General features: G+C 40.7%; 1 protein-coding gene across 6 annotated transcripts; it reads right to left on the reverse strand.

Moving 5' to 3' along the window:
* Positions 1-3,375: 3,375 nt before the first annotated feature.
* On the reverse strand, positions 3,376-162,100 carry PCNX1 (pecanex 1). Of its 6 annotated transcripts, none has more exons than XM_055130032.1 (36): positions 161,608-162,100; positions 121,706-121,908; positions 111,737-111,842; positions 103,580-103,625; positions 99,700-99,789; positions 89,802-91,487; positions 80,114-80,243; positions 74,602-74,786; positions 65,340-65,430; positions 63,483-63,540; positions 62,445-62,662; positions 61,335-61,488; positions 56,869-56,901; positions 54,917-55,088; positions 53,377-53,487; positions 51,476-51,567; positions 46,609-46,718; positions 45,764-45,869; positions 44,467-44,559; positions 41,317-41,467; positions 38,617-38,758; positions 36,255-36,432; positions 33,247-33,355; positions 31,273-31,402; positions 28,463-28,521; positions 27,456-27,671; positions 22,420-22,673; positions 20,943-21,173; positions 19,855-19,955; positions 18,792-18,942; positions 14,191-14,421; positions 13,351-13,625; positions 11,456-11,661; positions 10,092-10,528; positions 9,239-9,379; positions 3,376-9,060 (listed from the first exon to the last, which is right to left on the reverse strand). In XM_055130032.1, the coding sequence occupies exons 1-36, from the start codon at positions 161,758-161,760 to the stop codon at positions 8,920-8,922; spliced, it is 6,990 nt and encodes a 2,329-aa protein (XP_054986007.1). In that variant the 5' UTR covers positions 161,761-162,100; the 3' UTR covers positions 3,376-8,919. The 6 variants fall into 6 exon arrangements, with proteins under 6 accessions (XP_054986007.1, XP_054986008.1, XP_054986006.1 ...); XM_055130033.1 differs by having other exon boundaries at positions 62,445-62,647; positions 80,114-80,246; XM_055130031.1 differs by having other exon boundaries at positions 80,114-80,246.
* Between the last annotated feature and the right edge of the window lie 70,516 nt (positions 162,101-232,616).

The raw sequence follows: 232,616 nt of genomic DNA on the forward strand, positions 1-232,616 counted from the left end.
ACAGTACTATCTCTCTGGGCTCTGTTTTAATTTCTAATGCAATTAAAATCACACTTATCAACAAAATCTCTTTGGTGAGGGTCCTGTAATTTGAAAAATGTAAAAATGGTCCAATACTAAAACGTTTGAGAACTACAATCCTAGAAAAAACAAACTTATCAAAACTAACTATAAAAGAACTAGAAAACCTGAGTAGTCCTTTGAGAAATGGAATCTACAGTGAAACTTTCTTAAACGTTTCAGGTTCAGGAACATTCCGGGTTCCGGCAGTCTTCACTGGTATATCTTTCCCCCAACAATTTCAGAAAGGCCTCATCTGTATGGAGAAAAGCAGAAACACTCTGAGATGGAAGGCAGCCCCTGAGAACACGCAGAGCGCATGCCTGCTCCTGTGTCTGTGCCCACGTCTGTGGATCATCTCTGTAGAGTCTGCTACAGATGACCTTATTCCCAGGTGAACTGTGTTTGTCTCCCGGAAACTATTATAGCTCTAGAAAGTGGCATGCGGGTCAGCCAGGCACACTGACTGGCCATCTCCCTTGCATGCACCATGCAGGGGCCATGCAGTATGGGGGACAAGGATTCTGGGTTCAGGCCCAGGCTCTAATTTACCTGAGTCTGAATCTACCAGGTTCAGGGTGTTTCTCTCTCAAACTCGACGGCTTCAGAAAACCAGGACATAGGGAAAAATTAGGATTCCTGCTCATGCCAAATCTTTTTTTTTTTTTTGGGTCACACCTGGCAATGCACAGGGGTCACTCCTGGCTCTGCACTCAGGAATTACCCCTGGCGGTACTCAGGGGACCATATGGGATGCTGGGAATCAAACCCGGGTCGGCCGCGTGCAAGGCAAGCGCCCTACCCGCTGTGCTATCACTCCAGCCCCCATCATGCCAAATCTTACCATAATGAGGGGCAGAGAAAAACAGGCTAATGATGCTGAGAAATTTTCTCTGTCAACAGAAGCATCGGAATCTTTCCGGCAAAATAGAGAACAAAATCAAGAATTCTGACACGAGTTTCACTTGAAAAAGAAGCCAGCCAGGATGACAGAGTGGAGAAAAACCAGTCATACAGAGCTGGAGTAGCTTGAATAAACCGACTCTGAAAGCCTGACCTATCTTCTATTTTGTAATGAGCCATTATCCTATTTCTTTGAACTGAATTTTCTCTTCCTTGCAGTATTGATACATAATAAAATTAGTATTTTGGAACTCACTGAAGAAATAGCATTTCATACTGCATATTCGCAGAAGTGGTCACTTCCCATATCACCCAGATAAATCTGCATTCTGCACAAAGGTGCATCTTAGTTGAGACCTCTGGGCTTGTATAGACTGTCACTGTCACTGTCATCCTGTTGCTCATCAATTTGTTCAAGTGGGCACCATTAACGTCTCTCACTGTGAGACTTATTGTTACTATTTTTGGCATATCCAATATGCCACGGGTAGCTTGCCAGGCTCTGCTGTGTGGGCTCGATACTCTTGGTAGCTTGCCGGGCTCTCCGAGAGGGGCGGAAGAATTGAACACGGGTTGGCCAAGTGAAAGGTGAATGCCCTACCACTGTGCTATCACTCCAGCCCTCGTATAGACTAGGTGTTGGTATACAAGTGAGAAGAGCTGGGAAAGAGTTGAGGGGCAGTCCTCGGACAGTGCCACGGACACAGGCATCACCTGCCATTCGATCAAATCCAACGCTGACTCAGAATACCGACTGGATCTGATAAACACAGGTCCAGAGTTACATGTTTCAGAATGGGACTGAAGATGTGGAGGCTTCTCATGTGAGCGAGAGTCATGGATTAATACAAAAGATCTTGGGAATGAAAAGAACCCTAGACCGAAGAGTGGCTTTTACCTTTTCCCGCAGTTTCCTAGGCACTAAAACATAAATTTTTATGGGTGGCTTCCAGATAAACTAGATTGATCTCTAGTCACGTGCTAATCATGCCTATCTGAGCCAAATTACACTTGCCCCCAATTTTTTGTTTTGTTTAGCACCACACTTGGAGATGCTCAGGGGTTACTCCTGCCTCTGCACTCAGGAATTACTCTTGGCAGTGCTTGGGAGACCATGTGGTGCTGGGGAAGATTGAATCTGGGTTGGCCACATCAACGCATGGATCCCATCCACTCTATTATTGCTCCAGCCCCACATTTCCCCAAGTTTTGACTTTGAATTCCATTTAGTTTTCCTTAGTCAGCACATATGAAGGGGGAGGGTAAAACAAACAGTGAGTGTGAAAGTACAGAAAGTGCTGAACTAAACCCATAGCCAGTGTTCAGTCTAACCCTCACTCCACAGTTATTCTCTTCATCTAGTCTAGGATATATTTCCAATCGCTAGATTCACGAGCTACCAGTCAGTAAGACATTGTTTCTGTCCTCTAGGAGGAAAAGCTCCAAGTAAAATGTACTGTACGAATAATAAAGGGTTCCAGAGAGAGAGAGAGAGAGAGAGAGAGAGAGAGAGAGAGAGAGAGAGAGAGAGAGAGAGAACAGTGGGTAAGGTGCTTGCCTTACATGCAGTCAACCCTGGTTCGATCCCTAGTACTCTGCATGGTTCTTCACACACTTCCAGGGGTGATCCCTGAGGCTGAGCACAGAGTCAGGAGAAAGCACTGACGGTGTGACCCAAAACCCAAAACAAAGGGACCAGGAAAACAGCTCAAGCTCTGAATCCAGTTCCTAACACTGGACAGACACTGCCAGCCTCAGCACCACCACCTGCATCATGTGGCCAGACCCTCTCATTACCACTGAGCATGGACCCTAAACTCAATCACTAGAGGCTAAGTGGCCTAACCGAGAGCATACCTATGGCTATCTCACAACTAGACTATGTTAGCTTGAATTTTATTTCATCCAGGTGAGTGACATGTGCCACACCTAGCTGAGTTCAGGGATCACTCCTGGCAGTGCTCGGGGGATCATAGGTGTGCTGCAGATTGAATCAGCTTGCATTTTAAGCACAATGTAAGAAAAAAGTAGGTTCGTATATACCTTAAATTAGCATTTGCCTGGTTTTGTTGATCGGGTTTACTTTTCTTACTGGTTTTCCTTCCTTAGAAAATACAATACCATATTGTATTTTGTATTATCTACATGATCTAATATTTTATCACTTGATAGAACAGATTCCGTTCAATTCATAAGACACAAAGCACATCCTACCTACCAAGTATGAAAATATATCTCCACTTTTAATATGGAATACATGCACTCCTGCTATGGTAGAATCACATGTACCGAGATCAAATGGTTTCACCTTCAAATGGTTACTTCAGAATTCAAGTATATTTTAAAATAAAATTTCATGCAGTGCTTAATGTGGTATTCTCTAGTTCTGAGTAAGACAGAAATGGACAGAAGGCAAAATGAAAACAAAATTTATTTCCTCAGTGTTATATCCACTGCCAATACTGTATTTTTGATGCAATATATTTGCAAAGAAAAGAAACAATCTCAGCTTTTATATTCCATTTTAAACAACTACAATATTTACAAGCTGTTCAGAATAACAAACACTCAGACACACACTCTCGGAGACACGCGCAGGTACATATATTCTTTCTCTGGTTTACACTGAATGCTGGTAGAGGCAATGAAGACTTCTCAGAGCCCATGATCAGAAAAGGGAAACCCATTTTCCTTCCTCACACCTACCCTGCTAGGGCCATTTGTAATTTTCTTCCTTCCATTTCCTCATGCAGAGCTCATTGCTAGACTCGTGTAGGGTTAAGATAATCAGTTTTTACAATTTGCTTTCACTTAAACTATAAGCCTTAGAAAAGCATTAGCAGACGTGATTTCCCCTACCCCTGTTTCTATTGTTTTGGCTGTAGAATCAAGCTTCATATATTAAAAAAAAAAATCTTGTTTGACCACAACTACACTAAATCGAAGTGTCGTCTGAAGCAGTTGTCCCATTTTCTACTGCTACTCCCTTCTGAATTCCAAGATACCACCTCATTTGTGTGTGTAATACCTAGGAATTCACCTTATCACTAGGCTCCACTGAATCATAAACTGTCAGGTAGAGGAGCTGAGTCATGAGAAAAAGTTATAACCCTATATAATAGGTATAAGTCGTAGAACAGAGTTGTCATATAATCCTGCAATAACAATTAGCTCTGATTCTTCCATCTAATGCTACGTTGCTTCCATTATTGGCAGATAATAATGTCCAGCTCACAAATAAACTTAATTACTTCAATTCAGAAAGACTATGTGGCTTACAGGCAATATAAGGAAGTTCCTATCACGCATAATTCTTGACAGAGGACTCAGGTTAGATTATTTGAAGTTGAAAACATACTTCTGTTGCAAGCAAAAATTCACTCCATTCACATACCTGCCAAATCTACTTGTATAATTAATTCCTTTCCAACCACAGTTCTTACCTAAACATTTAATGAGATTAAAAAAAAATGGGGGAGAAGAACTAACCAGATCTTTGTAAAGAAAAACAAAGAGAAGCTAAATTTTAAATACTTAATAATAAGAAAGAAACTATACATATCCAAGATAATACACAACAATTTTCCTCTTTCTCTGGGCCTTTCTTAGAGACCAGATTTCCACATTAGACTGAAACAAAGCTAGAATAAAAAGGGCCATTTTATAACTTCATCTGGACAATGTTTCTTATCAGAGGAAAAATGGACTGGTTCTATGTTCAGGCAAAGTAATTTTATATCATTATATTACACCACAAAAAAGTAACAAAAAACGAATACTGATGACTTAAAAAAAAAGTTAGAAAGAGCTTTGTTCATACTCACAGAAATAAAACAAAACAATTAAAACAAACACCATTAACTATCTGGGCAGCAGTTTACAGTTTAGTATACAGTAAACATAAATTCAAATAATTCTCACACATAATTACTAAATCATCTTTTTCTCAAGTCATATTCAGGAGGAAGTATGTCTGAAAGTTTATCAAAACAAAGAGAGAGTTTTAGATTCGGTTAAGATACAAAAACACAACTCTGGATGCATGAGTCCATGCTGTGATCCACCAGACAAAGTGTCTCTAAGCAGATGCTGAAGCATGCTTCCGGGAAGCCAGGTGGGCTTTCTTAAGGCCATGTTACCCTTGCTTAAATTTGAGGCTGTTTTCTGTATTTTTTAATAAGATGCAAAGACAAACAACAGGAAGAAAAAGAATGTTCTTAAGGAGCTGTCACTTCCTATATAAAAACTTGGATTTTCTATTCCCTGACATTTGGTACACAGAATAACATTCTAAATTTCACTTAGGACAGAGATATTGTGTACCTACCTCTGTTTCAAGGACTACTAGAACTATCCCAGCTATACAGCAAATACCTTAAAAAATACTCCAAATCTAATGGAAGTTAATTTTCCAGCAATGGAAACTCAAAGATGGCAGAACACCTGTTGTTCACCAATTTCCTGAAAGGCAATTAATCTCCTCTTAAGAATATACAACTTCACCTATTCTCCCAAGTAGCTTAAGTATCAATTTTTTAGGGGGAGCACGGGGTCACACCTTGGTGGTGTTCAGGCTTACTCTGGGATCTGCACTGAGGGATTACTCCCAGTGGGGCTTGAGTGACCATATACGGTGCCGGGGACTAAACCCAAGGCAAGCATACTATCTCTCTAGCCCCCAAATACCAACTTTTAAAAGTTAATCTAAAATAGATTACAATTGGGAAAATTACAATCTTTAGAAAAATGCAAACATGTGAAGTTTTATCGAGTACTGAAAAATGGTGTAAAAAAGGATTTACACCAAGTTATAAGCTAGAAGATTAACCAAGAGCTTAATTTTGAGCTATGAAGATTGACACTGAATGAACAAAACTGGGAAAAAAACCTCACAATTTATAACATTTTAAGACTTTTTCAAAAGGGGAGAAAAACAAAAGTCCAAATGAAATAAAAAGAAAAGCGAAAAACAAAAACCAGAATGATATCAATATAAAACTTATTGGAAATAAAAGTGTTTTCATTATATATTTTTTACTTTCAAATTATAGAACTCTAAAAAACTTTGGCAATAGTGAACCAAGGACACTAATTATGCATGCTGAAGTCTTGTACAATAATGGGAAAAGATAAGCAGGGAATCTAAACAAACAGTTTAAAATTCTCCCAGGGGAAAGGGGAAAGGGAGGCACCTATGATTGATTTTATTAAAGTGTATATATTTTTGTGTACTAATTTACATCAAACTATTTTTAAGATGTGAATCTTTATTCAGTCATTACTTCTTTTCCTGGTGCAATAATTTAAAAAATCAGTAGAATGTTTTGTTAAAGGCTATCAGTTTCACACTTAAAAATTAAGAAAAGTCCTCTTGGGGTTCCTAATTCATAAATTCACTATTTAAAGGGCAATCTTATACAATATTCAACCTGTACTGAGATAAATGTTTGTATCTGTATTAGTTGCTACAAAAAATTTAAAATGAGTGTGTGTATATATATATATGCATATATATATACACGAATATTCGTGAAATATAGATATATTTCACCTAAAATTTAGTCCTGAATTTGAAATGACTTTTTAGATTATATGTTTAACTCTTGGAGAGTGGAGCATTGGGAGCGGACGGTATAAAACTAATTTAATCCTTCTGATTGAATTATTTGATGTTTAGGTTTTCATGTATTTATAGGAAAATTAATTATCATCCATCTAAAATCAGAAAGATTCTACTTTTCTTATTGAGGCAATGACCATGAAAAGCTTATATTTATTTAATAAAGGGAACAAGTAGCAGGGAGCATAATACCTTTCGACATGTATTTTTGTGGAGAGAAAGAGAGTAAGAGAGAGTGAAAAGGAGAGAGAAAGAAAGATAGAAAAGAGGGATATCAGATTTCAGGTTCAGAATAAAAAAAGGCTGAATTTTAATGGCCTACTGTAGATTTGCCAAAATGAGGCAAATACAGATATAGTGACAGTATCAGGAAAATACACGTTAACTGGTCAATTTAGAAATGCTACCTTTGTAGAAAGGCTCAGTAAATCATTTAACAAATGCGTTTAAAGAGTAAGTTTTGCTGTGTTCAGTCTATGAAAATGTCAATGAGAGGCACTTTGGGTCCTGAATGACCACAAAAAATTTAGGGGAAAAAAAAGAGATTTTAGAGTAGAAATGCACTAACATGCTGTATATTAGCTATTTACTACTTTAGTTTTCAATCTTTTTGCTAAAGAATTCTGCTATGCAGTTAGAACTACAGCTGATTAGTAAGAGAAACAGCTTCTCTCTCCAGTCCCTTCATCAAAAGATACTTTAAGCCCACATTGTTCAATACAGTAGCCACTGACCACACGTGGCCGGTGAGTACTTGAAATATGGCTAGTATCACATGCTGAAAAAGGAGTTCCTGGAGAGAGTGGAGTCAATGAAATATCTGATTAAAAGTAATTTCACCTGCTTCTTTTTACTTTCCGTGCTGGGGAGAAAGGGCTGCACCTAAATGCTCAGAGGAGATATACAATCTTCTTTGGAGTTTCACACAGAAAGGAAAAAATTTCTGAAGGATTTGAAAAATTCCAAAAGTTACAAATAAAATTGAAATTGCAGTTCCTATTTGGCCCAATTATAAATCTGAGATATATATATATATTTCCCTGAATACACACATTTAAAAACAAACAATACAATTTATGAGGCAACATATGAATTAAGTCAATTTCACAGTTATAAATAGTCCAAATTACAGCCATTCGCTATAAATTACAGGAGATAAATTTCAAGTAATAGAAAAAGAAGAGAGGAGCAAAATAAATGGTAAAGTTATTAAAGAGAATACAACAATAAGAACTGCACCATTTGTATAATTTTGTCTGAAAAACTTTTACTTGATAAACTGAACTGCATGTGAATAACTTCAAGAACTAAGAATCCTTAAAATGAAAGGCAACTGATCTTTTTTCTTTAAATTCTTGAACTTTCATCCTTTTCATTGAAAAGCAAAAGCATTTTCTTCCCAGAAGAGCTTGCCCCAAGAAGAGAGGAGTAAGCACCCTGGACCCCGTCGTGCTGGGGTGCATCTGAAATGTGGACACAGGAGCTGGCAGTAGTGTTCACAGGATCAATCCACTGTCTAGAGGCTCCGGGAAAATGCCAATGATGAAATTATGCATACCTTAAAATTTAGTATATTCATTTGAAAGAAAATGTCCAATGTTCTGGCATGAAGTACAGACTAATGACAGAAAAATGAGCAGCACGGTTCCTGCTACGGGTGTTTGTAAGGAAAGGGGAGGGGTTAATCCCAAAGGCAATTTAAATAATGCATTTTATTTTTATATATAAATAAACATTCTGAGAAATCTCAGACTTTAGTGCATTGTTGTAAAAAATTAGTGCAGTCTTTTCATTAAAGTTTTTAGCGCTCAAGGAATAAGATAAATCTATGTCTGTTCATAGTCTCTTTCACTGTACATTAAACTTTTATACTGCTATTTGTCAAACTGAAGATTTCTACACTGGTCTGTCTTTAAAAATCAAGGTAAATGGATTTCATGATCTATGACAAAACATGGCAATTCTTTTTGGCAAGAAAATTAGAAAAATATGAGATCATAGTTTAGAAATGAAGTGCTGGTTGATTTAAAGCATAGGCAATGCATAAGAAAAACAAAAACTTCTTTAAGGATGTAATTTTAACAGAACTATCTCCTTCATGCAAAATGTTTTGTCGGCAGCTAACTTAAAAAAATATTTCAGCTTTATTTGGGGATGGAGACAGTGACAGGGGTCAGGGTGAAGGGAAAAAGAGAGGTGCTTGTTCAAACCCACTCTCTGTTCAAGTCTCTCCCATCTAGGATCAAAATGACACTTGCAGGCATCTTCTGCTTTCTCCTCTTTTCCCACTGTCTTGGAATTGAGAGGGCAAAGAAATGCAGTTACTAGACACAGGATCATACTTCAGCCCCGAGTTCTAGTACCCCAGTTTCAATTACAGTCACGTATTTATCATCAATCTGGACCAGAAGCACTGTCTTGTCAATGTGGGATCTGGTACCTGGATCTCTGCTGCAAGGCACCCATCGGTGAATCACCTGATGAAGCAGAATGAAACGGAAGTTAGCGGCAGAGACCTTGATCACATTCACAAATGCTTAGTTCTACGGTTAGAGTTAGTGATTAGTTGCTACAAAGGCACAAAGGCTGAGAATGTGCATACAAGTCAGTCGAGCTTCAAGAAAAGGTGGCAGGCAATGCCGTAAAGACACTTACATGGCCTTCCATGCCCTCCTGGGGACTCCAGTCTTTCCAGCTATTTCGCCCAGCTTTCAACCGAATTCCCTCATCAGGCCACTGCAGCTCCTTTCTTTTGGACAAGTTGATTGCATCCAGAACTTGACTGGGATCCACAATCTGTGTTAAATAAAATGGATTATCTTCATTTCATTTTTATCTTCATGAAATAAAAAATAATCCCCAACAAAACTTCATAGGGTTCTGCATCTAAAGTTCTCTGTGTCCTCTAAAGATTTTTTTAAAAAATTAAAAATAATTTTAAGAGGTGCTGCTTGAAAAAGAAAAAAAAATTTAAAAATTGTGGCTGGAGTGATAGCACAGCTGGTAGGGCGTTTGCCCTGCACGCAGCCGACCCGGGTTCTATTCCCAGCATCCCAGGGGCAATTCCTGAGTGCAGAGCCAGGTGTGACGGAAAAAGAAAAAAAAAAATTAAGAGGTGCTGCCCGAATTCCTTTTACACCACTAGAAGCCTGCCGGCAATGGGCATGTGACAATGGTGGGGAAGGCACAACTGTCACCATGGCAAAGCTGCCTGTTCTTCCAGCTGATGGAAACTTTCAACCTTCCAAACTGGTCTAGTACTGCTTTGTTTTCACAAGAGTCATGCAGTCAACAAGCCGAGAAATAAAGGAGAATAAACAGAGGCTAGAGCGACAGCACAGTGGATAAGGTGCTTGCCCTGCACACGGCCGACCCAGTCCGACCCCCCCTGCATCTCATAGGAGTGATTCCTGAGTGCCGAGCCAGGAGTAACCGGGACATTGCCGGGTGTGACCGATGAAACAAAAAGAAAGGGAATAAAATGAGCTGGAGGCTGGGGCTAACTCACCTGGACTCTGTAAGTCACGTCCCCCTTTTTGGCATGCGAGCTGCTGGCGGGGGTGCTGCCGGGCTGTGGGTCGGGGCCACTGCTCGGACCCCCGTCGGTCCCCAGGAAGCCCACGAGGGTGTGATGCTTGCAGGCGGGGATGCTTTGGCTGGAGCTGCTGGAGGAAGGCAAGCCGTGCTGCATGCCCGCCAGGCCGCTCTGGCTGGAGGGGTCCAGCTGGTTCACCATGGAGAGGCGGGACTGGATGGAGGACGGCAGGTTGCGTAGGGAGATCTGACTGGTAGACGAGCGCCGGCACGGCACGAAGCCCGTGGTGGACATCCGCAGGGACGAGTGCCGGCTGCTGTAGCAGTATGAAGACTGGCTGGCCACTGAGGCCCGGGCGGGGGACTGTCTGACCAGGCTCGACTGCACCGAGTGTGCGCTGTGACTCGTGCCTGGGAGAGAGAGAGGAAAGGCCAGTGCTCAGTGGGGGACAAGGCGAGGAGTGTCCTTGGTGGTGGTTTCTATGACTTTCTCTAGCTTAAAGATCTTGCTCAGTGGAGTCACAGAACTGAGCAAGATGCCCTAGAGTTCAGAGCTGTCAAAAGGAGGTATTGGAGCCGTTTTCTTGTGTGCTTTATATCATAGAGCTCGGCTGAATCTTTTTAAAATTTAAATTCTGGAGTATCAGAAGTCATGTAATTAAATGATATAGAGTAAATAACAGAACTTAGGATGGGGAGGGGGGTTGAGTAGTACAGTGGTAGGGTATTTGCCTTGCACATATTGACCAGGGTTCTATTCCAGCGTCTCATATGGTACCCTGAACACTACCAGGAGTAATTCCTGAGAACAGATCCAGGAGAAACCCCTGAATACCATAGAATGTGGTAAAAAAAACCAAAAAACCTCATAAAATTTAGAATTAGAATAAACCCTAAAATACTTTTGATAAAAATATTTTGAAATAACAAGAATACTTCAATATATAAGAAATGAAGTATAGAAAAACAGAATTAAGAAATATTCAGAATCAATGATGTGCCTAGCTGTGTAATGACTATTCTCAAAGTATAGTATTAGTGATGTATGAGTTTGTTTCCTAGCACCACACACACACACAGACTACAATACTCAGAAGAAACGAGAGAAGGAAATGATATTAAATGCTAATATCACTAGCCATTAAAATCCTTTCAAAAAATAAAATTTCAAATACTCATCTTTGAATTAATAATGATTAACATAAAAATATAGGATAATGTCCAGATGAGAATCAAGCAAAATACTCTATATATTTCTAAGGGGGCAATATGCATCCTCTTTCTATACCATATAACAGAATGCCAGCAGCTAAGAGGCTCTTTTGCCTTGCATTATACCTAGGGTTGGAGGATAGGATGTGACAGGTGGATGGAGCCCAGTTCCACTTCCCTGGCCTGGATTTCCAGTGCTTCCCTGGGACAAGTTGCCGTGAGGATCATTGGCAGTTGTTGCATTGTTACTAGTGCAGGAAGTTCCACCTCCAGCATCAGAATCCTCAATATTGCCGCCACTGTTACATCCAGCTCCACAACCTTTCCTTAACCTAGGAAGAAATGACAAACAGGAAGTATTACTCAAGATCACCTCAGGGCCGGTATTTCTTTCTTCTCCCAGCTTATTCCAAATTATCAATACTGCTAATATTCATCTTTAAAACTCTTTCATGGTACAGGCATTACTGGGGTAGGTACGGGGAGGAGGGATTTTCTGGTTTATATGGTTTCGTACAATTCGCTCCCTCTTATATTCGTTTCCTTAATTTCTCCCAATCTGATTCACCTTCCTATATACTAATATCTTTCCACTACCACAATAAAGTTATAGCACAGTCGCACCAATAGCTCACAAGCAGCAGCAGATTCTTGGCAGTGTGTCTGTAGTTCCACCCCCTGAAGAGCCGTTTGTCTGAGTAACCCTGGAAGGCCATGCTGCAATCACACATCTTTTTCCTTTGAAAGCATAAGGTGGGGCGAACAGTTCTAGTCTGTCCTGATGGGCACTCAAACCCCTCAGTACTGGGCAAATCGGGTGCCACCCCCACTCCCACCCCAATCTCTATGCAATTGCTCTTAGGGGAAAAGAACTGAACCTCCTTAAGGCAATGGTTACACACATTGACAATGGTTACACACATCTTTTCTGTTGAAAAGAAAACTACGAGGGACGGTGGTGGGGGGTCCTAGGCAATGTGACGGGGCGGGGAGGGGTTTGCTGTAACTCTGTAATCAATACCATAAACCTGAACACCTTTGTAACCAAGTTACTGAAACTATATATGTACACATAAGAGACTTTTTAAAAAAATGGAAAAAGAAAATTTTCTTCAACACTACGCTGGATTATGTTCTTCCCTTCCATGTGTGCCTCTGTGTGCACACCTGAGTGCACTACAGCCTCAAGACGTGAGCACTGACTACTGCTAAGATGACATGGGATCCTGCATTCCACACCCAGGAATTTCAACATGTACAGTCCTCCCCTCCCCCACTACTGCAACAGAAAAAAATTAAGTAATAACCTGGACAAGTTTATTACACCTTTCCCCTAATTTTCCCAGCTCAACAGTCCTCACATTCTTACTGTGCCAATACGCTGCAAGAAAGAATGAGCGAAAATCAAACAAACAAAAGAAGCAAACTACTCGAGATTCTATGGAACACTAGAAATATAACTTCTTTTTCAAAACTTCTGAGTTACACCCTGTGGGGCTCAGAGCTTACTTCTGGCTCAGTGCTCAGAGTACCCTATGTGGTCTACTGAGCCGCACTGGTTTCTGGCTGGGCTCAGGGGACCACATAGAGTACCAGCAATCAGAGCCAGATGGGCTGCATGCAAAGCAAGCACCTGGCCCGCGGTACTATTACTCTAGCCCCTAGAGTAATGAGTCTTAACCAGAGTTGTCTATTAGATTTCTCTTTTTAAGGTTTTGAAGACAAAAATGCTCAGAACAGGGGCCGGAGCGATAGCACAGCGGGTAGGGCGTTTGCCTTGCACGCGGCCGACCCGGGTTCGATCCCCGGCATCCCATATGGTCCCCCGAGCACCGCCAGGAGTAATTCCTGAGTGCAGAGCCAGGAGTAACCCCTGAGCATCGCTGGGTGTGACCCAAAAAGCAAAAAATATATATATAAAAAAAAAAAAATGCTCAGAACAAACTTTAGATAATAGCACTTATCCCTGGAAGAGGATCAGGACATACTACCGTGAAAAACATGCATCTCCCAGAGCTCACCTGTGCCAGGTTGACACTACAAAGCTTCTGATATTTCCCAAGCTGATCGGTCCCCCAAGAATTTCTTTGAGCTGTTCATGGCTGTCAGAGTAGGAAGTTGTCAAGGGTGAGACAAAGATTGGGTAGCCAATGGGTTGATCACAAGAGGAGTTTATCATATTTCTCAGAGCTTGCTTGGCATTCTGGATGCTGCCTCTCTCAGGGTTACGGTTTCTTAAAAAAACAAGTTCCTGTTGCTGTCCTGCCCAGAGACCTCGAACACATTCCTTATTTACCTGAAAACCAGACCAGAGGGGAGTTAGACTAAAGGGGAAAGAACACAGTGCCTACAAGCAGAAGAGCAGAAATGCGAGGGACAAACAGACATCATGATAAGCAGAGTAAATGGTAGAAGGGCACCAATGAACAATTTTCCCTAATTGTTCAATTTTCACGAATTATTTCACCTACAGTGCTCTCTCCTCTGTCTGTCCTGTAAAGACATCCAGTAAAATGTCATTTCATTTTCCAAACTGGGCAGCATGGTGCTGCTGTTTCAGGAAGAGATGGTCCCTACACAGAGCACAGAAAGTAGAAAACAGACTTCCACAAGCGAACATTTGATAGTGCATGGCTTATTGAAAAATTTCAGAGGACAGAATATGTTACGGACCTAAGAAATCAAGTACTGGTGAATGATAAACACTAATGCAATATGTCCATTATTTTATTTTTTGTTACGTTTCAATCAAATTTTCATGAAGTCTAGAGAAAGCTGTCTAAGTTTCCCTCCCCCCCTCCCCGATTCAAATATATGCCTTTGAAGCTTACTCTGATGAACAAAATAATAAGTAAACGTACTTTGATGACTCTGAAGCTAAGGTAGCGTCTATTAAGCATGATGATTTTATATTCATTGGTGCCATCGTCCATGACATGCCGCAGGGCGAGCAGGGAGGGAGAGTTGGCGAGGACTGCGCTCCGCCAGGCAGGGTCCCCTTCGTGAGCGATCACAAGGTTCTTCTCATGAGATACAATGGCTTCGTACAGCACAGAAGGGTCATCGTACTCATCTGGAGAAGTGAAATGATCCTAAGGAAAGAAAAACATTATATACATCTATTAATTTTAAACTTCTCACATCACATCATTTTAGCCTTGAAGCAATATGTAAATACCCCAAATCCATACTTAAATATTTTGTGCACATCTTTTTTTTTTTTTTTTTTTAATTTGGCTTCTAGGCAATACCCAGTGGTGCACAGGACTCAGTCCTGGCTCTGTGTTCAGGGATCACCTGGGGGATACATGGGATTCTGGGAATTGAACCTGGGTTGGCCGCCTTACCTGATGTACCGTCTCTCTGGTAGCTCAAAACTTCTCTAGTGGAACTGGGGGTCTATTCTATTGCCAATGTGGTGAGCGAATAACAGGCTCTGCCCTCTGGGACACAAACTCTAGTTGAAATCTAGTTTGGAAATCAGGAAAACTCGCTGTGAGCCAGACTTGAAACACCTCACTGGGGACTTGTCCAACTTGTACGGGTAGGAACTCCTCTCTCCACTGCCTGAGAGTTAAGTCTTCTGCGCACTGCCTTCAGCTGATGGCTGCAGAGGGAGGTGAGGCTGGGAGGGCAGAAGGTTCTTCTCCTGTAGGTTGTGAGTGTGACAGTCATTCTCCAAAGCACCCTCTTAAATCTGATGGAGATAAGACTCTAACTGAAAGCCAGCTGGGCTTCTTTCTTGATTCTTTCCTGCTGTCATGACTTCTTTGTAGATTTCCAGACAACAGCCCCTCAGCCTATTCTACAAGAATCCTGGATTCAAATTTCACCTCTGAGGAATATGGCAGTTATACCTTAAAATACTAATAATGGCTTTTGACTCTGTACCACTTCTAACTGCTCTTTTAAACATTAAATTTACTTCCCTGGGGGCTGGAGCAAGAGACAGTACAGCAGGTAGGGCATTTGCCTTGCATGCGGCTGACCCGGGTTCTATTCCCAGCATCCCATATGGTCCTGCGAGCACTGCCAGGAGTGATTCCTGAGTGCAGAGCCAGGAGTAACCCCTGAGCATTGCCGGGTGTGACCCAAAAAGAAAAAAAAATTACTTCCCTGTACCAGTAAATTGCTGAATTTCATATTTTAGAAAATATTTCCATTAGGGAAGAAATGGCATCTTTCTATAGTTGTACTGGTGCAAGTGTTTAAATGGAAAATTAAGCTGCAGACAGTTAAAATTCACATTCTTAATAAAATAGACACTAAAGCGGAAAGCATTAGGCAAGCTGAAAATGGAGAATGTTTAATCTTATTCAGATTTTTCATTCATTGGGTTTACTGTAGCTGAATGAGTAAGTAAAGTTCTGTGATTATTCCTACAGCGTTGTTTGGAGAACAACATTTGAAACAGGATGCCTCTCGAAGAGCTGCCTGGAAAAGGAGTCTGTGTGTATCCAAAGACAGGAAAAGCATGCATTACAGATCCACTTACAAGGCACAATTACACTCTTAAAAAAGAAAGCATATACATACAGATGCAACTCTTATGTACTTGAAAATATCAGAAAAGATAGCATCCAATTACTGGCAGGGTGTTTTTCTTGGAGATTTTGTCTGATACGTATGGGGTATGGTGAGATTTTGTCTGATACGTATGGGGTATGGTGAGCTGCAACACATGTGTGACAATTGGAAGATTTTTACTCTTGTGTGGTATTAAAAAACCATATTTTTATTTAAATACAGTGTATTTTTCAAATAAAAGTAAAGAGATATAAAAAAATTTAAAAAAAGAAAAAAAAAGTAAAGAGATAATGTTGCCAGTCTTCTGAGAAAAGCTCTCAGGAGCATTTTAAAAACATAGGTGACAAGTTATAAACAGATGCAAGGGATATATTATATTTTATACAATGAAAGGCGGGCCTAGAGAGATAAAACCTTGCATGTGACCAATCCTGTTTTGATCTCCAGCACCATGTGATACTTTGAACATCACCAGATGCAGCCCTAGCTAATCCCAGCACCTGAAGGCCCAAGCAACACCCTACTCTCTGATCCTCAGGTAGAACTGTCAACCAGTTGCCATAATTTCTGGGAGGGGCCCTAACTCCCCTGAGTACCACTTGTGAGGTCTCTCTCCCCCAAAACAAAACAAAACTCATAATTACAAGTTTCTTTGGCTGCTAAGTAGTCACTGGTTGCTAAATGCTATTCTAAGCAATGTGGCTATAAACATTAATAAGAGTTATCCTGCACTCAGAAAGGTCATGAACCAGAAAATTTTCACTATGCATCATTTATAAACCAAAATAAACTTCAGTTTATTTTAGTTTATAACAGCTATATGATCCTCAAAATGATGAATAAAATAGAAAACCACAGAAGCAAAGATAAAATTAATAAATAGAAGACCAGAAAAAATGTGAATCAAGAAATCTGCTTAACTTCTCTGAATTTAACTAACCCATCTACAAAATTTACCTACAAAATCAAAATAATTTCCTAAGTTGTGGTATATCACATATTAAAATATTAATGTACAGTAGGATATTACACAATTAAAGTATTGTACATACTGAAATACATTTTTTTATAGTTCTGAAGAAGGTAATACGTGAGTTTGAAGAATTAAAAATATCTTTAAGAGCCCAGAACGGTAGCACAGCAGAGAGGGTGTGCCCGGGTTCGATCATTGGCATCCCATATGGTCGCCTGAGCACTGCCAGGAGTAATTCCTGAGTGCTGTGCCAGGAGTAACCCCTGAGCACCTCTGAGTGAGACTCAAAGAGAAAAGAAAAAAAAAATCAAAAGACAGCCTTTAAAAACTCTATCAAAGACTGTCTCTTGGTATCTGAAACACAAAGACTGTTTTAGCAGTTGTGTGTTAGCTTTTTAGGGCCAGAAAATTAGATAAGCAAGAGATTATTTGACATAATAAATTTACCCTTTCTTGGGGGTGGGGACCACACCAGGTGATGCTCAGGGCGAACTCCTGGACTCCTGGCTCTGGCTCAGGATCTCTCCTGGCAGGCTCAGGGGGACCAAATGAGATGCCAGGAATTGGACCTGGGTTGGTGTGTATAAGGCAAACACCTTACCTGCTGTACTATCACCGCAGCCCCTAAATTTACCATTTTGTTTGTTCATTTTGGGGTCATATCTGGCAGCGCTCAGGGCCTACTCCTGTGCTTTGGAGCAGTGCATGTGTGGGGATTAAACATGTCTCCAATATGCAAAGCATGTGCTCCAGACCTTTGAGCTACCTCCTGAGCCCCTAAACATACCCATTTTAAGTGCAAGATGAATTTTTGACAAAAAAAAAAAAAACACTCCTGTATGACTACTGCTATAACCTAGGTATGTAATACTTCTACCACCCCCAAAACTTCTTCCCTGCCTTTTATTGATCTCTACATCTGAAGCAGCCATTGATCAGCTATCTGTAGCTTTAACTTGGTCTGTTTTAAGTTTTATAAAAATTATACAATCTATGCACTTTTTATATATGGTTTCTTTAGCTCTGCAAAATGTTAAACAATCACTCATGTGATGGTGTGAATGGCAGCTCATTTCACAGTGGGTAGGGCATTTGCCTTGCATGCGGCCGACCTGGGTTTGATTCCTCCGTCTCTCTCGGAGAGCCTGACAAGCTACTGGGAGTATCCCGCCTGCACTGCAGAGCCTGGCAAGCACCCTGTTCCCTGTGGCATATCTGATATGCCAAAAACAGTAACAACAAGTCTCACAATGCAGATGTTACTGGTGCCCACTCGAGCAAATTGATGAACAATGGGAAGACAGTGCTTTTTTATTGTGTGGATACATATAACATAATTTGTGTGCTCCTCTGCTAATGAACAGTTGAGTTGCTTCCAGTTTGGGGTTATTACAATTAAATCTGAATCATCAGATTTGCTAACTAATGAAAGTGGAATGGTTAAGAGCAGAAAATTCCAGTACATAATTTTGTAATATATCCTTAAAATGATCCAGGACTTTCATATGCATAAGGCTAAATCTGTCCTAATAACCTGTTTTTAAAATATAACATGCCAAATAAAACTCAAAGTTTAATAACAGCAGCACCTAAGATGCTGCCAAGATGTTATAACAATGTGGTTGTATGTATCAGAGTCTCCTTTGAAAAAGGTGTGAATTACAGTCATCTGAAGTTAAAGCAATAATCATGGGGGACAAATGGCCTTTATTCCGAATTTGTCATTGTTTAAAATTTTCCTCAAGTTCACATTCAGATCAGTCACTTGCTAATACTAATTTACTAAAATTAGCTCAAATTTACTGGTAGAAACAGGGTCAGGCTTCTAAGATTTAGCACCACATCATGAATTTTTTTGTTTGTTTATTTAATATCAGAATGTTTCTAAGAAAGCTGATTTGTAAAATAAACTGAAAACAGATAATTAAATACAATAATACACTAGAAATGTCCTCCTCTTACCTGATGAAGTTTAATGGACATACGTATTCCAGGGACTACTACTTTCCTTAGCAATTCCATGTCAGCAAAGATCCATTCATCTCGAATCGAAGAAATACGGAAATCTCCTTTAAACAGGGCATGCAATCCATAGAGGAATGACTCTAAATTACTGTTAAGATTGGAAATAAAAGTTTATATGTTTTGACAAAGGTCTCCACTGTCCTGATTCTTACATTTGGTTGTGCATCAGAATCATCGAGGAGCTTGGAATCACAGATTCCAGAAGCTAATGTCAAGATTTCAAAATCAGACAGGGGATAAGGTCTATCTGACCAGGTCCCTTCTTTCTGAGTCACTATGAAAAAGTGCCCATGAAAAGCAATGAGTTTATAAGTAAAAAGTAATTAAGGAGAAGGGAATGAAAAAATTGTAGCCATCACAAAAGAAATTTAAAATATGTACTATTTAAGTCACATTCATTTGGATGCATACATCAAGAAATCACTTAAAGTCCAAAAGTCTAATGTGCAAGAATATTAAAGGTATAAATGCTATGAACAAACATTACAAAGAAATATGGATAAATAAAAAGAGGTGCATTGTTAAAAAACAGAAAATAGTTCTATATGAAAGGAGACCAATGAAACCTTATAGGTAATTATTTATTTATCTTAAATAATTTTTATCAAATAGTTATCCACATGTGTGAATTTTATAAGCCAGCTGTTAACCACTCAGTGAATTCAATTATATTCCTTAAAAAGATTTATACAAACATAAGAGGCTTTTTCAGGGGGCTGGAGCAATAGCACAGCGGGTAGGGCGTTTGCCTTGCACGCGGCCGACCAGGGTTCGATTCCCAGCATCCCATAGGGTCCCCTGAGCATCGCCAGGAGTAATTCCCGAGTGCAGAGCCAGGAACAACCCCTGTGCATCGCCGGGGGTGACCCAAAAAGCAAAAAAAAAAAAAAAAGAGGCTTTTGCAATAAACTTTATTTTAGAATACTTAAAAAACAATTTTTCTGACTTGGGCTACATAGCTCCTTTCAGTACTTCTTGAGAACAGAAACGCCTTCCTTACCTGGACATATGGTGGGATGCAGTGCCCAGAGCTCTCCGACCCAGAACACAGAGGCCATAACACAGAGTCACGAGGGATGAATCTTTGTCCACATCAAGTGGCTTTACAAAGCAAACAATAACAGTTGTTAGAAAGGTTTGTATTTGAATGGTGCCTAGTTATAAATCAGATAAAAGAACTCAACTGTACATAATTTTTTAATACCATCCAATAAAGAAACTAAACAGCATAAAATGAAGTATAACAACATGAGAGGGTCTTTTTAATATTTAAATAAAATACATTTTACAATATTAGAACACTAAATTAACTGTTGTAGAGTTTCAGAATCCTGGCTAAGCTGATTAAAAAAAAAAAAAAACAATTGGTATGCATTCTTGCTGATAGCACTCTTTTCTGAAAATACAATACTCTATATATTAATTAGTTCTGCCTAGATGTAATCTGGCAAGTCAGCTTTTAGTGGTAACTGTTAATAACCCATTATGTCTGCAACAGGAGGAAAAAAATCAAATTGAAATCCTTAAATTCCTTAAAATACTTCTTCCCCTCGACACTTAATTTTTTTGAGGGGGTGTAAATAACTGGGGATCAATCGGGGCTTATCCACACAAGGCATGGCTCTACTATTTAGCTGCCTCCCTGCCTGCAACCTTTAAATTTTTAGCCAACTACTGACTATTATTTGTACATTTAAACAAAATAGTATGCCTTTACAATATTAAAGACTTGAGTGGTAAGATCTCAATTACAGAGAAGCATTTCTACTAGGTGTTTACTTCTAAAAGGCAGGCCTAGAATGCGACATTAGCTCCACCTGGGAAACTGTTAGAATTACAAGTTCTTAGGCTACTGCAGGGCAACAAAATCAAGTTCTGGAGGTGGAAGCCAGCAATCCCAACTCAGGTAATTTTAAGAATTCAAAATCACCTATATTGTTTAATAATGAGTTTATATATACTAACTTTATTGACGGTATGTATTTTTGACTTTATAAGTCACCATCTTATAGTAAAAAGAAAAAATTTGAAAAAATTGAGAGTCCATTTTTGGAAAAACATATTTGAAGAGTAATAAATAAACTCTACCTTTGCTCTTCGGGAAGAGCAATACTCTATCCAATTGAGGTAAATCACACAGAAACTCTCCCTGGATATGCCTGCGAGCCGATGGTCATAGTCTTCGTCAATGTTCGGATTAAATGTTGGGTCCACGTCAACATAATTCCGATCTGCACATAGGCGTAGTCCTTCCTGCATTGTCTCATTAGCAAGCCATTCCTCTAGCTTAGAAGAGGTTGTGACATAATAGATGATACCCTAACAAAGAGAAAAATCAGGTTAAAATCACAATTTGAAACAATACCAATTCCTTCACAAATAATTGCAACTGTTTATAATGATAGCACAATTCAAAAATATTATTTTTCTTGGAGCAGTACTAAAGTACACATTTTAATCTTTGGCAAAAATAGGATACCTGCAAAGAACCACCCATGTTCAAAGAGAGGTATATAGTCTTTGAACTCGGGCCTTGAGAAGTCACCACTAGCCCTTGGAATGTCCTGCCTCTAATGAGTCTCTCTTCCATGCAGGCCTCGAGTCATGCAGGGTCATCGAGACTCTGGAAGAGCTCAAGACAATGGCTGACCACTTGGGGTTGGTCTACCGTGTTTCAAAGGACTGCACACCAATAAAATCTTTGTGTTCTGGTGGGACTGATGTTGGAATACTGCATGTCTATAACAAATCATCCTGAACAACTTTATAAACCACAGTGCTTATATAAAGTGTAAGGTGGAAGATACTAAAAAAAAAAAAAAAAAAAGCACAATTTTGTGTGCTGAGGGTTGAGGGACTGATACTCTAAGTACTGTCACACACTGTTGCTAGGAGAACATTGTGCGCGTCACTCCACTGTGAGAGGACAGCAGGAAGCTCATGTGCTGGGGTCTCTGGATCCTGCTTTAAGAGGCTGGTTTAAATCCGTATCCAACCACAGTAATAAGTAACCATAAGGTAGTGACTCAACGACACAATCGATGAGTTTCTGTGCCTCCTCCTCACAAATTCCTGAATTCCTGAACCTGAGAGTAATCCTGGGGCTTCGAAATTACAGCTGGTGTCACAAGTAGGGTGGTCTTGGAAACCTTCCAAATCTTACAATACTTATATTCAGAGTTATTAAGAGCAGTGGTTGACAGGAGACAGTTTAAGCTTCTGTCTCCACTTGCTAGTTAGAAGATTAGGGGCAAGTTAAAATATGGTCTTAAGACTCATAAGTTATACATGTACATTTTTGTGCATGCATGTATTGTGCATTCCTTAACATAATGACTAACACGGGCACTACAACAGTAGCTATTGCTCTTGATGAACAAATGGTTTAAGTCCCACCAAAGAAAGTAATTACAAGATCATTACAGGTTTGTTTTAATTGGCTTTATTGAGTAGTGGGGAATCTAAATACCTACTCAGAAGCAAAACACAAGTTTAAACATACATGCGGCAGGTTTGTTTTCATGAACAGCCTCGCTATCAGATCTTTACAGGCACACAGACTTACCTTGACATAGTAAGTAGTGAGCACTTTCCGGAGATCAAAGACTTGAAGCATAGAAGCAGCACTATTGTCAGTGATGCTATAACCCTCCAGAATATACTTGGTGACGATCACTTCCCAGGCGAGCCAGCGCTGGCTAAACGCAGCATTAAATGAAAGCACGTGAGGAATATGGCCAGGCTCACAACAGCAGAACCCTTCATCTTCCTCAACGCCTTCGGTAATAGCCTCCACTTCTCGCTGCTGACAGTAAGTACCTTAAGAGAGAAAAAGAGATATACACTGTAATGGAGAAGTAAGGAACAGGAAGTGAAATATAAAATGCTTTAGGATCAAAGAAATTTTAGAGTAAAGCACATTTTATAGCAATTGAAAGGATGTGATTGATCTGTCTTAGAATGTTTATCAACAAACTGTAGAATGCTCCAGAAATAAAGTGCACTACGTAGTCTTCACTTACAGAATCACAATCTGCATTTGTAAGTTCAAGGTGATGAGACTATGTACAGCAATGACTTTAATTTTAATTCAATAATCACCAAACTTCAAACTAAGCTTTACAACTGTGGAGCGATAGCACAGTGGGTACGGCGTTTGCCTTGCATGCGGCCAACCTGGGTTCGATTCCTCTGTCCCTCTCGGAGAGCCCAGCAAGCTACCGAGAGTATCCTGCCTGCATGGCAGAGCCTGGCAAGCTACCTGTCGTGTATTCAATATTCCAAAAAGAGTAACAACAAATTCACAATGGAGATGTTACTGGTGCCCGCTCATGCAAATCGATGAACAATGGGATGACAGTGCTACTACAGTGCGACAGTGCTACAAATCATCTATACTGCAAACCATAATGCCCAAAAGTAGAGAGAGAGTATAGGAAAATTGTCTGCCATAGAGGTAGGGGTAGGGTAGGAAACGGGGGTATATACTGGGGACATTGGTGGTGGAGAATGTGCACTGGTGGAGGGATGGGTGTTCAATCATTGTATGACTGAAACTCAAACATGAAATCTCTGTAACTGTAAAAAAAAGAAAAAGAATAAAACACTTTCACAAGCAAAAATAAAAACAAGTAATTGTATACAAATCAAATGAGTCAAGGTACATCTCACGGTGTTTCATTTAACTTAATAAAAAGTGGGATTAGAAGGGGCTGGAGAAACAGTATAATGGGTAGGGTAATTGCCTGGAATGCAGCTAACCAAGTTTGATCCCTGATACCCCAAATGGCCCCTTGAGCCCTTCCAGGACAGAGCCCTTCCTGAGCGTAGAGAAAATAAGAGTAAGCCCTGAGTATTGCTAGGGGTAGCCCAAAGAGCAAACAAACAAAACAACAATAACAAAAAACAAAAAATAAACTAGAATGAGAATAGAATCATCCTAGGGCACATGATATAGACAAATATGCCAAACTCAAAAGAATCTGAGTAATATTTACTGGTACCAAGTTCATGATACAAATAAAAATATTCTATAAATCATGCTGATTCGATTGTATGATTTATAATGGTTATTATTATAATACTAAATACATCTTCCCTATTGCTGGTTCTAACAGTAATTAAGATTAGATTATTGATATGAGATGCTTACCTTCTGATAAAATTTCAGTTAGAAATATGAGTTTTATGTTTATTTGGTTTGGTTCTGGGGCCACCCTAGTGGTGCTCAGGACTTACTGTGCTCAGATATCATGTCGGGTGGTGCCTGGGGAATCAGGTGCAGTGCAGGGGACTGAACCAGGGTTGGTCACATGCAAGGCAACTATCTCTTTGGCAGAAGAGTTCAGGTAAAAGAGTTTTGATTGTTCTATATTAGCAAACAATTCTGTGAAATTACATCCCTTGATACAATACACCTATCAAAGAGGCATTCTCTGCATTAATGCTACTAAATTAAAAATAAAAAATCAGTTTAAATATAGAGCCAGATCCACAACATTCCTGGACCAGCAAAATATTCATCACATTCTTCTTCTTATTCAATGGTCTTTGATTTAAATGATGAGGTGTATATGTTATATGAAAACTATAAAGTGATTATACTTTTAGGATAGAATTGAGCCATACCACACAATGCTCAGGGCCACTCCTGGCTCTGTGCAGGGGTGGGGTAGGGCCCGTTCCTGGTGGTGCTTAGGAGACAATATGTGGTACCAGGGATCGAAAAGGGTTTGGTCACATGTAAAGTAAGGTCCTTCACCCCCGAACAATTTCTCCTGCCCCAAAGCGATTTATACTTTCATAAAGACACGTCTTAAAGTTACATTCTAGAAATAATAACCGAGAATGAACATTTTCTTCCTTTATGGGGTGGATGGGTTGGGGGGAACATATATTATCTACGTTTGAAAAACACCATTTGAGAGGGGGGAAAATATGTCACAAAGCCTAACCCTGGTTAGGAGTAACAAAGATAAGCTGGGGAGGTAAGCTTTGGCCAAGCGAAGGAGCTGTCTATGTTTGATACTCCGGACCCCCAACACCACCATATTTCATTTTCTTCTTAAATTACACGGACAAACATCTCCAGAACATCACATGATGCTAGAAGGACGCAAGTCTTGAAACCAGAACCTGGTGCTTGCAGGACCCTCTGCTGCGGCTGTCCATGTCGAGGGACCGTGAGCACAAACAGACACACACAGATTTTCAGAATAGACACTTAGGCACTGTCATAAAGTACTTTTCCAAACTCAAAATGAAATTAATCAAATGTCTCTCTGGTAGCCTTTGAAAAGACTGTATTAGGTGGTGGTGGTGGTTTGTGGGTTTTTTTTTTTTAACCTGTGCATCATTAAAAGATGACTTCTATTCATTTTTTTCAATACCTGAATTAATTTTTAAAAATTGCTGGATTGTCAGGGCACTAGATAGAGGCTAGACTAGTTTATGCTTCTTTTCCTAGGTTCTGAGCACTCTGGCATCTACAGTCATAATTAAGCTATGGCGACTTAGCCAGTTAGTCCTATCTTGACATCAGTTTTATATTGGCTTTGTAAAATGCCTTGAGAAAGTTTCCTTCCTTATCCAAGTACTAGAAGAAACCTTATAGAAGACATAAAAATTGAGTTTCTAAAAGAAACTTCCTGAGCCTGGGTTTTTCAGTTTGTGCCATGAAGCTGAATCTATTCTTTAGGTCTGAAATGTTTCTGCTTCATTTTACTTACTTTGTCGGGTCCCTAGAACCCAGTCCAAGATTACAGGCTATGGAATGAATGAATGAGAGATGTTTCAAATATAATAAAAACCAAGAATAATTTCTATTCCAGCATACTTGAGTAACACATATTGCTTTAATTTTTTTTAAATCAGCATAGTAATCAATACTAATAACTGAAAATAATTTTGAGACCTAGAAAGGAATTCTAAAATATCAATAAAAGACTATTGCCAATGGGTTTCTTGGGTTATCTAGATCTTTAGTCTATTTACATCATAGTGCATGAGTGAAAGCAAATAAAACCAACAAATATGCAGATTATACACATTAAATTTTTGATTTTTTTTTCTTGCGTCACACCTGGCGATGCACAGGGGTTACTCCTGGCTCAGCACTCAGGAATTACCCCTGGTGGTGCTCAGGGGACCATATGGGATGCTGGGAATCGAAGCCGGGTTGGCCGCGTGCAAGACAAACACCCTACCCGCTGTGCTATCACTCCAGCCCCTTAAAATTTTAATTTTTTTTAAATTTAAAGAACCATGATTTTGAGTAAAAGTTAAAAGCAATCCAATCAGCAAACCAAGTTAGTGATCTGTAAATTTAGATTTGGAAAACTGTACTTGATAGAAGTAACATTTACAAATAAAAAGCTACTATGGGAGAAGTTATAATTAGGAAAGAAACTATTGAGAGCCTCCCCAGCAGTGCACAGGGGCAACTTCCTGCCTTACTGGTAAGATAGTGTAGGCTGACAGTTCAAAGCCGGGTCCAGTGAAACACTGTTGTCTACGCCCTGAGGTATGGGGCCAGCAGGGTCATACCTGGTATCACCCTTATCTGATACCTGGTTCTCAGGGGATCATATAGTGCCAGGACCAAACTTGGGACTCATGCATGAATGACATGCACTCTACCCTCCAGAAGAAATTTTTGATTAAAAAACTAAAAGCTCAGGGCTGAAGAAGTAGTAGAGTGGGTAGGGCATTTGCCTTGCACATGAGTGGCCTGGATTTGATCCATGGCATTCTAGGAATAATTCCTGAGTGCAGAACCAGGAGTAACCCTGAGTATTGTCCAGTGTGGTCTCAAAGCAAAACAAAACAAAAAAATCCCTGAAAATTCAAATCTTTGATATATAATATGTATGGAAAAGAATCTTACGAATATCAGTAAAATAAAAATAGAAATAAATGAAAAGAGCAAAGAAACTGGCAAGAAAGCAAGCACAATAGAGAAAACAAATCAAACACCACTAGGAAAACAGCTCACCTAGACACTACATGATACTATCCTTGGATAACGCAAAATCATTTTTCTGACTATGAAACTTTGGGGGGAAATTACAATAATGATTATTATTTTTCAGTAACTCTTCTCCTTCCACAATTCCAAAGACTAAGCGCAAGGTTTGCTCTGGCCAAATTGGTGACCAGATGATGAGATTCCCGGAATCAAAGATTTCCCCTGCCCCCACCCCACCCCCCACTCAGAAGACAGGATTTAAGACCTGTCGGGTGAGAAGACGACGCCATGCTTCTTCACATCCATCCCCTACAGATAACAGAAGGCCAGACCAACTGCACCAGTTCTGGTCTCTGTTCTCTTTTCCCAAGACAACTTAACATCCCACTTAGCCTGTCTCGTGTGGCTCAGCCCAACCTCACCTGGGGTTCAGCAGGTTCCGCCCGGGAGTGCACCCCAGTAAACTCCTCCTATTTCTTCATTTTACTCACCTCTGTCCCTCTGTCTGTGCCGGGTAAGGTCTCTGGCCTATCACTGAGGTCCTAATTTGATAACTTTTCAGGTGAGAGGCAAACATCTAAAACTTAAAGGTCACAGAGTACGTTGTAGAAATAAAAGACAAGCGAATGCCTTACCTCTGAATTCAAGTCCCCGCAGTTGGAAAGTGACCAGGCCATTGCCTATTTCTATCAAGTGAACGAGTGCATTGAGGTAGTCAGAGGCAAGGATGAAACAGTCCCCTGTACTGTAGTTTCCCCACCGCCCCAAGAGCAGGTCCCCACAGAGACTGTGTTGGAGGGATCTGGTTAAATGTTCATAAAAGATGGAATTCAGATTGTTGTCATCTGATCCTAAAGAAGAAGAGATTCAAATCATTATTAAATTTATCTTAGATGCCCCTTAAAACAAAAACAAAAACAACAAGATTATTTAAAATAATAAAACTAGTTTCTGGGTAGATTTCGACAAGGAAAACACTAACATTTTAAATTTCTCTAAAAAAAAGAATACAGGGTAAGGGAAGAAGTTCCAAATTCAGGGTAAAAAGTCACATAAACTCCCAGAATCTTTGATTTTCATCTATTTAAAAAAATGTAGGAATTAGGTTAAATGAATTCTATGGTTTTCTTCCCCTATCTCTTTAGCAGTCTATGATCTTTCCTGTCACCATTCAATGAAAAACTTAGGAAAAAACATCACCCAATAAATAGATGACCACTTAGAAGTAGCCCATTCAAAGCAATAATTCATAATGGGTACTCAGAGTATTGTACTAGAGAATGTACTCAAGAACTACTTAAAATTCAGCCTGATCAGGTAATAAAATAACAAAAGGGAAAACTCAGACTTAGAGTCAACATCTGGTAACTGATGTGCCTGTTCTGAAGGTGAGTCCCGGTAAACTGAGCTCTGAGCTATCAGGCACAGGTGGCAGGTAGGAATGGCCCCATCACCCCAGGTGTGGATTCTACAAAAATGGTTTTATAAAAACTTGATATATAAATGGTAATGCCCTAATTTGCATATACTTAACTATAATATATATGATCATTAAGAACTCACAGAGTCTCCCATCAAGTTTTGTGTGTGTAAACACCAAATTCTTTAGATTTGCTTCTTTACTCACACGTAGAGGTATTACCTGGATTTCTATCAAGTTGAGAAGCCAATCTTGTATTTGAATGATCCACTCGTTTTGTGCTACAGAAGGGAAATAAAACATTTTCAGTAATCCTTTTCTATATTCAAAAAATGTTTTTAAAGAGACATGAATGAGGTTACTGTAAAAAAAAAAAAAAAAAGACTGCTCCTTGGGGCAAGAGAGACACTACATGGTATAGGGCATGTGCCTTCCACCAGCCGACTCAGGTTAGATCCTTGGTCTCCCCCTGGTCACTCCCACAGGAGTGTTTCCTGAGTGCAGAGTCAAGAACAGACCCGAGTACCACCGTCAGGCCCCCAAACAAAAAAAACCTAATTCTTATGAAAGAAACATGCAGTGTACTCAGCTTTAAAAAGTACAGAGTACATGAATCATTCTTAAAAGGGGGAAGGTAGAGCTACTCATACCCAATGGCACAGTTATTTTTTAGACTAGTGATTCTCAAAAGTGGCTCACAAAACACACAGCAAGGAATTTAAGACCCTTTTAGTGAGTTTCCAATACCAAAACAATTCTCCTAAGGCTGAGAGGCTACGTGTGCTTTTTCCACGGGGCTGGAAGCGCATGGTCAGAAAGACTACTGGTGCTGTAACATGAATGAAGGCAGTGGCACCAAACCCAGTATTTTTCTCACTGCTACTCATGTACAAGAAAACAAAACAAGTTTTGTTTTAAGACAAGGGAATAAAAATTAGGATCTTGGGGCCAGAGAGATGTACAGGGGTTAAGGTGTTTGCCTTTCATCCTGCCAACCATGGTAAGAATCCCTGCCACCACTTTATGCTCAGTCCAGGAATAGTCCCTGAGAACTCTGAGTGTGGCCCAAATAACACCCTCTCCCAAACAGGAAAAATAATCATGATTTCATTAAACCGCAACTTCTCAGTACTTAATGAAACAATAACAAATAGTAATTTTATTAAACTGCAATTCCGCATCACATCTTTTTTAAAATTTGTATGACAAAATACACACAAAGCACTTCTGTTGTATTCTGAAGTCGGATGGCTGTGCCGAGGGCAGGCCATCCTCATGGGGAAGCATTGAAACAACTGTCAAAATGGCAAATGGCACGAGCTGCCTTTTTCTTTCACAGAACATGACTTTTATTTGAACCATTGAAGAATGAGCTATGATTACTCAGATGGGTATCTAATAGATGTTTCCTTAAAAATAATGCCAGTGTCATTTCAAGAAAAAGAAATGACAATATATCAGTTACCAACAATACAATTTAAGTTTTCATGAAAAATTAGAATTTTGAAAAACTTTATATCCACCACTATGCACGTAGACACATTTCTTTTGGATCAAGCTCAATGGACTTGAGTGAATTCTTTGCACAGCTATGGATGTAGCTTCCAAGCAAAACAAAACAAAGAAATACTGAAGCCCATTCAAAAGGTAAGGCATTATCGGTGGATTTTGATGGTTCTAAATTTTTAAAAATTATAAGTGTTCTAGATCATATACTGAAACTAATCTTTAGAAAACTACCATTGGTCAGCTTTTAGTGAAGTATTAAAAAAGAGTATGTATATGTATATATATGTACATATATATATATACATATATATACAGATGTCCAAAAGAGCGATTAAAATTCTTTCTCAACTTTATATTTGTGCGAGGTCATATTTTATTCATATACTTAACTAAGACAACACACTGCAACAACAGATTGAGTGAAAAAGCAGACAGAAGAACTCATCTGTGTTTTATTAAACTAGATGTTAAAGAATTTTATAAAACTGTAAACAATGACCCTTTTCTCAATGATTTCTTTTGTGGGACAAGATAGTTATCCCTCATTACAAACGTTATTTGTGATAATATGTAATAAGTCTATTATTGTCATTTTAAAATTAATATCTATTTTAAATGTTCTGAGTTTTGATTTCTAACCATCAACACAAACTCCTTGGAAACTCAATAGTTTTTAGAATTACAAAGGAATTTGAAGACCAAAAGCACTTCTAACATAAAAAATTATTTCAAAGTTTAAGTTGGTCCCATATAAATAAGTAAAATTCACCCAAAAGGGAACTGTCATGGATTCTTTTAGACAAAAGACCAGGGCAGAAGTTTCAAATCTCTTCACCTATTTGATCATCCTCTTTACCTACTGCTTATGTCAGCATGTGATAATACATAGGCAGAGAAACAGCTTAGAGATGTCTAGTAAAATTAAAAATTAATATATGGTCTTTTGGTATCAATATGTCAATACCTATTGTAAACTTTTTAAATGTTTCAGTTTCTAAACTTACAAATGCCCTTCTATGGAATTCTTTTGTAAGTCAAAAAATAAATAAATAAAGACATTTAAAGGAATTACATAGGAAGGACAGTTAAGCCTATGGGATTACACCTGTATGGAGAAAACACTTGATGCACAAAGATGATCATTAAAAGCTTAACCTCATGACAGAAAAGAAATAACATATAATTTGGTTCTAAAACAGCTATGGGAAAGCTTAACAAGTATAATATTCCTTATGTAGGATAAAATTTCAGAGTACTACTAATATGAAACAATTCTAAGAAACAGAATTAAAATAAGAAAATTAAACTAGATACTTAAAATATCTTAAGGAACAGAAAAATTAGGAAAAAAGAATAACTTTGAAAGACTTCTAATTTTGCAGAATGTTTGCATTTTATAAAATCGTAACATTTTAGTAAAATATTCCAACAATTATTAACAGTGAACTACACAGAATAATACTGTCAATAATTTTTCCTTATTAAAAATAAAAATTGGCTTTCAAATGTTATATTTTACTCACTTATAGTCTCTCTCCCAGAATTTCACAGGTCGAACATATGAAGTGATGAAAATTGCACTTCCCAGAAAAGGGTTCAGTGGAGTAGAAAAGAAAGCCGACACGGCAGCCTGAACAAACAACATGGCTGAATCTATCAGAAAACTGGTTAAGGATTTCAGTATTCACCTCAGTGTGTGCACAGGCACATGTGCACGCATACACACACACACACACACACACACACACAGGATACAAACATACTGCAATCATAGCAGTTTGTAGATGAGGCTCATCAGAGAAAAACAGAGAAGGTTGTAATTAGAGAGCAAATGGGATACAACTTGGCATGTTAATTTGAAAGAAGCCAAATAAATATTTGCTAACATGTATTTGAGTAAGAGTCCATTAATCACAGTTGGGTAGACCAATTTGGGTCTAATGTCCTGGAAAACTAAAACTAAAATTAACATATATAAAACGTCTGTGGCTTAATATTATGTGGTGTCTAACCTTTACTTACTGGAAGCTCTTTTCTAGGTGCAGGGACTCGAACCCAGGCCTCAGGCATGCAAGATATGCACATTATCAATGAGCCACATTCCTGATCCTAAAAAAGTATTTTTGAGAGGGTATGGGACTAGATGTCGATCGGATCAACCCCTACGGAAAACAACACTTCTCAAAAACTGACATTCCATATGACTCAGCAATTCCTCTTGCCATCTGTTGTCAGGGTCCAAAAACACTACCTTGTAAGGACAATTTGTGCTCCTATGTTCGCGGCAGCACTATTCACAATAGCCAAACGCTGAAAACAACCTAAATGTCCAAGAACAGATGACTGCATAAAGAAATTGTGATATAGAACACAACTGAATATGATTCATCAATTGGAAAAGGTGAAATTATGCAATCTGCAGCTACAAGGATAGAACCAGAGGGTGTGAAGCCGAGTGAAGTCAGTCTGGAGGAGAGGGACAGATACAGAATGATCTCTCCTATGTGGGATAGAATGAAACACAGGAAGGCAATAACAAATGGAAAAAGGCAACAGCCTAAGAGACCTGGTCTATAGAACACAGTACCAAGAGGTGAGGGGACCTTGAGACACTCTAATGATGATTTTGGTTTTGGAAGACTGCGTGCATAAAACTTTCATGAACGATATTGTAAATTCAGTGCCTCAGTTCAAACTGGAGAAAAAAGATGGGAACAGAAATTTTGGACATAAAAGTTTAGTTGTAAATACTGATTATAGATAAAGGGAGAATAATTTTAGACATGAAAGTTTACAATCATGATCACAGATTATGTTTTGAATCTTTATTCCTTTAAAAATATTTCTATATCTTATGTGCAATAAAATTCCTTCCATTAATACATATGTAAATATACATTTTAAATCTGCATTACTTAATTGCATAACCTTAGACCTTTGGTGGACCAAAGAGAGATAGTGCAAGGGGTAAGATGCTTGCCTGTCGATTCTAGGTTCAATTCCCGATACCACATAAGGTTCCCGGAGCAATGATAGAAGTGGTTCCTAAGTGTAGACTAAGTCCTGAGCACCAATAAATGAGACACCACAACCAAAAATCTTTTCTGAAGTTGAGGTCATCTGTGGCCACAGATGTTAACACAAGCTAAACAATAAAAATCAGTATAAGTAGGACTCAAAAGATTATGATTTTGTTGCTTTTGTTTGTTTGGAGACTACACATGGCCATGGTAAAGGCTTTCTCCTGGCTCTGCTCTCAGGGATCATTCCTGCTAGGGTTTGGGGCAGCAGGGATCAAACATAGGCCGGCGCCGTGCAAGGCAAATGCTGTTCCTACTCTCCTATCTCTCCAGCCCCAAGATTGTTAATTATTGATAGTTTGTCATATAAAATATAGCAACACATTCTAACTCTGTAAAAAGCTATTTTTACAAATCAATACTCTCATCAGGCTACGTACGCCTTCCCATTCTTTTAAAATTTCATTAGAAGGATACGTGGCACTGCAAAGGGCTGAGCAAAAGCATGAAAAGCAGAACCCCATGTAATCTGCCATGGGGCAATGTAGGTGTACACGAACTGCAATTTATAAAGGAGCTCCCAAAGCTGTAGAAGGAAAACAAAAACAATTAGTGAAAATACATCATATAGTAACTGGATTAGAAAATGAAAATTTCTTTTCTAACAAGGAAATGGCATTTATTTTCTGCTTGCATAAGATGAGAAGATCTATTAACAGCCAAAATATTGTACAGATTTCTAAGTAAAAACAATGAGCTAATTTTTTTTTTTTTGCTTTTTGGGTCACACCTGGCGATGCACAGGGGTTACTCCTGGCTCTGCACTCAGGAATTACCCCTGGCGGTGCTCAGGGGACCATATGGGATGCTGGGATTCGAACCCGGGTTGGCCGCGTGCAAGGCAAACGCCCTACCCGCTGTGCTATCGCTCCAGCCCCAACAATGAGCTAAATTTTTTAAAATATCTTCTCTACTGACTATATTATTACTATACAAAAACAATGGGAATTAAGATATATATTTTACAAACTTAATACAAATATACTTTTATTCTAAGACCTATTTTCTTCACAGTTTAGTGCTTTGAAAATTGTGCATACTTTAAAGGCACTGTTAAAAGTAATATGAAAACATCAAAGCACGGTTTTAAGATATATCTCTTCTCATTGCTGGTTACCTAAGAATTCAGTAGTGTATATTAGATTTCTGTTCAAATGTTATAGTCAATGGAAACACAACACACATATTAGTCTTATTAAAATTAAGACCCTATTTTGCTAATAAGCTTGTCTTCAACATTGGCACAGTGTGTTTGCCCAGAACTTTCTCTGCACGCTAGCAAATGGAGGCACAAATCTCAAACAGATTACAGAACCTTAAAAGTAAGAGATTCTAACCAATTCTGAGTTATAATTCAAATACTAAATACATCATCTTTTAATCATTTAGTTCATTTACAAAGAAACTGTGTAACTTTCAATTTAACAAATAACCAACTTCACCCAAATAGAACATGCAGACAAATCCCTAATTTCTCTGCTATGAGGCAAAATTACGCTGGCATTTCTCAGCACTAATGTAATCAGGATGACAGCAAGTAAAAGTAAAAGCATGTTATCTTTTCTTTAATTTTTTTTAATGTAATCACTATAAGACACACAGTTACAAAGTTGTTCATGATTGGGTTTCAGTCATACCATGTTCCAACACCCATCCCTTCACCTGTGGACATTTCCCACCACCAATGTGCCCAGTTTCCCTCCTTCCATCCCTCCCACCCCCACCCCACCCCGAGCACCTGCCTCTATAGAAGACACTTTTCTTCTCTAAGAGCATATTATCAAGATGCCATCATAACTGCTTCAAGGCAGTGATTCAGAATTTAGAAAACTAAATTCTAAATGTGAAATGAGACTGCACCAACTTTTAACTGTAATAATTAAGAAAATGATAGGCAATTATGTAGGTAAGTGGGTAGTGGATATATTTTTTGTTTCTATTTCTAGAAGTTTTTGGAAAGGTGAGTGAATCAATGTTGCATCTTACAAGATTGCAACATTGTAAGATATCTTACAAGGATATCTTAAATAATGTTTCTAAAGAGATCCTTTTAACTCTCACTTGCTCATTAACACTCTTCATTTCTATCAAGCAACCATGTAAAACGCAAAAAGCACAACAGCAGAGTTTTCTGTTTTCGTTACTGAAGTAGCCTGGTGATTTGGAAAAGTTCTAGAATGTACTAGCTCTCAAAAACTTCCTAAAAAAAAAAACAAAAGTTTTTTTCCTAAGACAGTATGAAGAACATCTAGACTAATTAAAATGAAGTCTAGTGATACTATTTCAAGAACTGATGAGCTTATATTTTACTTCAGCTTTTACTTATTTAAACCAGTATAATTACATGTAATAAATTTTCAACCAAAATATTTCAATTTCTGAGAAAGCACATGCTTCTTCATACAAAAAATTTTCTAGCTCCCTCCTTTGATTAACCATGCTCACTAGAAAAAAGTAATATAAATGATAAAAATTTGTACTAATTACACAGCAAATAAAATACTGCAATATTTTAGAGATTTCACAATACTTTGAAGTTGGCACTGAAACCTTGGTTTGGGGAAACTGTCTTCCACTGATACTCCACCAATCTCTTAAGCTGTTCTCCGTACTTTTAGGTTCTCTCTTCCCCAATTCATCCCAAATGTAGCTGACCAGGCTGACCTTCATAAAATGGGGCACACTTTGTGTTCTGTAGCTGCTCATTTTGCTTCGGCACTGTTGCCTAACAAATGGGATGATATGCATGCCAAAGTCCTTTGTACTTTGTCAGCGTTCGCATGAAATCTAAGCTCTGTGAATTTTATACATAATATAATTGCACAACCTGTGTTATTATAAAAAGGTAGTGTGAGTCAGAAAAATATTCTTGGTTGGGAAGCTCCCATCCCATTTGTAAAGTGACTAAAAAGCACCTGTTTTAGTGGGTGGACAGCAGGTTTTGGACACATTCTGCAAACTTGAAAGCACCCTGCCCAGGTCATCATCACACCCATTTCTGAGTCCTCCCATATGGTCGTGCTGCGTGGAGAATTGACCCCTTTTTGCACACGGTCACTTCTCTTCCCCACACCTATCCAGCCCAATTCAAGAATTAGCACTCTGATCCCTAAAATTATTCAAAACCACACTCCCTTTCAGAAGATCACATATATTTAATATTGTTCACTTACGATATATTTATTTCATATTATATATAAACTAGCGTTCCTCTAATTTTTTCATGTGATCCTATTTCCTGATCATAGTGACAAGCGTTGGCTAGGGATTCTAATAACCTCCAGCGTCACTGGCTGGTTGATGAGAGATGTCACTTAAAAGGAGAGGAAGCACACGAAATGCAAGCTCACTCTTCGCCGAAACAGCCGATTGCTTAGGGAGATATTTTTCACAGATGAGGATATTCCTTTTGGGGGAGAAGTTACCTTGTTGAAGAGGATAGACATGAAGAAGAGGTCCAGCAGCATGGTCTCTGAGAACGCTTCATAGTCAATTTTGAAAAAGAGCACAGTGAAAATGACGGTGACATACTGGTACGTGGGGCTGCTGAAAGAGGAGCGCAGCAGCTTCAGGCCCGCGATGGTGATCATCAGAGCACCTAGCCTGCGACAGAAACAGCACAGCTCAGCAACCAATGAACAAGACTTGACAAAACCCAGCTTCAGAGAAATCACCTGTAATTTATTAAACTTTATATAATAATCTTTCTATATACATATAATTTAAATGTCCACAGCAATTTATTTAGCTAACACCACATTCTAATAAAAATACTGGTATTTCCAACCCCATCAAAAAATGGGGCGAAGAAATGAACAGAAACTTTACCAAGGAAGAAATACGAATGGCCAAAAGGCACATGAAAAAGTGCTCTACATCACTAATCATCAGAGAGATGCAGATCAAAACAACCACAAGATACCACCTCACACCACAGAGACTAGCACACATCCAAAAGAACAAAAGCAACCGCTGTTGGAGAGGATGTGGGGAGAAAGGGACCCTTCTTCACTGCTGGTGGGAATGCCGACTGGTTCAGCCCTTCTGGAAAACAATTTGGACGATTCTCAAAAAATTAGATATTGAATTCCCATTTGACCCAGCAATACCACTGCTGGGAATATATCCCAGAGAGGCAAAAAAGTACAATCGAAACAACATCTGCACATGTATGTTCATCGCAGCACTGTTTACAATAGCCAGAATCTGGAAAAAACCCGAATGCCCCAGAACGGATGACTGGTTGAGGAAACTTTGGTACGTCTATACAATGGAATACTATGCAGCTGTTAGAAAAAAAGGAGGTCAAGAATTTTGTAGTTAAGTGGATGGGCATGAAAAGTTTCATGCTGAGTGAAATGAGTCAGAAAGAGAGAGACAGACATAGAAAGATTGCACTCATCTATGGTATATAGAATAACAGAGTGGGAGACTAACACCCAAGAACTGTAGAAATAAGTACCAGGAGGTTGACTCCATGGCTTCGAGGCTGGCCTCACGTTCCGGGGAAAGGGCAACTCAGAGAAGCGATCACCAACTACATTGTAGTCGAAGGCCATGTGGGGGAAGGGAGTTGCGGGCTGAATGAGGGCTAGAGACTGAGCACAGCGGCCACTCAACACCTTTATTGCAAACCACAACAGCTAATTAGAGAGAGAGAACAGAAGGGAATGCCCTGCCACAGTGGCAGGGTGGGGTGGGGGGAGATGGGATTGGGGAGGATGGGAGGGAGGCTGGGTTTACTGGTGGTGGAGAATGGGCACTGGTGAAGGCATGGGTTCCCGAACTTTGTATGAGGGAAGTATAAGCACAAAAGTGTATAAATCTGTAACTGTACCCTCACGGTGATTCTCTAATTAAATATAAATAAATTAAAAAAAAAAAAAAAAGAAAGAACCCAAAAAATAAATAAATAAATAAATAAGAAAAAGAAAAAAAAATACTGGTATTTCCCTCTAAGAATGTATGTTATTAATCTTAACCTTTATATAAATATATACATTTACACTAAGTAACAATCCAAACATCTGGGTCTCCAGTTTCCCAACAGCCCACTGCTTTAAATCAATGGTATTCAGCATGAGAAACCACACTGATGCTTACTCACGATATGTACTAACTCTATTGAAAAGATTTCCAATTTATTTAGCTTACCACCTTTTTTTCAGACACAAATTTTTCGGCACCTCTCTGAAAATTCTCCTTGAAGTGAACAGAGAGCGCCTCTCCAACTGCACCAGAGGCTCCGACCACCCCCCAGGATCATCCCAATGCCCCTCGCTCCAGGAAGACTAAGACCCAGCTGGGAAAGAGTGATAAAGGACAGGCCTGTCAGGTGACTGCATAGGCAAATGACCACCTAAAAGATACAATGTATACAATACACAGGATAGCCGTCTCCAAATTTAGCCATCTAATATTAAAAATTAAATTCATTTTACAAATGTCCTATCATAAAATGAGGCTGAAAATAAGATATCTGAGGTGGCAATATGCCATGAGTAGAAGTAGGTGCTCACTAAAAGAAAGTAAAAGATAAAGTTTGGCCTGAGGTGGAGAATGTGCACTGGTGGAGGGATGGGTGTTTGATCACTGTGTGATTGTAACCCAAACATGAAAGCTTGTTGATTCAATAAAAAAAAAAAAAAAGTTTGGCCTGAGGTTTTTTTTACATTCAGTGCTGCACACCTAAGAATTACTTAAAGATTATGGTACTTGCTCAATAACTTACGACATAGCTCAAGACAGCCCCAGTAGTCAAACAAATTTGAGGAGTACTGTACTTACTCTGTATCCAGTTTTTTTGGACTAGCAATTGTCTCTGCACTGTTACTCAGTTCATTGAGAACAACCAGTGGATAGATGACATTCTTCTCCAAAAACAGAAGCCACACATGAAGCTTCTCAAACCACATCATAGTGGCTGCATCTAAAAAGAGAGTGTAAGTAAAGAAGTGCACATGTCATCTACCATACAAAAAAGTTCACCAATGGGATGAAAAAGGAAAAATCTACGACTCAACTTCGGATCTATTATACATAATGTAGATACATATTACATCAGTCAATACTCAACTGCTATGATGCCGAAACATTAAATTTGTATAAATTAACTTATATCTGACTTAATTTTATATAAATTTCAATTTTAACTTTGTCATTTATGACTAGTACTTGGAGGAAAAATTACTAAAGATTATGAGGTTGTTGAGGCTGGAGTCAAAGCACAGCGGGGTAGGGAATTTGCCTTGCATGCGGCTGACCCGGGTTCAATTCCCAGCATCCCATATGGTCCCCTGAGCACCAACAGGAGTTAATTCCTGAGTGCATGAGCCAGGAGTAACCCCTGTGCATCACCAGGTGTGATCCCCAAAAAAGAAAAAAAATAAAAGATTATGAGATTGTCATTACCCCTCAAAAACCCAAACGATTAAAATATCTACTTTTAAAATTCTTAAACTTATACACATGCACATATTATAAGGTATAACATATCAGAACAGACATAAAAGCATTACTGTTATAAATCCATATATTATATGAGTTCTTCTCACTGCTGGTATTATTTTTTTCCCTGATATTTTAATGTTATTTCAAAGGGAAAAGCATTTAGGGTAAGTTGAAGGATTTTGTTTAAGCCCACCCCTGGCTATGCTCAGGGATTACTCCTGGCAGGGCTCAAGGGACCATACAGGATGCTGGGGATCAAACCTGGACTGGCCACATGCAAGGCAAGCACCCTACCTGCTATACTATTGCTACAGTCCCTAAACTTTTAGATATTTCAATTTAAAAGAAGATTCTTCAGCCATCTGAAAGCAGTATCACTTTGCTTCAAATCTACCTGTTGGATGTTCTCTAATAAATATTTTTCTTCCAGTTGGTAAAATTAGTTATTAGAAGGGGAAAAAATTAACTTTCACAGGACCTAGTATTTTCAATAAGTTACAGATGTTACATTCATTCAACTTTGTAAAAATTTTGATGAGATTTTCATTAAGAAAAAAACTGAACTGAAGGATGTACTTTAATGAAAACAGCTGCTTTTGAATAAACCAGATCACTTGCTATCACTCCTATCTGATGGAATATTAATAGCTTACCATTGAAATAAATCTTATACTGGATTATTTTTCTTATGGTAAGAATAGACTGGTACAGGCTCATTTATTTGTCTTATGTTGCTTTTCCCTAATTAAGAATATAAATTAAGTAAAAGGCTTGTACAATGCTATTACTACAACCAAGAGATTAGTGTTTAATTATGTCTTCAGAATCAAACTGCTGATCAACCATTATACTCTGTTCAATTTTGCTAAAAGGTGCAAGATACTTGTTTTAAGAATGCAAAGTCAAGACTGGTATACAGCACTCTCAACTACTCTGGAGTTCTCTAGAAGCTATTCATTTATCTTCAAACAATTGAGGAGTTGCTCTCAAAAAAATTCAATACCTGAAGAAAAAATGTTAGCTTACTACTAATAAATGTTACATATAATAATTGATAACCTAGGTGAGAACTTATTTCCCTAAAATGAGGATTACTGTATATTACAGGCCATGGGCTAATGAACCAAAAATATATTTGTAATATGAAAGTCAGGGTTTAGAAAGCAGGGAGCAGGTACGGGCTCAACAGCAGAGCACAAAGCTCATGTGGGGATGCCCTGCTTTGATCCCAGCACTGCAAATGAATGAATAAATCAGAAACTTGTTGAGCTGATTGGCCTTCTATGGCTGAAAAGTCTCTTGATATTTTATCATAATTCTAAATGAACAACAATGCTTTTAAAATCTTTTTGCCATGCAAGTGGTACTCAGAAGCTCTAGAGTAGGGGATGGGAGGGCTCCCTGAAATTCTCGGCCAGTCATGCTTATAGTTCAAAGCCAGTGTCAGAGGTTACAGTGACACTCAGGCCCTGCAGAGGCAGAGATTCCAAGGACCAGCCTGGCAGTGCTTCAGGGTCCCCAGGGCTGCAACTGGGGATGTTTGGAGGAGTCACGTGATGCCAGGGATCGTATCAGGGTTGGCTACATGCCAGACATGCACCTTAACCCCTGCACTGCCTCTCCAGCAACTGCATCAACTTTTATACACTTCTCTTGTAGAAACAGGAACAATGATCCTTACATACCCTCTAAGCTTTAGTATTTCAAAGGGAAGTCTTAAGGGAGATCGGGATGCCAGCAGATGGCAAGGGGAAAAAAAGTAAGGAGTGGAAAGAGAAGTCTGACATACATCTAAGGAGTCACCAATGATGCAGAGGTCAACCAAGCAGAGGGAGGCGTAAATTTCCTCCCGTGGAAATCTGGCATCACAGCAGTGACATTCAAACCTTAACTAGAAACTGAGGCTTAACTCTCGGCAGTTTCAGACCAAGGTACAGGCCACTTGTACTGAAGTTGCCGGTACTGAAACGTAACTCTCTGTCAACAAAGCAAGAGGAAAGCTCCGCCATATTCAGAAAGTACCACGAGACCACTTACTTCGGACTTCATACTGGTTATACTCGAGCGTCTTCAGCAGGGGGTGGGAGAAGCAGTGCCACGGGAGCTGCTTTCTGACCTGAGGCAGCACGTAGTGGGTCATGAAGCCCACGGAGCCCACCAGGGCGTACAGCACATACCTGAGAGCGGGCTGGAAGGAAAGAAGAGCTGAGAGAACCAGAAATAACTTCCCGAGCAAAGGAGGGCTTCTGATCTGTCACATCAGTTTCCACTTGACAACAGAAAACAGCAAAACTGATTTTGGAGTCTAAGAACTGTCGACAGTGAACATTTCCCTACTGCGTCATTTTAAGAATTAAAATCGGCTAATGAAGTGAGTTTTAATGTATTAAGAATTGGCTTGAAGGGGGCAGGATCACACTTTGTGCTACTTGGGGCCTCCTCCCAGCTCTGTGCTCAGGGGGCTGCTCTGGGCAGTTCTCGGGGGACAGTGCAGTACTGGGGACCAAACCTGGGCCTCCACACACAAAGTAGGTGTTCAGTATTTCAGCTACCTCCTGGTCCCTGTATTAGAGATATTTGCATAGATGCTGGTGGGCCTGAGAGATAGCATAATGGGTAAGGCCCTTGCTTTTCATGTGGTTGACCCAAGCTTGATCCCCAGACCGTCATACAGTTTCCAGGGCAGCATCAGGAGTAATCTCTGAGCACAGACCCAGGAGTAAGTCCTGAGTACAGCTAGTGTGGTCCCAAAACAAAAACAAACAAAAGGTGTTAGCTATTTTAGTTATCACACCAAATGGTCCATTTGAAAATCTCCTATTTAGAAACTCTAGAATGTCTTGGTCAAAAATGAGTCCCCACTGGAGCCCTGATAAACCACTGCACTTTACTCCATTGTGAGTAGTTTGGGGATTCATAGAAGGGGGGTGGACAGGAAAATGTTAAATGAAGTAGCACAACCTTTGCTTCTGGCTAAACATAATATTAGAAATTTATTCATTCAGATGAAATAACAAGAAATTAAAATATGAACCAAAGGTTCCCAATATATTACACTTAAGGACAAAGCCAGTGACCCCTGAGGGAAAGGAGACAGCTTCGGATAGCTTGAGGATGACATAGTGTCCATAGCCTTTAGAGGACTTGCCAGCTGCAGAGTGTACGGGAATCTACTGTGACGCCCAGAGCCCCACCCGCTGAGCAGGTAGAGCTGGGAGCCAGGGAGACCCGGGTCCAGAGGCGGCCAGTGTTCCCCAGAAAGGACAGCACAGCAAAGAGGAAACAGCAGCCTGAGAACTCTGAAGAGCTCTGGAGGGCCTTTCTCCCTTGAGAATACAGGGAACTCAGCAGTGGTTGTGAAAAAATACATGAGACCAGCATTCACAGCCCTTACAACCATGCCTGTTCCCCCAAGTTAGACACAAAAGCTCACAATTCACAGGGCAATGGTAGAAGCACTGAGAACAGGGTGCCCACTAGCGGGACTGCTGGTCCTGTCCCAACCAACACATCTTAAAACTAAGAATCAAAGGAGTATTCCTTTGTTAACAAATAACAGCAGTGAAAAAAAGGAGGTTCAAGGGTATTTCTATAGGAAGATGGAGCAATAGCACAGCGGGTAGGGCATTTGCCTTGCATGTGGCCGATGCAGATTCGATTCCCAGCATCCCATATGGTCCCCTGAGCACCGCCAGGGGTAATTCCTAAGTGCAGAGCCAGGAGTGACCCCTGTGCATCGCTGGGTGTGACCCAAAAAGCAAAAAAAAAAAAAAAAAAAAAGTATTTCTATAAATGTTAAATTATCTAACACCCAACAAGGTAGATTTGTAATGGTTGGCATTCAGTAAAAAATTTTCACATGCAAAGACTACAATCCTTGAAGGGGGGGGGGGGGAAACTCTAAACTAAATCATCAGTGACACAAAATCAAAATTAGGAGACAAGGACATTAAAAAAGTTAGAACACAATTCTAAATGTTCAAAAGTTATGTCAAGGCAAGAGAAAGATTTAAAAAAAAAAAAAGAAAAAACCTAAATCAAACTTCTAAGATAATAATAATGTATTGGGTGAAAGATCCAGTAAAAGAGATTAGTGGCAAATCCCCTATTACAGATGGGAGGTGAGCTAAGTAACAGAGCAGTACAAAGTATTCAAAATTAAAGCCACAAAGAAAAACAGATCAGATCACCAGAATTCACGGGGACCCCCTCAACAGGACTAAGACAGAGACATAGTTGAAATTCACGGGGACCCCCTCAACAGGACTAAGACAGAGACATGTATCCAAAGGCACATGCGCTGGGGCAGAGAGAAGGGCAGAGAAGAAAGGGAAAAATATTTAATGTAAGATCAGGAAAAATTTTTCATAGTTGATTAAAACTAGGCAACAGAGTCAATTTACTCCCTGCACAAAATTATGATGCCAATTATGTGAAGGTTCACCAGAACCCATGATACCAGGAACAAACTGGACCACGCCAAAGCTTGCAGGGGTGGAAGCAGGAAGGAACCTGCAGTGGGGCAACCAGGACTGGAGGGAAGGCGGGGCCCTGAGGGCTGCAAGTGGGAGAAAGGGCACCACGTGGGAGGCGCCTCCCCCAACCTGGACTTGAAGCGGCTGTATGTAGACTCACGGCTGTGCTGGAGGGGCTGAGAAGCTGGGGGCCTTCAGAAGGACAGGTGCAGTTCTGCACACAGAGGGATGTGAATCAGAGGGCCAGGGGCACACTGTTTTCACTTCCAGATATTTATGCCTGCACCGCCCTTCCGCACTGTGCCATGCACAATATTCCAGTGTGTCCCCTGTGACCCACTGAAACAGAAATGGTGGCAGGGCACATCTGACATCAAATATCAGAGGACTTTCTCCCTGGAAGATCAGTGACTGGGGTACTCCAGCCACCAGCCTATGGCAGGAGCTACACAGAGAGAACCAAGGTCTTGGCAACAGTCCGTCAGTGAGACACCAAAGCCGCCTCTGCAGTCTCAAGGAAGCATGAGACTGAAGCTAGCTCCTTAGAGCTGGGCACGCCCAGGTCAGCCTTTCAAGAGACACGGTTAGAAAATGAGTCCTGTCATGAAGATCAAACAAAGAGCTGTATCATTCCATTATTTAAAGTCAAATAAAATGAGAAGTGAACCCCAATGTCTTTTCCCTCCTCCAAAAGAACAAGGCGACTCCTCACCTGCAGTACTGTGAACACCGTGCTGACATGAATAGCGAAGTAGAGCACGCCGATGACGATGCACACGACCAGGTCAGACTGCAAACGCTCGCTCTGGGGAACAAAACGGAATTACCAACTACACACACCACACATTTTAAAGAATGTTTCCTTCTTTTCCCAACTAGGGGCTCAAGAGTTATATTTACTCTCCCAATTCTTTAGTACGGCAAGATATTGTTTACACAGACTGGCTACAAAAAGTCTTCCTTTCTTCCTCAGTTTCCTCATACTTTATATAGCAAAATGGCAACTGCAAGGAAATTAAACTAGACAAACTATATACAATGTATAACAATTTACTTTTATATATGAGAAAAAATGAGGTTGCAGCTGTATCATGTGTCATATTTCCATTTGGAAAAAAAATAGAATTTTCATTGTCTTTTGAAATGTAACAATACGCAGTATGTCCTATTTCACATAGCAAGAAGGACCAAAAACCTCTTGAAATCTTTGGTTGTCAAGATACCTGTACATTTATATTTTGAAGATACATTTAGAAATACCTTACTATATTACTCTTAGTGGGTTTAGGGGACCATATGGGCTGCTGGTGCTTGAACCCGGGTCAGCTGTGTCTAAGGCAAGTGCCTTAATCCCTGAACTCTCACTCTGGCCCACACAAGGACAGTTTAAGTCAACAAAAACAATAAAATCAATTTAATTTATGTTAACATACATACATCTTTCAAATCCTAGTTAAGGCCAAGTAGGATTAAGGATTCTACCCGGTGGGCCAGAGAGAGAACTCATGGGGCTGAAATGCAGGCTTCACATGCAGGAGGCCTGGATTTGATCCCAGGCACCACAAGGCTCTCAGAGCACCACTGAGAGAGATCCCTAAGCACTAGATCCAGGAGTAGCTTCTGAAAGCCACTGGCTGTAACCCCCGGCCCCCCACTCCAAAAAAAAAAAAAAACCGCAAAATAAAAGTCACAAGGATTCTATACTGATATTACTTAATTTCATCTGATATCCCTCCCCTCCCACCCGCCACCAACAAAAAAAAATCAATGTTTAGCATACTGCTCTACATTAAAATGAAGTTTAGGAATGAACAAACATTTCTTGTATGCATGCTAACATCTGAAATGAAGATGCTCAACAATATACACACACATGTGTACATATATCATTAAAATACATAACTACATTACTATCCCTCTCTATGACTTTAAAAAGTGTTGGTTATACAACATGATGGGCTGTCTGAACTATAAGTCTACAATGGTGACTTTGAAAAGCTAAAACTTACAACAGAATTTCGAAGCTTTTCGGGCAGTGGATCTTTTACTTCAGACAGAGGGTCTTCTGGATTCTTGTCTTCTGTTTCTGGAAAAATCTTGGATTGCACCAAAGAGCTTGACATGTTTTTTAAAAAAGAGAGAGAATAATAAATAAACTGGATATTCAACAGTGTTTCAAACGGCAAGCTTTATGACAGAAAACCAACTGATTCTAGGATATTTGATTATTAGCAAGCAATAAATTCTAAAAAGTTTAAGATGCCACATATTAGCACATGGTGAGAATATTTCTATTGCAAGAATCTTTTTTAATACTCAGGCCATTTGGAGGATCTAACAAATACTTTCCGCTGAAGTGGTTAGAATAAAACAAGAGTATATTTTGAGGGCGGCGCCTAAGCCCAGGAGCGCACATTCAGCGCAACCAGCCCCCGCACATTCAGCGCCACCAGCCCCCGCCATCCCCCAACAGTGTAGGCCACCTCTTGCCAGGGATCAAACTCCAGGCGTCTCAGTGCCAGGCATGAACTCCAGGCCTTTGAGCTATCAGCCTGGCCCCAAAGTTAATTTTTTTTTTAATTTCCAAACTGGAGTTTTAAAAACATATTTCTTTTTATTTAATTAATCGAGTACTGGTTTACAATACGATAGAAGTCTCAGGAGCACAGCTAGATACTACTCATTACCAAAGATCCAGCTACTGTGTTACAAAGCTCTGTATTATGATGTCAAATACGAATGAAGTCAAGAGCACTTTGGCAAAGCATTGGGAAACAGAATTTGAAATCTGAATTTGAAAGAAATGCCAAGCTGCTTAGATTTCTTTTATTTGGTAACAAATGATTTTACTCACAAAAGTACAGATGGGTCACTGCTTTGTCTGCTGAGATGATAGGATACTGCTACCAACAAGCCGCAAAACACAGAGAAAAGTACTGGAATATGCTGGCCATCCCAAGAGTCCTAGTGGAAGAACAGAGTTTGACAGGATAAGGGTTTGCGAATTTATAATCTAACACATAATCTTTTACAGCAGCATTTTGGAGAAAGAGAATTCATTTGACAAAAACCTTTCAGTCATATAATTTAATCTTATTTCAAATAAATTTACATTTATTACTTTCCAGTGAGCCAAAATCTTACTAATTAATCTACCTTTAGATTTCTTTTTGCATTAGAGGTCTATCTAGAAATAAAAATACATTGACTTTTGATTCATGCTGCTGTCCATTTCTGTTTTTATATAATAGCATTAGACTTATAGTAATTATGTTCCCCTTTTGAAAAATGAAATACCCTGATATGATAAGTCTTTGATCATATATAATGCAGCAGGAAAAAAATGAATGATAAAACACATTAGGCAAGACAAAATATGTTCAGTATGCTTATTTCTTCATGACTTTTCTATAAGATACACTCGTAAAAATTAACTGCTCACTACTAGAAATAAATCCTACAGAGGCTGGTTTCCACAGCTAGTCACATGTATCTAGGGATGTATCTGGTCTGCTTTCTTACTAGAAAGTCTCTGCATGGACCAGCATGGTACCAGACATACAGGAAATAGCCGTGCTTATACCTCATCTTCCAATGGGGACCTGGGAAGGAGAACAGCAGAAGCTGGGAGCTGGATTCTACCTTATATACCTCTCACTCTTTGTTCCACTTAATAAGAATCAGAAGCTGTTGCACATCACAACAAAAAGGTCTTTTTTAAAATGGCTGATTCAAAATTCATCATATTGGACACTGCGTGTCAAGCCATATTCTTAAAGTTTTTTTTTTTCCTGGCTACAACCGGCAGTGCTAAGAGTTTACCCCTTTTTCTACACTCAGGAAAAGCTTCTGGCAGGGCTTCAGGGGACTATACAGGGTGACTGAAGTCAGGACAGCTGAAAGCAAGGCAAATGCTCTATCTGCTACACTATCACTTAAGCCCCTAAAGTATTTCCTAAAAAGTCTTACAGCTATCCTTGGAGACATACACTATTTAGTCTCTGATTTATAGATGAGGGCACAAAGGCAGAGTTGGTTTCAGCAGTTTTTACTATTAAATAGTAGACACAGGAATGAAATTCCTGATATTTTTTAATTTAATGAGAAGAAAGTCAATCAAGTTTGAGAATGATACAAAGACAGCCCACGTATGGGAAAAAATAATTTCCCAATACCTATCTGATAAGGGATTAATATCAAAGATATATAAGATATGGTAGAACTTAACAAGAAAAAAAAATCCAATCCCATCAGAAAAATGGAAGAAGGGACCAAAACTTCCTCAAAGAAAAAATACAAATAGTCACATGTAAAAATATTCTACATCACTAATCATCAGGGAGATGCAAATCATAGCAATGAGATATTTATCTCACACCACAGAGACTGGAGCATATCAAAAAAGACCAAGAACCACCAGTGCTGACGCAAATGTGGGGAGAAAGGGACTTTCCTTCGTTCCTCGTGGGACAGTTGACTTAGTCCAACCATTTTGTAAAATAATGTGGGGTTCCTCAAAAAATTAGAAATTGAGCAGAAACAAGGGCCACGAAGGCTGGTTCACAGTTGGAAGCTTGACACAAGTGGTGGTGGGGAGGGCAGTTAAGATAGGGAAGGGATCACTGTGACAATAATAGTTGGAAATGATCACTCTGGACAGGAACTGAGTGCTGAAAGTAGGTAAAGTGACAAACATGATGTACTTATTGCATCAGTACCTATGCAATATCAGTATCTTATTGCAAATCGTAATATCCAAAGGAAAAAGAGAGAGAGTGAAAAGTGTCTGCCATAAAGGCAGGCTGGTGGTGTGTAGGTAGGTGGTGGGAGGGAAACAGGACACTGGTGATGGAAAATTACACCGAAGAAGGGATACATACAGTATTGGAACACTGTTTGACTGAAACCCAATCACAAACAATTTTGTAACTGTGTATCTCATGGTGATTTGATAAAATATAAATTAAAAGAGTTTTAGAAAAACACAAGGAGAGCAGAAATCAAGAAACTTATACATTCTATTACCACTGTCACTGTCACTGTCACCCCGTTGATCAACAATTTGCTCGAGCAGGCCCAGTAACATTCTATTATCAGTGGGAAAAAAATTTAACCACTCTCAAATTTATCCAGTAGGGCCTGGGATTTGGTTTAGCGGTAGAAGACATGTGTCACCTGGGTGAGGATCTAGGTTCAATCCCCAGCACCAAAAATTAGCTTATTAATAAAAATAATGCATTGATGTGTCTCTAAATGATTCCAACTTCAAATATAATTTTTCCATAGGTTTTCTATGCACAAATCTTTTTCAATTTATGATGAATTCAAATAAACCAATTTAAGTTGAAAATATTGTTAAACCATAAATGTATTTAATACATCTAACCTAAAAAATATCATACCTTACTCCAACCTATTAAATATGCTTAGAGCATTAACAGGTCTTTGTACTGCCACAAACCTTTTGCTCTGTTATCTTAATGATTCCAACTTCAAAATTATGACTCACTTCTCAAAAGATGAAAAAACAGATCAAATCATATCCTGTGGGATGATTTATAGGTAGCATATCTGGGAAATATGCCTAGAAATGGATCTCACAGACACCCATTCTTTGCTGGATTTCATTCTATCAAGTATCTCTCTCTACTGAATACTCCACCCTCCCCTTTTTTATGCAAGCAAATAGCAGATCTCTATAAAGAGCAAAAAACGGAAAATAACCTTCATCATGCACGCAAACTAACTATACTCTAAAACAGCTGGGTGCACTCCCTTAAAATCTATTTAAACCTAAATCCATTCTATTCTATCTTTCTTAGAATCTGATGGTTGAAAAGTCACCAATACTCTACTGATTGCCAAACCCAATAAAAACACTTTTAAACAATAATGCCATTCAAGTTTCCTTTGCTGAGTTCTGTTCTACCCAACACTTAAAACACCGGCATCTCCCAGAGCTCTGTGCTCAGTATGCTCAGGACTCAGGGTCACTCCTGGTTATGCCCGGGGGATGCCACGTCGTGCTGGGAGTTGAACCTGAGCCTCCTGAATACAAAGTAGATGCTCCAGTTCCTTGTGCATTCTGGTCCATGCAGCCTTTGCCTTACACTTTAGTTTTGTCAATAAATTTTAGAACAATTATAACTTCTTCACACTATGAACAAGTACCCATTCTGCATCTCGAGCACTCCGTAAACGGTTAACAAGTAAATGTGTCCCAATGTAAATAATCATCTTCCTCCTGAATCTCACAGCCTTCACCCCGTTCAGCAGGATCTTTTTTTTTTTTCCATAGCTGACTATATTCAGAAGTCACCCTGGACCCTATTCTGGCCTTTTTTTCTTTTGCCAGAGTCCCCTAAATATATTCATTGAATCTAATTTTTATTAAATTTCTCTGCAAGAGTCTCTCTACTCTCTCTCTATTCGTTCCTTCTCATATTCGAATCACCTGTCATAACGGGGACTATGCAATCTTTCTAAAATACAAAACTGATTAATGCCTGGACTTACCTTAGACATTTTCATGGTAAATTTTCCTCTCCCCTTAGCACATTTGGTCAAAAGATGTGAAGCTCAGCCTGGCTACCCTTCCAGCCTTACTGAAAGCCCTCTTTCTTAAATACCTCTTCGTTCCTATTCTCAACCTACTTTCTATACAGTTCTACAGCTTTTCAGCCTTTGTTTCAATCAGCTAATTCTTATTTTTCTTTCAAGTCTTGTTTAAAAAAATTGGAAAGTTATCTTTAATCCCTTACAGGTAAATAAACAACCAAATTTCCATCCTTGAAACACTGATGTCACAGTCCTACACACACTACTGAAAGTGTTGGCTGACTTGCTAATCACAACTAAAATATAAACAACTTAAAAAAACAGTAGATGGTATTTAGCATAGTGCTGGGCATACAGGCAGCATTCCAGAACTGCAACTGAATAAATAAAGGATGATAATGAGTCACTCGACAGGGTCCTTTTGACTCTATAATTTACTATCTTAGAGTAATTATAAAAAATAAGACCAGAGATGAAGGATTATTTATGATAAAATTTAAATTATTATGTTTATAATTCAGTGATATTTGCTAAAATAAGAATTCTCAACTTGATCCTTTCAAGCCAATGATGACGATAACTTTTGGTGCATCAATTTTTACTAGAACATAATTTTAATCTCAGTTATTAACTCTCAAATTTTAAGAATCTTGCTATGAACAGAAGTTACACCAGTTCTTTTTTCCCCTTGGCAGAGAGGGGGATTGCACCATACCCAGGGGTGCTTAGGACTTACTGCTGGCTCTCCACTCAGGGATTACTCCTGGGTGGGGTAGGCCATGAATGAGTGCTGGGGACTAAATGGGGGCTGGCAGCATGCAAGGCAAGTGCCCAACCCACTGTACTGTCTCTCCAGTCCCAAGTCACATAAATTCTTAACTAAAAATCTAAGATAACTAATACATTATTACTACCATGTGCAACTTTATTCTAGAATAGTTTTTAAGAATCGGTTTATAATTTTAACCTTTCAGTGCTGCACGGAAGAGGGGTTTCCTTTAATAACAGTCAACAAAGAAGAAATTTCAAATTTAAAATAAACAAAAACAATGTTCAACATAAGAAGATCTAGGAAATAAATGCCAGTGGCACCAGGGGAAATAACTCTTTATTAGCTCTTTTTAAAACACTTCAGATAGACACAGACAAAATATCACCCTCACCTTCAGAGCGCCATAACACAGTCCATACAGTAAGGCGACTGCCACAATGCTGCAGATGAAACTGTAAAGTGCCGCAAGCAGGCTAGTCGTGGCTGGATTGCAAAAAAAGGGAATGATTATATGATAAGCATCCTACTCACTTGATCTCAAAAGCTTCAGTTGCTTCATCCCATGCTTTCAAACAATTTTAAAATGACAAAGGGTTTCCTAACCATCATTTTTTATTTAAGATAAAATACATTATTTGCCTTGCAAATCAAACTTATTTACACATATTAGAAAATTATAACTATACCTTAAGAACTTGTTGCTTACGAAAACTTGGGATAACAATGCTTGCCTGAGAAGAAACTAAATATGTCTAAAGTATTTGCTAAAAGACATCAATCTATGTAAAGAGAGCTTGTCTTACCATCAGAAATGTATCTTGTATTCCCACATGTTAATTCCCACACAAAAAATGTATAAAAATGAGGTGCTGGAGAGAAAGTACAAAGGGTAATGTGCTTGCCTCATATGTGATTTACCTGGGTTCGAGATCCAGTACCACATATAATCTCCCAAGCACCACCCGAGCACATAGTCATGAGTAATCTCTGAGTACAACCAGGTGTATCCCAAGCCATGCTCCCACTCTCCAAAATAAGTAAAGGACTAATTACTAACAACAATCACAACAAAAAACTTGATCCAGACTTACTTGAAAATAAAAATATGGGGATGACTAAGACAGTTAGCCTTCATTTAAAAAATACGAAAAATAGACCTTCCATTAATAGCAATTTTATATAGTGACCATAAAAGAAATCTCTTTAGATTTCTATACTATACAACTTTATATACTATGATAAAGTCCCCTCCTACAAGTTACCTAGACAAAATCCTCTTTATAATATTGAAAATATAGAATGTACAATGTTTTTGAAATACTCAAACTTTCTTCAACCCACTAAAGTTGCTGAACACCAGCTCAGCATGAATTCACAATCCTTCTTAAAAGCATCAAAAATATGCCCTCAAGACCTAACAATATATGCAAAAAAATTTAAGTAATCATCTAAACATTTTATTAGAAAGATAATCATGTCAATGTACAAATTTGAAAGATAAATGTGGAATGCAAGCATCAAGTATGAAAAGAAACTCTAAAGTTATTAAAATGTTTTCTCCTTCCTAAATTTCTCTTTCCTCTCATTATATACTCATCTCTGAGTAAAATACTACATACAAAAACCTAACAGTGTATTTGAAACACAGAGGCTTTCTACTGGGTTCTTTCAAATTATGCAAACCACTGTATATTCCAAAGTAATATCCATAGAGTCCTAGTTAATTTTTAAATGAAGTAAAATGGAAAAATATATTTATTTGTTTTATTTTTGTGCCACACCAAGCTATGCTCAGGGTTTATTCCTGGCAGTCACTGGGGAACCATATAGGATGCTGTGGATTAAACCTGGGTTGGTCATATGGGATGCCAGGGATGGAAGCCGGGTCTGGTAGTACTCAGGGATTTTACTGGCTCTGCACTCAGGAATTACTCTTGGTGATGCTTGAGGGACCATATGGATGCCAGGGATGGAACTCAGGTCTGCAGTATGTAAGGCAAGTGCCTTACCTGCTGTACTATCATTTTGGCCTCCTGACCTTTTATTAGGACAATAGCATTTACTTCTCACAAATTAACTCCATAATTCCTCCATCTTTCATTAAAGTTGTGAACTTGACTACATTTTTCTATCTACACATTCATTCCTGCTCAGTTTTCAATTATTAGAGATCTTAAAAATTTCAATTATAAAATAAAAAATTAGGAAAGCATTTTGAGATTAAATTTATTATCTCATGAGTAAAAGTAATACTATAATCTGTGATTTTTACAAGAAAAAAAAAGTACTCACCATTACCACCAAAGATATGAATATCCAGTTGCTCACAAAGGTACATTACAAATGTATTCACCTGAGGCAGGAGACCAATGAAAAACACTACTGGGAAACAAAGTGTGAACACTATAGGAGGAAAGAAAAAGATATTTAAAATAAAATACCATATCTTCTAGTCACTTAAGAACAAACGAAAAGTCCAAAAATAATATAAATCCCAGGTGATTATTAAAAAAAGCATTTAGGGACCCTCTGCGCCTAAAGACTTTGATTCCAGAGACCTAATACATTTGGGCATCCAGCGCAGCTTCTTACAGCAATGCACTGGGACTGTGAGATGGGTTATGCAATTTCTGGCAGAATTTTCCTGGACTTTATACAGAAATCCAAAACCTTCACATCTCTTAATTGTCAGCAATGTGAAATGGTTCCTTTTTAGCAGGTCTGACTTGGGGGGAAACTCCAAATAATAACAGTGAGTTTTTTGTTGAAATATTGAAGGTAATCAAAGTAGCAGCCATTTCTCTGGACTGTGAACTAAGCAACAGCCCCACGCCGGCCGAGAAGAGGAAATATTCCTCTTTTCCGGTTGTTTCCCATTTTCGGGGAGAAACACGGTGTGGTGTCCACCATACTATGAGGTGCGGGAAGGGGGATGAGGGAGAAAAAAAAGGAAAAGGAAAAAGGGGAAAAAAAAGAGCTATGTACTTGGAGCAGTGGGGCTGCATATCTCCTCATTCTCAGCAATGGAAAACTAATTATCAAATGCTTCGTTGGCAGTAGGGCTGTCTTTCCTGGGGGGAAACTCCAATAACAATACTGAGTTTTATGTTGAATTATGGAATGTAATCAAGGTAAAGAGAAAATGAAGTGAAATTCATCAGTTATGCAGTTGGGGGTGGGGGGGGGCGGGAGGTATACTGGGGTTTTTGGTGGTGGAATATGGGCACTGGTGAAGGGATGGGTGTTTGAATATTGTATAACTGAGACATAATCCTGAGAACTTTGTAACTTTCTACATGGTGATTCAATAAAAAAATAATAATAATAAAATAAAATAAAATATCTCACAAACAAAAATAAATAAATAAATAAATAAATTACAGTGAATAAACAAAAAAAATAAAAGAGGCATTTAAAATTACTTCTCTCTACATAATTGCTTCGGTATTAAACAATGTTTTCAATTAGAAAGACTAGCTTCAAAAATTATTTCAACTATTTTAAACAATATTTCAATCATTATACACAATTATTTCAACTGTGAAGTAGTTTCAGAGGAAGTACTCCATTGCATCTGCCTCAAGAACAGAATATTACATTTGCTTATCATTAACTTTTCCATCACAATAACACTATAGTTTTGCTCCTTACTAAGGCCAAACTTGGTGGTGATAAGGTGAGGCAACTGTATACCAAAGCCATGATGTCAACACCACTGCAGACATATTACCTTAACTGTAATACTGTTTTAAAAATGATGCTTCTCGACATAAGTGAACCCATTTGTATATATGCCAATGTTAAGATCTGAGATACTTTTAAGAGAACTCACCTATAACTAAATCCCTGGCTGAAATAAGCACCAGCGGATTGGTGAACGTTATTCCATAGAGTTTGAACTTGGTTGTGGTAAGGTTTCTGCTCCCATAATCCAAGAGCCAAATAAGACCACAACATATACAGAAGTAAACTGGTCTGCTGTAGGCAATGATCCGATTATGACCCTGAAAATGACAGTTTTTAAAAGTCAGTTTAGTTACTTTTAAACATCACAACCTGCTGCTCAGATCTTCAGTGGCTTATATTCTATGAATTAAACGCAGTTCCACCTAGGGTCAGAGAAGTGGCACCAAGGGCTAACGAGAGTGGCAAGCTTGGGTGAGGCCCTGAGAGTGACACCCAGACAGTCTGACCTCCTGAGCACATTGCTGAGTCCAAGCCCCAAACTCGCAAGGCACACATCACTGGGCCCGGAGTGGCCACGAGTGGACCTTGGGTGCCTGAACTCTGCTGGGGAGCTACACTGACAAGAAAGACACACACACACAAAACCCAGACACAACTTCCACATGTCCTTACTCTATAAAAGGATTCTTAGAAAATAGTAAAACACAATTGTTACTATTAGTAAAACGAAGCTGAACAAAAATAATTTGCCCCTTAAGTTTTGTCCATGCACTCTTATAATTAAATATTCTATTTTGGTGAGTATTAAATAATACTCTATTATTAGATGTTCTATCATATTCAATAAAGGGGAGCATAAACTGTTCTTATGGTCTGTCTTTTTAACTACTTTAAGGAGAGGCCATTTACTTTTTTCCATTAAATACTCCAGCATGAGGGTTGGGGAGACAGTATACCAGGTAAGGTGCTTGCCTTGCAGATGGCCAAGCTGGGCTTGATCCCCGGCAGCATATACCATCCCCTGAGCACAAAGCCAGCTGGAAGCTCTCGGCATAGAGGGCTTACAGGTATGGCCACAAAACCAAAATAGATACTCTGGGGTGCGGTCTGAAAGCTGATGGTACCTCTCACAGTAAATAGTGTTAGACAGCCAATTCTTTTGCTAAAATCACAAAGGAAGCTGGGAGGTAATACAGGGCTAAACGCACATGCCTTGCATGTGGCTGAGTCTGTTTCAATCCCTGGCACCACATGGTCCACGACCATCACCAGATGTAGCCCTGGACACCCTGAGCACCACTGGGCTAGCCTGAGTAAGAGTTGTGGGGCTGGAGCAGCACCACATCCTTGGGCCCTGCACTGACCCATGAGGTCTGGTCAACAGAGAATCACATGGAAGGGCCCCCTGGTCTCCAGATCAACCCCTCCTCAAAGTGAATATATATTAAATAAGACCAGTAAAATCACAAAATAAGTAATAAGGCTTTCAATCTCCTTGACAGTCACAGGTCTAAAGAACAGATCAATGTATCACTTCTTTATTCTTGCTCCTAATTACTTAAGAAAAATAATGTAAAACTTTTCCTACTCAAAGTTCTGTTTTTCAATACTTACTCATGACCAATATTTCAAAATTATTTAATACCTAGTCAAAAAATCATAAGTTTAATTACATATGTCTAATTCATTGATAACCTGCTCCTAAAATATGTTGCAGCACATCAAGTTTTTAGTTAGTTGCCCATATACATACAAAGTTATAAAGCTATGCTTCCAAAATTTATGTAGTATTGTAAATCAGTAGAAAATTTTTTTAAAAATTGAATAAAAATAAGGCTGCTAACCCAGAGTCACTGAAAGTGTGCCAATTGCTTTTCTCTTAAAAACAACAACCCCAAAACCTACTGTGCTGATTTTTAATGGATTTAGAGTCCACATTTGCAATATCCTTTAATTTTATGCAAATAAAATCACCCATATTTCTTACAGCGAGTCAAAATTGAGATGAGACATCAGTAACAAACATTTCAATTAATCTAACATAAAAAAAAAAGGCTTTGATGAATGTCAAGTCACAGGCATGTTGGAGCAACTCACATGTCTAGGAGAAGAGGAGTCTGGTTGAACACTCTGAAAATGAAACAGAGAGACAGATTATTCTCCTGAAATCCTGGTACTTTTACAATAAATGCTCAACATGCATGAAGTAATTTCAAGATTCCACACCTAACAAATGATTATATTAATTGTGTTGAAACACTGATACATCAACTACAGACACTGGTGTCTTTTTTTTTTTTTTTTTGAGGGAGGGGTGGTTTGGGCCATACTGGCCTTACTCCTATATGGTGCCAAGACTGAATCCAGTTAGGCCACGTGCAAGGTTAAGTGCCCTACCCACTGTACTCATTCCAGCCCCATCTTTCCTGGCTCTTAAATCTACTGTGGTTAATAATTTGCATCTAGCTTAACATTTCTGAAATGGCATATGAGAGATCAATCCATTCTACAGCTCAATTCTTTACTACACAAATGTATGATGGTAGAATTGCTCACGTGACATTATTGCACTTAGAAAATGCACAAAATATGGGTTCATAAGTTTTATAGTTCTGTCAACAAAGTCCAAGCATACTACATAATTTAGTGATATTGTATTGAATATGTCTTCTGAATTTTCACATCAAAAGTATTGATTATGTTAAGCTCTACTCCTTAAAATACTTGATCAACTTTCCACAAAATGTTCAAAAGAAATTCTTAACCACCCAAATTATGGCTTTTCTACTAAATTACAATCAATTTCTAGTAACATTAATCAAGAAATTTCTGTAGAATAGCCTATCACATCCATTAATTCTACAATGGATCAAACACACTGAGTCTGGGGTACAAGGCCCTTCATTGGATATGGAATCAGGTCATTAAATTCTTTCAATTCCAGCAAATTCCCTAAAAATGTGTCTCAGGGGGGCTGGAAAGAAAGTAAACAAGGAAAGGCCTTGAATTCAACTAACCCTAGTTTGAATCCCAGGCACCACATTTGGTCTCCCAAATACTACTAATGGATCACTCCTGAGCACAAAGCCAGGAAAAGTCCAGGAGCATCACAGGTGTTCATCCCAATCCCCCACGCCCCCCACACCCAATAAATAAACAATGATTATAGAAGTTTGTGTTCCAGCCTTATTTCTGTTTATGACATTCTTCTTCTAATCAACTGAAACCTTTAAAATTCAGTCTTATTGGTTAAAGAAACTTTGGTACATCGACACAATGGAATACTATACAGCTGTTAGGAGAGAGGAAGTTATTAAATTTGCTTAAAAGTGGATGGTCATGGATAGTATCATGCTAAGTGAAATGAGTCAGAAAGAGAGGGACAGACACAGAAGGACTACATTCCTTTGTGTAATATAAAATACCATAATATGAGACTGACAACAAGGACAGTAGAGACAAGGGCTAGGAATATTGCTTTGTAGTTGGAAGCCTGCCTCATGAGCTGGGGGAGAAGCAGCTGGAATAGAGAAGGGATCACAAAGTATTGACCATCATTGGATGGTTGGAGGGATCATTCGGGATGGGAGATGTGTGCTGGAAGTAGATAAAGGACCAAATGTGATAGCCTCTCAGTATCTGTATTGAAAACCATAATGCCCCAAAGTAGAGAGAGTATGGGGGAAATTGTCTGCCACAGAGGCAGGGAAATGGTGAGAGGGGGTGGAGGAATACTAGGGACATTTGTGGTGGAAAGTAGTGCACTTGGTGGAGGGATGGGTGTTTGATCAATGTATGACTAAAACTCAAACATAAAAGCTTTGTAACTGTATCTCATGGTGATTCGATTAAAAAATAATAACAAAATTCAGTCTTCTTTTTTTAACCTTTTCTGTATTTGAAAGTACATTCAAATTATTAGACATAATGTGACAAGGGTTACAATCAATGTGAGTTTTTGAAGACATAAAAAGGATAGATGAGATGGTCAAAATAGAAAGCAAGAACAAAGGTCAATATTTTAAACATAGAATCACCAAATTTAGTCCAATGAATTTTGTTAGTGTTTTTAGGCATTGAAAACAAGAAGTAGAGGCTTTAAGATCATGAGTCTGTATATTACTACCAAAAGCAAAGGAAAGAAAACTATTAAAACATGATGATATGCTATTTCTTAAATGTCTGCTAAATATAGAGCGCTAAAATGTATGAAGTTGAAGACTTCAAAATATCAAACTGGACAAAATTTATATTTAGGAGCAGCAAAAATCTAATAAAAAGATGACATCACTGACAGCGATTACAAACTGAAAAGGACAAGTGAAGCTCTCTTCTAACAATTTATGGGATTTCTCATTAAATAAGAAGTGATCAAAAGAAGAAGCATTGACAAAGGAAAACCGACTTGTTTGAGAAGCAGGATAACCATCAGGGTAGCATAAAGTGGAGAATAGGGCCAGTGATGTGACCTTAGTGGTGGAATTAAAGCCTCGCATGTGTGAGGCTTGGTTCTGACCCATGGCACCTCATGCTCCTCACTTCTGTACTAGCACCGCTGGGTGTAGTTCTGGTGGCCCCCAAGCACCTCCGGGCCCCAAGTACTGCCAAGGTGAAGCACCCAGACAAATGACATAAAGTCACAGAATAAAGAGGTTAACAAATACAAGATAGCATTCATGGGGATAAAATGATGTGTCACTCAGAGAAAGAAGTGAAAGAAAAGAACTGTGAGACCAGCAATAGCCACAAAAGTCTCAGCATAGCAATGAGTAAAGAACGTATGGATGGGTCTTGGTGAACACAGGTATCTATACATACACAGAAAAATTTTTTTAAAAGCTGACAGCGTAAAGCTTTTTAAAAAAAATTTTTTATCAGTGAATCACTGTGAGGAACAGTTACATACTTACAAACTTCTGTGCTTGCCTTTCAGTCATACAATGGTCGGGTGCCCATCCCTCCACCAGTGCCCATTTTCCACCACCAATGGTCCCAGCGTCCCTACCACCACCCCCATTCTGTCCTCCCCCCACCCCACCCCACCTCTGTGGCAGGGCATTCCCTTTTCTCTCTCTCTCTCTCCTTTTGGGTGTGTGGTTTGCAGTAGAGGTATTAAGTGGCCATTATGTTCGGTCTATAGTCTACTTGCAACCCGCATCTCCCATCCCGAACGGGCCCTCCTAGCACCCTTTACTTGGTGGTTCCTTCTCTATCTGAGCTGCCTTTCCCCCCAGTATGACAGCATAAAGCTTAAATAACTAAACTTAGAAATGTACCTGTCAGGAGGGCAGTCGGGGAGGAGGAGAAAACCTGGGAACCCTGGTGGAGGGAAGCTGACACTGGTGGTGGGATTAGTGCAGCAATATTCTATGTCCAAAATTCAACTATGAATAACTCTATAAATCATGGTGCTTTAATAATTTTTTTAAAAGCTGATGGTATGGAAAAAGAGACTAGATATGATGGGAGAACCGGGTTTTTCATTTTATATAGTAAACAAATAGCCGAAATAAGCAAGGGTAGCGACTGGCTAAGAAAGGTACAGAAAACAGCCTATGTTAGACACAGATTTTTGAAAAAAATGCAAAAAAAGCCTGTTATTGGGTTCTCCCATTTGGGAAAATTTTCAAGTAAATAACATTTACTTGAATAATTTACTTACTTGTAGATAAGTATTTTACAGCTTTTGAAATATTATTCAACGTGTACACTATTAAAACAGCAGCAAAGTGACACCAATCTCTTATAAAAATATAAATGTTAGTTTTGATATTTTTATATCTAGCAATGATAATTTTTAATAAATTTTATCTACATATAAAACAGAAGACAAAATATAGGCAAATGCTAAATTTAACAACAGTTATTTCAAGAATGTAAACTCTAAACTACAATACTCAATTTTTTTTTTTTTTTTTTGCTTTTTGGGTCACACCTGGCGATGCACAGGGGTTAGTCCTGGCTCTGCACTCAGGAATTACCCCTGGCCATGCTCAGGGGACCATGTGGGATGCTGGGATTTGAACCCGGGTTGGCCGCGTGCAAGGCAAACGCCCTACTCGCTGTGCTATCTCTCCAGCCCCAATACTCAAATATTTTTAATAGAGGTAATTTAAACTAGAAATGTAACAGCAAGCTTTTCATACCATTTAAAAAGTTTATATGCCCATTGTCTTCCACACCTAATAGATAATGTCCAAAAAAATACATGTGAAAATTAGCACTGCACTGCAGCACTGTCACCCTGTTGTTTATCGATTTGCTCGAGAAGGAATCAGTAACATCTCTATTGTGAGACTTGTTACTGTTTTTGGCATATCGAATACGCCATGGGTAGCTTGCCAGGCTCTGCCATTTGGGTGGGATACTCTAGGTAGCTTGCCGGGCTCTCTGAGAGGAACGGGGGAATTGAACCCAGGTCAGCCGTGTGGAAGGCAAATGCCCCACCCACTGTGCTACTGGTCCAGTCCATGTATTATTATAATTCAGTGTGTGATATGAAACCTTCTGTCTTATAACACAATATTATTCTGTAGTCTGAAAAAAAAGGGAAATGCTGGTACCTTAAGCAGTGAGTACTGACAGCTGGCTATCACCAGGCAAAACTGGAACACCCAGATGTCTCGGAAGAAGCCTTGTATGAGAAGAACCGATCCCAAAAATGCCACAAGAATAGCCAAGATGACAGCTAATATATTTTCCAGGATCTCACGATTTCTGAAGATTAAAAGGAAATGTATGAGTAAAATTTATAAGTGAATCACCAAATAAGAAACTAATCAGCACAAAATAGATGTTAATAAGAAGCTCATGTTACACCTACAGTTTTGGAAATAATTTGAGTAAGAATGGATTACACTGATTTGGAGGAGGAGGGCTGGTAATGGGAGGCTAACAACAAACCATGTTCAGGGTTTACTACTGGCTCTACACTCAAGGATCATTCCCTCATGGGACCATGTGGTACCAGGGATCAAAACTAAGTTGGCTACGTGAAAGGCAAATGCCCTACCCAGTATACTAAGTCTCTATCCTCCGAGCTTGGATTGTATTGAAAAAGAAATTCATTTGAAAATTACAAATTGAAGCAAGCTATAGTGAATTGTAAAATTCTAATTATAATATATAGTATGAATTTAATTTATATTTTAATGTATACTAAAATTTTTTTACCTAACATCTGCTCTTTTAGATATCACTTTGTTGTAAAATAATTAACTGACTTGAGTGTCAAATAATGTATATATACATGTATATGTAAGTTTTTAATAGATTAAAGAATTAAAATCTGGATAAATTAAACTTATATTTTATATTCGAAAGACAAAATAAGACTGGAAAGATACGCTTAACGGGTTGGAGTGAATGCCTAGCAAAGATGAAGCTCCGTTTGATCTCTGGAACCAAATGAACCCCCAGCACACCCCAGTGTGGCCAGAGCACCACCACAGTACCAACCCAAGCACTGAATTATCTGGCTGGCACAGACCCCAGTACCCTGAGCAATGCTGGCAAGTTCCTTCTGACCCTAGAAGCCACGCCCCTGCCCACAAATTTATGACAAAATCAAAACACATTTTCCAACATGATAAACAAGTGAAAAAAAGTAGGTTACTATACATAATTCACTTACAAATAAATCTACGTAGATCCTTATTACATCATATTCTCACCTATCAAACAGAGCTAAAAGTGTGAGTCTGTCAAAGTTAACGCCGATCCAGAGCTGCGGCAGGATCCAAAAGCGGTAATAGTGTTTGACCTTTTGGGCGGCTTCTTCTGTTGGGCCGTAAGTAGCCGCCAAGTCAGGACTTAGATCAATGTCTTGTTGCTCCAACAAATCTGTATCTATGGTCAACAGTCTGTTCAATCGAATCTGAGGAAGAGAGAGCTAAAAGAAAGTCAGCATTGGAAAGGCTTAAAATAGTGAAATCATGCTCCCAGGGTTACTTAGTCTGCATGCAGATTATCAAAGCCCCCTCAATCCTTTATGCTAGTCTACCTTTGGTGGAGATTTCATCATCACGAGAAACCATAGAAAGTAACAGCATAAAATTAACAGAACAGAGAAAACTCATCAACAGGGCCCTTGGAAAATCCCAGGAAAAGTGTTTGAAATCAGCATCTTATGATTATGTAGCTAGTAAATGAATTAACATCATTTATAGGGTGTAGGAAAATAGCTCAAGGATCAGGGGTGCATGACTTTCTAACTTCAATAGCTACATCTTGATAGGAAAGATAAGTGTTGCCTATTTAAAAGTTTCCCACTATTTATTTCATATGGCATATATTTAGTATTATATGGTTACAAAGTCTCACATAAACCTATTAGTATATAAATAACTAAAAATTCTGCACAAAATCCTTAATATGCAAAGTAAAGTTTTAAAATGGCATGATTTAAAATGGTCTAACCAGATATATGGCAATATGGTGTTGATAAGTAATGAACCTTTACATACCCTCAAAAGCATATTTAGAGATTCATAAGTAGCTGATTAAATATCTGGGTTTTTTGGTGGTGGCGGTAGGCGGGGAGGAGGGGGTGGTCAAAGGATTTACAAAAAAAATCCACTATGGAACAGCAAAAATAATTTCACTATAATTTTCCACAAAAACTGACTTTTTGTAACTTCTTCAAGATTTTCTGATAGGCATAGATGCGTAATCTGGAAAGGTATTATTTATAAAGTAAAGTAAAAACCTACCACATCATGTGGATAAAATCGAACTGAGGTAGAACTGGATACATGAGAATCCGTATCACTAAAATAAAATGAGAAACACTTTAGGGAATAGTTCGTGAATTAGTAGAAAGAAAAATAAATCCTTTACAACTAGGTGATAATTACACTGCTTTCACTTTTCCATAAAAACTCTTAATATGCAACATAGCATTTTCTTAGACCTGTGATTAAGAATACAAGGACTCTGGGTTAGAATATCTACTCAAAACCTTTTTCTCAAATGAGATTTTGTATAAATTATCCAATCTTTCATACCTCAGTTTCCTCAACAGTAACATGCTAATGTCACTATTATGAGATTCTTACAAAAAATATTTGAGTTCAATCAACACATTACCTAGAATGATAATCAATTTAAGCTATAATAATATAGAACACATCAATTCATTTTCCACAGTTCAGTCAAGATTTCAAAACTTGAGACCACATCATATTTATGACAGAAGAAACTGTTCTTGAATATATTAACACACTGACACCAATGCCACAATTCTGTTAATTAAACCACATTTAAGTGTGAGCCACTGGTGGTATGCATTGGTATCAACATATTAAATATCCACTGCTCCACCCCCTATTAGTTCAACTATTATGAAAACATCCAGCCCTCCAATTTAATCATTTTTAACAGGGTAAATTCTGAAACTTAACTAAAAGAACTCAGAGTATAGTGCGTAAATATTTTGTTTTTACAACATGCTAAGTGACTACATGAGTCCACTGCTTTAAATGTCCCTCAAAACCTGAGAAACTAAGCAAACTACCCACAGAGATGTGACATTTCAATAGGAATGACCTATTGTTAAATGGAAATCCAAAAATAATCATGACTCTTGTAAACAACAAAAAAACTAATAAATCAATAATTAAATTCAAAGCAACAACCTGAATAGATGAACATGATTAAAAACTTTAAAACAAAATATTAATATTTTATAACGGATTATATTCTAGACACAAGATTTCAAATATTTTTATTCACTTTTCTTGTAAATGCCCATTATCTTATTCTAAAACTGAATGTTTAGACATCTGACTCTTATTTAAGTAATTCTACCCACTTGCAGCAGTTAGACAAGTTTTAAAATAAAAGTAAAGTTGCTCATTTAAAAACAATGTGACATTCGGAGCCGGATTATAGCTCAGTGGGTAGGGTATTTGCCTTGTATGGGGCAAACCCAGGTTTGATTACACCAAGACGAATGATGACTTGTGTAAATATTCGATCTGAACTGGTTTGTGTAAATATTATTCTAATAAGCTTTTTACATATGTGTATTAGACATATCTTGCATGCTTTTTACACATATGAACATACGTAACAAGATCTACAGCTTAATTTGAATGGTGGGAAATCATGGGGCTGGGGCTAGGACAAGAGTCCTTTGCTTGCCTTTCATATGGTGAACTTGCTTTGAGCCTCACTTCTGTGTATGTCCCCTGAGTACCACCCTCTGAGCACAGAGCAAGAAGTAGTCCCTGAGTCTCACTAAGTGTAACCCAACCCTCCCCTCCTCACCCTTCCTCCCACAAAAAAAAACCCATGGGAAATCAGCCCCACTAATATCAGTTACAGAGGGAAGTCTACACTTAATATTTTTAAATACAGACTAGCTTTTTGTTTTAAAAGGTTTTCTTTCTTTCGCAGCAAGAAAAAAAATCCACTTTCAAGATTCTTTGAAGACAAATGCAGTATGACAATACAGTATGATAAATTACGTTAATTTGGAAATATTTTCAAGCTACCACCTCAAGACCAAAAGTTATGAGCATGGAAAAGATAGACAATTACAAACAATGTCCATATAGTACACATACCAGATATTAGATGCTCTTCTTGCTGCTGGTTCAAAATTCACAAGTGACATATCACAGCCACCAGTCTCATAAAGTGTAGAAGAGAACTTACCTAGCAAATAAATGAGTTTTTTAGAAAAGCATTAGAATACTCAGAATATTTCCTACATATACACTAAATTCTAAATGTCTTATAATTTTTTAATACACTGTAAACCTTTCCCCAAAAATATTTTTAAAACAACAATCTGTATGTAATTCAATAAGATGTTAAATGAAAAGGAATACTGGACACGGAGGCAAAATGCCGACATACATAATCAGACATTCAACGTAAGAGATTTAAAGGCCTGGGGATGTAGCCTGCCTCATGCCTCCTATGTGTGAGGCCAAGTTCACTGCCTGGCACAGCAAAAAAAAAAACAAAACTAAAAATAGGTTATTTTTTTTTTGGTTAGCTTTGTCAGCTTTTCCTCCCAGCACAGTCTCCATTCAAGCAACCCTACAAATGAACTTAGTATTACTGAAAAGTCACTTGACCACAATTTGGGAAATACATGTGGTCATTTGGAAAGCAGCTTATGCTTCAAGGTGACCCAAATTACAGGACAATAAATTTACATGTTTATCCTCAGAGTTTTGTTCTGATCTTTAAGAAATGCAAAATGTCAAGATGAACTTTGAGGAAATTCAATAGACTGAATGCAACATAGCAATGTGGCTGATAATTAAATTACAGGTTTAATAAACATCAGTTATATGATTCTGGATCTGAAGAAGTTCAATAGACTGCAGCATAGCAATGTGGCTTATAATTATAGTACTTAGTAAATGTTACCAGTTATATGATTCTATAACACTCTAGAAAGGGGGGACATCATTTTCTATAGCCAAATATTTACCAAACTGATGAAAGGTTTAGTATTATATTGTTTGTAAATACATAGAGACTTAAAATAAAACATTGTAAAAGTTATTTTTGATCATGGAATTTAAAAATAAAAGTGTATCTTCACTTTTCCCACTGATGGTGACAGAACATAAATAAGTGAAGATAAATTTCCAGATGAGAAATGACAAAAGGTTTAATGTTCTACAACCATTCGGGTCAAATCAATGCTACTTTAAGAATATGTTTCCTCACTAACTGGAATTATTGAGGTTATCACTGAGGAGGGCAAATTTAACAATGACAGGGCTAAATGATTTCTTCTCCATGCTATGACAAAAATAGTATACAATGATTTTTATATAAGTGAAGTCCCTGAAAAGTGACAAGACTGCCAGAATATACTAATAATATGCCTAAGGAATTCACAGAACATTTCAACAATTCATTCTTTAAAAAAGACAATTGAATTGAGGGGAAGTACCTTAAGATTGAGTAATTTCTATGGGTAAAGATAGAATATATATAATTTTAATTTTACTGTGATGTTTTCTATAGCAGCAAATATACTTTTGAGATTAATTAGGGAGAAAAGTATTCAGTGAAATGAGCAGCTTAATTGCTGGTATTTTTTAAATGAATATTATTCAGTCTGTATATTATCTAAAACTATATTTTTTAGTCCCATGTAATAGTCACCATTCTCTTAGCACCACTAACAAAATATAGAACAAGGATTTAAAGAGAAATGACATATATTGCCAATTTGTTTACTTCTTAAATAGGTGACAAAAACTTAGGTGGCAAAAAATTTAAAAAATATTTAAAAGTTGCAATTTAAAAGTTGCAATTTTAAAGCTGCAACTCTTTATACTTTTTTCACTTATCATAATTTAAAAAACTGTGTTGCTAAGATGGACTTTTATTAATAAGTAAATACTTGACTGAAACCACAGATTGAATAATGCAGAATAATTATGTCTGTGTTAAAGAATAAATGGCAGAATAATAGATTTGAGAGGGCATAGACTACTGTTTGTGAAGATCAGTAAGAATGGAATGTGTATGTTTGTATCAAACACATTTTATTTTATAGGTAAGTTAATTCCACATAGTTTTCAAACTATTAAAATCATGTTTTAAATATGTAATAATTCCAAGGAACTTTTAATAATATAAGTTCTATTATTGGGATATTTAAAATATTTATATGCAATGAATCTAACAAAAAATTAACTTAATCTTCAAACAGGACAGTGAAAAATCATTATATCATGTTGTCTTTTGTGCACAGATGTTTAATATGAAACACATATGGTACCATTTTAAAAAAGAAAAAGAAAACATGCTGTCCAGAATATTTTTTGATCAAAGAAAGCTGAAATGAATTGTTTTATTAATACAAAAATCTACAACTCTGAGCGCTTCCTTATGAACCAGTGATTAACTAGCAGTAAACTTCAGAATCATAAAGAGCTGCATAAAGTATGTCTAAGGAAAGCAGCTGTAATTTTAACAAATTATTATGGACTTTAACAGTGCGTGTTTAAAAGGAATATACTGTCTTTCTATTAACATTACACAAAGATTCAAGTTTCTAAAAATATACACAATACATATGAGAACAAACTAACACTGTATTAAAGTCTATTCATGGAATAGACTCAATTTAACTATATCATAACAACAGATATGCCCCCCTTTATCTCTGCACTTGGGAAATATCCTGTTCAAAAACAACAAATTTTATTCAGAAGATAAATAATTCAGGAAAGCATTTCACTAAGAAATATTTCCTTTAGGAATTTTTTTTTACCTTTAGGAATTTTTAAGTAAAACTTTAGTAACATTTAATGGCAATCTACTCAAGGTATCTTCAAAAACAACCAGAAAGGGGAAAATGTATATTAAATAGGCTTATAAAGATTATAATTATCTTAAATCTGTATCAACATGCAGCAAGTTCAAATATATTTGAGACTAAAACCATAATCATAGTTAACCTTTAGGTCCAAATAAAAATGTGCCTTTATTGATAGCCCTATCTCAGTACTAATCTATATTAAGATTAATATTATACTTCAACTTAAATATTATTTGCAATGATAGAAAGTTGCAAATAATATTCAAGTAAAGCATCAACAAAAAAATTAAATCCTCACATGAATTATGTTTGCTAGTGAACACACTGAAATACAACTCCCACTTATAATTATGTCTTATTGAGTGGCTATATCAGGACTTTAAAACATTAGCTTTTGACAAAATAAACAAGACTGGAAGATGGAAATTCAGATTAATTGCATTGGCTATGAGATCTCTATAGATTTTTTTAAATGAAGGTATCTGGGGAGCCAGAGAGATAGTATAGGTATAAAGGACTTTTTTGCATGCAGCTGGGCTCTTTCTATCCCTCACACCATTGGGAGAAACCCAGGAGCTCCTGAGAACTACCAGGGGTACCCACCCCTTCAACCCCCGCTGCAAAGTGAAGTACCTGGCAATTCTCAATTTTTAATATTCAAAAATAACTTTTATTTTGTATTAAATTTAGGTACTACACCCATTTTGGGAGGCAGGACAATTTCAAATTAACTATAGGTCAATACAGAAGTGACTGACAGCAGAAAGATGGGTAAAACTGAATAATGACTTTAAGAACAAGAAACCTGAAGATACTGACCTAGAGGCATGAATAATGCAATAAACAAACACAAAACACACACTGGCAAAATATTGATAAAAGACATGAGAAATAAGAGAATTCTCTAACTTATCCTCTCATCAACAAAAAGTCTAACCATATGACACAAAGTTAAGCTCATAAAGACCTTAAGACTAGTAACCACCTAAGAAAGCCCCCTTTGGTTATACATTTTATATGGGTATCTTGGAAGACAGTATCAGGACCAATTAATTCCTAGGGTTTTCCTAATCTTCCAATAACAACCCAGAGGCACCTTCAATTTCTTGACTAACTGAACTCATTCTTTGCCTACCAAGATGAATCCTGAAGCACTGCATTAACCCGATGCATCACTTTTCCAGTAATGCTCTTATGGCAGAGAAGGGTTACAAAGGCAGATACAGAGAAAACTGCCTTATATATACTTTAATACATTTACACAACTTAGTCTACAAAAAGTGCTTATTTCTGAAGTATTATGTTACAACATTATCTCAGTGAATACATTTTTATACTTTTAAGAGAGGAGACCTTAAGACTAAAGCCTTAGGTCTTTAAGAATATGAGAAGCTATGGGGTTGGAGCGATAGCACAGCAGGTAGGGCGTTTGCCTTGCATGCGGCTGACCCGGGTTCGATTTCCAGCATCCCATATGGTCCCCTGAGCACCACCAGGGTGATTCCTGAGTGCAGAGCCAGGAGTAACCCTTGTGTATCGCCAGATGTGACCCAAAAAGAAAAAAAAAATTTAAAAATGAGAAGCTATTTAAGACTCTCAGGCTTTGTTGCCACATGCATTTCACCCGGAGAAAAATTACACAATTCATTGCTGAAGAGGGGAGTCAACGCACTTTCTTTTCCCCAGATAGAGATCATCAAAACATTTTTTTGTAATGGACCAGTTAATAAATATTTGTACCTTGTGGGTCAGATGGTCTCTATTGTAAGAATTCAAGAAGCAAGGCACTATAGCATGAAAGCAGCTATAGAAGACACATAAACATGATTATTTACTTTATTTACAAAAAAAGAAGCATCTAATTGGATTTGTCACACAAGGTGTAGTTTTTCCACATCTGAAAATATAGCTTCCAAACTTCATTAACTCTTGTGCTATGTTTGATAGAAGTCAAGTTACCATACCAGTTGTAATAAAAAATTTTTATTTGGGGAACCTGTATTTTCTGAATTGGGTAATAATATGCTAGGATTATAAATCACAAGATAAATAAATTAGGAAGTATGAAAAGGAAGAGATTGGTTTAAAAGAGAGCTTTTCAGTATTTATAAGGGAAAACAGGTATCTTTATTTAACAATATAAACAGTAAATTTTATATTTTATTAACAATTAAAAGACAAGTATAAATACAAATATTTTACTAAAATGGCTATGATTCTCTAGTTCAATTAAACATGTTTTAATTCATTAGTCTCTCCTCCTACTGCCTGATCTCCAGATAAAGTGAATCTTCCAAAAGAGAATACATAAATTCATATTCTACTATAATTTTATAATCTGCCAACATTTTCCTTCATAGGACAAATTCTCTTCCTTATTTTTCCAAAATACTGTGTACCAATGGTATTGAATGACATTATCACTACCATTAACAACAGAAAAAAACTCATGGAATGGAAGAAAAGATGTTCAATTTGTATCTGACAAATTAGTTGTATCTAAAATATCAAAATAACTATTACACCTCTACAGTAATTTTTTCAGTAGTGAACTTAATGTAGTATATATCCACGCTGATTTTTAATGATCTTCAGTGACTCTTGTATGTTTTAATCAATGTTTTTTCAATTTTTACAAAAACGCAGCAAAAGACTTAGAAATACTTCACAAAATAAAATCTATAAATAGCCAATAAACACGTAAAAAGATGCTCTTCATCTTAGTTGTAAGAGAACTACAAACTTAAAGGTCAGTAAGGAAATACTGTACAACCACACAGGCTACAATTTTAAAGGTCATCAACAACAAAGGTAAGGAAAAACAGGAACCTGAACTCAAATACATTGCTGCTGGAATGTAAAACCAATGCTGAAAAGAAGTTTAGAGGTTTTATTCACAACAGTAAAACCCTGAAAACAATACAAACACCCATGAATAGCTGAAGGGAGAAGCAATATACAGTATGTTCATACAACAAAATAATGCCAATGCAAGGAATAAACAATTAACACATACAACAATGTGATGAATGGCAAATGCTAAGTACAAGACAAAAAATTGTTCCACTGCATCTGTAAGAACTTCTTAGAAGCAGGAACATTAAGGGTATGAAGTATCTAGTGGCTGCTTGTGGTGGTGGAGTGAGGAATGAGACTCACAAAGAGCTTCTTGGAGATGACGGAAATGTACTGCATCCTGATTGTGCTACTCCACATACATGAGTGTACACCACTGTTAAAACTCAAATTGCATGTGCTAAGCATATGCAATTTATCAAACATTACATTTTAACAAAACTGATTTAAGAACATTCATACTGGTCAGGCACGGGTGCAAGTAGGATGAAAGAGCATAAAACGGCATATAATCTGTGAATTTTTCACCATATACTAATCTAAGTTTCCAAGAACAGTGACATTTGTTACTTTGTTTATACTTCACATAAAAAAATCTGATGTATGGTAAGATTCAAGGCAGTATATAACATGAAGCTTCCAAGTCTCCAATGATAAGTCACTGCCAACTTTCAATAATACTCCGAACAATACAGAGACAGAGTCTCAAGAAAAAGAGATCATTTTCCTTAAACACATTCTAAAGTTTCATTGTTTATGTCTGAGCTTAACTTTACATGTCAATAATAGAGATGGATCAACTTCAAAAGACAACTAAGTAGGTACATTATCGTTTCTTCCAGGGATCTATAGTTACAGAGAGTTAAGAGTTTTTCAGTGACTATCCATATACATATATCTTTACATACTTGTAAAATCTGTGGATGAAAGGATATGCTCATTTTTGGTCCACAGCTCTGTTCAGCTTCCCAAAAGTATTTCTTTAGTTTTTCCTTTCTCAAGACTTTTCCAATGTGGACATTACCACATGTTCAATACATGGAAAACATCTCAACCTGCCTTTAAACACCATTTTTGAAAAAATTGAACACGGGTAAGCTGCTTGCCTATGACTGCAAGTCATTTGCATTTTTTCAAACTCAACTTTTGCGGGGAGGTGGACAATGATCATAATACAGCAAATAAGGTGCTGGCTTGCCTGTCAGTGAACCTCAAAGAATCACGAGAGTACCCCTGAGCACAGAGCCAAAAGTAAGTCCTGAGCACTGGCTAAGTATGGCTCCAAAACAAAATTAAACAAAACCCCAACTCTTCTTGTAGGTCATTCATATCTCTCTTATCTCCAGGATTCATCCTCTCATTCCTTTTAATAATTTCTGAGCTTTCCTCTGCATATAGTCCCCTTCATTATACACATCCCTTTTGTAAACAGAAGTTACCATGTAACTGTCTATGGACTCAAGGGATTGGAGAAAACAGGAACATTTCTCAAGTCATAATCTGAAAGATAAAGGAGGTTTCTGACACACGTATCAGCCACCACCATCAACAGTGCCTTTCTTACTTTCAAGAAAATGTCAACAACTGCTACAAGTATGTGTGGACCCAAATTAGAAGCCATAATTAGAAGACAATAAAACAAACCTACATGCAAAGGATAGCTCCCGTTAAACTGTGATGGCAGAATTAAAAACTTCTCTCATTTCTGTCACTGATTAGGAGAGAGGGGCATTTCTTTATTTAAAAAACCAGGGCCGTAGAGACAGTACAGTGGGTAGGGCATTTGCCTTGCACGTGGCTGACCTGGGTTTGATTCCAGGCATCCCATATGGTCCCTCCAGCATCGCCAGGAGTTAACTCCTGAGTGCAGAGCCAGGAGTAAACCCTGAGCACTGCTGGATGTGGGCCCCTCAAGGATTAACCTATACTCCTACTATGCATATATAAATAAGCTCTAATTTGGAATCTAAAAATATCAACATTAGAAAATAGATCATCTATGGAGTCTACTGTTTCAAAGAGGTTTTTTACAATATAGATGAGTAAGACAAATGAGGTATCTCAACCAATGCCTGTTGCTTTCTGAAAAAAATTTAAGGTATTCATTCAGGCATCAGAAACTTTCAAAAGTAATAATAAAAAACTTGAAATTATATGCAGAGGCTTAGGGTTACAGTTAATACATGAAACTTTCCCATCTAGGATTATTTTTAATATTCATGGGGAGACAATATTCACAAGGTCTGCCAGATATCATATATAAAGTAGCAAATGTTTTATTCATAAAGTACTGAGTTGTATATAGAGAGACCTCAATAATGTTTATTTTCTTAATTTGAGACTAATTTATTAATCTTATGAGAAGTATCACAAGCATACAGAAAGGCCTACATAAAGATGTTCAATGAAATTTGTATTACAACAGTTTCAGGAATCATCTTGAGAAAGAATAAAGGGCTGGCCTGGGTTAAAAAAATTATAAATGTTAATGCAATAGCAGTACCTATATATGTATTGCTATTTTCACGGTTCTAATTGCTTGCACACTCTGACATAATTCTCTTCTAAAAGTTACTGAATAGATAATATTAGATGACAATTTTAAATTGTAAGTATCTTAGATGGTCATTTTAAACATTTTGAATTTCCAAAAGATTTGCTAAAGATAATCATTTCCCCATTTGCATATCATTTATTAATATCTCAATGTAACTAAAAAATTTCATAAAATGGAGTTTAAAAAAGAGCATATAAAATGTGGGCATTTAGCACCACATATTCTTCTAATTAGACTACTATTGTATCATCATATTGATACATGAGAAGTAGTTACAATATGTATAAAATGATATAAAGGAAATTAATCGCCTTCAATGTATATTTTTTTCTGCAATAAGATTTTTATCTTCATGATACATTTACAGTGCTATATTTACTTAAATTGCTTTGAAGGAGCATTATGAACAAAAAAATGAAATGTACAAAGAAAAAACAAAGTAATATGAATGATAAGACAAAATGGCTATATGACAGGACATGTATTATTTAGGTTTGAACTACACCACACCTCTGAGAATTAACTCTTTTAAACAATATATATCTATAGATGCATTCATAGAAAAAAGAAAAAAATTATAAATTTATTCACAGTATTAGAAGAGTCGTAAAGTCCTCAGAGTACTGCTTTAAGAACTACATTAAGTTCTGCTACAGGTGATACCTTCTGACACCAATGACAGAATACCAGAAAGAAAGCTTGCATAATAATACACCATTTAAAAAGCATTTTTGCCTTTTCTTCAACACATTCAGAATTCAAAGACCTTAAGCCATAATCAAAATAATTTTTAAATATCAACATTTTCCCACATGAAACAAATGCCAAGGAGCAAGAAAAGTGCCCAAATCATTTGAAGGGAAGACTAAAGCATGAACATTCGTTAATACTGCTAACTACCTGTTAATAGTGGACATGCGCTAAAGAAAATGCAGAGTTAAGAAAAAAACAGAAGAGGAATAAACAAAACTAAGATTCTCCTTACAATATGCAGGACAAATACTATAAAAAGTGCCCCATGGTTCCACAATGAAACTATCTCAAGAAAGAGCTGCGATTATTACCCATGCTTTGCTGTTAAGGTTCGTATCACCAAGATTACATAAGGCCTGCATACCAAGTTCATCTTGCAAACTGCTGCCGCCTACAGCAGATGCACTGTCATGTGACGCTTCTAAGTGGACACTCCCATTTCTCACCAGCAAGGAGGCACTAGCACTGAGCACTGCAGCCTGGGAAGGGGGGCGGGACTGCACTTTGACCTGGGCTGTGGACTGCTGGCCTTGTGGACCATCTTGAAGGCTAGGAGAAAACATGGATTGGGGAGACATTACAGGGAAGAAAAGAGAAAACAACAGCTAGAATGAAGTCAACATAGAAAAACTGATTTAAAAAAAAAAAGTTTTCAATGTAACCTAAGGAAAGAACAACAAACTTTGTAAAATATAAAGATTATAAACTGCCAGCTTAAATTTTCTGCTCCTTACAAATAACTCATAGTGATGAACACAGTAAATATTTAATGTCTGTGTTAATTAATCATGCTTATTCTTTTCTACCCTAAGGCAATCAAATTCTAATATAAGGATTAAGGCAGAAGCACATAAAAATCATGAGCACATTAAATATATGTAGGTTGTAGCTGGTCCCCAATATTTCAGTAAAACATATATACTTTTATATATGACCCTGGATTCATAATTCTGATTTTTCCCCAATATTCTGCATCTCAAATTCACAAGAAGAACCTTTACATGAAATCCAAAGAATCACTGCCAAATGCAACCAAGATGACAATTTTGAATCAAGAAAAGAAAAATCACAAACTAGTGCAAGAGAACCAGAGTAACAATGACTCAGCCAAGTGAAACGCAACAGACCACAATGATGCTGGAAGAAGTGTGATTAGTATATAGTTTTCCTATGAAAAGTACACAATTACAGTTTTTAGGTTCCCTTACTAAATCCTGTCATTATCTTTTTCAATCCATATTAATTTCATTAACAAGGATTTAAAATATTTAAAATAAAATTTAAAGCCAGCAATCTGTCAAGATTATAAGCTTTCATAAATTAAAGAATATTTAGCATTTCATCATAAATTACTAAAATTAAGAAGTTATATTAACCTTTTTTATTTCAAATAACTATAAAAATTAGTGTTCTTAGTACAATATTCAAATTTAAATTGATGAAACTCAAAATATTTTAAGTATAATTGTCATGTTATCCTCTAGTCCAGTTACTAAAATTATTAGCTCTTAAAGGAAAAAAAAATATGATTGCTACTTAGGATGGCCTCATGTAGTCATCATTTTATAAGATTCAACTTTTTTCTAATCCATTTAATGCAAGAATTTCTCTGATGTCTGTAAAACAAACTCATTTGCCCCCAGACAGTCAAGACATCTATAACTTGAAGTAACCATAAGATAAACAGACTAAGTAGAAAATGCTCTATTTGTGCTTCAGACATGGTTATGGCAAGAGAAAATACACTCTGGAACTACACTGTCTATTACAGGAACTATGTGTGCCTATTTTAAGTAACTAAAATTTTAGTTCCTCAGCTCCACTAACCACATTTCAAGTGCTCAAGAGCCACAAACTCTAACTAGTAGCTGCCAAAGCTGAAAGCTACCAACCACAGTACTTAGATACTGCACATTAGAGTCCACCATACTAGACAGTACAGATTATAGAACACTACAGAAGGCCCTAGTAATCACCTGAAAAGTAGACATAGTTAAGTGTATACCATGAAAATACTAAGTTGGCCAAGTGCTGATTTGCCCATGCTTTACTGACATTGTGGGTAGGTAGGAGGCTGTGGGTGACTAACCAAAAAAGTATTCATTTAATAACATCTATGGAGTAGAATCTGTAAAACAGAAGCAAACTAAGAGATGATCTTGAGAGCTAATGGAACCAAATGTGTTTGTATCTTCCCTACATGTATATATAATAAAGCTATTCATCTTCTTCAGAAGCTCTATAAACATCTACAAATCTTACCAAAATGACTAAATTTCACAGGAGTGAAAATTCTGATGGAAATGTGTGAAGTACTATGTCCTTTCAGATTCAGAAATGGCAGAATTTCATAAAAATGAATTCGTTTTCTATTAAAATTTTCACTTGTCATATTCAAAGATGCCATAAGGTCATTTGCTATCCCTGAATGTGAATGTATTTTAAAATACACTCATCCCAATACATACAAATATATACATATACATTTATATATATATATTTCTGAATAGAAGGAAATGCATAAATCAACTCTGGAATAAAGAAAGTCAGCCAAAATCTTTGTGGTTGAAAACGTCCAGGTCTTGAACATCAAAGGCTCTGCACAAAATAATTATGTCTCTCAAATCCCTGATTTCAAAATCCTTCAACAACAGTCAAAATTGTCAACTTTTCAGAAATCTGTGGAGCATTATACTTCATTTTAAGCAATTATATTTAAGCATTATACTTCATTTAACAATTGTCAATTGACAGAAATTATCTTTCCCGCAATACCAACTGTATAACAAAACTACCAACTTAAGAAAAAGTAGCAACCATTTTACAACACAAAAAAGTTAAAAAATGTGGGTCCATAACTGTCAACTATCAACAGCACTGATGCACAATTTTAATAATGCCTTAATTCTAATTTCAATGATAGAAATACAGTCACTCGTAGGTTCTGCTTTATACTATTATTTATTTTCATATGTCATCCCAACAAAAACGTAGTGTAATGCCATTATTCCTATGAATCTCCAGATTCAAAGAACACATATGCAAGCAATATTTGGTGTATTCATTCCTGAGCACCACAAAGTGGTCCCTAGAATTTCTGATTATGGATTCTGCTATTACAATGAACTTAGCTGATAGCTGATCTTTCAGTTTTATATCTATTTTTATAAAATCTTTTATACAATATTTAATAAAGCATTTATTAAGTATTTATATTTTAACAATAAGAATAAATGTAAAAAGCGTTATCTCCCCATGCACTGATATTTTCTTTTCACTTTAGTCCATTAACTAGAGTTGTAAAAGACATAAAATTATAGTTGTAAATACAAATACAGAACCATCGTATAAATTTTTTAAATATTCATCTTTGTTTTTAACTCTAGTAACTGGTAAAAATAGCAAGGGTTTATATAACCTATCTACAAAGATAACCTAATTAAAACTTTTAAAAATGATTACTTAGTGGGATATTCTACCAAGCACGCAATAGGGTCAAAAGCTCTTTTTTAGGAATTTAATAACTTGTTTCCAACCCTTAGAAATATGTATTTTACCAAGTTGCTATACAGATGTTTATTTAGAATTAAATGTTTAGTAGTATTTATATATTAATTACAGTTAAAGTGCTATCACACCTATTCCATTTCTTTTTAACAAATAACTTGTCAAATTTTACCTGACCAAGCCATCTAGTATTTAGAGATGAGATTATTTTGTAACTCATAAACGATTTAACACCAATATAATTACTTAAATATTTTTATAATTATGAAAGATGCTTTTATAAAACTGGGATTTCTCATAATTCCTCACAACTAAATTTTACCTCATTTTATCTATGATGAAGTCATCTTATTAGATAAACTGGAATCTCATAATGCCAATGAGATAATTTTCCAAAATTCTAATCTGATCCAAAATTCTAATGTGAGCTTTTATGAGTAGTTTTATACCATATTCTGCTTTGGATGGTGATATAGTAAAATCCTAGAAAAACATAGAGAACTCCTTTAAGATTGGCTAAGGTGAGAATATAGTTCTGTAATATTCCACCAAAAGGAGAAAAAAACTAATCTGTCTACATTTGTCTGATGAGATCAGCAGGCTCATAGCAAAGAAAGAGAAAGCTTTTTAAAGACTAAAGAAAGAAGGTTTAAATGAGGCTTAAGACATGGAATCAGTTGAAAAGCAAAAAGACTATGGCAAGGATTTATTCAAGGAGCAAAAAGCAGAAATTAGAAAAACACAAAATACTGCTTTTACTGCAGGTTGGGAATAGACACAAACTTTTAGCAGAAAAAGAGTTAGCTTAGATAGCAAAAGGAAAGAGATAGAAAGGGAAACAGCAGAAGAGGGCTTACAAAAAGCAAAGGTGCTCAGTAAAGGTTTCTAGACCAATTTTTTTTTTCCAACTGGTCCCTTTCAATTTTTATACTGTAAACTTTGGCTGAACTACTTTTTAGGAATGTATACATTACTGCAAGGTTAACAGGAACATGATTCATAAAGATTAAGTTCCCGGCTTTAACATAAAATCCAGAAAAGTGTCATCTGAAATCTCAGAGAAATACAGGCCAGAGAGAGAGTGCAGGGCTTGGGGTACTTGGCTTGTATGCAGTCAACCCCCAGCACCAAATGGTCTCCAGCGAGGGCCTGAGCACCATCACTGGGCATGGCCCAAATCCCACTGTTCCCTGCTCCCCACTAAAATCTCAGGGAAAGAAAAAATAAAACAGCATTTTTTGCTTTAATGATGCTCTGAAGAATAAGATTTTAATCAGGAAAACGGCTTACTCTTCCAACCAACCATATATTCAAAGGCTCTTCGTTTTCAATTTAAAACTAAAATGTGGTAGAAATCATTTAAATAATGTTTTCTTGACAAAGAGTAATTAAAGTATAAGGTATAACATTAGGCAGGCACTGCTTTAAAAACACAAGCAAAATAGCTTTGTCCACATCTACATTCTTAATAGTAAAATACATGTCTTTTGAATAATTTTTATATTTCGGATTCAAGACAGGCTCAGGACATTTGACACAACTGAGAACAAAACACCTACTTAGGGGCCAGAGGGATGGCTCAGTGGGCTGGGGCACATGCTTTGCATGCAGGAGCCCCAGCTCAATCCCCAGCACCTCATATGGTCCTTTAGCATTGCCATTAGCAATCGCCACACACTGACCAGGGAGTGTAGTCCCTGAGATGTGGCCTAAAACGCCCCCCTTAAAAAAAAAAAAACTACTGAAATTTTAATGGAATTTTAATTTTTATATTATACTTTCTTAATTAGGAGCCTTGGAAAACTGTTTCTGTACAGTATGTAAACTGCATAAGTTGAGAAGTTCTTCATAGATATCAAAGCAATTACTAGTCTTGATGATTATAAATTGCCATTTTTCAAATAACATAAAATACATTTAGTGAAACTGAACAAATTAGCTCCTCAGACGGAAATCCAGTTATGTATTTTATACCTCAACATGCTCACCACTTGGCCCACTCTTGTTCATATTATAAGACAGAAGGGTGAGCTGTGGATACTAATTTGGAGCAGGAAAAAAATTAAAATAGAAAGGAGCTAATGTAAGGCCCCCTCTACGTATAGTATCATGACTACCCTATAGAGTATTTTGGAATTAAAATTGGCTAACCCTATCTGCTTCTGTTCAAACGCTGCAATATAAGGCATGCACACAATGCAAGAGGCTCACGGTCACATGCAGAGAGAGGGCTTGAAGATACAGGAGAGAAAACGGGGGGGGGGGGTGGGGAAAGAAGCCGCTTAAATGCTTTCCTGGGACTGACAAGAGCAGGTCAGACGATCTGATACATGCATGCTAATCTTGGTGGAACTTTAAAAATACCATACCTTAGGGGTGATCCGATGAGCAATGTAGGAGGGGTAGGGTTACTCCCTGCATTGTGCCGGCGCCGCACTGCCTGGCGCCTAAATGTGCTGCGTTCACGGCGAAATGACACCGCCTCCTCGCTGGCCTGTGCTGCTGCATCAAGACAGACTTAGGTCAAATAGGAGCCTAGGTCAGAGATGGAAATAGCGGCTGAGCCTGTCACTCCCTGGACTTCCCACCCGCAGAGGGAATACACCAGAAGAATCGGTCATGCACTTAAAGACAGGTTTCTTTGAAAACAATGTTTTGGATATCTGGCCTCATTGCCTTCTAGTCAATCTCAATTGTTTGTTTTTTTTTTTTAAAAAAAAAGAACTGTTGCTTTAAATCTTTTTCTAAAGGCCTTGCTATTTATTTAGCTCCACATTCTTCTATTCCCCCTCTAATTATGAGAGTCGTAAAAAGGATCCTATTTAATAGTTCCTATAAAGGAACAAGGTGGTAAGTGTCTTACTCGAAGAGGGCCAGAGAAAAGGTATTAACTTTATTTCATGCTATCCTCCACCAACATTTTGGTAGCATTAAATAAAACTTATGACTGCTATGTTGCACAAGAAGGTTTCTAAACATTCAATTCAAGATGGCATGAATATATCCTGTGAGGTGGTTTACTGCCAGCAAATTTTAGTGAACTCTCTACCCAGGGGAAATTGGCTCCCTCAACATTGGGAAACAAGAACCAATAAGAATGGCAAGTTTAGAAACTAATACCTTAACCCCAAAGCAATAAAGAACAATGAAGAACCAAGTTTACAACAATGAAAAAATCATATCACTGGCTTAAATTGTATTACATTCTGATTTTGAGAATATTTTGACACTAAATATAAATACAAGTTATAGGAGAAACAGTGTTTCCAAACACAGAAGTCTCAAATAGATTATAAAATTAAGAATTCTGTTGCTTGATTCAGTACTACTATAGGCTGTCTTTCCATTTTACATACATTACTGATGCTCACGTCATTATTCTACTTAAGAAAAAGTCATTTCCACCAAATGCTGGTTTTAATAAATTGCTATTTTAAATGTTTACATTTTAATCCCATCCTCGGGCTACCCTAGTGGATATTCTTTGTATAATTAATCCAATATAATTAGGAATATATGGACTACTACCAGAGAGCATGGATTTCTGTGTCTGTAGGCATTATTTTCTTTTACTGAAGGACTAACAAGCACAACATTATTTTATCTATTTGGCAAACTTCTTCCAGTGTGATGCATAAACCACATATTACAGGACAACAATTGTTTCTTTCTAACTCATGCACCATCGTGAAATCCTAAAGTTAGCCAACTAAGTAAAAATCTGGCTTTGAGATTTGGATCCAAACTTGACTTTCTTAATATATTTTTTTTCTCTCCAGTTTTATTGATACAGGATAAAAATTCCTTTAAATGTTAAAAAGCTGACACTTGGCAAAGCTCCTGCACACAACAATTATATACGACTTATAAGAACAAATACTGCTTTTTAAAGCTGATTTTCCCAACTGGATTGTCCAACATGGTAACTAATGGCCATAAGCCTTAACTATTCCTGACAACCATAACCTCAAAAGGAAACCAAAGGCATCACCAAACAGAAAACCTAAGTTGGCAAGGCAATCACTGGATAAAGAAATAACAGCAACAAGTCACTTGAAGAAAAGACTGTAAAAATTAGACGAGTGATTGGTACAGCAATTAATAGTTCTTTGGCATAAGTAAGGTTAACTCAGGTTATGAAATTTGAAATCTCAATTCAACATTTATTTTGTGAAATTTAATTGGTTTCTGTTTTTCTGTAGTTGTAGCAAATTTACAGGTCAAGTTAATTCATTTAGAAACATTGAAGCATTCTGTTTAGCCGTAGATATTTATCTTAAAAAAGAGTAAAATTTACCCAAGTATAGTTATAGAGGAAAGTTTAACTCAGAGAACATACTGAATTTATTCAGAACAATGTAGACACACAGCACACGACCACTGAATACTGAGGCTAGGAAGGAGGAAAATAGGAAAGAGTTTACAATCTTCCTTCTATTAAAGAGTTAAATACAAGCTAGTTATTTCATAGTCCCGAAACAAAAAGACAAACTACAATGTCCATTTGTAGTCAAAATGTTCTGTGGCTTCTTCAGAAAACAACCATTTTTCTATTAATCCACCATTCATATTTTGGTATCTGTAAAAACAACTACATATTAACATCATAGTTTCTATTTTGGAGAAGCACGTTTTTTATTAAACACATCAAGACGAACACTGACCAAGGTAGAACATGAAGTCATGATCACTGCCTGTTATCTGCAATAGTCAGGTATACACAGCTCCTGCTGAAAGAATCCTCAGTATTGACCGCAGCCACTACTTTAACAGTACTGAGGATCATACAATCAACTAAAAACACTTCCATGATTTAGAATCAATAAATAAAGAGTAAACCAGGACTCCCCCACTCCAGACACACAGTACAGACTGTGTTACGTACACAGAACACCTCTATTTACCTAAGTTCTCGGGGGAGATCAGTCTCATTACTGACAAGGAAAGAAAAATGTCTCCCTTTTTATGGTTCGTTTTTGCTTTAGAGCCACACCAAGTGGTGCTCAGCCTTACTCCTGACTCTGAACCCAAAGATCACACTTAGTGGGTGTGTATGTGGGGGGGGCAATCATAAGGGGTGCCAGGGATGGAAACTTCGTACTATCTCTCCAGCCCCAGCCTCAGCAAAATGCCTTTAAAGAGTAAAATAATTTGCTGTAATTCAGTCTACAAATTATAGTTACACTTGACATAAACTCACTTCTGTAACAAACTACTGAAATAAGTCCCTTTTGAATCTTTTGTAAGAGAAAAAAAGACTGTGTGAAAAAAATGCTTTATACTGGAGAATAGTGAGGAAACATTTTTAACCTGGTTTAGAAAATGACACTGCTTAAAACTCAGTATGTCCTGGCAGGAAAATAAAACTAGCTAGATTATTAAAGAGTTGAAATGCAAATTGCGAAAAGTTAGCACATTAGATACAACCAAATTTTATGTGTAAAGGAGAGAAAAATCACATTCAAATAATTTAAAAGACATGAATATAAAATATATTAAGGACATAATAAAAATTGTGAATGTTAAGTCTTTTTCTAACTGCAAGAGTTGACTGTTTAATAATTTGTGTTAAGCTAATTTAAAGAGACTGAATACTAATGATAGTTTGTTTAAAAGAGAACTTTAGATAATTTAACTTTCTATTTCTAGTATACAGATGTATAATCATTCAATTAAGTTACAACATTAACTGAGGGCCTAAGGGCAATCTGTGTACAAGTCACAAATATCTTAAGCTTCTGAGGTGCTGGGAGGTCACTCCCAGAGATGCTCAACCCGGTGGTGTAGTGCTCAGGCTCTGGTGGTGCTGTGGGCCCCCAGGGTCACCCCAGAAGGGGGATAATAATCCCCAGCAGTGCAGAGGAGTGACTGGGCAAGGGATCATGTGGTACCAAAATCAGCCTCAGGGTTTTGCATAAATTTGGTTTTGTGCCTCCCCCTTTCTCTGAGCCATATTCTGGTCTCTAAGATTTTTATTTTTTGGGGCTGTGGTCTTACCTATTCCTAATGATCACAAAGAAGACAAAGTCCATGACACATTGTCTCCCATTTCAGGATTACGACCCACTTAATTTATCTCAGTTAAATCAGAAGAATTGTTTAGGTGTAACTATTTCTAATTATGGAGGAATTAAAACAATAAACTATCAGTATGCCTGACTTTATGAATAAAACAGGGAGAGCAATAAACGCATGTTAAGGGATATACAAGAGAGAAAGACGATGAGGCAGGAGTGAGCACTATTCATATCTATCTTAAATATTAGAAATGTTTGCTTATAAACATGTAGAGATAAAGATGAAATTCACATACTTGAAAATAATGTCAAAAACATGACTGCTTAGAGAAATAATTCAGATGAATAGCTGGTTATGCCTAGCCTCATAATATATGAAGTGAATTTATAAAAACAGGGACAAAAGAAACCATACAAGAAAGGTGTTATTTTCAATGCTAATTGTTTATTGTATGAAAAAGTAAATTTGGGGTGATTGTGAAAATGTAATTATTTTTTGATAACAAATAGATTAGAAGCAAATGATGTTAAAAAAAAAACTGGACTTTATGGCTGGAGAGATAACACAGGGGTTAAGGCTTGCATGACATCAACACTGATCCAATTCCCAACATCACAAATGGCCCAGTCCCGAGCATACCCAGGGATCACTCCTGAGCACAGAGGCCAGAAATCACCCCTGATCACCACTGGATGTGGCCCCAAACCCCACTCCCCCAAAAGAAAAGAAAATTACTTTAAAAAAAAAAGAAGACAAAGACACATATATACATACATCTCAGAAAAATAAAATATGCATGCAAACATTCTGAGGTATATATTCTCTAAGATAAGAGAAATTTTATTTAAAAATAAAGTCACTATAAGCAGAGCTGGAGAGACAGTACAGCATGGAGGGTGCTTGTCTTGCACATAGCTGACCTGGGTTTGATCCCTGGCATCTCACACGATGCACCCAGAGCACTGCCAGGAATAATTCCCAAGTGCAGAGCCAGGAGTCACCCCTGAGCATCACCAGATGTGCCCCCCCCCAAAAAAAAAGATTAAAATAAAGTCAGTCACTATATGAAGAAACAGACATTTAAATGATTCTCCAAGAAAAATTTAACCAAAGTATTTTGGTCTCAGCACAAAATCCATCTTATAAAAACATATTTTCCATTTCTAATTTTCTGTCAGCCAAGAATGATACTAGCATCAGCATACAAAGAAATTTTGCTGTAATACAAGTCTCACAATGGAGACGTTACTGGTGCCTGCTTGAGCAAATCGATGAACAACGTTTCTGAGAGGCCAAAAAACAATGAGAGTCTACTGGACAACTTTCAAGTATTCATTTTGAATTAAAAACCATTTCTGGAAAATTAGCATCTCCATGGAAACATTTTTTAAACGATTCCTTTACTTTAAGACAAGTAAACCAATACATAAGAGCAAACATTAGCTGTGTCGAATTCAAAAGAATTTTCAAATTCAAATTTCCCACAATTCTAGGTAGCCAAACACAGTTGATAACCATTTCAAAAAATTAAAGATACTCTAAAGTCATAATTCACACCAACAATCGCTGGAAGAAACAGTTAAGGATTACTTACTCTCAAAAATGGCTCCTAATCTTTTCTAATCCTTAGAAAATGAAACTGTCTCTCAGACTACTGCACTCAGAAACAATCTTGCCAGTTTCAGAAGATTCACCTAATAATGGGTCATTAGTGAAGGATACATATCTGAAGTAATGTATACAAAGAATAAAACTTCCTTACAAAATATTAAAAAGCAGTGGCTCTCGGTTTTATAATAAAACTACAGTTGAAGATGCATTTTTACACATCTAAGCTCATTGGAGGCTGAGGATAGTTAATACGAGACAGGCTTAGACAGCCATTGTTTCTGTTCAACAGCTAACACTGAGGCATAGGTGTAAGTGTATCTAATTAGTAATCAGATGTGATATTTAAATGCAACTGATTAGCTGTACAGGAGTTCACTGTTGCCAAATTAAAAAAATAAAAAACCTCCTATTAAGTCTGTTCCTACCACACAAAATCAGGGAGAGCTGGCTTGGAAATTCTAAACACCAACTCTAATTTGCCTCCTCAATTAAAACATCTCAGTTCTCTTTGGGTTTTTTGATTTGTTTGTTTGTGGGGTCATACCTGGCAGTGCTCAGGACTTACTCCTGGCTGTGTACTCTCAGGGATTGCTTTTAATGATGCTCGGGGATGATATGCCAAGCCAGGGATCAAACTCAGGTCAGCCACTACAGGCAAGTCCTCACCTGCTGTGCTGTCTTCCCCAGTCACAAACATCTTTCTTCTTAAAACTATTTTGCAAGAATTGTATCAAGTAACTAAATCCCAAGCCTATTAACTACACTTAATGAACCTTCTTCTTTGTGGTTTCATATATTTTTGCCTTCCTCTTAGTATAGACTAACTGCTATATAATTCTTCCTTAATGAAACAGGGTCAGGTGCCCTATACATTCCCGACTGCATTATACTATAATAAAGCATTAAATTATAGTGCTATTGCCCTTGAACAAAATGACAAAGCTAGTTTGTCCCTGACTTTAACAACCCTTCCATTCTGTTTCTGCTTTATTGGAAAGGTATTCCAACTTCTCTTAGTGTCAGCAATGACTTTCTTCTGTTGTCATTATTTCAACCTCTCCAAGTTCCCCTCCCACTCCTATGGTTCGCTTCTGACTTGTCAAATCGATTCAGAAATCAGAAAATTAAATTTATTGGAACTCAAGAGTCTATTTAGAAAAGAGGACAAAAGCCTTAATTCACCTTTTGTTTTTTGTTTGACTGTCTTTTCTTTCTAATGTTTACAATATTCGTATTCAAATTAATTAATCTTCAATTTACATGTAATGGCACAACCCCTTCCTAGTTATGAAGAAAACTGGATGTTCTTTGAATAAATTAATATTCCCTTAACAAAAGATTTCACTATTCCCCACACAAAAAGTTATATTAGAATCTTACGATTATAGCATAGTAACCCAAAAATCACATTTGAAATAATTTTCTCGACTAGAATAACAAAGGTAAGAAATTCAGAATACAATACAAAGTATAAGGGAGAAAATATCAACCTATTCAGTCCCGTTGTCCTTGATGATCTGCTGAATCATGTAGTAAATAAGTTTAAATAACTCATCGAAAAGTGATTTCTTAAAAACTGTGAAGCTAAATAGGTAAAGGGATATACATGATAATCTTTCAGCACTTCTAAACCATAATGCCCCAAAGGAAAGAGAGCAAGAGAAAGATGAAAAGTGCCTGTCGTTGAGGTATACTGGGGGTGTGCGGGGAGTGGAAGGAGGGAAACTGGGAACACTGGTGGTGGGAAGTGGACTCTGGTGAAAGGACAGGTGCTGGAAACCCAATCATAACCTTGGAATGTGTTTGTCATGGTGATTTAATAAGTAAATTAATTACTAATTAATACTGGCAAGCTAGAAAACAGGATTTTTTAATCACATATATGGCATATGTATACCATATATATTTTTCATTCCTATGAGCCTTAAATTATTAAGGATATGCTTTATAATTATAGAGAAAAAATAAAACACAAAAATATCAATAATAGAAAAGTTTGAATCTAAAATATCTGTCTTGCTTAGGCAGTGAATATTTATGAAATCTAATTTTAACCAGGCAGAGAGTCTCTTGCCCGAACGCCTGGCTGTCTTCCCCAGGGTCCCTCGGAGGGGATGGGCTCCAGCTTCCCTCCCGACCCCGAGCAGAGCTCCCGGCGGCCGAAGACCACCGGAACCTAGCCACAGCCATGCTCGAGGCCCCTCTCCTCACATTCGGACAGGCCTCAGGCATGAAGGTACCGGCAGAGGAACCCAGATGTGTGTAATCCTATTAACGGCCGACATCCAGAGACTTAAAAGCAAGCTCCCAGAAGCAAGCAGCCGCAAAGCCTATCTTGTAGCCTACTTCTCCCTCTGGGAGAAACTGGCAAGCTTCTGAGAGTTTCCTGCCCACATGGGACAGCCTTGCAAGCTTCCCATGGTGTATCCATATGCTAAATCCAGTAACAAGCTGGATCTCATTCCCTTGACCCTGAAAGAGCTTCCAGTGCGCCATCGTTGAGAGGGCCGAGCCGAGAGAGACTTCTAAGATCTCAGGGAAAGGACGAATGGAGAGGTTACTGAGCCCGCTGGAGAAATCAACGATTAACGGGATTTCATGATTCGTGTGATTCGTGAATTTTATGAAATCAATCACTTGTTCAGTGGTTTAATATTTGGAAATAATTTTTAATCAAATTGATATCCATACTACTTTGTATTTGAAACTGTTGATAAAATGTTTTTCTGCTAGAATTATATAAGAAATTAGAAATGCAGATATTTTTCCTATTACCAATTTTCAAATGAAACAATTAGACTGTTTATAGATGTATCTCTGTATTTATTCCTTTTCTTATAACTTAACGGAAAAATACACTTGAGGAGCATAACAAGCTGACTTGTATGATACAAACTGCGGCACTATTAAGCATTATTATATGCCACACATTATAGCATCTTATACCTAACTCCTACAATCCTTACAAACACCCTATGGTATATTGTCTCCATTTTAAGGAGAATAAACTGAGGTATAGAGAAGGTGATTCTAAGAATCAACATTACAGTGAGCCCACGTACTAACAGGAGAGCATGAATAACTACATAGTAAATAACCCCCTATGTTGGCACTTCAAAATATGTTTTCTAAATTCCATCCTTCTTCACTACCAACACCACTCAGCTTTAAAAAATAATCCTGGAGAATTTGGCGACATCACCAAATTCCTTAGGGGGTGTCGGAGGAACCTGGTTGATATTCAGGTATATTGAATGGTCAGTGTCCTTTGTTTCCTTGGTCAATGTTCTGTTTTCTTTGGGAGGTCTTGTTCGTTTAGGGGTTGGCTTTTTGTTTGTGTTTGGGCGACAGCTGATGGTGTTCGGGGCTTACTCCTGGCTTCTGCTCAGACATCACTCCTGGTGGGCTCTGGGGACCAGATGGAGTGCTATGAACTGAACCCGAGTTGGCCATTTGCAAGGCAAATACCTTGCACACTGTACTATGGCTCCGGCCCCCCAAAGCCTAAACAAAGGGGATGGGCAAAAGGTTAGGAAAAAAAGGTTACAGTTCTAGTAACAAAAGACTTCATTATTCAAATCTTAGTCAAAAATCTGATTTCACAATAAACAGAATGAACAAACAATTCCTGGGCAGGAGGAAATAGTAAGAAACAATTTAGAAATGAACAAAATTGGAAAAGACATGCTGACAGTATAAAATCACTTACTAAATTTTGCACAATTTCTCTTAAATCTGAAATGAATGTGCAAATACTTTCACCATGATACCAGCATTGTTATCAAAATATTATCATTTTAATATATCCACTGATGGATGCTAAATTTAATACACTTTAAGAAAAGTATGAAGTTATAGGGAAAAAAATCTAATTTCTGAAATCTGAGTTAGCAAGAAATAAAATCAAAGAGAGACCAAAAGTGGGCAGGAGGGAAGGGGGAACCTGCAAGTTTTCAAAGTAAATATCCGAGTTAAGGCAGTATCTGGGAAAATCTTATATAATAGGTTAGTGATCTAATTCTGAAAGTTTTGTGGCATATACACTGCTTAAGAAAAGACTAAAAATGGTTTGGTGCCCTACATTCTGTTGTTGCCACTGTAAAAAAATGAAAGAGGAATAATTTTTGTTACTCCAGTTAAAACATTACGAGGTGAAAACTGGCTTACAAAATGAATACCATCAAAAGCAAAATTATATAATGCCATTGGAACAACATTTTCCTGGTGCTTATTTCAAAATCTTCTTTAAAATAATCATCTTCTTCCCGAAAGAAAGTAGCATTTTGTTTTGTTTTGTTTTGTTTTTTAAAGAACCACAAATGGAGGTATGTTAGCACAGCACATTTTGATAGCAATTACTCTAATCAACCAATAGCACCAAAAGTCGTAGTGACTCTGAGGGCAATCTTCTTCCTATAATTTGCTTACCTCCACTGATTGCATCTTGCTCTTCGCCTTCTGGAAATGCAACTTGGGTTGGCAAGCTATTCCTAGACCGAGTGACAGTCTCTAACTGAGAAGCCCGTCCCAATAAAGACAGCTCATCTAGCACCTCTCCTTCTTTGGCTTCGAGATCTGATTTTGAAGTGGTTAAGGGTTTGCTACTTTCGGGAGCCATGAGCCTATTGGAGTCATTCAAACAGGCCACAGTGCCGCTGTCCAGGCTCAACACTCGGGCCCGTGTCTTGGCACTATTTGTGCTGGAAGTCCGACGTGGTGTCCGCTTTTTGCCAGTTGCCTCGGGACCCAGGTGAGCTTTGTGTGCGCGCTCAGAGTCAGCGCCCCTTTCTTTAGAGGCGTGCCTGGACTTTAAGGTGCTGTATCTGCCCTCGGGAGACTGACACAAATGGGAAGTGGTGCTCGACGAGCTGTCGCTGCTGAGCTGGTGAGCAGACTGCACACTGGACGCTCGGCTCAAGTCGCTTTGGTCACTGGAGTCTTCATCGTGACAGAATATCGCGCTGTGGGGCTTGGTGCCAGAGACACCTCGAAAGGACACGTAGTCTCTATGCCGGCTAGAATCAAAGCTGCTCGCCCGTTTCTTCCCTGTCCGTCTCCTGCCCGACTTATGGGCAGAAGCCTTCCGGTGGATTAAGCTAGATGATTTGGGGCGAACATCCCCTTCCTTCCCACCTTTGTCTTTACCGACTTTTGGATCCACCGGAACAGCTGGCTGCTCCGGCTGCTCCTCTTCATTGTCAGCAGCCTGCCCGTGCGGTCTGTCTGCCTGGGAAGTAAATTCATTGGCATGGGGGTTCTTATTAGCTTCTTCAGATGCAGAGGTGCTGAGACCCCTCTGATTCTGCATCTCGTCTGAGGTATTAGACTCCTTGGCCTCCTGAACCCCACTATTGGTACTTACTTCCAAGGTGGTCTTTTCACTACTAGTCCTTTTGTCGCTGGAGCAGCTACTCTTGTCCTCTGGGTCAGCACAACACTCCTTCCTCCTCCCGCTTTTCTTCCCTGCCTTTGGTGAGTCCTCGTCGTGCTCTGACAAGATACTCTCTATGTGGGTCGAGCTGGTCTGTTCACTTTTATAGCTGCTGACGGTGCTGTGAGTGTCTCGGTCGGTGCCACTGCAGTAGCTCTCTGTGGACCCGCTGCTCCGGGTGCTCAGGCTCCTCAGACTGTCCAAGCTTTTGTCAGCCTTCAGTGCTTTGCTCTTGCCACTTCTCGGAGGTGGCTGAAAACTACTGGTTTTTGGCTCTCCAGATACACGAGAGTTTTCCGCCAAGGATTCTTTGGATCCAGAATGAGGCTTGGAAGATTCTAACTCACTCACTGGGTCTAACCCACGTCTTTGCTGATACAAAGGGAAGTCATTCAGTGACGTGTCCGGAAAAGCAACAGCAGAGCTAGAAGTCCGTGGCACACCCCGTGGCCGGTGATCTTTCCTGTAAGAGTGTGAATGTAAAGGGACAAGGGAAGCCACTTCTGTGTCACAGGCACTGGACAGAGACTGATCAACGTGGTGGTGGTGACTATGATTTGGCAGGCTCACTTTGTCACTAATGTCTCTTGGTAAGTCCTGTCCACAGGAGGACAAGGAAGGCTGGATGGAGATGAAGGAATCATTGGAGACCAATCGGAAGAGTTTCCGGTCAGTGGCCAAATCTGTTTGAAACATATTAGTTGGAAATGTTAACACAAATCTATAATCTGCTAACAATGGAAAGAATTCACAGAACACAGTAAGCTGAGTGAAACAATTTCTCAAGTTCACTGAATAACAGCTGGCCAGTCATTCCAAAAAACTGGTTTCTGTTTCACAAAGATGACATTCAAAATGATGGGATGAACTAAACCCCTAAGACTCAATGTGTCCCAGGAAAGGTTCTACACACTACCAACAATAAAATCAAAAGCACCAGAGACTTTCTTATTTTAAATGAACCAAAATTCCTGTGAGTACTATTTCCAACTGACTACCTTGGAAATCTTGGCTTACCTTTCTTTCTAAACCTCCATTTCCTCACCTATAAAATGTGACATCACTCTCATTGAGTAGCATTGTGGAACAACTGAATTAATTATATACATGCTGAGCACTATGGCACAATTAATGGCAGCTGTCATTATTTTACCTCACTTGGTGCAATCTTTTTTAAAAAAGAGCATGATAATTTTACAAATCAATAAAACTCTAAAGAAATCAGAAAAAGGAAAAAAATAAGATTGACCACTGCCTAAAAACTGTACAATATGATGAGGTAAGATCTTATAACAGGGGCTGGAGAGATAGTATAGAAGGTAAGGTGCATGCCTTGTCCAATCCTGTGTCCAATCCCCAGCACCTCATGACCTGGGTCCAATCCCCAGCACTTCATATGATTCCCTGACCCCTCCAGGAGTGATCCCTGAGCCAAGTGTAAGCCCCCAAAACTTCTGGGTATGGTTGCAAACACCAAAACAAAACAAGCTCAACAAGGGCTGATCATACTTTTCATTTAATAAAATTATTTTTCAATGACAGCGACTAGTGGTTCTTAATATAGCAATGCTTGCTCACACAATGCTCGTGGTGATGCAAAGTAGTACTACCTTCATAAAGCAAACTGCAACATGGCCAAACGCTTTCAAAAAGTAGTATACTTACCTATGATTAGCAATCTAATTTTAGAAAGTGCTGCTAATGAATCCTATTGGGTGTGTCTAAGATTTGGTAAAAACAATAACATCAAAAACTTGTCCATCTCAATAGATCTATAAAATTTATAGGTCTATAAAACCTAATAAAACACAAAGTATATTTAAAGAAAGTATTGCCCAAAAAGGCTGCATAATTTTTTATTATCATTCAGATACTAAAAAATGTCTTCAAAGATTATATAACATGAAAAAATAGTTAAGAAAAGAGGTAGCAGGGATTGGAGAAATAGTCGGGAGCTTGCCTTGCACATGGATCACCCATGTTCAATCCCCAGCACCCCGCGTGGTTCCTCAAGCCCTGCCAGCAGTGATCCCTGAGCACAGAGCCAGAAGAGAGCCCTGAGCGTCATCAGGTGTGGCCAAAAAAACAAACAAACAAATAAGATGGTACCATATGGAAAAAGTAAGAATTCCAATCTGTAAAAATTTTTTAGTGCTAAGGGTATATGTGGATATGCACGCATTACTGTCAAAAAGATACACTAAAGTCATAGAAAGGAATAGTCATATATTATGTGTAGTATGGTTAAGTTAAAGAATTAAGACACAAAAAGCCACGTACTGTATAATTTTATTTATATGAAATGTTCAGAATAGAAATGCCTGGGACAAGATATAGGTTAGTGACTGCCCAGTACTGGCTGAAGGAGGAAATAAAGAGCATAACAGGTACAGCTTATTTTGGAGATGATGAAATGTTCTAGAAGGGGATGGTGGTGATGAACACATAGCTGTTTGAATACAGTAGCCCCTACCCCCTTATTTGATGATTCGCTTTCTACAATTTGTCACCCAGAGCCAAGCATCTGAAAAATTACAATATTTTTGGAGATTAGTTTCAAGACTTCATTACAGTATATAATCATAAATTTCTATTTCTTAACCATTGTTAATCTTTTTTCTATAACTAATTTGTAAATTAAACTTTATCATAGGTACATATAGAAGAACAAGGAATACATCGTTTAACGTCCAGTCTATCTACCATTTCATAAGCCACTGGGACCTTGGCATGTATCCTCTGCAGATTAAGGGGGGCTACTATACACTAAAAACCTCAGAAATCAGCACTTAAGGAGGAGGGAACTTATGGTATGCAAACTAGTGTATAGAGGAAAAAAAAAAGTAAGGTTGAAATTCTACTTCTTGGCCAAGCACTGGACCTCCCTAAACATCTCGAGTTTCTTCACAGTGACAGCTTCACTTCCGGCAGGGCCTAGAAAAGCTGCAAATCAAAGATGCTGTTAAGTTCATTTAGGGGCCACAACCAGCTATGCTCAGGGCTTACAATTCTGTGCTCAGGAATCTCTCCGATCATAATGTGTCAGGTGACTGGGCTGACGAGGTAGCTCAGGGGTAGAGGGCATGTGTCTCGAATGCACAAGGCGTGAGTTCAATCCCTAGCACGAGTCCCTCCACCCTGAGCACCATCAGAGTGGCCTCAACAGCCGTCAGCACCAGGAGGCCAAGCAGCATCACCCTGCCAGGTCCTGGCCCTGGACCTAGCCATGTTCAGGGCTTAGGCCCGGTGTGGCACTCATGGATCAGGGACCATGTGTGTTGCTGGGGACCAAACCCAGGTTGTCCATGTTCTAGAAAAGTGCCTTACATGCTGTGGGTTTTGCGGCCATACCCAGCTGAGCTCAGGGCTTACTTCTTACCATCTCTCTCTAGCCCTAAAGAATCACTTCTTAAAGTGAAAAAGTAAGGATCAAAGATGTGGCTGAGGGTTATGACTACCTGTTTTCTTCCCTTTCAATGTATGTATGCACTCTATCCCCATCTCCCTCCCTCCCTCTCTTCCTCCTTTCCCCCATCTCTCACATATACACCCCTTCTGTTTTCTTCTAACTATTCTGAATCAGAGCAATAAAAATGATTATAAACAAATCAAACAGCTACTAACCAGCTAATCATGGATCACTAGCCTGTAACACAATTCATATTTGACATGGCATCACTTTCTTTTTTCATTTATACACTGAAAACTCCTTAATTTAAAATTCCCAACTCAGACCTCTTACCTGAAATCCAGACCCAGCTATTACTAATTACTGCCACTAAAAATTCTACCAGCATCTCATATTTGATATGCCAAAACCTGAACTCCCTGTCATTCCCCCTCCTGTACTTTCCCTAACCCTAAATCTTCTCCATCTCCCCACTTTTAAAGGGAAGTTCATCCTTCCACGCTGTTTTACTATTTCTACCACATGCTGCATACAAATCCTTCAACAAGATCACACCCTCTCTTAATATCTACTCACAAGGTCAGACTACCTCTCATTATCTGTGCCTTGGATTATTTCAATAATCTGCTGAGTTCCTCCCTTCAGCCTCTGCACCTTTTACTACATTTTCAGTGACAGAAGCCGAAATGATTCCATTAAATAGTAAATCTATGGTATGCCTCTACTCAAAACTCTTTAGCCAGTGTCACCAGGAAATAAAGCCATCATTTTTTAAATGATCTGCAAGATTGTATAATTTGGCCCCTTGTTTACTCTAGACTAGAAACATGACTCAGTACTTTTGCAAGGCAAACAGACGTTCCTACTTAGGATAGCTGTGTTGCTACCACTGTAAGGAAGGAATCTTCACTCCAGCCCCTCAAATATCACGACCGACTGCTGGTTCCTTCACCTTCTCCATGTTTTTGTTCTCATGTTCTTTTAAACTTAAGCTTTCCCCAGCTTCCACTCACTGTTCTCTGTCATTTGTCTCTGTTCATTACACTTGATTGATAATAGCCATCTGGAAGCCCTTAACAGAGAAACTGTTAACTGTTTACTCACTGTTCATTTAGAATATTTAGAATGATAGCACGTAAAGATTATTCTATTATTTGCTAACTGTTAATCACATGAGAAAATGTGATTTTTGTCACTGTGTGGCAAAAACTAAGTTCTAATGTTACAGTCACATCATGCATCACTTAACAATGGAGATATGCTCTTAAGACATTTTTAGATAATTTTGTCCCTGTATGAACATCATCAATATTATGACCTGAACTAGTACCTACACCACACCTAGACTAGACAGGAAGAGTCTACTGGGAGCACTAATGCATGGTCCCAGGTTCACAAAAAGAAAATCCCAACAAGCACTGCATGACTGTGCATGAAAGTAACAGAGCTTCATGATTAAAGTTACAATTCAGAACTAAACTTGAATTATAAGACTGGCTCTAGGAAGTTACGTGATTTTGGGGGTAAGCTTCCCGTAACTCCTCTATAAGCCATGATACAGTTATCTGGGGCTGGAGCAATAGCACAGCAGTTGGGAGTTCGCCTTTCACAGGGTCAACCTGAGTTTGATTACTCCGCCCCTCTCGGAGAGCCCGGCAAGCTCTCGAGAGTATCGAGCCCGAGAGGCAGAACCTGGCAAGCTACCCGTGCGTACTGGATATGCCAAAAACAGTAACAATAAGTCTCTCAATGAGAGACGTTACTGGTGCCCGCTCAAACAAATCGATGAGCAACGGGATGACAGTTAGTGACAGTTACCTGAAAAGTAGTAATGCTATTTATTAACTTCAAATGTCTATAGTGACTACTAACTGGGTAGAAGTGTGAGTGCTGAGAAAGAAACCTAACCCAAGAGTTTATAAAATAAAGCCTGCGAAAAAGATACAGTGACCAGAATCCAAAGACTATCCACAGAATGGGAAAGGATATTTACATAATACCCATCAGATAAGGGGTTGATATCAATGGTATATAAAGCACTGGTTGAACTCTACAAGAAGAAAACATCCAACCCCATCAAAAAATGGGGCGAAGAAATGAACAGAAACTTTACCAAAGAAGAAATACGAATGGCCAAAAGGCACATGAAAAAGTGCTCTACATCACTAATCATCAGAGAGATGCAGATCAAAACAACCACAAGATACCACCTCACACCACAGAGACTAGCGCACATCCAAAAGAACAAAAGCAACCGCTGTTGGAGAGGATGTGGCGAGAAAGGGACCCTTCTACACTGCTGGTGGGAATGCCGACTGGTTCAGCCCTTCTGGAAAACAATATGGACGATTCTCAAAAAATTAGAAATTGAGCTCCCATTTGACCCAGCAATACCACTGCTGGGAATATATCCCAGAGAGGCAAAAACGTATAATCGAAATGGCATATGCACATGTATGTTCATCGCAGCACTGTTTACAATAGTCAGAATCTGGAAAAAACCCGAATGCCCTAGAACGGATGACTGGTTGAGGAAACTTTGGTACATCTATACAATGGAATACTATGCAGCTGTTAGAAAAAAGGAGGTCACAAATTTTTTATTTAAGTGGATCGGCATGAAAAGTTTCATGCTAAGTGAAATGAGTCAGAAAGAGAGAGACAGACATAGAAAGATTGCACTCATCTATGACATATAGAATAACAGAGTGGGAGACTAACACCCAAGAATTGTAGAAACAACTACCAGGAGGTTGACTCCATGGCTAGGAGGCTGGCCTCACATTCTGGGGAAAGGGCAACTCAGAGAAGGGATCACCAACTATAATGTAGTCGAAGGCCATGTGGGAGAAGGGAGTTGCAGGCTGAATGAGGGCTAGAGACTGAGCACAGTGGCCACTCAACACCTTTATTGCAAACCACAATAGCTAATTAGAGGGAGAGAACAGAAGGGAATGCCCTGCCACAGTGACAGGGTGGGGTGGGGGGAGATGGGATTGGGGAGGATGGGAGGGATGCTGGGTTTACTGGTGGTGGAGTATGGGCACTGGTGAAGGGATGGGTTCCCGAACTTTGTATGGGGGAAGCATAAGCACAGATGTGTATAAATCCGTAACTGTACCCTCATGGTGATTCATTAATTAAAAATAAATAAATTTATTAAAAATAAAAAATAAAGCCTGCGAAGCCAAATTTGCCCTGGTTTTTTTTTGAATATTTAGTGGAGCATAGTCATGCCTTTTCATTTGTGTGCTGGCTCTGACTTATTCCATTCCATGATGGCAGCGTAGAACAGCTGTAAGATATATGGCCCACTCGCTATCTATCTATCTATCTATCTATCTATCTATCTATCTATCTATCTATCTATCATCTATCTATCTATCTATCTATCTATCTATCTTTGCTGATTCCCTAACGCAGGCATCAGTATGTAGCTTAGCGAGTGCCAGACATCATTATTTATGTCAATATAGATCTTCAAGTGTAAGTTTTCCAAGACTCCAAATGACGAGACTAGAAAATTTGTTTCCATAAGATTTAATTTAATATAGAATACAGTTCTCATATTAAAATAGATATGACCCCCTAATTGTAATGCACAACCCTTTTAAGAATACTACTAAATTTTTGAGACACTCTGATGATACACTATAGGAAGGGATATTTTAATTCTCAAAGCATAAATTAATAAACTTTATTAATTTATTTTAAATTATAAATAAATTAATCTTTATTTTTTATAATTAAGTCAATCCTATATCACATAGTCTAATTCAAAGCATTTCTAAAGGGAGAAAGGGAGAGGTAGCCTGGGAATAATCATCCACAAAAGCAAATAAATAATTATGATACAAAGAGGGTGCAGGGAAATAGTTGAGTAGGTAGGGTTCTTACCCTGCACACTGCTAACCTGGGTTTGATCTCTGGCATGCCATATGGTTCCCTGAGCCCCACCAGGCATGATCCCTGAGCACAGAGCCAGGAGTAAGCTCTCAAGTCAATGCAGTGGTGTGGCTCAAAAAAAAAAAAAAAAAAACCCACAGACTTACAGTGAAAAATTTAAAATTCTAAGTACTGGTAGAAAACTGAACTTTTTATAAAAAGATACTGGCAATTATACAATAAAAAAATAATAATAAAATAGAATACTTCAGAGAAAAAGCTTTAACTTAGTAGCCTAATAAACATTTTTTTTTATTAAGTATAAATATTGTCAGCCTGTCCATCTGCCAGTATCACTCACAAGCGATTGAAAACAGCAGACTGGAAACTGGGAGAAAGGCTTCTAAACCCAATCCTGGCTCACTTATGATATAACCTGGGATATCTCCACTTGAAAATGGGAATGATAAATCCATCTTGATGTTTGAAAATTAAAAATCAAACATAAAAACATGAGTTTTAAAAGAAAAATAACTTTATGAATCCAAAATACTCATTTGTAAAAGCAGTTGAAAGAGGGAGAAAAAAATCACTTAAACCCAAAATTTCTATTCAAATTCTGCTATGGGAAGGTACCAACTTGTAGGCAGTTATCATTTCTCAATAAGTCCAACAACAAGACATTTCTTGGTTAAAAGAGAGATAGTACAGTGTGTAGGTCTTGCCTTGCACACAGTCAACCCAGGTTTGATTCCCGCCATCCGATATGGTCTCCTGAACATTGGCAGGAGTAATCTATGGGCATCGCCAGGTGTGACCCAAAAAAGAAAGAGAGAGAGAGAGAGAGAGAGAGAGAGAGAAATGATTGTTTCTATACTTGGACAAGAATAGAAACAATATGTTATGACCTCTAAATGCCAGTATGAAGCTGCTGGCATTTAGAGGTCATAACAAACAGAAAAAAAAAAAAAAACAATTTACCTACTAGGTTTTTACCTAGCTAGGTAAAATGTTTTTTAAAAGGTAAAGGAATAACAGATTACCTCCTAGCTAATACTTTAAAACTTTTCTCTGTATTTACTTGGTATAATATGCATAGCCAAATTCTAAAATACTAAAAATACTTTTAATACTGTATTACTATTACCCTAGTAAAATATCCAAGTTTTCTTTTAAATACCATTATTAGCTAGGGCTGGAGAGAGAGTACAGCAGGTAGGGCTCTTGCCTCCTATAGGCTGACCCAGGTTCAACATGTGGTACCCCAAATGAACCCAAGCCCTGCCACGAGTGATCCAGCACAGAGCCAGGAGTAAGCCTTAAAAATTGCCAGATGTGGCCCAAAACCAAAAATAAAATAAAATTAGGGCCAAAGAGATATTTCAACAGGTAAAGGCCTTATACTCACTTGACCAGGGTTTCATCCCTGAGAGCAGAGCCATGGGTAAGCCCTAAGGAATCAGGTGCGCCCAAAATCGAAAACCAAAACCAAACCCTAAATTACATTATGGAAATTTTTGGCATGATATGAGCAGCATTTCCCCCAAACTTATACTGGTCACCACAATATACAATGCTGCCATAGAATATAATGCTCTTACCTTGTTCCTCACTTCCTTCCTTACAAAGACTAGAGCTCTGGCCCAGACTCAAACTGATATCATCAGAAGTCTTAGCAGTATCTGTATCTCCTACAAAGTAAAGGGAAATATGTAAAGGCATTATATTTCAATTAAAAACTATACAGTGTGGAATAACAAGGGTAAACATCTAGGAATATAATAGTTTTCTATAAATTAATGCACTTTTTAAAAAGATGTTCAAAATAAGTAGGAAGTATCATGAATTATCAGACCACATAACTATCCTCATAATAGCACAAATAATGCTATTTCCTTAAAAGGGAGCAATTTTAAAAATAAAATAACATTTTTTTGTTCCTCAAGATCACCATCTGCCCCCCAAGTTAGGAGGCCCCACAAAGTGGTGGGTTAAGCTAGAGCCTACTAGCCACCTGGCTTGGCTCCACCCAACCCCATCCCAAGAAACAGAAGCATTGGAGCAGCTTGTTCCTGAAGGTCATTGTCTTGTTCCCTGGTTAGGAAACTAAAATGGTAATCAAAAGTCATCCCCAAAACAAAAACCCAGGCCGAGATGATTCTCTAGAGAATTCTTCCAAACCTTTAAAGAAGAACTATTGCCAATCCTTTTCAGTCTGGTCTAACAAACTGAATAAACACAAATACTCCCAAACAGTTTCTAGAAGAAAAACATCACTGAGATACCAAAAGCAGACAGAATTGCAGGCTGATATTCTTGATAAACACAAATGCAAAGATCCTCAGTAAAATATTAACAAACAGAATCGAAAAATTCATCAATGAGGTCATACACCATGACCAAGAAGGATTCATCTCAGGGATGCAAGGATGGTTTAACATAACACAAGTCAATCAACATAATATATCATATCAATAAGAAGAAAATTAAAAATCATATGATCATATCAACAGATGCTGAAAAAGCATTTGACAAGATCCAGCACCCACTGATGATAAAAACTCTCAAAGTTTCCTCAATACAGTCAAAGCCATTTACACAAACTCATAGCAAACATTATATTCAGTGGGGGAAAAAACTAAGAGCCTTCCTTGTAAGATCAGGCACATGACAAGGATGCCCACTCTTGCCACTACTATCCAATAAAAATTAGGCAAGGAAATGATATTAAGGGCATCCAGATAGGAAAAGAAAAAGTCAAGCTCTCATTATTTGCATGTGACATGATATTTTTTTTAAAAAACCTAAAGACTACAAAAACGATCCCAGAAACAACAGATTTGTAAAGTGGCAGGCTACAACATATGCAAAAATCCATGATTTCCTATTAATTTGTAAAAGTCCATGGTTTAATATGCAAAAGTCTACTATTTTCCTACATACAAATAATGAGAGAGGAGAGATATTTTAAAAATCCAGTTCACAATTGTGCCTCATAAAATCAATTACCTCAGAATCAGCTTAACTAAAGAGGTGAAAGACCCATACAAATAAAATTACAAAAAAATACTTCAAAAAAATAAAAGACCATGAGGAAATAGAAACACATTCCCTGCTCATGGATTAGGAAGATTAATATCATTAAAATGGCAATACTCCACAAAATCGAATTGTACAAATTCAATATAGTTCCTATATGAATACCCATGACTTTTTTCAAAGAAATGGGTCAAACACACCTGAAATTCATAAGGAACAATACCCCCAACACCCTGAATCTCTAAAACAATCCTTGGGGAAAAGATGGGAGGCATCATCTTTCTCCAACTTCAAATTGTACTATAAAATGGTAGTAATTAAAACAGCATGGTATTGGAATAGACACTCAGAGATCAATGGAACAGATCAATTAAAATTTGATACTTGAATGTCCGAAGACAGATCCTCAAGTATGATCAGCTAATTTTTGATAAAGGAATAAAATATATGAAGTATAGCAATGAAAGCTTTCTCAACAAGTAGTGCTGGGAAAACTGGTCAGCTACAAGCAAAACAATAAACTCAGACCTCTTTCTAACCCCATGCAAAAAAGTCAAATCAGAATGAATTAAAGACCTTGATATCAGGCTTCAATCCGAAAGGTATATAAAGGAAAACACAGAGAGAACTCTCCATGACATTGAAGCTGAAGTCATCTTCAAGGATGAAACACCACTGACCAAGCAAACACCACTGACCAAGTAGAAGCAAAGATAAACAAATGGAACTACACTGAACTAAGAAGCTTCTGCACCTCAAAGGAAATGATGATCAGGACACAAAAGCAGCCCAAAGAATGGGAAAAATTATTTACCCAACATTCATCTGATAAAGGCTACTATCCAAGATATAAGGCACTTGTTGAACTTGACAAGAAAAAAACATCCAATTTCATCAAAAATAGGGAGAAGAGATGAGCAGAAACTTACTCAAAGAATACAAATGGCCAAAAGGCACATGAGAAAAATGTTCTCTACACTAGTCTTCAGGGAGATTCAAATCAAAACAACAATGGATACCAGCTCATGCCAGAGACTGGCACACATCAAGCCAGTGTGGGCATGAATGGAGGGAGAAAGAGACTCTCATTCACCACTGGTGGGAATATTGACTGACCCAGTCTTTTTGGAAAACAATATGGACATTCCACAAAAAGCTAAAAACTGAGCTTTCATCTGACCCAGCAATATCATTCCTGGCAATATACCCTAGGGGCCCAAAAACACAATGCAGAAAAATGTGTTTCTGCACTCCTATGTTCACTGCAGCATTATTCACAATAGCCAGAACCTGGAATTAATCCAAGTGCCCAAGAAAAGATGAGTGGATAAAGAAACTATGGTATAGCTACACAATGGAATGCTATGTAGCTATTAAGTGAAAAACAAATTTATGACATTTGCTTATACATGGATGAACATGGAGAGTATCATGCTGAGTGAAATGAATCAGAGGGAGATGGATACACATAGAATGATCACACTCATCTGCAGGATATAAAGAAAACATATTATGAGAACAGATGATAGAAAAGAGGACCAAGAGAACTGATCCACGGCAGGAAGCTTGGCACAGGGTAGGGAATGGAGAAGCACAGCTAGGACAGAGAAAAGACCACTACGACAATGATAGTCGAAAATTATCACTCTGAACAAGAACTGGGGGTACTCAAAGGAGTTAAAATGCTATAGATGATTCTTTTTCAGGAACAGTTTTGCCAACAACAATGCCAAGAAGGAAAAAAGGTGGAATAAAAAAAAACAAGCAAGATGAAAGTATCTGCCACAGAGGCAGGCTAGGGGGAAGGAGAGGGAAACTGGGGATATGGGCAGTGGGAAATGTATACTGGTTAAAAGAAGGATGCTGGAACACTGTATGACTGATACCCAATCATCAACAACTTTGTAACTGTGTATCTCACAGTGATTCAATCAAAAAAAGGAAGTGCAATTCATATAATAATAATTTTAAAGAATACCAATTTCCTTCCCACAGAAATTTAGCAAGCTGAAAAACTATAAGGTAAGATAAAACTATAAGGTAAGTCTAAAGTAGATTTACGGAATAAATAATAAATTTACAGACTAATATATATATATGGGGGAAATCATATTTATTTGCATCCAATTTAAAGTTTTCCACAATAAAGTATTCCGTTTTCTATGATCCTTCTGAAACCCATTAAAGTACTTTTCTCAAGGTTACAGATCAAAACTTAATTCATGCAATGTTATACAAATGATCAAATATTTGTGTGAAATTTGGTAGATGAAAGAATATTACTTAAATCAGGTGATCTTTAGAAAAGGACTTTTTCATAAAGTAACTTCAAGAGTGATATTTTTTCATTATATGTGTGTATTCTATACTTGATTATCTTTACTACATAGCTGAAAATGAAACTGGAGATCCAAGGCTTCTCTCAAGTTAGCTCATATCTACCTTTAACAGTTGCTGCTGTCCCAAGACGAGAGGAACCAGACCCAATCTGCAACCACAGAACAAAATAAACTCGTTAAAATGCTGGCAATGACTAGCAATAAAAATTAGTAAGAACATCACATTATCAAAACAGATGATCAGTTACTTTTATCACTACATAAATACAGACTAAGCATGTCATTTTATTTTTAATGTATTCAGTTCTCTTGATTTTATTTTCATTTTCTTTCAGACACCCTGGCTTACAGCACTGTTAATGATAGGGTTTCGTACATAACATATTCCCGCACCAGAAAGTCGACTGCCCTCTCCACGGTCCCAGTGTCCCTCTGTCTCCTGACTCCCTTCCCTTTCCCTGTTATTTTTAGAGCCACATAACCTGCTGAGTGTGGATTATGCTGCTTTCCTATCTGAGACACAATGGGACATTGAGTCCCTTTCTACAATCAGGATAAATGCAGCCAGGAACAGAATGTCCTTATCCTCAAAAAATGCGGGTCATGCAATTACTATCAATTTACATGTATATAATATATAAAATATGTATACATAGGTGTGTGTGCATGCATATATATAGATGTACAAAATCAAGTCATGACATATCCATGGTACAATTGAAGGAGAACAATCTTACTGTCTGTCAGACTATGTTTCAGTATGTATTTTTCTGAGTTTCAGACCAAGCACATTGACATACTGCTGACATCTTTAAAACAAATTAAAAATTAAAATACTCACTAAAAATGTTGATAGCAAAAACTGTATAGAGAAAATAAAAAAAAATCAAAATATACTGAACTTTTAGGGGCTGGAGCGATAGCACTGCTAGCAGGTAGGGTGTTTGCCTTGCACGTGGTCGACCCGAGTTCAATTCCCAGCATCCCATATGGTCCCCCAAGCAGCGACAGGAGTAATTTCTGAGTGCATGAGCCAGGAATAACCCCTGTGCATTGCCGGGTGTGACCCAAAAAAAAAGCAGAAAATAAATACTGAAATTTTAGTTCTTATATTCATGATGTTTTAAAACCTTCCTAAATTTTCACAGCCATCATTTGTTATACTGCTATAAAAATCAAGTAATACCACATCTATGAAAATTTAGGCGAACAAATAGAAGCATATGAAAGTTACTAAACAAAAAAATCTACAGAACTCTAGACCTGTTTTCAAGGGATTCAAGATTAAAACAAGCAAATTTAGTATCTGAGAATGAAATTAAGAACATTCGTATAGAGGCCAGAGTGATAGCACAGCGGGTAGGGCATTTGCCTTGCACATGGCAGAACCAGGTTCAATCCCTAGCATCCCATATGGTCCCCAAGCAGCGCCAGGAGTAATTCCTGAGTGCATGAACCAGGAGTAACCCCTTAGCATCGCTGGGTGTGTCCCAGAAAGCAATATATATATATATATATATATATATATGTATATATATATGTATGTATATATATATACACACACATACATATATACATATATATTCATTTAATACTTTCTACTTTATTAAATATCCAATAGGTATATATACAAGAATTTTCTCAAATTACAGGTGAGTAACAACCCTGAAAAATATAAATGACTGCTAATCTGTCTGGCAATTAAATGAGTATGTGAGTGCATGCATGCACAGGCGCACGTGTGTATGTGTGTTTATGTATATATACAAATACAATGAAATGTTCATACTTTTAAAAAAAATTTTATTAGTGAATCACTAATTAGTGAATTAGAGGTACAGTTACAGACTTAACAGCCTTTTGTGCTTGCGTTTGTCATACAATGGTCGAGTGCCCATCCCTCCACCAGTGTTCATTTTCCACCACCAATGGTCCCAGCGTCCATACCACAGCCCCCACCCCACCCTGCCTCTGTGGCAGGGCATTCCCTTTTGCTCTCTCTCCTTTTGGATGTTGCGATTTGCAACAGAGATATTATGTGGCCATCATGTTCGGTCTATAGTCTACTTTCAGCCCGAATCTCCCATCCCAAGCAGGCCCTCCTGGCACCCTTTACTAGAGAAGGTAATTCCTTCTCTATCTGAGCTGCCTTTTCCCCCAGCATGTGAGGCCAGCTTCTAAGCTGTGGAGTAATCCTCCTGGTATTTATCTCTACTATTCTTGGGTGTTAGCCTCCCATTCTATTACTTTATATTCCACAAATGAGTGCAATCTTTCTATGTCTGCCCCTCTCTTTCTGACTCATTTCATTTAACATGATAATTTCCATGTTGATCCACCTATATGCAAATTTCATGACTTTATCTTTTCTAACAGCTGCACAGTATTCCATTGTGTAGATATACCAAAGTTTCTTTAACCAGTCATCTGTTCTCAAGCACTCAGGTTTTTTCCAGATTCTGGCTATTATAAACAGTGCTGCAATGAACATACAAGTGCATATGTCATTTCTATATACTTTTTTGCATCTCCGGGATATATTCCCAGAAGTTGTATTGCTGGGTCAAATGGAAGCTAAATGAAATGTTCATACTTAAGATGATACTGGGCCAGAGAGATGGCTCAACAGGCTGAGCATATGCTCTCCATGCAGGAAGCCCTCACCAATCTTCAGCACCACATGGTCCCCTGAGCACAATCAGGGTGAAACCCCCTACATAGAGCCAGAACTGTTTCAAAGTGGTCTAGCCCCCCCCCACTCCATCCCAAGTGAAATAATAGCCCACCTGAAATAAAGAATGTCTAATTCTATATAAAAATTACCTGTCAGGGAAAAAAGAAATAAATAAGCACATATACACTAATACTAATGTACTAGTATTATTATGAAACTACTGATAATAAACTCCTGGCACAGTCAAGTTAAAAATCAGCTTTGCAATATTTTTTGAACTATTTATTTTTCCTTAGCTATGCTCCCTTTTAGGCATTGCAATTAGCAGGGGGGACATGGAGGTAACCCCCGAGGCAGTGCTTCAATGCTACTTCCAGCTCTATGCTTAGGAGTCACTCCAGGCATGGAATTGAATCATGAAGCACTAGGGAAATCTGGATGTGCTCAGCCCATTGAGTGATCTCTCTGCCCCCTACCCAAAAAACATTTTGCTGCCAAAGAAGCCTTCATTTTTCAAGCTAAAGAGATAGCTCACAGGGCTAGAGCACATGTTTCTGCATCCAGGAACTCTGGGTTCGATGCCTAGCATGACACGGCCCCCTAACACAGACTTGAGCATAGCCCCCAAGCACCAAGTCAGGAGGGACCCTCTAGCAGATATGGTCTAAAAACAAAACAAAAACATTCCATTTTTAACATGCTTGTTAGACAAGCTATAGAACATTTGCTCTATTTAAACTAGAATAATAAACTCAGGACTGCTAAACAGACATTTTAAAACAAACAAAAATAATACCCATTTAGGAATTTTAAAAAACCTTCTCAATATAGGTATGGTAGCTTTTTGCTCAAAGTCTCTAAATGACCCCTTTTTCTTTCCTTGCCAAGTCTCCCACTGCATCCAGAGGTTGGGCTTTTATCTTTTGACCTGCGAAAAGTGGGCCCTGTATCTGGTCTAGTTCTGGCCAATAACGATAAGAGAGAGCCTGCTGGAGGCTGCAGGGAAAGACCTTTCATGTCTGAAAAGAGGACCAAAGACAAAATTCTCCACCCCCACATTCCTCACTTTTCAATGGGCTTGTGATTGAAGCTTTTGTGTTCATCCTGTAACCCTGAAAGAAAAAGTCAAAAGAACTATGGAAATGTCAACCCACAGCCGGACATCACTGAGCTGCAGAACAAATGCCACACAGCCACCTCCAGATGTAGGTGACAAACTCCCATTTCTTCAAGTTGCTTAATTTACTTCAGTTATATTACTTGTTCACAAAAGCATTCTGAATGGATACAATGAATAGTTATATTTTAGATTGCATGCATCTTGTATTATTTAAATTTATTCTCCTCAAGTAAAAGTCATGACTATTTACATGTGAAACAACAGAGGATTGAGAATACAAACTACTGAGCACACACACTCTCACTCTCTCTCTGTCTCTCTCTCTCTCACACTTACATACAGACACACACACACACACACACACACACACACACACACACAAGAATGCAATGAATTCCCCCAAATGTCACTGTAAAAAACAGTTAAGGATTTTAGCATTCATGATATATTCAACAGAGACTCAAGTTCCAAGCAACTTTAGAACTAAGCTACAACCCAGCCCCGTGTTATCATTTTTTAAAAACCAAATGCATTTAAAAAAAAAATTGGGGGGCTGGAGCAATAGCACAGCGGGTAGGGCGTTTGCCTTGCACGCAGCCGACCCAGGTTCGATTCCCAGCATCCCATATGGTTCCCTGAACACCGCCAGGAGTAATTTCTGAGTGAAGAGCCAGGAGTAAGTAACTCCTGTGCATTTCCAGGTATGACCCAAAAAGCAAAAAAAAAAAAAAAATTTAATGGACCTTCCAGGCACATTGTGGTAAAGATTTTTACTTAAGTGGTATGTACACACTAAAATGTTTCAGCACTTCTGTGAGCCTCAGGTTTGATCCCCAGCACTGCATGTGCCGGCAGCAACTCCTGAGCCACTACAAGTGTGACCCCAAAACAAAAAAAGAAACAACCACTGTTTGTCAGTATCTCTAACAATATACGAAAGTCTAATTCTACTTCACTTGATCTTCCCTAATGGGTAACAATAATAATTTCTTTTTATTTCAGCCATTTCTTTTATTTCAAAAATAATTAAACAAAAATTACCAAAGTTCACCAACAGAACAGCCTTCAGTATTTCCCCATCTGCACTCGAGTTCACATTTTAAAGAAAACTAAAGTAAGCACCCTGTGCCTCTATGAGAAGAGATGCTTAAACTACATTAAGGATGGGATTACGTCCCTCAAATGAGCGGAGCAAGTTCCAATAGGCACGATGCCCGAAAAGAATTTCCAAATTGGCTACTGATCTGTCCTTTTACTTGTTCTACACAAAACAGGGTGGAGAAAGACATGGCTCTCCAAAGGATTATTAGGAGAATATAGGCTTATCCCCAGGGTAATGGGCATTGTCCCATTACCCTGGGGACTAAGCAGCAGTTTACAGAGAATAGAAGACATGCAGCCATACTTGAAAACACTCATTTCATACTCTAAGGAGCTAGAGAAAAGCGCAAGGCCAGCAAAAAGCAGGATCAAGGATAGCAGCAGAGTTCTTCTAGCTGGCATTGCAAATCTGAAGCTTGGCAATTTCCACATATGCTTTAAAACAAATAAGAAAAAAAACAACATTTCCCAGTATTTGTTCTATAGTATACTCAATCCTAACTGAATCTTACTGCAAAAGTCATTCGAGGGGCTGAAGCAACAGTACAGCAGATAGGGCACTTGCCTTGTAAGCAGCCAACCCAGGTTAAATCCCCAGATCCCAGATGGTGCCCTGAGCCCTGCCAGGAGTGATCCCTAAGTACAGAGCCAGGAGTAAACCCTAAGCACCCCAGGGTATGGCCGAAAGTTAAAAAGTTAATTTAAAAAATCATTTGAGGGGCTGGAGTGTTAGACAGCGGGTAGGGCATTTGCCTTGCATGCAGCCAATCCAGGTTCGAGTCCCAGCATCCCATATGGTTCCCCCCAGCACCACCAGGAGTAATTCCTGAGTGCAAAGCCAAGAGTAACCCCTGTACAACACCAGGTGTGACCCAAAAAGAAAAAAAAGAAAATTTTGAAATTTAAATCATGAAACACAACTCACACAAAAATGCATCTTCTAGTGAGATATATTAGGAAACAAGAAACTATTCAAGATTTTTGATTAGTACAAGGTTGACAATGTGGACTAGCAGAATACAGTGGGGTAAAATCAGGAGAATTATGTATGTTATCTGAATGAGTCAAGTCTGATTATTTCACAGTTATTTGTCTATGTACAGTTAAGGATAATTAAAAATCATTAACTAGAAATCAGCCATATACACAGCATGTGTTAGATAAAGAATGAAAAATCTACTCTGTAGAGGCTTATAAATTTCCCACACATTATCATACACCAAAAGTAAAGAGCTTAAATTGAAAAAAAAAAAAAAGCCACAAGTGCTTCATCTGCAAGGAGGCAGGACCACAAGGTCCTTGAAAGATCTTCAGGAACAGGGGATGTTTAAGAACAAAACTTTAGGTTAGACCAGAAAATAAAGAGGGCTAAGTCTCTGACCCAGAAAGGAGGAAGCAGAGGGAAGAGCAGCTCTGGCCCACAAGCAACACCGTCTAACAGGAGGAAGACTGAAGGGGAAATCTAGAAGTGAGGCCAAGCCTAGACCATAGCAAAAAAGCCAGCTGTTAGCTTGGATGTGAAGGAAGGGCTTAGATAATGACCACTGAAACCACGACTATCAAAGGTTTATTAAGAGAAGACATTTAAGATTTCTTGCTAAATTGCTGTCTTGTAGAGCTTAGAGAATTTTACTGAAGTAACATCTGGCTGAGAAGGCAAACCCGAGTAACTGGGAGTTGGATTAGCATGGGAGATGCTTAGGATGGAAGAGAGACAGATAGGCAAAGACCCAGCTGAGATTAGAATGAGAGTACACTAGCGGATGTTAGCCAAATTTTGAAATAATATTTTCAGAGCTGCTATTTTAAAATTCAAAGCAAAAGAAGCAAAAAGACATTAGAACTGGCAAAAGGAGATTCGTTTTATTCTTCTAGTTCTACAACTAACATCTTAAACACTGAGATTTTTGAGAAGTAAATTTTTAAACCATTTTTAAAGACTTCTCCAATATATGTAATGTGAACGTAAATGGGAGTATACAAGCTAGGAGCTATTTTTCTTTCCTTTTTAACTAATCTTATTTATGTTTTTAAGTGAATCACTGTGAATTACAAAGTTGCCACGTTATCCCTGACTGAGATTCAGCATACAACATCTCAACATCAGTCCCTTCACTATTATCCACTTCCCCCTACCAATGTCCTTAGTTTCATTCCTGCTCCTCCACCTGCCTCCACGGCATGCACACACTATTTTCTTTTTTCTTTTTTTATTTTCCTTTTAGACACTCTGGTTTACCTCCTTTCAGCACCCAGTCCAAATCCAGTGACCACTTACTTCTGCCACTGTCCTAGTGGTGCCTTCCCTGACCTATCTGCCCTCAATGCCCAGTGGCAAGCTTCCTACTCTTCGTTTCTAATGCATTTGGGTGTTAGTTATTCCCCTACTATATTTCTTTACATCCTGCATTATACTGAGATCATCTGTGTCCATCCCTCTCCCTCTGACTCATTTCATTCAGCATGATACTATTTCCAATCCATCCATGTATCTGCAAATTGCATGATTTGATCTTTTCTTACTGCCAAGTCGTAATCCATTGTGGGTATGAACTATCGCTTGCTTATCCAGTCATCTGTTCTTGGGCACGTGTGTTGCTTCCAGATTTGGGATATTGTGAATAGTGCTGCAATGAACTTTCCTGCATTGTGGTTTGGGACTCTCGGGATAAATTTCCAGGAGTGGAATTACTGAGTGTATGAAAGCTCAAGCTCTAGTTTTTTGAGGAATGTCCATAATCATACTGTCTTCCAAAAAGGCTGGACCAACTGACATTCCCAGCAATAAAAGAGGGTCTCTTTTTAGAGTAAAATTTTTTTGTTCATTTTGTTTGCTAGTTTGTTTTTGGGTTTTGGCTTTGGGGCCACACCCAGCAGCAGTCAGGGCTTACTCCTAACTCTGCACTCAGGGATCACTCCTGGCAGGCTCAGGGAACCTTATGGGGTGCCAGGGATTGAACTCAGGCTGGCCGTGTGCAGGCACAGCTAGCACCTTACCCACTGTACAGCACATACCTCTCAATCTACCTATCCCTGGGAAATGAGCATGTTGTACATGCTGAGTTAAAATGCACTTAATGTAAAAATTCAGATAAATAAAAATATTGGGTCTGGGGATAACTCAAACGCTGAGGGCATGATCAACTGAGGGCATGGTTCCCCCACCACCACCAGAAGTGACCACCCAAGCACTGAGTCAGGCTGCAGACTTTGCGCACAGCCAGGTATGGCTCAAAAACAAACAACAAAAGAATTTTTTAAAATCATTAAGATAACCCCAAATAGCAGTTTACTATTTTGGAGCACGGATACATGAATCCAGTATGAGGATAAGGCAAAGAACGAAAGAAGACACAGGTAAATACCTGGTTGCTAGGATCTAAGCCAGCGTAAGAATTTCTTGAACTGCAACCAACTGGGGGTGTGGCCTCTCGAATGAACTCAGACATTTCAATCCCTCCACCGGGATCACTGGAGGGAAATGAAAAAAAAGAGAGCAACTGTTATTCTAACACAATGACCTTGTAACTATTAGTATAACTATTATTTAAGTCACGTTTTTTCTACATCACTATGGTATGCAGATAACAGCAAAAATAATGATCATTCTCTTATAAATCTGATCATTTGTATTATTTTATAATGACTGAACCATTTTCAGGACTTGAAGAAAATCAGAAAACTTTCCCAGGGCCTGGAGTGATAGCCACAGTGGGTAGGGTGTTTGCCTTGCATGCGCCAACCCGGGTTCAATTCCCAGCATCCCATATGGTCCCCTGAGCAATGCCAGGAATGATTCTTGAGTGCAAAGCCAGGAGTAACCCCTGTGCACTGCTGGATGTGACCCAAAAAGAAAAAAGAAAAACTTTCCCAACCTGTCTACATCAAATTCCATATCAGAAGCTGACACTGATTAAATTTATAAAAAACTAAATAGTGCACATATGATATGTGCCATATGATCACTCTAGCAAAGAGATGACATGCCTTCTGCTATCAAAGAATAAAAAAGAAACTGGGCAGCTACAACACAAAACTTAATCAGACTTTACACTCCCTCATCCTGCCAAGGGCACAGTCCAACTAGGGAGTCTGACGCAATGAGGAGTGTGCAAGAGAACAGTTGTCCCAGACAAGCTGTTTTTATTTTTTAAGTTAATACAACTTAACTGGGATAATAACTTACTTGAAAGAAGTGGAAACCATTTAAATATTTAGACGTGTTACGTTACAAAGCATAAATTAAAATAGCAAAATAATGCTAAATAGTACTAATAACTATTAGACAGAGAGGAACATTTCAAGGACATGAGGAAATTCACATATACATCTTTAAAGATAATAGAAACCCCAAATTATGAGAAAATATGAGATAAAATTTCAAAAATTTTTAATAATATTTCTTGTTAATACTTTGAAAGACCTCAATCCTAGATGCTATCGTAATTCTTATTTTGTCCACTGTATTTTACTCATTCTACCGGGTACACAGAGTAAGTACTCAAAAATTTTAGTTATTATTAGTTATCAGGAAAATAAGTGCTGCCATTTATGCTGGACATCAGAGAGGATATACGCTATGCTTATGCTGTTTATCTATCCAATGCAATGCTCTGGCAATAAAACAAAAGCCGAAATTCTTCTCTGAACAACCTTATCCCAAATTACATGGCGGTGGGTACTGGTGACCCCACCCCACAGACTTAGTGACCTCTACTAAGCAAAGTCTCTCAGTGTAACCCAATTTCGTAGTCATAGAGATTAGTTGTAGGCTACATGCACTGACCCAATTTGGCATGAGTTGTGCCACATGTCCTAAAATTGCTCCATTTATGCTAGTCTTGATGTTAGGAGGACTTAGGGCCTGGAGTGCATGTGCAGCAGCAGTTTTCAGCCATTCTGAGGGAGCCTACACACAAGCTAACTAAAACCAGTGAGCACAGCGTAGTCAGGGGAACCATGGTCAGGAAATACTTGAAGTTCTGCACCACGCCATTTTTGAAAATTTCTCATACACACAGACTTTGCAGTAATGTGAGCCATAACTTTGCATTACTCGGTTTGAAAGGGGTGTTCTGATATCTGCAGTAAAAAGATGTAGGGAAAACTTACTGTATACCTCCATTTCAATACTTATCATTATAGTTGCTTAAATTCGAATGTAATTTTGTTATTAACTGTCTCATAACTATTGTATCACCTTTTGCCTAAGGGATCCTAACTAGAGAGGCTTACTACAGTTACCTTAGACCCAGTAGTGAAAACTCAGCTTTATAACTTGCAGCCCATTTATAAAAAATAAAACATATTGGAATTGTTTCAAATTTGATGGCCAATTCTGCATATAAATGTTGATGTGTGAGAAAAGTGTAATATGCACGTATTTGTTGACCATTGGTATTAACTATACAGACAATACAAGCCAGAATGAGAAGCATTTATTTTTAAAAAATTAAATATTCAGATGGCTATCACCAAACCGAATTAGTGGTGAGTAATAACTGGCAATATAATGATTATCTTTACTGACATGCTCTAAGTCAGATTTTACAAAACTCAGGAGCTGGAGACCATGGTAAGGTCTAAGGTATAAAATATTCAACACCACAGAAAAGAGCAAAAACCGTCAGCTGACCTGGCTTCTGTAACAGTTCTACAGATATATAACTGCTGTGTATTTACAACCAAACAACTTAACCCATGAGATTCAGTATATTAAAATCAAACAACCATCACAATAAATTTTATACTATTTCTATCACCTCAAAAAACAATCCCGTTAGCTATTACTTCCTGACCCTTCCCATACTCACGATCTTTATCCCACCCTATGCAATCAGTCATTCATCTGCTTTTCATCTCGATAAACTAGCTTATTGTAGATGTTTGGTGCAAATGAAATCAGCCATATGATCTCATTTATAAATATTTATGAATGTTTGCTCCTTTGTGACTAGCTTTTTAAATTTAGCATATTTTTAATGTTCATTCAGATTGTAGTATGTATTAGTGCTTTGTGGCCCAAAAAAATCCCCTTATTTATCCACTCATTAGTTAGTGGACAATCTTGTTGAGTTTTACACATCACTTCTGATACAGCAAACCCAAATGACCATAATGTGCATGTAAATTTATTATCAATAACAGGAACAACTATTTCAACAAATAACTGTTTTAGTAAATAAAAAAGTATTTCTTTTATTTCAATCATAGGAGCATGTGCAATTTATAGTTTCTCATTTAATAACCCCTAAATATAATATATAAATACTACTATCTTCATTTCAGAGATTAAAAAATTAAAAGCCAAACCATGTAAAAAATTGCTCAAGACCAAAGAAGACTGAACAATGTAACTGAATCATTGGAATATGAAGCAAGGGTAATCAAAGAGAAAAAAACTAAAATTTACTCAGCATTCTCCAGTGTGTGTTCACATTTTTTGTTTTCTCACACACACTTGAATGCAGTGTTAGCCAAAAGAGGTCAAGCTAAGATTTAAACACCAAATAGATCCATACCAATCTCTGAAGTCAAGTCTAAGATCTAGGACAGATGACTTTCAAACAGACATTGCTCTTCTCTTTCCAGTTCAAAATGCATGGACTAGAGCAAATGCTAGGGACTGCATGAATTGACATTGGCGGGTAGTACTTTATTCAGTGTGGGGGAGCATCCTGTGCATCACAGATAGGATACTTAGCACCTTCGACCTTTCGTCCACTAGGGGCCAGCATACATCACTCATAGGAATAACCCAAAATGATTTTAAACATTGTCAGTGGTCTCCAGGGGGTCAAAAATCACCCCTCACCCCCAAGCTGAGCAACAATAGCCTGAACATGTACTCAATTTCAACACTGAGAAGAAAGAAGAATTAAAGAAGCAAAACAGATGAACAGATGAAATAGGGGAAAATGAACAACCTCTTAAAAAAATCCTTTAGCAACTTTTATGTATGTCTCTCTCCTCTAAAAAATTTGAATGTAGAACCTTTAGTCAGCAACAGATGTCCAAAGTATAGCTAAACATGTAGAACAGCTAAATAAGAGTTATGTTTATTATTAAGACTTGAAGATTTTTGGCAATGAAGATTTCAGCACATACCTGGGAAGTATAGTGGTTTACAATTCTCACAGAAGCAAACTGGCTACTGCGGTAAGCAATACACCAAATTCAGGGAATCTCTACCTTTATGCCTTAATTTCCCCATCTGTTAAAAAAAAAAAACCAGGTACAGGGAAAGGCAGAAAAGCAGAAAGGGGTCTAATCTGAATTAATAAGGGAGGCTTCACCAGCTAATTTATTATTAGTATCATTAACTGCTAAAGCTTAGATAAGAAACTTCACAGCACCATTACAGTACTAAATCTACAAATCTAATTCATAGTACCATGAGTTCCATAAGGGTATGAATAAATGAAAAAGTCCCTAACCAGAATAAATCTTACCAAAATGTTTAGCTCAAAATTTAGCTGCACATAGGTCTATGGATCTTGAGTTTACAATACTGCCATCAATACTACCATGAGAAAGAGAAAATAAATCTATCTTCAAAATATTGATATACAAATCCTAAAAGTCGATGTGTTCATTTCCTCTCCTGAAACATTAGAGATGTAATATAAATATTAGTGACTTAGATTCCTTCTCTAAGACTCAGATTTAATAAGCTCTTTTAAACTACTACACCACAGCCAATGAAAACTACAGTTCTAGTAGCCCTACTATACTCATTCACTCATGCAGCAAATTGGTAGCTATATCTAACAGAATAAGCTCTAGAAATAAAAAGTATTTATTCATTTGTTTTCCTTAAAACAGAACATAAGACCACAAGTAGCAGCATAGAAAAAAAGGAAAGAGGTCAAATACAAATATCTTGTTTAAAGATAAAACTTGAACACACTCTCTAATAACTTCAACATACTTCTAATAAAAACTAGAAAAAGACAAGGATGTATACCAATGCTTTTTCAATTTGACCACGTGCTAGAATTCATACCAATAGACAAGTTAAACAAGAAATGAAAGTCCAGGTGTGCTGGGGAGACGGCTCAACAGGTGGAAGTGGAGGCCCAGGACGGATCCCTGACACCACATTGTCCCACCATGAGCCAGACTGAGTTAGTCGCTAGTACAGAGCACCATGGGGAGTGACCCCCAAAAGCATAAAATCAGATAAGAAAATAGGAAACTGTTATCATTTATTGAAAAACTGAGAAATAATCTATACAGTATCATCATTTAAAAGGAAGTTTTAATAAGGCTCCTAGATACAAAGTAAAGGGATCCATTTAAAGGAGAAAGGCAAAAACAGCATAAAAGTTTTACAATAGCATAAAAATTATTAAATGATTTGGCAAACTTAAAAATTATACAAGTGTTTTATGGAGAAATGATGAATATTGGAAGATGTTAAAGATAAAATACTGTAAAGATAACAATTCTCAGCAGATGAATCTAAATATTCAATGCAATCCCCTGCCCCCATCCCCACCCCCCAAATTCTAAGTTCTTGCAGACTTTGCCTGGCAAACTCTAAAGTTTTTATCAAAAGTCAAGAACATCAACTCTACTCCTGAAAAAGAACAAGCTAAAAGGTTTTCCCCATAATATATCAAAACTCATGTTATAAAGGTTCAGCAACTAGAAGAACATGTAATAGCACAAGAACAGACAATGACAGATCAATACAACAGGAAAGAAAGGCCAGTAATATACCCACCGCAACAGCTATGACATATCACCAAGGAAAACAGTCCATTTAACAGTTACTGAGTAAACCAGTTATTCATATTTTTTCAAAGTTGAAACCCTGACACAGAAATTAAAATAATTTCAGGGGGCAGGAATGCGACTCAAGTGACAGAGCACACAGCTTTTATGTGTCAAGTCGTGGCTTTGATCTCAGGTACCACATGGTCCCCTGAGCACCACTGGGTGTAGTTCTCTGACCACAAAGCAAAATAAAATAAATTCATGTACAAGTGAAATGTCAAAACAAAAGAAAGTGGAAACTCTAGAAAAACTATATAGGATAATATCTTTGTTATTTCCACGTGGGAAATAATTTCTTAAGAAAGACATTAAGGGGCTGGAGCAATAGCACAGCGGGTAGGGTGTTTGCCTTGCACATGGCCAACACGGGTTCAATTTCCAGCATCCTGAGCATCGCCAAGAGTAATTCCGCACCACCAGGAGTAATTCCTAAGTGTAGAGCCAGGAATAACCCCTGTGCATTGCCGGGTGTGACCCAAAAAGCAAAAAAAAAAGGAAGACATTAAAATGCTAATTACAAAAAGATTATTGTCATTGCACTTAATTTAAGAGTTCATGATAATGCTAAGAAACCTTAGGGAAAACATGACAACTCAGAAACTGGGAGAAAATACTTAATGAATATTATCAATAAAGAACTAACATCATAAACTTATTAGGAAAAATACAAACTCAGTAGTCAATACAGAAAGACAACCCCAGAGAAAAATAAAACAAAATATGAACAGACGCTGGAAAGAACAGAAAATCTAAAATAACCACTTCTTTAAGCTATTCCTGAGGTCGGAGAGATGGTACATTAGGTAGGGTGCTTGCCATGCATACAAATGACCAGGATTGAATGCCTGTGTTACTTTATGGTCCCCCAAGCTCCACCTGAAGTGATCCCTGAGCACTGTCAGTTGTGGCCCAAACTAATATTTTTTTAAATTCAACCTCCTTAGTAATCAGAAGAACAAGCTAAAAGTCACAATAAGATGCATTTAACACTTAACTGAATAAAAAGTTTTAAAAATACAGCGATATAAAATATTCAAGAATAAACAAAAAGGCAAAATTTAGTAACAGATGCTGATAAATTGCTAAAGATTATGTAACACTGAAGAAAATAAGGAAAGAAATGTTAAGAAGGAAATTATTAACACAAAATTCAAATTAATGGTCACTCTGAAGGAAAGAAAATAAAACAAAATAGAGAAGAAGTATACAAAGGCTTGTAAGATATTTATATAAGATGGATCATACATACATACATATATAAGATGTGTGTAAGTATACAATTATTAGCCTCCAAATTATACACATAAGTGATTCACAAGTTAAAAACTGCTTAAACTTAAAGAAAATGGAAAAATCAATTAAAAAATTAAAAATAGGGGGCTGGAGCGATAGCACAGCAGTTAGGGCATTTGCCTTGCACGTGGCTGACCTGGGTTCGACTCCCAGAATCCCATATGGTCCCCCAAGCATTGCCAGGAGTAATTCCTGAGTGCAGAGCCAGAAGTATCCCCTGTGCATTGCTGGGTGTGACCCAAAAAGAAAAAAAAATTAAAAATATAATATCCAGAAATAATAAGAGCTCATAATTACTGAGCTCACAAAACACGGCTAGAGAGAGGATACGATGGTAAGGAGATTGCCTTGCACATAACTGAGTTTGATGCTTGTCACCGAATGTGATCCCAAGCCCTGCCAGGAGTGACCTCTGAGCACAAAGCTAGGAGTAAGTCCTGAGTACCACCAGGTGTGGCTCCCAAAACCCCCAAGAACACAAAATACTGGTAACCAATGAAACTGGTAACCATTTGTTCATAAATGGTTCTAAATGCATTTCATACACTCTTTGTAATCATCCCACAAGACCAAGCAATGAGTATTAGTATTGCCTCATCTTCAAATGAGGAAGCCACGTCATTTAAAGCTTAAGTAATTTCCCCAAGGTCAGATAATCAGGAACTGATACAAGTCATGACAGACTAAGGACAAAGTCTGTATTCTGTTTGCTCATCCAAACTATTAGGATATAAATTTCCTAACAGAGAATAGGATTAAGAAATATGCAGAGCTCAATTTTTAAAATTCTAAACTTCTGAGACAAAAGACAAGCAAATATATAAGTATATCTGTGTGTATGCTCACACATGTGTGTTTGTGTTGTGGATGTGTGAGTAGCCACATAAACATATCACAGAAAGATGTCCCTAGATAAGATTTCCAATATTAATGGTTGAGCTCTCTCCAAAATACAGCTACCAAAATTACGATGAAATTTTCTGGAAAAGAACCACACAAGGGAATATTTCACCAAAACCTAAGTATGACCAAATCAAGATATTATTTAAAGGGAAGTATCAAAGACAGAGTCACACAACTAGGCATTAAGTATACTAGGAAGTGGTGAAAGCAACACATAATAAGGAAACAAATATGCAACAACAACAAAAACTACATCAACAGGGCAGGGAAAAAAGACCTAGAAACTGAATAAAGTCCGTTGCATGAAAAAAAAAGTTTTATTATTGATGAAAAAAATCATTATTTAAGCAATGGTGCTAAGACTAACAAATCTAAAAAGTAATTACTTAAAAACTTTCAAACTGGGGGTGCTGGAGCAATAGCACAGCAGGTAGGGAGTATGCCTTGCACACGGCCGACCCGGGTTCGATTCCCAGCATCCCATATAGTCCCCTGAGCACCGTCAGGAGTGACTCCTGAGTGCAAAGCCAGGAGGTAACCCCTGTGCATTGCCGGGTGTGATCCAAAAAGCAAAAAAAAAAAAAAAATTTCAAACTGGGGCTGGAGTGACAGTACAGCGAGTAGGACATTTGCCTTGCACATAGCTAACCCAAGTTTGATCCCTGACATCTCATAAGGTCCCAGAGCACTGCCAGGAGTAATTCCTGAGTGCAGACCCAGGAAAAACACCTGAGCATCGTTGGGTGTGACTCCAAAAGCCAAAAATAAATAAAATTAAATAAAATTAAATTTTTTAAAGAATAAAATCTCTTCAAATTGACCATACTATCAGGGGAAAAAATGATTAAAATGCTGAAAGCAGATATATAAAAACATTCTTAGGCCAGACCACATAAAATTAGTGTCACAGAAATAAAATTTCATTAGCTGAGGAAAAGTATTTGATACAAAAGATAAAATTTATTAATCTTCATAAATATCTTCTCCAAATCAATAGCAAAAAGGCTAACCATAAAAGAAAAACATGATTCACAAAATAACAAATATAAATGGCAATACACAAGAAATAACTATTTTACTAACAGAAAACTGAATGAGAAATCATAGTGTTATCAAAATATTGAATGTTAAGTATTGTCAAAAGTTAAAAAAAAATCACATAGCCCTTAAATTGCTAGTTAAGTAAATAAAAGATTAAGTTTGCAATGTGGCATTACATATTAAAAATTATGAAACGAGTATGGCAGCTGTCTAGTAATTTTATCTCTGTTAAGTAATAACAAAAACGTAATCATTTGTGGCTACAGCACATGCCCTGTAAACGTGAGGTCTTGAGTTCAAGCCTTGGTACTGCCGCATGCACCAAGCACCATCCTAGCAGCTCTGCTGTCTGACAACCAGTGAGTTAGGTAATTTCCTACCATATCACAGCCAGGTGTGTATGAAGAATGCAACAGAAAAGGTGTGTTAGCACTGTGGCCAGGTACACTGCCTCTCTCGCCCCACAACCACCACCAAGCTCCTGTGTGAGCACCACAGCTAAAGAGGAAATGGAAGGAGGAATTTTTAATCACTTGCAATGATATAATGATTTGTCACAATAAATATGAAGATAATTCTGAAAAAAAAGAGCCTTTTTGATAAAAGTAGTTAAAAGAACCACAATAAAGAATATAATTTCAATTGTTAAAATAACATCTCCAGGTCCCAAACAGCAGGTATGGAACTCACCTTGCACGCAGCCAACCCGGGTAAAATCCTCAGCACCCCATATGGTGCCTAAATGCAGAGCAAGGAGTAAGCTCTAAAGACTGCCAGGTGTGGCCCAAAAGAGCAAATGAAATAATAATTTTAAAAATAACATCTGTCACTGTCACTGTCATTGTCATCCCGTTGCTCATCAATTTGCTCAAGCAGGCACCAGTAACGTCTCCATCGTGAGACTTGTTACTGTTTCTGGCATATCGAATATGCCATGGGTAGCTTGCCAGGCTCTGCCCTGCAGGTGAGATACTCTCGGTAGCTTGCCGGGTTCTCCGAGAGGGGTGGAGGAATCAAACCCGGGTCGGCTGCGTGCAAAGCGAACTCCCTACTCACTGCGAGCAACCAATGTTTTCTGGGTAAATAACTACAAAGCAATTATAACTATCATTGTTCTGCTATTTTAGCAGTAAGGCCAAGAGTGCTGTTTTAAAGGCCTACTGTTATCATCTGTATTTGTCACTGTATCCACAAATAGCAAGCTCTACCTGGACCTTAAGGAGCATCTAAACAGAAAAGGCACAACACAAAAATCACATCATTACACACACATGACCTACATCATTAAAACTGAGTGAGTGACAGGGTTTTCTTACCTTGGACCATTGCTGTCTTTTCTTCTAGTTGAGCAGTTGCCTTGCTCGGCTTTGGCTCGCTGGTCTGTATTTGGGTTCCTATCTACAACTTCTCCAGCATCAAGTGCTCTGTGGAGTCTGTAGTTAACCATCTTCAGAACAATGAAAACAGCCGCTATCACAGGACAATAAACTGCTACTATAATCATGGAGGAAGGAAGGGCCTTTGGGAAAAAAAAATAAAAATAAAAATATGCATTTTTTAAAATATTTAACTCAGAAAAATCTGCAACTGAAGTAAAAACACATACGTCTCTATGCATAAAGCAGCAATTATGTTATTAGCAGTAACTTGGAAAAGTTCTGTAAAACTGCACTGCCCGGTACGACTGTCACTAGTTACATGTGGCCACTGAGGATCTCCAGTGTGGCATGTGGCAAGCCTGCACTAAAATGTATACAAAGAATGAAACAACATTTGATTTTGATGAGTCAGGCTTTTAAAAAAAATGCTAAAAACTCAATAATTTCGGGGCCGGAGCGATAATTTCTATTGACTGCATATTAAATATTTATATTACATGGGGTAAAATGCTAAAGTTTTTTTGGTTTTTTTTTTTTTTTTGCTTTTTGGGTCACACCTGGCGATGCACAGGGGTTACTCCTGGCTCTGCACTCAGGAATGACTCCTGGCGGTGCTCGGGGGACCATATGGGATGCTGGGAATCGAACCCGGGTCGGCCGTGTGCAAGGCAAACGCCCTACCCGCTGTGCTATTGCTCCAGCCCCAAAATGCTAAAGTTTTATGTTTCTTTCTTGTTGTCTTTGTAATCACACTGGGCTAGGCGCAGGTATCAGTCCTGGCGGGTCTCGGGGGACTGAACTCGAGTCAGCTGCATGGAAAGCAAGCATCCTACCTGCTGAACTATCGCTCCAGCTCCCCTGTTTTTTTTTAGTAATGGCAATTAGAAAGTTTTCAATTACATACATGGCTCACATTTCATTTCCACTGACTAGCACAGCTAGCTAATCCAAGTCAGAAAGCTTTTAACACAAGTGGAGAGGCAAGGTATCACATTCATTATGTGATACAGGATGAAGCTGGAGTTGTAACCCCACTTGAAGGGCTCTGTAAACTTTTCTGAGATATAAACATGATGTTCTGTAAGATCAGGAGTTAAAATTATCAGAAATACCATAAAAACTGACAGTAAAACCGAATTATATAGGAGGAACATCCAAAATCTAACTAGTTTTATTTATAACTACTTAATCGCTTGAAAATTATAATCTGCTAGATTAAAGAAGATTACAGCACAGAGTCAAGTAATAAACGGAAGTAAATCCGAAGCATCCTGTTGTGAGGACTGCAGTCTGCGTGTCTTGGAGATCCAGGGGTATGAACCTACATCACATCAGACAAACCTACTATGCCACAACAGTGGTCAACCTCCATGGCACAACTGGGTGCCTACAAGTACAAGTAAAGATGTGTGATCCCTGACACGCCAAAACCAAAAAATAAAGATTCATGGGCACCACAGTCAAGAACTGCTTGCAGGGACTGTAGTGATGGTACAGCAGGTAGAGAACATGCTTTGCATGTGGCTGACCCGGGTTCAATCCCCAGCATTCCATACAGCCCCCCTGAGCACCACCAGGAGTGATTCATCCCTGACTGCAGAGCCAGGAGTAATACCTGAGAGGTACCCGATATGGCCCAAAAATTAAAAAAGAAAAAGAACTGCTCGCAACTGCCAATAGCATGTAAATAGGCACCACAGCGACACCCCCCCCCAACGAGCACTACAACAGAATGTCCATGAACAGTAGAACTAAATGACCATAGCCTGCTACAAGCACTCATACAAACACATGGACCAGAGTGTGTGACCACTGGTGAGAACCAGAGTCAAGTGTGTAATTCTCAGTTGTGACAGCAGTAACAAAGGGACAGAGAAGGGAGAGCAAAGCAAACAAAAACCAAAGTCAATCAAGGACAGTTAAAGCGTCTAAATACACTCCCTCCACCTGCCATCTTATTGCTAAGAAAGTGGCTGACTTCCAAGAAACACAATGAAATGTTGAAATGTGCATGCCCTATGTAGTTTAGTATGGAATAAATCTTCTTAAAACACTGAAACTAAAAACTATAGAAACAAAGCCAAACTGTTACTAATTCATACTGGAAGCCAGTAGTAGCCGATTACCATTTACATTTCTTTCTTCTGTCTGTTTAGGGGCCACAGCCAGTGACGCCCAGGGCTTACTCCTGGCTCTGCTCTCAGGGATCACTCGCAGGTTCCCAGGACCATATAAGGTGCCTGGGATGAAAACCAGGTTGGCTATGTGCAAGGCAAGTACGCTATTTGCTATACTATCATTCCAGCCCACATTTGTATTCTGTATTTCTTACTCAACTTACAAAAGTTTTGTTTTTTCCTTTTTTTTTTATTTTTTAATGAATTACTGTGAGGTACACTTACAGACTTACAAACTTTCATGCTTATGTTTCAGTCATACAATGATCGAGTACCCATCCCTCCACCAGTGCCCATTCTTCACCACCAATGTTACCAGTATCCCTCCTGCCACCCCCCACCCACCCCCGCCTCTGTGGCAGGCACATTCCTTCTTACTCTCTCACTCTCTCTCTCCTGTTATGGTTTGTAATACACATATTAAGTGGCCATCATGTTCAGTCTATAGTCTACTTTCAGCACGCATCTCCCATTCCAAACGAGCCCTCCAAGCATCCTTTCTGGTTTTTTGTTTTTCGTTTTTTGTTTTTTGTTTTTTTTGTGGTTCAAGCATCTTTCACTTGATGGTCCCTTCTCTATCTCAGCTGCCTTTTTCCCTAGCATATAAGGCCAGTTTGGAGCAATCTTCCTAGTCCTTATCTCTACTATCCTTGGGTGTTAGTCTCCCATTATGTTACTTTATATTCCACAAATGACTGCAGACCTTCTATGTCTGTCCCTATCCATTCATCCATTCATTTTATGCTGTGCACTGTAAACGCTAAGCCCTGTAAGGGGTTACCCTCTAAGTTTCTAGGTGGTAAGACAGTGGTGCTGTAACAGTTTCAATTCTCCCCCAATGAAGTAAAAGCACAAGGACACACAGTGAACAGATCTGTGGCCAACTATGTTCATTTGCATTACTTCACTGTAGTCCCTGCTGATCCATGCATAGAAGACAGTATTAGCATGGCTCTGTAATATCCATAAGCTCTCTCTGTAGCTGAGTTTCAATAATATTACCAAAAAATGTCCATTAAAAGGCATTACTTTACAGAGTTTCAGGGTCTCCTAAATTCCAACATCAAAAACTAGAAACTAGTCAAGTTACCCATGCTACAGATTTATGGACTATACACAAAAAGGTCAAGCCAAGTTTTATTTACCATTGCTTTAAGTAATTAAATTAGGCCTACCAATGGTATTTTCAGAAAAGCTCAGAATTATACTTAACAACACACAAATTCTGAAGAAAAAATCTACAACTGCTTATTTTTCTGTTAAAATACAATTATTGCATCCTATCCATGAACGAGATTCTAAATTTAAATAGTTATTTGGAATTTTTCTTGCAATATTTAGTACTTCAAAAAGTACTAAAATAGTTCAAAAACTATGAGTCTTTCCAAAGGAACACAGTTCTTCTTCTTGAGCTGCAATGTGTTATTGTAGATTTAATCTTCAAATTACTATGAATGCAACCCAGCAGATTAACTGCCATTCTGTGATAAAACTGGCATAGTCCTTTCGTTTGTGGCACTAGATGGCAGGAGTCAGGGCTAATTCCTGGCTCTGTGCTCAGGGATCATTCCTGGTGGGGTTCAGGGAACCTTATGTGGTACCAGGGATCAACCCCGGGCTGGTCATATGCAAGGCAAGCACCCCATACACTGTACTATAGCTCGGGCCCAGGTTTATTCTGTCTTTACATAAATGTCTAACTTATTCATACAGGAAGGGTTGTTTATTTTATTTAATTTATTTTCTGGGATAACAAAAACTATGGCCAGCAGAAAAGCAAAGTACAGCAAATGGTATGATACTTCCACTAGACAAAGAAGATCCACAGTAAAGACTAGAAGGGCCTCATCATTGCCAAGAGTCATCACGGGTTTGAGTCCCATTCTCATACCTTAAGCATCAACCTATTTTATAGCTGCAATATATCAAAAAGTTAACACCAAAACAGATGAGCCACATATTTTTCCATCTATTATGTCAGATAGGTCATATCTTGATTTCTGAATGCTCCTTATTAATGTAGTCATATTCCAATATTCAAACTAGTTAGTTCAGTCAAATCAGCTGTCTGTAAGTTCAAGGTTAAAGAATAATAGACATTGCCCACAAATGAAGCCATTGCTGTGAAAAAAATGCTTAACACATCACTTAAATATTCATCCCTAATGCAATATTCCTCTGATGCTTGTTCTTCCCCACTACTGCAACCACATGATAATTTAAGGCAATGTTTACCAAACTTTTGACACCATAGCCATGATGGACATTCAGCAGCAAGTGATTTAAGATTTATCAAATTTTAATTTCTTTTTTTTTGGGGGGGTCACACCTAGCAATGCAAAGGGATTACTCCTGGTTCATGCACTCAGGAACTACTCCTGGCGGTGCTCAGGGGACCATATGGGATGCTAGGCATCAAACTCAGGTCTGCTGCGTGCAAGGTAAACGCCCTACCCGCTGTGCTATTGCTCCAGCCCCTGATATTTTAATTTCTGAAACTGACATATTTCAATTTCTTAAAAGTGACTTCCACAAAGAGGCCATCTTGCCGAAGCAGCCAGCAGTGAAGAATCAGGGCCGGCGGGCACTGCAAGCCAGAGAATGCTCCGGACCCCAGACCAGGCCAACAACACCGGGGTGCCAGAAGGAGAAGGTGCAGCCACCCTGCCTTCTCCAGATGGAGTCCCAGCAACACTGAGCTTCTACTAACACGGCTCCAGTATGTGGGACTGGGACATTTTCTCCAAACCACATGGCCGCTTATCTTTCCTGATATACAAAAAGCCACTCAGGAATGGCTCTCCCACCCTGAGCAGCCATTATCCCAGAGGCACAGAAAACAACCTCGGAATGCAATGGCTGCTGGTAGGTATACTCCTAGACTGTGAACTAAGCTACGGCCCCGTGCAGCCCCAGGAGGGGAAGGGTTTTGTCCCTCAGCCTCTTCCCCTTCGAGGCAGCATGGTGACCACCACCTTTCAAAGCCAATTGGACAGAGAGGTAGGAACTTGCAGTAATGGGACGCACAGGGAATCTCGTGATGGGGGGGCAGAGCCAGCTCTGATCCCTGCCCAAATGAGACCCCAAGCGGGCACCCACGAATAGCTCCTCCGCTCCTGAACAGCCATGATCCCAGAGGCACGCAAACCAATCTAGGGACGCAGCGGCTTCGGGCAGAAATACCTCTGGACTTAATTACTAAAATACCAGAATCCCAAAACTGGGCGGCCGCTTTCGCGAACATGCAACATCATATACTCTTTGTTATCAGCAACAGAAAACATATGTTCTAATAATGCCATTTCGACAGGTCTGATTGTTGGGGGGGAAACTCCAAATAATAATAGTGGGTTTTCTGTCGAAAATTGAATGTAATCAAAGTAAAGAGAAAGTAAAGTGAAAATCATCTGCCACACAGGCAGGGGGGGAGTGGGAGGGAGGGTATGCTGGGGCTCTTGGTGGTGGAACATGTGCACTGGTGAAGGGATGGGTGTATGATCATCGTATGACTGAGACTTGATCCTGAAAGCCCTGTAACTGTTCTCACAGTGATTCAAATAAAAATAAATAATTTTTTTAAAAGTGACTTCTGCAAAGAGTTAAGCTTTAAAACTTATAGAAGAAATATTTTTAAAAATCCCTGTAACACTAGGATATGGAAGACTCATTTAGCCTGATTCCCAAAGTACATACTATAAAAGCAGTGATAAACTAAAAATCTTATTTTTAGAAGCACTAAATGAAAATACAAACTACAGATTTGTGAAATATTAAAACATATCATTCTTTATGTACAAATATTTGCCAGTGTAAGTAAAATATACATAGGTTAATAAAGCATACATACATAAGTACAACATCCTTCAAAATCAGTAACATACAAGCAAACAAAATAAAGGACAAAAGGAAGATCTTACACAGAAAAATGGTCAATAAAAACAGTATTGGGGGACCAGAGATAATACAGGGGGTAATGTATTTCCCTGCATGTGGCCAACCCCAGTTCCACTGCTAGTACCTCATAGGGTCCACAATTACTGCCAGGATTGTCCTAGAGCAGAGCCAGGAACAGACCCTGAGCACTTATGGGTATGGACCAAACAATCTCACCATCAAACAAAAAACAAAACCACAATACTGTATTATTTAATACCCATTTGCATTGATGTAAGGAACACTTATAGATGCTGAGAGAAATATACATTGGTAGATATTCACCCCAAATCCTTCCATTTCTCTTGTGTGCATAAAATAAAGAGAAGCACATGAAGCTCTAGGAAACTTTCACCAAAAATAAGGAAGAAACTACAATCACCAGGAAAATGTAAAATGGTAGACTAATTACTAATGGAATATCATATGACAATAAGAACTACAGCCAAATGCACCAATATAAAGTATATAGTTACAATATAATGTACTCCAAATGTAAACTATGTTTTCTTGATTTTACCACATTTGCTTTATTTTGGGTTAATGAACGTGTATTTCTTTTATGATAAGAAAAAGTGCTTGAATTTTAATGATAAAGAGAATATTTTCTTATTATAGAATGGGTACACTGGCTTTTCATGTTTTACAAAACTATGAGCTACATTGGTCATTCAGTGATATATGGCTTGATAAAAGAACCCATTTTACATGAAGGCATTTTCTCACCTGACTCCTAATTTAAAAGTACTTTTAAAAAATCTTAACTCTCAATTAGATTTCCCTGAGAAAGGCAGGAAGTATTAAAAGCTGTCAGATGGCTCAAGATATTCATGTAAAATAAGACCAGAAATCTGCAGTGAGACTCCTTAGCACAAACTGTTAGATGCTTTTATTAATATCAACTCTCGTAAAAGTTGAATGGACCAATACCACAATGAAATAACACTTCATATGCTTTAGGATGACTACTCAGTGAAAACATGTTTAAAAGAAAACAGCAAATATTGGCAAGAATGTGGAGAAATCCCAACCTCTGTGCACTGTGAGAATGTGAAATGGTGAAGTCTCTATGAACACAGTATGGTAGTTCCTCGAAAAGTTAAAAATAGAATCACCATATGATCTAGCAATCTCACTTCTGCATATTCATCCAAAATCCTCAGAAGCAGGATTTCCAAGAGACATTTGCACACCAAGAGCAGTATAACATGCAAAAGGCAAGTGGTGGGAGCTCTAAAAGTGTCCATCAACAGATGGATAAACAACATGTGGTCTATACACACACGGAAGGTCAACCTCACACAGAAAATCCTGCCACGTGCTACATCAGGGATGAACCTGGAGGTCTTTATGCCAAGTGAAATGTCAGCTGAGAGAAAACCAAAATACTAAATATTCCACTTACATGAGGCATCTAAAGCAGTCATATTCATTAAAAATCAAGCACAAAGGTCTAAAATTCATTAAAGTGCCCCTCAAAAAACTGTAAAGTGTTATTATCATCATAGTAATTGATCTTAAAGGGGAAAAAATAACCTTCTTATATATATGTAATATATTAAGGAAAACAGTACAACAGGAGAATGTGGATTGAAACACATTAAGACTTTACAGTTCATCATACCATACATATTTCCTCACTTTATATAGACCCAGTTTCCCCAGCTGCAGTGCCTATCTGTCTTATTTAACAGTACCTAAATTATATAAATGACACACTGATGGTTCCAATATAAATTAAATGGGCCAGGGACAGAGCTCAAAGAGCTGGAGCATATGACTTGCACTCACCAGGTCCCAAGAACCACACGCCCTCTCACACCATCATCACTGGATATAGCCCTGTTAGGTGGTGCTGAGTGAACCTGGTGACCCCCAGAACTGCAGATCACATCATTAGCTCATGCACTGAACCATCAAGGCCCACACAGCCAGTCTAAATACTGCCTGGTGTTGCCCCTGGGCTTCTGAGCACTACTTGGGAGTCTCCTGCACACAAAACCACAATAAAAATAAATAAGAGTAGTAAATTCACAAAGAAAAGAGAATGGAGTGTGTTGGACATGAGGGAGGCGGGAGGACTACTGTTCGAAAAGTAAAGAGTTGCAGTTCTGCATGATAAAATGGTTTTGAAGATCCACTGTCCAGCAAGTGAATATACTTAACACCATCACACAGCACACTTTTAAATGTGTTAAAAAATGGAAACTTTGTGTTTTGTTTTAAAAGTTAGTAGATAAATGAATACTATGCTTTGTCTTCTCTGATGAGAAAAGAGAAGCAAGTGTTGAAAATGGAATTGTGATACTGAGACACAGTTACATTATTCAGTCCTCTTAAACTGATAACATCTACAAAATGAAAAACTAATATTTCAGCCAACAGTGAGATGTTTAAGCTATTCAAGATGATGCCAAAAAATTTACAACTTAAGAAAGACACTTAAATTTTTAGAAGTGGTCATACTAGAAACATTACTGTTGTAAAATAACCTTTATATATCATTACGCTTCATTTCAAAAACTCAGCTGAGAATCCATAGAGATAGTACAGTGGGTAAGGTGCTTGCTTGCTTGTACACAGCTAAAACCCAGGTTCAAGTCACAGCACCAAGTATGGTTCCCCAGGAAGCCCCAGTAGTGATACTTGAGCACAGAGCCAGGAGTAAACCCAGAACAGAGCTGCATGTGCTTCCCAACCCCCGGGGGAAAAAAAACAAAACTCAAGTGAGTAAATCTCTCTTCTGGATCGTGTACTGCAAGGTAAATAAACTGTTGTTTGTATATATATGTAGGTATGTATATATAGTGCACATTTCCCCTGTCTGGCAATATGAAAAGATAAATGCTTATTGTCCATACTATGTTTTAGATTCATAATTGCACAATTGTCCATGCCACTGAATTAAAATCTGGATGTATACCGCTTCTTTAATGTACTACAAATATAGTTGTTCTCAATCAGAACTGATTTCAATACAGCTTTTCCAATTCATATTGTATAGCAATATCAAATAATATAGTACTTAGTGTTGACCAATATCTAACACTTAAGTGATTATCATGTGTCTGGCCTATTTCTAAATATTACCTAGGATAAATTAGTTATATAACACTCATGACCATCATATGAAATCAGAATTGTTATCTCCATGTGATGGAATAACTGAGGCACAAAGTGGTAAGAACTTCCCAATAATGTCTCAGAATGAGCAGTTAATTTGACTTGAGGGTCCTTGCTCTTCCTTCTTATTCACAATGACTCCCTCTAAAACATCAGCAAACTTTATCTGTTTAAGGTCAAACAAAAAGTATTTCTCACTTTGAGGTCATCTGATCTAACAACTCTTCCAACTTCGTGTTGAGAGTGGGCATAGACAATATATTAACACAAAAACATGGTGTTCCTTAATAAAAGTATTTTTTTTTTGCTTTTTTTTTTGGGTCACACCTGGCAATGCACAGGGGTTACTCCTGGCTCTGCACTCAGGAATTACCCCTGGCCATGCTCAGGGGACCATATGGGATGCTGGGATTTGAAACCCGGGTCGGCCGCGTGCAAGGCAAACGCCCTACCCGCTGTGCTATCTCTCCAGCCCCTCCTTAATAAAAGTTTTTAAACGAGGTTTGAATGATGTATAATTTTTATGAAATAATAAATTTCATAAAATTTCTAAGTAGTATAAAGCATGAAATACTACTATTTTTTAAAACACTAATGAATGCAAAAATCATTCTTAGCTCTGGGGACCCAAAAAAAGTACCTGTTCTCTAATTGATGATCTCTGCTCTGAACACAAGGCTCTTTTCTTTTCTAATCAATAAACCAAGATCACCAGACACTCCTGTGGGGAAGAATAAATCCATAAATTCCAACATCGCCAGTTTTCATCTGACTGTGAAGCAAAGCAGCTGCTAACATAACAAGCACAGGCCTGTATCTGCTTTTCCATAATGTATGTCGCCCAAATCAAGCCACATTCAAGAAGTGTCATTTAGTAACAATGTAGATGAGCGCTCATCTTGCTTGCTCTCTAAGCAAATGAACTGCAGCTGATACTCAGAAGTAGTTTCATAGGAGCTGGAAAGACAGTAGGGAGGGAGCTTGCTTTGCATGCAGCTGACCAAGGCCCCATCTCCAACACCCTGTGAGAGTTCCTGAACCCATCAGGAGTGATCCCTGAGCTCAGAGCCAGGAGTGAGCCCCAGTACTGCTGAGTATTATCCAAGAACGAAACAAAAACCCAAAAAGAATAGTTTTACAAACTTATAGGCAAAAATATATGAGAACTATTTGGAATAATCCCCTTTCAGTGAGAAATCCTCAATTTATACTGTAAAATATTGGTTTGAGATTATTGTGGAGATATGCAATTGGTTCCACAGAAATTACAACGATAAAATCTTCAATAGCATTATGTCACTGTTTGGCAGAATTTCATGAACTAAGGACAAAGAGTGTCAATAATATGAAGGAAATTTTTTTTAAAAAAATGTAAGCACGAAGACTATCCCAAGTCTCTAAGAGAGAATCATCATCATCATCATCATCATCATCATCATCATCCCATTGATGGTCGAATTACTCGAGTGGTCTCCGTAACATCTCCATTCGTCCTAGCCCTGAAATTTTAGAAGCCTCTCTCTACTCGTCCTTCTCAACGTTGCCACACTGGAGGCTCTGTTAGGGTCAAGGAAATAAGACCCAGCATTGTTACTGGTTTTGGCATATGAATACACCATGGGGAGTTTGGAGGCTCTCTCATGTGGGCAGAAAACTCTCGGTAGCTTGCCAAGTTCTCCCAGAGGGAGAAGTAGGCTATAAGATGTTGCTTGGCCTCAAGCGGCCACTCACTTCCAGGAGCTTGGTTTTAAGTCTCTGGATGTTGGCTATTGGTGGGATTACATGGCGCCGGGGGCAGTCCCTGGGTGTGACCGCCTAGCTACTGGAAAATGGGAGATCTGGGCGGAAGAGGCCAGATCTGATCCGAGCAGGCTTGGATAATAGAATTTTTTAAATTAGCTCTTTAAAATACAGATGCCTTGGGGCTGCAAAGATCGTTGGGGGGAAGCGGAGAGGACACTTGCCTTGCAGTGCATGCAGCTGGCCCAGATTTGATCCACAGCACCACTTGGTCCCCCAAACCCTGCCAGGAGTGATCCCTGAGTGCAGAGCCAGGAGTAAGCCCTGAACACTGCCAGGGCAAAGAAAAATACAAATAGATACCAACCAGATCACATTTCCCTGCAATATCTTAAATTAGACAGTTTTCTTCAAAGTGTCCAGAAATAAATTTGTAACTACTAAATAAAATTGCCAGCCGAGACTTTTGCTGCTTTATGATTTGCTACTGTTCACATACCCCTGTAAGAGAAAGGTTTTTTTTCTAAGTTCTAAATACTAAATCCATTTAGAATCTTCTTTTTAAGTCCACACTTCTTTTCTTGTGTGGTTTGGGATGTCTGAATGCTGCCAACTACCAAATTAGTCAAGGCTTCTAACAAGCTACATACAAAAGCAACAATCTCTGACAAATTGAGAGAGAAAAAGAGAACTTCAATTTTTCTTCGTTTAAAAGTTCTCTTTTCTACCAAATTACAGTCAAAAAGGAAGTAAAATTGAATAACAACAAAAACCTTTGGTAAATGAAAACAAAAACTGGCAGAATTGCCACATAGACAGATCCTGCCCTAAAAAATAAATTCCATCTGTCAAAAATACCTGGAAAGCCAGAGAGATCATGTAGCACTAACACTGACCTCGAAAGCCAATCTGGGTTCAGTCCCCAGCACTGCTTCGGATACCAAACACCCCATCAGAAGTGATCCTTGAGCACAGAGTCAGGAGCAAGTCCTGAACACAGTCAGTTGAGGTCCCAAAAATGAAACAAAACTGGACTAACTTTTGAAAACTACAGTTATGATAATAAGGAATGCTGCCGGAGTCTATTTTTACTGGGTTCAGAATCAAGAACGCTTTCCATTGCCTAGAAAGCTTCCTACAAAGAAGGAGGGGGAGGGCAGTCAGGACCACCAAGAAGGGACCGCTAAGATGACAGTTGGAATGATCACTCTGGACAAAAACTGAGTGCTGCTAGGAGGTAGAGTGATATGCAGGACACCCTTCCAGTAACAGAACTGCAAACCACAGTGCCTAGAAGGAAAATGGGGGGAGGAGGGGAGGGAGGAAGGGGGAGAAAGAAAAAGAGAAGAAAGTCTGCCTTAGAGGCAGGCTGGGGGGGGGGGGAGAGAGAGAGAGAGAGAGAGAAAGAGAGAGAGGAGAAGAGTCTGCCTTAGAGGCAGGCTGGGGGAGGAGAGAGAGGGAGAGAGAAGAAAGGTGTCTGCCCTAGAGGCAAGCTGGGAGGGGGGGGGGAGAGAGAGAAGAAAGGTGTCTGCCTTAGAGGCAGACTGGGCGAGGGGGGCAGGGAGGGGGCAGGCAGGCAGGCAGGAAACTGGGGGCCTTGGTGGTGGGAAATGTACACTGGTGAAGAGATGGGTGCTGGAACACTGTATGAAACTCAATTATGAACAACTTTGCAACTGTGTATCTCATGGTGATTTAATTAAAAAAATTAAAAAATAAAAGAACCAAGAACCCAGAAATGGAACAGCTCCCCTGAGCTGTTGATGGAACTGGTCCCGGGCTTCAGCTTTCCAACTGGTGTGCTGGAATTTAAGGGAAGGTCCCCTTAGGCTCATTCACAGCAAAGAAGGCGAACGGTGAATTCCACACTAAGTGTTTAATGGTACACTGTGTAGGATTCAGTTCCATACCCACAAGTACCAGAAGTCTTTCACTTCTGCTAGAAAGAAAATAACTTGGAGAAGGGGGAAGAGAAGGACCTGAAAACCAAATATTGCCCATGAATTATTTTTAATAACTCTTAGGGGTGTGAAGAACTGGCAGAGTAGAAAGAAATTTGGGAGGAGGAGGGGGTCTTAAAGCTTTCACATTACACTGCATACTCAGTGCACTCAGGCCCATGTACCACAACCCTGGCTCAGGGACCTCCTGGGGAAGGAGAGCAGGTGGCTTCCTTCCAGAGAATGGGGGCGGAGAAAAGTGACCCTTGTGCTGAGACTGAGATGCAGGTGTACTTTCCCACATTAAAAAAATATATTATTCAAGAAAATCAACAATCAACGGGATGATGATAATATTTATTTACATTTAAATATATTATATGTTACTATATTATCACCGTGGGCTGGAGCAATAGCACAGTGGTAGGGCGTTCGCCTTTCACACGGCCGACCCATATTCGATTCCTGCGCCCCTCTCAGAGAGCCCGGCAAGTTACTGAGAGTATCGCACCTGCTCGGCAGAGCCTGGCAAGCTACCCGTGGCGTATTGGATATGCCAAAAGCAGTAACAATAAGTCTCACCATGAGAGACATTACTGGTGCCTGCTCGAACAAATCGATGAGCAATGGGATGACAGTGATCTTCGATTTGAGCAGCCTCTCTTTACTCATCCTTCCCAACAGTGCCGCACTGGAGGCTTTCAGGATCAGGGGAATGAGACCCATCATTGTTATTGGTTTTGGCCTATTGGATACGCCAGGGGAACTTGCCAGGCTCTCCAAGAGGGGCGGAGGACTCAAACCCAGGTCAGCCAAAGTGCAAGGCAAACGCCCTACCAGCTGTGCTATCGCTCCAGCCCATTGATATATTTAATGCATATTAAATAAATAATAATAATAAATAATAATGAATATACATTAAAATTTAATGTTCTTTAAATGAATTAAATTGAATATATATACACACACATATATATACATACATACATATAAATATATGATTTTCTAAACATCCAACTACAAAGTCAGTCAAATTAACTCCAGGCAGCCAGGCCAGCAAGAAATCCCTCTATCAGGTCTTCAACTGCAGGCTCACAAGTACAAAAAGGTTGAAAGAACGCTGCTCTATATCAAAATCAGGATCTATTTTCCCCCAAAGGGCAACTACCAGAACTTGACACTACCAATATCACTGAAGAATATCATCTATATGATAGTTTAATATAAAGAATCTCTTGGTAAATACCAGATGCTCTGTTTTGTCTGTTTATATTTACTTTATTGTTGAATAAAGTAAATTTGTGTGTTATAACATCACTTCATATAACATACTTTTTGGTTTTTGGGTATATCGGATTATGCTCAGGGCTTACTCCTGGCTCTGTACTCAGGGATCACTACTAGCAGTGCTCAGGGGACCAGATGGTGTGCCAGGGATCAAATCCATGTCAGCCACATACGAAGCCAAGCACCCTATTCACTGTACTATCTCTCTGGCCCACAAAAGCCTTCTTTACACACACTTTTAATTATATTTGAATGTTCTTAGAGAAACAACATTCAAATTTTTCTTGTTATCCAGCTGAAAGGAACCAAAGTAACATAATACACTGAGGTTACCATCCATACGTATGCACGGAGAGCTAAAGATGAGTGGCTGATCATACCCAAGGGGAGAGAATGCAGACATTAGAAACGGCAGGGCGGAAAAAAATCCTAACAAACACTGATGAACCTTATAAACTCCACGGGAGTTTTCCTGTGTCTATCCAGCATGGAAAAGTAAAAAGCTTTTAGACAACTTGTAACTTGTATGTATACATTTTGGTGCAAGTCACTGTCTTTACAGTTAAAATGTTCTAAGATCATATTGTGGTATCTATCAATCTACTCTCCTATTCCATGAAACTGTTTTGTTCATATACTCACATATTTGAGCAACAACTTTATGACAGAAGCCCGTACAAGTTTTCTAGCATCATAGACATTAACATCACTTTCACACATATTTATATTCAATACTTTCTGGGTGTATGTATCATACTATTACTGGAAATACCATTTATCACCAATATCCATTTGTGTATCTTTGGGACAATTACTCTTTTCCATTCATCTCATACATGGATATTACTATCTCTATCATCTAATAACACACATTGCTTTTAGCTTACATAATTTATCATGACAATCAACCCTTGTAAATTATTAAGTCACAGACCTAGTGATAGTTACTATATCAAATTTTTTAGGACTTTTGAAAAACCAAGTGGTGCTACTGAAAACAAACAAAAAGGGTGGAGGGGTATGTGAAAAAGGAATTCTGAAACAACGCAAAGAAGATGGTCTAGGCACTAAAGAGAAAGTTAAACAGGAAAGACACATGGTTGACCCAAGTTTGATGCCCGGAACCACATACTGTTCCCTGAGTAATCCCTGAGCACAGAGTCAGGAGTAAGCCCTGAGCACAGGCAGGTGTGACCCGAAACACAAAAATTAAAAACATGGTCTTTCTTTGTTGAGGGAAAATGAGGCACAATAGAAGGACTAACCTTTCATTAGACAGAAACAGTCAAATGCTGAACTAGAAACCAAAGACAGAAAGAGCAAGGGCAGAGAATAGGAGGAATTTCAGAATGTCAAGAGGGTTTACCTGAATTTCCATAATCATCTCTGAATAACTACAGAGACCAAAGGGAGGTTTTCAAACAACAATCATATAATTAATTCTAAAAGGTGCTCCTAACAATTGCTATTTAGCGGAACGTGCCAATTAAAAAATAAACACCTACATTCTAGAACATTCTCAAAAATTAAAGAAATAAAGAAAAAGATGTCCAAATTAAAATATCTAACAATCTAAACTACATATATAGAATTAGAGACTTACAAAAATCCTTTCCAGAACTATCCAATCTATGCTGAAATTGTTTTCAGATGATATTAAGGTGCCACTCCCAACCCAGCAAGCAGCAGCTAACAGAAAGTATTATATTTTTTAAAAAGACATATCTGGAAATTATAAGAGGTTATTAAAATACATCAGAAGAGCAACAAACTGTTACTTATATATCTAAAAGAAAGGCCAGTATGGAAAATCCCTAAATATTATTCAGATGATGTATCTAGAGATTCGTTTTCATTTTTTTCACCCAAAAACTTCCCCAAATGAAATTCTCAAAGACATAACTGGAGGGGCTGAAGCGACAGCACAGCTGGTAGGGCGTTTGCCTTGCACGCAGCTGACCTAGGTTCCATTCTCAGCATCCCATATGTCCCCAAGCACTACCAGAAGTAATTCATGAGGGCAGAGTCCGGAGTAACCCTGCACATCGCCAGGTGTGACCCTAAAAGCAAAAAAAAAAAAAAAAAAGACATAATTTGAAAGGCGCCATGGCACTCCTGGAACCTTTGTCCTCCCTTGAATACATCTCCCACGTGCTTATCTCTGTGTCTCTTTGCTTGCCTCGTTCCACTCTGGAGAAGCTGTGTTCTCCCTCAAACATGTACTTCTCCCTCTCTCCCCCCTCACATCTTTTAAATAAGATTCGATTAAAAACTTTCTTGCTTCACCCCCCCCCACCACCAAAAAATAAAAAAAAAAAAAAAAGAAAGAAGAGCAGCAATAGTGTTTTAATCTACATCTATGTTTCTGAATACATCCTGGTCCTAGAAAGGAATACATACACCTCCTCTTGTAAACTAGTAATTGGACATTTTGGGGCATAAATAACTCTTTTATAGTCAAGGTAAATTCCCTGAGAAATCTCACTTTAAAAAGTTCAGTAAACTAATTTTTATTTTCAAAAAGTCCATTTTCCATGTGGCCGCATTTGCAGCCTCGCAATATCTCATACCTCACACCACTCATATTCCAAGAGCAGCGCACCACATTTGATGGGGTTTAAAGTAGAAGACAATCAAACTTAGAGGGAAAAAAATTTTTACAAATAGGTATATACATATATATACATACATATATATATGAGAAAGCACACAAGAATCAACCTTTAACAACATGTTAGTGATCTCTTATAGAAGGGCTTAAAGGCCCCTGGGTGAAATACAACAGTCTTCACACACTTTCCTCTAAGGAAACTTTTTTTGGAGCACTTTCAGCGATTTATTCATAACAACCAATACAAAATAAATTATTTTGGTTCTGCTTTGGGGCAGGGGTTGGGGTTCGGGATGGAAACATCTGCAGTATGGTGGTGGGAAGGTGTAATGGTGGTGGGATTGGTGTTCTAATATTAAATGTAATCAAATACTGTGAATTACATTATAAAAAATAAAATTAAAAAATATATATGTATATCAGTACAACCAAGATTTTTTTAAAAGTCCATTTCAAATTTAAACTGGTAAAATGAGCAACCAGAAGCTACCTTGTAAAATCCTACTTAAGTAACCTGACCTTCTCTTTCTTTAAGTCCCTTCCCCTTGATGCTGCTGTTGTGATAGCCGGAAGCCACACACTTCAGCGACGGTGCACTCGCACACACTTGGTTGTGGTGCCCTGGAGATCACACATTTTGTTGTGGAGCCAGAGACCCGAAATGGCAGTGCCCCTGGGACAGAGCTCAGCAATGGGGGCAGTGCCAGGATCAAACTCCCCACCATAGGATGTTTGCAAGGCAGGTGGCTTTGCCCTCAACCAACCCTGGTCCCTAGACCTTTTTCTTTATTCTACTTATTTCTTACATATGCTGTTGAAACAGTTTTTCAGCACTCATACTAAATGCTAAAAACAAGAACTTATTAACAAATTCTGTCAACGTAACTTGACAATGCTAAATGCTAACAGCTAAGTTGTCATCTTCCCATTATAGCTCACAAAATGCAGCTCAGGATTTATTCAATGTATTGATCTGATAGACAAATACATTGAAAATGTCTTAAATAATGGGATTCATGATAACCATAAATGCAACATACTATACAATCACAAGAAATTCAATGTAATATCTCCAGCTCAGGATATAAAATTTCAGTTAAAATAAAACAAAGGAAAGGAAAAGTCAAACTACAAGCATCAAGTAAAAATGAAATATTAATATATACAAAAAGTGGCCAGAGAAATAGTACAGCGGTTGGCTACCCTGAGTTTGAACCCACATTTGATACCGTGAGCACTGTCAGGAGTGATCCCTGATGAGACAGACAGGAGTTAGCCCTGAGAACTGCTAGGTGTGCCAAAAACAAAACAAACAGTCCTAGCAGTGCAGATATTTGGGATCAGAGACATAGTATCACAGGCAGGGTGCCTGCCTTACAGGTTTCATACCTCGAGCCACATATGGTCTCCCAGCACCCAGTAATAATCTGAAAACAGAGCCAAGAGTAAGTCCTGAGCATTGCCAAGGATAACTACGAAGAGGTTATCAAAGGTTACTGATAATTTTTTTTTCTAGTTCACCAAACTTTAGTGGCATAAGCTACAAGCTAAGGTTCTAATACAGGGTGAAAACCGGTAAGATTTACCAAAACATAAGAAGCATATTTGTTTGTCTAATAGTACTACCATGACCCAAATATCACTTCCTGTATGCTTTCCCTGAACTTTCTCTCAATCTATTTGAAGCAACATGCTATACAATCCATTTCTACCTTTAAAGAAAAATTCTGAAACTAAACAACATAATCACACACTAGATTTTAAGGAAGGTAAATATGAAAAGTAGCAGAAAAGAATAAGAGTAGAACATACCCTACCACCTCTGTTCCTCATTTTCTGTACTGGCAACTGTGACACACTTAACCCAGTGTGATTCACTGGGGGACCCGGGGCTGGGCCCCCATGTTTCCCTGGGAAAGCATCCATCCGCCCTGCAGGCTGTTGAGGCTGAGTCAACCTCTGGCGGCTCCGAACTGCCCTGAGTACCCCAGCAAGCGCTGCTGTCCGGCTATTAAGCACAGCAACCAAGTGAGCAACCTCTGGAGAACACCACAACCAAGAACATAACCACCCTCCTTACCCCGCCCCCACCCCAGACCACACAACAACAAAGGGAAGGGAAGGAGTGGGGGAAGGGATTCAGTGTCAACTGATGCCTTTAACTGGCAATTCCTTAAGATAAGCAGTAAGAAAGACCCCTTCCCTGAGCTGCTTAGAATGAAGAAAGGAGTGTTTTTCCAGGTGCAAGTCCTTTAGAGGGATTATCTTGAGACAATTCTTTGAAGAAAGTGTAATCTCTGTTTCACTGCATCACTGTCATCCTGTTGCTCATGGATTTGCTCAAGCAGGCACTAGTAACATCTCCATTGTGAGACTTGTTGTTACTGTTTTTGGCATATAGAATATGTCATGGATAGTTTGCCAGGCTCTGCCGTGCAGGTACTCTCGGTAGCTTGCCGGGCTCTCCGAGAAGGACAGAGGAATCGAACCCAGGTCAGCCAGCTCCTGATGCAAACTCCCTACCAGCTGTGCTATTGCTCCAGCAGAAAGGTAATAGAAAGGAAGAACAAGAGAACTGGCCTTCAGTAGGAGGCTTGCCATTGGGGAGGTGAGGGAAAGAAGCTAGGACAATGGTGGAGGAAAGTAGCCACTCGGGAGCGGGGGATGCCTAAAGGTAGTAAAGAGTTAGGCATGAAACCGTATCAGTAACAGTAAACCACAGTCCATAAATGGAGCATACGGAGGCGGGTGATTCTGAATAGAGGGAGGCTGGGGGTGGGGCACAGATGGAGGGAAGCAGTTACTGGTGAAGGGACTGATGCTGGAACACTGTATGCAGGAAATTCAATCATGAATTACAGTAAATCATGGGGCCTCGTGATTCAAAAAAAAAAAAAAAAGTTAAAAAAAAAGAAAAACTTTAAAAAGCTGAGGCTATGAAATCATTTGCCCACAACTGCTGAGTAGTAAGTGTAGAACTTACATCCATGTCCAGACTGACTTCAGTGGTTAAGAACCTAAGGTTTGATTTTTTTTTTAAACTTTTTTTTTTTTAATTGAATCACTGTGAGAAACAAATCACTGTGAGTTACAAAGCTGTTAGTGACTGGGTTTCAGCCAGACAATGTTCCTACATCCCTCCCTCCACCAGTGTACATTTCTTACCACTCCAGCCTGCCTCTATGACAGACTCTTTTCTCCTTCTCCCCCTCATCTCCCCTCCCCACTTTCTGGGCATTATGGTTTGCAATATGGATACTGAGAGGCCATCCATCATGTTCGGTCCTTTACCCACTCTCAGCACGCAGTTCCCATCCAGAGCCATCACTTCCAACCATCACTGTCAGCACGGGGGGAGAGGGCAGTTGGGCTAGAGAAGAACCTGAGTTTCCAGTCAAGACACTAGACGGCCCTGTAAAGAACCTTCTTAGATATTTTCTCCCCCAGTAACTCCCTGTGAAATGGTAAGACAAAGTTATGTCTCTCTCCCCACCCCACCCCCAATCCGGGAACAGAGCTTCTCAAACCTTTGTTATTTCCTAAGCGGTAAGAGCACTAAAAACATATTTTGTTGGTCCTTTATTTAGGTTCCTGTTCACCAAATCCTGTATCCTAGGAAAGTCCCTAGGTGACAGCAGTGGGTTTTGATCTGCTGAGGTTTTTGGTTAGGAGTGGGTCACCACAAGCACCAAACAATAACCAGAATCAATCTCTCTTTCTCTCTCTCGCTCTCTCTCTCTCTCGCTCGCTCTCTCTAGCTCTCGCTCTCATCTTCAGAGGGGAAAGAGACTGGAAATAGAGTTAATACTTGATCATACCTACATGCAGAACCCTCCATAGAAATCCCCAAAGCATGGGGCTGGCTGCCTATGTGGCTCTTACCACACTGCTTGTTCTATGTATCCCTCACCTGGATACCCTGCTTCTACCCTTATCATAGTCTTTATAATCCACTGGGACAAGATAAGGAAACTCCTTGCCTGCATTCTACAAACCACTCAGAAAATTAACCGGGCCTGAGGAGGCAGGCATGGTAGAGGCATCGGAAGGAGAGCCAAGAGTCAGAAGCAGTGGTGACCACCTGACTTCCAGCTGGCACCTGAAGTGGAAGCGAGGGGAGGGGAGTGTGCCCCTAAATCAGTAGGGACTGACTGGCACTATCAACAGTGTCAGAATTCAGTCCAAAACTGCAGGACCCCGAAAACTGTTGTAGAATTGGGGGGGGGGGGTGGACCACACATCTGGTGTTACTGGGAAAGGGCGGGGGGGGTGCTGCCACGGGAACTCCTCCAAGCTAGCTCCTGAGGCCCCAGGGTCATTCCTGGCACTATCTGGCCAAGTCAAACTGGGCAGGGTGGGTCAATGCTCTGACCTGAGGGTGTGGCATTGCCTGGCGTGGTGGAGCTTGGGACCACCAGGGCCGTACAGTGGTGTTCGGGGTCCCCAAAGCTACACCTGGGGCTGCAGGGCACAGGGAGCCAGGGGCAGAACTGGAGGCCCACACAGGCCTCTCTAACCACCAGGCTAACCCCACGCCCCAGATTTCTTCTTTTCCTTTCTCTTTTCTGAGGGCTGGGGCTTGGGACCACACCCAGGGGTGCTCAGGGCTTACTCCTGTGTTCAGGGGTGGTTCTTAGGAGACCTCAGGTGGCACTGTGGATCCAAATCAGGCTGGGCTGCATGCAAGACAAGCCCTTAAGCCCTGGACCGCACAGCTTTCTGCCACCGAACTTTTGGGGGCAACTCAGTGGTGCTCAGGAGCCAGCCAGTACTGAGAATGACATGGAGAGCCTCGGGCATGCCTGGCATATGTTCCACCACTGACGCCACTGCCCCAGCCCCCAGCGTAGGCTTTCTCAGCACTGCCCCTCGTGGAATGCTAACACCACAGACACACTGTATGTGGACTTCATGTACATCTGCACTTTATACTACAACAAACAAAAAAAAATTTTTTGAGTCACCACACCCAGTAACTAATTTTAGCACCTCTGTGGGCAACTTTACTCCCACTGAGAATTTGTACTCCAGAGCCAAGTTTCTCAGCACTGTTTTGACATTTTGGACAAAATAATCCTTTGTCGTCAAGGTGGCGGCCCTATACACGACAGGAAATTCAGCACCATCCCTGGATTCGACCCATTGTAAACCAACAGTGCCTCTCTCAGAGTTAGGTTAAAACTCCTGGGGAAAGGTTTCTGGGCTTTCGGGCATGCAGCAAAGTACAGCGACTGCTGTTTTGGTTTTTTTTTTTTTTTTTTGGTATAATTGGTTTGTTTGTACTTTTTGTTTGTTTGTTTGGGGGCTATACCTGTTGATGCTCAGGCATTACTCTTGGCTCTGCATTCAGGATTTACTCCTGGCAATGATCAGGGGACCATACAGGATGCCAGGGATCAACCCCAGGTCAACTTCATACAAGGCAAGTACCCTACCCAGTGTACTATCTCTCCAGCCCCCACGACTGCTACTTGTATAGCTACTTAGATATTCTTAAATTCTACAGCTGCAAAGTTTGTTCATAATAAACTGGAATTGACAGGACATCAGCAAACACTACAATTCTGGAGCTGGGATGAAAAAGCACGTGTAATAGGAGCAGAACTGGCAAGAAGTAAACAGCATTTTATATAAATACAACAGGGAAAGAACCCCACGTTAGACCCATAAGTGAAAGGGCATTAAAATTTAATAAAATCCATTTGTATTGCAGTCCACAGAATAAAGCTAACTAGCCCCTCCTTCCCTAAATGATGAGTGAGACAAGCTGCTTTAAGTATATAGAGAACCATAATGAAATTCCTGGGAGAACACTGAGCCCTAAAATGGGCTTCCACTGTACTCACATAATAGACAGTCACGGGGAGCCAAGATAAGAATATACTTAAATGGTGATGCAAAGGGCAGCCTGAGCGTTCTAGATTCATGATACATGTTGGAAAAGATCAAGGACAGGACATTTAGTTCATCACAAATCAATCACAGGAAGGCTTTCTGAAACAGATTAACCAGAAATGTATCTAGAGCATCTACATGAAGGACAGTGATTAGAGGCTGCTGTTGGGGTGTCCTGGGGTCAAAGGGAAGAGATGGCAGAGGCAGGGCAGAGAGATATCACAAGGGGCTGGAACGCAAACTCTGCATGTGGAAGCCCCAGGCTCAACCTCCTACACCTTGTGGTCCCCTACCTCCAGCAGAGTTGGGAAGCACTCCCACAGGAGCTGGGAGCATCCCCCCGGCACTATGAGGTATGACCCCAAAGCCAAAAAAAGAAAAAGAAAAAAGACAGACAGAGGCCATCTTCGTAACCCAGAGGCAGTGGTTTAACTTTTAGAAGTCTGTGTTAGTATATGAACCACTGGGGACAGGAGGAGAAAGGAGGGAGAATGGAGTTGGATTTTTAACAAATCAGGTTGAAAGATTTAAGTAAACTTTTGCACATAACTGATAGATAAATTCCAAGAGGCTAAACTACAAAACAGATAGATACATTTATATTACAAAGGAATAGCTTCCTTAATCTGTACAAGTTTGTAGATATCTGTAAGAAATAACCTAATAGAAAATGAAGGAGGCACATGAACCATTCACAAAAGAAAAACGACCCTGAAGCCCAACCCATTCGACGTAAGAAAAACAGAAATCAATACCCTCTAAAAACTATTTCTTCTGTCACCACATGGCCCCCGAGGACCACCACGTATAGCCCCCAAAAACCCCCCAAAATAACATATAAAACACCTATTTCTTACTACGAAAACAGGAACTATGTGAAGCTATGGCACACACGGGCACACATGGGCACACACATTCACGCATACGTGCTTGCAAGCATGCAAAGAAAGTGACAGAACCCATCTGGAGGGCAATTTGGCAATATTTTTCAAAATTGCAAAAGTCTTTACCCTTGACCAAACAATCCCATTCCTGGAACTTTATCTTAATAATATGGTTAACCACAGGTAAGATGACATTTGTACAAAAAAATGTACAAGTTGGGGCCGGAGCGATAGCACAGCGGGTAGGGCGTTTGCCTTGCACGCGGCCGACCCGGGTTCGATCCCCAGCATCCCATATGGTCCCCCAAGCACTGCCAGGAGTAATTCCTGAGTGCAAAGCCAGGAGTAACCCCTGAGCATTGCTGGGTGTGACCCAAAAAGCAAAAAAAAAAAAAATTCATAAATTTAAAAGATAAGGGGATTTTTTAAAAATGTACAAAGAACTTAAATACTTCAAAGGGTTCTCAGAAATCATTCAGCAGGTGAAGAGTTGGGTGTTGGAACATTGTATGACTGACAACTCAATCATGAATCACAGTGATTCAATTTTAAAAAAATTAAGAGCTCATTCAGCAAGACAATGCTACTTTCAAATAAGGACATATGAAAGGCAATGAAGAGATATGTCTACTAAACATATGAAAGTTACTCAACTCATGATTAAGGAAACACAAGTGAAAACAAGATGTCATTTTATACTCTCACACTGAAAAAAAGTATTAAGTACCAGTGTTACTGACAACAATAGGAAGTGGATCCTCTCATACAATGGGAAACTGTAAACTAGTAGCATTTTTTGAAATGTAACTGAGAAAAACCTTACTTTGAAATATATATGGTCCTGGGCTCAGTGACTTATTCTCTAGAAACTTATGCCATAAACTCCCCCAAGTAAAATCGTATACACTGTAACGGGCAGTTACCCAGCCATAAGAAGAGATAAAATCATGCATTCTGCTGCTACATGGATACATCTGGAGAGTGTCTTGCTGACTGAAGTTGATCAGAGGGAAACAGATATGGAATATGCGGGATATAAAAGAACATAATGGTGAAATAACGAATGCCCAAAGAAAATGGAAATAAAGAATATGAGAACTGGTACTCAGAAGGAAACATGGCACTTGTAGGGGCTGGGGACAGGACAGAGAGGGAGCAATGACTATGGTGGAGGGAAACATTCAACGACTGGTGGGGGACAGACGGTGGTGAAAGGTGGTGAAGCGTTACATATAAAACCCCATCAGCAACAGTATAGTAAACTGCTGGGCAAAAACTTAAAACAAATAAATAAAAGCAATAGTGCCTCTCCTTGAGGCAGACTGGTGGGTGGAAGGCAAAAAGGGAGGGGAGGGCACTGGTAGAGAAAAGTGGACACTGGTGAAGGGACTCAATACTGAAGCATTATATGCCTGAAAACCAGTCATGAATAACTTTTGTAATTTCATGGTGACTAAACATAAAAATTGTTTTTAATCTTTTTTTAAAAAATTATATAGGCACCAATGGGCACCACAATACTGCACCGGCGTTTGCTTTTATTCAAGGATTGTGTTCCCTCCATTCACCTCACTCTAGTCTGAGTCACATCATCCTCATTTTGCAGTAGGAAAAGGAAAAGATGAGGAGTGACTCAGAATAAGCCGAAGAGTGGGAAGCACTCTTCAAACCATCCCATCGAAATGCGTCCTCACTGAGAATTCTAATCCTCCTCCATTAGTAAGCAAAAATACATACAGTTATAATTAGCTAAAAGCCACAAGTCAATCAGTGCATAAAAGAGTTCAATGGTACACACTGTGATATTGCTTTAGCTTCACTTTACCGACAAATATGCCTTTACTAAAAAAAATAAAAATATATACAATGAAAGGTTGAGTAATACTGACACTGCACAATGATGCCGAGAAAAGTGACGCCACATTGTCAGCAATTGTGTAAGAATACCAAATCGGGTGGGTGGGAGAGCTCAAAAGCCTGGCACTCACACTCTGCACACTCGAGGCCCCATATCTGATTCCCGGCATTGCATGGCTCCAGAACACCACCAGATGTAGGACTGAGGGTCGGTCCCAGGCACCACCACCACTGGAGTGGCCCTGAAACATCAGACCTCAAGAGCAGGCTGAGTACCTCCAGAGTGTGGCCACTAGGCCTCCGAGTACTGCTTCAGAGGCTCAGGGTCAGGCTACAAGGGGTGGTGGAGAAAATGGTGGGGGGAAGGTGACAGTGGTGGTGGGATTGGTGTTGGAATAATGAATGCCTGGAACAAATCTCTGTAAACTACGGTGTTTAAATAACGTCGGGGGAGGAGGGAATAAAAATAAAACTGAATAATGGAGAAATGATTAAACCTAATTGGATAAAAAAAAAAAGCAAGAACCTTCATCAGAGGAACTTCCGAAGGGGTCAGGTGAGTCCCTCTGCCTGCCCCAACAGGATCCCGGCAGCCGCACATTCCAGAACCCAATCACCACCATGCTCAGGGCCAATCTTCACAGGCTCATCCCAAGCCCCTCAAGCATGAGAATGAATCTGCTGAAACACCCAGGCATTGTGGGTTATCTGACTGAAACCTCCAGGCTCACAAAGAGTCAGGAATGGCCGCCCTCCCCCCAACTCCCTGTGCTTCCAGGAGCCTGGCAGTCACACCCAGGAACTACCTCCGGGCACGCTATAAGCTCATTAATGGCCATGATCCAGAGACTCACAATTAAATCTTGGAAGAGGGCAACACACTGCAGAGATGCCTCTGGACCCCAAAATCATCCAGTTAAAAATTTAACTCCAGCTCTAGCACCCTATTTGAAATTTTAGAATTCCTGGAGCACATGACCATGAAAGAATCCACACAACATCTCATACTTTATGCCACTGATATACCAAGAGTATTAAATATATATATATATATACATATATATATATATGTAAGCAAACAAGGCTCAACCTGTAACAACATGTTAGGGATCTCTTATACAAGGGCTTAATGACTCCAAAATGAGATACAACAATTTTCACACACTTTTCCTTATTTTTCCTTATGGAAAAGTTTTCCTTATGGAAACCTTTTGGATCATTTTTAGTGGATTATTCATAATAAGCAACACAAAATAAATTATTTAGCATCTGCCTTTGGGTCAGGCTTGGATGGAAAATTCGAAATAATGGTGGTGGGAAGGTGTAATGGTGGTGGGGCTGGTGTTGAAATATTGAATGCAATAAATTATTGTGAATAACTTTATAAAAGTAAAATTTAAAAAACAACAGCTAGCTATAAGTATAATTTTGAAGATAACTGGGAAATTTCAAATAGGCTAGATATTTTAGATATTAGGGAATTATTGTTATTATTGTATATGCACCAATGGGCACCACAATACTCCCCCAGTAATTGTAATTGTCATTATGATCAAAATGCTATGATTACACAGGAAATGAAGCTTGAAGCATTAAGGGGTGAAGTGTGATAGCCTGCAACCTACTTTCAACTGGGTCATATGTACACATGCGTACAGACATCATGCAGTGAGCAATATACAGCTGAAGTTGGATTTTTAAACGTTCATAATTATTGAATGTAGATGAAAGTATAAGAATAGTATGATCACATACTGTTGTTTCAACATTTTAATTCATTTGAAAAGAAAAAAACACCTCACATTCCTTAAGCTTCCTCCCCAGAACTGCACTCAAAACAGCTACTGCGCCCCTGCCAAGATCATCCAGCAGCCCCGGGGAGGATCAGGATAGCCCAGCTCGGGAAACGCTGCTTTCACCTTACTCTTCACGAGCGTACACTGTAGGGCCGCCGAGCGCTCCGTGGTCTGCAGCACACACTCTGCACACAGGAGGCTCAGGCTCAACCCCTGGCACCACATGGTACTCCATACCCTGCTGGGAGTGACCCCCAGCACTGAGTCAGGACTGGCTCCTGAGCACAGTGGTGGCAGTCAAAAAAGGAAAAACAGCACATACTACATACTGTATTCTCTTTTCCTTAGGTGCAAAACTACATTTTTTAAATATACAATCCAGGTATTTTAATTAGCCCTATTTTTTCACTATTAAAAAAAAACTCTAAATTGAGAATTTCAGTAATAACATGAAAAAACAAAAACAAAAAATGTTTTCCTTACACCCCCTACAAATTTCATTTGGGTCCATCCTGAGGTCTATGAAGTTGTGGAATTTCTCTGATAGGTATCTGTGGCATATATACATAGAACAAGTAATAACTGGTTGATTCAGAGTGATTTGGGTTTTTTGTTTCTTTGTTTCTTTGTTTGTTTTTGCTTTATGGGTCCCAACTGGTGATGTTCAGGGGTTACTCCTGGCTCTGCACTCAGAAATTACTCCTAGTGGTACTCCAGGGATCACATGGGATACCAAGGATCCAATCCAGGTCAGCCTCATGCAAGGCAAACACCCTGTCTGCTGTACCATCGCTCCAACTGTGATCTGGGTGTTCTTACATGTTTTATATGCTTTCTTTTAACCATTCCAAACACTTACAGGGAACAGTTATATTACAGTTATATTGCAGTTATATATAACATTCTAGGAAGTTTAAAAAAATCACTAAGAAAAGCCTTGTAACATATTACAATAAAATAGCTTATAGTGGGGCAAACCACTACACCCCAGAACAAGAACATATATTCTTTAATAAACAGTCTTTCCCCCAGAACAGAGATTCCTTTGCCTGGCAGGAAGATTATGGAAAATGCTATTCCAGCACAAAAAGGAAACCTCATCAAGGGCCCCCACCGTAAGACCTACCACAGTGTCTGGCAAGGAGCAAATGCTTAAATGTATGAATTACCCTCTGCGTAAGGCCTTCGAGGAAATAATTGCATCCTCCAATTCCTGAGCACTTTATGACACATCAGGGATTACTCATATTCTACCTTGTAATATGATTGTGTTATTTGTCTCATTGCTTCTAATTTATAAATGATGAAAAACAGCATCATAGAGCAAGTTAAAACACTGGTATCCATTGCCCCATAAATGAATTCTAAAGTCTTTTTCAGTCTCCAGAATGATTTCTGGGGTAGGAGAGACAGCTCAGAGAACTGAACACATACTAGAGGGCCGGAACACATGCTCTGCACATGGTAGGCCCAGGTATGATCCCCAGCACTGCAAAGCACCCTGAGCACTGCCAGATGTGGTCTAACCGCTCCCTCAAAACAGGCACTTATTTTCATACAACTCTTCATATATAAAACATCTTAATTTAAAAAAAAAAGCGCAATACAGATTAACGGTCAATGTATAACTAAAGGGCTGGGGGGGGGGGGAGTTTTAAGGGTCAGGAGCCCACGCAATGCGGGCTGGAGGTCCAAGTTCAACACCTGGCATGGCCCCTTGGGCACCACCAAAAGGGATCCACGAGCACTGACTCAGGAGTAGCCCCTGAGCACTGAGTGTTCCAAAAGTCAAAAAATAAATAAATTTTTTTGAAAGGCATGATTTAGACCAGAGAGGTAATACAGGAGTAAGGCACTTGCCTTACATCCCATCGATGCCAACCAAAATCCCTGACACTGCATATAGTCACCCACATACCACCAGTGTTATTCTTGAGCACAGAGCCCTAAAGGAATAAACTCTGAGTGCCAGGTGCAAGCCAAATTCTCACTCCACCTCCTCCCCCCTCACCAGGAAAAACAAAAAAACACAATTCAGAAATCATTCAGAATACTCTGCTTTTTTGCCCACCTGAAAAGAATCTACCACAGACAAAAAAAAAACCTTTCAATTTTTCTTATAAAATGTTGATAACTATAAATTATAAAATTCTTTAAAGAATGTATTCCCAGAAAAAATAAATTAAATAAATTAAAAAATAAATAAAAAAACCCAAATTAAAAGTGATAATAATAAATGTAATTTAGTATCCTGGGATAAATCCTGAAACAGAAAGAAAAAAAAAAAAGAACACTAATAGAAAAATTGGTGAAGTTCAAATAATATCTGTAGCTCATTAATGGTACTGTTTCAATGTTAATGCCTTATTCTTGAATGTAACACGAATAAGAGGAAACTGGGCGGAGGATGAGACGTCTCTATACCATTTTTGTAGCTTTCCTGTAAACTAAATTTATTTCAACATATAAAGTTTATTAAAGATAATTGATAACTACGATGATTGGGTCTGTTTGGTTTCTGTCTAGACTGCATTCAGGGAATGAGGAGGGGTAAGGAAAAGGGAAACAGCCAGATACATGATTCAAGCTTCTCAAATTAGTGACTAATCTTCCTGCCTATTCTCAGGGCAGTTGGCACTCAGGGCTCTGCTTGGTTTGTACAAAGCTCAACCACACTTATTTTCCCTTAAAGCCTCAAAAGGAAATGGCTTGCATTTCCCTGTGTTTTCTTTGTTTTGTTATTTTCTTATCAAAACACAAAGCAAGAGACTAGCAGCAACTTCCAAGTTATAAAAGAGGCAACTCCTGAGGTAGGTTCTAATGAAAAAAGGAAGAGAAAGAAAGCCTAAACAGTTTTACAGTTTTGCCAGAGAAAGTATTTAATCGGTTTACGGAAGGGAAGGCTGGCAGAGGAAACAGACAGATCAGAATTAGTAGCTATATATTTCATTGTGGTTTAAAAAAAAAAAAATCCACCTTTATGTTACAGAAGTCAACATCTGAAAAACCTTTAAGCTACTTTTGTACTGCCTTTTTCTATACCCTTGATCTGTGCTTCCCGAGGTCTCAGCTGTCCAAACCCACCTACAAAATTCTCATCCTCCTCAGCTACACAGGAAGACTAGGAAAACTATTTTACTTCATATTAAATAACAGAAAATTGTGATTGATAACCTCTCCAAGAAATATTTCTGATCATTGATCAGCTGTCTGCTATGAAAATGAACAGATACAGAAAATAGAAAATAACAGATCAAAGTTGTTATATGCTATCTGTTACTATGTCAGACATCCCTAATTTGGACTAAGAAAAGTTTACACTAAAAAAGTACTTCCAGAAAAATTTCAGACCTGAGAAATAATATAGGGATTAAGGCACTGGCCTTGCATGCAGTCAACACTCATTCAATCCCCTGGGCCAAATATAGTCCCCTGAGCACCATTAGGGGTCACTATTGAGCAGAGAGCCAGAAATAGCTCCTGAGCACTATTTGGGTATGACCCCAAACACCTTCCACCCACCGAAAGAGAAACTGGACTGGGTTATCAAAGAAAAAAAAAGTCGCAACATTTCATGAAAAAATGCATTTACAACAGTTACTCCCTATGTTTGGAAAGCATAGAGTGGAAGTGGAAAGAGAGCAACACCAATACTGATGGAAATCTAATTACCACTTTGTGGGACAATCTAGCACTTTTGACCATTTCTGTCATTCCAAAATACTTGTCCCTTGGCTTCCATAATATGGTTCTTTCTTTATTTTCCTCGTAACTTTCTTGTCTTCGTGGTTTTTAACTGCCTTTGGACCCTGGATTTCTAAGGCATTTTCTTTTTCTTTTCTTTTTTTCTGGGGGGGGTCAGTTTATTAGAGTTAAGGTCATGTGTCTCAATGGTGTTGAAACATAATGGTCCTGTTGCACAGTCATTTCACCTGGTATTTTCTTTTTTAATGAATTATGCGTTTCACCCCAGGTTATGATTAACTCTGTGATCTGGAGTACCCTCTAGAAGGCTCATTAGAAGTAAATACCACCCCTAATTTTCTTCTGAAAAAAATCTCTTCAACACTCTACATTTGACATCCTCCAACCAAAAGTATTGGAGTCTCTCCAAACCTCAATACTGCCTGGCAGGCTACCATCCGAATCACTTTCCCAAGGGTAGGGCTTTACATTCCGGAGAAGCTCCTCAAACCATGAACACTGTCACCACCCCCTGCCCGGTTCTGAAAGGAAAAATTACCACAATCACATTCTGCAGGCCAAGGAGATGACACGAAACTGTAATAAGCTCTGCCTCAGCCTTACTGCCACTGTGCATCCTCCTCCCACCAGCACTCTTGCCCTCCCCGAGCCCTTTCTTCCTCCTTTCTGAGGATGGCCCCGTGTTTCTTACACTCCCCGCACCACAAACCCATTCTATCTCGTCAGGAACCCTGCATTTTTTTTTTTTTTTTGCTTTTTGGGTCACACCCAGCGATGCTCAGGGGTTACTCCTGGCTTTGCACTCAGGAATTACTCCTGGCGGTGCTTGGGGGACCATATGGGATGCCGGGGATCGAACCCAGGTCGGCCGCGTGCAAGGCAAACGCCCTACCCGCTGTGCTATCGCTCCGGCCCAGGAACCCTGCATTATTATCTATCCATTTCTCATTCTCAAATTCATAGACACTTAACAGAAAGACTAATTCAATATTATTAAAATGACAACAGAAATAAGCATGCCATTACTCCAATTAAGTCTACTTCTAGGAATTAAAAATATAGCTAGGATGATGATTTAACTAAAGGATAGTCAACCTAGAGTTTTCCAAATTGCTAAAAGTTACAACCTGCAAGAACCAGTAATATAAAAAGGATTAGATAACCCCGTAACTAGATACACTGTAGATACATATACACTATGGGCTACACTAGCATGCAACAGGGACAAATGGAGACATTACTGGCACCCACTTGAGCAAATAGAGCATCAACGGGATGACAAGTGATACAAGTGATACAAGTGTAGATACATATACACTAAGGTCCACCACAAAACTATTTAAGACATTACTTTGGGGGGATGGACTGGAGCGATAGCACAGCAGACAGGGCGTTTGCCTTGCACTCGGCCGACCCGGGTTCGATTCCTCCGTCCCTCTCAGAGAGCCCGGCAAGTTACCGAGTGTATCCCGCCCGCACGGCAGAACCTGGCAAGCTACCCGTGGCATATTTGATATACCAAAAACAGTAACAACAAGTCTCACAATAAGGATGTTACTGGTGCCCACTCAAGCAAATCAATGAACTATGGGAAGACAGTGCAACAGACAGACAGTGCAACTTTGAGAGGACAGAGGGCATGTAGGAGGCCCAGGTTCAATCCCCAGCATTATATGATACTCTGAGCACAGAGCCAAGAGTAGCACCTAAACAATGCCAGGTAAACCTCCCCCCTATCCACCACCACCAAAAAAGTTACCACCACCAAATAAGTTATTTTTTATACATGGAAACACAATTTATCATCAAGAAAAAAATTAAAAATTAAAAACTGAAAAATCAGGAAGTTGGTGGTTTGAAACAGCTTATCAATTTTTTTGTAAGAAAGAGAATATATGTAAATATACACAAATATATTTATATGCCCAAACACACTCTGGTTAACAAAATGTTCAACAGGGCTAGGAATATAGCTCAAGGGCAGAAGACTGGTCTTGCATGTGAGTATTCTATCTCTGGTACTGCAAAAATAAAATATTCAATAATTTCTGATTTAGCATAATCATACAAAAGAATACAATCCAGTGATCTTCTTTTTTAATTACTGCCTGGAACAGTACTGCCTAGAATGAACCACTCAAATATAACAACAAGGATGAATCTCAAAAAACATTATGCTGAGTGGGGCTAAGCAATAGCACAGTAGGTAGGGCGTTTGCCTTACACACGGCCGATCCTGGTTCGATTCCCAGTGTCCCATATGGTCCCCAGCATTATCATACACTCATAATTCCTGAGTGTATGAGCCAGGAGTAACCCCTGTGCAATGCTAGGTGTGACCAAAAAAAAAAACTATGCTGAGTAAAAAAACACTTTGATGAAACATATGCTCTGTCACTGCACTTATATGAAGCTTTAAAACAATAAACTGATGGGGGGCGGCAAGGGAAAGGAGACCAACAAAGAGAGGATTATAACTGGGAAGGCCACGCAGGGGCTTGCTGGGATAACACTAATATTTTACTACATGGACAGGGCGTATTTACCCTACGCAGGGATTCACCTTACCCTTATCCAATGGCTCACCAAGGATCAGGGCCTTGCAGAACTTTAATATATAATATCCATACATGCTGAAGTATTTCAGGCTGATCTATACTGATGTCTGTATTAGCAATATTGACAATTTTTTTCACTCTTCTGTGTCTGAATATTGCAATACTTTAAAATTTTAATTTTTATTAACATCAGCTCAAAAAAGCAAACTATGTGGTTAAATCTGTTTCCAAAGGCAGAAAAAGAAATAGACGTTCTCCTAATTTTTCAACTGCAAATGGTTTTCATACGTTGGGAGTGATTTTTTTTCAAGAGGCAGGAAAATACGCCACCTTTAATAAAACATTAAAACGTTGTAAGAATCAAGGGTCATTCATAAGCTTTTCTGCAAGTTGAAAAATATGATGGTTTTCTTGGAGACCACATCTGTGATCCATTTTTAAACAACCGAGTCTAAATTTATTATAGTTAACATTAAAAGGAGAGAGAGAGAGAGAGAGAGAGAGAGAGAGAGAGAGAGAGAGAGAGAGAGAGAGAGAGAGAGAGAGGGAGAGAGAGAGAGAGAGAGAGGGCAACTTAAGAGGACCTAGGAGATAACACAAAAGGCTGGAATACATGCATACCATAGCCCAGGTTCCATCCCTGGCACCGCACCCTAAGTACTGCAAGGAACAAGCACCAGAGGACCATAGGATATTGCCCAAGAACCAGAGTAAGAGAGATAGCTACAGCGAGAAAAAGATACGTCAGAGTTGTATCTGTGCCAGTCAATTAGGAAAATAATTATATTCACCTTGATACTACATATTGAAAATACGGTCATAAAAGCCACAGGATATGGGTCAAAAATTAAACTTTTCCTAAAAGATACAAAGTACTCTAATAAAAGTCACCATTTTTAATTGATAATTTAAAATACTATTGTATTATATGTAAATAGTATTGCATTCCGAACTCAAAACACTTTAAGAAAATGAAATTTTCAGCTTGAGTTATAATAAATTTTGCTTATACTGATCTTCAAAGGGCTGGAGCGATAGCACAGTAGTTGGGCATTCACCTTTCACGAGGCCGACCTGCGTTCGATTCCTCCACCCAGCAAGCTACCCAGAGTATGGAGCCCGCACGGCAGAGCCTGGCAAGCTACCTGTGGCGTATTCGATATGCCAAAAACAGTAACAATGTTACTGTTAATGTTAATGTTACTCTCAATGAGAGACGTTACTAGTGCCCGCTCGAACAAATCAATGAACAATGGGATGACAGTGATCTTCAAAATATTCCTATGTCTTTGGGAAAGTAAGTGATGGGGACCAAGAGAAATTCTCTAAAAGATTTATCACTCTTCAGTTAATAAAGATCAAATATAAAAAGTGATAATCAGATAACAAGAGAAAATAAACTTTCATAAATGTGGTATACTTGGTTTAATTTCTGAATATATAGATCACTATATACTTATATATAAATGCACAAAGTGGTCAATACAAAAACCTGAACTTCTATTGGGTTTCCTAAGAGTTATTCTTGAAAACTCCCCGTTTTAGGGGATCAGAGCAACAGTACAGTGTAGGGTAGTTGCCTTGCATGCACCCAACCAAGCTTACTCCTTGATATCGCTTATAGTCCTCCGAGTACTACCAGAGATTCCTGAGCACAGAGCCAGAAGTAACCCCTAAACACCACCGAGTGTGATCCTCCCCCCACAACAACAACAACAACAACAAAAAAGAGGTTAAGGTGGTACAGATGAAAATTAATGCCAACCAGGAAATGGGAAGGAAAGTATGAAAAGCTATAGAACTGAGAGGATGTGTCACTGTCATCCTGTTGCTCATCCGATTTGCTCAAGCGGGCACCAGTAACATCTCCATCGTAAGACTTTTTGTCACTGTTTTTGGCATATTCAATATCTTGCCAGGCTCTGCCGTGCAGGCGAGATACTCTCGGTATCTTGCCAGGCTCTCTGAGAGGGGCATGTGAGGGGAAAGAAAGACTTGGCAAGACAAAAGTAGATATAAACAGGTGCCATGAAGACAATAGGGTAAGAAAATGATGGAGGGAGGAATCAGTGAAGGATTCAGATGCATTTTTGAGATGCCTGTGACCTAGCCATGAGGATCTGTTGAGTAAGAGGCTGGCTGTCAGTGCTGCCTATAGGTCAGTTTCTTTAAATTGACCTGTCATGTTTTTGAGGAAAGACAAAAGACCACACTCCAGGCCTTCCGCATCCCGGTAAGCATGCACATGTGCACCACTGTAACATGTGCAATAACGTTAAGCAGCATGTTAAGATGATGATTTCACTTAAGTAACATCTCCAGTCACACGACAATGGAGGAAAATCATTATAGTCATTCCTTCAAATGACATTTACCAAAAGCCTCTCGAAAGGTACATAATTTCTTCAATTTCGTAAGTATTTTCTTATGGAAAACACCCATGAAATTGCTCACAAATGAGTACATCAAGGCTCAGAAAGTCAGAGTCTTGCCCAAAGGGAATACAGTAACGGAGTCAAGATTCAAAAATCAATATCACACCAATTCCCGGCTGTTTTTCCACATGAAAATGCCAAAAGTGCACCCCCACAAAACTCACCATCTGTGACACGTCATGTGCAAAAAATAATCATAAGATAAAATAGGGTGGGGAGGTTTGGCTTAAGGGAACAAAAAGAACAAGAGAAAAATACTGCTTCTTGATTTTGATTTGATTTATTGCGGGAGGGGGTAGGAGGGCAGATTGGGCCTTAAACAGCTGGGGTGGGGGGAGGATGGAAAGGGACGCTACTCCTGGCTCTGTGCTCAAGGGAGCAAGCAGTGCCAGGAATTAAGCCCCAGTCTTTTGCATACAACGATGCAGTCAATCCAGTGAGCTCTCTCCAACCCACTTTTTGATTTTCACTACTTAACAGTCTTAATATGATAGAAAGTGTGTCTTTCACCTCTCAGTATCCAAAACACCTAATAGTTTTGAGTCCTATACAGAAAATCTTAGATATCTGCCTAACTCTTTGTACAGCCTCTTCAAAGACTGTGGGCCTTGGGGGGTGGGAGGGAAGCCGCCTGCACTTCAAAAGCCCAGGGTAAATCCCAGCTCTTCATCTGCCTAAGGTCATAAAACAAATCATTAACAGCTAAGCCTCAGGTGTCCTCATCAGTGAAAGGAGGACACAAACATATTTAATAACCATTACGACTTGTAATTATTATTGGAAGAGCACACAAATGACTTACAGACTGAGTCCTATTTTAGCATGTTGACTGTTTCTATCGTAGACTGTTAGACATAATACTTTATCACCGAATGCTGTGCAATGTTGTTCGGTGTGTGCTTCACACCATCTCCCCCCACCGCCGCCACTGCGTCGTTTCCTAAAATGTTTAGAGATTCTGGCCCGTCTCCTGCCTGGAAGCCCAGGTCACTCTGTGCTTATCTTCTCACAGCCGTCTAAATGCACAGAGAACTAGTCACTGCTCCTCCGGGCTAGGCTTCGTGTCCCCTGGGGCAGGGCTGTGCTTTCTAATCACTCACTCACTCAAGAACTGAGCACACCTATGTGCGTAGCTCTTGACCAGGTCGTGACAAAACAGAGAACAAAATAAAGCCTCTGTCTTCTTAGAGCTTGTATTCAAATGAGCTCAAAGGAACAGTAAGCAATTTCCTATTAGTAGTATAAGTGCCATTAAACAGGGAGGTAGGAGGACTAGAAGTATCACAGGATCTGTGAATGTGCTACCTCACATAGATCATCAAGGAAAGACAATTAAAACCTTAGTGGGGGCATTGGGGGGGGTGGAGGACTGAGTGCAAGGGCACTTACACTTGGAAGCAGGAACAACTGAGGTGAAGAGAGAATGTAATATGGCCAGTGGGGGATAAAGACCCCTGGGAGGGCAGGTTCTGAGCACAAGCGAGTGCCATGATCTGATTTACGTCTTACAGAATCACTCACACTCCTGTACGAAGAACCTAAGGAAACAAGCTGTGCGCCTCCTCTGAGTGTGGACAGGAAGGAGACAAGATGCTGGCTAGGGTCAAGACAATGAAGCTGATGATGATTAACTGGGCTGCAGTTAGTATGGGGAGAACCCGCACAAAGCACAATCTGCTGAACTGAATTTGGGGGGGAGGGAGGGGCTCGAATCATCAAGGAAAGCTTTTTAGACTTAGGAAGAGTGGAACTGGCATTAACTGACACAAAGGCAGAGAAGCAACTTTATTCTCCCAGAACCCAACAAATTACCCAAGACACAGAAGCCACTCAAATATTTACTTGTGGACTAATTTCACTGAATTAACCAACCAAACTTCCAACATGAAACAGTGAACTGGATACATTTATTGCTCCCCACTGGCTCTAAACGGCCTGCGGTACCCTCTGTTCATTACACAGACCTGGCTAGTTCAGGTGCTAACACAGAAACCCAGCACAGGCCTGCAGCAACCAATCCTGACAGCTCAGGAACCAGTTTCGGTTTTAAATGAACAATTTTCCTACTTCTGAATCTGCTAGGAAAGCTCCTATGACAGCCTGAGGATTCTTACACCCAAAGTAATTAACCTGTTCGTTAATGATGTCATATTCCTGGAAGGTAAGAGACCTGCAAATTGAACTCCCTAGACCAGAATTAATTGAAATTTCTAACACTTCCTGATAAAAATTTTCAGAATGGGACATGATGAAGCAAATCCCCTTTTTAAAAAAGTAAGCCCATCGATGGGTCTTGAGCATTCTTCAGAAATGACCTTCCCAACCACAAGCAGGAAGCCCCTTCAAAACCACTCCAATAACCGCACTGCCGCCTGCTTGAGAATACGAAGTTTTAGCACATCTTCCCCAAACCAGGCACTCTTCCAGCCTGTGAGTGGAAACGAACCGAGCTCCACTCAGCAGAGAACCGAGTCTCCTCGCGTTTACTATACTGCTTATGGTCGGCTTCCCAGATTTTGTCACCCGGCACCCTCCCTACAGCTCCGTAAAGAACCACAGTTACCCGAAATAAATTCAAATGCATTCTGAACTGAAACGTGGCCATCCTTCCGGAGCATCGAGATTTTTAACTGAAGCCCCAACACCCTCTGTCACAGCCGTTTCCTGATGCCCCACCCGACCCTGGCAGGTCTTTCCCCGGGTGGGGGTGGGGGGAGGGGTGTGTGGGGGGTGTGTGGGGGGAGGTGTGTGTGTGTGTGTGTGTGTGTGTGTGTGTGTGTGTGTGTGTTTTCCTGCGCTTCCAACTTCCCCAGAAAACAGCGCTCACAAACCTAGATCCTTCGGGCCAAGCTGCCCGTATCGAATTCAGCAACAGGCAGAACTTTCCTCTTCCCCTACCAGTCAAAGGTCTTGAACCGAGCCCGAAAACTCTGCTGCAATGCCTGCCAGATTCGCCGTTATCTCGCCCCCCCCACCAAAGCAGGCCTGGAGACTCCAACAGAAAAACCCCACGGGGGTGGGTTGGGGTATGTGGGGTGGGGGTGCAGGGGTGGGGGTCGCAGCCAGCTATGAGTTTCCGAGGCGGGGAGATTCACTGCTAGATCTTTTTCCTTCCACCACCACCACCTCCACCAGGCGAGTGCGGGAGCCCAGGGGACGCTTCCCCCCTACCCCACCCCGGCGAGCCCCCGGCTCTGCGCCCGCAGCCAGCCGCTCTGCGCGCGGACAGCGGACGGGGCGGACCGGGCGGAGGGAGGGAGGGAGGGAGGGAGCGCCCCGGGAGAGGAGGCGGCGCGCCCCGCCTCGGGGGCAGGGAGTGCCCCGGGGGTGCCCGGGCTGCCCTGAGGAACGGAGCGCAAATAAGCGCGCGTGCCAAGGCGGAATGCGGCGTCCCCCCCCCCACCCCCGCCCCCGGGGGAGCGCAACGCTCGGCGCCACCGCGAAACGGCTCGGGCCGGGGTTGCCCCGCTCCAGCGAGCGGACGGGCCAGGCTGGAGGGGGTGGAGAGAGACGACAGGGTCCGGACCTAGCACCAACACCCCACACATATATGTGTACACACACACACACACACACACACACACACACACACATCTCGGCAAGCGGGGGGCCTCAGCAGCCCGGGGTGCCCACAGTGCCCGCGTAAACAGGGCGAGAGCGCCGCGGGGGCGGCAGGTGGTGGGCGCCCCGGGAGACCCGCGGCGGCTGTCATCGCTGCCACCGGGGCTGGAGGGGGGTGGGAGTTAGGGGAGCCCCAGCGCCCCAGCCGGGCGGGCAGTGCGGGGTGGGGTGGGGTGGGGACACCCGCGGGCGCCCCGAGCGGGTTTGGGGTGGCGGGGGCGCGCGCACCGGCCGGCGCGAGGGCACGAGCCCGGCCGCTCCCCGCCTCCACACTCACCATGTAGAGGGTGAAGGGCAGGCCGAGCAGAAAGAGCCACAGGTAGAGGTGCAGCGCGTTCACGAAGGTGGCCTGGTGCGGGTCGTAGTACCAGCCCCCGCTGAGCGCGGCCCACACCCCCTGCCGGAGGATCTGCAGCGTCTGCGACCCCATCCCCACCCGGCGCCGCCGCCGCCGCCGCCGCCGTCGCCGCCGCCGCCGCCGCCGCCGCCCTCCCCGGCCCGGCCCCAGCGTGGGCCCGGCCCCGGCTCTAGCCCCCTCCGCAGCCCGGGGAGAGCGGGCCGGCGCTCCGGCGGTCGCTAGGGCTGCGGCAGGAGGCGGAGGCGGAGGCGGAGGAGCAGGAGGAGGAGGCGGGGGACGGCGGAGAAGAGGAGGGGACCGGCCTCCGGAGCGCCGCCGCCATCTTGTCTGCTACGGCCCGGAGCCCGAGACGGGGCCCCGCCGCCCGCGGCCCGCCAGCGCCCACGCCGCCGCCGCGACCCCCGCCGCCCGCCCGCCCGCCCGCGCACCGCCCGGCCGCGCAGGACGCCCGGCGCCCGGGAGCGACGCGCCGCCAAGCCGCGCCCCCTCCGGCTCCTCCTCCTCCTCCGCCTCCTCCTCCTCCACCTCCTCCTCCTCCCCCCGCTTCTCCCGGCGGGGGCCCGCGGCGCCTCGGCCCCGCGGGCGCCCCCTGCAGGCGTCGGGGGCGGGTGGAAGCGCACGCCGGGCTGCGGGGGGCCTCGAGGGGCCTGGCACTGCAACGACACTCCTAGACGCGCCCCCGCCCACCCGGGCAATCCCCGCCCAGGCTAGTGTGTGCTCCCAGCCCTCCGAACACTTTGCCTTAAAAAAAAAAAAAAAAAAGCCTGGCTGAGACATGCTCTGGGTCATTGATGAAAGACCCAGAGAGGCAAGGGGGGGGTGTCCTCCGTGTCCATGGAAGGTCCGGAATTAGGTGAGGCTGGCCAGTAGCACACCCAAGGTGGGCAAATTATGTTTAGCTCCTTTGACGCGGCTCCTACCGGCAGGAAAAAAAAAAAACACAGCCACACCAATAGTTAAGAATTAGGTGTATTTCCTACTTCCAAAGACGGATAAAGTAATTGAAGTTACAAGAGATATAAAGAAATATATATATATACATATATATTAGATGGGATGCGGGGCTCGAAGGTTTCTAAGCATACCGTTTGCTCGCAAGATTCGCTTGCTGGGTTCGGTCCTGGCCAGGGGAGCATGGTAGGAATGACCTCAGAGCGAACGTGCGGGGAGTAGCCCTTTGAGCACCGCCGGGCAGCCAAAAATTAAAAGAAGTAAGGGAAATAGATTTATCATTTGCACAAGATGATTTTAACGTGCTGTGACTTGTAGCCATCTTTGTTAATGGGCCAATCTAAACGAGGTTGAAAGACTCCACCCGAAGTTACAATAGAGTCTTGTACTTTTTTCTTTTGGGATATAAAAACTGGGAATTGTTCTTGGCTCAGTGAAATGTTTACCAGCATGTCTGATTTCACTGAATGAAGAAAAACAAAATTTAGAGTTCGAGGTTTATTATACCCATAAAATGACTGTACTCCGGGATTTTAAAATGCCTTAAGAAATGAGAAAAACAAGAGACTCAAAAGAAATGGGACATTTAAAGAAGACGGAAGAACCATTGCTGTAATTCGTCTTTTGCAGGCCACACACTTTCATACCCATTGCACTTGAACTTCACAGTATCCTTATCTTGGATAAGGAAATCAAAGTTCAAAGAAACGAAAGTGATTGTCCCTATTCTCAGAAGTAATGAGTGACAGAGAAGACCTCTGAAATCAGATTGAACTTTAAAAGTTTCTGGGAACTCCTAACCTCCTTGCAGATAAGGTTGAACCTCTCAGTTATCGTTCAGAAGCTTCTGGCTATCTGTGACCAGCTTAAATGTATAACCAGTTGTTCTCCAAAACCAGCTGAGTCAATAGCACCTGATAACTTGTTAGAAATGCAAATTCTCAGTCACTTCAGCAGAGAAGCTCTGGGCATCAGGTCAGAGATCTGTTTTAACAAGCCCTCCAGAATATTCTAATGTTCTTCAAAATATATTAGCATGTCTAAAAACATAAAAGGAACATCAAATCATGCCATTTTTGCATTTAAAATAGTGATCTTAAAGCTTGATCATAGACATGAGGTTTTGTTCCGGTGTTCATTTGTTTCCCGTCAGGGAGACAGGAAAACTCTCTGAGCAGATTTTTGAAGTGATTGAAACTTTCCAACACAAAGAAAGATGTAAACAAGGATTAAATTCCAGTTCCACATCAGTTTCCACGCTGGCAAATACCTACTGTAGCTTAATGTAAAAGAACTGACAGAAGTGGAGACAAGAGCTACATATCTGTGGAATTGGAGGCCAACCCAGCTGGCGTGAAGAGCAAGCTGCCAGAAGACAGTATCTGGAGGGTATGGAACTGGCAGCAGCCAGGAAGGCAGCCAGCAGCAGGCTGGTTCCACACAGAAAGTGTCGTAAGCCAAAGGGCCGCTGCCACTCAGCCTTGGGAAATCCAGAACTGGACCAAACTTGAGAAATCATGACCTACATTAAGAATATGTATTGCTTATAGCAAATCCTCACCCTCGGCGGCATATTCCCTGGTCAGGATTCCTAGGGGAAACTGATGGAAACCAACTGAATTTGTGTCCTTTGGGTGATGTGGCCAGTTAGGTCTAGAGGCTAGAACTTAGGTTCATTCCAAGAAGACAAATACCCACAGGCTAGGTCTGATGGGTGGAGTGAGTCTTTGAGCTTAACAGGAGGCCTGAAATCATGTCTCACGAGGAGATTTTGTCTTATCATTGCCTTATGTTGAGGTCCCGGAGTTCTATATTGTAATTTTCCTCTGGATCTGGAAATCTCAGAGTCTAGAAATGGCAGGTGGCAAACTAAGAAGGAAGAAAAAGCAGTTGTAGGTGACATCACTCAGCGCTGGCTTGGAAAACACATTTTCGAAAAATGCTAATTAACTTAGATAACTATTGAAAGCATTCAATGCCATGGATGTCCTTCCCGAAGGACTGACTCAGTCATTGGATGAGGAGGACTGTGGAGAGAATCCTCAATGCTTTTTATGTGTAGTATAAATGTTGGTGTGGGCTGCCACACAAGCTTGCTATTTCAGAGACAGAAAAGCAAGGGACAAAGAGGACAAATGGTATACCCTAGGTAACAGACCCTGTTATGCCCATAAAAGATAAAAAGAATAGAGGAATTTAATTTGCTAAGTGTTAACCCTCTGAGCCAGGCATAAAAGCCATTAATAATGTTACACTTAGCATGTCAAAGTTAGTAGCCATGACATACTGCCAAGCCACCACCTGACATTTGCTCATCTTTCAGCTAATTCTATTAAAATTATGCCTCCCGACGAGTGCCTAGGCCCCCTGAGGGCTTTGAGGGCTTTGACAGCAGATGCTGTCATCTGACTAAAAGGGTCAATGCTAAGTGTTCAAAACCTTCTAATAACTCTCACCCAAGACCACCTTAGAGCGAGGTGTACAAACCACCACCACTAAGATGTTGATGTATCTGCTGTGGACGTTACAGCCCCTGTGTCCTGCCAGCATCCTAGATGCAGCATCCTGTGTCCCTAGTCCAGCCCAGGGACACCAGCATCTTCCAGCCCCCTGAAATGCTTCCTCCCTTCCCCGGGCTGTTTCCTCTGTGTTTCTCCTCTCAGACCTTCCTCTGGTCATCAGATTAACCATCCTGGTGGAAGTCCTACTCAGTTCACACCAGAGAGTCTCCTGTGGCCTCAAATCTCTCTATAAAACCATAACACACTAATCTCCCTAATCCACTTTTCCCACGCCCCGCCTTCTCCCTTCTTGCAGAAGTTTCCAGTTCCCTTCTTTTGCCTGTGAAGGCAGAGTCCTCCACCAGACATTCAAAGTTACCCACAATCTGAATCACTAATTTCTCTAATTTAACTCCCTTGACCCTGTGGCATGATACTGCTAAGTATCAGTCTACTATTTATTCTTATTTATCTGCCCGTCCACTGATGGGCTTCTGCCCCTGTGCTTTCAGATATCATTTGCCTAAAAATATCTTTCTCCCCCAGCCACATACTGAATCCTTTCATTATGCTAAATTCAAACCTATGAACCTATTTTCTGAGTTTCCTAGAGACTGAAATATTCCATTCATTTGGTACATAAATGTGAACTACTTTATATCCATCTAACCAAACTGTCCCCGTCTTGAAGGCAGCCTGGCAGCCTGTGATAGGATGCCTGGTGAAAAGCTGTTGAGATCAACTGGCACTCAGTTCATGAAAGTTGAATAAATAAAACAAGCAGAAGGCAAATGACTTTTCAGTTCAAGATCTTGGTGTTTGAGCTTCCATTTGGACACTCTTCAACATTTAAAAGCAAGTCATTAAAAGAAATAAGGAATAAAGGTGTAGGCAATTTGGAAGAGGATGGAATTGTCCTAGAATTCTGTCCTGGTTTTGAGTCATTTGCTAAATGTTACTTTACATCGCGTCGGGAAAATAAAGTGGAGGAAGGGACTTCCTAAACCTTACATAGCATAATTATGAAATACCAGTATCTGGATATGTAGCTTAAAAAGTAAATTTTCAAGCAGTTATTTTTGGAAATCTCAATTCAATCTACTTTGCCCTTTTGAAGAGGTCAATTCCAAAGGATGAAGACTCTAGAACAGTATTTCCCAACCTTTTTCCAACCAGGGCTTCTTTCTGACCTGTTTCTGCCTGAGTAACCCCACCCTCCACCTTCCCCTGTTTTACTGATTGGCCTCTAATCTTGTGTCTTCCTCTTCTTGGTTTTCACCTGTGTACCCTTGGAATGTCCTGAGAACCCATGGGGGAGCAAGACCACTGACCAAGACATGCTGTTTATTTATTTTGAATTTTATTTTATTTTTTATAAAGTTGATCACAATAATTCATTACATTTAATAAATTGTAATATTTATTAATCAATCCCATCATCATTATACCTTTCCACCACCATATTTCGAATGTTTCCACCCTGACCTTCAAAACCTGCCCCCAAAGCAGGACCCAAATAATTTATTTTGTATTGCTTGTTATGAATAATCTGCTAAATCGAAAAACATTTGCTGAGAGGAAAGTATGTGAGTTGTTATATTTCATCCTGGAGCCCTTAAGCCCTTTTATAAGAGATTACTAACATGTTAACGGTTGAGACTTGTGTGCTAGTACGTGCATGTGTGTTTGTGTGTGTGTGCATATTTTTTTTCCTCCCTGAGATTGGTTGCCTTCTTCTTTGCACCCCATCAAAACTTGTGGTATGCTACTCTTGGCACATCAGTGGTGTAGAGTACAAGATGTCGAGAGGCCACAAATGCAGCCATGCGCTATTTTAAAGCTTACTTTTGTTTGTTTTTCTTTTGGAACCACACCCAGCAGAGCTCAAGATATCACTCCCAGCAGTTTGTGGTGACCATGTAGTGCTAGGGATAAAACTTGGGCCTCCCACATGCAAAGCACGCACTCAACCCATTGTGCTACCTCACCAGCCCCTCAGAACAATGCTAGTTAAGTAGTTCTCACGGTGGTTTTTGTGTCATTCTCAGGCTATCTTCTGTTATTTTTCAGAAACCCAATGCACTTTCCTTAAGCTCACAGATAGCTTCAGGGCAATGAAAGAAAAGGGAAGTGTAAAGGGTATTGCAAAACTCCCCAAAGATGGGGAATCCCTGAATTATAAACAATATACATATGTGTCACTTCCCATCATTTGGTATTAAAGAATTTCTAGTTTAGTTAGATGTCTACTTTATTCAGCTAGACTACCTAAAAGAGTTTATTTCTCTATTTTAGCCAGGGTAACAAGATTCAGACAGCACCTATTGGGCCCAATGTTGTAGCTGGGTGGTTCTCTAAAAAACTCAATGGATTAGTAGGTCCCAGTGTCATCTGGAGCTCTTGCCAGTTGTTATGTAGAAATGAGAGCATTATCACCTCTGGAGTCTGGATGTCTCTGCTCCTCTGGCAAGGAGCCCTGAGAACATTCCATGGGAGTAGTGCTCAGTAGTAGAAGGATCACTGGGGGTGTGAAATGAAACAAACCTATGTTTCAAGCCAGAGTCAGCTACTTTCTAAATTAGTCCTAGCCTCATGCCCAGAAATTCAAACAGAATCGAAGAATCCTGGGAAATTCAGTGTTGCCCACTCGCTGCAAACGGTTTCCATGGCTGGAGGATGGAAACGGATCCCATACTCCGTCCTTTCAACTATCTTCCTTGTCCTACAACATTTTTCTATGGCAAACATGAACATTCCAATGACGTAATTAAAAATCTTTTCCTTGGAAAGTTTTCAGAGTTTTCTTTACAGAAAGTTTGACAGCCCTTGGGAACATATTTCTTGCCAGTTCTGAGTTTTATTTGCTTTTATTTGGGGCCTTTAAAAAATTTGCCTTATTAATACTGGAATTCAGTAGCAGTTAATATTCATATTTAATTTCTAATTGTGCACAAAAAGTATATTTCTTGTATACAATCTAGGTTTAAAATTTCACAAACAAAGCAGATCCTGGTGTAAAGTTGTCTCCCTGCCATGCTAGCTTTCTCACTGTTTCAGTATTTCCATCTTTTAAGCACATTATAATCTCAAGTCCTGTGGCAAGTGTTTTTCAATATATTATCTGTAAACCACCCAAATTATAACCTATTAAAATACATAATTCTGAGTTACAACGTATCTTTATTGTGAGTCTTGCAAAACTCTCCAACATTAGGAAGCCCTGAATTAGAGGATTAGTACCAATACGCATTATTTTCCGTATTTTAATATTCTTTTTTTTTTTTAAGTAAGCAGTCAATAGAATACTAACTGAAGTAGTTAGGAAAATAATTTGAGAGGTGGGCCGAGAGATATGATGGGCTAAGATGTTTGTTTGATCCGAGACACCACAAATATTCCCTGAGCACTGCCAGAAATGATCCTTGAACACTTTGGGAGTTGGGAGTAAACCTGAGCACTTCCAGGTAGGACCTTCAAAACAAAACAAAAAGAAAAGAAAGAAACTTACGTGGATTGATCTTTAAGATACATGATTAGGCACTAGGGAGGTAGCTCAACAGGCTGGAGCATACTCTTGCGTGCTGGAGCTTGGGTTCAATCCATAATACATCATGGTCCTCCAGCACCTACAGAGCACTGGACCAGGAGGTGTACCTGAGCACTGCCAGATGTGACCCGAAAAGCAAAGTAAATAAATGATAAAGTGAAAATAAATATGCATAGCATATATGAAACACTGCTGTTTGCATAACAAGCATACTATATTGTGTGGGATTATGTGTCTAATGTTCCAATTAAGACATCTGAATAGATGGCAACTGACTACTCTAAAGGTTAGAGGAAGACTCACTTTTCATTGTATTTTTTTTTTTACTTTGTGAAATTTATCCCACAGACATGTTAGCTTTAAAAAAAAAAGTTATAATTTGGAAAAATAATTTAGATTCCTAGATTCTACTGATATTTCTAAATTGAAATCCCTTCCATGGGAGCCAGAGAGCTTCATTTCTAATAAATTCTTTATTCTTCTGCAAGGACACCCACTGTTCTTGACCTTTACTTTAAAAAAAAAAAATTCTTGAGCCCAGAGAGAAATCTGAGTGCATGATTTGCAGTTAGAAGCCCACAATGATTCTGGCTCCACTTGATCCCCCCAGCACTTCTGGGAACAATCTCCAAGTACACAGAGCCAGGAGTATCCCCTAAACATGGTTAGGGGTGCCCCTCCACTTCTTCCACAAAAAAAAATTAAATAAATAATAAAAAAAAGCTTCTTGCTTTTCTATCTTCCAACCCGTCTATAGCTATCACCACCACCACTCCTCCCTTCACCGACTTCCTTACATAACTGGTTTAGGTCTCGTGCTTTTAGTTCCGTCACATTGTGGCTGGTGTTTTTCCCATCCCTTCCCTCCCACTCTTGCCATTCACCAGAACTGTAACACCAGACCCATCTGCTTTTTCTGTTCCCAGCACACATGCCACATCCCAGGTTCTAATATCAACTCCAACCTGTGTTCTTCCTGGAAAGTCTTAGGTGTCTCCTCAGCCTCTGTTACATCCCTCTTAGTAATTTTAGCACCCCACCCATCTCACATTCCACCAAATCTCACCAACTGTTCTTCATCTACACTACTCTCACTCCTGTAGCACAAAGGAAATAGAAGGTAACTGGCATCTTAATTCCTTGCCTTTCCTATGAAATTCTAAATCTCACTATACATATGTACATCTCCTGCTTTTCTTCTCTTCTGGTTCTTCTCCCTGTTGACAAGGTGCTCTGCCTAAGAAAATAATCCCCAAAGTGCTCTAGGTCACACCTCCTACAGTCTCTAAACCATGCTTCCCACGTTAATCATGATCTCTCAGACACCATCAACATGCTTTTTCTGCTGGATCTGTCCTACAGCTCAGCAAGCATTCTTAAGGATCAGAGAGATAGGACAGAGGTTAAGATGCAAGGCTGGCAACAGTTTGATCCCTGGCATGCACATATCCCCTAGTATTTGCCAAGAGTGATGCCTGAGTATCCCCTCTATGTGGCCTAACCACACCGAAAGAACAAAATGGGCACTCTCACTCCTAAGCCTTGACTGTAACTATCTGTCATCTTTCTCCCCTTGTTCACACCCAAGTTTCTTATGAGTGAAATAGTATCCTTCACCCACCTTGAACTTAAATCTCATAGTTGCTCTTGCCTCAATCACCAATAATTTCCAAGTTGCCGAGTTGTCCAAGAGGTACTTTTGGGTCTATATCATTGAAACCTTTTCCTTCTGGATCATTCCTTTCTTCTTGGTTTCCTCTGTCTTCTCTGATAATCTTATGCTCTCTTTCCTTTAGGTGTCCCTGTTGTCTTCCTATTCCTCCATAATAGAGGATTGAAAATTAAAATATATAAATATATTCTTAGCAATTCTCTTCCATCATGCTTCTTGGTTCAGAAAATCTTATGCCTCCTAGCCTGAACCATGAGGTGGCCCTTAGCCTACTAGTTCTGTGGGAATTACCAGAAAAGGAAGATAAACTCCATGTGGGAGGTAATTAGAAATACAAGACCTCAAAATGTTTATGAAAATCATTGTCTCAAGAACAGAAAAATGAGCTCTGTTTTAAATAGGACAGCTGTAATCTGAATTTTCTTTGGGGATTTTGTTTGTTATAAATCCTTTCTTTCCAACAGCCTCAGGTTTACTAAGAACTCTTAAACTTCCTAATCTCTAATTTATGAAGAGGCTTTCTGAAGCATTTATTTGTTTACTTAGCCTTCAGGCCTGTATTTTGAAATCCTGACATTAACTTTTTGGAGTTTCCTCAGTCCAGTCTTCACCATTCTGCTTCCAAGTGGCATTTCCAAGTGGTAGCTGGTTGTGTTTTTTTCTTCATGACAGTAACTCATTCATAGTTTTTATCAGTGAAAGTATAGAAAAGGGAGATACTATTACCTACTGGCCTCCTAACCACTACAAATGTTTGGTTTCATTCTTCCCAATCTCTCTGCCCCTTCCCCCTAATGACTTGGGACCATATTCTAATTGGAGTTCAGAGCCTGATTTGGAAAGTTTTTATGTCCACACATGCCATGTGCCTTGGCAGTTTGCTAAGCCTGAGAAACTTCAGGAGGCATTTTTTCCCTTCTGACTTACCCATGTGTTTCACTCAGATTCTTGGAAACATATTGCTTTGTGCGCCATGGATATTAGCCTGCAGCATTAAGCAACAGAAAATCCAATTCAAACTCACATATGTAATAAGGAAAAGTATTGCTTCATTTCAACGCAAGTCCAAGAGGTAAGGCTGGTGTCAGGGGTGGTTTCTTTCAGTGCTTCTGGATCTGTTTCTCCTTAGTGAAATGGATGGTCTGAGAGAGTCTCCTGGAAGTGTGGGCTTGGACCTGGAACTACCGCCTTCACAGAGGCAGACTGGCTGTGGCAGTTACTGACTTCCAAAATGTTGCCATCTCTGTGGGTGAAATTTGCCAGCAAGCAAGGAAACTTGTTTCCCAGGAGTCTCTAGCATACTTTTGGTCACATGCTTTTTCTTAAGTCAACCCTGTTCTCAGGGCAATGGCACATACTGATTGACTTTGGCCAGGGTTTCTGAAACAATTACTGGCCAACGGAATGGAATTACCCTCAGACCAGACTTCCCAGATGTGGACTGAGACACATGGGGTATCTTAGGAAGAGCAGATGGCTAAAAAAAATACTGGATTATGTTAAAACATAGAGAACAGAAACAGAGGTCATACAGGCAACCAAACATGGGTTTAGAAGCTAGGATCTTTTCTTCCTCTCTTTTTAATTTTATAATACTGGTTTATTTTCATTTCCTTTATTTTATATTTTTTTTGTTTTTTTTTCTTTTTGGGTCACACCCAGCGATGCTCAGGGGTTCCTCCTGGCTTTGCACTCAGGAATTACTCCTGGCGGTGCTCGGGGGACCATATGGGATGCTGGGGATCGAACCCGGGTCGGCCGCGTGCAAGGCAAACGCCCTACCCGCTGTGCTATCGCTCCAGCCCCTTTATTTTATATTTTAATAGCTGAGGACTTATGTGGTTTAATATTAAATCAAAACAAAAGGAAATACAGTAGAACATTTTTCCCTCTGCTCACTTGTCATATAGACATATTTTATATGTTCATATAAGAAAAATACACATATACATACACATATACAAACATAAATTAACACATACATACATACTCTTTGTAAACAAAGTATACTGTACCACTGTCATCCCAGTTGTTTGTCGATTTACTGGAGCGGGCACCAGTAACATCTCTATTACACTCAGCCCTGAGATTTTAGCAACCTCTCTTTATTTGTCTTTCCCAACAATTGGAGGCTCTTTCAGGGTCAGGGGAATGAGACCTATCGTTACTGTTTTTGGCATATCAAATACACCATAGGTAGCTTGCCAAGCTCTGCTGTGCGGGCGGGATACTCTCGGTAGCTTTCCAGGCTCTCCAAGAGGTATGTGTATATCTGTTACTGTATTTGGGATATGAATACACCACGGAGAGCTTGCCAAGCTCTCCTGAGTGGGTAATAGACTCTCAGTAGCTTGTCAGGTTTTCCAAGAGGGAGAACTAGGTTATTAGAGGCTAGGCTTCCGGGAGCTTGGTTTTATAGTCTCTGGATATTGGCCATTGATGCAATTACATGGCGCTGGGGGCAGTTTACAGTAAACAAAGTAGAGCATGCTATATTCTGTTTTACACCTTGCTTTTGTTTCTATAGATATATATTGAAGATTATTATATCAGCACATAAAATTTTTTCACTTCATTTCACATAATATACAGATGTGTATTTAATTATCTAATGGATGACATCTAGGTAGCTAATAATATTCTGCTCTAAAAATGTTAATATGATGGATAACATAATATATATTTTATTTTGCACGCTTGGGGATTTAAGGCGTATACTCTTTAAAAATGGGCTGGAACGATAGTATAGCAGTTGAGCATTTGCCTTTCATGCAGCCGACCCGAGTTCAATTCCTCCGCCCCTTTTGGAGAGCCTGGCAAGCTACCCAGAATATCGAGCCCGCACAGCAGAGCCTGGCAAGCTACCCATGCGTATTGGATATGCCAAAAACAGTAACAATAAGTCTCTCAATGAGACACGTTACTGGTGCCTGCTCAAACAAATCGATGACCGACTGGATGACAGTGACAGTGACTCTTAAAAATAGAACATGCTACCTTGTTCTATCTACCTGTTGTTCTAACTCATGTTCTCACGAATAGGGTATAAAAGAACCTGTTTTGGTGCCAGAGAGAGAGTAAAGCAGATAGGATGTTTGCCTTACACTTGTCAAGCCCAGATTCAGTCCCTGGCACCACATTTGGACCTAGAGCCTGCCTGCAGAGGAGCGACCCCTGAGCCAGAGCCAGGCGTAAGCCCTGAGCACTCATGAGTGTGGTCCAAAAACCAAAAAGCAAACAAAAAGTAGTGTTTTAAAAATCCTTCATCAGCAGCATGCCATAAGACTTGTAGAGCTTTGGCCACTGAACATTAAAGTCTCACTGTGATTTTAATTTAAATTTCTTAAAATTTTTTTTCTGCTTTTACAAATGTTAATTTATCCTGAATGTTATGTATTTTTTTAAAGGGTCACATTTGGAATATAAAATAATATAATATGAGACTGACACCTAAAAACAGTATAAACAAGGGCCAGGAAGATCGCTCCATGGTTGGAAGCCTGTCTCATGAGCTGGGGCAGAAGGCATCTGGGATAGAGAAGGGATCACTAAGTCAATGATGGTTGGAGAAATCGCTCAGGATAGGAGATGTAGATAAAGTAGATAAGGGACCAAACATGATGGCCTCTCAGTATCTGAATTACAAACCATAATGCCCAAAAGTAAAGAGAGAGAGTAAGAAGGAAGTTGTCTGCCATAGAGGCAGGGGGTGGGATGGGGTGGAGGTGGCGGGAGGGATACTGGGGACATTGGTGGTGGAAATAGTACACTGTTGGAAGTATGGGTGTTAGATCATTGTGAAACTCAATCATAAAAACTTTGTAACTGTATCTCACGGTGATTCAATAAAAAACAAATAGCACTGTAGCACTGTCGTCCCTTTGCTCATGGATTTGCTCAAGCGGGCACCAGTAACATCTTCATTGTGAGACTTGATGTTACTGTTTTTGGCATATCGAATACGCCATGTTGGATATGGCGATATTGTTTTTAGCAATTGAACTCAGGTTCAATTCCTCCATCTCTCTTGGAGCATCCGGCAAGCTACCAAGAGTATCCCGCCTGCACGGCAGAGCCTGGCAAGCTACCCATGGCATATTTGATATGCCAAAAACAGTAACAAGTCTCACAATGGAGACGTTACTGGTGCCCGCTCTAGCAAATCGATGAACAACGAGATGACAGTGCTACAGACAATAAATAAATAAATAAATAAATGAAAGGGTCACATTCAAGTGGCCCTCGGGCGTACCAGTGATTGAACTCAGTACTTCCCATATGCTAGGCAACTCCCTACCACTTGAACTATATTCCAGGTCCTACTCCTGGTTTCTTCTTTTTTTTTTTCTTTTACTGTTTTTTTTTTTAACCACTGTGTGATAGACTCTTACAAAGCTGTTCATGATTAGATTTCAGTCATATGGTATTCCAACACCCTTCCCTCCACCAGTATACCTTTCCTAGCACCAGTGTCCCCAGTTTCCCTCCATCACACCCACCCCCCACCCCCCTCCATGCCTCTATGGCAGGCGCTTCTCTCCCTCTTTCTCCTTTGGGCATTGTGGTTTGCAATATTAATACTTAAAGGTTATCAAAAATATTCCTTTACCTACTTTTTTTTTAGTGTTTTGGGTCACACCTGGCGATGTACAGGGATTACTCCTGCTCATGCACTCAGGAATTACTTCTGGCAGTGCTCAGGGGACCATATGGGATGCCAGGATCGAACTCAGGTTGGCCGAGTGCAAGGCAAACACCCTACCCACTGTGCTATCACTCCGGCCTCGCCTTTACCTACTTTTAACCCTCAAATCTTGTCCAGCGTGATTATTCCAAGCTATTATTGTCACACTGGTCTCTTCTCTATCTTACCTACCCTCAGCCCCACACACACTTGTGGAGTGGAGGTTAGTTCTAACCATTGACCAGTCCTCCTAACCCATGTTTTCCCTGGCCAAGAATATTAGTCGTCTACTATATATATTTATATATCATAAATGAATGCAGTCATTCTATATCTGTCCCTCACCTTCTGACTTACTTCACTCAGCATGATAATCTCCATGTCTATCCATTTATAGGCAAATTTCATGACTTTGTTTTTCCTAATAGCTGCATAGTATTTCGTTGTGTGGATGTGCCATAGTTTCTTTACCCATTCATCTGCCTCAGTTACTTCTTCTTCTTTTTTGGGGGGTGGGTCACACCCGGTGATGCACAGGGGTTACTCCTGGCTCTGCACTCAGGAATCACCCCTGGCGGTGCTCAGGGGACCATATTGGATGCTGGGAATCGAACCTGGGTCGGCCGTGTGCAAGGCAAATACCCTACCCGCTGTGCTATTACTCCAGCCCCTGCTTCAGTTACTTCTTTTGTGAGTTAGGATGAGCCATTTTCATGGTACTAGGAAATCTTTTAGGGCTGGAGAAATAACAGAGCACCAACACATTGCAAATTGCTTTGCACGCTCCAACCCGGGTTTGATTCCTCCGTCTCTCTCAGAGAGCCCGGCAAGCTACTGAGAATATCTCACCCACACAGCAGAGCCTGGCAAGCTACCCGAGGCATATTCAATATGCCAAAAACAGTAACAAGTCTCACAATGGAGATGTTACTGGTGCCCGCTTGAGCAAATCGATGAGCAACAGGATGACAGTGACAGTGACAGAAAATCTTTTATACTTTGTCTCTCAGTTTCTACCATTTCATATTTGCCCATTTTTCTTGTTTGTTTTTGAACTTTTGACCTACAGTCAGCAGTGCTCAGGGGTTATTTCTGCTCTGTGCTCAGAAGTGAACCCTGGCAGTGCTCCAGATGTCATATTTGGTTCCAGGGATGGAACCAAGGTTGGCTGCATGTGAGGCAAACACATTGCTCTTTCCAGCCCTGCTCATTTTTTTTAATAGCACTTATTTCTTTTCCTTTTTGATTTATAAGTGCTCATATATTTGGGAAATCACTACCATAGGGCAGTAATAGCTTCTTCCAGTCGGACATTTGTCTCTGGATTTTGTTCATGGATTTTTTTCATATGAAAAAATTGTCATGTTGTTGTGTATGTCCGTTTTTGCTTTTATAGCTCTGGATTTTACATCATATTTAGGAAGTTTCTTCTCACTCTATGACAAGACACTCTTCATTTTTTTTTTGATCTTTAATGGAACAAATGCCTTGGACAGATGTGAGAAATAAATTCAACTCTGATTATTTTCTCCATTTTGTTAATTTTGTGCTGTTTCATGACAATGCTTTATTGTCTTGTAACATTAAGTTATTGCTAGCATTCTCTACAAATGTCTTAAAATCTGTTTTCAGAGCTGGAGACATAGCTCATTAAGAAGTCCACATGCATCATATGCAGGAGACCACATGTTCTATTCCTGGCATCAGATGGTTCCGTGAGGACCACCAGGGGGTGAGCCCCAGGCCAGGACTAGCCCCTGACCACTGCCAAAACCAAAAGCAAATAAAATCTAAGTTTTTTATTGACTTTCATGAAACAAAACTCATAGAGTTTCTATAAATTACCCTAGGCCATGATATATTTAAAAGTTGGGGAGGGTTATAAGGCTTAAGAGAGATTTCAATAGGCTGAACAGGCCACCAGGAGCAACCCCCAAGTGCAGAGATAGGAGTAACTCTGAGTCCTGCTAGATTTAACCCCCCCAAAAAAATTAAATTGTATTAAATGGTTTTAAGTGCAGAGACATAGTACAGGGGTTATGGTATTTGTCTCGACTGCAGCTGACTCCAGTTTGATCCCAGCCCCACAAACAATCCTGAGCACAGAACCCAGTGCAGCCATAGAGCAACGCTGAATGTCTCCTCCACCCACCACCCCTTCAAAAAATAATAAAATAAAAAAAATTTTAATGGTCTTAAAACCTTATAAAGCATAATACTTGTTGCATTGTCATTTATCATTGCTATTTAGATGTCCTCCATGTGCCAATGGAGGACATGTTCTTGCAATATAAACATTGAAAAAACAGTAAAGTATGGCTTAAGTAATTAAAGTTACAGAAAACTGGCACACTTGCACTTCCACTTATTCTCATGCTCCTTTTAGATATGGGATGGGGGCAAATAGTGGGCTTCTGGGTGCATTCTAAGATACTGATGGGCCCATTGAGTAATCATTGAGAGCATTTCCTATGCCACCCCCTTGGAGGCATCCCTCCAAAGCTACCCAGGGAGAGAGGAGCCCAGAAACAAAGATCCAACTGAAATACATCTTGGTTCCTTAACCTGTGGATTTGGTTTAAGCTGGTCCAAACTACATACCCAGGGACAGAGCTCTTGTTCACCGAGAGAAGATTGTGATTCTTGGCATAGAAACTAACATTGTTTCATCGTAACAGGGTGTCAACTGTGAATTGTGAGCCCATATCGGGTCTTGTAACTGAATGTGGAGGTTATGAAAATTTGGTACCAATAAAAGCTCTTTGAATGCACAACCACCAAAAATTAATTTAAAACCAATGGCATGATGAATCTGAGGCATTTCTGGCAGTGTTCCCCTACCACAAAGATGTCCTGAGTGCAAAAACAGCTTACGAAGCCCTATCACGGTCAATGCTGAATAAGAATCCTGTGACCTGGGGACAGAGAGATGGTACAGCGATTAAGGCCCATGCCTGGCATGTGACCAAGCCTTATCTACCCCCAGTCCAATACAGTTCCCCAATCATCACCATGTACAATCCCAAAGACCCCCGAGTACCACACAGGTAGTCTCTGGCCTTCGAGCCTCACCAGCACTGCATTCTCAGGCCCCTAGCTGGTCTAGAATCATAGGAATAGCCCCCTGAGAAATGCTCGTAGGGGTCCCCCCCAAAGTCCTGTGACAACAAACTCATGTTGTCACACTATCACGTTACAATAGAGGTATCTATTTGCTTCTCCACCTTTCCCAAGAGGGTGGGGTATCTTTAAGGGAAGAAGCTTTTTGTTTGCTTAGAACCCCTAGAGCTTTCTGGCCTCATCCTTCTTCATAGGATTGTGCTTGTTGCCTGCTTCTCTCTCTTCTGTGGCCAGTCTGCTAATTTCAGCCCCTCTTCAACAGTCACTGTTTATGGAGCAGTTTCTGTGAATCAGCCATTGCCTGGAAGTACTTCTCATGCATTACCTTGTCATCTTCTCGACAGCTCTAGGAAGTTCAGACTTATTATTCTATTATTTCCCACATTTTAACAGGGAAAAAGCCAAGGGACAGAGAGGTTATGCAATTTGCCCAGAGTTACACAGAAAATAAATCCCAGATGAGCTAACTCCAGTCTCACAGCCCTTAATAACGCTATCACATTATTTCCCCGACTGTCAAGAAAAAAACATTTTTTCTATATGAAACTTATACTTTGACCTGAGTGTTCCATGAGACGTTGAGAAACAGAGACAGAGACAGAGAAAGAAAGGATATGTGGGGAGAAGGATAGAAAGAGAGAAAGAGCAAGGGAGAAAGAGAGCAAGAGTAAAAGCAAGTGAGAGAGAGAGAGAAGGTGGGGGTGGGGTGGGGGAGAGAACCAGAGAACTGAACCTTCCTTAGGAACAAAGAAACTAATCTATGTTTTAACTAATCTATTGGGAGGCTGCCAGATTAGTGTCAGGACTCTCTGCATTTGTCTTTTGGAAATAATCAAGATGGATGGCTTTTGCACAAGCCATGCCATCCCACCGAGAACATGGAGTCAAGCGTTGGTAAGACCCAATCACAGCCAGGGAAGTAAAGCAGGTCAGTAACTTGTTGTCACGACAACTGTCATTGTGTCTGCCTCTGACAGTCCTCAGTGCTTTGCACAGATAAAACCCATGTGAGCGAGTCCCTGGAAGCTTGCTGCAATTTGACCCATTTTCCTTGCTCAAAAAAAGCGCAACTGAATATGAAACGGAAAGACTCCAATTTATTATTCCAAAATATACCATCCAACCTCATTTCTTGAATGACAAATTACTGCATGACAGTGCTCACAACCGACAGTCATACGAAGGATTAGAAACTTAGGGTCATTGGAAGACGTGGGATTGAGTTCAGAGAGATAGGGCTCATTTCTGCATTGCAACTTGCTCCTTTTTAAGAGAGAATCTATTTCCTCACCTGCATAAGATTTATTAAAATAACCTCTTTATCTTGGGTTTGTTGGGAGATTATAGAGGTTTAAAACAATCTGCTATCACTTGCTAATCCAGCACCAATTCCCTTTCATCACCTCCACTACCAGCCAGCGTCTTCCCTTGCCACTTACTCAGTAGTCCTACAGGGTCACTGTCTTTCCCCTACTGCAGGCCCAGAAAGGCCTCCTCAGGGCTGCACTCATTCACATTCTCCTTTTCTTTTCTTTTCTTTTCTTTTCTTTTCTTTTCTTTTCTTTTCTTTTCTTTTCTTTTCTTTTCTTTTCTTTTCTTTTCTTTTCTTTTTTTCTTTTCTTTTCTCTTCCATTCTTTTCCTTTTTTCATATGTCCTTATTTTTCCATTTTTATTTTCTTTTGGTTTTTTGATCACAGTCAGTGGTGCTCAGAGCTTTTCATTCTGTGCTCAAGGATCACTCCTGGTGGTGCTCAAAAGACCATATATGATGCCCAGAATAAAATCCCTATTGGCTGGGCAAGGCAAGTGCCTAAACTGCTGTACTATGTCTCTAGCCCCATATGTTCTTTTCTTTTCTTTATTTTTGTTCTTGTTTTTCATTTGGGGCCACACCCAGTAGTGCTCATGGCTTGTTCCTGGCTCTGCATCCAGAAATCACTCCTGGTGGGACTCAGGGGACCCATATGAGGTACTGTGAAACAAACCCAGGCCTACCCCATACAAGCCAAGTGCCTTACTCACAATGCTATCTCTTCACTACCAACCCCCCCCACCACCAATAAATTATTTTGCTAAGGTGGAAAAGCAATTTCTCTAAATTAGAGTGAGTTGATATACTAGCCAATCCCAAATAACAAATCTGCTTAAGCAGCTGCTAAATGAAAGGGTTTATCCAGCTCCTATTTCTCCCAGATTCTGCAAAGTCAAACAGCATCTGAGAGCCAAGCTTCTTGGAGATTAATTCTTTTCTCAACCTTTCAGACTGGTATCCTGAGGTTGTTATGAACTATTGAGGATTTCGTTAAGCAACAACATAGCCTGGTAAAGACAACTTCCAGTGCTAAAGAAATACATTAAAATTCAGGTTTTTACAGAGAAAGTCACGAAGATAGATAAATAAGCTTAGATGACTCATACCCTTCCATGTCCATTAGTCATCTTGAGGGTGACACTGCTCCTGATGATGCTAAAGAGGCGACCTACTCTGTCAGCAGTGGGATCTCAAGCCATTTGAATACTATGGGCATCATTATATCATCTCTGGGGGAGGGAGGAGGCGTTGACAGACTCCAAGATCCCAAGGCTTTTAGTTTATCGGAAAATGTGATTCAAGAGTAATCATTAAACACATGGAAGGGAAACAAGGAGTTGAGTGATAATGGTGGCGAGTTTAGGCAGGAATCTTGTAGGAAAATGCCCTGCAGACTTGCAATTGGCACCCTTGCCAAGTCAGGCCTAGATTAGCCAGAGACTGAGTCTCCCAGTCACAGATAAAGAGGCTGAGAGCTACCTCCAAGGCCATTCTGATCTTGTTCTTCTCTTATCAGGCAACTCCAACTTCCTTTCCTTATCTCTACCCTCTACAGGCTCATTAGCTAATATACAGTGACTTCTCTTACAGAAATGAAAAGTTCAGACTATACCTGATAAGAGTAGGAACAGAATGAAGAGATTTTCCAAAATGTCTTTAATTGGGACCAGAGAGATACTATGAGAAGGAAGACACTTGGCTTGCATGTGGGCATTTATTTCATTGCAACCCTGGTTCGATCCCTGGCACTGCATATGCTCCTCTGAGCACTTTCAGGTGTTGCCCCCAAACAAACAACAACCATAAATCAAAAGGCAGAGTGTCAGTTACCTTTATCATTCTTATCCTCTGTTAACATCTCTTACCCCTCCCTGCCCAGGACACACACACACATACATATATACACATATACACACACATATATGTGTGTGTATATATACATATATATATAGAGAGAGGGGGGGGAGAGACAGAGAGAGACAGAGAGACGGAGAGAGACAGAGACAGAAATGGAGAGAGCGCCTCTATATTATATTAGGCCTTGGAGAGTGGCTGGAGTTTATATATATAAACTCTGCAAGGTCTCTTTCAGAACACTTCCTTGATATCTCCTACACGTACTAATTTTACTTTCTTACGGGCGGGGTGGGGTGGAGGTTGTCTATGTACGAGGCAAATACCTTAATTCTTGTACTATCCCGCCAACCCTTTTTTTCTTAATACTTAAAACTTGTCCATAAGACTCTTACCCACCTTTTTTTTCTCTGCCTCATGTGCTGACTTTTCCCCAAAAGATAGAAAATACTTGAAGATAAGAATCATATCTTAAACTTCTTAAAATCACATACCTTATTCTAGGATATAGCCCTGTAGAGACTCAGTAGTATGTTCATCGTCTGGGAGAATTTAAGGAAGCCTAATCTGCTTTCTCAAGAGACCAGCATTAAAAAGTCTTGGTCTTGGGCCTACACAAACCTTTGTCTTGAGTCTATATCCAGACTCAAGTCCCAAGCTACCCATACCCATTTCAGGGACCCTGTTGTATTCCCTTTGTTCTGGATTGGACTATGGTCTTGCTCAGAGATTTTCCTCAAATCCAAAACCTACCTGTGAGCCTCACTCTTGAAAGCCAAGGCTCTGCTCTGTCCTACAGGAACAGTGCCTGTAGATTTTAGATGCCTCAACTCCCCCACCATGGTGTGCTCCATCCACCTGTAGCTCATCTCTCTCTCCTGCTCCCTGGCACCCACTCACAAACTTGCTTCTTGCTCTGACTTTTCTGCCAACACCTTCTGGGGATGCTTGGCTCATTCCAAGAGTTCTGGCTGATCTCTGAGTCCTTTCCACTCTGCCATCAAATGAACCATCTTTCTGAGATCCAAAAAGGAAAGAAAATTCACCTCTAAGTTGGAAATGTGTGTGTACCTATGCACACACATACCCATACATTCCTTCACCGGTTGAGAATTTTTCCACAGCTTGTATAGATTTATTATCTGCTTTGTTAGAGGCATTTTTCATCATTTCTCGTCTTCCAACTTCCAGTTTCAATTTTCTTGAAATCAGAGGGGACTCTCAAAGATAATATACTCCAACCCTTTTGGTTTATTTCCATCTCTATTCACTACTCCACAATTTACTTTTATGTAGAAGCTTAGTGCAATGGGATTTTGTTAATGGTGATGATGAGTTTGTCAAAGAATTCTTTGTTAGCCCAAAGAGAATGGTGCTAGGTTTTATGGGAGGTCTTAGCTTAGAAATCGGTTACATCAAAACGCATTTATCTGCAGCTAAGATGAGATCATTTCCTTCTGCATCCCAGAAAGGAAACACACACACACACACACACACACACACACACACATATGCGCACATGCACAAACACACTCATATATACACATACACACAACCGAAGTATGTATCATTCACTTACACTTACACTCATACTCTCAATAGGATATGCCAGCTTTCTGTCAAAAACAATCAAAATACCTCCCAGCTGAAATGACAGCATCATTTTACTATTGCTGAAATAAGAAAGTAACAAAGCAAGTCTAAGCAGGCATGGTGGAAATGCACTGTCTTGATGTCTCATAGGCTTTTATGATTCGTATCTCAGAAATGACGCCATGAAACCAAAAATGCAAAGCTGGGGTTGCTGTGGGCTGTCAAAAATGTAGTTAAGGGCAGTCACTTTAGCTGCACCCTCTAGATTTGGAATAAACAAGAAGATGAATTTCCTCCCTGCACCCTGAGGTTGCAACCGATACTTGGTTTTCCCTTCAGCCATTCCCTCACGCTGCTCTATGCAGGTGGTGGTACTGTCATAGATGCTATAGTTAAGGAGAATTTCAAGGGAAACAAGATCTCTGGGATTAGTCCTGGCTAGTCCTTCCTCTTAACCAGTGATGTCTTTGGCCACAGTCTCTAAACCCAGGATCCACTGAGAAGTACATGCTGTTTTTCTCACTGCTCAGTTTGGAAAAAGAACTCTCCACTGCAGAAAAACCCTGTGAATTCTTTCCACTGCCAGTCCCTGGTCTCTAGCGGCTTCTTCCTCTTTGATATGGCTTCTCTCAACCCAAGTAAAAAAAACAAGGCTGGTTAAAGGATCATGTAACTACAGGGAACTGGCATTGGAGGATAAGAGACGAGCAATCGAAAGTGATGGGCTTGTGTCCTGGAGCTTCCTTCAGTCCAATCTTTGACCTTGAAGTATTACAAAACCCTCCCTCTTTGAAACACAGGCATGGATATTTATCCTCTCAGGCCCTCTATGGAACACCTTGAGTTTCTTGAGTAGTAGCTGTTCTCCTTCATGTGAATATCACTGTATCCAGAGACTTCTTATTCCTGGATATTGTTTGTGAGTTAGTGAAAAACCCTCCAGTGATCTAAGCACAAGTTTCTGTTTTACACTTTCAGTTTACACAACAAACAAACAAAGAATTGAACTCAAAAGGCTGGAATCTCCTCCCAAGACAGTGTGCATTAATTTTGAGACCAATTTTTAATACTAAAGGCAAGGCTTACAAAAATGAGTTGAAATAACTCAGAAATGAGGTGGTTGGAGGTGGGGGGGCTGGAGAGATAGTACAGCAGGTAAGTTGCTTGCCTTGCATGCCATTGACGAGGTTTTGATACCCAGCACCCAATGCAGTCTCCAGAGCCCCATTAAGAGTAATCCCTGAACAGAGAGCCGGGGTAATTCCTGAGCACCAGTGGATGTGGCCCCCAAACAAAAACAAACAAACAAACAAAAACCCAAGATGGTTTATAAAGTCTCAATTCTCATGACACTAAAAACATTAGCCAAACAACAATGCAACTCATCTAAAAAAACTCCAACACTTCTAAGACAGGTCCCAAGAGTTTTCATCCTTAATATACTCAAATCTTCTCCCAGTTATTTGAATACTAATCTAGGTCCTGCTGTGAAGGACTTTACAAACGTAATAATCAAGGTGCCAAATCAGTGGAACTTAAGACAGGGTCAAGATGCAGCTCTCTTGACCTAATTACTTGGCCCTTTAAATTTGGAGCTAGCATGCAGAGATAGAGACAGGATTACGAACAGGAAGATTTACCATGGCTGGCAATGATAGTGGGAAGTCCCGGGAACACGAAATATGACCATCTCTATAGTGTCTAGCAGACCCTGGTTGATAATCAGCCAGAGAAGAGGGACCGCCATTCTCTTGCTGCAGGAATCTGGATTCTGTGTCTGAATAAATTTTAACGAAGTCTCTGGGATCCAGATAAGAGCCCAGTCCAGCTGACACCTAGATTCAGTCTTCAGGGGAAATGAGCAGAAAGTCATTCTATTCTTAGATCCCTGACTCACCAAAACCATGAGCTAATAAAAATGTATTTAAAAAGAAAAAAAAACTGTGGCAGTGTTAGGGATAGAAATTAGGCCTTACACATGCAAGACATGAGTTCTGTCACTGAGCCACAGTCCCAGCTGACTACATACTGTTTTAAGGTGCTAAATTTGTGGCAACTTGTTACTGGATTATGCTTGGAGAGCATTCACATAGCCCGGGACTAGAGTATCTCAGTCCTTGGGAATCAAAATCTTCATATTGACAATATCTTCCAACTCATGCTCATCAGTGTGAAAGACTGGAGATCTGGGCAATAGGACAGCAGGTCGGGCACTTGCTTCGTACGTGGCCCACTTGGGTTGGATCCTCGGCACCCCATCTGTTCTTCTGAGCCCTGCAAGGTGTGATCCCTGAGCACAGAGCCAGGAGAAAGCCCTGACTACTGTTGGGTATGAACCAAAATAAAAAATCTTTTTTAAGTGTGAAAGGCACTGGGAGAATTCGGATAGAGCTGGAGATGTGGAATCTGTAAAACCTTGATTCCTAAGCTGGTTCTTAGGCAACTTGCATAAGCTCAGGTTGGGGAGATAGAACAAGTTGTAGAATACATGCCTAGTATATGTGATACCTGGAGTCATGATCTTGGCCTCTACCAGGTGTATCACTGTATCATTGCTGCCCTGTTGTTCATCGATTTGCTCAAGCAGGCACCAGTAATGTCTCCATTCATCCCTGTCTCGTTCAGGGTCAGGGAAATGAGGCCCATTATTGTTACTGTTTTTGGCATATCGAATATGCCATGGGTAGCTTGCCAGGCTCGACCGTGCGAGATTCTGCCAAGTGTAGTACCTATAAAAATGTATTAAAATTGTGTAAAATTTCACCACAAAAAGGTTACTTAACCTTTTCTGTGTCTCTGTTAATCTATAAGGTGGAACAAACAATACTTACTGTCACTGTCACTGTCATCCCGTTGCTCATCGATTTGTTTGAGTGGGCACCAGTAACGTCTCTCGTTGAGAGACTTATTGTTACTGTTTTTGGCATATCCAATACACACAGGTAGCTTGTCAGGCTCTGCCTCGAGGGCTTGATACTCTCGGTAGCTTGCTGGGCTCTCTGAGAGGGGCGGAGGAATCTAACTCGGGTTGACCGCATGAAAGGCAAACGCCCAACTGCTGTGCTATTGCTCTAGCCCAACAATACTTGCACTGAAAAAAATTAGACTTCAGCAGTTGGAGAGATAGTTCAATAGGCTAAGCACATGCTTTGTATATGGGAGACTTAGGTTTGTCTCCAACACTGTATGGTCCCCTGAGCACAGAATATGAAATAGCCTTTGAGCATTGCCAGGTGTGGTCCCCAAGCCAAGACCAGAAAACAAAAAATAATTTCAAGGAATTTTAAGGAATTCTAGTTAATGTAGGAAGGGCTGACTGGTATTGGTTGGTATCAAACAGGGCATTTAGGCTCGAGTGGTATGAAGTGCATAAACTCTCTCAGTTGAAAACACAGAGCATCACTAAGCCCAGTATGCTCATCTGATGAAATATTTTATTATAGGCTCCTCAGAGACTGAAGAAAGCAAGGTCTTGATTTATGCCCCCCTTCCACTCACATCCTTGATAGAGAGGTCGGTCAGTCCCTCCCTCCCATCAGAAGCACCATCTCCTCTAATCAGTTGTGTGATGCCCCCTGCCCAGTCAGCATTAACCTAGTAACCCATCTGGGCTCCACCTCACTTAGCTAATGAGATATGCCCAGAAACCAGAGTCCATTGTCAGAACCCCTAAGAATCCAGGGGTGGCCCTGGATATTGTCAACAGCTCACTTGACACAAAAGATGGATAGATAGGTCACAAGCAGAACACATGCTTCTACTCCCCACTCCCATAAAAATCTAAGGTTTTTGTTTCCTAGAAGAAACAGTAACCATGGCAATGGTCCATAAGTATGAAAACAAATGAGTGCTTGTATAGTTACAAATGACCCACACACCTAAGCATGAGAAGCCGCTCTCTAGCTGTGTGTTCCCCACTTTGGTTTCTCGGCCCCTGGCTAATATTACTCTCTTGCTTTATCTTCTCAACTGAGATGGCAAAATCTTTATGGTTCATAGAAATAAAGGGGATGGTATTGATGATGACAATAATAGCTCTCATGTGTCAAGTGCTCCAAGTGTTATGCACTCTTTATTTGTATGCCCTATAAATAATGCTGTAAGATAGGGTGGCGAGCTTCCTTTTATAGGCAAGAGAACAGAGGCTCCAGAGAGGACAAGTGGATTGGACAGTTTGATCTAGAAGAAAAACAACTGCTGTTGGATTCACACGAGGGTCTCCTTGACCAGGAAACAAGGCTAAGGAACTAGAGGTGGGGATGGCCCAAATAAACAGTAAGTTTGGTAGTCCACATAAGCAAACCAAAACTTAAGCCAGAGTCAACACTCTCAAATCAGAGGAAATGAAACTTCACAGCCAATCAGGCATTTTTCTTGAGCTATTGTCACCCAACTACTTCCTGTCCTTTGCTTCCATGTCCTCTCTATAAAAGCCTCTCCTCTAGCTCTGATCAGTGGCACTCTCCTGACAATCTTTGGCACTGTCTGATTCCAATTGATACTATTCAAAGATTTTCAAGTGTCTCTATTTACTTTTTTGGTTTTATTTTTATTTGGAGCCATAGTCTGCGCTGCTCAGGTTTACTCCAGGCCATGTGCTCAGGGGTTATGCCTGGTCATGCACAGGGGACCACGGGAGATGCCAGAGGTGCTGGGGATCAGACTGGGTTTGGCCACATGCAAGTCAAGTATCTTAGTTTCAGTACTATCTCTAGCTCTTGGTTCACCTTTTAACATAGGGAAACTGACTTGCCTTGGATTCCTCTCTGCTCCTGTTCTTCCCTATCTTGAATATTCTCTTTCATTTTTCTTTCAAAATCGCAATCTGTTCATAGCTTCCATCTGACTTAAACCTCATCCTTCTATTCATGGGACAGGGAATAGTAGCCACTTGATTGCCGTCATAACTGCTTTACCATCTGGTTTCCATGACCCTTCCATGGCCCCACGCTATATTCCGGCCAACTCTTCCCTGTTCATTCTCTGTGATTTTTTCCTGTGTCTGCTTCCTGCTGCCAGAAGTGTTCATTTTCTCTGCACCATTCCTCTATAACCTAGCTTAAAACCCATCTCTTCACATAAACAGCCTTAGTCCTCACACCTGAAACATTTTCCTTTTGTTTTATGTCTGTGACACTTTTTTTTTTGCATTTCATTAGTGCATATTGCCATCCTTACTGGTATATATAATTTCCCTCCTCTTCTCTTAGACGATAAGATATTTGAATGCAAAGAATAACCAATTTATTATTTTTTTGGAGGAAAAACTTAGAGTGCTCAGCAAATGTTTCAATTAGTGCTGCTATAAACTTGTTTATCCATCAGCTGAATCCTGGGTAAATAGATGGGCCAGTGAGTATTGGGTGGTTGGAAGATTTCAGTCGTTACGGCTCTGGATGAACATTTTGGCCAGACTATCTTGACAGGGGAAAGTCTAGACCTATAAATTCTGGTAAGAACCTTTCAGATGAAAATTCCCTTCATCTTAGCCTGTATTATTTAATTGCTGAGAGTACTTTCTGATGAGATCCAGATCATGGCTCTAATTCAGTCCTAGAATACCATAATCATAGCTTATCTATTTTATGACTACAGATGCTCCTTGAGCTGTGCAAGGACATTTGTAAATACACCCGTTATTTTGAAAATGATCAGAGGCATCTAATTGGAGTAAATCTGTCAACTTAAGATAAAGAAAACAACTGAGCATACATGTTCATCTTGTGGGTTACCATCTATAAGATATTTTTATGAAGAGGGCATAGACTGTCTTTGAATTTGTAGAATTTGTTAAATAAAGCCCAGCGAGTTTTAAGTTTTAGGTTCCAAGGCAGCTGACAACTTACAATAAATATTCATCTTGAGTCCATTACATTCAATATCCCCTGTTTGCCCATGGACCATTTAAAAAATTACTACCTGTGTCTCTAGACCAGACAATGCCCAAACATATAGGAATATTTTCTTAACACATTTTTCCCTGTATACCTTCTTTCCAACAATAATTCTTAAATAGACTCTCTTTACTACCTCTTTTGTATGTCATATGCAAGTCATACTTTGTTGCTTACATTCCTTTTTGTAATGATGCATGATCCTCTGGCATGAATAATATCAGCTCATGGGAGTCACATGTGATTTTCTGGGCAAGTTAATGTTTTGAAGGAATCTGGGGAAGTTTTTCCATAAAAAAAAAAAAAAGCCTTAGCTACTAATGAAGGATTCAAGAAACAGTTGAAATTTTGTTGTTTAGTTTGGCAACTTTAAGCAGAGGTTCTCAAACTTTCCTTTTTATTTGACTCACCTGGAGAAGTTAACAATTACAAATGTCTGGGGCTGGAGTGATAGCACAGCGGGTCGGGTGTTTGCCTTGCACGAGGCCGACCCGGGTTCGATTCCCAGCATCCCATATGGTCCCCTGAGCACTGCCAGGAGTAATTCCTGAGTGCAGAGCCAGGAGTAACCCTTGTGCATTGCCAGGTGTGACCCAAAAAGCAAGCAAGCAAACAAACAAACAAACAAACAAAAACCCCAACAATTCCAAATGTCAAGCCAAGAGGTAATACTGGAGTTAAAGTGCTTGCCTTGTACTCAAAAAACCTAGTTTGATTCCCTGTACCACATTATGTTCCCTGAACACTGCCAGGATTCATCTCTGAGCACGGAGCACTGTTGGCTGTGAACACCCATCACTCCACCAGTGCACGTTTTCCACCACCAATGTTCCCAGTATCTCTCCCACCACCCCTACCCCATTCCACCCCCTGCCTCTGTGGTAGGCACCTTCCTTCTTTCTATTTTTGAGCATCATAGTTTGCAATACAGATAATGAGAAGCCATCATATTTGGTTCTTAGTCTGCTTTCAGCACACATCTCCCATCCCAAGTGATCCCTCCAATCATCATTGACTTAGTGGTCCTATCTCCATCCCAACTGCCATCTCGAGGTGGAAAACGTGCACTGGTGGAGTGATGGGTGTTCAATCGCTGTATGACTGAAACTCAATCATGAAAGCTTTGTAACTGTATCTCAGTTAAATTAAAAAATAAATAAATGACAAAGTGAAGAGTTTATCTACCATGCTATCTACTGGGTCCCCACAAACTCCCCAGTGAGGAGCCCTTGGAGATCGGGATCACAAAAGCCCACAGGAGCACCTGCATTGCATGGACACCAAAGTCCTTTCCTGCAGACAAGAATTTTAGGAGATGACAAATGCTAATGACAAACACTGAATCAGGAAATCTTATTCAAAATATAATGGTGGAGGAAAGCAACACTCTGGTGGAGGATGTGGTGTCGGAACAGTGTATGAATGAAACCATAACACGAGCAATATTGTAAATCACAGAGCCTCATACATTTTTTTAACTAATAAAATAAAACATGAGGGAAGAGATAACGTGTTTCAGAGGAAATGTAGCTTTCCCCAGGAAGAGAAAGTTGTAAAGCAATTACACACCCCAAGTGGGAATGCCAGTATATTCCAGGAATGTAGTATGTCCCCAAAAGCAAAGGGAAACAGTTGCATACCCAGATTAGACAGACATGGGCAATCTCAGGCGGGAGGGAGAGTGCGTGCCACATGCTTCTTCCAAGCTGGTCTTACTGGAATTTTTCCAAGCTGTCCCGCCTATGGGGTCTGTTGCTAGGGCGTTGTCAAGGAAAGATAGCTAAATTGTTCTTTGATGGGTCCTTGAGGGATCCTCCACAGATTTAAACTGGTTCTGACTATGAAATTCACCTGAAATTCATTGATAAGCACCAACCCAACCCAGCTATATATATATATATATATGGTATATATAGCCATATATATGGTATATATATGCCATATATATATATATACCCACCATATATATATGTACCCAGTGTACTATCACTCTGACCCCTCCTCAGCTACTTTTCTAGTTTCTTCTCATATCCCTGACCTCTAAGTGTTGGAGTTCTCAGGACTCACTCTAAGGGATTCTCTTTTCTCTTCACACTTAATTTTGTCACACTCCATTTCCTAGCTTTTACTGACTCTCAAGTAGATAACATCTTTGATTACTAAAGATTGGTTTATCTCTTTCTCTCATCACCCACCTTCAATTTACCAGCATGTCCTGCTGGGTCTCCTTCAAAATATAGCCAGGATTCAACCACTTCTTACCACTTAGTTTATATCAACGAACATTGTATTTTGCCTCAGTGATTGTAGCAATCTCTTCACAGCCTGCTTACTTCGGACTGGATTCTCTGCAATTTGCTTTCATCACCAAGTCAGAATAAAACTATTAGGATGTATGGTCGATCATATTAACCCCTGCTCAAAATTCATCGCTGATTTTCCTTTACACACTAAGCAAAAGTTAGCTCTTACTTGGATTTATCAGGTTTTGCAGAATCTGGCCTCTATTAGTATTCTTGCCCACATACTGTTCTAGTGTCTGCTTCATTTGCCCCTCGATCCAGGCAGGGGTAAAATCATCCCCTTCTTCAGGTTTTTGCTCTCAAGTCATCTCAGGGATGGGGCTGGAGCGATAGCACAGTGGATAGGGCACTTGCCTTGCATGCAGCCGACCCGGGTTCGATTCCCAGCATCCCATATGGTCCTCTGAGCACCACCAGGGGTAATTTCTGAGTGCAGAGCCAGGAGTGACCCCTGTGCATCGCCTGGTGTGATCCAAAAAAAGAAAAAAGATATCAAGTCATCTTGGGGAGAAACTCCAGTCAATCAATCTAAAATCCTCCAACATTTGAAAATTGTTCTTGCTTGCTTTATTTTTCCTCCCTTAGGTTTTGCAAATATTTAGCATACTTAACTCTAAGTTTACATTTTAATCTTATTTTCTTCCATGTTCCCACAAAGGTTTGGGGCTTTTTTTTTTTTTGCTTTTTTTTTTTTAGGTCACACCTGGCAATGCACAGGGGTTACTCCTGGCTGTACACTCAGGAATTACCCCTGGCGGTGCTTGGGGGACCATATGGGATGCTGGGAATCGAACCCAGGTCAGCCACGTGCAAGTTGTTTGCTACCTGCTGTGCTATCACTCCAGCCCCGGTTTGGGGCTTTTTATGGTGAACCACTATTACCCATAGGGACTGAGTGATTAGTACAATGCCTGGCAATTGACTCATAATAAGTGTATAAATAAACTTACGTGATTAGTTGATTCACATATCTGATTACCCTCCTAAAACATGAGCTCCATGAGACTATAGATCAAGCCTGTTTTTTTTTCTCTCTTCTATCTCCATGGAGCAGATCACAGGGTCTAGAAGGTAGTGGGTAGTATTTTTTAAAATAATTAAAAATATAGTGTTAGTGGACTGGAGTGATGGCAAGCAGGTAGGGGGTTTGCTTTGCACTCGGCCGACCGGGGTTCGATCCCTCTGTCCCTCTTGGAGAGCCTGGCAAGTTACTGAGAGTATCTCACCCGTACGGCAAAGCCTGGCAAGCTACCCATGGCATATTCAATATGTCAAACACAGTAACAACAAGTTTCACAATGGAGACGTTACTGGTGCCCGCTCGAGCAAATCAATGAACAATAGGACGACAGTGCTACAGGCAGATAATGTTAATATTGACAGATGGAATTTATTGATGGGAGCAAGGTATCGCAGATGTTATGGTTATGAGACGGTTTCAGCAATCTTCAAATCAATTTCAGAGTTTTACCAGGCATTGCTAGGAGGTACTTTTCATTTATGCTTGGAGTCTGCCAACATGAAATTACATGTGATAGTGTGCACCAGTGGTGTTGGTTGGTCTTCTTCAGGAACTGTTCTGAGAATCAGTATGTAGAACAAAGATTTATGTAGAAACAAATTATCATTTAAAATCTCTTAAAGTACAGATTACGAGCTTATGTACGCTGTGCCGTCTCTCAGTAAGTTCAACACAGCTAGATTTTCCCCAGAGTTGGAACAGATGGCCTTGGCTGTTCTTTGGTTGAGCACCAGATGAAGTACTTGGCTTAAATTTAAGGGCCATATTGTAAGGGGGAAAGTACATATACACACACACACATATATGTACATATGTTCATCTGTATTATCTTGTTGAACATATAGTTGACTTCACACAATTTAAATAGTTGTACCATAATTCCACTGGACTATTTTGTCATCTGCGTTCTCAGATGCTTCCCTGCTTACCATGGAGACAGGTGTAAAGGAGGTGGAGAATAGTGCTTGAGGGTACTGCAATAGTTGGCATGACCAACTGGGAAAATGTCAACCACAATGAATTTCCAAATTAAAAAGAGAGACTTTGATCTAAATTGTATACAAACACTAGACTTCTAAATGGTAATAAAAAGGATATTGTGGAATGTCCACTGTGTGCAGGGGACTAGTACTTTTAATGTTTAGCTTATCATTCAACTGCCTCATAGCAACCCTTTGAAGGAGGTATTGCAGATATTATAATCCTTATGAGCCTGCTGAGATCCTTCTATAACAGCCTAGGCAGACAAGCGTGCTTGTCTCATTGCTCAAACACACTTAGTGGTGGCCAATGATGGATGTACTGAGCCTCAGGTGTGGTGCAATATCCTTGTCCCTAACTCCTGGGATGTCTTTCAGTTCAGATCAAGGCTATCTTGCTGGGGTGCTTGGAAGTGTCTCTCTTCCCTCCACTCCCAACAAAGGTAACTAAATACTATAAAACAGTAATGAATGAATCATACTAATCCAAAAGGACAACATTTATGGTAGGGTCATAATTTTTTAAATTGTTTTGCGGGGGGGGGCAGGGGCAGGCGGAGCGATAGTACAGTGGGTAGGGCGTTTGCCTTGCACATAGCTGACCTGAGTTTGATCCCCGGCATCCCATATGGTCCCCCAAGCACTGCCAGGAGTAATTCCTGAGTGCAGAGCCAGGAGTAACCCCTGAGCATTACGGGGTGTGACCCAAAAAGCAAAAAAAAAATCATTTTGGGGGATGGAGAGATAATATAGTGGGTAAGGTGCTTGCCTTGCAAGCACCTGACCTATGTTCAATCCCTGGCTTCCCATATTGTCCCCTGAACCCCACCAGGAGTGAGCCTTGAGTGCAGAGCTAGAAGTAAGCTCTGAACCCTGCTGGGTGTGATTCCAGATCAGAAAAAGTTTTTTTTTGTTACAAAACAGCTCATTTAAGGGTGAAAGAAATCTTAAGCTTCTCTTATGTTTTGCTTATGAACGTGTGTTCTATTTAGTGCCCTAATTTCTACACTGGATAAAATTTTTCCTTCACTACAATATCAGTGAAATGACTATGAATACCACCATCACTTTCAGACATGCAATATTGGGATCTTTCATCATTTTTTACACTCCTTAAGTATTTTCTCTGCATCTGCGTCGTTAACACAGTTTCTTCTACATCTTCAAAACAGATATTTAACATTGATTATGAGTCTGGTTCATGTTACTAATATATCTAAACTTTGTACAATCTTCCCTTCTTTTCTTCAGTCTCTTACTCTGGAATGGCTTCATCCTAATATTTGTGATAGTGCTTGAAATGGAGACGTGATTTATAGTTAAGAGTACCTCCTGGAAACAGTACAGCCAAATGGGTAGGACGCTTGTCTTGCACATGGCCAACCCAGGTTTAACCCCTGACACCCCATAAGTTCCCCTCAAGTGATCCCTGAGAGCAGAGCCAGGAGAAAGCTCTGAGCACTGCTAGCTGTGGTCCAGAAACAGCAGCAGCGAAAGATCCAACTTGGCTGGACTGGTGGAGAGGGAGAGGAGCAAAGAAGGAAGCAAGAATGTGTAGTGATTCCATATAAGTACCGCGCTAACCGAAGCTGGCCTCACACGCTGGGGGAAAGTCATACCAAATGGAGAAGGGAACACCAAGTAAAATGTGATTGGAGATCCCGTGCAGGAAGGGAGATGCATGCTGAAAGTGGACTAGTGACCGAACATGATGGCCACTCAATACCCCTATTGCAGACCACAACACCTAAAAGGAGAGAGAGAGAGCAAATTGGAATGCCCTGTAAGAAAACACGCAACCCGGAGATTCTTCTGGCAGCGATTTATTCAGAGACCTTCTTATGCAAAACGGGAAAGAAGAGGAACGATGGACGAACGAGGAGGAATCCCACACCTAGCTAGGCAGCTTCCCTCCTTTTTTCCCTCGCTGCCTCCTTACGCCCAAGTGTCTGCAGCCGATAGGTTAGTCACAGCTTATGGGCGTGGCAAGACATCCTGTTTCCTTATTAGGAGTTGTTTTCGAAGCACACAGGTGTTGATTACAAAGAACGCTACAAAGCATGGTCCCGTGGAGGCTCTCCACAATGCCCTGCCACAGAGGCGAAGTGGGGTAGGGGGGATGGGATTGGGGGGTGGGAGGGATACTGGGTTCATTGGTGGTGGAGAATGGACACTGGTGGAGGAATGGGCTCTCGAACACTGCATGAGGGAAAAACAAGCACAAAATGTGTGAATCTGTAACTATACCCTCACTGTGACTCACTAATTAAAAAATTTTAAAAAAAGAATGTAGTGATTCAACATCTCATGTTTATAGGTGATGACAGTGCCTCTTGGAAAGTTTGAGTAGTTTTATGTATATCACTGTCACTGTCATCCCATTGCTCATCAATTTGCTCTAGTGGGCACCAGTAACGCCTCCACTGTGAAACTGTTGTTACTGTTTTTGGCATAGCAAATACGCCACAGGTAGCTTGCCAGGCTCTGCCGCGCAGGCAGAAAATACTCTGGGTAGCTTGCTGGGCTCTCCGAGAGGGACGGAGGACTATATATATATATATATATATATATGTATATATATATATATATATATATACTATATATATAGTATGCAATGAATAAGAAGCAGAAATGATCCTGGCCTAGAGGTTCCAAATCATCAGCTTTCCATTGCAGCACACTGTGCTTACCATAAGCAACAAATAGGTACTGGGAAACATTGAAAAGCAGACTTTCTGTGAATAGATGTACAATTCACGTCATGGATTTGGTCATGTGACCTTGGCCAGAGATAGCAGATTAAGTGAGAGGCTTTCCTGAGGTCAGCAGCATAAAAGACCAATGGTGCATGGAACCAAGTTATATATTTTGAAGGGAACCCAGAACAAGCTAGAAGATACCTTCAAGAGATAGTCCAGCCAAAGGGAAAAGTGATTCACAGGAAAGGGTACCTCCTGGAAACAGAGCATACTCTAACTGTTTAATGAGGGAAGCCTTTTTTAAAGGGACCCATCTATTTACAAGGTATAAGTGAGGCTTGGATAATTGGAGAAAAAATGCAGTACCCTGGGGCCAGCCATAGTGGGATTCTGTTCCCCATTGCCCACTTTTCAAGGGCAAAGGGGAGGAGCCAAGTTCCATGAAGAGAGAAGGACACTCGCCTCTGCTGGACACTATGGCTGTCTGTGGACAGAAGCCGTCAATCCAGGGTAACCCATTAGGAGGGGAGCCATGGTAATAAATCTCTAGCCTTGCTCTTTGCTGTTCAATTTCCAGATTAATGCTTCCCATTAGTTACCCTGACCAGAAGTGAGAGGGAAAGCATTGATTTCATAAAGACCAGTCTCCCAGACACTGCAAAGAATCAAAAGGAGAAGAGAAGAAATCTGCCCCTAAAGGGCAAATGAAAGATGATTTTCTAAATTGGACCGATATTAATTGTATTGTGCAGGATGTGCACCACTAAGATGACACACTTGTGAAATAATATCCTGTTGGTGGATTCCAACTCACAGTATCATTTTTGTATATCCTAATGTTCTCATATTAGGTTAGGTTTAAGTAAGAACAAATTAAATATTGAAATAGCTTTGCTTTCTGGCTCACCCAAAGTGAAAGGCAAGGTGAACTTAAGCCCTCTTAATGGCTCATGTCAATAACATTGCATAAGCAATGTTTTTGCTCAATTCTTTTTCCATTGTGTAACTTTTTTTCCCTCCCTCAGATTTGTCTCCATCATTTTTAACATGTTCCTTCCTTCCATTTCTGCTCTTTCCTTTCCTCTAGTAAAAAATAAGGACGATTTGGCGCGTGCTTCCATCAACAGACGTTTGGAAATGAAGTAGCGTGGCAGTCTTTCAAGGATTTCTCTCTTTCCTCCCTCCAGAGAGAAAAACAAAAGGGTAAGGATGGCTTGAGGAATTGGACCAGAACGTTGTTTTACTGGAATTTGCAGCTGTTTCTGGATTGCAGAAGTCACCGGAGGGAAACAATGTGCTCAGGCACTGGAGGAAATGATTTGGCTCCAACCTGTCCCAAATCATCTGGGGAGGAATTTTCTCATTGTTACTGAGATTGCTACTCAACAAAGATTTTTGAGTCTCCATAGGAGTCTGCTTAGAAGAGAGGCATGAGAAATTCACATAGGACATATTAAATAAGGCAAAGGTGAAAAATGCTGGTCAAGGACAAAAGCAGGACAAACCTGACCTGGACACAGCAGGAAGGGCGCTTACTTTGCACACAGCTGATTGAGTTTGATCTCCAGCACCCTGTATGGTCACCCAATCACCCCAGGATTGTTCCTGAGCACAGAGCCAGGAGTAATCCCTGAGTACTGCTGGATGTGGGTTCTCACTCTCCAAAGAACCCTGACCTTCGATCAGGGGAGAGACCACTCTCCAGGCTCTGGTCTACCTAGGTAGCTCGCTCAAGGTTCAGCATAGATTCCTAAAATTCTGGGGACTAGAGTGAGCCTCTGAGATTTCCGTCTCAAGTCAGGAGGCAAAATTAAGAGAGGCTTATAGACAAGTGAATACAGTTGATAAATGAATAAGTGAAAATATTCCAATGGAACACTTCCACATTTCATGTGTGTGCTGTATGGCAAGCGGCACAAATGCTGGCCGACTTCGACCGCAAGTGTGGAAAGGTCGGACTGCAGCTGAACCTCAACAAGAAGATGCTCATGAAAAATGAACTAGTCCCTGATGCTCTATTGGCTCTCAATGGAATGAACATCTCTGAATGCAGCAGCTATGTGTACCTGGGTGGAGAACTCAACATGAGGAACGACTTGGCGCCAGAACTGCACAAGAAGAAAAGAGCAGCGTGAAAAGCCTTCAAGAGCATCGAAGAAGTGGTTAAAAGGATGAAGGATCTCTGGCTCCAGGCACATCTTTTCAATTACACCGTTCTTCCTGCACTAACGTACGCCTCAGAGACCTGGGCCCTATGCAAACAGGATGAGAACACTATTTGGGTATCCCAAAGAGGAATCGAAAGAGCTATGCTAGGAGTATCACATCTCACACAAGTGAGAGAAGGAATTCAGAGTTCCGACCTCCGTCAACGGTCAAGAATCAGGGATGCTGTCTCGTTTGCCAAGACATCAAAAATCAGATGGGCCAGACATGTAATGGATTCAGAGATGACCGCTGGACTAGAGCTGTTACCGACTGGATTCCATGGGGAGTCAAAAGACCAAGTGGCCGCCCACCAATGAGATGGTCTGACTTCTTTGTCAAAACCCTGAATGAATGGTTTGAGTCACTTCCTATCCGTGGAACGAGCAGATATCATTGGGCTACACTAGAGTGTGACAGGGACCAATGGAGATGTTACTGGCACCCGCTCAAGCAAATCGAAGATCAATGGGAAGACAAGTGATACAAGTGATATGTGTGTGCACTTCCTGGACCCCAAATGTATATTTATGTAGGAGACTCATTTAACTTTTTACCAAGTTTAGAAAGGTTAGATTTATGTGCTTGATTATTGCTGGCTCTAAAGAGAAATAGAACAAAGTAATCTGTATACAACTTTGCACTCATATGTATTCCTGTGACTATTTCAGAGGAAGCCCCTGAACCTCTGTGTTTTCCTCCCTGGGTACTATCCCAGACATATCCCATAATGTCCACGGAAGGAACCTGTAGACATTCACCAGTTAAGCAAAGATTGGGCTAGATGGGTCAAAATACTCAATAGCAGCTTTAGTGTCCCTTGCTAGGTACCGTTTTTTACCTTGAGGTTCATTTACCCTTAGTGATTTATTTTTACAAAGTTAGTGCTCCTAAAATAGTAAGTAAGGCGTTTGCCTTGCATGCAGATGACCCGGGTTCGATTCCTCTGCCCCTCTTGGAGAGCCCGGCAAGCTGTCGAGAGTATCTCGCCCCCATGGCAGAGCCTGGCAAGCTACCTGTGGCTTATTCAATATGCCAAAAACAGTAACAAGTCTCACAATGGAGACGTTACTGGTGCCCGCTTGAGCAAATCGATGAGCAACGGGATGACAGTGACACAGTGATACAGTGCTCCTAAAAATGTACTGAAATTCTACCTCTTAGTACTATGAACATGACTTAATTTGAAAATAGTGTCTTTTCAGATGAATGAGATATGGTTAGGGTCTCTGGGCACATTGATGGTGTAGAGGAATGGTATATTTCTGTAGCTAAACCACAGAGCAAATAACACTGAAAGCATGAGATTCAAATGACAAAATGTTTCTGTCAGGGAGGCAGACTGCCGGGTGGAAAGGTAACTGGGGACATTGGTGGAGGGAAGTTGACACTGGTGATCAGCTGGGCACTGGAATATTGTATGCCTGAAACTCAACTATGAACACCTGTAAATCAAAGTGCCTTAATAAAAGATTAATTTTAAAAAAAGATAACGTCATTTTGGGGAGCTCTATCTAGTCTGGCTTCTGTCATTATAACAAGGGGAAATCACACATGACTTCAAGTGTAAGGCCCTGAGTTCTGTTCCAGGGGCCTCTTCAACTGCTTTGTATGATCCCGAAAGTTCTGTTCTCTGTGCCTGGTAGCTTCACTGCCTGAGATCTCCATGAATACAAAAGATTTTCACCAATACCATAAATGACTTTTGGTGGTATCACAACCAGGTATGTTCGAGAATTACAGCTAATGGATGTGATTCTCTATGAGGTCCACATATGAAATATGTGTGAGCACTTTTTGTTGTTTTGTTTTTCCCTTTTTATTTATTTATTTTTATTGAATCACAGTGAGATACAATTACAGACTTAACACACTTTTGTGATTACATTTCAGTCATACAATGGGCAGACACTTCTTCTTCTTCTTCTTCTTCTTCTTCTTCTTCTTCTTCTTCTTCTTCTTCTTCTTCTTCTTCTTCTTCTTCTTCTTCTTCTTCTTCTTCTTCTTCCCCTTCCCCTTCCCCTTCCCCTTCCCCTTCCCCTTCCCCTTCCCCTTCCCCTTCCCCTTCCCCTTCTTCTTCTTCTTCTTCTTCTTCTTCTTCTTCTTCTTCTTCTTCTTCTTCTTCTTCTTCTTCTTCTTCTTCTTCTTCTTCTTCTTCTTCTTCTTCTTCTTCTTCTTCTTCTTCTTCTTCTTCTTCTTCTTCTTCTTCTTCTTCTTCTTCTTCTTCTTCTTCTTCTTCTTCTTCTTCCTCCTCTTCTCTCTCAGCATTATGGTATGCAATACAGACACTGAGATATTATCATATATATCCCTTTACCTACTTTCAATACTCAGTTCTTGATGAGTGATCATTTTATGCACCTTTTGTAACCGAAAACTTTAATGTTGCACTTAAAAATCTCCATTTTTTAAAGTAGCTAGGGCCATGATAATTTTTACATTTCTTGCTTTGTTTTAGTGGCATCAGTCCTCAATTTATTCTATGAGACCCTGTAGACAATGTTACTTTAAAAAAAACCATGGAGTTGCTCGTATGTGAGCACTTTGGTCTGTAATGCTACCAGGCATGAGCATGGGTGTGAGCATCGCAGAAACCCCGAGAGAGCACTGTGAGCAGATTGTGCAAGAGCACTACACCTCAATCAGTGCTACTCTTGGGGAGCATGTGTGCATGCGCTGAAGCCTGTGACCCTTCCGTGAGGACTGGGCTGCTGTGAGCTCTGCAAGTTGATATGTGACTCCTGGCAAGCACCACAACTAAAAACTTTGGGGCTGAGGAGATGGCTCAGAGAGCTGAAGCTCACATTTTGCATGCAGGGGGCCTAGATCTGATCCTCAGCCCCACATGATCCCCTGAGCACCACAGAAAGGGATTATCTACCAATACGCCAGGAATAGCCACAGAGCTGAGCATCACCGTGTGGACACAAGAGAAAATCAAACAAAATTACAAGCAACACAGCCAAGAGTTGTTGGGACCTCTAGTAATTTCAACAACAACAGCAACATAAGGGAGAGAAGCGGGAAGGAGAAAGTAGGACCTGGGGAAGACATGTAAAGGAGAAGGAGGAGGTAAGGGTGCTGGAGAAGACAACCATTCGCAAGCCTGAAGCCACTTGAAGCGAGACCAGCCTCATATTCTCCCTCACTGTCCAACCCTGCCAAAGCCTTGATGTTAGACATCTATTCTTTGCAAGTGTGAGACAAGATGTCTTTGCTGTTTAAATCACCCAGTATGTGGTTTTTGGATACTGTCCTTAGTCCCAGGAGACAAATCCAACTATATTTGATGAAATCTTCTGGAAAGATCTTTCATTCAATCTTACCAGAAGATTTCACTTCATTTGACAAAGAAACTGAAGCTTGAAAAGCAAAATATCTGAGGCAATCTGAATCAGTGAGGGCAGAGCTTTGGACATAAATCTGATCTGATTCGCATAAGCCATAATAACCATCTTCAGAAGGCTCAGAGGATGGAGAAATGTTATTCCTATCTCCCCTAGAGACACCACTTCTCTGCAGCTGTTTGCGCCCAGGCTCCAGCAAGATTGCCATGAAGTTGGAATTCTTATTCAGTGACCCCGGCATTGATGGTTCTACGAATGCTCACGGACTCATCTACGAAGCCACAAGAGCTGGGAGAGATTGCTAGTGATTAAGTATTCAAAATCCAACTTATCTAGACAATGTGGACACTTCCTGGGGAGATCCAACACAATTTCACCTACACCTGGTGACTCATTTCACAAGCATCTAAGGTTCTTGTGACATAGTTGTAATTCCCCAAGCCACGCAAAGTCATAAAGTTTAAGTGGCACAAGGCCTCGATATCATTTGGAGATTGTGGGTCCAAAGGAAGCTGTTCTGTTGTCCAGTCTTGGCAGCTTCAGAAACCAAAAGTTCTCATCCTCCTCATAGGAAGGAACTCAGCCTGCCTGCCCCACCCTCCATCAGCTTTTCCTAGGACCCAGCATCATGCCTGCTCCACCCATCTGCCCACCTGCCTCTCTTTGGGTCCTTACTTGGAACTCTGTCTTGGCAGGCTGGACCCCAATCTTCCATCTGTCAATCCTTTTGCCTTTTCCCTCTTGGATGCCAAGAGAGCCCATGTGTCACACTATCTCCCCAGCTTCTCTGCATCCCTCTCCTCAGTAGCTGATCTAGGCAAGAGAGGGAGACTAATTGGATTTGAATTGGGAAACCAGCTTCTGACTTGGGTGCATCATCAACCACACATTCCATGGTTCAATAAAGCATAAAACTTTGGGCATTTCTGTACAAGACAGAGCTGACAATAGAATAATCGAAAAGAGGGAAAAAGAAAAACCACTTCTTAGAGAAAACTGGAACTTGTTTGCATGCATGAAAGTTTTGGTTTTGCAATTTGAGAAGCAGAGAGGAATTTTGGTAAAGAGGAGTGCCAGGAAAGAAGGCAAGCATTGTTTGATCACCATCTGATCTAGTTTTGAATCCTGATGATAGTAGGACAAGGCCAAAAAGCTGACCCTGCTCTTCAGGAGCTATTGGGCGACTTTGGCAGTGCACAGCTCTCCCTCCACAAAGACATTAGATAGTGTGTGAATATAATGGTTAATATATCAATTTGAATTTTAAGAGTATCTGAACTGAAGTTCAATTACTTTTTTTAGCAATTGAAAGAACTTAAAATTTTCTCCTGGGGAAGCAAAAAAGTATAGTCGAAATGACATCTGCACTTATATGTTCATCGCAGCACTGTTTACAATAGCCAGAATCTGGAAAAAACCTTAGTGCCCTAGAACAGATGACTGGTTGAAGAAACTTTGGTACATCTATACAATGGAATACTATGCAGCTGTTAGAAAAAAGGAGGTCATGAATTTTGCATATAAGTGGATCGGCATGGAAAGTATCATGCTAAGTGAAATGAGTCAGAAAAAGAGAGACAGACAGAAAGATTGCACTCATCTGTGGAATATAGAATAACAGAGTAGGAGACTAACACCCAAGACTAGTAGAAATAAGTACCAGGAGGCTGACTCCATGGCTTGGAGGCTGGCCTCACAGTCTGGGGAGAGGGCAACTCAGACAGAGAAGGGAACACCAAGTAAAATGTGGTTAGAGGCCATGCGGGGGAAGGGTGATGCGGGCTGAATGTAGACTAGAGACTGAACACAGTGGCCACTCAACACCTTTATTGCGAACCACAACACCTAATTAGAGAGAGAGAACAAAAGGGAATACCCTGCCACAGTGGCAGGGTGGGGTGGGGGGAGATGGGATTGGGGAGGGTAGGAGGAATGCTGGGTTTACTGGTGGTGGAGAATGGGCACTGGTGAAGGGATGGGTTCTCGAACTTTGTATGAGGGAAACAAGAGCACAAAGATGAGTAAATCTGTAACTGTACCCTCACGGTGATTCACTAATTAAAAATAAATAAAGAAAAAAAATTCTCCTGCGGCGGGATTAAAAACCTTGCCTTGCAAGTGTGTGAATACAATTCAATGTCCAGCAACACATATGGTGCCCTGGGTACAGCCAGGAGAGATCCCTGAGCACAGAGCTGAGAGTAAGCTCTGAGCACTGCTGGGCATGGCCCAAAAAACAAAACAAAACAAAACAAAATTCATGGGTTCCTAAACATATTGTGGACACTTAGTCGCAGGCCGAGAGATCAGCTAGCCCAAGTTTGAGAGTCCAGGAACAAAGCATAGCATAGAATTGGGAAGGAGACTTTTCTTACAGCTTCTGCAGGAAATCAGGTCCACCGTGATACTCTCAGCTTTGGGAAGATCCAAAGATAAAAATCTTGGCCTGGATGGGTAGCTGAGTGGAGGGGTGACTTGGGGTGGTATAGGTAAAACTTAAAGAGGTTCTGAGGTTAATAATCATGAAGAAGTTGGGGCTAATGTGGGAGAAGACAACCACAGCAGACAATTCAGAATGACTATGGTGATAAACTCAGGTGAATTTTTAAATTTTGAGATATTAAACAAGTATTTTCTGTAGTTCTGTAGTTTACCATTTCTGAGGTTAACTGGCATTCATTTTCACAGTGATTTAATGACATAATAGAATTTCAAAAGCCGATATTTTTCTGCCCGTTATTTTTTTTTACAAAGAATTATAATTTATTTCAAATTTCTCATTACTTCATTGTAGTCAGTCTTTCCTTCTGTCTCAGCCCCAGGAAACTGCTGATTCTGTGTTGTGTTCTATAGTTTTCCCATTGCAAGAACAGCGAATCAGTGGCAGAAGAACGTGCTTTGTGTTTTTAATTCTGTCTTTCTACTTAACATCACGTCCCTGCCACTCATCCATGCTGTTGTGTGTGACCATTGTTTGTTCCTACAATTCTGATGACCAGTTTCAATATATATATATATAGATATAGATATAGATATTTTAACACACCACTAAACGATTCTGCAACACCCAGCTGCATGGGATTTTATAATTCACCCATTGTTCAATCCTAACACTATCTACCCACAGACAGCACCAGATTCCACAGTTCAAGGACTCCTGAATAACTTCAGAGGCCATTCCCAAATCCGGATGGTTACCGATGCTTCTGACCGACTGGCTCTGTACTGGATTCTATACTCCCACTGGCTCTCTACCCCCACAACTCCCTCCTGGGCTTGATGAATTTGCTTGAGCAGTTTACTCTTTTGCAAGAGTAACATTTTACCTACTAGGCTACCAGTTTATTATCAAAGGCTCAGGAGGAGATGTAAAAGTCAAGGTTTGTGGAAAAGAACTCTGCCCCTTTGTTTCCTTTCCCCCTTTAATGAAGGCTTTGTTGCATAGGGTGACTGATTAAACCATTGGTCATTGAGGAGTTAATCCCATCTCCAGCCTCTTCCTGGGTCAACTCATTAGTGTTGACCTAATTTAGGGTCACTTCAAGAGCCCCACCACACGCAGCAAAAGTACTCGTATCTTTCAGGGGATTCAAGGAGACATAACCTCCGTCCTGAAAACCAGATACAAACACCAGTGAAAACACTTCCTTCCTTCCTTCCTTCCTTCCTTCCTTCCTTCCTTCCTTCCTTCCTTCCTTCCTTCCTTCCTTCCTTCCTTCCTTCCTTCCTTCCTTCCTTCCTATTCTTCTTCCTTTTTTCTCTCTCTTTCTTTCCTTCCTTCTTCATTTGGTGGGACCACAAATGCCTAGAGATAGTATTCTTGGCCCAGCACTCAGGGATCACTCCTGGAGGGACTTGGGGGACTAAATAGATGCTGGGAATGGAATCTGGGAAGACCACATGCAAGGCAAGAGCCCTACCCATTGTACTATCTCTCCAGCCCCTCAAGCTCTTTTTAAAGAACAATAACAATTGTCTTGTGATTAATCCATTTAAAATCCTGGTATATAGCATATACTCAATAAATGATAATTTACTATCTATTGATAGAAGGTTTCTGTATAACACTAATAGTGTTGAATATAAAAGAACACTTAACAAAGCATTTTGATGATGATAGGACTACTCTGCTGAATTATAAAAATCTCCCTCCCCTACTCCCACCTTCCCCCCGCCCCCAGAATTGTTGGATCCATGTAGACTTGACACCAGGCTCTGCAAAATGAGAAGCTGTTACCAGATATTTCAGTTGTGGGAAGGGGTAAGGGGGAGATTAAATGCATAGAGGACGATATATTTTTTTTGTTTGTTTTTTGGGTCACACCCGGCGATGCACAGGGGTTGCTCCTGGCTCTGCACTCAGGAATTACCCCTGGCGGTGCTCAGGGGACCATATGGGATGCTGGGAATCGAACCCGGGTCGGCCGCGTGCAAGGCAAACGCCCTACCCGCTGTGCTATTGCTCCAGCCCCAGAGGACAATATTATTAATGACTATGCTGAGTCATATTAAGTCACAAAGTTTAGAGAATTGAAACACAAGTTCTTTCTTACCAATGGTCCTTTGTTTTATTAAAGAGTCCTCCCAAAATTGTTGTTTCATTTGCTTGTAGAAGTTCCTACCTGAGCAAGAATAATTTAAGTGTATATTATTATTGTTTATTTGGCAGGAGAGAGGAGGAATGGAGCATAAACTTATGGGTCTGTCAGTGTTCTGGGGCTACTCCTGGTTTGGTGCCTGGGAAGTACTCCCAGAAGTGCTCAGATGACTATGTGGTACCAGGACTGGAATCCAGGTATCCTGCATGCAAAGCATATGCTCAGCTCTTTGAACTATCTGGGTTTTTTTTTGCTTCCATGAAAATAAAATAAGTAAATATGAAAGAAAAGAAAAAAATTTAGTCAGAAGGAAGTACCAAAATGCTGTAGGTGACAGGTTGAGAATGGTCACATTAAAGGTTGGTTATTATATTATCCTGAAATTGTGACTTGAGTTACTCATGGCTGAGTAAAAGGGGAGCACAGGGGAAAGAACAGGATAAACTTTAGCATGGATCATTTCCAACTATCCTTGTTATAGTGGTCCCTTCTTTGGACAAGACTGAGTGCTGAAAGTAGGTAAAGGGATAAACATGATAACCTTTCAGTACCTGTAGAGCAAATCACAATGCCAAAAGGAAAGAGAGATAGAGAGAATAAGAGTAATAAATACACAAAGAGAGAGAAGAGAGAAGAGCCTACCTTAGAGGCAGGCTGGAGTGGGGAGGCAGGAGGGAAACTGGGGACATTGTTGGTGGGAAATGTACACAGTGAAGGGATGGGTGTCCAAACACTGTATGATTAAAACCCAATCATGAACAACTTTGTAACTGTGTATGTCATGGTGAGTCAATAAAAAAATTCAAAATAAATAAATAAAATGAATCTTAGCATAGGACAACTGGATGGAGCCAAAGGCATACAGATGTGGTCACAGGTCTGAACCTATGGCAGGAGACAACCAAGAAGTTTCCTCTAAGAGTAAAGCAATGAGAACTCCCAGAACTGGGGTTCCATATATGTAGTGATGACATCCACTAGATGAAAAAAAAGAGGGAATGAATGCGGAGAGAATGAAAGAGAATGAGAGAATGACAACTGTTTGTCAGGACAGAGTGAGGCCAATTTTAATCAAGAACTGCTCTGTTTAATGTAGCTATTTTCTAATACAGTTCCTAGAGTAGCTGGCTAATGCGTTTTCCTAATCACATAAAAATATGTGTATGTGTGTGTTCCAAAAGCAACTGAAAGGCAAAGTGACACCCTCTCCACTCACCTATTCTCTCCACTCATTCTCTTCCTACCACTCACCGAGCTTCAGCGAGTGGTAGGAAGTTGGCCACACAATTCAGATTTTCTGTCCCTTCCTCGTCTTCTGCTCTTTCCTGAACTCCTCATCACTTTCTAACCTGAAGTCATTCATAGCTGAAGGGTGTCGTCCACCATACACCGACAGCTAACACGTGTGCTCACTCCTCACTTCCCTGAACGCTCACTCTTCATTCCAAGGTCTTTCCTTGAGTGCAGTGCATTTCAGACACTACTTTGTAATCCACTCTGCCCCCCCAGAGAAGACTCTCAGCCAAATCTTGCCTAGATGCTTCTCCTGAGTGTCTCTGTCTTCGCCTACAAACCTCACAAACTTCTTCAAGCAAGAGAAGCATATGGCTCACTCCTGAAACAAGAAACTCTCACAGGAAGCTTCAGGGTATCTGGAATTTAAGGGAATCTGGGGGCTGGAATTAGGTGCTAATGGCGATAAAACTTTTTTTTTTTGGCAGGGGTGGTGGGTGGATGGGGGTATCCCAAGGCATCATTGTAAACAAAGTTGTGAAACTGATAGAATTACTCTTCATTCCATCCCAACCCTTCCAAGGTGCTCCAGTGCTCTCATTCTGTCTCTGGATATCTAGGTCTCCCTTCCCTGCCCCACCCAACCTAGAAGGCCAGTAAAATTCTGGTTCTAATTTTCTATGCTTATGATTATTCAAATTTAAATCTAAATTTTGTCAGCCAATAACAAAAGGGCCACAGGTATAAACTGACACTTCTCTAGTGAAAGCATAGGGAGAGTTGTATATGAAAAAATAGAATTTTTAGTCACTAGGGAGATGAGAATTCAATTCACAACAATATAGGGCCACACAGTCACCAGAATGATGAATTTCATTACTGCCAAAATTTAAATTTTGTTTGTTTGACTTGGGGCCAAACGGCAGAGCCTGGCAAGCTACCCATGGCGTATTCGATATGCCAAAAACAGTAATGATAAGTTTCATTCTCCTGACCCTGAAAGAGCCTCCAACCATTGGGAAAGATGAATAAGGAGAGGCTGCTAAAATCTCAGGGCTGAATGTAATAGAGACGTTACTGGTGCCCGCTCGAGTAAATCGACTCGTGGTACAGTGGTACTTGGGGCCACACCTGGCTCTGCTTAGGGCTTACTTCTGGCTTTGTTCAGGGAGCATCTCTGGAGGAGCACAGGAGACCAGATTGGGTGCTGGGGATCAAATCCAGGTTGGCCAATGCAAGACAAGTGACCTACCTAATGTACTATCACTCTGGTCCCAAAATTTAATTACTTGAAAACGTGTTTGAAAAAACACTTTTAAATGAAAAAGATTAACTATAACAAGCACTGTCACAGATATGAAGTAGTTGGAAGTACCACACACTACTGTTAAGAATGGAAAATGACAGAACCACTTTGGAAAAGGGTAGGGAGATTTTTGGGTTTTGGTTTTTTTTTTTGTAAAATGGTAAAGTAAATAAACTATGGGATTCAGCCTTTCCACTACTAGATTTAAACCGAGAGAAACTAGAACATGTTCATGCTAAGACCTGCACACAGACATCCCATCCAGAGCAGCTTCATTTGTAACCTCCCAAAGTTAAGCAATCTCTCTGATTCTACTCAAACCCCTAGACTAAAACATTATCAATTACAGGGTTTAAACAACAGAAGTTCTTTTTTTGGTTGTTTTCATCAAACTGGTGGCTGCAAAGTCTAAGATCAAGCTTTTAATGAGGCACTGGGAATGGCTCTCTTCCTCACAAGTAAATGGTTTTCTTCATCATCTGTTCCTTTCTCAGAGAGAGCTTGGAGGAAGGGCAGGGGCTGGTGGTTGCTGGCTAGGTCCTGGCAGTGACCACAATAGTGAGGCTGTAGAAACTGGGGAGAGTGAGGCTAATTCTCCCTGGAAAACCACTACAAAATATTTTATAGCTCCAGCCTTGAGGTGGTGGAGTCTATTTCTCCACTCATTGGATTTGGGATACCTTGCAATAAATGTGCAAGTTCTAAAACCTGGGCCCAAGAGGTCTTACCACTTCCACATGGTCTGCTTGTCACACTCATAAGCCTAGTAAGCCTGCGCTAGACTCCAGCAGGGGAGGGGGGAATGGCGTGGGACTGGAGAGGAGCTGCCCAGCATCCAGGCCCCAGCCCCAGAAGTGAAGTCATCTCTGATCGTCCTGCTTCAATCAACCTGTCAATGAGTGTCTCCAAGTGAGACCAGCAGAACTGCCCAGGCCAGGTCAGTCCCACCTGCAGAATCTTGCAGAATCTTGTGCCCACAGATGGTTGCTGATGGAAGTGGCTCTGTTCAGGGGTGGCTTGCTGTGTAGTAACAAGTAGCTGCAAGGCTGACCTATGAGCCAGCAACTGAGATCTGAAGGCAGTTGCCAGGAAGCTCCTAAAAACTAGTTTCTAAAGTTCTCACTACCTTGTGAATAGCAAGTTGTTAACTCTCTGCCCCTCAGTTATTTGGTTCTTCAAAACCGTCAATGTTCTCATACATTTTAGATGAGTTTGAAAAACAGATCGTGTAGGTCATTTATATGTGTATTTGTGAAGTTTGACTATATATTTAGAAAGTGGGTCTATTTTGAGAGCTTTGGCTAATCAGTTTCTCTCTGAGGCTGTCCTTAAATAGAAGGCATGGCGGCCAATTCTGGCTTCACTAGCAGAGAGTCTTGAAACTACTGTTTACTGCTTCTTCCTTTTCGTCGACTACCCTTTCCCCTGCCCTCCTCCCCATACTTTTGCTTCCTCTCATCTGCTGAGCAGAATGCCTGGGATGGATGACAAAGCTCTTATCCTTTTCCTTTAGGGAAGCCTGAGTCTTATTTCTACCTTTCTGTCCTAGCACGGCAACCCCGTGCACCTAGTAAGGTGCCAAATATCATGTTGAATGTTGATAATATCAAATGGCCAGTGGTTGAATGGAAGGGCCAGAGGAAGGTGAAATGTAATGGTTGCATTAGAAAGACAAGCTGCCTTGCAAGTGAGGCTGAAGCTGTGTGTGGGACGAGTATAGCAATGGCTGTGAGTCAGGTCTTGTTGCCAAGAATGGTCCGAGCTGACTTTGGTTTAATACACATCTAGCCGGGGGTAGCTCATTGTCCTGGACAAAAGACACAATTAGAACCAACTGTGTGGTGAGGACTTGCTCTAATCCCTAGCATGTCGTTGACTCATGGGGAAAGGTTGGAGGAATTCACATTGGGACCATGGACCCTGTGTACGTAAAAGAAATCCAATACTCAGGCTCCATTTCCCTTGGGGGGAGGGGTGATTAACATCATTCAACCCTCTGGTGCCTGAGGTAGCCATTGAAGGTCAGAGATGTTATAGGGGATAAGGACTTGCCTTGCATGTGGCTGACCCTGGTTGGATCCCAAGCCTTGTATGGTCCCAGATCACCACTGGCAGCAACCCCTGACCTGAGCACAAAGTCAGGAGTAGTCCTTGAAGCACCAGCCGGTGTGACCCAACCCATTCCCCCTAAAAAAAATAAGAGTCAGCAAGGATCCCTAAGGGACAACTTAAATTGGCTTTGAGGGGACCCTGACACTGAAATGCTGATAGTGGAAATATTGGTATGGGCAGAAGCCTCTAGGCTGATGCCTTTCCTGACCTCACTGCTGCTCTCAGGCCCTTTGGGATCAATCATGGTGTGGGCTTGTGAAACAGAGAGGCTGAGTGCTGGCCTCTGGGGTGTGATAAGATCGGGACAAGCCCTCTGGCTCAGTGTGCCCATGTGAACACAGACAAGCTCTTCCTCTGGCACTAACACTCAGACAATGATCAGATCTCTGATTAAGCGGGTGGGGTACACAGCTGAAGGTCAAACCCCACTTCTGTCAGTTCCTGCCCTGAGAGATGTCATACAACTGAACAACTAGCATGGAATTTGCTTGGCAGGGTGGTCTGGCAGGGAGGGAAGAAGAGGGGGCCCTGTTGGGAGTAGGTGTGTCCCTACGCACCCGGTTTGCACAATGCCCTTTCTCTAGTGGTGGTGCCCAGTTGTCAATGCTGCTTCAAATGCTTCACACCTGCTCCCTACACACACACACACACACACACATGGGCCCTTGGAGGGACAGGGTGGTGCTGTTCATGCCTGCAGTATGTGACACTTCCACCAACCCTGAGAGTGTGTCCAGAGAGATTTTCTGTCCCTGGTGTGTACCTTGGTCCTGAGTCTCTGTCTGCTCCCAGTCCCCAGGCTCACTTTCAGAACGGCTGTCCTAGTCAAGCTTTAAGAAGAGCAGAGGGAAGCTTGGTAGGACCTAGGACTCTAGCCAAAAGTAGCTTGAGGAGGCAAGTCCAGGATCCCTGGCAGTACTGGACTCAGGAGAAGGGACAGGCAAAGCAGTGGGTCTGGCTGTGCGTGCCTTAGCCAAGTGACAGGGCTCCTCCTTGTCACTCAGAACTCCCCTCTTCTTCTTTTTTTTTTTTAATTTTAATTTTTTTATTGAGTCACCATGTGGAAAGTTACAAAGTTTTCAGGTTTAAATCTCAGTTATACAATGCTTGAATACCCATCCCTTCACCAGTGCACATATTCCACCACCAAGAATCCCAGTATAGCTCCACCCCGAACCCCCACACCCCTAACCCCCCACGCCCCTAGCCCCCCCACCCTTAGCCCCCCCCCCCCGCCTGTGTAACTAATAAATTTCACTTTACTTTCACTTTGATTGCATTCAATATTTCAACAAAACTCACTATTATTGTTTGGAGAGTCTCTCCCCTAAAGGACTCCCCTCTTCTAAGCAGTCCTCACAGTGGTCTCTAACCAGGGCCTTGACCTTTCCCAGGCATAGAGGCAAAGTGCTGGGTGTGGCCCCGCCCTCCCAAATCACAAGCCTGACAATTTGTAGTAAGGAGCTCTAGGGAGCTGGGTGTGTGGCTCAGGGAGAAGATGTTTGCCTGGCATATGTGAGGTCCTGGGCTCTATCCCTGGCAATGCAAAAAAAAAAAAAAAGACAGAAGCTATCAGGTGATTCTGGGGCTTATGAAAGAGTTGGAGAACTGCTGCTCTGCTGCCTCCCTGCCAAATGTTTGCCCAACCTTTGCTTGACCTCTTGGCATGGAGAACTCACCACCTCCCAGCCAGCCCCTTAAACATGTTTGCCCCAATTAAATTTATTGACATTTTCTCTCGGTGGTTCTAGATCTACCATATCCTTATGTTAATCGGGGGAGCTAAAAGTAACGAAGTACCAGGTGAATGACTTTGTTTAAATCACATCTGGGGGAGCTGGAGTGATAGCACAGCGGGTAGGGCGTTTGCCTTGCACGCGACCAACCCGGGTTCGATTCCCAGCATCCCATATGGTCCTCTGAGCACCGCCAGGGGTAATTCCTGAGTGCAGAGCCAGGATTAACCCCTGTGCATCACTGGGTGTGACCCAAAAAGAAAAAATAAATAAATAAATCACATCTGGTTCGGAGTCGGATGACATCATTTGTATTATTGACAGATCTTATAGCGGAGGCTGTAGTGAACACCACGGGATTTCTACATCTAAATTCTTTCTTGTGGGTGAGGTTTGGGCTCGAGGGCCACACCCAGTGGTGTCAGGAGCTTCTCCTAGGTTTCTGCTCAGGAAGAACTTCGGAGATACTCAAGGGACCATATGTGGTGCCAGGGATAGAACCAGAGTTGGCCACATGCAAGGCAAATGCCTTACCTGTGGTACTACTTCCATGGCTCCACGTACAGACTCTTCTTTGAAGAGGCAGCCTAAGGGACAGCGTGCATTGAAAGAGAGTGAATAGTAACAGGAAACGAAGTGTGGAAGTGTAGAAGGAACAACTGGAAAAAGTACAGTGGTTAAGGCTGGTCTTGCACCCAGCTGGCCTGGGTTTGGTCCCTGGTATCCCATATGGTCCCTCAAGTTGCAAATGATTCCTGAGTGCAGAGCCAGGAGTAAGCCCTGAATATGGCTAAGAGTGGCCCCAAGGTAAGACAACACCATATAGAAGGGAAGGAGCACTGCTCAAGCACTGGTGAGCCCCTAGTTTTGGTCCAAGAGGTGCTCTTGTATTTTGAGGCCTGTTGGGGAGTGTTTGGGTGTGACCTTTGTCTCTCTCTACACCTTCCTTTCCTTGTCTATCAAAGAAAGATGCTGAGTGTTTGGAATTCTCAGAGTGAGAGCCAATTTTATTTTTTTTATTGAATCATCGTGAGATACAGTTATAAGACTTTCATGTTTGAGTTTAAGTCATACAATGATCGAACACCCATCCCTTCACCAGTGCACATGTTCTACCACCAATGTCCCCACTCCCCCCCCCCTTCATTCCACCACTCCTCCTGCCTCTGTGGCAGACAATTTCCCCCATACTCTCTCTCTCTACTTTGGGCATTATGGTTTGAGATAGATACTGAGAGGCTATCACATTTGGTTCTTTATCTACTTTCAACACACATTTCCCATCCCGAACAATTACTCCAACCATCATTGACTTAGTGATACCTTCTCTATTCCAGCTGCCTTCCCCCCAGCTCACAAGGCAGTCTTCCAACAATGGAGCAATCTTCCTGGCCTTCTCTCTACTGTCCTTGGGTGTTAGTCTCATATTATGTTATTTTATATTCCACAAATGAGTGCGGACATTCTATGTCTGTCCCCCTCTCTCTGACTCATTTCACTTAGCATGATACTCTCCATGACCACCCACTTATAAGCAAATTTCATGACTTCATCTTTCCTAACAGCTGCAAAGTATTCCATTGTGTAGATGTACCAAAGTTTCTTTAACCAGTTGTCTGTTCTCAGGTACTCGTTTCCAGATTCTGGCTATTGTGAACAGTGCTGCAATGAACATACAGGTGCAGATATCATTTCTATTGTGCTTTTTTGTACCCTTGGGATATACTCTCAGAAGTGTATTGTGGGGTCATATGGAAGCTTAATTTCTAATTTTAAAAGAAATGTCCATATCATTTTCCAAAAAGGCTGGACCAGTCGGAATTCCCACCAACAATGAAAGAGAGTCCCTTTCTCCCCAAATCCATGCCAGCATTGGTTGTTCTTATTCTTTTTGATGTGTGCCAGTCTCTGTAGTATGAGATGATATCTCATTGTTATTTTGATTTGCATCTCCCTGATGACTAGCGATGTGGAGCATTTTTTTCATGTGCCTTTTGGCCATTTGTATTTCTTTTTTGAGGAAACTTCTGTTCATTTCTTCTCCCTATTTTTTGATGGGGTTGAAAGTTTTTTTCTTGAACAATTCTACACTTGTCTTGCATATCCTGTATATTAACCTCTTATCAGATGGGTATTGGGTAAATATTCTTTCCCACTCCATGAGCCCTCTCTGTATTTTGGTTACTATTATGTTCCCACTTACTTGGTCAGTGGTGTTTTGTCCTTAAAAATGCTTTAAGCGTCAATGTTATGGAGGGTTCTGCCTACATTTTCCTCCACATACATTATGGATTTCGGTCTGATATTGAGGTCTTTGATTGTGCCTGGCATTAGACTGAGGTCAGAGTTCTTTTTTTTTTTTTTTCAGGTAGCTGGTGGGAGTCAGTCTTCATGAGATTACTTCATCAGGGATCTGTGTTGACTGGAAGAAAGCACCATGTCCACCAGAAAAACGTGGGACGGCCCCAGAGGCTTGCTCCCTTCGGCCCCGTGTGTGCTGGGCTCTGGGATCAGGTTCTTGAGACTCGGTGTGCACCAGGCACCTTGGCAGGAGAGAGAACAGGTGTGGAAGGAGCTGACAGCGACTCTGGAGACACCACATACTGGCTCTCCTGAAATAGGCCTCAGCCTTCTGTCAAATGACTTGTGAAGATTTCCATAAATAAATAAAACTCATGGTAAATATGGATCTGTTAAAGGACCTTAAAAATAGGATCTAGGGCCAGGGAGATGAGCTAAGGCCTGGCTCATGCTATGCACGTGCTATGCACGGGGGAAACCCTGGGTTTGGTTCCCGTCTCTGCCTTGACTCCCCCATCCTCAGGAGAGACCCCCCCACCTCCCACTTCCCACCCTGCTGGGAAGGACCCCCTTGACCCCCTGGGTATGGCCTAGAATCAAACAAAATAGGATCTAGGTCTGGGGCTGTGAGCGTGGGGAGGGGAATTACACAACATTCCTTTCTCCCCCCCTCGCCTTGTCTTGTCTTCACTCATCCTTGAGCTTTTGTCTGAAATGTCAGGAATCAAATTCCAGAGAACTTATTGACTGATATAGTTCAAAGCTATTTCTTGTTTGTGTTATGGAGCTGCCACCGAGACATGGAGTCCAGCATGGATGAAGCAGGAAGGGGCCGGGCAGGACAGGATGGACCAGGATGGGGCAGGATGGGACAGGACAGGGAAGGATGGGGAAGGACAGAATAGGATGGAACAGAATGGGGCTGAATGGGGCAGAATGGGACCAGGGGAGGTAGAATGGAGCAGCATAGGACAGGGTAGGGCATCTCGGGGCAGGACACCTGCAGACCTCCCCAGTAAGGAGGTGGTCCGGGATGGGTCACTGGCTCTGTGCCTCAGCTCGGAATCCAGACTCTTCAAGGAGTCTTCTGAACATTCTGGAACAAAGGAGGGTTCCTTTATTAACAGCCTCAAAAGAGAGCACTCATTGGAGTAGGGCAGTTCCCACCCCTTCCTGCCCTGTGAAATAAAATGTGTGTGTCTACCAGTGCTACCTGAAGGATGAGGAGAGGTAGGTCAGATGGAGATGGTACAACGCTCAAGAACTTTCCGGGGTCAACTGTTAGGGAGCAGACCTCAGGGCCACGCTGGGTAACTTTAGGAGTTCTGAGGACCCACTGCCAGCAGGCTGGCACCCAGAGGATGGTGTACAGCAAGAGATGATGTGGCCAACTTTTTCTCTTCTTTTCACTTGTAAGTAAGCTGATATTTAATAATATTTATGAGGGGCTGATGGACTGAATGAATGAATGAGTGACTGAATGCACGAGGGCCCTCTGGAATGAAAGTTGGTCCTTGGTGGAGGCCAGGGAGCAAGGCAGGTCTGAAGCTGGGCCCCAGACGGCCAACCTGTGCTGACTTCCTCTCTAAGCATCCTGCTCCATTTTCTATTCACATGTGATAGTCTGTAACTTCCATTCCCCTCTGTCAAACGTGGCTGTCTGTGACTATGACTTTCATTTCCCTACTCAAAGGCCAGCTGACCAAGCCTGAGTTCCCTTCATTGCCATTACAAACCCATGTCAACTGCCATGGGTCAGAGGGATCTGCTCAGTGAATCAACCAAAATGGTCCTGGGAGGTGGTTTGAGGCCATCTCTGTTTACTGTATAGATTTAGCCAAAGAAGCAGTTCATGGGAAATAACTGAGATTTTGAAAGCCAGAGAGAGAGAGAGAGAGAGAGAGGAGAAAGAAAAAAAGAAAGAGAGAGAGAGAAAGAGAGAGAAAGAGAGAGAGAGCACGCACATGTACTCAGCAGGCTGGAGCACATGCTTTGCATGCAGAAGGTCAGGGTTCAATTCCTGGTACTATATGATCCCCTGAGCATAACCAGGAATAACCCCTGAGCACTCTGGCTGTGGCCCCAAACAAAATTACAACAACAGGTGCTGGAGCAATAGCACAGAGGGTAGGGCGTTTGCCTTGCACGTGGTCAACCCGGATTCGAATCCCAGCATCCCATATGGTCCCCTGAGCACTGCCAAGGGTAATTCCTGAGTGCAGCGCCAGTAGTAACCCCTGAGCATCGCTGGGTGTGACCCCCCAAAAAAAAGAATTAAAAAAAAAGAACAAATAACAACAACAACAACAAAGACAAAGACTGAGATTTGAGCATATAAATCTGGGATCTTCAATGAAGCTAAATAACATAATATTTACTTACATTCAAATAATGCTTTGAGGATACTTGATATTCATGATCTCACCTGGTTCTTGGCACAATCCCACAGGGCAGGAAAATCAGGTACTAATAAATAGTCTTTGTTGCACATCTACTTGATTTCACCCTGTCTTTTGTTTTGCTTCATTTCATTTTTAATCAATGTCTCTCTCCCATCTGACTTACATTTATTGTGGTGAGATTATTTTGTGTATAGATATATATGTATATATATTAGCATCTCTATTCCCAGTTCCTAGCTCTGGGCTCTATACCTGGTGGTGTCAAATGGGTACTTATTCAATTGAATTCCAATTTTCAGGTTGAAAAAACCAGGTGGAGAATGTAGAATGAGCTGCTTTTGGATACACAGCTTGAGAGACAACCTGCCCCCTACAATCTCCTCTTTCCCTCTCCCCACAGGCACTCTCCCCCCAACCCACGTTCTCTCTCCTCTGGGCACCCTGTGGAGCCTCATCACCGTTCAGAGAAGCCTGCAAGAACCCCAGTAGGTGAGGTTTATGCCAGTAACAGTGATTCTCTCACAACACGGTTAGGTCCTCTTCCAGGGCTGAGGGTCACAGCTGTGGCACAGATGCCTGAATGCTGACCCCAAAAGTGGGGTCTCAGGTTCCCCAGAAGAATTTTTGGCCAGAGCACATGGACACACAGGGAAGGAAGGCAGATTGGTGAAACTTGCATTGCCTGGGAAGTCACACAAGATTTAGCTGCCTGATACTTGAGTTGATGGATGAGAAAGGAGCAAGGAGCTGAGGTGAGAGACACTTCCTACTCCCGACTGTCGGGAAGCTGTCAGGGCATGCCTGTACACCAGGCGAGTGTGTGTGTGTGTGTGTGTGTGTGTGTGTGTGTGTGTGTGAGATCTTGGGTGTGGTGGCATGGGGTGTGGTATATGGCATATGTGTATGGCATAGTCAGTGGTACATATATGTGTGATGTGTATGAGGTGTTTGTCTGTCTGTGGGTGTTGGCACATGACATGGTATAACATGTGGTTTTTTTTTTTTTTGCTTTTTGGGTCACCCCCAGCGATGCACAGGGGTTACTCCTGGCTCTGCACTCAGGAATCACCACCTGGCAGTGCTCAGGGGACCATATGGGATGCTGGGAATCGAACCCGGGTCGGCCGCATGCAAGGCAAACGCCCTACCCGCTGTGCTATTGCTCCAGCCCCAACATGGTATAGCATATGGGTATGACTGCGTGTCTGTGGAGTGTGTGATCTATGTGTGGTATGTCTTTGTGGTGTATGTGTGGTGGTGTGCATATAGCACGTGCATTGTGTTGTGTGAGTTGTGGGTGTTGGGGTGTGTGGTGTGTGGTGTGGGGTCTGTGGGGTGTTTGTTATATATAGTGGTGTGTTTTGTATTGTGTGAAATTTGTATGAGGGGTTGTGATGTGTGTAGTTTATGTGGTGTTGTGTTTAGATGTGTGTGGTATATGTGGTATGTGGTATGGTATCTATAGAGTGTGTATGTGTATGGGTGAGTGGGTGGTGTGGTGTGTGTATATAGGTGTGTGCCTGTGGTGTGTGTGTATGTGGTATGGGGTGTATGATATATCTGTATTGTGGTATGTGTGTGGTGTGTAGATATGTGTGGTCTGTCTGTGATGTATATCCAGAGTGCTGTGTGTCTATGTGGTATATATGATATAAAGGTATGTGGTTTGTATGTTTCTATTAGGTATGTGTGCATGTATGGTATGTGTGTGGGTGTGCGTGTATGTAGTCTGTCTGTGGTATATGTCTATAGAATGTTGTGTGTGCATGTGGTGTATATGGTATATGGGTATGTGGTACAGTGTATGTGTGTCTATGGAGTGTGTGTGCGCATGTGTGGTGTGTATGCACATGGTATATGTAGTCTTCCTGTGGGGTGGTCTGTGGGGTGTATGTGATGTGATATGGGGTTTTGTGTGGTGTGTGGTATGTATGTTGTATGGTATGTGTGGTGTGTGTATGGGTAGTGTGAGGTGTGTATGTGAGAATATGTATCTGTGTATGGTATATATTTGTGGTGTGTGTGTATGGTATGTATATGTGGTGAATATGTAGTATGTATGGTGTGTCTATAGAGCGTTTGGTGTGTGGGTATGTGTGGTTTATCTATGGTGTGTCTGTGGAGTGTGTGTGTAATATGTATGTGGTATATATGTGGTATGGTGTGTGTCTATGTGTTGTATGTATGGGTGTGTATATATGGTATGTGGTGTGTGTAATCTATCTGTGGGCTGTCTGTGAAGTGTATGTACGTGGTGTGTGTATGTGGCGTATATGTGGTATGGTGTGTGTGTATATGGCATGTGTCTATGGAGTGTGGGGGTGCATTCATGGTGTGTGTGCATAGTCTGCGGGAATGTGCGTGGGTGTGTGGTGTGTGTATGGTGAGGAGGGTGTGTACGGTGTGTGGGTGTGTGTAGTCTGTGGAGAGAGTGTGGTTGTGTGTGGTGTGGATATGCATCTGTACCAAGACGAGCTGGACCAGGGCGGGAAGCTCATGCTGGTGGAGTGATGAGGGCGCTGGCGGGCTGGGCCCTGTCCCCAGGGCTCGGCTGGTGGGGACCAGGCTCAGGCTAGCGGGACAGCTCTGAGCGGGTCTGAGAGGGGGCCCCAAGCCCGGGTGTCTCTGCTGCAGGAAGTGGGGTGCACGCCCGGGTGATGGTGAGGAAGGCGATGAGGTGACCAGAGAGCCCTCTGCCTGGAGTTCTCCTCCTCTACCATCTCGGGGGCACCCCAGGGCTGACTTGTCCACCCCTCAAGGCCCGGCGGCTCTCGGCAGCGGATTATGAGAAGCAGAGGGGCGGAGTGGGAGGAGGGGCTGGTGGAAACAGCACGGGGGGTGCGGGCTGAAAGCTTCCCGGCTCGCTAGACCTGCTGGCCTGCTCGGGGGCCCACGCGGTCTCCACGCACAGCTTCCGGCTCCAGCAGCAGGACAGGTTTCCCAGGGCCTCTAGCTGCCCCCCCACCCCTCCACGGCCCCGCCTCCCCACACCACACCCCTACTAGGCTGCAGCAGTAAGAGCTCCAGGGGCACCTAAGGGAATGACAAGGCTGGGCCAGGGAGCTGACGCAGAGTTAGTATGGCGGGGAGGGGTCCTTGCACTGTAGCTGACCCCATTCTATCCCTGGGCACAAAGCCAGGAGGGCCCCCTGACTGAACACAGCTGGAAATGACCCAAACTCCCCCCAGCTCACCCCCAGCCCCCCCCCCACAAATAAGTTACTAGGCCTTAAATGTTTTCTTTCCATTCTTTCTCCCTGGCCCAGTTATGGACCTCTGTCACACCCTGACAGGGACACAGCAGGGAGCAGGCACCATGAAGAGCACAGAGAGCATCACCCGAGCTTGGGGGGTGGGCAGGGGATTAGGGAGACAGAGACCCTGTTGGAGGAATAGGAGGGACAGGAGATTTGGGTGATTCACAGACACCTGGACAGAGTTATTAGCGGGGGCTTAAGTCCAGGGCAGGAGGACACCCAGGCCGATCCACGCGGCACCCCGGAGAGACCTGACGTGTGTCAAGGGAAGGTCCCTTCCCCACTCCCCAGCTGTCAGCAGCCTCCGGCCAGGGCTGGGTCCAGCTGGTGTTGCAAACAGGCGCCCAGATCTTATGCTGTAGGTTAGAGTGGGGGAGATGGCCGGATGGACAGAAAGGGACGCTGGGCTTGGGAGAAGCATGGGCTTTTTTCGGGGGACAGGCAGGCTGAGCCTGAGAGCGCTGCTCCCCACCCAGTGCACGGGGGAGCAGGGAGGTGTGGGATTTAGCCAAGAAATGGCATTGGGGCAGCCCCCAGCAGTGCTCAGGGGCTACTCCTGTGCTCAGTGGACCATACACGGAGCCAAGGACTTGACCAATGGTTGGTCGCCGGCAAAACCAGCCTCACCCTCAGGACTATCTCTCTGCCCTAGCTAACAGCCTTGGAGGAAATGGGGGCCAGGGGGGCAGAGCTTGGGGACAGAAGGTAGCACTGACTGGGCCGCTCTGTGCCTCTTCTGGCTGTGTCCACAATGTGGGCTGTCTTCCTCATTCATCATATGGAATAAAGGAATTCCCGACCTCAGAGTTTGTGATGGCCCCACAAGGTCATGCAGTCACTTCTGTCCTGCAGAGAACTTCAGGAAGTCCTGGGCACTTTTCTCAGTGCTGCCCTTGCCTGCCCTCACTGTCCTGCAAACCACTCTGGGTCCCGGCCAGAGCCAGGCCTCCAAGAACTGTGTGTATGCTTCCATGGGGGAGGTCTGGCCTGCACCCCCTGCACCACATCATCTCCCAATCACCACTGCGAACAACACTGAGCACTGAGCCAAGAGTAACCCCTGAGCACTGTCAAGTATGGCCACCTCCTCACCAATCAAAACAAAAAAACCACTTGGAGTCAAGGGTGCATGAAATTCCTAAAATCATGCACAGAATATATTTGCTGTTCTTGACATCGGTTAGACCTCGGTGAAGCTATAAAACACAAAACAAAAACTGAAGGAGGGAGGAGTGTTTTTTTTTATTAATCCCCATTTGGCAGTGAAAAAAAAATGAAGGCTGAACAGGGAGGTTCAGTAGACTTTCCTGGATTATTCAGCAAGTCAGAGTAGAGCTTGGAATCAAACCCAGGCCATTTGGTGCTGGAATCTATGCTCTGTTTAGTGGGCCTCACCCATCTGTGCTCAGGAGCTATTCCAGACTTGTTCCTCGGGGGTCGCCTGGTACTTGGGGAACCATGAGGCACCAGGGATCAATCCCAGAGCACCACACATGCAAGGTAAGCGCTGCCTTGCTGGCCGTCTCCGCAGAGGCATTCACGGAGCCGTGATCAGATGTTGCTGGGATTGTTCAGTCACACAGTGGGGAGGTCGGGCATTGCTTTCATACCCAAACCAAGGGCATGTGAACCAGCTCCTCACCCACCGCCTGGCACTCAGCAGCTCTCTTACGAATTCTGCCATTCTTTGCCCTCATTCTCCAGAGAGTTTATGACACCAAAGAATGCCCATGTCTGGAGTGGGGTAAGCGCAGGTGATAGATAACAGACAGATGGCATAGCTGCCAGCAACTGCCCCTGGCCCGGGCGACCTCCAGGAAACAGGAGGGAAGTGTGTAAACTCAGGTCTCCTCCCCTTTCAGAAAGCAGAGGGCCATCAGCTCACCACGCAGAACAGGCCACTGAGGGTCTAAAAGCCTGCCGGGGGGACTGGAGAAATAGCACATAGATTACGGTTCTTGCCTTGCAGGTAATCCACCCCAGATCAATCCCCAGCGATGCACACAGTCCCCAGAGTCCCACCAGGAGTGAATCCTGAGGACAGAACCAGGAAGGGGTACAGGAGGAGCCCTCAGCTCTGTCGAGTGTGGCCTCATCTTCCTTAATTAAATAAATAAAATTTACCTTAAAAAAATAAAAGGCCAATGAGTGTCAGGAGACTCACTTGCCTGAGGTTAATTACAGGCTTACTTATGTACTAAGTACTCAAGTACTTAGTACTCAATTACATAAGGTACTCTGTTGCCTCAACAATGCAAGGCAGAGTCATTGGAAGAGAGCTTTGTGGATAGAAATCTGGAAAGGCAAATGCTAAAACAGGAAGCATTGACTTGCTCCTTCAGCAGTGAATGTTTTCAATCACTATTGCACCCTTCCTCACTTAATAGAGTTGACGTTCTCACTCAGTGACTTTATTCATTTCAGCACAGTAGACAGTTCCAGGCTGAGCCCCAGACCTCTTAGGCCTGTTCATCTGGTCGGAAGTGGTGCCCCCAGACTCAATGTGCCTGCTTGCCCTTTGCTGAGATTTTTCTAGTTTCCCCAGCGGCGGACCCGGGTTCGATTCCTCCATCCCTCATGGAGAGCCCAACAAGCTACCAAGAGTATCCTGCCTACACGGCTGAGCCTGGCAAGCTCCCCGTGGTGTATTCGATATGCCAAAAACAGTAACAATAAGCCTCACAATGGAGACATTACTGGTGCCCGCTCGAGCAAATCAATGAACATCGGGACAGAACGACAGTGCTATAGTGCCCCAGCCTCTCCATCCTTCCCGACTGCTCCCTTGTTTTAACCTCCCCCTCTCTGATCCATCAGCAATGCGCAAAAAACATATCAATATATCTTCAAGTGTATCTTCAAATTCTAAGCCCTGCTCCCATGTCATCCCCTCCCTTCTCTCCTCTTTCTTGCTTCTTGGCATTTATTCTTTTCTAGCGTTCCATTATGCATCTTACTTGTTTGTCTCTTTGATTAGAAGATAGGGCTTATGAAGAACTGTTATCTATTTTGTTCACTATTGAATGTCTCGTGCCTGGCTTGTAGTAGACACATACATAAATAGTGAGGGTGGGGGACAGGGGGAAAGCATAAACGGAATTAAAAATGAGACTGAAAATTTCAGCAAGTCATTGGCCCTTTCCAGGCTTTGCTCTCCTGAGTGTAACTTGAGCTTTCAGGCAGACATCCTTGGGTAAACTTGGCGAAATGGAAGTCATTGTGCGGCAATGAAGGGTCTCACGAGTGTGCGAAGATTTGGGGGGGCTTGTGATGCTCTCGATTATCAGTTCCAGAGCTACAATGTGCCTGGGTCTTGGTTCCCAGCGCAAAGAACAGAAAGAGCCCCACCTAGCGACCACTGAGGTTACTTTCAGCGTTTAAGGTGTTCAAAAGCGCGTCGTTCTCCTTCGGGTCACACGGTGGCGCAGTTGCCCGCGTTGTCTGAAAGAGGACCCGTGCCAAGCCCGCGACAGCTTCAAGCTATCCTGAAATCTGTTTCTCAGAGACAACAGTGAGGGTTGCTCATTCATCAGGTCTTACTGGTTTGCTCAAGGGAAAAAGAAGCCACCAAAATTCTTTAACTGATCCATGTTTCCAAAGTAGGAAGGCATGAGTCTCAAACGCCAAATGGTGAGCTGATGTGTTAACGCTTTCTTCGTCATCAGTGATTTGGAGACCACAGCACTGGAAAACGGAAGAATTAGAGACAATTCTATGCCCTCGTTAGGTGAGTGTGGCAAGCAAATTAGTTCTAAAAGTAAGCAAGCACAAAAGAAGGTTCCTTCTGGGGGGATCAGGGCTGAGGCTCGCCTGTGCTGGAGGTCCTTTGTGTGAGTGTGTGCTGTCCTAGTTAAAACCCAACACTGAAAAACATAAATCGATGGGTTTTTCGAAAAAGAGGGAACATTGACTCTAGGGCAAGGAACTAGGAGGATAGCAAAGGAATGGGTTCACATTCCAGAGTCTCTTTGTTTGCCAATAAGATCCTGTAAGGACACTGATAAGGCTTGGAAGACTCTGTAGAGATAAAAAATACTCTGTCCTGTACAGATATCTACAGAGTATCTCTGTCTTGTATCTCTACAGTACAAAGTGAAAATAAAGCAAGAGATAAAGATAGAGGGCATGGCTTGCAGTGAGCCTTCATCAGTCCTCACATCATTCTTGCCCCTAATCTCTTATCATCTTGGGTTCTGGTTTTCTACCATGTCTCCAACAAGAAGACTTCAGCTTGAGATTTCATTATTACAAAAAAAAATTAAGATGACTTTATTATTTTTCTAGTTACAAAGCAATTCCTGGTTATGTGGGCTATGTGGAATATAACCAAAAGTAAATTGAAGGTGATACCAATTACCTGTTCTCTGCCATTCAGTTCGTAAATAACTATTATTGAGGCTGGAGAGATAGTGTAGTGAACAGGGTGTTTGCTTTGCATGCAGCTGACCCGGGTTCGATCCTTGGCACCCCATAAGGTCCCCTAAACCCTACTAGGAATGATCTCTGAGTACAGAGCCAGGAGTAATCCCTGAACACAGTGGGATAGGGCCCCCCAAAAAACCAAAAAACAGAAAACAAACAAAACCAGTTATAAGTATTACTATTACAATTCTGATAGACATGTGTGATCATATTCAAAGAATACTTTATTCGCTACATTTTTATTTGTCGTTCTTTCAAGCATGCTTCCAATTAGACATTTTTCTAGGGGCTTGAGAGCTAGCAAGAAGATCAGACACTTACTTTGCATGCAGCTGACTCTGGTTCCATCCCTGGCACTGTATATGGCCACCCCTGAGTACAGGAACAGCCTCCAGGCACTGCCAGTGGATCCTCCCCCCGCCATTTTCATCACTAACAGTAAGATCACCACTGACAGTAAGATAGAATTAAAAAGGCAATATATTTTGACGGAGAAAATACTGAATAAGAGACCCAGTGAATGACTTAGTGACTAAAAGCTTCCTGTCTTGCAAGCAGGAGGCTGACTTATTTTTTTTTTCAGTTTCTTTATTTTACTATTATTTTAAAAAATTTTATTGAATCGCCGTGATATAGTTACAAGCTTTCATGTTTGGGTTACAATCTCACAATGATCAAACACCCACCCCTCCACCAGTGCACATTCCCCACCACCAATATCCTGGGTATACCCTCCCTTTCCCACCCTCCCCCTGCCTCCAATGGCAGACAATATGCCCCATACTCTCTCTCTCTCTCTCTCTCTCTCTCTCTCCTTTTGGGCATTATGGCTTGCAACACAGACACTGAGAGGTCATCATGTTTGGTCCATTACCTACTTTCGGCATGCATCTCCCATCCCAACTGGTTCCTCCAGCCATCATTTTCTTAGTGACCCCTTCTCTATTCCATCTGAGGAGGCTGACTTTTGATCCCCGATGTCACCTGAATGTGCCAAACCTGGCCCCATTTTCAGGACTGTCTCGGACCCAGGGCTGAGATCGCTGATGCATAGCCAGGCACACATAGCTCAGATCGCAAAATTCCAGCAAGCTCCGTGTGTACCACAGCGCCCCCTGGTGACCTCTACAATCAGAATGTACGCTAGCGCCACACGGGGGCCAGCATGTGTTAGTGGCAAATATTGCAGCTAACCTGTGTGATCCCCAGCCCTCACAACAGCAATGAAGGGAAGGGGGTGGGGCTGGAGGATACTGATTAGGACAAGAGAAAAATTATCTATAATCCCATCCTCTAGATAGACGTGTTTACATCTGAATACATCTTTCGATAATATTAATACAAGTGTGCTTCTAAAATTAGGAATATTATTACATATAGTTTTTTTCTCTTGAAAGATCAAGTTTGTTTTAATATTTGGGGTGGAGAGTTTGGGCCATATCCAGTGGTGCTCAAGAGCTACTCCTGGTTTTGTGCTCAAGGATAAAGTCTTGGTGATGGCAAGGGTAGAACTGGAGTTGGACATACAAAGTACATACAAAGTATATAAAAAGCACATACAAAGCAGACACCTTAACCTCTATGCTCTTTTTCTCATGTGTGCATGTGTTCTGGTCCCGCTTTTAATATTTTACAATTATAACAGATAGTCTTTCCCCTCTTGCTTTACAGGAATGTCTCATTCTTTTGATTGCACATTTTGGGGTCTTTGATTAAAAGACTGATATGACTCAGTCTTTTAATCCTTAAAATCCTTAATGATCCCACTTCGCCGCGCCCGCCGCTCCAGTATGACTGAGGAGGACAAGGGAGCTGCTTTGGACACCAGCAGCCCGCCAGCAACCTGCAGTATGTGATTTGAGCGTTTCCGCCAGGCCCCCCGTGCGGGGGCCCGGCGTTTCTCTTTTTTTTAATCTCTCTCTCTCCCTCAACCTCTCCTGGGCACAGCACAGCCTCCACCCCACTTCTCTGAGCACAAAATGGAGACGCGCACCCAAATGCGCGGCGCGGCTGGCGGGAGATCGAGGGCGGGGAAGTACCGGTCTCCGCCCACCTCGGACACTTAAAGAAAGTGCAGCCACGTGGGCTTTCCCACTTCGCCGCGCCCGCCGCTCCAGTATGACTGAGGAGGACAAGGGAGCTTTCCCACTTCCGCCCGTGCGGGGGCCGGTATTTCTCTAGGTTTTTCCATCTTATGAGCACCATAAAAGGGTAAAAGATTGTAGCGATAGAATTTCAGGCAGACTTTTCCCTGGACTTTATACAGAAACCCAAAACCGCGTGGCCGCTGCCGCGGCCACGCAACCTAATGTCATCTAATCATCAGCAATATGAAATGGTTCCCTTTTAACGGGTCGGACTTTGGTGGGAAACCCTAACAAGAATAGTAAGTTTTTTGTTGAAATATTGAAGGCAACCAAAATGGTAGCCATCTCTCTAGATTGAACTAAGCCATATCCCCATGCCAGCTGAGAAGAAATATCCTTCTTTCTCGGGAAGAAATGCGGCGTGGCGTTAACCATAGTATGATGTCCATTAAGTTGACACGGACCTGGTGGCATGGGAATGGGATACAAGGGAATAAAGTATTATGTACATGGAACAGCGGGACGCTGGTGGAATCTCAAGTCGGGGCCGATACCAGCACACTACTTTTGGTTCCAGAAACTGCAGACTTTCTACCAGACTATCAACTAAGCCAGAGCCCCACGCCGGCTGATAACAGGAAATAGCCATCTTTTCCGTTTTTTTTTTCCTTTAGTCAAGCAGCGTGGTGAATACTAAACAGGCGTGAACTCGGTGGCGCAGGACGAGGGGGGAAAAAAATAGAAAAGTTATGTAACAATCAATGGGACTTGCTTGAAACCCCAGCAACAATAGCGAGTTATGTGTTGAAACATAGAATGTAACCAAGATAAAGCGTAAACGAAGTGAAACTTATCAATTACAAAGGCGGAGACGGCGGGGGGGGGGGCGCGAGGTATACTGGGGTGGTTGGTGATGGAATAGGGGCACTGGTGAAGGGAAGGGTGTTTGAGTATTGTATAATTGACATAATCCTGAGAACTATGTAACCCTCCACATGGTGATTCAATAAAATTAAAAAAAATCCTTAATGACTTTTAATCCTTTTAATCCTTAATGACTTACAGGTCATTTTATAAGAGGGGTCTTGTGGATTCCATGTGCAACCATGTTGACTGAAACAGAATTTTTTTTTGTTTGTTTTTGGGTCATACCGGCAATGTTTAGGAGTTACTCCCGACTCTGCCACTCAGGAATCACTCCTGGCGGTGCTTAAGGAACCATATGTGATACTGGGGATTGACCCTAAGTTGGCCACATGCAAGGCAAGTGCCCTCCCCCAAGTACTATCTCTCCAGTCCCTGAAGCAGAAATTTTGTTTGCCCTTCATCCTTTTTTTTTTTCTTTTAGGGTCACACCCAGTGATGCTCAGGGGTTTCTCCTGGCTCTGCACTCAGGAACTACCCCTGGCAGTGCCTGGGGGACCATATGGGATGCTGGGAATCGAACCCAGCTTGGCTGCGTGCAACGCAAACACCCTACTCGCTCCAGCCCCTGCCCTTCATCCCTTGGTGAAAGGATCTAGTCTTTGTTAAAATGTAAAGACGTGAAGTACTGGGAAAATGTGACACTGTGAAGCATGTCACATGTCACAACCATTGTGCCTAATTGTTTGTCAGTTCCAGTTTCCACAGGAGAAGAGAGAGAAAAACAGAGGGAGATTTCCAATGAACTTAGTGTTTCAAGCCCCATTAACTCACAGAAGACAGGAGCGAAAATACTATCTACTGCAGAACACTGGCCATTTATGGAGCACTATAATGCATTAGGTGCTGTGAACAGTGTTCTTTGCTTCATCTAATCCTCAGGACAAGTAAATCAGTGCCTTGTCCAAAGTGACAGGTTGAATCTGAGAGTTTGATTCCAAAATGTCTGTCTGAGAGACCACACACTTTCCCAAAACACATGCTGGAGAGCCTAGTATCTAATGCAAATGGAGTGCAGGAATCAAGAACAGGGGTGACAGGAAAGAGGGTCAGGCAAATTCTTAGCAAAGCTCAACATCTGCCTGAGGGATTGTAGCACCCGAGGATTTTTCCAGAAGAATTAGGAAGAGGAGGACATTCATTTATCAGATCATATATTTTTTAAATTTTATTGAATCGCCGTGAGATAGTTACAAGCTTTCATGTTTGGGTTACAATCTCACAATGTTCAAACACCCATCCCTCCACCAGTGCACATTCCCCACCACCGATATCCCGGGTATACCCCCCCTTTCCCACCCTCCCCCTGCCTCTAAGGCAGACAATATTCCCCATACTCTCTCTGTACTTTTGGGCATTATGGCTTGCAATACAGACACTGAGAGGTCATCATGTTTGTTCCATTATCTACTTTTGGTATGCATCTGCCATCCCACCTGGTTCCTCCAGCCATCATTTTCTTAGTGATCCCTTCTCTATTCCATCTGCCTTCTCTCCTCTGCTCGTGAAGCAGGCTTCCAGCTATGGAGCAATCCCCCTGGCCCTTGTATCTACTGTCCTTGGGTGTCAGCCTCATGTGATGTTATTCTATACTCCACAAATGAGTGCAGTCCTTCTATGTCTGTTCCTTTCTTTCTGACTTACTTCACTCAGCATGATACTCTCCACAGATCATATTTTAGAGGCTAGAGAAATACTAATCAGGGTTAAGACACTTGCTTTGCATGAAGCCAGCCACAGTTTGGTCCCTGAGATGACCTGTGGTCCCCCGAGCACAGTGAGGAGTGATCCCTGAACAGTCAAGAGTAAGCCCTAAGCACAGGTGGTATGGCCCCAAAGCACCGTCCATCAAAATGTCTGAATTATATTTTAGACTCTATATTAATAATAATAATTACAATATTAGCTAAACTCTGTGCTAAGCGTACATGGTGTCAATTCATCATTCCAGGAGCTCTGAGATGCACATCATATTTTCCTCTATTTCTGTTTGAGGAATCTGGGGCACATGGGTTAAGTTGCTTAACAGCAAACCCTAAGCATGGATTCAAATTCAGTCAACATCCAGAATCTCAGGGTTAGGCATGTAGCTCAGCAGTAGAGCACCTGCCTACTGCTACATCCCTAGAAGAACAGATACTTGGAATTAAATGTTTTCCAGGCCATGTTGAAAGAGTTGTCTAGTAGAAAGGTAACTTCAGGAGCTAACCTTAAATCTTAGGACTTGTACCAGTTTTCATTCTTCTGGGTTGTTATGTCTTAGAGAGATCCAGGCATATCTTGAGATTGCAAGGCCTTGGGTGAACTTAATTTGAAATAATCCACATGTAAAATGACATGCCTTGTGGGGGCCTGTTCCTGAAATGGATGAGGAATATGGAGTCAAAGAAATAGTGGTTAGGGATCTTGCCTTGAATGCAGCAATCTTCAATCCCTAGCAGTCATATGATCCTCTGAGCACCTCCAGGAGTGATCCCTGAGCACAAAGCCAGGAGTAAGTCCTGAACACAGAGCCAGGAGTAGTCCTGCAATGGGAGGGAAGGAAGGGAGGGAGGGAGAGAGGAAGAAAGGAAGGAAGGAAGGAAGGAAGGAAGGAAGGAAGGAAGGAAGGAAGGAAGGAAGGAAGGAAAGAAGGAAAGAAGGAAGATAAATAGATGAGGATTATATGAGGAGTTGATTAAGCTGTTTATTGAATGATGAACACAGTTAGGTGAGTGGAGAATAGAACACCTGTAAGGAAACATTAATGGGTAATAGTAACAGAAATACCAGCTTGAGAAGAAGAGAGTTTTCAAAATGGGAGTCCTGGGAAACAAAATTGACCAAGTGAAAGAAGGGCCGATTGCAAAAGACTTCGAAAGCCAAGTGGAATTACCAAGATTTCACCATTAGTACATTCTTGACAAATGTTAAGCAAATAAGGGAACATTTTCCTACCAGAATAATAAGTATAGCATAAGGCAGGCAGAAAATAATAGCAATCACGTCTGCAATTTGGCACTAGTAAGAAGATCATGGTTCATCCTGGCTCTGTTCTTTATTTATTTGGTGTTTGGGGTTGGGATAGTATATCCAGTAGTGCTTATACTCTTAGAGCAGTCCTTGGAGAATGCACTCCCTCCCTTTAAGCTAGCCCCCACCCTCTAAAATAAATTTCTTCTTTTTCTATTACCAGTAAATGATAAAACACCTATTTTCTATACCTGTGTACCTGGGTTTGCACAAAAATTTCTCAGGTGAGTCTGGAGAAACTGTATACAGGTTACGGTACTTCTGGCAAAACGTATAATCCTCCAAGCATTGCCTGAAGTGACCCCTGATCACAGACATAGGTATATCCTCTGAGCACTGCTGGCTGTGGCCCCCAAAATTAAAAAAAATCTTTGTCAAACAGGAGCCTAGGGTAAAAACATTTAAGAAACCCCACACTAGACCTGAATACAGACCTGGTAGCACATCACCCCTGACCTCAGCACAGCGGAGGGTGACCATAGAGACCCTCTCACCAGCACTGATGCTGGCTGTAGCCTCAGAGCACCTGGACACTGCTCGGGAGGTCCCCACCTACCAAAGAGTCCTTTACTTGCACCTAAAAAATTACAGACCTTCTTGACTAGGAGTTGAAGTATGGTGCTCTCTCTCTCTCTCTCTCTCTCTCTCTCTCTCTCTCTCTCTATCTATCTATCTATCTATCTCTATCTCCCTCCCTCCGTCCCTCCCTCCGTCCCTCCCTCCCTCTCAAAAATCAAAACAAAGAAAGTAGAGAAAAGGTGAAAGGTGGGGTATGTAGCTCAGTGATGGGTGGAGTATCTGCTTCTGTGGGTCACATACTGGGTGAGATCCTCAGCATTAAAAGAAAATAATAAAATAAAACCCCGAAACCACAGGCAGTGTAGCCTGATGGTTGGAGTTAGAGGTTCGGGAATGTTTGTTTGTTCGCTTGCTTTTTAGTGTTGGGGTTGAACCCAGGGCATCACAAGAGCCTGGCAAGCTACCGAGAGTATCTCACCCGCACAGGAGAGCCTGGCAAGCTACCCATGGCGTATTTGATATGCCAAAAGCAGTAACAACAAGTCTCACAATGGAGACGTTACTGGTGCCTGCTTGAGCAAATCGATGAACGACGGGATGACAGTGATACAGTGCAGTGATTATTGAGAGATAGTTACAAAGCTTTCATTATTTATTTATTTATTTATTTTTGGCTTTTTGGGTTATAACTGGTGATACACAGGGGATACTCCTGCCTCATGCACTCAGGAATTACTCCTGGCCGTGCTCGGGGGGCCATATGGGATGGCGGGAATCGAACTCAGGTTGGCCCTGTGCAAGGCAAACACCCTACCCACTGTGCTATCGCTCCAGCCCCTCAGAAGTCTTTAGTGATGACCTTTACTGTGAGATAAAACCCCAATTCCTAGTCACTTATTTGGGTCAGTCATCCCTCACATATCCAGCCTGGGAGCCAGTTCTGGACCAAGTCCGTGCTGGGTGCCCGGCAACTGTGAAGCAGACAGGCACCTGCCCTGATAGTGCCCAAACAGGTGTTAAAAAGTCATAAATAATCAATGAAATAATTAGTGTGATTCAAGTACTTACAAGGCGCGCTACAATCCTGTCCCCTAAACTCCTTCTCATCCTTTATTCCAGCCAGAATTGCCTTATGTTTCCTGCTCTTCAGGCCTGTGTCCGTATGTGCCCCACTCCCACCCTTCCCGACCAAAGCTTCTAGAACAAACCTTGGCTCTGTCTCTTCCTTGAACCCTGCGAGGCCACTTGAGCTCACATGGGCTTTCCTTCTTGAAGTACTAGCACTTGCCCATTCAACAAATAATCATTAGATGATGACATCCCAACACCCACTAT

Source organism: Sorex araneus, chromosome 3 (genome assembly GCF_027595985.1).
Source record: "Sorex araneus isolate mSorAra2 chromosome 3, mSorAra2.pri, whole genome shotgun sequence".
Lineage (NCBI taxonomy): Eukaryota > Metazoa > Chordata > Mammalia > Eulipotyphla > Soricidae > Sorex > Sorex araneus.

What these genes read in the sequence shown, in the direction of transcription:
- PCNX1 (XM_055130031.1), bottom strand. Translation starts at nt 161,760, where the DNA reads ATGGGGTCGCAGACGCTGCAGATCCTCCGGCAGGGGGTGTGGGCCGCG. An exon ending in GCAAGATGCAATCAGTGGAG is followed by an intron (nt 80,247 to 89,801) that starts GTAAGCAAATTA and finishes GTCTTGATGCAG; the next exon opens with CAGCACAGGCCAGCGAGGAG. An exon ending in ATCCTATCCTCCAACCCTAG is followed by an intron (nt 10,529 to 11,455) that starts GTATAATGCAAG and finishes TCTCTCTCCCAG; the next exon opens with GCACGAGTCACAGCGCACAC.